This window comes from Colias croceus, chromosome 2 (assembly GCF_905220415.1).
Source record: "Colias croceus chromosome 2, ilColCroc2.1".
Lineage (NCBI taxonomy): Eukaryota > Metazoa > Arthropoda > Insecta > Lepidoptera > Pieridae > Colias > Colias croceus.
In genome coordinates, this window is record NC_059538.1 from 5,710,797 (window position 1) to 5,998,550 (window position 287,754).

At 33.4% G+C, this 287,754-nt stretch overlaps 19 protein-coding genes and 2 long non-coding RNA genes across 29 annotated transcripts; 7 read left to right on the forward strand and 14 right to left on the reverse strand.

Moving 5' to 3' along the window:
- Positions 1 to 15,756: 15,756 nt before the first annotated feature.
- On the reverse strand, positions 15,757 to 56,029 carry LOC123702123 (nose resistant to fluoxetine protein 6-like). The gene is made up of 13 exons (XM_045649777.1): positions 55,846 to 56,029; positions 48,277 to 48,615; positions 32,652 to 32,833; positions 30,125 to 30,324; positions 27,347 to 27,470; positions 26,154 to 26,226; positions 21,731 to 21,839; positions 21,222 to 21,377; positions 20,615 to 21,124; positions 20,323 to 20,492; positions 19,550 to 19,726; positions 18,195 to 18,391; positions 15,757 to 16,872 (listed from the first exon to the last, which is right to left on the reverse strand). Exons 2-13 carry the CDS (start codon positions 48,521 to 48,523, stop codon positions 16,741 to 16,743), a joined length of 2,277 nt encoding a protein of 758 aa, XP_045505733.1. The 5' UTR covers positions 48,524 to 48,615; positions 55,846 to 56,029; the 3' UTR covers positions 15,757 to 16,740.
- A 5,487-nt stretch (positions 56,030 to 61,516) lies between these two features.
- Positions 61,517 to 106,102, reverse strand: LOC123705740 (formin-binding protein 1-like). 3 transcript variants are annotated; one of them, XM_045654730.1, is made up of 15 exons: positions 105,869 to 106,102; positions 83,789 to 83,904; positions 82,915 to 82,965; positions 82,570 to 82,714; positions 81,279 to 81,430; positions 79,744 to 79,900; positions 79,254 to 79,391; positions 77,274 to 77,477; positions 75,780 to 75,809; positions 75,000 to 75,098; positions 65,818 to 65,911; positions 65,496 to 65,649; positions 64,361 to 64,644; positions 63,869 to 64,047; positions 61,517 to 62,282 (listed from the first exon to the last, which is right to left on the reverse strand). In XM_045654730.1, exons 1-14 carry the CDS (start codon positions 105,890 to 105,892, stop codon positions 63,869 to 63,871), a joined length of 1,827 nt encoding a protein of 608 aa, XP_045510686.1. In that variant the 5' UTR covers positions 105,893 to 106,102; the 3' UTR covers positions 61,517 to 62,282. The 3 variants fall into 3 exon arrangements, with proteins under 3 accessions (XP_045510686.1, XP_045510688.1, XP_045510687.1); XM_045654732.1 differs by lacking the exon at positions 75,780 to 75,809 and having other exon boundaries at positions 75,000 to 75,074; XM_045654731.1 differs by lacking the exon at positions 75,780 to 75,809 and having other exon boundaries at positions 105,869 to 106,100.
- A 276-nt stretch (positions 106,103 to 106,378) lies between these two features.
- LOC123702642 lies at positions 106,379 to 111,505 on the reverse strand. The gene is made up of 11 exons (XM_045650406.1): positions 111,399 to 111,505; positions 111,065 to 111,315; positions 110,815 to 110,992; positions 110,317 to 110,494; positions 108,502 to 108,689; positions 108,151 to 108,298; positions 107,904 to 108,081; positions 107,518 to 107,731; positions 106,922 to 107,055; positions 106,748 to 106,840; positions 106,379 to 106,524 (listed from the first exon to the last, which is right to left on the reverse strand). The coding sequence occupies exons 2-11, from the start codon at positions 111,155 to 111,157 to the stop codon at positions 106,411 to 106,413; spliced, it is 1,518 nt and encodes a 505-aa protein (XP_045506362.1). The 5' UTR covers positions 111,158 to 111,315; positions 111,399 to 111,505; the 3' UTR covers positions 106,379 to 106,410.
- Positions 111,506 to 113,097: 1,592 nt separating this feature from the next.
- Positions 113,098 to 124,687, forward strand: LOC123703616 (myotubularin-related protein 2). 2 transcript variants are annotated; one of them, XM_045651693.1, is made up of 13 exons: positions 113,098 to 113,340; positions 113,627 to 113,815; positions 114,324 to 114,398; positions 114,550 to 114,735; positions 115,398 to 115,613; positions 116,332 to 116,468; positions 116,666 to 116,791; positions 117,084 to 117,165; positions 117,616 to 117,786; positions 118,175 to 118,382; positions 118,876 to 119,093; positions 119,773 to 119,924; positions 123,387 to 124,687. In XM_045651693.1, the coding sequence occupies exons 1-12, from the start codon at positions 113,215 to 113,217 to the stop codon at positions 119,917 to 119,919; spliced, it is 1,881 nt and encodes a 626-aa protein (XP_045507649.1). In that variant the 5' UTR covers positions 113,098 to 113,214; the 3' UTR covers positions 119,920 to 119,924; positions 123,387 to 124,687. The 2 variants fall into 2 exon arrangements, with proteins under 2 accessions (XP_045507649.1, XP_045507654.1); XM_045651698.1 differs by lacking the exon at positions 113,098 to 113,340 and adding an exon at positions 113,459 to 113,548.
- On the reverse strand, positions 120,374 to 120,931 carry LOC123699946. The gene has a single exon (XM_045647000.1). The coding sequence runs from the start codon at positions 120,929 to 120,931 to the stop codon at positions 120,374 to 120,376; it is 558 nt and encodes a 185-aa protein (XP_045502956.1).
- An 800-nt stretch (positions 124,688 to 125,487) lies between the features above and the next one.
- On the forward strand, positions 125,488 to 133,205 carry LOC123703688 (sarcosine dehydrogenase, mitochondrial). The gene is made up of 16 exons (XM_045651771.1): positions 125,488 to 125,766; positions 126,100 to 126,210; positions 126,355 to 126,497; positions 126,701 to 126,913; positions 127,045 to 127,168; positions 127,275 to 127,483; positions 127,744 to 127,927; positions 128,008 to 128,098; positions 128,301 to 128,553; positions 128,849 to 128,968; positions 129,093 to 129,235; positions 129,403 to 129,508; positions 129,688 to 129,836; positions 130,198 to 130,472; positions 130,681 to 130,847; positions 132,743 to 133,205. Exons 1-16 carry the CDS (start codon positions 125,643 to 125,645, stop codon positions 133,067 to 133,069), a joined length of 2,739 nt encoding a protein of 912 aa, XP_045507727.1. The 5' UTR covers positions 125,488 to 125,642; the 3' UTR covers positions 133,070 to 133,205.
- Positions 133,206 to 135,805: 2,600 nt separating this feature from the next.
- On the forward strand, positions 135,806 to 138,194 carry LOC123703181 (peptidyl-prolyl cis-trans isomerase-like 3). The gene is made up of 4 exons (XM_045651098.1): positions 135,806 to 135,991; positions 136,076 to 136,174; positions 136,251 to 136,369; positions 138,052 to 138,194. The coding sequence occupies exons 1-4, from the start codon at positions 135,851 to 135,853 to the stop codon at positions 138,176 to 138,178; spliced, it is 486 nt and encodes a 161-aa protein (XP_045507054.1). The 5' UTR covers positions 135,806 to 135,850; the 3' UTR covers positions 138,179 to 138,194.
- Positions 138,195 to 138,807: 613 nt separating this feature from the next.
- LOC123703173 (zinc finger protein 90-like) lies at positions 138,808 to 141,272 on the reverse strand. Its single transcript, XM_045651087.1, has 2 exons — positions 140,694 to 141,272; positions 138,808 to 140,617 (listed from the first exon to the last, which is right to left on the reverse strand). The coding sequence occupies exons 1-2, from the start codon at positions 140,844 to 140,846 to the stop codon at positions 139,064 to 139,066; spliced, it is 1,707 nt and encodes a 568-aa protein (XP_045507043.1). The 5' UTR covers positions 140,847 to 141,272; the 3' UTR covers positions 138,808 to 139,063.
- Positions 141,273 to 142,838: 1,566 nt separating this feature from the next.
- On the reverse strand, positions 142,839 to 144,831 carry LOC123704915. The gene is made up of 2 exons (XR_006753227.1): positions 144,030 to 144,831; positions 142,839 to 143,104 (listed from the first exon to the last, which is right to left on the reverse strand). It is a non-coding gene; the product is annotated as an uncharacterized LOC123704915 (long non-coding RNA).
- Positions 144,832 to 150,905: 6,074 nt separating this feature from the next.
- Positions 150,906 to 153,089, reverse strand: LOC123702871 (peritrophin-1-like). The gene is made up of 5 exons (XM_045650707.1): positions 152,896 to 153,089; positions 152,497 to 152,688; positions 151,374 to 151,565; positions 151,204 to 151,279; positions 150,906 to 151,093 (listed from the first exon to the last, which is right to left on the reverse strand). Exons 1-5 carry the CDS (start codon positions 152,951 to 152,953, stop codon positions 150,958 to 150,960), a joined length of 654 nt encoding a protein of 217 aa, XP_045506663.1. The 5' UTR covers positions 152,954 to 153,089; the 3' UTR covers positions 150,906 to 150,957.
- An 11,614-nt stretch (positions 153,090 to 164,703) lies between these two features.
- Positions 164,704 to 165,432, forward strand: LOC123700002. Its single transcript, XM_045647093.1, has one exon. The coding sequence runs from the start codon at positions 164,704 to 164,706 to the stop codon at positions 165,430 to 165,432; it is 729 nt and encodes a 242-aa protein (XP_045503049.1).
- Positions 165,433 to 171,706: 6,274 nt separating this feature from the next.
- Positions 171,707 to 174,235, reverse strand: LOC123702880 (vegetative cell wall protein gp1-like). Its single transcript, XM_045650721.1, has 6 exons — positions 174,155 to 174,235; positions 172,673 to 174,078; positions 172,459 to 172,579; positions 172,185 to 172,376; positions 172,009 to 172,084; positions 171,707 to 171,896 (listed from the first exon to the last, which is right to left on the reverse strand). Exons 1-6 carry the CDS (start codon positions 174,201 to 174,203, stop codon positions 171,761 to 171,763), a joined length of 1,980 nt encoding a protein of 659 aa, XP_045506677.1. The 5' UTR covers positions 174,204 to 174,235; the 3' UTR covers positions 171,707 to 171,760.
- A 2,184-nt stretch (positions 174,236 to 176,419) lies between these two features.
- LOC123703438 (protein obstructor-E-like) lies at positions 176,420 to 177,989 on the reverse strand. Its single transcript, XM_045651435.1, has 6 exons — positions 177,915 to 177,989; positions 177,734 to 177,843; positions 177,441 to 177,561; positions 176,953 to 177,153; positions 176,693 to 176,762; positions 176,420 to 176,607 (listed from the first exon to the last, which is right to left on the reverse strand). Exons 1-6 carry the CDS (start codon positions 177,955 to 177,957, stop codon positions 176,451 to 176,453), a joined length of 702 nt encoding a protein of 233 aa, XP_045507391.1. The 5' UTR covers positions 177,958 to 177,989; the 3' UTR covers positions 176,420 to 176,450.
- Positions 177,990 to 182,750: 4,761 nt separating this feature from the next.
- Positions 182,751 to 184,827, reverse strand: LOC123703640 (protein obstructor-E-like). The gene is made up of 6 exons (XM_045651719.1): positions 184,763 to 184,827; positions 184,332 to 184,450; positions 184,060 to 184,180; positions 183,735 to 183,935; positions 183,527 to 183,596; positions 182,751 to 183,007 (listed from the first exon to the last, which is right to left on the reverse strand). The coding sequence occupies exons 1-6, from the start codon at positions 184,803 to 184,805 to the stop codon at positions 182,836 to 182,838; spliced, it is 726 nt and encodes a 241-aa protein (XP_045507675.1). The 5' UTR covers positions 184,806 to 184,827; the 3' UTR covers positions 182,751 to 182,835.
- An 11,755-nt stretch (positions 184,828 to 196,582) lies between these two features.
- Positions 196,583 to 198,156, reverse strand: LOC123703741 (protein obstructor-E-like). Its single transcript, XM_045651852.1, has 6 exons — positions 198,046 to 198,156; positions 197,864 to 197,973; positions 197,670 to 197,784; positions 197,385 to 197,585; positions 197,174 to 197,243; positions 196,583 to 196,800 (listed from the first exon to the last, which is right to left on the reverse strand). Exons 1-6 carry the CDS (start codon positions 198,086 to 198,088, stop codon positions 196,638 to 196,640), a joined length of 702 nt encoding a protein of 233 aa, XP_045507808.1. The 5' UTR covers positions 198,089 to 198,156; the 3' UTR covers positions 196,583 to 196,637.
- Positions 198,157 to 198,300: 144 nt separating this feature from the next.
- Positions 198,301 to 204,111, reverse strand: LOC123703748 (chondroitin proteoglycan-2-like). 3 transcript variants are annotated; one of them, XM_045651880.1, is made up of 7 exons: positions 203,964 to 204,111; positions 202,419 to 202,565; positions 201,850 to 202,319; positions 201,042 to 201,162; positions 200,219 to 200,413; positions 199,869 to 199,944; positions 198,301 to 198,833 (listed from the first exon to the last, which is right to left on the reverse strand). In XM_045651880.1, the coding sequence occupies exons 1-7, from the start codon at positions 204,001 to 204,003 to the stop codon at positions 198,494 to 198,496; spliced, it is 1,389 nt and encodes a 462-aa protein (XP_045507836.1). In that variant the 5' UTR covers positions 204,004 to 204,111; the 3' UTR covers positions 198,301 to 198,493. The 3 variants fall into 3 exon arrangements, with proteins under 3 accessions (XP_045507836.1, XP_045507827.1, XP_045507820.1); XM_045651871.1 differs by having other exon boundaries at positions 201,850 to 202,329; positions 202,378 to 202,565; XM_045651864.1 differs by having other exon boundaries at positions 201,850 to 202,565.
- Positions 204,112 to 207,578: 3,467 nt separating this feature from the next.
- On the reverse strand, positions 207,579 to 254,909 carry LOC123701274 (beta-1,4-glucuronyltransferase 1). The gene is made up of 7 exons (XM_045648693.1): positions 254,670 to 254,909; positions 230,246 to 231,029; positions 214,825 to 214,984; positions 213,527 to 213,832; positions 213,145 to 213,277; positions 209,497 to 209,630; positions 207,579 to 209,407 (listed from the first exon to the last, which is right to left on the reverse strand). The coding sequence occupies exons 2-7, from the start codon at positions 230,845 to 230,847 to the stop codon at positions 209,210 to 209,212; spliced, it is 1,533 nt and encodes a 510-aa protein (XP_045504649.1). The 5' UTR covers positions 230,848 to 231,029; positions 254,670 to 254,909; the 3' UTR covers positions 207,579 to 209,209.
- A 5,585-nt stretch (positions 254,910 to 260,494) lies between these two features.
- On the forward strand, positions 260,495 to 262,150 carry LOC123703771 (stress response protein nst1-like). Of its 3 annotated transcripts, none has more exons than XM_045651928.1 (2): positions 260,495 to 260,541; positions 261,513 to 262,150. In XM_045651928.1, exon 2 carries the CDS (start codon positions 261,572 to 261,574, stop codon positions 262,019 to 262,021), a length of 450 nt encoding a protein of 149 aa, XP_045507884.1. In that variant the 5' UTR covers positions 260,495 to 260,541; positions 261,513 to 261,571; the 3' UTR covers positions 262,022 to 262,150. The 3 variants fall into 3 exon arrangements, 2 of the variants coding, with proteins under 2 accessions (XP_045507884.1, XP_045507877.1); XM_045651921.1 differs by lacking the exon at positions 260,495 to 260,541 and adding an exon at positions 260,958 to 261,038; XR_006753041.1 differs by lacking the exons at positions 260,495 to 260,541; positions 261,513 to 262,150 and adding exons at positions 260,994 to 261,038; positions 261,178 to 261,393.
- Positions 262,151 to 263,581: 1,431 nt separating this feature from the next.
- LOC123703787 (ATP synthase subunit g, mitochondrial-like) lies at positions 263,582 to 265,256 on the forward strand. Its single transcript, XM_045651942.1, has 3 exons — positions 263,582 to 263,696; positions 264,436 to 264,635; positions 265,051 to 265,256. The coding sequence occupies exons 1-3, from the start codon at positions 263,651 to 263,653 to the stop codon at positions 265,219 to 265,221; spliced, it is 417 nt and encodes a 138-aa protein (XP_045507898.1). The 5' UTR covers positions 263,582 to 263,650; the 3' UTR covers positions 265,222 to 265,256.
- A 1,018-nt stretch (positions 265,257 to 266,274) lies between these two features.
- On the forward strand, positions 266,275 to 274,189 carry LOC123700017 (carbohydrate sulfotransferase 3-like). Of its 2 annotated transcripts, XM_045647118.1 has the most exons (6): positions 266,275 to 266,299; positions 266,656 to 267,316; positions 267,680 to 267,859; positions 270,142 to 270,358; positions 271,348 to 271,525; positions 273,217 to 274,189. In XM_045647118.1, the coding sequence occupies exons 1-5, from the start codon at positions 266,290 to 266,292 to the stop codon at positions 271,456 to 271,458; spliced, it is 1,179 nt and encodes a 392-aa protein (XP_045503074.1). In that variant the 5' UTR covers positions 266,275 to 266,289; the 3' UTR covers positions 271,459 to 271,525; positions 273,217 to 274,189. The 2 variants fall into 2 exon arrangements, with proteins under 2 accessions (XP_045503074.1, XP_045503066.1); XM_045647110.1 differs by lacking the exon at positions 266,275 to 266,299 and having other exon boundaries at positions 266,329 to 267,316.
- Positions 274,190 to 281,449: 7,260 nt separating this feature from the next.
- On the reverse strand, positions 281,450 to 284,594 carry LOC123703809. Its single transcript, XR_006753050.1, has 3 exons — positions 284,355 to 284,594; positions 281,919 to 282,022; positions 281,450 to 281,596 (listed from the first exon to the last, which is right to left on the reverse strand). It is a non-coding gene; the product is annotated as an uncharacterized LOC123703809 (long non-coding RNA).
- Between the last annotated feature and the right edge of the window lie 3,160 nt (positions 284,595 to 287,754).

The following is a 287,754-nucleotide window of genomic DNA, read 5'->3' on the forward strand; positions in this document are numbered from 1 at the left end:
ATATTTTCAATGTACAGAATTGACCCTTCTACAGATTTATTATAAGTATATGTATCTAAGATATAAAGGGTAGACTGGACGTGTTGAGTGTTATCTTTTAATTTAGAAACAGCGAAAATTCAATCAGAACACAAAATGGAAATGTTTATTCGATTTCAATGTAAAATCCCGAGCAGGAAAACCTTATGAGCATTTGAGATGAGAGACGGTAACGTACGTGATGTTACTTCCCAAACTAAGACTACCTTTGCCGAAAAGCTGGCGCTTTTCAAGTCGCTTCAGATAGTTGAATTGTCCCGGACTTGATTCTGTGCGTTATCATGTCAGAGCAGAATATGAAGGAGCTTTTGTGAGCGCTATGAAACGAATTTATTCAAAACTTCAATCGCTTCAAGAATATTTGATTCCATTCAGCTACCGATTCCGTCTGCTGAAGTATTTGCTATTTAGAATTAGTTCTCTATCGATTCCCTTATTGGTAAGAATAGTTATCAATTGTGTTCAATCTATTCACGAAAAGAAATGATGAAATTTAATAATCAAACCAGGTTAACGGCAAAGTTGCTAGAAAAATTTACCTCAAATAAAAATATTTTTTATACAAACCCGTTTTCATAAAACATTTCATTGTATTTGTACATTTATAAAAGCTTCTGTATATTTGTAAAAGATTCATTGTAATATTTTTATATTTGTAAAAGCCGATCGCGGTTTCGCTTACATTGAATTGTATTAATATATTATTATTTATATTTATTCAAGCATGTTCAAGCATGAAACGAATTTTGTAAAAAAAGACATATCGCAACTAATTGTGGAGAATTGGTTTAGCTACAATTTATAAATATGTACATTCAGCAAGTTATACATGTTTAGATATATGTACCTCTATAAAAGGATACAGGAATAAATAATGTAGTAATAATAATAATAATAAGGGCGTAGGGATGTGACGACCCCATCGCCCACGGTTGGAATATCTATTGTTTACGTGACAATAGATATTCCACCCGTGCAGTCAGTCAACCCGCAGGACACCTTGTGGCGTGGTGTCGGGGAGTAGCGACCCCGCGGGAACCGAGTGCTCCCGGGGGAGGCCCCTGTCTTCATCTCCGGCTTGCCTTCACCGGCCGGTCGGAGTGAAGCCTGACGAGGACAGGACCCCCACCTCTGGCTTGCCTTAACCGGCCGGCCAGAGTGGAGTCGCGAGAGCTTTTAGCTCGAAGGGTGGATGCGAATCGTAAGTGGCGAGTGGGCACGTGATGCTGGACCCTCAGGGAGCGCGTGATCGTAGTTTAAAGTCCAGGGACGCCTCTCCACCCTTAGCTGCTCACAATATGTTGCCCCCTTGTCGCACTATTGCAGCGACTTATTTCGGGGGCCCATACAGTGAGAGGGCGAGTCACCACCTGCCAACAAATTTTTACTTCTCTTAAGTAGAAAGGCAGGTGCCATAGTTTCCATAGTCCCCAATTCCAGTCCATGTAGCATCCCATTCCATAGCCCGGTTTATTTTGCTTCCATTTCTCACAATAGTCCTACATCGGCCGCGGACTGCCCAGGACTGTATCTCTATAGTGCAGTCATGGGCAGACTGCGGCTGGTGTCCCACAACACAGTAAAATTCTCGAAAGGGCCTCTGCGTGTTGGATCCGTGTCCCCACGTAAGCCTTCCAAAAGTCCGGGTACCGTCCTTCTGGTGGTACCCGAGTATTATGGAACCGAGAAACATAATAATAATAATAATAAAAGGGCGTAGGGATGTGACGACCCCATCGCCCACGGTTGGAATATCTGTTGTCTACGTGACAACAGATATTCCACCCGTGCAATCAGTCAACCCGCAGGACACCTTGTGGCGGGGTGTCGGGGAGTAGCGACCCCGCGGGAACCGAGTGCTCCCGGGGGAGGCCCCTGTCTTCATCTCCGGCTTGCCTTCACCGGCCGGTCGGAGTGAAGCCTGACGAGGACAGGACCCCCACCTCTGGCTTGCCTTAACCGGCCGGCCAGAGTGGAGTCGCGAGAGCTTTTAGCTCGAAGGGTGGATGCGAAGCGTAAGTGGCGAGTGGGCACGTGATGCTGGACCCTCAGGGAGCGCGTGATCGTAGTTTAAAGTCCAGGGACGCCTCTCCACCCTTAGCTGCTCACAATATGTTGCCCCCTTGTCGCACTATTGCAGCGACTTATTTCGGGGGCCCATACAGTGAGAGGGCGAGTCACCACCTGCCAACATATTTTTACTTTCTTTTAGTAGAAAGGCAGGTGCCATAGTTTCCCATAGTCCCCAGTACCAGTCCATTTAGCATCCCAATCCATAGCCCAATTATTAAATTTCCATACCCTGCAATAGTCCTACATCGGCCGCGGACTGCCTAGGGCTGTATCTCTATAGTGCAATCATGGGCAGGCTGCGGCTGGTGTCCCACAACACATTAAAAGTCTCAAAGGGCCTCTGCGTGTTGGATCCGTGTCCCCACGTAAGCCTTCCAAAGATCCGGGTACCGTCCTTCTGGTGGTACCCGAGTATTATGGAAATGAGAAACATAATAATAAAACTACTGTAACCGATATTTAAATCGAACCGTAAGTTACCTAGGGTCTCTTGGCTAAATAGCCCGCGCCCCTAGCAAAAAAAACCCCTGAAAAGGGAGAAATAAAAGAAAAAGAAAAAAGAAATAATAATAATAATAAACTCTTTATTAGCAGGTAGGCAATATTAAAATTAACAATTTATGTACTTACAATCTACTTAAATCTAACAACCTACATGCTAAAAGGATTGCCGCTCAGCATTTTACAATGAAAAGCATAGGCTTTCATTGCAGAGCTGATTTTCAGCGACACCTAATTAAAAAAAACGATCTAATCTAATGTATTCAATATAATAAATAAATATAAAAAGAGGAAATAATATAATAAATAAATAATAAATAGTAATATCTATTTTTAAATAAATATACATATTGTGTTAATAAATATATAAATACGTGTGATAAAAATATACATCGAAGTCATAACCAGAATATTATAGATATTGAGTGTAGGTACAATGTGCTATAAAATATTTAAATGTTTTTCTGTTTATTTAAGAGGTATGCTGTTAAATACTTATTAAAAGAGAATTTTGACTTTTTATCCCGAATAGGAGGAGGTAAATCGTTCCAACAATGCGTTGCTGCCCATTTGTAACTACCTCGAAAAGCGCTTGTACGATACTTAGGTACTATAAGAGGATTCGTCGTTGTTCTTGTGGGGTACACATTTGATTGTTCTCTCCATTTAATTTTATCGTAAAGATATTTTGGTGATTCTGTTTTGATAATTGAAAATACCATATTAGCCAGATGTAATCTCCTTCTGGCAGCCATCTTTAAAATATTATTTTTATTGAGATAAGGTGTTACGTGATTTCTTTTTGGTATTCCAAAGCAGTATCGTGCACATGCGTTTTGAACTCTCTGAATCATTCGCTCCGTTCTGACCAACAAGCATGGACCATAAACTGCATCACAGTAATTCAGTTTGGATAGAATCAAGCTTTCAACTAATTTTGTACGAAGTGATATGGAAATGAAATTTCGAAATGAGTATAATATTTTTAGCCTATAGAAACAATTTCTCACAACATTATTTAAATGAATTTCAAACCGGAGCTGTGGGTCAATTGTAAGACCTAAGTTGCACGCGACTTTTACACCTTCAATTACATTACAGTTAATAACAATTTGGGGTTTAGCGTTAATTATTGATTTTACTTGTTTCCTACTTCCGAGAATAATATATTTCGATTTCTGCGGGTTCAGCATTAGAGAATTTTGCTCAGACCATTCTACAATCCTCTGTAGTTCTTCATTCATTTTCTGTACAGCTAAAGGTGTGCAGTTTGGCTTACAGGAAATATAAAGCTGGATATCATCCGCGTACATATGATATCTACAGTAACGAAAACATTTAGTTATGTCAGCGCTATAGATAATATAAAGCAGGGGTCCCAGAATAGATCCCTGTGGCACACCTCTACAAATAGCACGCGGGGATGATTTTAGCAACGATCCGTTTTCATTACGTATCTCAACAATCTGTGATCTCATAGATAAGTAACTTGTGAACCATTTGTGAGAGTTACCCGAAAAGCCGTAGTACGCCAATTTTGAAAGGAGCAAGTTTATGTTAATTGCATCAAACGCACGCGTATAATCCAATAGAACAAGCATCGTGCCTTCCCCCTCATCACAAGCTTCCAATATGTTACCTATTACATCACTCAGAGCAGTAACGGTCCCATGCCCTTTTCTGAACCCCGATTGAAATTCTGGAAGGATACGATGCTTATTTATGAACTCCACCGCCTGCGTATATATTACTCGTTCCAAAACTTTTGAGAGACATGGCAAGATACTGATGGGTCTTAAATCCTTTGAAGTTGTTGGATTACACGATTTGGGAATGGGTCGTACTATAGCACGACGCCAAAACTCTGGGAATATACCAGAAGTAATGGAAGTATTTACTATATCAGTGATGGCTTTGAGTGAATTTGGTAAAGTAAGTTTAATCATGTCTATATTTATGTTGTCTATTCCTTGAGCATTTGTTTTAATGTTGTTAATAAATTTCATGACTGTATCCTCACTTACTGGTTTTATTTTAAATTCAGCTATACTATATTTATTCTCCTTAAAAAATTTCAACTGAGAAGCACAAGCACTTTCGTCTATAGAACCTGGTACGTTTAAAAAGTAGTAGTAGTAGTTCATTTTCATTTGTATACGAGGTATAATTATTATAAAATATAGTTCCATATTTTTAAATTCAACTTTAACCATAAATCATAAGATAATATAGTTTCAGGTGTCTCCATAATTATCGTTTATTGTCCAAGAAGGCGAGCTGAGATAAAACTGACGACACTTGCATTAATTATTACCCAAGATTTATCTTTTTGTTTTTATGTAGTCCAAAGGATAAGCTCTTTTAATCCGTCCATAAATTTGTAAAACGTAGAAGGAGAAAAGCTTGATACAACTGAAATTGTTAACTTTTATAGAAGAAAAGGTCTGTGTGTTCTAGGAACGTTATTAAAAAATATAAACATGTTTAAGCTAAGTTTGAATTCATAACTTATCTTGTTAGGGATAAAAGAACATTATTCTACGTAATTGAAGTCTCGTGCAAACACGATTAGTTAAACTAAGAAGACTAAACATTTATTAAGATGACTAGAAAGATATAACCATAGCTATCTTTAATCATCCTTTTCATGGTCACGTTTATGATAGCGCTTAAGAAAGAAAGAATGCTAAAAATAAAGCCTGAAAGTGATATTTGATTACGTATTTGCCTATAGAGAAAATCGATAGAATGAAAATATGCATTTGTTACAAATAACCACAATAAAAAGAGAAGACACGCTAGGATTCCGGTGCTAGCTATACGCATATATAGGTCTACATGCATTAATAAACGCGTGCAAATAGCCTGGTACTATGCTAATACTATCTAGTGATTAATTCAGTTTGAATGGAGTGTGGCGGGTGTGTCTCTTGGGTCATTGAAGGTCATTTACATTGCTTTTAAACTTAAATGGATATAACAGAACTGACATGAACTATGCGATCTCATTTAAACAGGAAATATAAGAGGAAGGAAAACTCGTTGGAAATTACTAAATGAACGAAATTCTTAATTTAAAATTATGTATCTACCAGTAGGTTTACAAATAAAACCCTATCATATCCTGTCCCGGCACTTTCTTGTTCCATCTGTTTTAATTATAGATTTTTTTTACGGGTAGGTCAGAATCTTGTTTGCTTTTTCATACACGTGCTATTGAACCCTGGTTATAACACTAACCACTGCTATATGGTTATAAACGTTAGGTTGTAATTTATAGGCTGTAGGTTCAGCGTATACAAGCCACTACAAGCCGGTGAAGACTCAATATTTATGGCCCATAGAGCTCGTTACTTACGATTGGTGCCTGTGCCATCAACACTGAAATATTACGAAGTTAAAAATAAAGTTAAAGGATAGAAAAACTCTTCCTTTCCCTACTGTTTACATTTAAAGCTAAGTTAAATTAAGACTAAACATAATTTTAGAAAAAACTAAATGTTATTGATAACATTTCATTGCATTGAACAGAATGTTTTGGTCAGCTATTGTATTTGTATAAGTAAATAAGAATACCTTGAAGCTATATCGTAAAATTTAGTTTATTATTGTCGATTGGAATGAGGTATGTGGTAGATTTCTTTAAATCGACAACAAATTAGATTCACTTTTTTAATCTATTTTATCGGATATAAAATTACTCATTCAACGAAGCAGTAAATTCAATTAATAAAACGCTAAAATTCGTATGTATTTCCGTAGATACTATTATACCGTGATATTAATTATTAATTGAATTTTCTGTTTTTTAATTGTTTAATTTTGACAAATTCATTAAAGATTATTATATTCTTATTTGTTTACATAATTGTTAACTTAGTTACATAATTGCTTAGTTCGCATAGAATATAGTACGTTTTTCAGTCAAAATGAGTCAAAATCATTGACTTTTTGAACGCAAAAATATTCTATTTAAAAGCTCGCAAATGTCTGTTGGCGCTGGCCCGATAGCTTACGACATAAATGTTATCTAGGGTGATTTACAATATGCTATTCACATATAAATGTTGTACATTTTTTCCATAACCTTACTTTTTATGGTTAAAAAGTACGCCATTGCAATATAAATGCTTAAAAGTCCAGTGAAACTGCTGATATTGTTAAATACTAAAGCATCAGTTTACGGTCTATTTTATTAAATATTTTTAGTTGCATTATATGCTTAAAGTTAAATGAGAACTATTTAATTATAAATCGCAAAAAGCAAGCAGAATTCATTTCGCTTTGGAACCACATCCCACTCTAATCTGTGGTTTGGATCGACGAAGCTTTCATGAGTTGGTGAAGTGAAACTTGCTACATTCCTATGAGTGTACCTAATTTATATATTCATATAATAGTAGTTAGGAGAGGAACTATTATATGCATATATTAAATTCATTGTTATGAATTACCTACATAATTTGTATAATACTATAGAAGCGTTTCATATTATGTATTTTGAATGAGAAGTTTTCGCAAATAAGACAATTTCAAGTTTATGAAATAAGTTGTTTAATATTATCGAAATTTAACTCTAGTGCAATTAAATAGATCTTGAAACTTAAGACCTCTTTAGAGTAGGAAGAGCTCATAGGAACTTTGAATCTTGAGAACTTTTTAGACGTCTGGAGTGGGTAATATAAAGTTTTATTTAAATATGCACAATACTCGTAATCGAACAAATGTATTTGCCAATCGTTGTTACAATTTTTTTCATTTTTTTCAATTTTTTTTAAATTCATCGTTGGAGATTGTGGCCACACCTAAATTAGAAAAAAAAGAAATAAGAAAAAATCATAAAATATGAAATATATTGTATCATAAAATAAGTAAAACGTAATTATAGACGGTTTAATCTTTTGAAAGTTTTCGTCAATTGGTTAGATTTCAATTCTTGTTGTATTTTTTCTCAAATTGCAACAATGTTGTATTGTTATGTTGTGTTGTTATGCTTGATTGAAGTTTTAAACTATACTAATTTGTAAATACATATGTAAATTGTATGTATTCCAAATAAACAACTTTAAATTGAAGACTCAATTTATTTCGCTACAAATTTTTTATCAGCGAATAATGTAGACAAGTAAATACTCCAAGTGCAAATATAAAAGAGAGAAAGTTAAATCCTCTCGGTAGAGAGTAGTATATTCTTTGGTTAAATCAAACATCTTACAATGGGATCCGCTTAAACTTTATTTAAACATGAATAAAAAGTACCCTGTAAAGGTGTATAGTAGCTTGTTATATTTTTTAATTTTTCCTTTACGACGATTTTCAAAGCAGTGACAAACGCTTCTAAATAGGGACACTTAAAGTATAATTAGCTCTCACTGGACTGCTGTGTGCACTTTGCCTTTTCTTTTATACGTAATTTATCTCGACAAAATTCAGTTGAGTTGTTAATTAAAGACCTGTCTGTGTCGACGGTGAAAAGTGTTCCCAACCGCCTGATATACTTATTTCTCTGAAACAGTTTAAATACTAAGCTCAGATAATAAAGTTTGTAGTCCAAATAAAATAATAAATATTGGATTGTACAGAATGTTAGATTGTTAAGCGGTTCGCTGAAGCGTTGTGCTTGAAATTGAGGCTTTACTTGATAATATGGGTCGTCGAGCATTTATTTACTGTTTTGTTATACGTATACCTTTATAATTTGTAGGTACCTATTTCATTGAAAATCCTTTATACTTTTCAATAAATCTCTTGTCATCGAATGTCCGCTTTTCTTGAGAACGAGGAGAACATTGTTATGAAATAGAAATACGGGATTATTTTTAGAGAACTGAAAACTTTTTGGGTTTTACGCTAATTGCCTCCAAATAGGCTTTCTTGTTAGAGTGGCCATATTGTTCCCGTTTCTCTGTTTAATTATAAAGAGAACGTCAAACATTTACTGGAATGCTGACAGAACATAAAAAATGGACTAAAAGGAAAATTGTACTATAGTAAATATTAAAACAAACAATAACACAAAGAAAATCTTCCATATCATCTTTATTTATGTTTTGCATTTTTTATTTCAAAAGACAAAACAATGATTGATACTGCAATGATATAAAATGCTTTAGTTAACCTATCAAATTCTTAATTTAAGCCTTTTAAGATCTTCTAGCTACTTATTTCTAGAAAATAGATACCTAAAATATTTTTCAATAAGCTCTGGCAGCTTCTTGAAATTGATTTAAGTCATATTACACTCCTTTAGGCCTTTGTTAATTGCGTTAGTATGTTCATTAATTCGGTTAATGTTTCGGCAACGACCTATTTTATAGTAAGAGAAGTAGATGAAATCAAATAAGAAAACTTAGGATTGCCTTCAGGGAGTAAATTTTACAGTTTAATCTTAATATACTTATATAAATCTCGTGTCACAATGTTTGTCCTCAATGGACTCCTAAACCACTTAACCGATTATAATAAAATTCGCACACCATGTGTAGTTCGATCCAACTTGAGAGATAGGATAGGTTTTATCCCGGAAATCCCTCGGGAACGGGAACTATGCGGGTTTTCCTTTGAAAACGCGTGCGAAGCCGCGGGCGGAAAGCTAGTTGTCATATACGATTTCATTAAATGCGTATCAAAAATCTATGAAATTACAAATTATTTCCAACAAAGATGGCAATGACAAAATACGATATTTTGAAGATAATAAATCTCGTTTTATGGTTCATGAAACCGTATAATAACAGAGTGATGATGTTCCGGAATATTTTCCTGAAGACCGAAACAATTCTATTGTTCTATTCGTATTGCATATAATTTTAAAAATGTTTTATCGTGCATTTTATTTTTCACATAGGTACATATACGATGTAATGAATATTAAATGCTTTATAGTAAATATTACAAATCATTACTATTTATTGCAATAATTAATCCTAGCTCACATAAATCAAAACTGTTTAATATTTAAACGCTCTAAATGAGATTTATTACATTGGTTCATATTGTATGTGCCTATAAATTATATATTCACACATAATTCGTCCCTTAGTGTGACCCTGATATCGGCTCAGGCAAATGTACGTCATATAGTCTTTGGTTATAATAGAATATATTCCCTACCTTTGTGTATGTAATTTACTTTTCACATAGTAAGTATACAGTCTTGAAACAAGTTGCAAACATAAACGAGTGCTGCAAAATTCTTTAACTCTTAATGGGATAATGGTATGCCACTATACCGTTATATAAATAAATCTATGTGCTATAAGTCTATATATGTACCTACATACTATAAACAAGAATTTGAAAGAATTTATTCTTATGAATACTTACTATTAAAAAACGTGTGCAAGTTACCTATTGTTCCGTATTCCTTGTGTTGGACTGCGATGTTTGACTTTTTGAACCTTGTTCTTCACTATTTAAGTTTCAAGGTTTAAAGCGTATTTTCGTATGAAGAAGAGAGTTTCTTGTTAAAATACACATAAATCAAAAGTTCTTAGTTGAAATAAGAGAATAATCTTCTCAGATACATCGCTGTGAAGCTTGTGTAGGTTGAAAAAATTATAACAGTCCGCCAAGAATATTTATCTGATTTTCTTTTCATCTTTTAGACCATTACGAGAGTATAGGAATATTAATTTGTTTCGGGACTTCATTTGTATTAAAATCTGTCCCTTCAAAAACAAATTTACGGACGAGCTTGATTTGCTTGAAATATAATAAAGAAAACTTTATACGCCCGCCTCGAAAAATGTTGTTTTGATTTCAATAATATCAACTTCATTTATATCAACTATTGTATATTTTAAGTAATACATAATAAGTGAATTATATAAACGATAAGACGCATTGTATATTAAAAACACATCAACAACTAAGACATTGCTGAATAAATGGTCCAAAGCGAGAATCGTCAGACTTCGTACCCAAACTATTAATTATCGCGAAGGCGCTTGTTACCATCTGGCTGCTTAATTTAAGTTTAATAGGTGCACATCGTAAACTTGTTACTGTGATTATGCACGAACGTAGCAATTGGGGTTAGGAGCTCGCATGTAATTTAATTTATTTGCGTAAGAGCATGGAGGTGTGACGCGGGACCATCAGATAAATTGCCTAGTTGCACAGCACCCTCTACATACTCCAGTAAACTATTCCCCAGCATGTGCCCTTTCATCTAAATAGATGTACTCGTTATACTAACGTAATATGTATAGCCAACTGGTTCGTCACTGCAAAACTGCGAGACAAAGGCGAAAAAATTTTTGTAATCGGCCCATTTGTTTTTGAGACTAGCGTGTCCAAACAAATAATCAAAATCTTCAGTTTTTTATAATCAGTAGGAAACATAGATTGTAAATAAAAGCTTTAGATGGATGACATAAATGATGAAGTCATCCATCAAAAGCCAAAAAGTGAACTATGCATAACACGAATTTCATTGGTAACCATAAAAAAACTTATGTGGTTATTGTGTGATGTTCTAACCTGATATGTATCTACATAACAATTCATAAAATACAGGGTTCAAAATTAATCGGTTGATCGATTAAGTGAGGCTATAAACATTTATAGAATTGTATTAAACAATTGTTTAATGATAGAAATATAATTACATAATTAGTTTATAGTATAAAGTATACCTACAACGTATTTATTAATTTATTATACCTAAGCGCCGTTTTCTCTTATGAAGACAAAGTAATGCAGACTATGTCAGAATACTCCGACTAATGCATGAACAAAGATGATGGACAGGTACACCTACGTCAGTTGCCTAAATATCTGAAGTACTTTAAAGTTATACATATTATATTCTCTCTCTCAAATTATCACGTCAACGGCTGATTAAAAGTGTTTATGTAGTAACTTTTATGTTTTTCTTCAATTTTATGGACTCAGTTAGATTTGAATTATAGAGCTGGCCTCGATGAGAGCTATAAAACGAATCTTAACACCTTTGGAGCCAGCATTCTGAAGAGATAATAAAAAAAAAGACTAGAGAAACGAGAAAGGGTGTGCGATGTCGAAAGGAATAACTTGTGTACCAAAAGTAAAGGATAGTCTTATGGACAAATAAAAGTGATTTTCGGAAACATTTGCCGGGCCGCTTGTTATCTGAAAGATATCTTCTGAATGAAACACCGAAGGGATAGATTAATAGTTCTGGCGGAAAAATTTATTTACTTCCAACGATTTACTTTTAATTTGGAAGACAGTAAATTATGGAAGGATGTTGGGATAAATAATGGCAATTGAAAAAGTAGAAAAACTTCGAAACAGTCGGAACTTTGCTTCAATAGATAGTTTATTAAATGCCTGAATATTTTTTAATAAATTTATTATATTCTGAGGCTGTTCTTAAAATATTATTTTGTTTAATTTTCAATAGTTTCAGATAACTTTTTTTACCTGACTACGCGAATGAGCCTCTTTGCGGCGGTTAACGCCATGATGAATGGATGAATGGATTTAAGCTTTATTGGACTTTTTAGTAAGATTTATTTTAATTATAAGAGTGATCCATTATAAAAACCCAAATACATCGAACCATGATTTTCGCACCAAATTTTTGCCAGCATTTTTTTCCTAATTTTACTGTAAGCTTTCACGTAGGGAATGATAATGTTAATGATTATTTTTTGTATAACTACATTAAGTTAAAATATCATGTTTCATAATCATTTTCTATTTTTTATTCTAAAATCGCAGCTAGCATACCTAGGTACCTATATTTTATTGTTTGATTGAGTTACTGGAGGTGTGTTCAGAAGTCGCTAATCTAACTTAAAGTGTACGTGACTTCATTTCAAGAAGTCGTGACTAATTACTATTATTACACGATTGCTAGAACTTTATTATTATTTTCTACGTCGCTTTTAAACATTTTATGAGGCATTTAAAACGCGATTACTCTGACTAGTTAATTTAAAAGACCGAATACCTAAGAACGAATATATTCACAATTAATATACTTCTTATACCTCTGATTACCTACAACTCGTTAATTTAAATTGTATGTAAATTTTAGTATACAAAAAAAGTAATTTCTAAGATAGCATAATTTTTCAGACATTGGTTGTTAACTATAAATGTATCGCTACCACCGCCTCTTGTATGCAGTCAAGTTCGTAGTCATTACCAAGACTGTGGTTCTTCAATATATTGTCATAGAAATACATTCTCAGTAATTTCATGTGTTCTTACCTTCACCATTCATCCATAAACTGCTAGGTATTTTCTAGAAAACAACGTTGTTTTTACGGACCCTAAAAATAGAAAATACGCAATTTGTAGCTTGGTTAACTGCTTTCAAGGTTCACCCAATTCTTAGCTAGTGATTAATCGGTTTTGGTTGAATGAAGTATTATTCACTCGGCGGAGTACTTACGGTAATTAATATGATAACGAAGATGGATTATTACACGTTTTAGGCACCCTTGTTTTATTGTTTATACATATATAAATGCTGAGCTCTGATTTTGTGAATTAACAATTATGTATATTTATTTAAGGCCCTTACGTGATAGATTTTTTAAATAAGTACAAACCAAATTTATAGTAATTTTGTTTTCTTTTTATAATGAAAATAGTGCAAACTGAATTATTCAGGATTAAAAATGAGAAATACACATATAAATGTAATACCTAAAATGGTCCGAAATACATGAGGTCAATCTATAGGATAAACATCATGGCGGAAAATTGCTCATTGAGCCTATATAGGTACGCGGATTAAACGCAAAAGCAGAACACAGCTAATTACAAGGCTTAAACCTGATTAAACATACCCTGTTTGTAATTGTTTGTTATACAGAGATTATGAGAATTAAGCTTATTTGGTAATTAAAAAATTTTCCCTATTTGTTCGAGATGAAATATTTTTCGTCATAAAGCGGAGCAATTAGCGGAATTATAACGAACCCTGTTAGCTCTATTGTTTAGGGTTGATGAAAGATTTTATGTCGAGCAATCTGATTTTTAATTAACCCTTTTAATATTCTATATTAAGTGAAGCTTTATGTTAGAATACAGAAAAATCTAAATTCAAATTTGATGTCGAGTCTATAACGCCTACGAACGAACGATTGAAGCTACGTTGATACGTGTTGATACTCCAATTGAATGGAAAAGAAAGGAAGGTGTTAAGTAAAATATCTTTTACATGAATGTATTAAAAGACGTAGTATAATTTTATGAACACTCATACATTTCATTATAGTGCGTGTTTTATGGCGCTGATACTTTAACTACGAAATAGCTAATTTGTACGGTGAATTAGCGTTTTATTAGGGTTTTTACTGCTGTTTCAGTATTGTTGATTTACGAGAACACAAGTTACAACAATATACATAATATATGTAATTAAATAAATGATGTGTTACAATTATTTTTTACTGAAATAATAAAGTATTTGAGTCATATGACAGTTAACAGAGTAATTTGTCACACATACATGACAATATAATTGAGATCGTTTATAAACTATGTAAATAATCATAAGTAACAATGAAAATACGTTAATAATAATAAAAAAATAATTCAATATTTTATGATAAAATACGTTACGAGAGATATGGAGACTAGATGCCAGTTTAGCAAAGAAAAATTATAGATTACATTCATTATATCATCTTACGTCTATTAATTTACAAAATAAAAGAAAATGCTATAAAACATGCATCTAGATCACGCCTTGATGACAGATAAGTGTTTTTATGAACACCTCATTTCAATATCAAAAAGTAAATTTCCATAGAAAAGCTTTCGCAAGTCTATCTAGACGTAAGCCGTAAGGTAAGGAATGTTAATATTATTTATGACATCTGAAAAATATAAAGATTTATTGACTCGCCAAACTATTGAATAAAATATAAAGAGCGAATAATGAATTAACGTTGCAAAATCTTTTAGAAATTAAAGACTTTAACGGATTTTAAACGCGATTTATTCATTTCTAGAGGTCCGCCCCGGCTTCGCCCGTGGTGCATGTTTCGCAATAAAAGGTAGCCTATGCCCTTTCTCGGGTATCAAAATATCTCCATACCAAATTTCATGCAAATTGGTTCAGTAGTTTAGGCGTGATTGAGTAACAGACAGACAGACAGAGTTACTTTCACATTTATAATATTAGTATGGATTATCCCGAGTCCCGACGGTCTCCTCGTGATCACGCTCGCTGCAAAGTGTTCGAAACGTCGGGATAGTGATATAATAAATAAATTCGTCAAAATCTATAATTTCTAAATGTTATATTACTCACGTAAAATCAAGCACAAGAATATACTATCTAAAATCTTTTCTATAAATTCGCAACTTTCATTTTGAAGTCTACTTTATTTCATTTGATAAGGACATCACTTGGATACTTTATGTCTTCAATGTTATTTCCACATTTGCAATTTCGATTTGTATTCATTTTTACTCACAATGCAAGCTTCGACCTCAACAATGAAGCGTTCCGCTTATGCTCCACTCGTTTTTGTTTTTATTTTATATTTCAATATCAGATGCGGTCGGTATTACGATACAGAGCTTTCGAGATGATTTATTTCCCAAAATATTTGCATACATTTGAATGGAATAAATTATTTATTAACATTGTTGATGTCTTCATATACCTACCTATACCTAAGTCAAGTGAATGGATTCGGATATGCATACTGAAAAAGAATTAAAAAAATAATGCTCTAGCTTTTATCTGCTTGTTAAAAATAATTCAGCTGCTTCTGTAGGAAATATGTGCTATGAAGAATTTCTTCATTTATTTTTCAAATCGTTATTGTTAATTAATGTTTCAGGCATAGGTATGCTTACGATAAAAATTATATGAAATGTGACCTCAGTAAGAATACAATGACATGCGAATATAATGTGGGTGTTTTTTGGGGCATGTGGGTAGAGATCGTTCATTTTAATGGGTTTTCATGTCAATTCCTTTTGATTGAGGGGAAAAATGAAACTCATGATGTACGACTAGAATTAAATTATTTATTTAAAATTATCTATTTACACACATGGTACATAAAATGATTTTGAGTTTGGGTAAAAATAATAATATACAAACCAAAATACAGTTAAAATCTAATAATTTTTAACATTATATCACAAATTTATGTTTAAGTGGTTCGGTCAGTATTGATTCAATATTTTATTAACCTGAAGGATTTGGTTACATTTCAAGTCGTTTTTAATAATAAAAACCACCCCGTCATCAAAGCTCATTACAAGAACTGAAATTAAACTGAAACTCCGTTTTTGTTTCGAACCGTACTCCAGTTACTTAATCATTTAAAGTTCGTTAGCGGTAGGTTAGCTTATTCAAACAAAACTTTGCTTTGTAGTGACTGTACCTACGCTATCAGGGACATTGATCATGCGGCATTGTTAAAGTCGACACACAGAAATATATATATCACTTGTATGTACAATAGCTACTTATCCTAATGGTAACATTTATATAATCTTGATTTTATAGTCAATTATTATACTATACTGACATAAAACAAACTTCTCCATTAACACAGTATGGATAAAGTAAAAGATTGAAAACAGGTCATGATATTGGCACATGATTGATCGGTAAACTTTCTATGTACATACCTACAATCTACATATTACCTATACATTAACCCTTTGGAAAGTTATTATGACACGAAGACTTGTAAATATAATAATAAAATCGTGTAAACAACTTACTATCAATTATTTAAATGGTAACTTTGCGATATCGTATCCGACATCTTATCAAGCAATTTACTATCGGAATGCTGTAATTCAAATTCAAGAGTGAGCTGAAGGCGCTTTTGAATTTGAATATATTACCGTTCCAACCTTCCATTGACAGTAAATTATACTACCTAATAATGATATTTCACAATGAGTTTGCTTACGGCCTATCGATTATGATTCGAGTGAGGTCGATTTAAAATCACAAAGCAAAATGTAGAGAACGATTCGACGCGGATAGTTTAAATTATTAAGTACTGCCTTAAATTAAATAAAGCTCTTGTATGGAGGCACACTTGAAACATTTCTCAATGTTAAACTTGTTAACGCTACAAATAAGTGCAACGTGAGATAAATTCGAGGCGTAACATCAACTCCATCCCCAAGGTACGATTCGTGTAATCAGCGAGCTTTTTTGCCCTTATCTTCTCCGCCAGCTATCTTGATAAGCCTCACAGCTGGTGCTTCGAAGGCGAGCGAGATGGCGAACGAAGCTAAAAACGCAAGAACTGCATATCCAGCGTATAATGTTATCTGTAACGAGATAAAAATTTATGTTACTCGTTTGTCTTGTGAGAACGCGTTTGAGTTTTATTAGGTGTAGCGCGCTATAATAACATCTAGAAACTTAGAAAGCTTATTTAGTGGATACTCATCTAATTCTTGCACAAACATAATATAATATCAATTCTTTGTAGGTTTAAGTTCTGTGTGTTTAAAATAATTTATGTATGCTTGATATTTAAAGATTTCAGCTTCCTAATTGTTCTAACTACGTCATTTGTAAGTTAAAATAAAAAATGCTGTATCAAAATTTACTTCAGTGTCAAATAGGTTATCAGAAACATGATCAGCAAGGGGTGACCCAACCCTAAATGGTGATAAATTGGAGTATTTAAATTGGACAACGGTACACTTGTCGCCGTGTATTGCGAGTGCCCGCAGCCGCCCACAGATAGAATTGATTTTGCACATCAACATAATCTCAATTTTCAATTCAATTCCCTGTTCCAACGGTGCTGAAATTCTTTGATAACAAATCCAATTTCAGTTGATATGATTGTGTCGGAAATTAAACGTGTAGTTTAGTTATTTGATACCTTCATAAAATCTATTGCCTTCATAAAATTTATTAATATATTGTAAAATATATTGATAAGCTTGCCACATTTTTTATGTAAAGTTGTTGTCGCGAATCTGTTGTAGCTTAAAATATGCCGGAAATTTATACGAATTTGAGATTTGCAAATAATTTATGGCTATTAACGAGCCCGTCCGCGATTCTTGACGGCGCTCGTAAAACTTGAGACGAGCCTGAGAAATGAGTTTAATTGTAAGTTTTAAATTGCATTTATAAAAAGTTATCTCACTTGTTTTGAAAATGTTCTAGCAACGAATAATATTTTAATTTAATTCTTGATAGTTTAAGTGAACATAGTATAAAATAATGGCCGTATGTAGATAGGAATTAGAAGGGGCTTAAATCCTGGGTCTACATTAACATAGCCTTAAGATAACATTTGCCCCACATATTGCGCGGCGAGGAGAGTGTTTATCGCGTTACGTTCATCTTGTTTATTATGAAAACGGTACTCTAAGCACTTCTAAAATTATTTTCAGAGTGTGTTTTCATGGTTGCGGTTATTTACTTAGGAAGTCGTTGTAACCTCACTAGGCTATTGCGGGATAGAGATATCAATTGTGTACAGATTTAGGAATTTCAGAATATACAATAAGAGAGAATGGGAGAGAGGTTTGAATAAATATGTATCACATATCCTTAACTAATTATTTCTATAACATTTCTTATGTGATGAGAATGTGTAGTCTATTTTTTGGGTACTATCAACACTTACCACAATAGAGTTTTGCAAGTGCAAAGGTCCATCTAGGAGAAAGGTCGTGTACATCATGATGGTCGGGTGCACCAGGTACGCGCAGTAGGTGAGTCGGCTCAGCGGCAGGAAGCCGTTGTAGGAGAGCAGCGAGTTGGCCAGGCCCCCGTACCCGCAGCAGCACGCTATTGACACCCAGGCGAGCGCTACTCCCCACCCTGGGAAGGTTATTGCAGTTATAGCGTTTATCAATGAATCATCAAAAATTCTTTATTGTGCACCACAGAGACAAGTACAAGTATTATGTTAAAGGACTTTAAATAAATACTCTCCTGCACTCTCTTTGTATAGGTAGATATATTTTAGTGGAAAATTCATAATTTATAAATGGAGAGTTATTAGGTTAAATTTTAAAAAATCTTACTTAGTTGTTTTAAATTCTTAATATAATATTTTATTTTTCAATCGGTATCAGGTTATCATTAAAACATAAGTTGTTTATTGAAAAAGTTCAATATTTTAAATATTTTATGACTCTACATACATAGGTATAATGGTTTAGACTGCTCGACACGTCATAATATTCGTATATATTAGGTATATCTTTGAGAAATATCAAATAAAAGTCGTGTATTATGTTTACCTTGAAGTGGCTAAACTGCATTGTGAAACTTAACGCTTTCGCGATATTACCTGTTCTTGTAGAGCTTTCAGTAACTAACTACAAATTAATGTAATGCATTCATTCGCAGTTAGTCATTTAATATGACGTTAATCTAAAATTTATACCATTTATACTGTGTATTAGAATACAGTGCAATTCTATTAAACTTCAACGAATGTTCAACATAACTTGAATTTAGATTTGAGCTCGCGCCAACTGGGCATTGGCTAACATTTACGAAAATCGATAATATCATCTATGGAAAAATGTTCCAACAAAAAATGCATTTGTTTATTTTACTTGGCTTATATTAAATACATAAAGTAAATTAACCAACATTGTAGGTGTTAAATAAGCTGAGTGAAAAGAAAATATAATTCTGGCCACGAAAAATATTAATTTATGTTCTCTGGCTTAGCTTTTATCTTCACGTTGGGAATACAAAATTAGCGGGAAAGAATTTTGATACCCGTACTATTTCTAAACAAACACGAACATACAGTTATTTTTTAATTAACATTGGAACATTTTATTTACATAGAAGTACTGATTTTAGCCAATGTTAATTGGATAACAACTTATATCATTCATTCACATACCTATGTAGTTTATATAAACTTGCAACCATAAACGCAAATATTCTTCTTTAAAAGTGGAAAAGCTTAAAAATTTAATATTTAAATTTAATTCAAAAACTTCTCCTAATACACACCTGTGTGTCCAATACTGACGTAAAAAGCGGTGGGCCAAACTTCAAAGTATCCGTCAACCATGCCGAATATGAGAGAGCCGATGATTAGCAGCGACACCGGCCAGCCGATGGCAACCAGCCAATACGGTATCTTCACTTGACATTTCGTCCTATGTAAATACCAACCCACCATCATACCTAAGTGACAAATAATCCTTAAGTTCACTCTGACCTTTAGAACATTTTCGTAACTGACCTAATTTTATTTCGTTAGCTCCATTTTATTTTGCGGATTAATTAACATCTTCCAATCTTCCGTTATAGGCACATATTTTTGTGATAGAAAATGCATAAAATATCATAAAATCTGTTTTACGAGCAATGAACCGGCGCGCTCCGCTTATTGCTTCGTATGAAATTCTACTTTATCTTTGCCTTAGGTTTATGTTCTCCGGGTTCAGTTCTAATACATTTAAGTGGTATAAATTTTTCAAATTTTAAATAGTACTCAGTGCTTCCAACTTTAATATTTATATTCGAACCACATTTTTATACAACAGTAATTATGAGTTCTGGTTTTCAAAAACGTAGCTGTAGTAATTACAAGGAGAAAATTTTCAGAGGAAAATGCGCCACAAATCGGAATTTATATAAGTAGTTATTTTATAACCTTTGTTATAAAAAAGACGGTATGAGATGAATATTTTAAATATTGAATACATAACACAAGTATGACAAGACCGACATTTCTGTTTTATGTCCACATAAAACTGAGAGTACTCGTATAAACTTACCAACTAAGTAGGGACCGATTCTTGACCACGGCTTGTCATAAAGCGGGTCAAACATCTCAAAAGGTTCCTGTATTCGGGCTTTGTACGCGTACCACACTGATATGTAGATTGTGGTCACCCATGAGCTCACCAACAATAAAATTAGCGAAATCGTTGCGAATTTCACATGCCTGTCGAAATAAATATTACATTAGATAAATTATTCACAAGGGATAGATTAAAATGTCAGGTCGCAACACGCCGCAGCTGACATGGAAATTAACTGCACATTTGCACATTTATAAATACTTACTTAACTGATATTAATAATAGTATAATGCCAACGACGTAAAACTGCGTGTCGTTCGCCATATACCAAGACCAGACCATGCACATGTCTTTTTGTGGAAACAAATTGTTTATGTAAAGAACGTTTCTCCACCAATAGTGGTCACACGTGATGTGGTCAAAGATGGCCGGTTCGAAAACGGTGTTGTTGTACGTGTATCGCAACGCGAGCTCGTTTATCCCGATAACAAAAGCGTACGCCGGAGTCAATCTAACCAAGCGATATGAAAGTAGGACTAGGAAAGATCTTATTATTCTAGAAACTTCTTTCTTAGTATACGCGTTTGATTTCGGCTTATCGAGAATATCCTCGTAGAAGGATTGCTGGCTTATGGCGGATACTGATAGCGCGGAGTTTGTGTAGCCGTTGATGTTCTTGTTGAGGTCCTTATCGACTGCCTGTGCCATTTTATCATTTTTCCTTTTAGTTTTCTTATCTTCGCTCCTCAAAAAGAGAACTGTTACTAATAAGCCACTGCAAAAGATAGAGAATGAGAGGCATGACAATATATAAAAAACACTCAAATAATGTATATTCAAAAAATACCTTAAAATCTTGTTTGTTTTCTCACCTTATAAAGAAGAATGTATCCACACAATACGAAGCATTGCCGACTGATTGATACAAAAAGTTCCTTTCCGTTACTACTCTCATCTGCTTATTGTCAGATATGTAAAATATTGTAAGGTAAGTGTGTACCATGATTACCCACAGTACTGACAAAAATCTGGAAAAGAATATCATCATGATCATAACTCTTTTTTGTTTCCATTGCAGAAACATAATCCGCATATTAGGGTCAAGATCATAACACCAAGCTGGCCAATTGTGGGTTGGCAAATGTCGTATGTTATATTAAACATATTATGGACTAGCTGCGGTTTCACCCGCGTGGCTCCGCTCCTGTTGGTCTTAGCGTAATGATATATAGCCTTTCTCGATAAATGAGCTATCTAACACCGAAAGAATTTTTCGAATCGGACCAGTAGTAGTTTCTGAGATTAGTGCGTTCAAACAAACAAACAAACTCTTCAGCTTTATAATATTAGTATAGCTGTATAGATTTTCAATATAAGTTACCTCATGCCATGCAGACAGGTGAGTGCTCCATCATTTGGTCGACGTGTACTCAAGATAGCCCGACCGTTCGATAATATTGAAAATGAAAGTAATACTTCTGCCCATACACCTAGAAACAAAATATGAAAATATTTCCTCATGGTTCAAGAAACATAATACATATTTTCCTTGATATGAATTATAACAAAAACTGTTTGTGAAAGGCTATTCTGAAGTTTAGTTAAGGTGATTGCTACGATCTGTTCCCAGCCAATGTCCCGCTAGATGGCGCTGAATTCTACATTTCTAGTTTATTTGAGTTTTTGCGTAATTGGAAAAGATTAAGGTCGTAGGAATAGTCATGGCGATTACTGAATATTATATTTTATTTAAATATGTCATATCATTGCCTTAAAATCCACCCAATTCGGTAAAACCATGCGTTTTAACATCTGTCATTGCATACAGGGTCGTTTACACACACAGACGTATACAAAAATGATAAAGATTGAACTCTAGATGGCGTGAATGTAAAACAAGTTTGGCGTGTATGTATTTGAGTAGTTAGTAGCATATTATATTCTGAATTTCTGATCCATGCCTATTCACTCAAAACTACCTAATAACACTAATGATTTGTAACAGTAAATTATTTCAATAGGTAGGTATTTGAACATTTCCCAACAAGACGTAAGAATAATTATTCGTAGGTATACAAGATACAATAACAAATCTAATACACTATTTATTATTTTATTATTTACTAGCGGTCCGCCCCGGCTTCGCCCGTGGTACATGTTTACGTTTTCTCTCCATAAGAAGTAAGAACCATCCTCGTACTTCAAGGAATATAATAAAAAAAGAATTATCGAAATCGGTTCAGCCGTTCTCGAGTTATGCGCTTACCAACACATTTTGCGATTCATTTTTATATTAGACTAGCGGTCCGCCCCGGCTTCGCCCGTGGTACATGTTTACGTTTTCTCTACATAAGAACCATCCTCGTACTTCAAGGAATATAATAAAAAAAGAATTATCGAAATCGGTTCAGCCGTTCTCGAGTTATGCGCTTACCAACACATTTTGCGATTCATTTATATATATATAAGATTATGTGAAAATAACCAGGAAGGTGAAAAACATATTTACGAAAACATAGTAACATATGGCTGTCGCTACAATAATAATTATATTTCAATTTTATCTTTTTATACCTAGTAGACTGTAGAACTGGCCGACGAATAAAAAAAATCGTATTAGAATACAATATATTACGGAACAAAAAAAGGATTGTAACTGAATTAGGTAGGTATGTTTGTTTCTGGGCGCACCGTTTTCGACGACGCGACGCGACGCGCGACGTAAGCGTATAGGTATAGGTACCTACTTTGCTAAAACAAACTAATAAAATTGTGTGTCTGTCTGAAAATTCGGAAAAGCATATTTTGCAAGTTTGTGATTACTTTGATAGTTTACCGATTTATAATAATTGTAATTGTAATTGTATAATATATAATTTGCAATGTGGTGAAATTTCATAAAAATCACGGGCCAATTTTTTGTTTTGAATCCCACCGAAAATATAATTGCGTTATTAGAATAATTAATTACTATACCTACCCACGATCAATTATTACAATATAGTCTCAAATGCATACTAGAGAAATATTGCAATTTGATTCAATTAAAATGCATAGCATACAAAAATAAATTCACAACACAAGAAATTCCGCGCGCAAATCATAGCGCGTGTCAATGAAATCAAGAATGTTTTATATCAAGCCGACGCGGACGAGCGACGACGCGACGCCGAACAAAAGTACCTACGACGGACGACCACGCTTCGAGTTGCCAAACACACAGCCAAACAACAATAATGAGTAATAAATTGTTTACAAAAAAAACAAGTTTTCCATTTTTCTGTATGAGTAGACAGAACTTCAAAACGCCACCTGCTACGGTTTATATTATGAACGATGGTTATAAAAATAAAAGTTATATTTGTTGGTGTAAACTATTTTATTAATCAATAATTTTGGAATTTAAAACTGTCAACATTGATTACAATAAAACGCAGTTTTATTTTATTACACTATTGTTTTTTTATCAAAACATGTATTTGAAGTACCATATAATATTATGCTGATCCAAGCATTTTCACTCAAAACTAATATCACTAATGATTTGTAAAAGTAAATTATTTCAATATACATTTCATAACCAACAAGTAAGAATAATTATTATTATTCCTACCTACAACAACAAACCTAAAACACTATTTACTATGGGAAAATAACCAGGAAGGTGAAAAACATTATATTATTATTTACGATTTCGACGCACTCGACTTTTAGTAAAATATAGTAGGTAAACATAATATTATGGTTTTGATTTTTGCTACTAGTATAAGAAAACTGCGTGTTCAAACTACTTGTTTGTCTGTCTGAAAATTCGGAAGTACTTTGGTAGTTTACCGATTTATAATAATATTGTATATATCGTTGTTTAAAAAATATTCAAACACAATAAAATATGATATACTGATTTATCACTGGTTTCAGTGATGAACTGATGAGTCAATGTTAGCCACTATACTTTCGTCATACGTGTGTATGATTGATGTGATTTGCAACGTGGTGATATTTCAGAAAAATCACGGGTCAAATTGTCCCACCGAAAATATAACTGCGTTATAAGAATAACTATACCTACGATAAATTATACATAATACAATATAGTCTCAAATGCATACTAGTGAAATATTTTATTTGAATCAATAAAATAAAAAAAAAATAAAAAATAATAATAATACAAAAATAAATTCACAACACAAGAAAATCCGCGCGCAAATCATAGCGCGTGACAATGAAATCAAGAACTTTCGAGCCGACGCGGACGCGACGCGGACGACGAAGGAGCCTAACAAAAGTACCTACAATCATAGGCGGCTCGTGACAAAATTGTATGGCCGTGTTCACTTGAAATAAAACAACGAAAATAGGTACCTACAATAGCGTTAGCAGTACAAAAAAAATGAGCACCACATTATAAATGTCTATTTAATATTTATACACTAAAAATTATAGAGTATTTCAAAACGAATTCAATTATTATTTAGCAATAATTAGAAAATCCCCGAATTTGCATTCGTGATCGTATTCATAGTGTTTGTCTACACTAATATTATAAAGAGGAAAACTTTGTTTGTTTGTTTGATTGTAATGAATAGGCTCATAAACTACTGGACATTTTACCAATGTTTGCAAGTTTGTGATTACTTTGATAGTTTACCGATTTATAATAATTGTATACTTATATCATTGTTTAAAAATATTCAAACACAATATGATATAGGTACTGATTTATCACTGGTTTCAGTGATGAACTGATGAGTCAATGTTAGCCACAATACTAATCACTTTCGTCATACATGTGTATGAACTATGATTGATGTGATTTGCAATGTGGTGAAATTTCATAAAAATCACGGGCCAATTTTTTGTTTTGAATCCCACCGAAAATACATATATTACTAATTGCGTTATTAGAATAATTAATTACTATACCCACGATCAATTATTACAATTTACAATATAGTCTCAAATGCATACTAGAGAAACATTGCAATTTGAATCAATTAAAATGCATAGCATACAAAAATAAATTCACAACACAAGAAATTCCGCGCGCAAATCATAGCGCGTGTCAAATGAAATCAAGAATGTAATTTATATCAAGCCGACGACGACGCCGAACTAAAGTACCTACAGTACCATTTACCTTCAGTGTACAATACAGTTTACAGACCTACGACGGACGAACAATAATGAGTAATAAATTGTTTACAAAAAAAAACATAGTTTCTAAGGTCATTAGTTTTATTTTATTTTATTGTTATTTTCTTTGAACGATTGGAAATGAAATTACTCAATTTTTACACAGAACTTTGATTTATTAGAATTATGCTCATTATGTATAAGATAACGAACGCGAATGCACGACATCTAGCGCGTCTTATGTCTAAACATCGCCTTTCGTTTAGACATTGACGCGCTAGATCTGTAATAAGTATATAGTCTATGCGCTAGATGTCGTGCTTTATGTCGTGTTTCGCTTGGCAAAAGTCACGCACACTACTGTAGAAGTGTCAAATTTTTCCGGTATTTTACTGTTGTTTTTCTAAGTAAATATTGTAAATTATTGATTAAAAAGGTCGAACGCGCACACATTTCATTATAGAGAAGTGATAAAATGATTAGTTTTAAAGAAATAGTGTCTGTGTTAAGTGTTTAGAGGTAATCAAAAATGTATGGAGGGACGGTCGGAACATCCACCTTAAGGGGGAGATATAACGTTAAACAATTTTGTAGTTATTTATTTGAAATTGAGGACGGGTTAAGAAAAATATTATGATAATTACGGCCAATAAAATCATCATTCTTACCACATCTTTCGCGTTTTAGGTCGCGGTCTTTATTTTCCTCTTCAATTGAGTCATTGCACTCTGTTGTTTTTGCCTGTAAAATTCACAAAAATTTCAGTAAAAATTCCGCGATATTCTCAAATAGTTATTCAAAAAAGTTGTAGACCGTATGTAAGATAATTTATTCTAAGAACATAGAATATTAATAATATTTCGAAAAGTATGTAATAAGCTAAAAGCATTACATAGTACCATTAAATAATATATTAATTCATATTTAACAAATAAAAATATTTATTATTATAATACATGCACAGTCTTACCCTTAACATTATTCTTTTTCTATTTACTTAATGGACGAAAGCTGCTTTGAGAAAACCTTTCATAGAAAGCTTCTTTAACTGCATATTTGTACAGTCTATAGTGTTTAGTTCATGAAATATACGCTTTTACGCAACATAGCTGCTATAAGAATTCTTTAAAATTACTATTGTGCACGTATAAAGTTTTCTTATGCTAAAAGTATATAAATCTTCCTTTACAAAGATATTATTTGCATTTGTGCGAACTGCAATGCACACTCTGTGCACAAATCATTTTGTTCGAATGTTGTTTCTCGGTTATATGTTTTGAGACTTATTTTATATATCATCTCTAACTCTCACAGTTATATTATATTCTCATCTCTACATATCATCTTATCGAAAAGTCACATATATTTATTCGTAAGTTAAGGAAAGCTAGATCTGTGTCTTAACTATAAATAATCAAAATGTGTTCAGCCGGTTTGGCATAAAACCTGAACACTCATTCAAAAATGTTATAAGTATAGTGTATGTACGCTTTAGGAATAAGCGACTCTAATCTTCAATGAAGAGTCGAGTTTTCGTGTAAATCGATAGACTTAACGAGCAGTATTCATCGTTTTGCACGTAACGTGCTCCGACTTATCGTATCCGACCTATAATGCCATCCAGTGGACCGGTCTATACACATATGCATGTAAAAAGCTTCAGTATTTCATATAAGAATAATTTGATTTCCAAATAATACAAGATAGAAAATTGAAGACGAATTTCTTTCTTTACAATTTATATTATTTATGTCTACTACCCAAAAAAAGTTTTAAGCCGTATGATTACGCTCTAATAGACCAAATATGGCACTGAATAAGATTACAAACAGTCTGATTATTCTCTTTATAAATAACTTACCGGCTTTTGATTATTGTTAGCTTGCTCTAGATCTTGTCGTTGCGTGGATCGGTAGCGGCGTTCGAGGCGGCCTTCATACAGGGAAGCTATCAGCATCCATAATGCCACCGCAAGTGTGACAGCCCTGTGTATGAGCATTTATTATTAGCGGTGTAATTAGCCTACGGCTGTAATCTGGCAATTACTATAGCTATGGGCAGCTAGGTATGGGTAATCTAGTTTGTAATATTCAGACTATTACTAGTTAAGCTTTATTTATGCGAATACGCAAAGTATTCGCATACTTTGTCGTTTTGCAGCTATTATAAATGGTTATAGGCCTTGAAGCAATTTTCACTCTGTTCTCAATTATTAACGCGATAGAATTGAAAACTATTATATTTCAAAGATTTTCTGAGTTAGCAAGAAAATTTGCATATTGCCTACAGCTACCTCGTTAATAAAGCTCTCTATAAACATTTTGTTATTTTCTGCTAAAAATATATCTTGTAAAAGTAACAATTTACTACTGAATAATAATATATGAAATCTTATCCCAAATATTATCTGTGGCATGTCAGATTATACCGCGACTGGATTGCTCAGATTCCATGAAAAGGTTGTAAGCGGTATGGTAATTGGGAAAAATTGGAGCATAGTTGTGAAGAGAATTATGAGGAAAATGTGTTATACACGTGTGCTTTTTACCTTGATACTTCAGATGTTTGAAACGTAGAAAGTATGTATCGGTATACCTTTGTGTTCTATATAAAATTTTATCTCGTGTCAAGTTGTCACTATTTCTTTGTAAAAAACTTTAATGAAAACTTTACAATTGACAGCTTGATTTAGTTGACTGCGGAGTCTGTGCCAAGTTCATAAAAGCGACGTGGCAAGTTTTCTGTAATAACGTAATAATTCCGTAATTTTCGTAAGTTTATCAAATATTATTATACGTTGTGGTTTCGTGACTTTCCTAATTTTGATTCATTTAAGCTCTACAATATAGGCCCTTTTTTCATTGCATCAGTCAACCGGATAATACAAAAAAATTGTAAATGTTCGGCTAATAGACCAACAATAGCAACAAGGTTGGTGTTTTTATTTCACAATCTTCACAAGGCTAAAGGATATGTGTTCTAGAATTTAGAATCCCAGAAGGTTAACATTTAATAATTAAATGGTGATCTAGATTCTAGATTATGCTCTATACAAGAAGGCTATTATGGCTATAGGCTATTAAATAAGTTATACCATTCTGCACAAATAATTCGTTTAAGTTATAATTATACTAGTTCAATGTATTTTTATTGTGATTTCATACTAAGTATTTCAAATGTTATTCAGAATTCATTGTGAGAAGTTAATTGTTTTCATTGTGTTAACGTAGAAAACACTTAGTAAGAAGAAAGTTTTGACATATTTTATTTCGCAAGTCTAACTTTTATATAATGCTCTAAAACGATTAAATTAAGCATTAATCTGTGTTTATTTATATGTATTTACAATTCTTTCGTTTTGCATTTAATTTTTATTTCACTTTCACATTTGTATACGTATAAAACAAACGGCAATTAAAATCTATTTATTTATTATGAAAATATATTTCGTAGTTTAATTATTACCGAAAGCTGGACGTGAACTGTGATCGATTAGTTTCCACAATGGGTTGGTCTATAGGTCTTATCTATTGTGAGCATGTTCCGAACAGCGCTGTCGAATATTGACAAGATAGTTCCATTGAAATAGTCTTTTTATTTACTGACATTCTTGTACCAGACATGTGTTACCGAAAAAGAGAAATTCTATACAATTGCTTACGACTCGTTTTTCTGAGTTCGGTTACAATATAAAATATAAATATACAAAACACTGTAACGAAAGGAGAAATACTTTTCAATATAGATAGAATAATGCTTTAAAAGTATATGAAATTGTGCAATATAATGTAACAATGCACGAGAGAGTTATTTGTTTCCAATAAATATTCTCTGCTTTCATGTGTTGAATAAAATACACTTAACAAAAATCTATATTTAAATATTTTCCTAAATAGTTATTTGCTACAAGAGTAAGCTATATTAATATTAAAGTACTAGCGGTTCGGCGGCTTCGCCCGTGGTACATGTTTACGTTTTCTCTACATAAGAACCATCCTCGTACTTCAAGGAATATAATAAAAAAAGAATTATCGAAATCGGTTCAGCCGTTCTCGAGTTATGCGCTTACCAACACATTTTGCGATTCATTTTTATATCTAAGATTATAACTCATTATACAAATTTCTCACAAACCATATCAATTCTCCATGTGCTCGTTAGATAGTCGAGTCAAGTTTCAAAATATCTAAAGGATGAAAAACTCATCCTATAATTTACCTAATAAAAATTTAGCTAATAGTTTTTACATTTTCCTCATATCGAAATGTTTAAAACACCACTTTAGTATGAGCTTATGAGTACGTAAATGTGTAGAATGCGTGTCGTAGCCGTGATTCGCAAAGCAAGCTACGTAGGCTCGTAGATCGCGTCTGTAGATAGCGGAAAAATTTTGCGGATTGGCGTGCAATGAGGTCAATGACTGCTTACGTAAGAGATTTATGAATATCTTTGGATATAAATAATATTAACAGGTATTATATTATACGCATTCTTCTATTTAGCATACTTATTTTAATTATTATATAAATAACTTGACGTAAATAACATTACTCTTTCTTACTTATAATATTACCAACTTCACTCAACCTTTGATAGAATGTATTGTATCCTTAATCAGAATAATCTGATTGTAGCTTACCCCAAAATATGCGTCTTAAAGTCCATATAAACATTATACGGGCCAGGCACGGCTCGAACGTAGAGCGTGTGCGCGCTAGCCGCTATGCCGGCCGCCTGCGCACGGCCCGCCGCCGCCCTCTCCGCCGCAAGCAAGATGGCATACGTCGCACTGCTGTTGCACGATAGCGGCATGCATTGTCCCACCAGCATTGACCTTGTCTGCAACACAATTGATTTCATCAGCTTTTTATAGATAGCACTGTTATCCAGTTTTTATGGGCATGAATAGAAGGCACTTGCATGAAATTTTAGGCACCTGTCGTGGTAACACTTCCAATAATATGATCATAAACTTTTTCGTGATGTTTGGTAATAAAATAAAAACGAACAATATTATACTTGATTGATTAATTTCAGTTCATTTAATCTACTTTGTTGCTCATAAACGTATCCATTACCTAAGAAATGAGGCGGAAAGTTTAATCAATACTGTTCAAGTGTGCGGTAATCAGAACTGCGAACGCACATTAGGTTAGCGAAAAAAGTAATAAAAGTCCCCTCGATAGCGTTATATAGCCTCCATGAGGTCATAATGAGGTAATTAAGGGAAATCATTTTTCTATTTGTGTATCACTTATGGCTGCAGGTATTGAAAATCGGTAATCGATATATGTACATATCATTAATGTACATTATGTATAGCAGCTTTCTGTGCAGCAGCTTCTTATAGTGTTTTAAAGTATTTATACTGATGATGATGATGATTATAATGTTAGATATAGAGAATTAATTAAATGTTTTAGTATATCGAAAGTAATTTACATTACATGGAAGCAATAATAGATTAAGACTGATTTCAATATATGAAACATATTTTCAGTATGTTTGATCACGAATTTATTCACGTACGTACTATTAGACCTAACTAAACAAACATCCAACTCTCGTTATAACAAATACCCGTAGAGATCATGCAAATATAATAAAAGGAAGTAACACGAACCCGCGACAGTTTGGGATCACTACAAGTTACATAAAAGGTTCGCGCTCATACACTTTCGCGGCAATTTGCAAGCGAGTAGCTTCCCAAAACTTTTATATTAAAAGTTCTATGACATCGCCGCTATGAGTGCGACCGTCTAGAGCCGGGCCAAAATGTCACAGCCTTAACTTTGCGAGCAAGTTTGTTCGTAAATGGCCTGATGTCAGCTGTTTTAAATATTTTATTATCCGGCAATAACAATAACGATATACATAACGTTTGAGCCCGACGTAACGGTTTAATAAAACCGACGCTAAAGATATATTTGTTTCAGCTTATGTAGTTTAATGTAGCGATGTTTGATAATATTATTGTTTGTATCAAATTGTTGTACGTTATATTAGATTATATAACGATATGGTTTATTTAGCTCTACCATTGAACGATGCATTTGTACGCGTAAATTTTTAAGTAGCATTTTTGTCGCGAGCGCGAGCGGCGAGACCTTCATATAGCAAAGGCACCTGATGTTAAAAACATAACAAAGAAATACTATAATAAATTCTTGTGCTTTAAAAATATATAAATGTTGCATAGATACTCGTGTAGAAAGGATGACATGAAACTTTTAGTAGAACCTATGTGACCTTTACATCTGACAATCATACGTTTTTTAACTTCGTTTAATCGTAAATTCGCCAGGGGGATCGTGACAATTCCCGATTGTAAATTCAAATGAGTTCAAACAATTTAAACAATTACTTTTCTGGGACGACTGGGAGACTTATTTTCTAATGGATAGAGTTTTAGTACTAATGCCTGATAAACAATATAAAATTAATACACAGTGTTTTGTCTTCTTGAATACCTTTGTTTACGTATTGTATAAGCAGATATGTGGAGAGTCGTTATAGGGTAAATTTTTCACCAGCCCTTCCTAGCATGATATCGATTAATACATAATATATATACGAGTTAAAAATATTACATTTTTGATTTGTATTTGGCAACATTATAAAATACTTACATTTATTTGTATTATTTAGTATTAGGTATTAACTAATAAAGTTGTAATTTACAAGGCGTAGGATTCAAGATTAACGTTCATATAACATGAGCACGTCTCATATCACTAACAAGTAACAAGCCTGGTGCGAGGGAATTGTAGTTTCCGTAACGAGCTGCTCAGCTCTAGATGCTTTGCAGTTAAACTCGGCCACAACTTTACTATTTTTAGAGACAAAAAATAGACCGGAGGTCTCTGTCCCTATTCGTGTATTGAGGTTATTTCGTTGAATTATTTTGTTTCATTTTATGATTTATATTGGTTTTAATTTAGGTTTTTCCTCACTTAATAATAATTAATTTACTGTGGTACGTTTCGTGTTTTTGCTCAGATTTCAATAACCTTGCTTTACAATGTAGGTAGGTGTGTTTTTCTTGAAATAAAATCTTGGATGAAGTTGCTTTAATATTACAATTTTATTGTACACCTACTCTTGGGTAAATCGATCGATATATCGTGATTTGTTTTAAATAATTTAAGTATCAATAAAGCGCTTACAATTGGTATGTGATCACCATCCACAGTCAGGTTCATTCTAGCTACGTAGAATGTGGTGGGAAAGGGCGGCACTTGGTCGTAATACTGCTTCAGTTGAAGATCCTTGCAGGCGTTTATCGAACCCATCCAGTAATCGTTACCGAACAAAATGTTTGGACTATATTGACCGGACGCGTCGTAAACTGAAATATAAAATAATATAGATTAGTAGAGAGGCGACGTAAAATAAATAAAAACTCATACTAATTTCAATTTGCTTTTTTTGCTGTTTGAAGATTGGCAATGCGTAAATATGCAGTAGGTATAAGATAATCTGTATTTGGTTTTCTAATTTTTTTGGCAATGGCCTTAATAATATCATGATATAAAATGATTTCTATGAAATAAGTGTAACTTTAAATATTATGCAAATGACATTCTCAATATTAGATAGCGTAGGCTTATAATAAAATGATAATAGAAAACGCTCGGAAATAAATTCTTTAATATGAAGATTAAAGCATTCAAACGTACTTAATACCAGGTATTGAATCCGCTTGCTGAGGGTTCCATTTCGAAGAAAGATTTAAAAGGAAGCTAGAATTATTAAATTTACGTACGTAAACGTTGGTTAGACGTATTACAGTCGAATATTTTGTTGGATAAAATCTATGCAAATCTTTCATTTGAATCATAGATGGATTTCTAGTAGCTTAAACTCATGATCAACATATTTAGAAACTTTGATCTGTTTTGTATAAAGTTAATGTCTTTCGAACCAAAAGTTTTGCCATTTGCAAACCGAATGTTGCTGATGTGGCTATAAAAACTAGCGCTCGAAAACGAATCAACCTAGAAAAGTTTTAATACTAGTTTAGTACTCAACTGCAGTAGTCCAAGGTGTACTCAGAGGTAAGTAAGGACATTCTTAGAGATAACCATCCACATTTGACTTACGTAAATGTTGACGACCTCGACATCGATAAACAAGCACTAAATAGTAAATATAACCAATTACATAAGACCTGAGTTATTCATAATTGCAAACGAATGTACGGTATTGAGTTTGAAAACAAAAATTAAACAGCGCAGCTGGAGTCACACTATTTAAATAGGCAGAAGTTTACCTTCGCTCAGTAACTAACTACTAACCATATAAAAGCAGTGTAATGTATTAGGTATGCTGGAAACTTCTTTAGTAGGTTAGTCAAGTTTCCACAACATCACTAGGTACATTATTAACTAACTGTTTTGTACTGAATATGTAAAGTAACGTAGCAATCGTTGTTATGAAATATGAAAATATGCCGAGCAATAATTTCATATGAAATATCAATATGAGGACATAAATAAATTTATTGGGTAATATTAATAGGTGTCCTTGGTGAAATTTCGTATTTTATAGAAGTATAATTTGTCATAATTTATGAACAATAACGAATAAATAACAAAATCGGTTTTGTATGCATAGGCAAGGATAGTCAACACAATAATTAAGCTCAACAAATCTGAATTGTACCTGTTCATTCCTCATAATTCATGGTATATTCATAAAGGCAAATAAATGGAAGTGTCTCATATAAAATTCTGATAGACCACTCAGAGCAACAAGGATTACAAATCTAATCTTGATTCCAGGGAGAATATTTAATAAATAATGCAATTGAAAGCTGTGTACATGCAAATAGCTATAGTACGTACGTCAGTAGTAAAAAGAAGGTTCGAGAACATTGTTAACATTAATGAAAGGAATGAAAGGTTTAATGGCAAAGTAAAACAAAAAGAAGGATACACGCACAGTTTTTATTGCGAACGTTTCCACGCTAGCCATTGAATCGAACGAACCCTATTGGAACCCTAATACAATGAAAAATGTGGAAAGTTACGACTATTGTGTTTGCTGCAATATAGTTACTTGAGATGAGTTAAATTTTACGTTTTTCTATTTATTTTTCGCACGTGAAATATTGCAATATTACAAAAATTCATTCGAGCTGTATTTGTTAGAGCTCTACAATCACGAATATTGCAAAGCCATTTAGAAATAAAAAAAATTGACGGCTTTTTATTATTTTTCTAGTTTTATAAAATCATACAAGCCAAGTGGTAAATCTTCACTAGGTAAATAAAAAGCTGTTATTCACAAAACTCTTGTGAAATATCAAATTAATTATTTAAAAATAAGTTTCTTACTGAGGCAAGAAGGCTTTTATACGAAAACTATTATAAATATCTTATTCATAGTTCTCAGTCCCATATAAATTACGTTTTTTATACACTTGTAGAGCTTCACTAGGTTATCTTTAATATTAAAACGTCATTATGTAATAATAACTCATCGCATTTAAATTCGTTACATTTTATGAATACAAATCCGGAACGTACCTACTTTTTAATTACTTTCATATTTATATTTATAAATAACAACGTTTAATATTTACGAAACTCTTTCCAACTAGGTCGCTACGTTTTATACTAAAAGATAAAAAAAATAGTTGTACTTAATTAGATTACAGTTGCAGTCTTTTATTTATTACTTCAATAACGTTTTTTTTTCAATTAGTCCATTTCGAATATATTCTTCTAGACAAGGGTTTTCTGCGATTTTTAAGGCAAATACATAACATTTTCAGGTACAGGTAATTTTGTTTGTATCACAAAGAGGGTTATAGACAGGCTTTTAAAACGCAGCAACTTTTTGAATCATACAAACGTTGAGTGCTTGTACGAAACTATTGTTTCTTTCAAAATTTATTTTTGTTTCCATTCCTGTAGAATGCGTGTTATCAATGTATTAGACACCCGAGGCAATTAATAAACTCAGCCGATAAGTTTCTACTTACGCCTTGGACGACATTTTATGAAATTTATTGTTCGGTATAATGTTTCTGCAATAACTAGCGACATAATTTGATAGCAATATTATCCTTTATGATTTTAATTAACAGTATTTTAAGATGTAATATTTTAACTATTTTCAAATAGACAGTGTGTCTAGAAGTACATGCCATTCATTCATATTTCTTGACTACTTTAATTTTCAACACGTATTTGTGACCTTTGTCTATATGCAATACTTCTAAAAACAAATCAACATTGTAACTGACATTTTCAAATGATACTGAAATATGTGAGGTTTTCAGTTAATTTAATTACCGAGTGCGATTCAATCGATAAAACATACGTGCAACGCGAACTATTCAGCCCGGCTTGTTCGCTGCAGCTGTCAGCAAAACTCGTGAAACATTTTGTATTAACATACAGTATTAATCTGTTATTTTGCCACGTGTAATTCGATTTAATACATTTATATAAAACTGTACATTGATGTACTATTATTGTCCTAAACAGTGTTCAAGTAATACATTAAAAATTAAAGAGAAAAATCGGTCCAGTGAATAGCCGAGTGTTGCGAAACAGCTTATTAATATAAGGTAATTTAATCGGAACTCACGCTCCAATACACTCACCAAAATTTATTAGAACTCGCATTTATTAAATTTTATGAATTATAGCTCACTGCGGAAGTCTCTGCGATCACCCATTATGATTCAGGGGAATGAAAAATGTTTTAAGAATCTTCACGTCAGATATTTCTCATAATTTTCATTGATCTACATCAAAGCTTCGTCCGGTTGTATCTTACCACTTGAACGAAATAATATCAGCTAAAGCTAAAGATACATTTAATGAGTTATTGCAATCGACAAACCTTTTCCTATATTCCTATTAATCGATATCATTAAGGGTTATGAAATTTAGTGTATCATTCGAGACGTTTTAGGTTCAATTATATTCGATTTTTTTCTCGTTTGTAGTAATTTATTTAATTGTTTAAATATGTATTATTACATATTAGACATTTTTAATATATGTATGCCTATTAAAAAAAAATGAAATACTACAAGATTTAGTTACTGTTGCCGTAGAGTGTAGAGGTTCGCTTTTTTCATGCAAACTACTATACATTCACTTGTTTCATTCAATTTATTAAAATCTCTATTGCATCGCAATGAAGATTTTTATCATATGTGCAATGTTTCTTTATGACCACAATATGATGTAGCATATTTTTACCTTAGGGGACTCGCAGACGTGTCAAGGTTTCAAGTTATGAATAATAAAGCGCAAACATTTATATTCACTTGATAGAAGCCCTTAGCATATTTTATAAACCCTTGTCAATGTCGTGGCGAGGAATGACGTTAGTCATAGGCAGTCATAGGATTAAAGCCAACAGATTTCTTTAAGGTGCGAATAATTTGTGGTCAATGTTTTTAGACATTCACCGCGCTGTGGAGGTGCGTCAGTCATGGCCGGTCGGTGACCCACTTCTTGCAATTAATTATTGCCCGTAAACGAATGTGAAAAATAACAAAATTATCCATCGAATAGCATGCAAAAAGCTGAAGTAGAGCTATGAGAATTTTTAAACTTAATGATGTTATAAATCTGAAAATGCTACTTGAATGCTTTTCAATACAGTAAATTATTTCCCTTTAAATTTTCATCAGAAAACATTGTAGAGAATTCTTTAGAAAGTATTTCAAGTATTAAATAAGAAGTCTGAATTCAATGTGCAATCTGTCCGAATAAAGTAAATGGAATCCAATACAACCAATGAAGGTATAATAATTACTAATTAGTGCAATATAAAATTTTGAAAGAACGCAATTATTACCGAGCAACTTTGTTTGGTTACAAAACAGTAGCGTTTTCCTTTTACAACACATATCCGCATCTGCACGTGTTTGATATTTACAGTTAATCGCGTATTACAAGTCAAAACACAAAAAGTGATGTGTGCGTTTTTGTGGGGATAACTTTATTAATAATTTTCACATTGTTATTCTTCCATGTCACATGAAGGCGAGTAAGCAGATGGACACTATCTATTAGCGTTCACAACTAGGTATTTAACTATTTATTATTGTTAAGTTTTAATGAAATTTCCAATCTGTGACTCTGAAAATATGTAACATTTATATTTGTACGTATGATTCACGAATATTTAAATGGAAATCAAAGACTGTAACGAGATTTATTCAATTGTGTTATTAAACTCTACGGCCGAGATTCATAGATCGCACTTTAACTTTACTTTGATGGAAAGATCTACTTTCAACCAAAAATATATTTCTTAGTCGTGTCAAGCTCATCTTTACTTTCCAGAAACTATACTTTACTTAGTAAAGGCTAAGGAGCCGATAATCATGACTTTGGTCTCAAAGTAAACTTTACATGACTAGGCGTATAAATTATGTAGGCCTTCATTTTAAACCAATTTCCTAGAACAGAAACACATATTAATATGGTTGGGTTATAGATCGAAACGTCATGTCGACTAACATTTTTTTGTTGATGTGTTGATCGTTGCATCGTTTCATTTGTCTTATAACATTATTATAATATTTTTCTGACGAATTTTGCTGTGTCTACCGGTTTTTGATATTTCTAATCTTCCTACATAATGGTTTTTTTTCTAAACATTTAATTTTTGATATAAAATAATAATGTTAAGTATTATTATATAATATGTTTTTTATGGAAATATAACTTAATTTAATAATATTATGTTCTCAAAAACATAAATTATGCGTATAAAGTAACAGTTACACGTCTTACCCAGTTACCCTGTACTTTACTTTGGGGCCGTACTTTTCTAAGGAAAGACAAGCAATTCTCTCTGAAATTAAATATGTTGAAAGTAAACTTCGGCCATACAAAGTTTACTTTGTGAAGACTCTTTTGCTCTAAAGTAAAGTCACGATTGTGAATCTGGGCCTACGTTTCTACTACTTTTCAGAGAGCGTGATTTGTAATCTTGTTATATCTCATGTTTTATAATAACCTTATGTGCGATTTAATAATAATATGTTTCTTTTTATAAATGTATATATTGTCCTTGTTTAAAAAAATTGTTATCTATTATTTTCATCGATTATATTGTACATCTTATCATATTATTAAAAATATTTATCCGAACTATCAGTTTTATTTTTTATAGATTTGCTTTTAACCTGGATAAAAATACTATATAAGTAAGTATGAAAGAAAGAAAACATAGCAAAAAGCTTGATCTGAAACAAATCCTAAATATGCGGACTAAAATATTGCGCCCGCCTTTGCATTTTTTGTATTGGCACTGTAACCATGGGAAATTCTAAAGAAGTCTTTATCGTGGCGTCTAGAATATGCAGTGGGACTTTCTTTATAATTGCAAGATTGCTCGTTCGTTGTTAAATTCAATATTTACTATGCTGTCTTTATAAAGGGATGCTCACTAGAAGTTGTCAAAGTAGGTCAGTTTCACAACGGACAAATTGAAATCAAAGTTACAGGTAGTTCAGAAGTGAGAAGCTTTCTCTTCCGCTGTATTTAGATATAAACGAGCATTGTTCTACGAAGTGGACGGGATCGGTGGTATGTTTGCATTTGAAGAATGTTCTAATGAAAGATGAAATGAAGTTGTTTCAACTACAGGTTACAGATGTGCTGATTGAGATGAGCTTTCCATTACTCGAATATTTGTATTATGAAATCTTAGTATATTTTCATGTTTCTCCTTCACAATAGTTTTTTGCTGGTTCATATTAATTGATTATTTGAATAGATTTTGTATATTATATTGAGAAAATATAATAAAACAGTGTTTTTGTAACATACAGAATAAAAAATCCAATTTAAACTGATTGAAAATATAAATTTAAAATAAGTTATGTTAATTTGTAAATTGCAATAAAGTACGTAAGGTCAGAAATATTTTAAACATATTCATGCAAATTTACTCTTTGTAATATTTGTTATAAACGTAATCTCTAGCTAAACTGGCATATTTAAGAGGTTTTTATGAGCGAGTAGCCTTGACTTTCTAATTTACACATAGATATGTGTTTCACTTATGAGATTTAGTAATAGTTGGGTAATTGTTGTAAAATATCAATTTACAAATTGATTGTTGAATCACAATTGGTATCATATGATCGGACAGTTCAACGGAATCACATCAGTGACTGTGACATCTAAAGGCCGTACCGTGATATGATCAAATTACTGTATGTATCAAGCCTATTATTGTACTAAATTGAACAAGATTTCGCTATCCATTAATAACTTTGATACAGTACAATATAAATTACGGATAATAGATTTCTACGAACAATTTATCCTAACACTAGAGCGCAGATAATTTCATGTAAATGAATTATTGTGTCTTGATATTATATCATAATTGACCTAGTTTATTTAAACAATGTTTGTAGAGCGTCTGCGTCTAGTGGACTAATAATAATAGTTAATATTTAATAATAGTTTTTAGTTATTTATTTTAGTTTTTACGCAAACTCTTAATTACAAGAAGGTAAGTCCATCCAGCCATGTAATTGTCTCTTAAAACAAGGACCTTGATGTTTTAAAGAGCGAATAACTTGGTTAGCGTAAACGAACAAAATATTCCGTCGAAATTAGGTCATCTATGTCAGGTTTAAACGGGGCTTCATGAAAAAATGGTGAAAGCACGAAAAATATAGCACATGGTAGAAGGGAGTTGACCGTATTGATGTCTCTTTTACTGCTATTTTAGTATTCACATTGTCTCGATTAATTAAACTTTGGTCGTAATGCTAACAATCTTCGATATTTATTCAAAATTGTAGATTTGTGGAAAAATATTTCGGGATTTTAAATGCTATACAGTGACTATAGTAGGTAGGTATAAAATCAATACTGCTATGAAATTTAATTTCTGTAATTCTTATTTTTACTAGAGTAAAACAGCAGGTGTTCAGTGTAAATTGATATCAATAATAATTATAAATAGGTAGGTACAAGGAAATCGATTTAATTGAATGTGACGAATTATCTAATACTGTAAATGATGATGATACATGAAAACGTGTAAAAACGTTAACTTAAAACTTTATCATTATTAAATATATTCAAATGTATATTATCTTACTATTCCGACCCTTCTCGGCTTCATTTTAATTTGTACGAAATCGAATCTTACTAATTGGATTTGCCACACCCCGATGTTCAATTTAACTAAAATTTGCATATACATGCATGTTGGACGACAATGCACTAATATTATCTACATCTACCTCCTACATCTGTAGGTAGATCCCAGCAAGATGGCTATACTAGCACGATATACCTAATAATAATAAAATAAATCTTTATTTCACCTAACAAACGTTGAATTTCAAATAATAGCCAAAACCTCAATTTCAGGCGCAAATACATAATAATATATTTTGTAAAATTTGCAACAATTTTTTTTTGTATAATACGCAAGAGAATTCGCGCTCGCAAAAATTAGGAGCGGAACTAGAAGTTGACGAATTACGGAAGCTCGTTATGTACACCGTATAATTTCACGAGCATCTCAAACGAGCACCGTAAAACTGCAATTGATGACATAATTTCTCATAAAAAGGTATTACATAAAAATAGACGTAGAGTTAACGGCGAATTTATATAAGGCATCATTGCTGGAAATTCTCGTTTGACTAGGCTATGTGTTCGGTGTCAACACGGAGTCGGCGTACGGTGCGTGTGAGTGAAATGAATCGCTTACTTTCACGGATTACTTATGAAATTTGCGATTTACACATTATGAGGGTTTGCGCAAGTGCCTGCTGCAGCTAGTCTCACATGCGCGGGTCGCCGCCGCGTATCACAGGCCACCGAGCGCGCATTGCCCAATGCCCGACGCACCTGTATGGTTCATCTCTTTAGAATCATTATTTTTTAATTAAAATATTGTGCAAGTCACTTCTCTTTCACAGTTACCGCGCTCTATATAAACGTTAAAACGGTTATTTTGTTGCTTCATGATAGAGAATCTCATTCAAAAAACGTAACGTAGGAAGCGTAACGATGTAGATATTTAAATACAATGGAATGTGTGTTAGGTAAGATAAGTGTTAATTCATACTACTAAACGTTTCTTTAATGAACAGATAATTTTAATAAAGTTAAATGATTACGCACAACAAGCTCTTTTATTTTATCGGTCAATGTAGATGAATTAGGTAATTACTGAAAATATTTGTTGGATTTACTATAGTTACGGATTATAAGCTCAGAATAACACTTGCTAGAGTCTTGTTTCATTTTCATCGCTCCGAATACTTTCAAGTGAAGTGGTCACGAGTAGTAGGCTGTCTGCAAGCTTTGTGTCTTACCATTAGACCCTCTTACAAATACAAGGAAACTAAAACAATGTAGGTACAGAGTGGGTGTTTGCATAATTTAAGTGCTAACAGGCGGCCCGATACTAGTAGCGTCGCGTAGGAACGGAAACAAAGCTCACCGACTTTAGGTTACCTAGTTCATAGAACTATGCACTAGTACATGACTAGTACCTATACCTACATAGTACATTGTAAGCGACACGGGAGCGTCTTACTATAGACACTCAATTACTTTCATCACAAAAGTAGGCCGTCACTGCGATTATTTCATTCATAAGCGAATAAACTAGTTTGATTTAATCAGCTCCGCTGGTTACGTAATAATTACCGCTTCAACCATAGAGATTCTATTCGAAAGCGCATTAGAAAATTCTGTTATGTGACACTAAATATGTAAAATGATGTAAATTACATTTTTTTGCGGATAAATGTTTGAGCAAACATGTCTGGGGAATTTTTGAGTCATTCATTCTATCTGGTTTTGTAAGTTACGAATGAAGAATGGGCAATAACATGGCAGTAACCCACAAACGTTTTGCGTTTACTCAATCTAAAAGCAAGATAATGAAGCAAGCGTAAATACATATATATGTACCATTATATATACGCGATTGTAGCAATAACACGTTGACGGCTGTTTGTATCGAAATACCTATGCTCTAATTCGGGTTGTGTTCAATACACTACTATACACCTTTAATTATTCGAGTCGATGTGCAACACGTCCTAATAAATGTCGTAAACAATATATGGTGTAAATGCATCGCGGTGAAAAGGTTAACATATGAGTCGACATTTTATAATATGAAGAAAATAATTCTTCTTGGAGGACGTTAAGGTTAAAAATATTTCACATGTATGTAATAGGACTAACGAAGAAATCAAACATTTTCTTAACTTGAAAGTTAAACGCATACTCTGCAAAATTGTTATTACAATAATTAGTGCCCTTAGTGCAAAATAGTAAATACTTAATAATAATATAATATCAAGGTTACTGTGATACAATTTAGCTTTTGTACTCTACATTAATTTCTATAATAATACCTATCTACGAATGATCTTGGCTGTCAATCTGTATGACTATCAAGATTACATCAAATCCGTTGAATGGATTACTAAATAGTTCGGAAATTAAATAGATTCTGAACAGAGAATATTGATAAAGAAAACAAAACTTAATTTGAAAGTTCACAAAACGGTACAACGTAATCGTAGATAATTAAAAATATTAAAAAATCGTTTAATCGGATCAGATCGTATCGAATAATAGGATAAGCCTTGCTCCTGGCGTTGATGATATAAAAGGTTTTTTACGAAAGATCTAGGTGTTTCGCTTAAAATCATTTTGTCACAGGTTTAAGCTGAAATTCAAAATTAGTTGTATTATTTTTGTGTAACCTTTTGTTTATATTTATTTAAATACTAGATATTATTCTGACCGATTATTTCTGTAATATTTCATCAGAAGCGTATCGCTATAGGCGGGTCTCAATGATATCTTTGATATGTCAGTCGCGACTCGAAACAATAAGCTACCCTAAATTAGGTATCTATTTATCTATACAACAACAAAAGGGGTCAAAGGGTAATTGACAACATTCTTGAGTATATAATATTGTTTAGAATTTAGATCTATTCGAATTCTGGTACAAGTATTTAATTGAAGTTCAAGTAACAAAATATAAGAAAGGTTATCGCGATCATTACAATAAAAATAATTAATATTACTATCTATGACTATAAATGCGGCACTTAGATATTATGGTAAAAATATTATAGACTCGAGTTTAATGTATAAATTGTAAATGGACTTATACCAGAAAACGGCAGCGATGTAAGCAAAGCATTAGAAAATTATGTTTATGTGTATAATATATGTACCTAATTATTAAAAATAATTACCAACTAAGAACAGCCAAGTATAAGCCATACACTTACGCAGGGAAAGTAATGAAAGTTTTATTACGTTAGCTGATATACAAAATCCATAAGTTTTATGTTTGTGTAACATTCTTTCGAAGATTTTCCGCGGTCGTAATATTTTAATCAAATATTATACAACCATACCATTTTTCATAGAGCATTAAACACGAATGGGCTGTATTCAACTTTGGCTTTGTAATTAGAAAATATTCTCTTTGTGCCAGCTACATAAAATAGGTTATTAATCTATTTTCTTGAGTTATGTATAAATTTTAATATCTATTATTACGTCTATATTTTAATTATTAGTTGAAATGTGTCACGTTATTTATTAACATTAATGAAACATAAATAAAATTGAGTGAACCCGATATTCAACATTCAGACTAATATTGATTGTTTTCACAGCAGGCAGCTACCCATAGAAGCAAGGGCAAACTTATCTCGGCCAGTAATAACGCGCAGGCTAAGAAACAAAACGACCTGATAAAGCTTTAACGGATAATTTATCGGATGTATCCTATGCGAAGCGTGTTTATTTCCTCGGCTAGGTTAACATTGCTCGAACAAGCAGAATGATAGTGATTTTGCAGGCGCTAATCTAGTGACTTTTGACTGGCGTTTTCCGTAAAGTACTTCGATTTGCCTTTTCATCCGAATGCATCAGCACAAATTGCTTACCAAGAGATACCTTTCGCTTGAATGAATATTCTTTATACCGAGTTAGCTTCCTTTGCTGCAAGATTTTAAACAAAAATATTGATTAAGAAAGAAGAGTCTTGATCAATCAAAAAGTACATTTTCCAAGAAAGCTGAGTGTAGTACAAAGAGATTGTAACATATTCATATTGTTTTCATTTTGTTACTTTTAATACAATTATTAACTCAAAGTGTAAGGATGTAAACGTGTTTCGCATTTCGTCGAAAATTCTTCAAGCGTCTAATTCTCTCATTGTTCACAAAGAATTCAAAGAGGCTCTTGACATACAAAACGATGTATCAACGCCCAACGGCCTGTATTTTATTTTCATATCTGAAATATAATTGTAAAGTATGAAATTATAATTTAATATATAGGTGTGATTTTTGTACACAGAGTGAACAGTTTCCAGTATTTAAAGTATTCTTACATGACTTAAAAATATACCAGAGCATACGAAAATGTGATTTTCCTTATTAAACGTCACATTCTATTATAAGATTCTTTGTGACAAACGAATTAATACGTGTAATGTAGAGAATATCGTGTAAAAGACGGTTGCAAAAAGCTTTTTGTGGAATGATGAATGTGTTCTGTCGGATGTGTTTGTTTTATGGCTTTCTGTTTATGTTCCTCTTCCACTAAGTAAATACCGAAAAATACGCTTTTTATAAACACAGTTAAGATTTATTTCCTAACTTTTAAGTCTGAACTAACTAAAGCGCACAATTAAGGCTTCAAAGTGTTGAATACTAATGTCATAGATTCAGTCCTATGAAATAGGTATAATTTATGGGAGGGATCTCAGAGCAATGAATGAGAACGTGATAAAATGGAAGTGAAGCAATGTAATTCAAAAGTAATTTGGAGACGTCTTTAGTTTGTCGGCCGCAAACATTAATTATGATTTACGATATCTCATTTGTTGAAAAGCGTTGGATAAGAATTATGGTCCCAACAAATATAATAGGATTTCTCTATATCAGAAAGAGTTAGTAGGTACTGCGCTACAATCTTTGTTTGGATATTGTGTGATTTGCTCTCTGTTGGATGCCGGTTTAATAAGCTTCGTGCGTGCGGCTCATATTATTAAATGGGTCAACAGTCTCTTTACGTTATTTATAGCGCTTAAATCATGCATTTATAAAATATTGCATTAATTTTTCAACTTATATTATTTTCAGATTTTATTAGGTTCGACAGTATACACATAACAATAGTGAAGATATCTACTTTACATAGATAGTATTAGAAGATACCAGAGGTAGCATTAAGTATTTTGTTATTCTAATTGACCACGACTAACTACTTACAAATTGCAAAAATAATCGATTAATATAATTTTTAAGTCTCTTCAAAATCGTACGGGAGCTAGCAACGTTTAAAAAAAAGTCATTTTAGTATAGTTGGGTTTTTGATATACTGTTTCTCTTGCTATTTCGGTTAGAGTCCGGGCTGTCTGGCTGGCCGCTGTGGTTGCGTTTATTAGTGCGCATCTTATCTGCACAGGAAAATATCCTTAATTTAAAGTCATTTTTTAACGCATAATTTTTAATCTTTTGCCTTTAGATAGATCCATCAGACATAATTTTTTTATTGCAAGACGTTTTTTTCGTTGTAAAATAGGTGCCATACGCAATTTTTATTTCAAAATAACTAAAATGTCATCGAAATAAGTGAAATTACATCAACATGAGTCCGCTTAAAAGGTAAGTAATAACTTTATTATTTATATTATATTATCCTTTTTTAATACTTATATTGAATAATTAGTAAACTAATATTTTTAATAGATGGTTTCATATTTATTACACTTTTGGGTATAAATATGAATTTGATGATATTTGTATTTTCTAGTGTTTGATTTTACGCGAGTATTATACATTTCGAAATTAAAGACTTGGGAAAATAATACAATGAATAAATCGCGTTTAAAATCCGTTAAAAAGTCTTTAATTTCTTGATGATATTTGGTTTTTATCAAGTTTACATTAACGTCCTATTTGAGGTTCGTTGGGAAAGGGAGGCGATATGGTAGATTGTTGCAAAAAAACTGTAAATAGTAAAATGAATATTATATATAGTATAAGTAACACAGTGATTACTTATCCTTCACGGGGACTCATGTTGATGGAATTTCACTTATTTCGATGATATTTTAATTATTTTAAAATAAAAATTGCGTCTGGCACCTATTTAACAACGAAAAAAAAACGTCTTGCAATAAAAAATGTAAGTCTAATGGATCTATCTAAAGGCAAAAGATTAAAAATTACGCGTTAAAAAATGACTTTAAATTAAGGATATTTTCCTGTGCAGATAAGATGCTCACTATTAAACGCAACCACTGCGGCCAGCCAGACAGCCCGGACTGTAACCGAAATAGCAAGAGGAACAGCATATCAAAGAACCAACTATACTAAAATGCTCACTTGTCAACGTTGCTACCTCCTATAATAAAATGTTATATTTTCTAGGGACCTTTAAATGTATCGTATTTTTCATGATACCTAAATAAACAATTAAGTTCAAATTTCTAAAAGGCTAACTTCAGACAGAAAGTAATTAGAACTCTAGTTAAATTTCAATCAATCTTTTAAAATTGGTTTTACAAATTCTTATAACGTCACAATGAAATTAGTATAACAAGAGCCAGTTAATTATATACTTTTAAATTATTTTAATAATGTAATAATTATATAGAATGGGTTTTATTTTGACATTTGAAATTAAATATTTCTTGGGCATTATTCTTTCCCTTGCGGTTGTGATTGCAATCAGTATAAAATTAAATTGAACTTCATTAAGTTGATAAGATTGATTTGAAAAGTTCTTCTTTCATAACGTGTACGGTGTAAGCTTTAGGGCAATCTAGCGGAGTGATCTAGGTGAGACTTCAGACAGAATTCAATATACAAAAAAAAATATTGATCTATCAAGAAATTGACGGGTCTCAACTCTCACATAAAACTAAGGCAGAGGGTAAGAGTAGCTTGTATATATAATATAAATATAATGCTTTTAAAAGTAAACATAATAATATGTATAATGAATGTATGCTTTTAAAAACAAAAGCATATAGGATAAACATAAATATGTTTCAATAATATAAGTTTCATGCGGGCTCTTGTCTGTAAAAACAGAAGAAAGTATAAATTTAGAGCGATTTATAAAGAAGGTTGTTCGAATGAATTTATTGTGCATATGAACACACACAAAAGTAACATAATGCATGTGTACCATGCGGCATAAGTACTTGCAAAGAATACATAATATATATAATGACGTATTCGATTGTTTGTGAAGTATGGTTTGATAAATCTTTTTTGGTTAGACAAATGCATTCAATAAAATATCTTCGTTCATTTGTTTGTACCTACATACAAATAACTAAAGAACAAAAGAAGAATTGGCATCAGCATTCATTTTTTCAATTATCATAAATTGATATTGTAATATTTTTATGGAAGTTATTTTGCATAATTACAGCAATATTATGAAAGAACGTCAATCAAATGTCAAATAAACAGGGAAATATTATAATGTTAATTACAAAATGCATAGGTCAGCTTTTCTGGAGTTGCTCTAAGTTTTATAGATGTTGTTATTACCAAATCAATACGTCATTCTTGTTTGTGATAGTTAATAATGTAACTGCAAATTGATGTCACAATTATACGCCTCATTATTTTTATATCTCACAATCGACTTAAATATTATATAGGTAAGCGTGTACCTACTTCAATCGTGTGGCTCTTTGTATCTGTTTATAATGTTAGACATAAAACAAACATTTACGAAAACAATAACATATGAAACTTACTCTTGGAGGCCCAGAGTTGCCCTTCGTTCAGAGCCTCGACATACGTCCTCATGTCAGCAGCACACTCGGCGGACACAGTGCTGTTGTCGCCTTGCACATACTCGAGCCAGTCGTGATGATCAAAGAGGTTTTTCATCCAGGCCATTCGCGAAGCAGTCAATACCACTGTATTGTTCGCTGTAGCACCCACAGCACTCACTAACACTAAGACTGTCACTAGCATCATTGTCTGCATTGTGTAGTACATATCGACACAGATTTCTAATTGAACATATCCGAATTGTCCGTTTAATTGCTATGACGACGGCCTTTAAATCTTCTCACGCATATTGCCGGCCTCTGTAACAAAAAAATATGTTTAGTAAAATTAAATTGTACGTTTATGCAATCTTTTATCTATTGTTGTAAGTGTTCGACGGAAGTGAAGAGAAGGGAGAGAATCTTTTGTTGAGCCTTATGCCTAGTTGTTTGAAAATAATATAAAAATAAAATCACAACATAAGAAAATAGACTAAGGAAATTTAACTTCTTTTGTTGCCGATATCAGAGAAGGTTAATTTTTTATTTACAGTGAATGACATTTAAGCGAGCAACACAAAGCTTTTAACTGAAATTTTCCATGTAAAAATGCACGATGTTTTATAACTTATAGAGCTTTCTATTCAGAATTTTTCGCTTTATGCTTTCAAAGCCTTTTGTTGAAGTGTATAAGATTACCTGTGTATAAGAGTACCTGTGTATAAGATTTACTCTTAAGGGTAATCAAGTAACAATATTAACTCGAAACGAAAATATACTATAATATAATAACCTATATACAAATAATTACGAATATCGTTATAGTAAAAGGAGAACAATAGAAAGAGTAAAGACCCAAGATATTTAAAACCAATCAGTTATTAGTGAGTGTATTTATTTATGTAATAATCATATTATAGGCACTTTGTACGCATATTGTTGTTAAAGAAAGAGCCTGGCATACAAATGCGTAATCATTTAAGTAAGAGTTCAAATGGTATATAGCGTTAAAAATGGGTTTGTGTTCTCGTTGTTGCGAATTTATGTAATACTTGATTTTCTTATTAACATAATACTGACATAACACCAATACCTACAGGTGATTGACCTGATTTTAAAGAGAAATCAAGTATGGTTAATGATATTTACCTACATACACAGTCCAAGTTACTACGTGAATAATAGAATATTATTTCGGCTTTCGAACATAATGAGCTTAGCAAACCAAGTATTTAAAATGTCTAAATTATAATTCAGTGTCTTAAAAGAATTTTTCGTTAATTCTATAAAATCCTTTCCAATTAGTGTTGAGAATATGAAAGGGATAAAGCAAGTCGGTAAATTCCGACCCTGGGGCGGCTTTGTTCTTATTAGTACAATATCTTGGACAGGAGAACAATGTGTTTCTGACCTAATAAGCTGGCAACAAATGGCCGTACACGAGCTTAAAAGAACCTAATCTGCGCAACTACTAACGCCACTTTACCACACATATACGCAATATTTAATGGAGCATGTTCAGATTTCTAGCTTTAGAGTAACTCAACCTTGGTTTTATCGTCTACTATTTCATTTATTTGTTATACAGAATGGTTTAATATTAAAACAAAGAAAAAATCATATTAAAACATCGTACGAAATTGTTAAAACTTAAAAGTTTACAAAGAAAAATAGGTCACTTAATTTTCTTTTTTGTTTTACATTCCTAACTTCGTAACAAGATACCTACTGGAAACCAAAACGTATTACAAATTAATAACAAAAACCACTCGCCTTTACAAAGTTACTGAAACAATTCGACACTGCTGGCTCGGTTATCCTAAAAATTTATAATTATTGACCTTTAGTAAATCAACCAACGACAGAACAGAAGACCAATCTTTAGATAAAATCAATACAAATAAAACTTATCTATATTTTATGGTTATTATACAGGGTGTCCCACTGTTGGACGTTGGTATACCTACTAAGCTCAAAGGAGGTTATAGTTTTGCATACGCTGAGTACCTAAAAAATACTTATGAAATTCCAAAAAATTTTTTTTTTTTCAAATAGATGAATTCTTAATACTCTATGTGTACACCCATAACAAGCAACCCGCCCAACTCTGCCACCAGCACGTGAGCTATCATTTAAAATTAAGTTTTCATAGACAAAATGCTCACATTAGAGAAGCGGCATGTGCCGGCTGCGCGAAGCTAGAGAAGAAAACATGAATTTTTACGAAAAATTTAGCAAACAATTTTTGACGTAATTTTGTTGTTTAAGTATTTTTTACGTGATCAGTGTACGCAAAACTGCAAGTCCCTTCGCGCCTAGTATACATATAGTGGGACACCCTGTATAAGATATATTACAATATTCACTTAGGTACATATTATGTATAATGTACCTACTTGCGCGTATTATTTGATATAAAACATTTTATATAATTTTATGAATTTAATTGGAAAGTGCTACGGGATATAAGAAGTAAGTATTAAGATCATATTTATTTGAAAGAAAACGAAAGCGTATTTAAATATTCCTTGTAAATGAGTCAATAATGCTGTAGGTATTTATAACTTCAATGGAAATAAATAAATTCAATGGAAACAAATATTTTCTCAACCGTAGGTACCTACCATAAAAGAAATTCTATATTTGGAAAGTGAGATTGAAGCAATTTCTATTCACTCAATTTAAGTACTAGGTTTTTATTAGTGGTACTTTCATCTAATTGATTTTGCCATTTTGCAAATTGCAATTCTTATAGAAATCTATCCTTTATTGGGTTTGTGCTTAAGAGGCGTTAAGAGGGTTTTCTCTAATTTATGACTTTTGGGCTCATTTGCAATTGCAAAGTAAATTGAGTATGTATAAAAAATTATGCAATTTAATTCAAAACTTTATTAACGTGAATATTTTTCAAAATACCATGGATTTTCATTAAATTTAGTAAGCATTGTATACTTGCCAACCCCCCGCGGCTTCACCCGCGTAATAAAATGCAATTCTCATACCATTATTAATAACCAACTTAAAAAGTAGCCTATGTTACTCTCTGAATTTCTCCAGAAAAATAAATCACCTCATAAAATCACAAAGACAGACAAACAAACAATACAATTTCACGTTTATAACATTAGTAGGTAAAGATTCATTGATACAGGTATTTCATTTAAAAATGAAAGAAAAATAATTACCTATAACTGACTATGATATCAAAACAATAAAAGCGATATATTGTATACTCACTGTTCGTTTTGCGAACAAATTGCTTTTCTCATAAGCGTGTCTGAGTGAAAATAACAGCTTCCAGGCTTTCATTTGGGAAGTAAGATAAAAGCTGTTTTAGAGATAAATAATTATATTAAAGCTAGATATAACAAACATTCCTAAATTGATGACGAATCTTTTGATTATACCTATTTACCATACCTACACTAATTAGGCGACGTTCACATACATTTTCATGAAAACAAAAACAAAAGCAAATTGCCTAACTCATAATTTATTTAAATTAGGGCCGGTCAGAGACAATAGAGAAGTCACGTCTACCTACTCTTTGTCTGGTTAAATAAAGGGTCTGAAAATTATTTTTATTGCGAGAAATTTAGGCGACCATGGTTGTAATGATAAAGTAAAATATATAAAATGACAAAGCTAAAATCGATACTTAATGAGATTTTAGTTATTAAATTTGCCATTACTTTATTTATCGTTGATAATAAAATACGATCGAAGTTAAATTTACGGTTCCACAACGCATTAAAACAAACCCGGCGATGCTGGTAGTAATACCGACGAAAAGATTAAAATGAGCTCCCATTGTCTTGCTGTTGTTTAGCATCACAATAGAGACTTCAAACGAACACCAATTAGGAACCATTGGGAAAGGCTTTCGAGTTTTAGATGAACGTGGTTTTGTGTCGCGAATACGAGATGAGGGATCAAACGGTTTATTTTTGTCAATTTTTCTTATTCTCCGTAAATGTCGCTTATTTGTTTTAGAACATTACGCTTTATTGTTATTTTGACGCTTTTCATATTTGCCTTATTTTATCACATAAAGATAAATATTATTAGCTATTAAATCATTCCACATTACAAACAGAACAGTCATATTACTAGAATAACATTTCACCATAACAATTTTAACATGCTTTGCCTGGCCGTGCCTATCATATCTCGGCTAATTCAACTATGCGGTTAGTCGTTATTACGTGGTATTTTGCATTTGTCCGCCACATCTCGTATGGAATTATGTGTTACCTAAATATTTCATACAGCATTCGTGTTTGTTTATAAAATTACTAATTTGAGATTGAGAATTCTACTGGGAACCATCCGAAAGTATCCTACCATATTCAATTTACTACAATACAATTATTTTCTTAATTTCTGCTTAATACTTAGACTAATTTCACAATTTTTAATAATAAAAATAAATTGAAAGGGATTGTAAAGAAGTAAATCAGCCTCATACTTTGAAGTACGAACCTTTATAACAATACTAGCGGTCCGCCCCGGCTTCGCCCGTGGTACATATTAACGTTTTCTCTACATAAGAACCATCCTCGTACTTCAAGGAATATAATAAAAAAAGAATTATCGAAATCGGTTCAGCCGTTCTCGAGTTATGGAATTACAACGAAAAGTGGCATTGATTTTTATATATTAGATGATAATTGATTTTCGCTTCAAGTCAATGATAGATTGTTTCTAAAATTCGTGACTATTCTGTACTATATTACTATATAGTCAATTTGACTAAATACTTTAAAATTTTTATTGCATTTGCAGTTTATTTTATCTCCCCTTTGTTCAACGCTTCATTGAAAACAGAGTTTAATTTACTTACACGTACTATAAATGCATAACAGTATTATAATAAAATGAAATCTCTTTGTAATAAACATGAATCGTTTATGAATAGCCTGAAATTTTAAGGGTCTGCAGAATATTTGCCCGGGGATACAATTTTGTATACTTTACGGTTTTAGCTTCTGTGAAAACATTTATATATCCTCTGGATACAGTAAATGGGTGTTTGAAATCCTTTCGTTTTACTCTATTATAACTTTTTAAAGACTCCCGCGGAGCCCATTCTAAAAACCAGGCAAAATTTTGCTTCAGGCCTTTAACTTAAAGTTCTATCTGTTTGTAAATATGCTACCATAAATTATGTAATGCAAAAATAAAACAAGAATATTATAGAGAATTTTCGTTGATGTGTGACAAATAAATTGTTCACTTAATCTACTCTACAATCTTCGTACGAGTTTTTCTTTTTTACGATCATAAACAGTTCAATAGGGAATTATATTAAAAGCCCTAATTAATAAAACTATAAAACACTAGCATTTTCATATTTCCGCTGGGAAATAAGTATTGTGTTCAATGAAGCAAGCGACGGTCCCAAAGCAGTGGAGGGTTATTGTAGAACTGGCACAAGGGGACGGAAAAGATCCTTATAGGAAATTTATGATTGTTTTGCCTTTGTAAAGTAGTTTTGTTTATTACAAGGGGTTGCCATGTTCACCTATTTAAGATTTATGATCCCATATAAATTATTAACTATGGAATCAAATGCCTTTACATATAAGGCACATATAACGATTTAATAATTTCATTTTGGGTTGATGATTGCTATTTGCTACGGTGATTAACATTATTGAGATTACAAATTATTTTAGCACATACAGAAATCATAAATTATAATAACAAAATTACAAATTGTACCTTTACCTGTATAACTAAATGTAGTGAAAAAGTTTATTTGTCGAACATTTTATAAAATTTATCTTTCTCATACGTATTCTAGTGTCGATTTATTTTCCTCAACACCGATGAATCGAGATCATAAAGAGGGTTCTTGTGCGTGAGCTGAAAGCCACGTGGACAGGACTCGACGGACTGTCGAATGTGTGAAATTACGATCCATCGACCAGTCGCATAATGGGCTGATTCATTGAACCTCTCTGCGATCGCGCCTTAATGGCTAATGGCTGTCATCCTTCATTGTGTTCTAGAGCCCATTGTTTGTATTGTCCGAATAATTATTGCTATATGGACTAGGGCACATGTCGTTATAAAGTAAAGGTTTCGTGCGACAATTCCACGATTCCTAAAAACAGGTTTATGACGCGTATGATGTAACAAAACGTGACATACCCGATGCGCAAAGCTAACAAACGGTGAAAGTTCATCTCTGTAAGCGTCGTGACACGTGACCTCTGTGAAGAGATAGCTTCGTTTGCCGATGCTTTATGGGTTTGAATGTCAATGAACAAACCGTTCGATATATCTCGCGTGCAGAATATGCAACACATCAAGCTAACTGGGAATAGGTGGATGTGTATTTCACGATGATAATACCCGATGTTTTTTATTGTTTACTTTAAGGATCGATCGATTTATCGTTAACCTATCTCACCTAGTATAATATTCAATTTGATACTCTAACTCTACCTTCTAATGGATCTGATTAATAAAATATGTCTACATCATCCGGTGTTTCCTCTTTCGTAGCAAAAAAATATGTCATCACTGCCGCACACATAAATATTTCCTCATAATTGGTAAATATCGTTTTGCATCTGGTGCTTTCGATATTTCTCCACTTTCCACGAATACTTAAGTATATAAATAAACATATAGGCAGAAATGGAGCGGCAACTCAGTAGGACCTGTTCTTTTTGTGTTACTTTACGCAACTCATTCGATGCAATGTTTTTACGTCGGTTCCGTGGTACTGATTAATTCGGTTATGATAGAATTACTTTTCATTGCAGACACACAATACTATGAAATACAGACGGTTTGATGCAACGTTTAATCAAGTGCTCGTAATCTATATAGTAGGTATACAATTTTGAAATATCCGCTCTAGAAAACTTAGGTTTTCAGAATTCTAAGTAATGATGACAATGTTTTTTCTAACTTCAACCTACTTATCGTTAAAACTTGTACGTGACATTTAGTTTTTGTTGGTAGTGAGAGAGTTACTTAGTAAATGGATATTGAAAATTTTCAGATAAACATTTTCATTATAAATGCCAAGATAACAATTTATAACAATACCAATTTATGGACCATTTAAATCATTGTTTGTTCTTGGCTGTAATAACGTTTCGCTCCATTAGTTGTAATTGTTTTAGTGTATTAGACAAACAATTATTTTCACATTTATGTTGTAAGTTTCCGAAAAATACTGAACTAACTAGGTAACTGTGCAAATTTTTTAAAGCGAAAATTTAATTTAGAACCTTGGAAGAATTTTAAAAATTGAAAATATTATCTAGTTATTAAGTTTTTTACCATTTTCAAAACTCTGTAAAAGGTAGGACTAAGGCTTAAGGAAAACCAATTTGTCTTTTATACTTTAGAAGATTAATGGGATTAATTCTTATCTGTATTATAAAAACGCTTCAAAGCTTTTCCGATAACTCGGTGTCTTGTTCATTATAAGCTCTTTAGCTTATTGAAATTAAAAGCGTTTTTATAATTTTCTTTCTCAGTAGGTACAATTTCATATTAAATATCTATAATAAAAATTATCATACGAACCTTAATAATTTTGTCAAAGAGTTCAATGCACGCGGAAAACACTTCCTCCTAAACGAGCTCTTATTAGGAAAATGTTACGTTTCCGATGTAAACATAAAATTTACGCGGAATGCTGTTACCAGCGGGCACAGCGTTGCGCCGGAGTCGACGGTCGTGCGGCCACTGCGGCTACCACCAGCCACCACCATCCGCGAACCGGTATGAAAGTATGCTACATCAAATTAATTTCATTTACTCCGCGTTGCCCTAACATTTGCCACCTATTATGACAACAACGGATTTGCGCAAGCCTTACCCATCTTGAGCGGTTTCGTAGTACACAGTACTCACTACAAACGAACGTTAGACATGAATTGAACTCACATCCCTTGTGCCACTTATTTGGTGTACCTACATTCATTAATTTATCGATTTGCGTAAGACGTTATGTGATATCAGATACTCACTTTAATATTGCTGGTAGGTACTCAAAAGTAAAAGTCACCAATTTTTATTGCTTCGTGGGTTTTTTCCTTTTTCACTTTATTTTTAAGTAAATATTTTTTTTTTACAAAATATAAACCATGCAGGAAGGTATACGAATTATACCTAATTATTATGTAATTTAAAGAGTGCAAATAATTATGTAACTATTGGTTTATACATAACATTTGTCATTTCTTTCCAGTTTCTACTTTATCTCATTACTTATCATTATATTATAATAAGCTTTTGCTTTGGTCTGATAAATAATAAATTTTGCGTAAAATTAAATAATTAAGGAAATGTTTTGCATAATAGGTACATTCGCATATCTAGAAACTAAATTATGTATTCAATCACAATTTTCATACATTTCGTAATATTCTGTGGTAATATCATATAGATATTTCAAGCAGGTGAATTCCTGAACACGTGGACGAGTTATGCCTGAAGCTGCCTTTTAAGAATCGGATTGAAATCCAATTTTTCAATGTACGCTTTCGCATCTGACAGGTAGCGACTAGCGGTGTGTGCTCCAGAAACAAACTAAAACAGAGGTATACCTATATGTGCTGTGATTAAAACATTGAACATATTAAACGTTTGCTATTCAATCTAAACTTATGTTACACTTCTCGGGTCTCTACTATACAAAGAGTTCGCTCATCCGAGTAATTCGCACGCATTTAATCATCAATTTAATAACATTCCCAGCGTTTCCTTTACGGATTAACAAATAGAATCGCGCAAAGAGTCATAAAGATGTGCTGAGGGACGCGTGGGGTGTGACAAATTATGCGCCCTTATTGCCTAGGAAGCGCTGGGCACGTATAGATATTGAACGTCACAAAACCAAATTTACAAAAACTGTGTCATGTTCCCATTCACCTTATCACTTCACCTTCATCGCCGCTCATTATTTCACCGGGAGAATTTCATTAGGCAGCTGTTATTTAATTTCATTACCAGGCCGGTTTAATACACTTTCATTTCATCATTCGTCTAAATTTGAACTTAGTGTTAAGCTAATTGGGGTCGTATATTAGAGATGACAATTTATGTGGCACACCTAATACATAACAGCACATTTTGAGATATAACAATACCGGAAAGGCATAAAATCTCTGAAATATGCTGACTGTTAAATATTAACGTACAATCCGAACGCGTAATGGTGCCTAATTAACGAGAAAATAACCATTGAATTGCAAATTTTCAAATTCAACTGAAACAAACTCAAATAATGAGTTTACCTACCCTATTTTAATTGCTACTTAGGTTACCTATCTACTAGCTGACTAGGGATTTAAATATGCTATGTCATACAGCATACTGAAATAATTAAGCTTTCTTCTTGTAGGTAAAGAATGTTTAAGAGCTGTAGATAGGTATAACCTGTTTGATTTACAAAAATATATTTGATCATGTCCAATCTCCACAAATGAACAATCTGACCGAAACAGTGTCATTATTAAAAGTAGATTAAATACAATGACACTATTTTGTAATGTCTCGCAGTGAACCAACAACAAGCATTTTACATGTTATAAAGATAAACGGCGCGCGACAGAAAGTCCTTGATGCGAATTCTGTAACACAGAAGGTAACGCAATATTGTACCTACTGCCTGCACGATGCAACAATTATTTAAATGTATAATTAGTAATTACTACAAATGATTGCATAAGTTAAATAAACACGCCAGGTTAAGTCACTGTAATAAGTTCGTAAACCACGGGTTTTAATATTATTATTCAGAACTAATTTACTAGATTCATAGCGAAGTATTTTAATTAGAGATGCTTCTATGATTTTCATTAGGTACATCAGAAAGCTTATTTACTCATCTCAATTTATATTTGCTAGCATTTTAGTAAGAGTCATTTAGCTACTTTGAAAGTAAATATATTTAATTTGCATACTTACCCAGTTTCCGAAATCTAGTAGGTACCTAATTTAAAAAGTTACAAATCATTTCTTACCAATCTTTATTTATTCTAGTTCAGGATACATCGCCCATTTTTGCAAGTGACTACTATCAAGCTGATTTTCCGTTTGTAGCTTTATTTTGATGAGACACCGAATAATTTCGTGTACGAAACTCTCGATTGTGGTAGCTAACAGAGATAACAAGGATAAAATTTTTTGATTTGATGGTTCTCAAATATTTATTACGCAATTTGTAGGACAATATGTCTGTTGAATTATATAAACATTAAATAAGTGAAAACAAAAAATCTGCTTGTTAGTAATCATTTATGATGACCTCGTTATCGATACACTTTGGAAAGGGGGACTCTTTGAACAAACCATAGATTTTGTAGGACAAATATTTTTTCGAATAATTTAGGTAATTATATCTTGAGATTGAACAAAAAAAAATTCATTCAGTTAGTAATAGTAAGTATCCTATTTTACGCCCAGGATAATAAGGTATAATTATACCAAGTTTCATCAAAATCGAACCGGTAGTTTTCACGTGATGTCTTCACATACAGACAAAAATTTTTTTAATCACATATTTGGGTTTGGTATCGATCCAGTAACACCCCCTGCTAGTTATTTTTTCAATATTTTCAATGTACAGAATTGACCCTTCTACAGATTTATTATATTATGTATAGATTATAGATAGTATTTACTATAGTAAATACTATCTATAGGTAATCTATACATATATCTACATATATCTAGGTACATATATCTATAAATATAGATAAGTTTGGATTTTCCAAATTATCCCATGATGGACAAGGAGAACAGTACGATACAATGTACACTTTTGCTTGAGTAACTTACCTACTAACTTATTACAGATAATTAGGTACTTTTATTCGTGTTAATTATTTGAAGTGTTTAAAATAACCGAAAATTGGGCTAAATAAGATTGTTTATATCTATACCTATAGACTATAGCCTATAGGTAGACAAGATATTCCTGAGTAGATGAAGTAGGTACCTTAACCCATTATTTACAATTATAATTTACATTTTATTAATGAATAATTAGAAATATTTTTCCGTCAATATTCTTTTTGTATTTGTAGTTAATTTTAGAGACAGAAATTTAAAATTGATGTATGTATCCCAAACTATACTTATTCGCAGATTATAATTGACTTTAGCTAACTAACTTACTAACATTCAAATAAATTAAATCAGAAGTGTCTACTGTTAGGTACTGTCATTTCATGTTTTCATTAGAAAGCTACCTATAAATAACTTGACTAAGTAGCTTTTATAAGTGTCATAGATATAACCTAAGTGCAACTTTTCCATTATCAAATGGCAAAGTATAGGCTTACTAACAATAAAGTTTTAAGGTCAAAGTCTGGTGCGACATTGGGAGCATTTTAATGTAAGACCGTAGTTACACGCTTTCCCACTTATGGTTGATTAATTACTGTTCCTTCCGATAGTTACTTTTCGTATAATTGCCCACTCATCGTGCGAAGCGTTATAACTTCTTGCTTACTTAACAATAGATAATTACAGTACGTACTTGCTTACGAGATGACTTTATAACTACTACCACCTTACTTTTGGGCATTGTCTCTCATATATTCCCACCATTGTTACGTCAGCTAATTTTGTATTGACATCGTTTGATAAGTATATTAGACACAAAATTTGATGTTGCGAAGATTTTTTTTTCTTCTGCAAAGACTGTAAACGTAACTACTCGTAAGACAATTTCGAAATAGAAAAAATTTTGAACTTTTATCTATTTTAGGTTCCTCAAAGGCAAGCTGACTATTACCTGCGTTCAGCCTTCTTAGGTTCCTAAAAATGTTCAGAAGAATATAGCCGGTTGTACGGCCTAACTACACATACACAATATATCTAATAATATATTATGAACGCTCAGTCTCTATATATTTTCACTTTTCAGTAATTTTAATAGTAAAGTTATAAATTAAAGACCCTTAAGTATGACTGAGTAGGTATCGTATCAATAATAGTTTGAAGGAGTATTATCATTTAACTGGTCTTACTAATAGGTACTACTAGAAATTGCAACTTTACATATTTTTTTACAAATTCAAGAAAGACGAGGGCGGGTCGCCTTGTTAAATACGGAGACACTCCCTCACGAAGCAGGAAAACTAATAATATACGCAACCAGCGACCTCGGGATGGTGTAATTCCCGTGTAACTTGTTTTGTCAAAGGAGTTGCCAATCGCGTTCAATATGCTTGCATACCTTTTAGTATCGTCTAGTAATTCATAGCCCTTTGCTTAGGTAGTAGTGTGGGCGTTCTGTAGCGTATACGAAATATATCTAGTTTTATAATAAAAAAATACAAAAATCTCTTCGAATTGAAGCCTCCACGACTCTTTAAGGAAATGTGGTTAAAATTATGAATAAAGAGCCTGAAATAATGTCTAAAATATTATGATGTCGTTGCTAAAATAGGACAACGCTCTATGATCTAGAGTCTAGACATACATGCTAGAATCAGTTTGGACTTTAGTTTCAAATAAAAAACCGTTTCGAGCCAGAGAAATTGAGCTTATATCCCGATGTGGACATAGTTTAGCTAAATATCTATTGAATCAAGGTTTAAGTTATGTTTAGTTCGATATTTAGTGTTTATGCGGTTTTGTTATGCAACGTTGCGTGGCAAGACGCGGAAGGCGCAGTCGGCCAATGGAGCAGCCAGCAAGCGCAACGTAAACACGTTTACATGCTATCTTGAATTATTGTTTTTTATTGGAACTCATTATGTGTAATAGCATATAATTTCAATGCTATTTAGTTATTGTTATAGGCAGATTGTAATTTAATGTTTCATTATTACGATTACATAAATCAATAACGATTCCAAAATTTATAAGTAGGTACATAATCGTAATTTTTTACGATTTCAAAATAGTGGTGTTAAGAAACTATGGTAGAAAGGTCAAGAATAAATTAATTTTAAATTTTCTTGAACTACGTATTACCTTCTTAAGCCGGATGTTATATGCCAATATTTCCAATAATGTCATACAATTTTACATTTTAAACGAAATTATATAATTCGTTTTAAATATAAAATATTTTTTTACAATAATAATGCATATATTTTCTGCTATTATAACAATATTTTTATAATATTTTATTCCCAAGCATATATTTTTCCACTGCTGTGAATATGCTGCAATCTAATCAAATATTATATACGTTAGGAAATCATAAGTCGGGGTCAAAAAGAAACGCATAAGGTTCTGTCATCATATATTTTATTTTATATAAAAATCAAATGCACTCATTCATCCATCATCTCACTATATATAAATACATTGATATTTCTTGCATACGGCAAATATTCATAAAGTAGCATTGGCTAGTTACGAAATTTAGCTAGCATTATAACTAAGTAAGATTCATTTAACATTAGCATTTATAATACATTTGATAACGGATACAGCGTTACATTTACTCATTAATGCATATACGTCAGTGAAATGAGTAATCTCTTAATAGAAATACATTAAAGTTTACATATATTACACGTGAAAAATTAATTAAATTAACCTTATTTTTGCTATAATTTCGAATAGACAATGGCGGAATCACATAAAAGCAAAGTTATTTCTATACCATAAGTACGAAAAATACCTTAACACATAAACAGCTGGCACAACGAAGATGACGCGTTACAAAAATATTACATTTCAAATTACACCCTAACGTTACACGAACATACATGAAAAATATGTACGCCACATAACAAAAAATTATAAAAAAAAATAATAATATACACAATAAATAAGATCATGGAATGTTATTATGATTTCCCCGTTCTTCTCGGCGACCTAAGGCGATATAAGGCATGCTCGAAACCGACAAATTATAGCAAAAATATAATTATATTATGTAGGCCACAAAGAACGTTTACGCAAAGCGCGGCACTTGGGGTTCCGGAGCGGAGTCACCGCGTGCGACCTGCCGCCTGCTCTAGCGACGGAGATCGGGCGTTGGCTGTCGGGAAAATTAAAAATATCTTAATAAAAAAAATTCAATTTACAGTAAGTTTACCACTGTAACCTAATATTGACAATATATTTTGTATAACATTGTTAAATTGATTTATTGAAACGTACGTTTGGATATTGGCAGAATCCGTCTCTATCGTGAGCGTTAATGCCATACAAAAAAAGCATGAGAAATTGAATTGTCGTTCCGCTTTTTATATTTCACTTGATAATTAATTCAAAACGAATTAATTAGATTACTAATGAATTTAAAGAAGTAAAATTATGTAATAGGAAGTACTTACATATTTTATTCTAGTTTAACAATTACGAAATGGACGATATTTATGTATCTGTACTTCGTAATATTTAAATATGTATGTAAGTACTAAGAAATCAGACTAACGACTACCGTAAAAATGGAATCCATAATGAAGAATGTATTTAGTTCGAAATACATCAAAATTGAATTAAATTATAGAGTAAGGTCAATGTCAGTTGACATTAAAATATAATCAGATTCTGAAAGTGTCCATGACCGACGCAATAACATTTTTTATCCACAAATTGAATAATGAATGCGAATGAAATTATATGGGACAATTTGTAATTAAATTGACTCAACTTGACCTTAAAGAAACGTCATATTTGGAGTAATTATTTTAGGCTAACTATTATAATATCCGTATTGTGTAATCATTGATTTATTCATAAAGATTAAATTGCATTTAATGGATAATAAAAACTCATCAAATTTCTACTTTGTACTAATACTTGAGCATAAAATAACAATACTCATTCTTAGTTGATAATATATTAGAAGTATTCTAAAAACCTCATTTTACAAACACAAGAGGCTATGATAACAAGGTGTTAATCATAACAACGCGTACAAGTAAGAGAAAGTAGCGTTACTATCTAGGTTTGTTTGCTTGCTACGATTTAGCTCAAATGATGTCGATGGATTTTAAACATTAACACCGAAAGGTGGAAATCACAATAAAATACTTATATAAGTAATATACGTAGAAATAAAACATAGGCTTTATGTATTTATTTTTCAATGGGGTTTATGGGTCAAGGTATCATATTATGTAGTTATCCTTAACTTTCTCGGTAAAGAATCTTTGTTATAGTGTGTGATAGTATTAGCGTTCGGTTATAAGTGCGTGTGTTTATATCTGTGTGTGAGAGTGTTTGCGCGTGTGCGTTATTATGTAGTAAACGCCTAGGTACGATAGTGCGAGCGTGTTTGATTGCAAAGTAACCGGCTAGTACACATGTATATGTGTGCGTGCGTTAGAACGTTACGGTTAAATAATATCTGTGAGTGCCTAGGTGGGTGAATGGGGACGTGCTTCTGTTACATTGGCTAGTGCGCGTACGGATGTGCGAATGTGCGTGTGCATTTTTATACTATAGTTTGTCATGTGTGTCTATAAGCGTGATTGTGTGCGTGTGTCTGTGGTTGTGTGTGTGCGTGCTTGTGCCTAGTAGTGTAGTCGACCAGTGCGCGAATGTCCGTGTAAATTACCGTGTATTGTAGTTCATTACGTGTGTACATGTGTACGTGTGCATGTGTGAGGTGGGTAGTTACCGGCTAGTGCGCATGCGCGTGCGCGTCGGCGTAGAGCGTGGTGGCGATGTATGTGGTGGGCACGAAGCCCTCCTCGCGCGTGTGGTGGCGGCGCACGCGCGTCCAGCCGTCGCCCGCGTCCGTCTCCAGCACCAGCAGCCGCTCGCCGCACTCCATGCGCATCGTGGAGCCCGTGCCGTTCGCTACGAGTTACATACCATTTGTAGTTTGACACTTTTGGCCTTTAGTTTGGTCAAATTTAATAGGGCAAAATGTATAGACATATACAAAAAGAAAGTAAACGTTTACGATGAAAATTATATTATAGTCCGTGATTATCACATTATAGTTGAAATATGCAGGTTATTATTACAGTTAGTATAATGTCTACATTATATACCAACTTAGAGGGGTAACATTTGTTGCCTCAGTTTTGTTCAATGATTATGTTACAGCCAGTGACAAAGCATTATAATTTAGCTAAAAATCAATAAATAGAGCATAATTGGTACAAACCTTCAAACGCATACAGCGCCTTGCAGTACCCGAGCGGCTGCAGATCCGGCTCATAGTAATAATCAAAGTCCGACTCGTGATCGTGATCGTGGTCGTGGTCGTCATGATGGTCGTCCGCGTGGTGGTCCTGGTGGGCGGCCGCTAGCTCCCCACCGAGACCGGACTCCGGCGAGCCGCCGGCCGCTCGGCCGACCGTGGCCGTGCCCGCGGTGCCCGCACACCCGCCCGTGCTGACGGACGACTCGGACGCGGACCGCGATAGGGACTCGCTGTTTGAACCGATACTGTGTAAGAAATATGAATATTTTAGTATAAATCGATAGATTAAACACGTTAATACGACAAAATTTGCCCATCATCTGCGTTCTATTTCAGATATTGAGACGAAACATACATTTGATAAATTAACAGGGCACACAATACCAATAAATGTAGCACATGTATTATGTATAAATTATAATACCCGATAAAAAGGATGACGCAACACTTAAAATCTGACTACTTGAATGAATTTATTATAGATAATTTAAATGTGATAGATATTTTAGTTTTATAGCGATCAAAATGCTTTATAAATATAAATTGTTGAGTATGTATTATGAAAATTGCAACAAAAGCACACCCCGGACACTCCATACAAAATGATTGTTTTGACAGTCACACTGTAGAGACTGCAAATGTGTGTGTTAACGCTTTATGGTTGGCACATTTGTGACTAGCGTAAAAAAAAATTCGCGTTTTTCTGATGAAATACATCCGTAAACAGCACAATATTTAACCATTTTCTACGAAAAACGATAATCACAAATCCAAAATAATAAAATTACTTTATGTCAATTTGATTAATGTTGTCAATCTTCGTTGCGTTTCGTCTAAGACGTCGTTGGTATCGTCCTTGCGGGGAAATGGGTACCATAACATGTCTGATTGTGCGGGGTGAGGTAAGTGTTTAATTTTGGCGGGAGGCGGAGAGTGTCCGTTCTGTAGCGTTTAGCTACTATTATGTATTCTGTGACAAAAGTAACGTTCATATCAATTTAAACAGAAAGTACTACATTGGAAAGCAACTCTCATCTATTATACCACCCAGACTTTTCTTTGCCTTCACATTAATATGTCAAATAAAAACCCGTACCTAGTCGCCTGATTAGGCGCCGATCCGTTAGTTCTAGCGGTGGGGTGTAGGGGAGGCGCGCACACTTGGTTGTTCGCTTCTGCAAGCAACTCTTCGTATTTGCGCAGTTGTGCTTTTAACTTCTTTAATTTGTCGCAGCACTCATTGAGTTGACCTAAAATACAAATATACATCATATATGATAATATATCAATCATTTTCGTTGAGATTTATAGAACACCTTTCAGTGAATATTTCTTAATAGATTTGGAAAACTTTGTAGAAATGTCAAAAGTTCTCAGTTCTCTTTTTTATTATTGTCAAGAAAATAAAATTAAAATACCTTCTACTGTCATAGGATCTCCTAAAGTTGGGTTTGTTTCATATACTCCTTTCATTTTCATTAGACCTTCCATAGCGGCTTGTTCTTGTGCAACCTAGTTAAGTCAAAAAAAAAATATATATTGGAATGTTATTTATATCAAGATATATTACATTTCAAGACTAAGTTAGTTTACCAACTATTGTTTCAGTAAAAATAATAAATATGATCGTCTGAATCTTGTAAATTACATGTTCAAAAATTGTTCGATCATAATATTATGTGTAACATACCATGGACGAATATAATCTAAAAGGACTGATAATGGTCATACTAGAGATCGTACCCCGTAATTTCAGACTATTACTAGATGGCGCTCTGATTTGAGCTTATTATTTAATTTGCAGCTTTAAAAGCACCACTAGTGACCAATTTTAGAACTATGGAAACAGCAAACTATCGATTTTCAATTATTACATCTAGAGGGCGTTGTTTTAAAAACTCCGGTGTTTTTGAATTATTTTAGTTTTTAGTTAAGAGCGTTCATGCTCCTCACAGGGCTTAGTGCAGAATTACGAATTAGAATTATTAATTTTTTCAAGCGTTGAAATAGTTTTGCTGAAATCATCATATCTGCTTTTTATAAATGTGATACTGTCTTTTAAACTAATAATTTCTTGCTTTATACAATTTAAATCTTACGAAATCCTATTCATAATTGATGATTCCAGTGAGCGCCGCAGCTTTTCCATCTATTCGGATATAATCTCTCGAATAGAGTCAGCTGATAATGCATTATTATTCACAGCGATAGGGGATTTAAAAGATGTGCCACCTCTACGTGTTGTAATGTTATCAGGACTTCGTTGTAACAATTGAGCGCATGAGCGTACTGGGGTATTTTCAGTATTCAGAGATCTTGACTGATGAGTGGAACATTCAGGGCAAAACCATTTTTTTTTAATTCGCTTGTCAATTGTTTCTTTTTGTCAGTTGGGAACAAACATGCAATATGATAATTTCGTTTACAATGAGGGCAAGATAAAATCCCAGCGCTGCCTTCTGTTGTAGCTTTGCAACAGGCAAACTTCATAATGATTGGAAAATTTAAGTAATTATGAAAAAAAAATATAGTAATATATTTCTGATAATATGACCCCTGTCAGGATCGATCTTCCTACTAACTGTTCTAAGTCCAGTTCACTTTGTACAGAGCTACGAGTGTCTTGTAATTTTCAACGAAATTATGTTTCTTATTGTATCTGGTAAATCGTCACGATAGATGACAATGTTAATTTGTAACTTTTGTTTTTAATATACCGTCAACCACTTTTATCACTTTTACGCAAAAAGTTTCCAATGTTAATTTTAATAATAAATCGTGATGTATAACGCGTATTCGTCCACAAATCAGATTGTTTTTGATAACTTAAGCACCACTAATAAAAACTTCCAACAAGATATACTATTTCAATTAGATTTGAATTTAATTTGTAACCCGCTTGATCAAACACGTACGCTTCACAGTGACGTAAGTTTCTCATATATAAAAAAGTACTCTGTGGACGTAAGCGACTGACTGTGTTGGTGTTATCAAGTTTGGGTCGCTGGCTAAGACATGCTGGACATTTCCAAGAAGACTTCTTTTCAGGTAACATGGCATAAAATCTCTTATTGTTGGTTCCAGCGCACTGCAAGTCATACGCTAAAGAACATAGTGAGCATCTAAGGAAGTGAGTACCTTTAATAAGGTTTCGACACCCACTACAAACATTCGACATAGTGATCAGAGTAGTGTATATATATTCTTTATTTTCTGTTAAAAAAAAATGTCTATATCTTTTTTCTTCTTAATTATTCCCTTGTAAACAGTATTACATATTTAAATGAGCAAAAAATACGGGAAAAGAAAAAAAAATCTAGATGTACGACGATGATTTGAACCAGCGTCCATCAGTTTATAAGTACGAGACTGAGTCAATACAGCTACAGACACTTTTACGTCTTACGTTGAAATTTATGCTCTAATTGTTCGAGTAATTCGTTATAAACAGTTCATAGCAGCGTGGTCCGTGAAAAAATAGGCGGTTCATCCTAAGGAGCGCTGGGGCAGTGAACTCTCATAAATAATAATTATTATAATAAAGTTGTGCTCATTCATTTAACAATTAATATATCTTTAATTTAAAATTAAATTTATCGTATACCTAAACTCCAATACGAATATCAAATGCCTAAATACGGAATCCAATAAGAGTGAAAGAGAAATTTTGCGACAGTCCTGCGGAGGTCCTGCGCGAAACCGCGATGTTGCCGCATCGCATGACAGCAGCAATTGCGCGCGACAAGCGCGCGACGTTGCCAGTTGCCACTCCTATATTATAAACAAACAATAAAAATACGCTCGCGAAAGCAAATTCGGGGATTTTCTAATTATTAATTGATAATCATTGAATTCGTTTTGAAATAGCCTGTACTTTATAATTTTTAGTGTTTAAATAGACATTTATAATGTGGTGCTCATTTTTTTTTGTTATGAATTTACTACGCTACTGTATTTTCTTTGTTTTAGTTCAATAATTGAACACCCGTACAATTTTGTCACGAGCCGCCTCTTGCCTTTATAATATTTTACGTTTTATATTTTACGTTATAGTTTACGTTTTTTGCGTATTATATTTTACGTCAAGATACTATTTGGCACATTGATTTTTTTTAGAAGCGACATCTAGTTGAGACAAGAACCATTCAATTATAAAAAAATGCCAAATGATACTGCGAGTGACATCTATCGACTAAATTGGGAACTGAGAAACGAATTACGCTGTTTACTATGTGTCTAATTATGTTACAATATGTCAAGTTACGACAATTAGTTTCATAAGTTACCAATAGATGGCGACACTTTAGTTTTGCATCGCACTAGCGAATTGTTTTGTTGAATACGTATAAGAAATTTCATGTCAATTATCTGTCTTGTGTATCTTGTGTAACTTGTGTAATATTGTGTTAAAGTAAAAATAAAGTAATTTAAAGTGTTGAGTGTTTAAGTGAATCCCGCGAAATCGTCAATTTTTATACATGGTGCCGAAACCTAAGATGGACTTTGGACTTTGAAAGACTTAGAAAAATTTCCGATAAGTAGAACGTGTAAAAATTTCATATTTTATTATATGGACTTAGAAAATATTTGAAGATATTTTATTCTAAGGACTTGTAAAAATTTCATAATTTATTATATGGACTTAGAAAATATTGGAGATTTTATTCTAAGGACTTGGAAAAATCTGATAGTTTATTATATAGACTTAGAAAATATTTGAGATTTTATTCTAAGGACTTGGAAAAATCTGATAGTTTATTATATGGACTTAGAAAATATTTGAGATTTTATATTGTAAGGACTTGGAAAAATCTGAGAATTTATTATATGGACTTAGAAGAAATTTCTGGATTATTCTATAGACTTGGAAGATTATTGAAACTTTGAAAATTTTAGAAGAAAAATTTAATATTTAATTAAAAATGGCTTCAAAAGTAATTAAAAATCAAGCGGATTTGTTGTCAAGATTAGAAAAGGCACAAATAAACTTTAAGAAGAGTCCGAAAGGTAGAATCACTAAGCAGTATTTGGAAACTAGAATAAAAAATTTGGAAGATTTTTATTTAGAATTCAAACGAAATCATACAGAGCTAATACAAATAGTAACATCGGAACAACTAGAATCTTTACCATATTTTATAGAAGACGACTATAATAAGTTTGAGGAGATATACATAGACCATGTGACGGAACTAAAAGAGAAGCTTGAAGAAGTGTTCAATAACCCGATACCAACATCGAATACGATGACTAGTGACGATGTAAAGCTACCGAGAATTCATTTACCAACATTTACAGGAAAATATGAGGAGTGGCAGACATTTTACGATATGTTTTTGTCGCTTATACACAATAATGAAAAATTATCACCCGTGCAAAAAATGCATTATTTAAAGAGTAGTATCTCGGGAGAACCAGAGAATTTGTTACGAAATTTTCCTACTGTTGATAAAAACTACCAAGAGGCTTGGAACCAATTAACAAAACGATACAATAATAAAAGATATAATTTAAATGCTGTTCTAAAAAAGTTATTTGGACAAAAACAAATTAATGGTGAATCTGCACAAGCGATTAAGCAACTTCTGGATACAACTACATCAGTATTACAAGCGCTAAATAATATGGGAATACCAACAGCAACTTGGGATGCAATTGTGATTTATTTGGTAGTTTCAAAGCTTGATGTACAATCACATAAACTATGGGAGAATCAGATAAGCACGTCATGTGCCGATGAATTGCCAACTTGGTCTCAGTTGGTGGATTTTTTGGAAGCGAGATTTCGTAGTTTGGAGATGATAGATTCGGGAAAACAACCTATAAGACATGAGACGTCACAAAAGAAGCAATTGGTTAAAAGTACTTTTCACGGAGCTATCCTACAGAATAAGAAGAACGATAATATATGTTCAGTTTGTGGTGAAAATCATTATATAAATGCATGCACACAGTTTAAGAAGCAATCAGTAGAAGAACGAAGGAATCACGTACAGAATAAGGGGTTATGCTTTAATTGTTTGCAACCTACACATATTGTAAGTAAATGTCGACAATCAATTTGTTGCAAGAAATGCGGACGTAGACATAATACTATGTTGCATTTAGAGAAGACAGGATTCATTGAAAACACTCAAAGGACACAAGAAGAAAATGATGGGATTGAGAATAAAACTTCGTCTACGCTAGTAGAATCAAAGATTGTGGCAAATTTTGCCAAAAGAGAGCATAAAAGCTATCATGTTCTGCTAGCTACGACACTACTTAAGGCTCAGTCAAATAATGGTAACTTATTTATGGTACGAGCATTGTTAGATCAAGGCTCGCAAGCGTCATTTGTAACTGAAGCAACTGTTCAGTTACTCGGTCTTAGACGTACATCTGTTAATGGTTTGGTATCAGGTCTGGGAGATGGTCAAATGCATATTAAACATGTAGTAACATTATGTTTAAAATCGCGTCATAACTCAGAATTTTCTATTAATGTTAAGGCTTATGTATTAACTTCACTTACATCTATGCTTCCATGTGTGAAATTAGATGCTCCGAATTGGCTCGAACTCGAGAATGTAGAATTAGCGGACCCAGGTTATGCAACACCAGGTAAGATTGATGTTTTATTAGGGGCAGAAGTTTATGCTGAGATTTTATTAACAGGTATGATGAAACAACCCAAGGGAAATTTAATAGCGCAGAATACGGCCTTTGGTTGGGTTTTATCGGGTAAGGTATCTGATTCACTTTCAGATAAATACAAGGCTAAAAGTTTTCATTTACAGGTTAGAACTGACGATGATTTTTTGAAGCGTTTTTGGGAACTAGAAGCTGAGCCAGATATGATTGTTAAGAAATTTACAAGAGAGGAACAATTGTGTGAAGAGCTGTATGAAAAATCAACTGTACGAAATCGAGATGGAAGGTATGTTGTTACATTGCCATTTAAAAATAAGGATCCTGAGTGCCAGTATGGAGAATCTATAGATATAGCTAAGAATAGATTAGTCGCTTTAGAAAGAAGGCTTAAGAATAATCCTAAATTATATGAGGAATATAGACGAGTAGTAGAAGAGTACTTAGTTCTTAATCATATGTCTTTAGTCGAAGAAGACGATTTAGATAATCCATCGGCTGTCTATCTTCCGCATCATGCTGTTGTACGGGAGGATAAAGATACGACAAAGGTTCGTGTAGTTTTTAATGCTTCTAGTAAGGGAACAAATAATGTGTCATTAAATGATGATCTTATGATTGGACCAAAAATCCAACAAGATCTCAGACATATATTAATGAGGTGGAGAACCCATCCCATTTGTATAGTGGCTGATCTTGTCAAAATGTACCGTCAAGTACTTATTAATCCAAGACAGACAAATTTTCAGAGAATTTTATGGAGAACTTTACCGGATCAACCAATTAAACATTTTAAATTGCTCACTCTAACATTTGGAACCGCGTGTGCACCATATCTTGCTGTTAAAACTTTACAACGTTTGGCAGAAGATGAGAAACTTAAATTTCCAGTAGCATCAGAAATTACTAAAAATGATTATTATATTGATGATCTAATGACAGGTTGTGATACATTACAAGAAGCTAAAATTATTTACAATGAAATGAATAAATTAATGAAATCTGGAGGATTTACACTTCAAAAATGGAGCTCTAATTGTAAGGAATTATTAAAGTATATTGGAGAAGATAATAAAGAAAAAGAAGAATCTATGCTAATTAAGGTTGATAATATGGTAAAAGTTTTAGGAATTTCATGGAATCGTAGTTCAGATAGATTTGTTTATTCAATCAATTTACCGGAGATAAAATTTCCAATCACGAAAAGACAAGTTTTATCTAATATTGCTCAAATGTTTGATCCAATGGGTTGGATTGCACCAGTAATCATTGTTGCTAAATTATTTATTCAAAAAATATGGAAGGCGCATTTAGATTGGGATGATGCATTACCTGAAGATTTGAACGAAATTTGGCTTAACATACGACAGCAATGCAAGGAAATTCAACGAGTAGAAATACCAAGGTGGATTTGTTGCACTAGTCAAAGTCATGTTGAACTACATGTCTTCTCAGACGCATCAAGATCTGCTTATGCTGCTGCAGTTTTTATGAGAGTCATCAATCACGATGAATCTATACATGTCAGGTTAGTATCAGCTAAAACAAAAGTAGCACCTATAGAGAAGGAAGTTTCTATACCTCGTTTAGAGTTATGTGGGGCTGTGCTTGCTGCGAAACTTGTGAACGAAGTATCTCAAGTGATGAAGGTATGCAAAGATAACATTTACGGATGGACTGATTCTACAATCGTTTTAGCATGGCTGAAGGGCGGTGCAAGCAAATGGACAACATTCGTAAGCAATCGGGTATCAGAGATTTTAACTATTATGGATTATGATCAATGGGGTCATGTTTCAACCGAAGCCAATCCTTCTGATTGTGCATCTAGAGGTTTGACTCCAACAGAATTACTTTCACATTCACTATGGTGGTACGGACCGGAATGGTTGAAGAACAGAAATGTTGAAATGAAAAATCCAGAGATAGTAGATACAGATGAAGAAAGAAGACAAGTATCATTAATAGTAAAACAAGATAAATGTGAAGATTTTGAATGGTTAAAATTTTCTAATTTGACTAAAATGCTAAAGGTTATTTCTTATTGTCGAAGAATATTACTGAAGAAGGAAGAAAGGAAAATTTTGCCGAAGTTTGTAACAGTAAATGAAATGAATGAAACATTAGAAAAATGTATTAAACAGGTTCAAGGGATTGCGTTTGAAGAAGAGATCAAGGTTTTAGAGAATAAAAAGGATATACCGAAGAGAAGTCCCCTTCGTACTCTTTGTCCCATTTTAGATCGAAATGGAATATTAAGAGTCGGTGGTCGGATTGATAAGGCTCACGCAAACCATAACACGAAGCACCCGATAATTATGCCAGCTAAGTCTCATCTTACCCAGTTGTTAATATCGGATGCTCACGAAAAAACTTTGCACGGTGGACCGCAAATCATGATAAATTACATTCGGACAAAATATTGGATAGTACGCTGTAGGGATCTAGTAAAACAACATTATAGGAAGTGCCTCACGTGCTTACGATATTCGAAAGCATCGAGAGTGCAGTTAATGGGACAGCTTCCAGATACTAGACTGAAGCCTTGCAAGCCATTTACGGCAACCGGTGTTGATTATGCAGGCCCAGTCAATATTAAGTTTTCTCCAGGTCGAGGGGCAAAGTCTTATAAAGGCTACATTTGTCTTTTCGTCTGTATGGTCACAAGGGCTATACACATTGAGGCTGTAACAGATTTAACCGCTAAGGGATTTATCGCCGCTTTTAGACGCTTCACGTCTAGACGTGGAAGTTGCCAGGATTTGTTCAGTGATAATGGCACAAACTTTGTTGGTGCGGACAAACATTTACGAGAAATGTTTGACTCTGCTAAATCCAGTTTACCTGATGAAATTGCGGAACTTCTTACATTGGAATTTACGACGTGGCATTTTATACCGCCGCAATCACCTAATTTTGGAGGGATATGGGAGGCCGGAGTGCGTTGTGCTAAGAACCATTTGAAACGGGTCATAGGTGACAGTATTTTAACGTATGAGGAATTAGCTACAGTACTATCACAGATAGCATGTCTTAATTCTAGGCCAATTTCTGTTATTAGTAGTGACGCAGATGACCCTCTCCCACTGACCCCAGGTCATTTTTTAATAGGTGAACCGGTTATAAATATAAGTGATCGTAATTATGATGATTGTAATGTAAATAAATTAGAAAGATGGAATGTTATTCAAAAAATGGTTAATAATTTTTGGCGTAGATGGCGTCTAAAGAATATTTGGTTACTTTAAATCAGAGGTATAAATGGAATTCGAAATTAGAAGAACCTAATATTAATGATATTTGTATAATTAGAGATGATAACGTTCCACCTTCTAAATGGATTTTAGGAAAAATTGTAAACAAACATATTGGATCAGATAATATAACTCGTGTTGTAACAATTAAGTGTAAGAATGGATATTTAAAACGACCGTTAAGTAAAATTAGTATTTTGCCTAAATAAAAGGATTAGTTAATAGAAGATTATCTTATAAAGTTGTTTAATTTTAGGAAGGTCAGTTGATTGAAGTGTGCTAATATGTATTTGTTTGTGTATGAGTTTAACGCCACTACGTTGATGTATCACGGTGGGCGGTAACGTTTTGTTTAGTTTTGTTTAGAGGTATATTTTAGTTGTTTTTTTGTTCCGGACTAGTCCTTGGTGGGCGGAATGTCTAATTATGTTACAATATGTCAAGTTACGACAATTAGTTTCATAAGTTACCAATAGATGGCGACACTTTAGTTTTGCATCGCACTAGCGAATTGTTTTGTTGAATACGTATAAGAAATTTCATGTCAATTATCTGTCTTGTGTATCTTGTGTAACTTGTGTAATATTGTGTTAAAGTAAAAATAAAGTAATTTAAAGTGTTGAGTGTTTAAGTGAATCCCGCGAAATCGTCAATTTTTATACACTATGGCTATGATAAGTCCTCTAGATATTTATTGGGTCCATGAACATACTAACTTGTTTAGTTAATTCTGATACTTTTGCTTGAAGCTTCTTTTTCTTCTGATTCGGCGGCAAATCTGAATAATCCTCCTTTCCATCCATCGACATGTTATTCTGTTAAATATTGATAAAACGAAATTAGATTATTTAAGACATGACATTATAATACATGACATTACACGATAAATTGTATCAAACAATCATACATCTAAATTAATTCTTGTGGATCAAACTTGCCAAGATTTCGTTTATTAGCGGTGATACTGTGAATGGATAATATTAAAGAAACCAAATTAGTAACAGCATTCGAAGCATAAGTAGCAAATAAGGCTAAGTAAGTACTTAAAACTAAATAATACGACAAAGTTTTAGCGACACAAATACAGAATGAAAGTGAGTAGATGCTAAATAAATGGCTACAGAAGAAATTTACATGTCTTTATGTTCCATGGAAATCAAGCCATATTTACTAATGTCATTACTTATTACAATGAACGATAGCAATGTTCCAATATTGCTTACTAAAAACTTTCCAATCTTCATATTCGGGATTCCGGAAGATGAAAAATAAAAATATTTTTAGTTACGTAAAAAAACTGCACAAAAACAAATACCTAGTTCAATTTTATAGATTTCAGTAATTAACAATAGTTTACAATTTAGTTCCTTCTTTAATTAAAAATCAAGATTTTGTTATTGGCTACGTGACCTCATGTGCAATACCTACGAACAATAACAATATAATCAAGTGAAAAGTGAATGTTATCAAACATTTGCACTGCCACGCCGACTGACCTTGATCGAGTTGCACGCCTCAATAATCTTCTGTAGCCGAAACGTACGGGAGCGAAACAAAAGCAAACAAATAATATTAAATAAAAATTCAAATAAAGAGAAATGAAAATGTGGACTGAGCGCCATATTTAGAGTCCATATGTAAGCACAAATAAAACATTAAAGTGTGGTGATGAATTGTCTTAGTAATTTCGACTCGCTGGTGACAGGACAGTTTTAGTGATTAGGATTAGTGTGCTGAAGACTTGAAACAATTTTAAATTAATTAATTAACTAATTTGTACCATATCTTTTAGTTCATCTTTAATAGGAAAATTATATAATTAATCTTATGATCAATCAGAAACAGTAACAACTAGAATCAATAGTTTTGCTACGTTTTTAATGCTCCCTTTCAAATTATCAAAAAACGTTAATAGAAGCATATATTCTAGCTACATTCTTCAGTCGCTTTAACTGGCATTGACTTAAGATTAACTTTTTCTTAGAAACAGAAAAAGGCTATTAATATTAAATTCATGTAGAAGTAGTTGTAGTAATGGTTTCTCCTTTCTTACTATTTCTTAATGTCTCCAGCAAATTTGCGACAATGACGATAGGAAAGGTTCAAAGGTTAGGAAACGACGAAGCCTCATGCTTACAACTTACGTCCCACCACCGCGGGTCGACTTACTTTTTCCATTAAAACACCGGCCGCCGTCAGCCAATAATATCAATTGGTTGTATATACCCGTGTTAGGTAGGGATCATAGGGAATAACAGATAAAATCATATTAGTACCTCCAACTTATACCATACATAAATAATAAACAACAAAAGTATTGAACATTTAAGAAACGGGAGATGTAATACAATAATAATGTCTAAAACATGCAATCTAAATAGAGTAAACATAGAATCTACCTTTCTATAAATAAAATATAAAGATTCTGCAAGTATAAAATTCTCTATAAAATAAATTGGCTATAAATTCTGCAGCTGAAGTAAACATTCAGGTCAATCATAAATCAAAACTATAAGAGCAGAACGCGACCTAATTGGCAAGCGGATTTCCTGGCGAACTTTTAGCTTAAGCCAGATATTGTATAATACTTTGCTTAGCCCAAAATAACTGTTATAAATATAATAAAGAAGAATACACATTGCACCAGTACCCACTTTATAATATAAAGCATTTTTAGTAACCCACAACAGACAAAAATATATATATAAATATAAGAATATGAATTCACAGTCCAATTCATTGTAAAAAAGAAAATTATTAATATTTTCATTGATCAAGAAAATTGTAATAATAATAATGAATCATTGAGTTCCACTGATACTTTAAAAAATATTCGTCAGCACTGTCGCATTCCACAACACTGCCAATCATTACCAACATCAGTCCCCCCTCTGACAGCTACATACTTAAAATACCCCATTATCAAAAACGACTGACATTAAATTTTCAACTACCCTCCATTATTCGACTCCGCCCTATTAAAACCTCACCTTATTGGAACTGAATATGGACAGTAGCCCGCCCCTCTTCTTGATCCTGTTCCCTGACACCGTCCCCCTTGCTGCTGTGAGGTGGTTATGAGTTGGATGCGGTATGGCAGAGTCTGTAGCGTCCGCACCGGTGGCCGCTTCGAAACGGTAGTCGTCGGGCGGCATAAAACCTGATTTATACCTCTCTATTACTAGCTGTGTGTCCTGGAAAATAATATAAAAAAAATATTAAAATTATTTTTAAGAATATTAATATTGTTTATTGCCTATTGGATTTTTACATAATCTCATAATTTCAGTTAAGTGATATTGTTCACTTGTAGGAGAAGGCTTTTACATAACAATTACGTGGCATTAACATTTAATTTGGAAGATATTCAGTTTACTTGTGTTAGAAGACGCGAACAATTAATTACGTGTCAGTATCATTGAAATAAATAAATAATGATAATTGCAACAATTGGATTAATATATAATCACCTTTTTTTCATTTATGTGCACGTCCTCATTTCTCATTTAATTTGGAAGAGATAAGAAACGCAATTGGAATAATTATGTTATGTTTAGGTTGTGTTTAATTTATTGTAATTACTGTAATACACAATTAAATATACATGAGCAGTAGCAGCAAGATTGTATATATTTAGTTTTAATTGTAACGAGAGCAAATTTTTTTTTAAATACCCTCGATTCGGAAAAGTAATTCTAAAAGTAAAAGTAGTGTAATAAAAATATTCTAAGTGAGCACCGAACAAACATATGTAAACCATTGTAAATATTCATGGTCATTTATGATAATGAAATTGCAAATTTGGATGCATAAGGAATTATATAAGTCCTTGATAAATTTTTGAGCTAATAGCACGTGACATGAAGTGGAAAGGAGGAAAACCTTCCTACATATAAATATATATACTGATACATACACATATACACATATCCATACTGGTATCATAAAATACTCAGTTCAATATGCTATATAAAAAAGAGCGAGTGTGCCGAGAACGCGTGTCAGAAGTGAAACTTTTTTGGCAAGATTCAAAGATACCAAAATCAACGCGACCTTGAAATTTTACACTCAACGCGCCTAAAAAAAGTTTCAATTCAAAATAAATATCTGATTATCACTCTTGACTTAGTTGAAGACATCTATTGATTCATTTTAGGTGACAATAAGCGCCATTCGCATTGGGTCAGCGATTGTTTATGCGCTATTGTCATGTATATAGTTACTTCGCGTCAACAAATGCATTGTACGAAATATGCTACAATATGCTTTTTATAATGGCCATTTAACAATTGTATTAATTGGCAAAACATAGGCGTTAAAACAAGGTTAAATGTTTGAAACATAACTACACTCATGTTTAATTAACTATCCTAAATATTTATGATAAACCAAAAAAAATCTATTAACATATTTAAAACGGTTATGAGTTCATGGCGTCATCCAATATTAATATGTATTTTTTAGTTATAATATACGAGAATCTCGTCTCGTCGTATATATCTGATAAGTCTCTGTCAAAAAGTTATCTAACTATATTAATATGGAGATTAATATAGTGCAAAATTGCAACACTAATGCTTGCTTACAATGGCTTAAAGGAAGATTTGCGGCATTTAGGTGACCTTGAAAAACTCGTATGGCTTGATGAATGTCGGTTATCCGATTATCCTTAATCAGTTAAGCTTCTAAACATACGCGATACTAAAAGAAGGCACTATTGCGTGGCGTATTTAAATTTTAAGGTCAGGAAAGGTCAGAAATAGTAGCTTTTCTTATACATAAAAAGTGAAATTAAATTACTTATAAGATAAAACCAATTTAAAAACTAGAACGCTTGTTTATTTTTTTGTTCTGTTAACAAAAGAACATTGCATTACATAATATCATTTGTTACGGATAAAAAGGTATATTGGATAGTCGTATGCTAAACACATTATTGTTGTGAATACACATTGTATTTCCATACTAACCTCCTTCTCATTAATACTGTTGGCAGCATGTTCCATACCGTCTAAACATTGCATTATAATTGGAAATACTTTTCTCTCGACGTCGACTGAACTTAACATGAAATTTTTGATATTTTTTATTCTCTTCTCGTCTAGGTCCTGTAACAAAAGGTTGTTTTAAAGCTCGCGTTGTCGGCTAGTTTATTTGTGTACAAAAATAGAGTTGTTTTACAATTTGTGGCTTTCCACGCGACCTAGTTGGCGACGTGCCGAAGTGCATGGCGCCTACACTTGAACGTTATTTTAATAAGGAACAAGTTGGAATTATTCGCATACTTCAACTGCTAATAGCAATGGTTAATTGAATAATTAAACGTGTAATAACAAATCATATCAGTTACTTTGTTTGTTCTTGTTAAGAAGTAAGTTACGTGCTTTGCATTCTACAATTACTATAAGTTAATACTATAATATCTCACGGGAGTTAAACATTTCAAATACAAAATGTTACCTGTAACTGTTTAAATACATGAGGCAGCCTCTGTTCGTAGTGTTGTCTCTGTGCTTCATTTGTCTTTCGTAATTGGTCCATATATTCTTGTTTCGCATCTTCGCACGCTTGGCTTCTTAATTTCATATTTGTTTTCTGTTTTTCAACCTCTGCCCGACTGTAATTTAAAAACAGAAACATTACTAACCATTACATAATTCTCAATTAACATGGTTAAGAAGTCTTGTTTACATGTAACAGAAACGTTATCGCAAAAATGTGAATATATAACGGTTCAATAAATATGAAACGTCGGCCTACAAAACACTGTACATTTAGTGGCGTTCAAAAAAATGCCGTGATGTTGCATAGTCAACAAAAAACGCTCTCTTTTTACGCAACTCCTGTTACGAGCTTTTCAAAATTCAAAACTGCACGTTCCGGTGCATTTGTTAACAATCCAACAATGAGATAGTGACTTGTGGGTGAATAAACCAACGCAGCGCTAAGCCATTGTAATATTGTATCGTGTAACGTGTCAGACGGCCTAGATTTTCTTTAATGGTAGCTAAACGAACCGAAGACGGGCGCATACTAAATACTTAATTGAATGTCTCGAATTTGTAAACATTTCGGCCGTGATGTCATGCTGTTATGGAAATAACCGTTTTCGAGATGATATTTCATGTCCATTGCGGCCAATATTCGATATTAATTGACGTATATAATAATAACACAGATCAATATCGACCCACATAACCGTATTGGAAAAAAAATATGGCTATTGTTCTCAGAGCTCTGATCATGGAAGTTATCGACTAGTAGATACCTATTTTTTTATGGTTGTGTTGTTATCAAATCAACTAACGCTATAAAGATGCTGTGTTTGGTTTGTACTATATCGAGAAACATAAAATAGCTCCAAAGCTTTTAGGCAGCACTGACGAGTAATGGAGAACAGTAGTTAAAATGCTGGTTTTTAAATGGGCAACATAAATGTATGAAAACATGTCGGCATATAGCATATAACATATCAAAATAACTGTTGCTACGTCGTTACTACACGCTGGTGGAGTGCAGACATGAAACGAATAAAAAAACAGCTTTAATTCACCTGGGGTTGGAGTCATCGTCCGCCCTCTGGGAATCCGCGAGTTTACTCTGTTCACAATGTTTACTCGTCAAGTACCAGCGCGAAATGACTCGATTTTTCGCACTCAATAATTTTTTGTCGATCTTCGATAAAAACAAATATAACATCGCTGTTACGATTAAATATTTTCGAATATTCTTTTGGCGCTATAGGAAATAAAAAGTGGCGAAATCGAGACAAACGAGAAGTCGATACTTTTATGTGACATGAAAATGTAAAAGTTTTTAAATTTCTTCATTGTGTATAAAATGTTTGCATATATCATGACTGTTAACAACAGTAGACAACATACAAATCGACCTGTTTCCACTCATACCCACTGCCTAGAAACAAAAACATAACACCAAGTCTATAACATAGTATAGTGACAGATTAATTAGTGAAACCACGGCTACACCATTACCTGAGGTTGAAGTCAGCGTCCGCCTTCTGGAACGCGTCGAGCGCCCGCTCCGACTCCCTCGCGGCGCGCTCGTACGCCCGCCGCGCGCGCTCCAGCGCTCCTGCCGCCGTGTTCAACACCGCCATTTGTTTCGCACCTTCGTTCAAGTGTTGCTGGAACGCGCCAGTACATAGGTTTACACTTTTATACGATTAACTGTGGGGTACATTAATACTGTAATGCGTTTATACATGTGTTAGGTTGGGATAATCTCGACCTACGTAATTTGTTTATATAACTACTGTCCAACGCTAAAAGGATTAAATGTGTAAGCTCACAAAATGTACCAACTTTAATATTTTCAATCAATAATATGTAACAATTTTTGATTTGGCTACCACGTAACCTATATATCTAGTTAAGTTCGTAATGTTTTCAATTTTTACGTAATGCTGCGTTAACTTCAAATCCCATTGACTCACAAATTTTAGGTTACTCTAATTAATGAAGCCATAAATGTTTTTATTAGCGAATTCCTAATAAACGTTGCAATGAATGCCAAGGTTGAATAACAATCGTTTCTGCTTTGTTCGAACGGTTTCCTTTTCACAATATTGACGTAAGAAAACCAACCGCAGATTTCAAATCCTGAACTTAGTCATCGTATCCAGAAAAACAGGCGTAAGCGGTATATTTGACTCTTACAACAGTAGGTACATTACATAAAATACTTAGATTAAAGCAGCATCAGCTAATATAATTAAAGGGATGACTATGAACTCAACAATGATAAGATTTAAAGATTAAACTTGAACTGAGAGTAAGACAGACTTTATACCAAAAAAAGTAACGTATTCATCAATCAGACGTCTTAATTATACGAGGAATAATTAATTATTTGCAGTATGCACGAATGAGTAATGCAACTAAATGTTGTGCTGGTGCCTCGTGGAAGGTCGACCCGTGGAACTGTAGCGTGAAACTTTAAAGTATTGTGATAAATCTACATAAAAACTCGGTTTAGTTGCCCCATTCATTTAAGAACGACTTATCCAATGAATAAATTTAAGTTACGTATTCTGCTTGTACAATTTTCCAATATATAAACAGCTATATAGTAAGCGGTAAGAAATAAGCCCGATCAGGCATACCTATTCTATCCCACTGCTTCCTTATCTATTCTTCGAATACTTTACTTGACACACATATAGATTGCAATCTCTATCTGCATTGTATATCTGGATCAGTACGAGAACCATTAACACTAAATGAAGCTTTTTTTCTATAAGCAGATTATTAACAAGCAACAAACCTTTCGTTCCTCGCGCAACTCTTTGGCGAGCAAGTGCAACTCCCGCACCACGTTCGACTGCAAGTTTTCCGCAACAACTTCGCGCTGACCCGCGAAGTCGCCTAACTCTTGGAGCAGCTTTTTGAATGCCTTACATGGTGTGTATCTATAAATTAAACGTATGATTGTACATAATGTAAAGATGATTCCTTTCTGTATGTGGTGTAGTGCAACAAAATTCATTGTTATTAATAGTCATAAGTGTCGTCTACTTTATATTTTTTATTTCGGAAATAAGTGTTTGTTTGTAGGTAATTGCGTAATTATTAAATGAGTCTGTATAAAGAATTTGTTTGCAAAACTTACTGATACTCATCCTCTTCTTTTCTTTTAGGTTGATAGTTTTTGACCAGCCTCCTGTAAACAAGAACACGTTTATAAAAACAGAAATAGTCATAAGTACTAAAACTTTCATTAAAATAATTTCTGATTAGAAATCGTCACTTTTTATTGTTGCTTATTTTTACTGTACTAACAGAAGCAAAGCAACGAATAACTTTGATGATGATATTCTTCTTTTTAAACAGCTTGTAAAAAAATATGGGCTAATAAAATATTAATATCATAGCTTCTTGATCATCTATGCTAAACGCCACGGAGTAAAATTGATAGCGCATCATAAAACACCGTTATTATTGATATATGAACATTGAACATCTCATTTGGGAAAAGCACATTAATAAAAAGAACATGTAGAGATATGAATAATAGATTCGGTAAGCGATAATATATTTAGTGAAAGTGGACATTCTAGCCATTAGTTAATATACAAACATAGCCATACAAGTTCTTGTGACTTCTTATCCTTACCGATTCTTATATAAGAATGTTCTGTTTAACATTTAATTTTATGTTTAACACACATCACTCTCTCACCGTGTGCTTGAGTGAAAGGCTTTGCATGCTTTCTACTGATTTGGAAAACATAAAAATATATATTTTGTAAACAATTCAACAACCACTACGTATTTTTCACGTATCAATATCGACACCGATTCATTTATCGTGAGACTAATAAATACTTTCTTTTTTTAGGACAAATACCAATTACGGTATCGGGTATTCGATGAATTGAAAATTACAGTACATCCAGATTTAACAGATATTTTACAAAACTATACATTAAAAGCAGTGTTATAAAACAAGTTGAAATAATTAAAAATAAAGTAAAATATCTTACCTGAGTTTGCCAGCGTATTCTAACTCTATCGCGCATCTCTCCTTAACAAAATTACCGTATTTATCTAGGAACTCTATCCCTTTGTGTGTGTGGGCGGCTAAGTTATCATATTGATCCTGTGGACAAGGCAAATAATACACATTACAGCGAGCTCTCGGTCATCACACAACAGGAGGAAGTTGATCGCGATAGTTAATGTCGACGGAAACTGACGCAAAACTGGCGATAAACGAAACGATCACAATATGCGTTTGCAGTCTTGTATTTATCATCTTGTTTAATAATAAATAATGGACCCTAAAATATATTCCCTTTGATTAGAAACAAATCGATTGAGCCCTTAATAAAATTAAGCAACAAAATAAGCTTTAACTAAAAATTTACACAGTAGTAATTAATCGCATTTGTTGTCCGTTATTGTATCGCCTTCATTAATTTGTTATCTTTAACCTATTAAATTCTATAAAAACATCATAATATTTGTCACGAATATACTACATTAAATGGCTACAAATTAAAGGAATTCCAATATAAAATGTGTCTTCAAAGTATTACTTTCACGTATCATATTAAAAAAAGTCATTCCCACAAGACGTAAAAGATTGCGTGCAAAGATGCGCACGCGACTTTGACGTCTCCGTCAACGCATCGACACGACGCGACGCGGCCGCCCTTGACTCTCGCTCGATTCAACGGGTGCAACGACACCTATGAGACCGCTATCCTAGCTTTATTATAACACAATATAATCAGTAGAACCTTTAGGAACACCTCATAAGTGCTCCGATAAAAAACCAAGTGTAATTTTAATTTAATTACGGTCTAATAACAAATATTAAGCAGACGCCTTTCATAGTATACAAAACGCGTGCATACGATCAATATCAAGGGCTAGTCGACTAAACAAGTGGCCACAAATAGCACGGAAACGTGCGCTAGAATTATAAGCAAAGCACTTCTCTTCCCAGCGCGAACGGACGACGAAGTGTTGTAACTATTAACGTTAATTAATCGTGGGCCAAACAATGCTTCACCCTGCGCGTTATACCATCAGTTACTAGAAATACTAAGATTTTTTAAAAGAATAAATAATAAAATAATGTAAACAAATACCTTAAAGCCTCATAATTATTCCGTAAAAGCACAAACCTAATCAATAATTTTATTTCAAACTCTATAACCGCCACATAAAAAACACGGTGCCTTAAAATTGGGTTTAAAATCCTGGATTCGTAAAATTTTTATCCATGCGTGCATCGCGTGTTGATTGGTCGATAGTAAAATATGGCTGTCAGCAAACACAATGCCAGTATTGTTAAGTGATTACTATACAGAGTCCTTTATGCGTCCTGACTGTAATGTAGTGACATGTCGTGTAATAGCGCCCTGTTAAGGATACTGCACACAATTTTAATGCATGAATGTATTCATGTAGATAACCATCATCATATTGCTACAATTATTATTTCTAATGTTATAATTTTATAATATTTTGAAATGACAATATTACAGGTTAGGAGCAAGTAAATTTATGTAATGAATATAATATCTAATCTAATAGCATGTAGGTAATTATATTTATTAATGCCATTTTAAGTTGGTCACCTAGAACACATAACAGTTATTTAATTTTCTGCAATTAATAAATATTATAGTCATCTGTCTTTAGATATAGGCTGCGACAAGCGTTCATTATCTATACTGGATGTACCGTTGGCTCACTCGCCTCTAGAATCCCGTCTAACGAGGTTTCGTTCTGTCATAATTGCGAGTCAGCTTGTACGCATCATCAACGGCAAACCATAAAAAAATAAATTGCTTCTCATTATGTTTTTATTTAAAAATTGACTTGCGACCATGGCCAAATAACTGACTAGTATCCATTTACAATTATTGTGGTTCTTGTGTGAATTTGCGTTTTGATGTCATGAAGAGTGAAAGGTTCTTTTACTCATTTGTTAAATTCTTTAATATAGACATGACACGGTTCATTGGCCATGTTGTGGCAATATCGACTCTGTGGGAGTTTCTCGGCTGGACGTGGGAGAACTGGAACGACAAGTATGATCATTTTCCGAGATACGACAGCGCAACATGATCCGAGTGCGAATACTTAGTAGATAATTTTTAAAACACCATTCGAGACATCAATAATTTAGTCCGCTCAAATGGAACAATTCCTTAGAGGTATTCCGTTTCCACCATAACGCGAACGAACGTTATGAAGTTGTTTCGATTCAAATTTTTGATGATGTGTTTATGATCGAATACCTATAAAGTTTTAAAATCATTGAATGCCAATTGCCCACCCATAAAGTACCTACGATCATTTTTTACATTTCTAATCAAATCGTTGCGATCTTAAGATTCTACTACATCCGTTTTATAATTCACATCACGACCCGTTTTTGAGACATCAAAACTATGTTCAAACATATTTGAATACCTCTATTAGTTACAAAATTAGCTATAGCGCCACAACCTCGGAATGCGTTCACAGTACGTTAGAATATCATCAGTATGCTGGACACATCACAGGCGGTTACCGACACGTGTACTGCCTCCCGGCTACCTTGGCTAATTATTGGAATACCAAATATATTGACCGCTAATACGTGACGGATTGTTGTTTTTATCTCACTTTCCGCAAGTCAGTTTAACGAACAGCTGTAATGTGGGACACATCACACAGACTTAACAAACTGACAGTAATTAAATAACCTGTTCCAAATGTTAACATAGAAACGCCGCAGGTTGTCCGATGTTGTTAAACCAAAACGCACAAACACATACCAAGACATTGATGTGGCGTGTCTATTGTTTAGTGTCTAAGATAATAATTGTGTTGTTAACGATACTGTTGACTATGATTACATCGCGGCTCTCGAGCAATGGCCTTGCTATCTATGTTTAATAATATGTATATGCATTAGTACCTATGTTCACGCCTCAGTTGAATGTCAATGCCATATCTAAATATGTTTTGCGATATTAACATGGACGGCTTAATTATTTTTAACCTACTAAAGATAAAGATACTCCGTAACAATCGTTTCAAGCGCTGAATACAGCAAGATATGTTCTCCTTCCGGCTCCGATTTCCTACTTATTATAAAATGTTTCCACTTATTTGCATTGATATTAAACTTACGTAAATTATTGTAGCGCGGAGTTCATGCGCCAGCGATTCGCTTAGCATAACCTCTCTCATGTTATGCACACAAGAACAAAACAGAAATTACATAGCATTAAAGTTTCTTTGTCTGCAATCGGTAACCTTTCACACGCTGTTCATACGTTTATTTCCGTTTCATCTTGAATGCGCCGACATCGATGCGGAGTCACACCGGAACCTGGTGCGATCAATCGCTTTTATAATAATGAGTCACGCAAGAGGAACGCCCTAGCCCCGGCCTTAGAAAATTAAATCTCATTACTCATCCACGCTTTATCGAAGAACAATACAATCGACCTGATAAGATTGTCCTGTGTTCGCGGAATCAATAATAGCCTGTAACGACTTAGTGATATGGTTTTTTATGATAATACTTTTATTGTACGACAAATATGAATGAGAATCTTGAATGGGACAGGTCTTTTTACGACACTGATGTGACAAAAAGATAAAATAAAATTTTGAAACGTTTTATACGCAAAATGGTGATGTAATCATGTACCCTACATGAAGCATTGGTTAAGATGATTTAAGGCTTAAGATACCAACAATGCAAGGATACCACGGTACAATTCCTACGCAAGACTAAAGGTCCATATCAGCCCAATTTGATCAACCGGTCAAACTGTATAATACTTTTAAATATGCACGTATTAATTAACATAATTTATATGATACAGACTCGGTATGGAAAAATATGGACAGGAGACGCAAATAGCTAAAGAAATATTTTATTTTAAATTATTATGATAATTTTATGCGTCATTAAATTTCAAACATAATATGTATTTAATAAAAATAATCGACACAGAGATTGAATGTATTCGCATTTGAAATTGTACTGTAAATAAAAATTGCATTTCTGGATACATTCATATGTAGAACTTTGATGGATTATTACTTAAAACTCAAATTCCGACTAATCGAGATGAAAGAAACATTGTCCTCAAACAATGATCCGTTCTGTGTCAAATGGGCTCTCTAAAGCCCTACAAGTAAGTGTACAAGGCAACGAGCACTCTTGTTTCACTACGACATACACGTACTCGACCCAGCTACAGGTGACATAATTGTATCTAAAACCGGTAAGCGCCGAATGTTTTGCAATATAGTACTTATTAACCAGTAAATTGAGATACGACTTTTCTGGTGGCAATTATTCATCAATAATGAATCAGCGCAGCGCCGCTAATTACATATTATTATTCAGTTCAACTGATAATAATTAGGTACATACTTTTATGTTATACTATAAATGCATTCTGTTAATTTAATGAGGAACATACCTATAATATATTACTCAGCTGTAACAAATAACTTTTCCTTTTTATATATAGGTATTGTGTATTTGTTACGCGCGTAATTATTATGTAGGACTTTATCATACTTCGTAATTGGAAAAATAATTTAACGTCAGCATATCACTGTTCAGTAAATGAGCTTGGAACCATTAGCTGGCCCCAGTACGTATACTACTATAGCTGACTACATAATATTCTCTGCCCTTACGTTACAATATTGATACCAATTCGAACTTCACTCATGCTCTACAAAGGTTTATTCTATGGATGTATTTAAACTGTGTACCTATTGAACGATCGTTTATGCCAGTTATACAACTATTAATTACGTATGTACATAACATAACATAACTTCACGTTTTATATAATTAATGGAATCCTTTATGGAAGTAGGTACATAATAGAGGTTGTTAACTGTTACATTAGTGTAAATATCGTCATGCTTAATTGAGTAAAATTACCGAATACTTTTCATAATATTTCTACATTTATTAAAGATAAACATTAAACAGTATTGAAAATAATCATTTCTACAAAACGTCTTTCGATATAAATAAAATGTAAAACGTCAAATAGACCACATCCAAAAGTAAAAACTACTACCTATGCAAAGTTTCGAATTTAATATCACTTCGCAAAATGCAGCAGGTAAACTGACTAACTAATTCTTTGTGTAAACTTCAATGCGACATTGTATGATAGCATACCAAATATTGCCATAGTCACGTCTTTTAAAGTACAAAATAAGGTGAGATTGTGTTAAACTGTAAACATTAGCTGTCGTCTATTCTGGCACAGACAGACGTGAGTCACGGTGACGTCACAGGGCGTCGGGGTCGAGCGGCGGGGTGGAACGCACCCCGGTCACCCTTCGTGACTCAATGCCTTACCTACCTGTTTTCGATCAAACTATATAAACAATTGATTGATTTCAAATACACTTTAATGGCAGTGATAAACCTACTTTGATGGAGGTGTTAGTTTTCACCGGCAAGAACATGTAAATGATGAACTATCAGATTGATATATCAATATTTTATGCAATACCTATGTTTGAGGTTTATGTAAATCGCAATGAATAATAATTAAAATTTGTTATTTCATCTTCTTTTTTATTTATTCGCCATTGATCATTCTGTTCTTATGATTATTTTTAATCTGTATTTTAATTTTATAAAACATATTGTATTAATTTTTAACACGAGTTACTAGTACACTTAAATTAAGAGTGACAAAATGAGATACCGACACGTTTTGTAGATAAATGTTGCGTGCAAATGGCTTGGACGTGTTAATGTCCATTGGAGATAATTTAAAAGCACAATACGAATCGATGAATAAAAGCAATCAATATTAAATGGTGACATTCAGTCCAAGGCAAATTATACTGTTTTGTCATTATTTGTAATACATCATAGTTTTCACTTAATGACGCAAATACCTGCAGCTTGATTAAACGATATACTCGTGAAGAGATTAAGGAGAAATCATGATGTTAATCTATTTAATAATCTAATATACCGTCACTCGAATAAATTCGATTTTCATACACATAACATTAGATACACATTACACATACTATTAGATGATAATATGTATCTAATAATGCATAGTTCTGTTTAGTTTGTAACCGTAAACCGTAACTATTTATTTACATATTATAAAGTAGCTGATATTCGATATTTACTTCGTAATGTCCAATATCCAAATGGCCATAGCAAGTGTTGCATTTGACGAGACATTTAAGCAACAGCATTATGATTTGATGAGATACAAAGGCGCATTATTTCATTGCGCTTTTAGTAGTTATGATAATCTCATTCAAAACGCTGGCTTACAATTATAGCAACAGAATATATATTTAAATATATTTCACGACTTATTTATATGCATACTCACTGATACATTACACAATACACCTTTCTTTTTAAATGTTACAGGAATATTAAATACATAACGTAATATAAAAATTCAAAATCGTTCAATGTATATAAACAAACAGGGGTTTCTGCGCGTTGCATGGATATGGATAATTACAATTTAAATTCTGCAGACAGGTAGTGTTGTGAAAGTGGCGCACCACGAGATATCCATACTAAAACTGTGTTACAGTGAAATGTTACATAAGGTATGATAGATTGGTTGCTCAATTAATAATTTAAGAATTGAACGACCCAGCTTCATTGCTTCGATTACATCTATCAATGAAGGCTAAGATCATTTACTATTCTCGTTCACGTCATATACTCCTCTCATGTTCGGTCTCGCGCAGACATTTATTATAATAACACGCAAGAATGAACTCACGCTCATTTCTATTCTAGGCCAGCTGGAGAAAACGTTGAGTCGTTATTTCATACTCACCTATGTGGACCATATGGGCATATACAGCAGCGACATCTTAAAATTCACGTAAACCGATATAAAGTCAAATGCACGTGCTCCTTTAAATGTCTGTCATGCTCGAAAGTATGAAAGTGAAAGCAATGTTAAACGATGTGACTGTGTATGTTATTACGTTTCGATTGTATATAATTTGCCATTAAAGAATTAAAAGATATCTCTATCGTAAATTTGGTTTTTGTACTACTATTTTTGCCAAATCATTATTCTTGTTATTCGTTAATTAGGAGTTTGTGTGCAACTGTGTAGCTTATCGTAGCAAACGCATGAATGGGGCCGAGTCAATGGAAGAATAAACTTTAAGGTCAATAATACATGTTTTAATTTATTTATACTTCAGCCTGAATATATATCTGAAACTACTTCTAAAATAGTCGTGTTATACCGTTATGAAAATAAACGTTAAGTCGTTATATCTTGTATAAATTAATGACGAGATAACTTACTATTGGTATTATTTTAATTCCCTATGATTAACACAAAATTGAATTGAAAGGCATTATGTAAGAATAATTTTGTGTTTTAAAATAAATTAAAGCGCCTTCAAATTGTAAAATAAAGAATCATCAAAATCGATTCACTAAAGTTCTGAGGTAAAAAACCCGAAAAGAAAAATAAACAGTCGATTTGAGAACTTCCTCCTTTTGTAGAATTCGGTTGAGAAAAAAAAAAGGATTATTATTGTCTTCTGTTTACATAATAACTTAACAAATGAAACGCAAGAAGTCATTAGGTGTTTAAAAATTGTTTATTAGCAACGACTAACACATTCAGTTCTCACTGTTACTTTGGAAATTTCCTTGGAGAAGTTTATGATTCACGAAATACAAGTTTAGTTATAAGTAAAATAATGACAGTTTTTACTTTTTACAGTTAGCTTATGCTGCTTTTGTGTTCAATTATAACCCAGACAGGTTTTTGTTTAGCAACTAGGTGTAGATATTCTCAGGGAATTTATTGAAATTATTTGAAGTACAGTTTCAGACTCATTAATTGTAGTTTATTTTTATAAATAGAGCAGTCAGAATTGTTATTTAGATGCACATTAAGCTTTTCATTTAATAGCTAGTTTAGGTACGTGGGAAGTTAGCGAAGGCGCGGGCGTATTGTGTTGAACCTGGATCATGAATAAAAACTTTTTTGTCATTTACTGCCCATTGTAAGCTCGCCGGAGAGGGGCTTGTATCCTGTCATCGTTTCATCCGCACTACAATTTTTAAATATACAAAAGTTACTTTTTTATATCACGAAAGTACCTACTTTATAAAACAATAAAGGCTTATATTTTATGTTTGTTCTGAGTTGTAAATACCTTTTAATATTCTTAACAACCATTGGAATTCAAGAAATCGATACGATCACCCTCGTGTGAGGGATACCTAGAGGTACGATTGGATTATTTTTCCCAAGCTACCCCATGAAACACACGCCCTATGGGATTTGTCTAGGAGATTTACACACAGAAAACGAATGCAGTTTTGCTAAGTTGCCCATCGTCGTCAGATTGGGAATACTGGAATAGTAATAACACTCCACCTGAATGCCGGCACTTATCGGTGATTCTCAGAATAATATACAATAGCAACGTAGAATGTGGCTCAGCTCGGGCCTCCAGCCATTGTTGAGACACGCGCGTTTCCGCTTTCTCGTGGAAAAATGCAAGCGCGTTGTTGGAAAGTAAACGTATAAAACGATTTCGAGAATATCACACATTATAATTACACGCTTATTTTAAACTGCTCTCGTTCGCTTCATTTGTAACTTATTCGCTTTGTCATCGTTAAAATATTACCTACTACATTTCAAACATCGTCAATGGGGAATTCCTACGGTTTTGATTCATCTTGGTGTGCATCGTAGGCGGCGTGTAATACCAATAAATGACAACTAAAATAACAACGAGTAAATAAATTAGCAAAGGCGAAGCACGACCACAATTCAATCACGATTTCATGGCAACGCATTTGGAATCTATGGTGAGTTACGTGCGTGCTATGCTGATATTTTGAAAGCATGCATATTGCATATCATATAGCCTACGAAGTTATTTTCCAATTATGTAATTTAATCTATTCAAGAAAACACATAAACCGATTTGGAGAAATTTGATAACGAATCTAAACTATGCAATATGCATACACTAAGTGTAACTGTAATACATAGTATGATACAATATGTTAATGATAGTATAATTTTAATAATAAATCATAAAGCACAAACACAGATTACAAAAAATATGTTCCTTATTATGATTGGGCATTTGGCAACGACAGCTAAGGCGTCAGACTGGCGCCATACAGAACACAAGAGCTCACTGTTCTTCTGACTTCTCGATATAAACAATAAGTTCCCTAGTACCTATAGGCCGTACATTAACTACACACAAGAATATAACAAACTGCGTCCGATTCACTACTATTAAAATTCAAGTCATGTCAAAAAATCATGCAAAAATACCTTAGGTTACGGCTTCTTCCACGAAACCAGAACAGGTTTGACGGTATTCGATAATGAGAATCTTTATCGTAGGAATTATTGTATCAATAACGAAGACTCGGAATCGACTACTGAGACAATGGGTGAACAGATGTGTATAATTTCACCGTTGAGTGGATTCAGCAGTCGCCGGTCAGAGGGCCGACCGCAACAGGTGAAGCGTGGCGAGTTTGACGGGCCCCGTCGGTACTTATCAGCCATCTTTCGCTACCGGCTTTCATTTACAACTTATAGAACGTCCTAGAACCGGATGGCATGGTTGTACATTAATAATTGTGAAATTGAAATGTAAAGTGATTGTCTCTACATGGACTTTTTACCCATGTACAGATTTAGTTCAAATTTCCGATTGCGAAATAAAGTATATCCTGCATTTTAATAAGCAGAATTACGTGCAAACCGTAAGAGAAAGGTAAATAAAAATGACATAACCAGATGTGGGCGGCTGTCAGATACGGGTTGTAGAGGTAGTTTCCTTCCTACCTAAGTTGCATTCAGAATATTTTAATAGAAAAAAACGTAATCAAAGCTATTTTAAATAAATCATTTTGCAACAACATCATAGTGCTGAATCTTTATAAATAACAACACACACACATAAAACTATTTGTGTTTTTACATTTGTAACTTCACATCAAAACACCTGGCTGAACTTGAACTAAATTCAGCACATGAATAGGTAATATTACTTATATTATGTGTACCTCTATAATATATTTTTCTTATAATTTGGAATTACCTAGTTATAGAATATTTTTATTGTAGCTGAATACCCCCTCGGCGTTTGATCAAATAAGTATATAATGTAATGATAAGATATTGAGTAATAAAATTGCAAAATTAACAGGTCAGTTAGAGGTAAACTTTGAACATTGGGTAAAATTATTTATTTGGGTAGGTAACTACTTTTCGTTTGAACTCACTATAAACCATAATATAAAATCATAATATTATGTTCATAACACCATTGTGTTTATGAGTTCTCCAGTGGTCATAGTGGTTTTACTTATCTACGTATACACGTATAAGAAATAATACCTCGTATGTGCGAGTACGTATTGAATGGCTTGCTACCGGGAGATATCGTATAACATTTTCTATATCAATGGTTCTGAGTAATATAAGAAAACAGATTACGATGTACAAATATAAAATATTTGTTCAAACTATTCAGTTGAATATCATCAAAATAAGTAAAAGCGTATAAAGATTTTATTAATTTAGTAAATTGATTGAAGTCTTGTATCATTATAAATAGAAAGAAGCAAACAATTATATTAGAGAAAGTGTGTTCATTAGTAGAAATGCATGACGTAAACTTCGGTAAGCTCATTCAGCTATTTTAGTTTCCTACATCGCTCACTATACGATGACTGAACTAGCAAAATCGCTCGGTATTCGAGTGGAATCTGAGAATAGAACTCTGAACAATAAAAATCGTATAAAACGATTTCAATATATAGGCCACGACTTGAGATTACGGCCACAATTCCGTAGCTGCCCGTGGATATGTGATGTACTGCAGTTTTCTCGATATTTACCAAACATTAGTCAAATGTTGTAACCAAATGTTTAATATGTTACACGTTTAAGCGCGACGTTGAGCTAGGTAATCTACTTAGAAGCTATACGTCAATGGACATAAAGAGATTTATATAATCTGTTTACCACTTACAATGAAATCTGAAGAACATAAGGCAATTTAGTGAACAAGAGTGCATTAACCCAACCTCGAGTCGGGCTCGTTACTCACAGTACCTGAGACTAAATGCGTACCACGCGAGTTCCCGGACGACCAGACTCTTGACAGATGCATGAGTAAACAAACCAATTTAAAAGTTACTCAACAAATCGATTTAATTCTATAAAAAATTCAACATATAGCATTTGCATTAAAAACGCATATTATAAATGATGTGATCGTATTAATAATACAGCTTAAAATCCTGGTGCAATTAATGAATTAAAAGTTAAAACAAAACTCAATCAATCATCATTCGAAAAGTTTGGTCACGAACCTGGAATGCCTCTACGTGAAGTTATGCACACTTTAAACAAACGATTAAGTCATACTTCCACTTCAATACGTAATTTATTACATTGCTTACAGCTAGGCACCCAGCAAAAGACAACTAGTTGAACTGTGAATTTGAGGTAGGTATGCGCATATACATGCATATTATAAACGTCATTTGCGTACCAGCTCTACCCATATTATTTAAGCTCATCTGTGTGAGTGAAACCTAAATAATGTTATTAACGACACAAAGGGCTTCCTTTTAGACGCGTCTAAAGATAAATAAAGCAGGGTGTCGTCAAAATATACCACGAAATAATTCATATTCGCGTCTGAATCATAAAACGAAGCACATGCACTTGTGCAGTTAACAGGTGACGCATTCAATAGGAGTACAACTTGCAAGTTGCGCGAGGGGAGCGCCGCTCGTTTCTTATTTGCAGGTTTACTTTAAGGGGACGAATTGACTATGTCTAATGTAGCTCCGCTACTGCATGCATATTTCATGTTTCAGAAAAAAGGGACAAGAAATACATACAGAACCAAAAACGTATAATCAACAAAAAGAGTAACTATTGTTTATGTCAGTACACAATTTTCAATATGATGAAAATTAAAATGCACTAATGCAAGCGTACGATATTCAGAATACCTAAGTTCTTAAATCCTTTCGCGAGGAAACCTTGACTTGATAATATCGCTTAATAACAGCATAATATAAATATTTAGCAAACAGTTGCGCAATACCAAATTATTCTCACGAAAATACTTCCACAGAAGAACTTAATATTTAAGGATTCTGTATATTGCAAATATGTAGTTGTACAGAGAATTGTAACATGTCAATTTGTCGCAAATAAGGATTTACGATGGTAGAAACTTAACGGCGTACTCGCATACAGGCAAGGCCGCAAATGACTACTCTTTATTCTAAGAAAGTGGTCATATCCGAGAAAAAGCGAGTGGAGCGCAACATATTACCCACTTGCTATGGACCCGCGAAGGTCCGGTCCGTCGACTCTGTCGAGTAAAACGCAACGACACTTTCGCTGCACAATGTGTGAAACCACACAATAATCATTACCTTGGGGTAAAACTTTTGACGTATGCCTACGGTAAGGATGTAAGTTTCTTTAATAATATAAACGCCTACGAGATAAAAACGAAAGCCTCAACTCAAATGGTTATGACGGTTCGCTAACAATACGAACGTTTCACGAATCTTTGCAATATGCCATATTATGAAATGCAAATTGGCAAAAAAACACCAGGAAGAATATTATAATAAAATACGCTTAATATTAAGTCAGTAACCTGTTTCATGCTTTAAAAATAAATCAACGTTCATGTTGGAGGTGCACAAAAGGAAATGCAGCGCTTCGAAAATTCAAGTTATCAGATACACTCTGCAGCATGAATTTAAAGTGCAGTATTTTTTTGTAGGAACATATTTCAATATTTTTTATGTTAAAATTTTGTGAATTTTGGAATGTTTGCAGGTAGTAAATTGACTAGCTATTAATTATAAACATTATATGGGCGGCCATACACAATCAAAATATTTAAATTGCATTTACTTTTGCCAGGAATAGTTTATTAAAATTGTATTTTAATAAACGGATCTAAGCACGTCATCGTAAGATATAACTGCATTTTTTTTAATTCAGTGTACTTAATACATACCTACTGATATGAATTACAAAAGCACTTGTAATGATGTTATCTTTATAGCCCATGCTTGCGCGAATACCAATGAAATCAGCCATCAAAACAACCAGATGTGTAACAACACAACTAGCTAGTCAACTTCAAGGACTTTTAGACATTTAGATCTTTCGGAATGTTCTGCTCATTAGAAGTCTGATTGAACGGAAAAATTAGCACAAAGAGTCATCATGATTACTATTGCTCATGGCTTCTGAACGCCAAAAAGTATATGACGTGATTCATATTACAGTATCCTTATTTGGTTTCTAGGTAGACAGGTCACCAGTGCCTTTTGACGTATAAAATTTGAATCAAGCAACATTTGCAGTTATTAAAAATAAAAACATGATTACTGTGTACTCTTTTGGACCTATCTTAATTACCTTTCATAAATGTATACTAATATTATAAAGCTGAAGATTTTGTTTGTTTGAACGCGCTAATCTCAGGATCTACTCCCCCCTAGCCAAGTGGCTTTCTGTTAGCGTAGCGTTCAATAGAATAGACTACGAATGTATGAGATTGACGTAAGCTGTAGATACGTTTAGGGGGGCCGGTCCGATTTGAAAAATTCTTTTGGTGTTAGATAGCCCATTTATCAAAGAAGGCGGCTTTATATCATCACACTAAGACATAGGAGCGGAGCACTGCGGGTAAAACCACGGGGCACAGCTAGTAAATAAAAAAGAAGTTGAAAAACTAAGTACTTAAATTATATGAAAGATAATATGATAATAAATGCATTAGTAGTGCATTATAACATAATCGACACTGAATTATTTCAAGACAGTTATGTTAAACAGACGTATGTTATCAGCTATTATTGAAGTTTTATCTTATCAATGCAGAGCTTATCAAACGTAGAGCTAAGGATTCTCACGATTCAAAACGATATGACTGTGATAACATTAAGTTATCAATTAATCTAAAATATTTTTTATAACAAATTTAAGTTTTGTTTTTGACCGATAAAATTATATCTACGAAATTTATAGAAAGCAAGGGTGTCATGGTAGTGGTTAATAATGGTCATGGTATTATTTTGCAACGTTTAAATACCTACATAGTTAAACTTTTTTTTTGTTTAGGTGAAACCTCACAAGTTTGAAATCCTCACAAGGGTTATCAAAGATTTAATATATTGTCTTATTAGTAAATACTCCCATGTAAAACAACGTATAGTTAATGGACGTATAACTGAGAAAATTAATTAATTTCTATTACGGTATAAACTTAAAATATCTTTAGCATAAAATAATATTGGACCTAATGTACTCTGTGTATGACCGTAAAAGTTAAAACGACATAGGTATACTAAAATTGATTCTGTACTGGTATCTGTTCATGTGAATGACCTCGAACTTGAAGAAGCATTAACGATTGTATGTAAACAGATACGATCTGGCAAATGAAATTTCTAATGAATCTTACGCTTCCGCCTCACTACGTCGCGTCGATGACCAACAGACAGACGGAGAAAACATGCAACTTAACGATATTTACATAATATCATATTCAATATTTAATATCTTTATTTGATGAACATTATTTCTCATAACGGTAACAAATTCCAGATCAAATACTTCTAGTTGTTTTATTTTTTGCCATTTAATAGGTACTTGCTTACTAATGAAATTTCGTCTACTTACAAAAGGAATATTTTTGCAACCTGAAGAGGTTGCTTCTTGCTCGCTTCCTATATTGGTTGAAGCGTAATGTTGTACCACTTACCAGAGTCCAGACTACCTTGATAAATTAACTATCCAACACAAAAATAACTAATATGTATTTCGAAACAAACTCTTCAGCATTATAATTTTACTCAAACTTAAAATGAAATGTCTTACGAGTAAGAAGTGCGCACATACGGAAAGGCTACATATTCAGATCTAGTTATAGATAGGAACTTTCTACACACGACGAATAACCTACGTCTAGATTTGATTTAAAATATAAATAAAGATATTATACAAATGAGGCATAGAAATATACGGTAAAATGAAACCACAAAGACGCTAGCCACGAATGTAGGTGTAATTTGAGCGGTGTTGCAAGACGTCGATCGGCGTTTCGTGAGGGTAAAATAAATCTATATACATATTTAGAATGCTAACATGATTAACCTATCTTGTTAACTCACGTGCCTATTGACGATTTCCTGTTTTAGCATCATGTTATTAGCCTATAGAGCACAAGTATGAACTATTAATAGAGATGAAATACTTTTCTACACAACATAGTCTGCAGTAAGCCAGGAGAGGGAATAATTAATAGTTACATATTGTCTTACCCGACCGCCTCCTTGGTACAGTGGTTGACGCGTGAGCGTAGAACCGAGGATTCGATTCCCAGTGGAGACGAAGAAAAAAAATGTCTCGGTCTGGTAGGACACAGAAGGCTGATCACCGACTTGTCCTTAAAGAAAATCGATCAGTGAAACAGATGTATGCATAATATATACATCTGCCCCTACATCTAGGGGACACGGGACTTCACTTTATGGTCTTATCCGTTATACTTTTTCAATTAAAAAAATGAGCAATCAAAATTGGTACAGTACGATTAAGCACTTAGGTATGTAAGTATTTAAAACTGTATCACACATGTTTATTCCGAGTATATTTTTTAACCATGATAGCGTTGGCGGAAAATAAAGTTGACTTGGCTATGGCATCCATTTATGGAGCATGGAATTTTGGCTTAACTAGTAAGCATTATCATATTATTATAATATTATATGTGGGCAGTGATTGCATATTACAGACTTGTTTTTTAATATGTGTTGTTACATATTTTTTGTGTAATTTGCTGTAAGGTGCGCCTCGGTTTTATCTTTGACGACAAGGGTTTTTAAAAGTTGAAGTTTATGGAAATTAAAGCAGGTTTAAAATTTAAATCCTGCTTGTTACGAGTTACGTAGGCGTGCGACAGTGGCAGCAAGACTCAAAGCAGAGTTCCATTAAACACGCATTTAGGGATACTCAAAAATAGCCCAACGAGATACTTTAATAACGCTTATGAATTGAGTACATTTCCGAGAATTTGCAACCTTAATTTCATGAGGGAATGGTCGACTTTGCTTTACACTGTTGAAGTGTCGACGCCATTTTATTTGGTGTAGCTCCGCGTATTCTGGTCAAACCGGTTACACGCTGGAGTCCGCGAATGGACCTGCTGCCAATCGCCATATGAGGCGCACGCCTGCATTGCAAATAATGACAACTCGTTCTGGCTAAGCGCCAAGATCCAGCAAACATGCATATATTTCGTCACTCAATTATAGGACAATTTTCGAAAGAGAATCATCAATTGTTCAGAATACTAACCTAGGTAGTTCAAAGTTGGTCACGGACGAATTCTACCTACCTATACCCGTGGCCCCGTCGTTGATGCGGCTTGACGGAATACAGTGGGGTTTTGGTCGGTAGGAATCCGACATAACCCACGGCCCTCTCCCCGGAAGCCGTGGGTATCTATGCAAGATTTCCCCACTTAAAAAAAAAAAATAAGGTAGGTAGTTCAAAGTTCTAGTTAAACAATAATTGATAATAATTATAAGATTTATTGATTCGATATTACCTACCTATAACATAGAATAAAATTTTTCTCACGTAAATAATTACATTTCAGTTTACGTTCGTTGTAGAAGAAATATTAACACTGAATTATACAATTTAGGTACTGGTAAAATGGGGTGAATAGAAATCGCGGGGTGTATAGAAACAAACCTGAGAACTTTATTAAGGTCGTTCTAGTGTCTCTATAGTCTGTTAAAGTATCTTTATTCCCACTATTAATAAAACTGCAACATTTTTCCTTCAATCTGGCAACATTAAAATTTACGTAAAGTTTAATGACATAAAGAAAAAAGCTGTTGAAGTGAATGTCTGCGTACAACTGTTTATTAACTGTGTAAAACTTTTAAAAAAACATCAAGTTCTTCACCGTTATCTCCTTGTCAATTTGCATACTTGGATAGCTAAGTTTCTCATCTATTAGGAATAAAAAGTTGAGTATCAATATTCCATCATTTTGTTCTAATTTTTTAGTAAAATCGAGACTTAGAAATTTTTTACAGAATTCGAGGTGAATAGAACCGAGTGGGGGGCGATTAGACACGCCCTTAGGGTCAATAGAATCGATCAAAGGTGTGAATAGATACGAGTGAGGGGTTGATAGCAACGAGAAAGAGGTTAATAGAAACATGATTTTCAGGGTTGTCAATCGAGTATTTTTTCATCATGACAGTTTTCAATTAAAAATTTTTGTTAAAATGTTTTTCTGTGACACTTTAATTTGAAAGTTACATTTTTTATCTTCAACGGCCTTAATCGGCATTAATCCTTTCAACCTTTGTAATGTTACTAACGCTACCAATATGATTATAATTACAAAAATTAAACTTTTCAATTATTGTTGATAGTTGTTTACTGAAAAACGAATAAGTAGGTACATAAGTACCATACAAGTTGATTTTGACAACCCTAAGTTTTTTTCTATTCACCCCTCTGTCGTATCTTTTGACCCCACTTTCAAGGTAAATAGAAACGGCCTACTTTTTCCTATTTCACAAATAATTCTCAAATTTATGTATAATCAAAGCATAACTATTTGGTTAATTAAAACGAGACTCGCAATTTGACAATTATTTGATAACAGCTTTAATACAAAATGTGTAAGAAAATCAGTCTAGAAGTTGAAAGTTGTGTCTATTAACCCCATTTTACGGTACCTACCTCATGTTTAAAAACATGATTATTTATTAACAGGAAAATGTAATAGTTATTGACCTGTTTTATCATTGTATTTGGCTTATTTTTAACACATGTAAACCATGCTATGTGCATATAATAAATATCTATACCTACATACATTTATAAATTTTGTCTATAGAATTAGGCAGGTAGTAAGGCTTGGATTCGTTTTTGCTTGATATACAATTAACTATGTACCAACTGCTTCAATGGCACTAAGACAATCTTTAGTTTAATGATCTCTGTATCTATTGAAGTATGGCGGGTATCCAGGTCGCGATTACAAAACGCTTAGCGAACTAGTTCACGGACAGCTGAAGATAATTCAATTGTTTGCTACCTGCCTTTTTAATATCTGATACCGGCTTTTTGCAACAGTCAATTAGTTGTATCTACATATAACGATAACAACGTATAAAACAATAATAATAATAATCTACGATTTTCCTCATGTTCATGCAATTTCCTGTCTTATTAATATTACGCGATATGCGATATTTCTGCGCGTTAGGTTTATCCCCACAACATTTACGCGACCGCTCAAAACAACCTCCCGCGACCACTTCATATCTGATGAGTGTTTAAGCCCTTCGTTTTCCCTTTTCCGTTTCCAAATTAAAAAGCGCTTCAACGCATCACGCGTGTATGTTAGAAACAGTTAAAAAGCGAGTTACGGCATGGTAATTGCACATAAGTAATAAACTCATTTCACAACAAGTACCTACATAGACTACGGAATGTAAACCGGCCGCAGTATCGGCCTTGCATCTTGCCAACTGACCACTCACACTCCTAGATTTAAAATGAATGCAACACTATCGTACGCGATTAGTTTGATAGCAGCAAAATATTTGTACATTCAACACAGCAGAGGTTAAAGACCTTATAATTGAGCTGTTTAGCTAAAAAATGTTCTTAGTGTGTCCTGAATCCAAACCTAAAATAGAACCATCTAACATGTGGCAGTTTTTAGTATTAGGCTGATTAAACACTATCAAAGCATGGCATACAACAATAATAGTTATAAAGAGTTTAATAATTTTTGTATTAAACTTAAACTATCTAATGATAGTTTAAGTATAGTAGTAGAAGTAGTAGTTAAGTAGGTATTATTATATATAAATATTAATTGTAAATATCATTCATTTTACTTTAGTGGACATATATAATAATTAGTTAATGAGAAAACATTTATTAGGTCTTTAGTAAATTGTGCACCAAGTAATATTTTAGTAATCAGTTAAGAGTTATTTATTAATTATTTCTCATACTATTAAAAAAGGATGGATATATTTTTATAATAGTACATATCCCACAGCTCATATTAATTTCCAACAAAAAACATTTGATGATTTGAGTACAGCAAGGTAGTATACAAAAAACAAAGCCGAATTTGATAAATTTCCACCACAATATTTAAAATTATAAGAAAATAGGTACTAAATATTGTAATCTTCTATACTATATCTATACTAATATTATAAAGCTTAAGAATTTGTTTGTTTGTTTGTTTGTTTGAACATGCTAATATCAAGAACTACTGGTCCGATTTGAAAAATTCTTTCAGTGTTGGATAGCCCATTTATCGAGGATGGCTATAGGCTATATATCATCACGCTAAGACCAACAGAAGCGGAGTGCAGGAAGTTAGAGATAATTTTAAAATTCTGAAACATGTGTTTGACTTAGAGCTTTCCCATCGGAAATAACTTGACACTACTTAACATTCGATAACCTATTCAATTGAAGAATTTGAACTTGCAGGCCTGAATTCTCTAGATAATATTAACTATATTAACCTTTTGACCGCCAGAGCAAAAACGCATCGCCGTGCCCTCCACGCCAAGCCACAAATTCAATGAGATAACCTTGAAAATAGTAGGGAGTCCAAAATGTTATCGATAAACATAATAATTCACGTCTGAATATTTGAATAAACAGCTTATAACACAAAAATAATATTTATTTAACCTCATCTCCTACTGTAAAAACTTAAGACCACATTTATAGCAACTATCAACAAAAAAAATCAACCTTTTGAGATACAAAAATACATATAAAATTGCAGCAAGTTACAGCACTATTCTCTATCAGTTACGCCCCATTGGCATGTATACATGCCAATGGCGCGGGCAACCATCCTTTTTTTTATAATCTCTCGCTTCTGATTAGGGATGTGTAGCTGTATATTATTATAACTTATCGAGTTTATTTATTAAGTTTATATGAACTATAGGTATTATTGTGGAGTGTTTATTTGTAAATATCAAAACAACTATTACCTTTAAATAAAGGGAATTGCATTAAAACTACATATTTATTTTCCAATCATTTAGTTTAATACTTGAGTTATTACAAATACTAATTATATGTAGGTACCTATTTAGGTCAATTACCATATTTTGATATGACATAGCGACAATTTGTATCATAAGAATATTCTAATAAAGGCACTGATTAAACTTATTAGGTAATAAATTTTGAAAACTGCTAAATAGGTAAGTACCTACAGATTTTTAGAGATATTTGTATATTTTGGACCTAAGCGAATTTTTATCATTACATGGACAATAAATATTATGCTAGAACGCATACATTGTGTTTGTGACGATAAATTAAAAAATAATAAAAAATCAACAATTGTATATAATCATTATGTTCATTAACAGCCTTGTATTTACCTACCTATCTATATAATTATTATGCTCATTAATAGCCTTGTACTTATTTGATTATAATATTCGACTCGATAAAATATTTTTACAACTTTCCGCACTTAACAACACGGCACGCGCTTACGACGTCACCAGTCCGACATCTATTCATGTCAATGGCGCAGAAGGGATTGCATATCGATACTGTGCTAGGGATGCGCATGATTGGCGAAAAGGAAAATATTCAAATCAACAATATCCACCAACAAATATATACCAAAGAATGTAGTATTTACCTTTTTTCTCAGTGACTAAGCTTATATATTTTTTTTGTAGTTATTACAAAAATTAAGCGAATTAGAGTAATTTCGCTGAAATTTTTATGAAGTTACTTGAATATTACACTACATCACTACTAGGCACGTATACATGTCATTGGCGCGAGAGAACATGCTGTTTTAGCCATTAATTAAGTTATTTTTTGTCATCAAATATTTGAATAACTACTTGGCAATTTTGTTTACTGTGTACAATTATGTAATAACTGGGGATTCAGTTCATAAACTGTATAAATAAAACACGTAAAAGTAAAGGTTTAATATGTTAATTTTGTATTTATCTATGATCTGTTTCTTGGCATGTATAGGTGTCGTTGGCGCACAGGGCACGATTGCGCATGACATCTATAGATGTCATTGGCGTTCAAAAGGTTAATAATGTCTCATTTTGAAATGCTTGTTATTTTTCCTACGCTTCATAGGGACAATCCGAGTAATTGTGAACAGGGGTAATTGGAAATACTCCAGTTACATTTTAAATATCTATTCTAAGTAAGTCTTTTTTTTTTGCAACTGTCAACAATATTTTCATTTAAGAGATCCAATTCCAGTTGTTCGTATGGGAAGTAGACTAAGAGGGAAGAAGACTAAGAAAAGTAAAAAATGGTTTCTAAACATGTTTCTATTCATTTTAACATTCTAAATATCTCAACGTCTTTTTATTGCTTATATATTTATCTAACTGCATAAATAACAAATATTATCTTTTATTTGTCTAAGCTATCATCATTTTTAGCTTTGATGTTATAAGTTAGAGATAAAAATCCACAGACCACATCCTATTCAAAATTTGGGTCATATACTTTATTTGTTTAGCGTCATATAAAAACTTGTACTTATAGATACAATTGTGAAAGGCATAATTCATATACCTATGTATTAACATACTCAATTTATGAATTGTGTATTTACAACAATAATACTCATAAATATTTGTATTACGTATGATGTGAAAGTACCACGTTGCTTGATAAAATATATTATATTTTTAACATATTTTTAAAGATTAAATTATTAATGTGAGTATATCTATGGCTTATCCTAAATTCCTAAGGCAAAAAATACTGTTTCAACAAACTTTATTTTCAATTAAAAATCTTGACTCAGTATCCCCAACATTCGTCATCCATGATCGAGTACAAATATTATTATATTATTTAGTATATTTTCTAGAGACTCATTCAAATCTTAAGAATATGGAGAATCGGTTACGTTAATTACAAATACCTACGTACCCAAAGCTCAGTTCCCCAATTCATTTTTACAGCAATATCACACAACTTTCACAAAAAACATTGAAAACTCACTAGCACTTGTTTAACAGTTTATAATTAAGATTATTTCCTTAGATACATTAATTTCATCACAATAATAATTGTAAAAACAACACCACTTTATACACAAAACATGGCTGACTGAAGTCTGAACCAAACCACAGATTACTTGAGACTAGATTTTGACAATTGACAATCGGTAGTATCAACGACTGTCAAGAAAGAGAAACTTTGAGAAAGTGAAATAATTTGTTTGTTTATGGTTTGTATTGCCAGTTTTTTTAATTTTGCTAGTATTTGAGGAAAATAAGGATTATGTTAGAGGAAAAACAGAAATATATCTAATGGGCTGGAGAACAAAAATCAGATAGAAATATATTGTTGGTAAAATGAATGTACGAAATTGAATATTTCAAAAAATATTTCGTTCATTACTACATGTACTTTCTATAATCCAAATAAAACAAACAATTGATATTCAGTTCACGTATATTTTTGTTCTGTTATTTGTTATGTTCATGTGATACAAATATTTTGATGTGTTGAGAAACGTCACTAGCTAATGTTTGAAGAGAGCCATCTGATTTGCGGCGTTTTAATTTAGCATACTGCAGTTCCTGTAATACGTACGTGTAAATATTATGACACATATTATAAGAATTTAATTGTGAATTTGACTGTATTAAAATTATAAAAAAACATAACTAAAATAATAAATATGTTTTTGTTCTATCAGAATAACGTCATAAGAATCTTGTTCCTCTCCATTTTTTACTATGTACTTTATTTTCTATTACATATTTAGATATAACATATTTTCATTAGAATGACGTAATGTACCTGTTCAGGTTCTAAAATCAAAATATGGTGACTCGATCTTCTTGATGTTGAAGGGCCAGAAAACGATGCACCGTAAGATGATGGCAGTGGACTCTGTTTAAGAAAATTGAATAATTTAATATATTAATGACCAAAACTCACTATCAATAATAAATAATTAGTTGGATAATGTACCTTTATATCAGGAACAAATCCAAAATGCCTAGGTAATGGCTGTGTTTGTATATTGTAAATACCATCTTCTGAAGCTACCGATACAATCGATGGCCGTGCCGAGAGTTGTTGGGCGAATAAAATTGGGTCCGCATCTAGAAAAATATAAACAAATTTAACGGATTACTATTTAGTTTTCACTTTATAACTTTTGTAAGATTCTGTTTTGCTCTTTTATATTTCTGTACTCTATATACCAAGATTTGTTACAGTAAATATTAATACCTTAAGACTATTAGTGATATTGAAAATGTAAGTAAAACTAGTTTTTTTTCGGGAAAGAGTAACAACTAACAACCCACACAAACATTCTAAAGAAACTAATAGCTGAACAGCTCTCGTGTATATGCTGAATAAATATTTGGCCACCCTCTGCTTCTGTGTATATTCCTGTGAAAGGGGAAAGAGTTGACTATTTCAGACGAGATGTGGCAACTTTAAAAATGATAAAGGGCATTGTATTAAACAAAATCAATAAAATAATTTTTACATACCTTTCTCCCCGACCGTTCTTTGATATTTTAGGACGTAACATGCAAATAATAAGTATTACTTGCCTATATTCATTCCTTTAACTACTCTGTGAGCTTGAACTACTCTTCCAGCACTTCGTCTGAATCGGATACCCTTTTCTGATTCTCTTCTCAGCCGTTGCGCCGCTGCTGCAGATTCAGCAATGGCCATTGCAATAGATCCCATGCCAGATCTCTTAAGATTTATATCAATAAGATAACTGAGGCATATAGCGTTGGACAATACCATATCACTCGTCTTAAAAACAAAAGCACAATTATTTGTATGCCAGCACAATAAAGTGTAAATAAATAAATAAATAAAAGCACAACCAACTTCTAAATTTAAATAATAGATTTTTTTTAATATGGTGGGTAATTAAACGTAAAGTCGTTTATAGACGACAACTCGTATAAAAAAAAGTTATTACCGATCCCAAATTATTAACACTTATGTCAATAGACCGTAACGGTGTTTTAACTAGTCCAATAGCTCTTGCTAACAGATCACCGCATGTAGGAGGATTTGCAGCATTAATAGCTGACCATACACCAGCTGGTGGCTTTTCCAGTGGATCAGGTGTTATCCCACATCCAGAAATATTCAAGCTTAAATAAAAAAAAATATTTAGAAGAAAATCCGTTATAAATTTTGATTTAAGAAGCATCAATACCTACGAGGTCAGGTTACACCCTCTTGCCAAAGAGACGGCAATATGAGCAATACCATCGGATCCTAATTTATTATTCAATCTTAAATCTAATGTACGTATTTTACAGCTTGTATAATTCAATACTTGCGATATTGCCTCAATGCCAGTTGGACCTAAAATAATTTTATTTTATTTAGTATAATACAGATTTCGTTTAGATAGATGACGTTTGTATTCCACATTTTCTTTACAATTTTATAATAGTATATTAGTTTATAACCTGTGGTTTATAATTTATATTGTATCTTTTTGTATTTGTGTAAACATTTATTAGACAAAAGCCAATTTTTTTTAATGAAATAGATTTCACACTTACCAAAAATATTATCGGCTAGAATAATATTCCGTAACTTATCGTGCTTCGTTATAAATTTAGCTACGTAACTAGCACCATCGTTACCAATCTTACAGTGACTGAAGTCTAACGTCTCCAATTTTTGACTATCTGAGATTCCACGAAGAATATATTTTACTTTTTGACAATTCATATCAGTTCGTGTTATCCTACAGGAACATTTTAAGAGTACAATAATATATTAACAAAACTTATACAGGGTTACAGGAAAAGTCGATGTAGATCCGTTAAGGGCATGTAGTACACATCATTTCTGAATGATTTCACTATGGAACTCCCCATCCTAAACTTAATCGTTTTCGAGATATTCGAGTTTTAATTTTTTTTATGAAAATGCCCAATTTTGCAATTTTAGTCATTGAGGTAATTAAGAATCTCATTCTTCATGTAAAAAAACAAAAAAATAATCATAAGAGTCAAAAAAATTCAAAATATTCAATTGAATAGCCGAAAAATTTGGCATTTTCATAAAAAAAATTAAAACTCGAATATCTCGAAAACGGTTAAGTTTAGGATGGGAGGTTACATAGTGAAATCATTCAAGAATGATGTGTACTACATGCCCTTAACCCTTAATTACTCGCGTCCATATAGTTACACTTACGCTCGCGTGGGGTATATTTAACCCCAATTTTAAAGGTACAATAAAACATATTTTTAATGACATACTTTTATTTTTATTATAAAAATTAGAAAGAGACAACATTGTTCTAAATTATTAACTATCTTTAATCAATATAAATGTAATAAACTTTTAAAGATGAAACTTTAAATTTAGGAAGTTTTTAATCAATACATTTATCACATATCATAGTGGAATGGTCGTGACAAACTTGCTGGTGACATTTGGCACACATAAATCTTATTTTTTTATCCTTTGACCTTGGACAGATATGGCACCTTTTATAAGTTGTCGATGGACCACCTCTGGAAGTGGGGCTAGGATCCTGAACTTGAGCATTTTTTTGCCGTTTTTATATGGCCCTAGGCAGTGTGGTAAATATAACCATAGGCCATATTTTGTACGTATTTTGCCGACGTTATAGCTAACACACATTTGGTTGAGTTGTGGTCACTCTGGATCACGTCCTCGTCTACCTCATCTTCATCGGGACTATCTATGATGCTTTCTACGTCGTCTTCCAAACGCTTAACAATCTGGTAGTCAGAAAGACGTTTAATTGCCATTTTAGGCGTTCTAACCTAAAACAAATAAACAAAAAACAAAGATAAGTAAAAAACGAACTATTTAGTATATGTACTGCACATTATAAAATAAAAATACACATACTCACTCGTCCAAAAAAAGTTGCACGAATACTCGCGTGGGGCAATATATACCCCAGACGCGATCTCCTGACACAATCACACGACATGGAGCGGAGCTCGCGACTGATTCGCGGCGGGGAAGGTATTTAGGCAGCTACTAAGAACGGCACGCAGGTAGCTTTAAAAATGGCGGAGATACGACGCTTCAAATACGCCGTGGGGTCAGATATACCCCACGCGAGTAATTAAGGGTTAACGGATCTATATCGACTTTTCCTGTAACCCTGTATATAAACACTTGTTAAATTAAAGCAAATCTTAATATATATAAATCTCGTGTCACAATGTTTGTCCTCAATGGACTCCTAAACCACTTAACCGATTATAATAAAATTCGCACACCATGTGCAGTTCGATCCAACTTGAGAGATAGGATAGTTTAAATATGTAGGTACCACGGGCGAAGCCGGGGCGAACCACTAGTATTGTTTATAAATTGTAAAATACCTTAAGATTTTTAGCTGTATACATTTTTCCAGGCCTTTAGCTAAATTTTTTGCATCATTATCAGTAAACTGAAATTGATCTCTACGATAGTCAACACCAGTATAACGCAATTGGTAAGTAACATGTAATTCTACTAAATTATGTAAACTGCTTAATGCTGCATGTAGCGATATATGATCTGAAATATATACATATTTATATAATATCTATTGCTCGTACAGACACACTCACATATCATATAAAATGCAAAGTGAAATTAAGATTTTTTTGTAAAGGCTACAATTTTGAAACATAGTTAAGTAGAAATATGTATAAAGTTATTTAAGTAATAGAAAAAGTGTTCGATGTTTTCGAAGCCGAGTCCTTTGTCTCAATTTTTTTATGTAGGTAATCTAAATTTGTTAATAATTATTCATGAAGCATTTTAATATTAATGTCTTTAAAATAAAAATAACGAGGTAGAAATAAGTATGCACTGAATATAATTTTAATTACAACCTCTAGTAATAATTTCTCCGCGCTTAGAAGATAGCTTGCTTTCATTTTGTTTGTATGATGTTATTAAGTCAGCCATCTCTGGGGAAGTTATCCTTTGTGTAACTATATCAGCTGGTACTAAGCTTTGTATCGACAACGAATGAATATATGGCCCGCACAATTTTACCAAGTTTTGAATCTACAATTAAATATTATAAGAATTTTATTATACATTCTACGATTATTTGGTAAGTTTGGTAACATGAGTTACCTTTTCTGGGTCGTATTGACGTGGATTCATATTTTCAAGAATATCAGCATAATATCGCTCCATAAATATATTTATCCAAGGCTTATTCTCCATACTTTCAATATAATCGGACCATTTTGAATAATAGCATCGTTTCCAAAAAATATCATTATTTATATTATCTACTAATATTTGCAGTGGAATATTAGTGTCTAATATTTCCAAAAAATATTCACGATCCTTCGGAATGAATGTTTCTAATTTTGGAGTGCCTGCAAAAAAAAACATTTTTCCTTAAAAATATTATAAATTAATATATTATATAATTTTTTATAATATACTTCAATCTACTCACCAGACCAATTAGTATTTAATCTTTCAATACATATTGTAACAAGGGAATTTGGATGTTTAACATCCCAATCAAAATCCTCCGCTTTTAATACACGTTCCTTTTCTAGTCTTGCAGTATTTTTATACGTTGAATAAATTTTTTTGTTAATACTTTCCGGTAATTTCATAGTTACCAATTAAGTAGGTAAGTAAGTGTAGTATTTTATCAATAATTGCCGGTTACATTGTTACTATAACAACGCCTATCGTTTAATTGATCAGCATTTATTTTAACAATTTGAAATATATTAATTCTGATAATCTATACTAATATTATAAAGCTGAAGAGTTTGTTTGTTTGTTTGAACGCGGTAATCTCGGGAACTACTGGTCCGATTTGAAAAATTATTTCGGTGTTAGATAACCCATTTATCGAGGAAGGCTATAGGCTATATATTATCAAGCTAGGACCAACAGGAGCGGAGCAATGCGGGTCAAACCGCGGGGAACAGCTAGTCTACCATATTTGTCATTATAGGTCTACCAGAATCTGATGGCATATTTTTATTTAAGAAATAAAAGATTTTCATGTGGCAACTTATTTGACAACTATCAAATTGGTTGTCAAATTATTTGTCTTTTTTGCAGTTGATGAATAATTTTTAGGATTTTGTCTAAAAAATCTTCGAAAATGTCGAAAATGCCGCTGCGATCACAAGCGAGATGTGTTGTTTATATTGTTGATAAGAAAACATTCGATGAAGAAGGGTCCAACACATCACAATTTTCAATTTTGAAGATTTTATTGGTAAATTGGACTTACCCGTTTTGATACTTTAAATTAAAAAAATATTATATGTAGGTAACTATAATATTGTTTGTTGATTAGAATATAAACTTATTACAGGAGTTTCCAATACGGCTATTCTTCAAGTCAAAGCTGTCCAAGTCAATTTTATAATGTGTATCTGTTAATACTTACGAAAATAAACATAGTTTTATTTTATTTTTATTTTATTTAATAAAAAAATATAAGCAGTTTTGATCTACATTATCATTATATCGATATTTTCACATGGCATACTGGTAATAAATATACAAATATAGGTATGTGTAAATAATAATATGTATTACCTGTATACTGTATAAAAGTAATATGTATAATTGTACCCACTGTTCTGTGATTGTACCTATATTATACATGTAAGTATGTACCTACCTACATAATATTAAGTGGATATCTCATTATTAAGTACAGTATTGTCCACTTAAGTAATGTGACTAATGATACTGAGGACAAAATAAAAAATAAGCAGTATCAAGATCGTTCAGTCCATTTTCCCTAGGGTTGCACACTCAAAATTTTGATTTCCCTAATTGCCATCAGATTCTGGTTTACCTATAAATATGAAAAAAGTTACAGCTTTATAAAATGGGAAATTAGGATATGTATAGCAACATCGTGGCAACATTATAATGATTGTCTATAATCTATAGCATGACTTCTGAAATAACTAAGGAAATAATTAATATAGAAAAGAAGCATTAATTGTGTTTATTTACATATAATAGAAGTAATATATTTGATAGATATAAAAATTATTAGAAATCAATGGATACATTAATTACTTTTTATATAATTTTAAATAGAATTAAGTAATATGAATGCAATAAAAACTTTGACGTACAAAATTGTCAAAAAATTTGTGTCTTTTGTCAATGTCAGTTGCGATTTCCAATTTCTTGTTTAAATAAAATATTTATCAAATGTTGATAACATTATCTTAAAGAAGAACATTTTAAATCATTTTGTAACTTGAATTAAACGCGTACTTACAATGGATAAACATAATAGTTCTGAATTATTAAATTCTGATTTTTCGCTGTCCAAAAATGCTAGTTCCGATTCATTGGATTCGGACTCCAAATCTAGTTCATTGAATTCCAAACACGGACAAGAATCCGTAAGTTTCCTAATAGGCCTAATTTATTCTTAAGACTGTTATTTATGCTTTGCTTCCACTTCCCGGATTCATTAAAATAAAGGTCCAAAGTGGAAACATTGCCAGTATCCTTATAGTCTTTCATTCTGCAACAATGAGTAAATCTATGCATGTTTGTTTGTTTATAAATCGTATACGCAGTCAAAGGCAGCACAAGGAATTTTCTAAGGCTTGTAATCTGCCAGCGCTTTATAAGAAATAAAGCTTTATATAATATGTGTGTATATTCAACTGTTTTTTTTTACAGGCTCATGTCCTGGGAGATATTCAGCTTTTGGATGGGGAGAAAGTGATGGGAGTTGCTCGCGATGTAACATATCTTTGTCCATATAGTGGTCCGTCTAGAGGAGTTCTCAAAGTAACAAATTATCAACTGCATTTCCGACCCACTGATGCTACATCCTTGCAGAGTACATTAAGTGTACCCCTTGGTGTGGTCAGTATAAGTAAAATTCATATACATATTATGTATTCGTATTATACATAATTTCATATCAATTTGTATTTTATAATCACGGAATTAATGTTTTCTCTTTAGCAAAACTTAATAGCAGTACATGTGTATTTTTTCATAAGTAATCCATACTAATACATATTATAAATGCGAAAGTAACTCTGTCTGTCTGTCTGTTACTCAATCTCGCCTAAACTACTGAACCAATTTTCATGAAATTTGGTTTGGAAATATTTTGATACCCGAGAAAGGACATAGGCTACTTTTTATCCCGGGAAAATGATGCAATGCCGGAAATCCCACAGGAACGGTTTTTCATTCAAAACGCGGGCGAAGCCGCGGGCGGAAATCTAGTATCCAATATACTGATTTCATAGTAGTCACAGGCTGTGTTAAAGATATACAAAAAAAAAAAAATACTTAAAAACTTAAATTTTTATGGGTACAAAATGTGTGATGCAAAAATAATATGATTTAATTTTATTTGCAGGTATCTCGGATTGAGAAGGTTGGTGGGGCATCATCTAAGGGTGAAAACTCATATGGCATTGAAGTATTTTGTAAGGTAATAGAATAATGTTAATGATTCTGCATTTTCTTATTATTACAATAGATATACATATTAATTAGCTCCAGAAAGCTGTTTGTGTGGAGCAGCAATTTAAATGCCTATAACTTATGTAAATATTTCACATTCATTTTTTTTCAATTTTTAGGACATGCGTAACTTGCGCTTTGCCCACAAACAAGAAAATCATTCTCGACGCGGCATTTTCGAGAAACTACAGCAGCTTGCATTCCCTTTATCACACAGACTGCCAATGTTTGCATTTAGCTACTCGGAGAGTTTTCCTGAAGATGGATGGCATGTATATGAACCAGTTGCAGAGTTGAGAAGAATGGTAAGCATAAGTAGTGATGTAGCCTAGTGTTCAAGTCCAATAAATTAAAAAAAAAGTGCTTATTACTTATAAGAAGATTTATTGCTCTATAGTCTATAGAAATTTAAAATATCAAGTAATTGATTCCATTTTTAAAAGTACAAAACCTTACAAGGTATGATGTCTTAAACAATACTACTACCATTTTATACAAATACTAGGATTCCGCCCGCGGCTTCGCCCGCGCAGTCAAAGAAAAACCTACATATTTCCCGTTCCTGTGGGATTTCCGGGATAAAAAGTAGCCTATGTCCTTTTTCGGGTATCAAAATATCTCCATACCAAATTTCATGAAAATTGGTTCAGTAATTTAGGCGTGATTTAGTAACACACAGACAGACAGAGTAACTTTCGCATTTATAATATTAGTATGGATTTGCAGTCAAAAAAAAAGGAAAGCTTATAAATACTAACTATACTAATAATAATATAAAGCTGAAGAGTTTGTTTGGTTGTTTGAACGCGCTAGTCTCAGGAACTACTGGTCCAAAAGTTTCTACATTAATTTTATATTACCATTTTATACAAGTGCTAGCTGTGCCCTGCGGTTACAGTTACAGTCCCAGTTATATTTTCCTACAATTTTATCGTACGAATAGATTTGCAATCAAGCCAATTTCCAGGGTGTAAACAACGACATGTGGCGCATAACACGCATAAACGACAAGTACGAGATATGCGACAGCTACCCGTCCGTGTGGGCGGTGCCCGCGGCGGCGAACGACGAGCTGCTGCGGTCCGTCGCCGCGTTCAGGTCGCGCGGACGTATACCCGTGCTGGCGTGGATACATCCCAGCTCGCAAGCTACTATAACGAGATGCAGTCAGCCGCTTGTTGGGGTATGTAAACATAAATTCGGAGTAGAATTAAAAGGGAGGGTACATTGTTTTCTATAATTTTACTGCTCTTTTAAATTGGTGGTTAGAAAAGGGAGGGTAGTTTGCTTTCTATAATTTTACTGCTCTTTTAAATTTTTGGTTATGGATTTAGTAATTTAGTTACAATTTATTTTTGTTTGATGTATCTAAAACAACAAATTTATGAACCAAAATTTATTTATTTGACAATTTAATGTACCACACAAGTTATAATATTTACAATAAACAGATTGATATATCTAATCTAATATATAAAAATCAATGCCACTTTTCGTTGTAATTCCATAACTCGAGAACGGCTGAACCGATTTCGATAATTCTTTTTTTATTATATTCCTTGAAGTACGAGGATGGTTCTTATGTAGAGAAAACGTTAATATGTACCACGGGCGAAGCCGGGGCGGACCGCTAGTAGTACATAAGACTTCTTCTAGAAGCACTTTTGAATCATTATTACATTATACTTTTAACATTAACCACCAATTCGTAAATTATAATTTTCGAATTCGAAAATTATGCCCGAAAAACCGCTGTCAACGCAAATATAGGAATCTCAAGGCGATTTATAGCACGTGCACTGTTTAAATATGTGTGTTCGTTATTCACCTCACTATTCGCAGGCATTTGTAAATGCACTATTACAATTATATTGAAGGTAAATTTAGAATCTACATTTTAGGTGAGTGGCAAGCGTAGCAGGGAAGATGAACGCTACATACAGTTAATAATGGATGCCAATGCACAAGCTCACAAACTGTTTATTATGGACGCAAGGCCCAGTGCTAATGCTATCGCCAACAAGGCGAAAGGGGGCGGGTAAGTTGTTAAAACTTTCTATTATAATGAATTTGTAAGTAATGGCACAGAACTAGGTATATAGTAGCAGATTTTTGTCTAGCGTTGTTTTAACTCTATTGTCTACATTTCTAATACTTTTGTAGTATTTCAAATAATTCCGTGCTATAGCAGTATTAGTTAACAGAAAATATATAATAATATGTTTTATCCAATAGATATGAATCAGAAGATGCGTACCAGAATGCAGAATTAGTGTTTCTCGATATACATAACATCCATGTCATGAGGGAGAGTCTACGAAAGCTGAAAGAACTGTGTTTCCCGCAAATTGATCAAACTAGGTAAGTGAAGGAACATAGAATAACTGGAAAATTCAAGTAATATTTCTACAATACAATGAACTTAAAAGATTATACCTATGTAGGTATCTCAATATCCTAGTATGGTCTAAATACATATTATAATCAGAAATAACAAAATAAAAATCATTTACCATTCTGTAATCGCCATTTTTTTAAGTTATGAACTTACTATAAATATTGTTTTGAGACTTTTGAATAAAAAAATCTTACAAACACATTACACATTTCGTTTTAAATGATTTGTAAATAACTTTTTTACATTTTTTATCAGATGGTTTAGTGGAATCGAGGCAACCTGTTGGCTAAAGCATATAAAGTGCATATTGGCCGGGGCCGTTCGTATTGTTGATAAGGTTAGTTCATTGTCTTATGTATCTAGTTTTTCGTTGAAGGTGACTGGTTAAAATAAATAAATATATTGATATATGTACATATAGAACAGATATTTCCAATATTATATTTCTGTACTTAACATAATATTTGTGTAGTAAAAAGTTTGTTTTTTAATGGATGTTTGAATTATGCCATTGGATATTATTTCAAAATTCAACTGATTTTACAATCAAATAATTCTTTTTTTTTAATTTGGAACAGCGAAACGAGCACATATATTTCCAAAATCAACATGTTCACAACGTAATAAGAATAGGTATTTTTGTGAGCTGGTAAAAGCATTTTCGCTTCTATGTAATTATTTAAATAGTGAATAGTCAAGGATAGGTATAATGGCTCTAAAACTTAACAATAAGAATCCATTTGTTATATTTAGCACTCCTGATAATGCAAACATAATTTTTTATTAGGTGGAGAATCACAAAACATCAGTATTAGTGCATTGTTCTGACGGTTGGGACAGAACTGCGCAGCTCACGGCATTGGCAATGCTGATGCTGGATCCATACTACCGCACGCTTAGAGGATTCCAAGTTCTTATTGAAAAGGAGTGGCTATCGTTTGGTCACAAATTCCAGTTGGTAAGATATTATACATTTTTTTGGTACCATTCTGTTCATCTTACTTCCTAAAATGACAAGTGTATGAAAATATATAATGTTAAAAAAATTGGCTATCAGGCTATAATCTCAAAACAGCTTGTTATTGTGTAATTTTTAAGATATTTTATTCATACCTACACTGCTACACATGAGCCGAAGGAGGTAGGGAAGGATAAAGAGCAATGTAAGAGTTGTGCAATAAGGTTTTGGTCACTGTTAAGCATTCCATAAGTCATTTTTTGGCAAAACCTTATCGTTTATTATCATTGTAAGCTGTCTTATTAAAATTCAAACAGTATAACAGAATATGAATTATTGTATTGCTGTTTTGCCGATCACTGTAGTACTAAGAATTTTTTAATTTCAGCGTATAGGCCACGGCGATGAACGTCACTCCGATGCAGACAGATCACCCGTATTTGTCCAATGGGTAGATTGCGTGTGGCAATTACAGCAACAATTTCCCACGGCGTTTGAATTTACTGAGAGACTCCTAATAACAATAGTAGATCACCTGTACTCGTGTAGATTTGGGACGTTCCTGTTCAATACTGAAAGAGAGAGGGCGAAGGAAGGTAGGAGTTTAAGTATTCTTGGTTAGATATTGTTATCTTCTATAATATAAAAATGAATCCCAAAATGTGTTGGTAAGCGCATAACTTTAGAACAGCTGAACCAATTTCTTTAATTCTTTTTTTATTATAATCCTTGAAGTACGAGGATGGTTCTTATGTAGAGAAAACGTGAATATGTACCACGGGCGAAGCCGGGGCGGACCGCTAGTCCTTTATAAAAAGAGATAATTGAATCAATCAATTTAGAATTGTATTCAGTATTTTTATGAGTTTCTATCAATATAAATTTTCAGTCTTTAAAGACCAAACTATTTTATTCCAGAAAGTTTTTGATGATTATTTACTTGCAAAATAGGACCCTGAAATGAATAATGTCCTTCTTATCCTTACTAGGTAATAATTAAAAAAAATGTTGATGACAGTCCGTGCTACATTGCTAGTTTGTATTCCTCTTAGTACCATAATATATTTCAACCCTTATCTGTTTTTACAGAAGTCAAAACCAAGACAGTATCACTGTGGTCTTATATAAACAGCCGTCAGGATTTGTACCTTAACCCCTTGTATTGGGGTCCATCTTCCTTTGGACCGAATACGCCGCTGTCGCCATATTCTAGACCACAAACTGTTTTGGTACCTGTAGCTTCTTTGAGAATCATCAAGCTGTGGAAAGCGCTATATTGCAGGTGGAATCCTACTATGAGGCAACAAGTAAGACACTTATTAATTTTACATAATTAAGCTATTGCATAGCTTCTATCGCGGGCCTTGAGCGCGGGGACCGAATCCAGAAATTCCGTAACGAAAAACCCTCACGCTCCCTACTCTTCGCTTGCTATGCAATAGCTTTACCGCGGCAGTCCCCGAGTGCCACACATCTTTTTTAAACATATTTTTTGTTAATGACCAATACTTCAAAATATAGAACACAATATCTGAGCTTCATAACAAATATAAAGCCTGCAAAAGAAAGAATTAACTGAGACATCTTACAAATGAAGGACAGAATCTATTGTAATTGTAAATACTTATATTTTTAAATTCGTTCAGTTACTGGGTAATTTTATCTTCCTTGGCATTTAATTCTTTTTATTATTCCATTCAAAGATTTAACTATAGTAAATGTTACCATACTGAATTGGCATATCTTTCAGCTTAGCACACAAAAAAAATTAGGCATCTAGCGCAATAATTGACGTCACCATGAGTGAAAATATCATCGTACTCGGTGATAGGTGAAAAATTGAAAAAAACGTCATAACGCTGAAAATACGAAAAATCGCATAACATACATGGGGGTGATTCGGATAGCCATCTAGGTCCTCTATCTTCCAGCTTCCGTTCATCACTACTTTTTGGGACACCCTCTATAAAGCAATTTATTTACCAGGACCCCATATTCCAACGTACCCGTGAGCTGGTAGCGCTCCGTGCGCAGTTGGAAGCAGCCGCGGCCGCTGCGGCGGGGGACCACGCGGCGCGGCAACACCGCCTCGCGCTCACACCGCCGCGCGTTGCCAGTCCGCACCACGTTTGAACGAGGTACGCAATTTTTTTGACGTGACAACGTCTAAAACATGCTCAGGCGAATGAGCGGCTCATTTGGCCGAGCTGCTCAAGTGGAGACGCCTGAGCATGCTCGGGCCGCGCGTAAAGCATTTTTTTTTAACGTGAGGAAATTCTTCATGAATACCGGCTGCTTCGGGGGTAGCAGCACGGTTATGTCAGACTTCTACTGACTAAAACCTCACGGTGGCCTACTTTCGCGCAGGTAAAGAGGGGAACCCGGGATCTCCGGTGGGAACGCTCACGGTACCCCTGCCATTGGCAATCCACTCGCATGTAGTCGCGGACTACCCTACGCGCATGCCTAACACTACAACAGACTGCAGCCACAACAGTCTGTCGCCCTCCTCACGTTGCCTATTGAATGTGCGCAGCCCCCGCCGCACACACTCTGCAACGATAAAGGCAAGAGCTCGTCGGGTCTACTAAGTGACCCGACGTCCCCTGCGGCGTGCTCTGCGACGCACGGGATTCCTACGTTCCCGGTCGCGCTCAGCACTTTCTTTCTGTGACATCACTGCATCACAGAAAGACAGCACTGCCATCCACACGTCCTCTCTTTCACACATGGCACCAACTACGATCGGAAGTGAAAGGTCTGATCCAACCATAGCACGTAATGCATCGCGTTCCGCTGTCCACGCTGGACACGACTCTAAGGTGTGCTGAGCCGTGTCCTCCTCACAGTCACAATGGTGACAAGCAGCATTTGGCTGTTTTCCTATTCGACACAGATACTTACCGAAGCAACCATGCCCCGTCAGAATCTGTGTCGTGCGGAATGAGAGCGAGCCGTGGCGCCTAGTCATCCATTCCTGAAATACAGGCAAAATGGCATGGATAGACATCATGCCATATTGCGCGTTCGCTAGCCGTCTGGCCCATGCCTCCGTTGCCTGTCTTCGGAGTCTGGCCCTACGCCTGTCCATGTCTCTTGGAGATATGCTCCGATGCATGCCTACTTCTTCTCGCCAGTGGAACATGGTTGAAAGAATCTCCGCTTCCAAGTCCCAGGGGAGACATCTAGCAAGTAAGCAGCCTGCGTCATAAGAGACTGTACGCCCGGGCGACTCTGATCGCCATCATCCTCTGAGGCTTACGTAAGAGGCTGATATTTCGGCTCGTCAGCGAATCAGCCCAGACAGGAGCTCCATAAAGAGCCATCGACCGCACAATCCCCTCATACAGCTTGCGACATGATTCATTCGGTCCCCTAATATTCGGCAGTAAACCACTGAGAGCGCCCGCTACTCTAAGAAGTTTGGGCGCCAGACACTTAAAATGCGGATAGAAGGTCCATTTGCCATCCAACATGAGTCCCAGATACCTCATCGACGGCTGGATGGCAATGGACACACCTCCCACATTTAAACAAGACCCAGGTGGAGGACCTCGTCGTGAACCACGGAAACATATGGCTTCCGATTTAGATGGAGCAACATCTAGACCTATTTGACGGATCCGTGCGATTACCTGGGCTGTTCCAGTCTCAGCCAGCAAGACTGCCTCAGCAAAAGTCTTCGCTCCAGCAGTTATCAGAGTGTCGTCGGCATAACATGTCACCTCAGTACCCTCGACATTGGTACCTCGCAGCACCCAATCATAACCAATGTTCCACAGAAGTGGTCCCAAAACCGACCCCTGTGGAACACCACATGTGATTGCTCGGCGCTGCCAGCCAAGCCTCCCAGGATATTCAACCCACCTCTCAGATAAGTACGATTCCACGATATGGCACAGGTAAGGAGGCACCCCGTGAAACCGTAATGCTTCCCTGATCGTAGCCCAGGGAAGGGTGTTGAATGCGTTTGCTATATCCAAAGACACCGCGATGACGAACTTGCCACGGCGAACTGCTTGCTCCACTATATTCTTAACACGCAATATTGCGTGGAGAGTCGAGCGCCGCCTCCTGAAACCAAACTGGCAGTCGGCTAGATCGGGACCAACACCCTCCAAGTGCTGAACCAGCCGACCAGCAATTACTCGCTCGAAAAGCTTGCTTACTTCGTCCAATAAGACTATTGGCCTATATGCCGAAGGAGAGTCCATTGGACGGCCTTCTTTTCGTAGCAACACAAGCCTTCCTATCTTCCATTGTCGTGGGAAAGTACCGTCAAGAAGACATTGAGTAAAGAGTTTCTTCAGTCTTCCACCCAACCAATCCATTGTCATTACCAGTACTCTTCCGGGTACACCGTCAGGACCAGGGGCTGTATTCTTACCCCGAAGTCGTATCAGTGCCTTATGAAACTCTGTTTCCGTAACAGGCACATCGGTAAGATGTTGCGCTGACAACGGCTGAGCCATTACAGGCGGCACAACTGCAGCATCCCCGATTGGAAACAGGGTCCCCACTACTCTATCCAGGAACTCAGGCTCCAACGTCCTCGTCAATGGTGGACCCCTGGGGCGCAACTTGCACAGCGCCAACCTGTACGGCCTGCCCCATGGATCCCTGGAAAGAGATTCTAAGAAATCTTCCCGGGCTTTTGCCTTTGCCCTCTCAATGGCTCTCTTCAATTCGTTAATTGCCTCGCGATATTCTGCATAGCGCTGATTCTCCAACTCCCTATCACGGAAGCGGCGTCGACGTAACCGGCTGTATCGGCGCCTGGCCCTAACGCAGGCGCTACGCGCGTGGTCACGGATGAATTCTACACATACCCGTGGCCCTGTCGCTGATGCGGCTTGACGGAACACAGTGGGGTTTTTGGTCGGTAGGAATCCGACATAACCCACGGCCTCTTCCCCGGAGGCTGTGGGTATCTATGCAAGATTTCCCCACTAAAAAAAAAAAAAAAAAAAGGCGCTGCGCGCGTAAAGCATGCTCAAGTGGAAACAAGGCTTTACAATTCGATATAGCCGGCTGCACGCACGAAAAAACATGACTCATGCGGCGTTACCTCGCTCTGAGGCGTTCCATGTAAGGCTTGAAGTGCGAGCGAGAGCGCGGAACGAGCGACAAAGAAGCACAATCGATCTTAAGACGTTGTCACGTTCAACTATTGTCAGTAAACTGACTTTACAGACAACCAATTTTTACTAACGCGGTGGCAACTGCTGCGGGCTAATACGACGCGTTGCCTGTCCGCATTGTCTTTGAAAGAAATATTCTTATTTTAAAAATTTTGACTTTGCAGCTGAGGTCGTTTTGCTTTGCATTTTCTAGACATCCTATAATAAAAACGTTTAAAATAATTATCAAAATGTTTCTTTTGTTAATGTTTAATAAGTATGGGCTCTAAGTATATTTATCATCTACGATTTATTAAACATAAGTTAGCAAATATGTTATAATAAAAAAAAAACGAATGAGAGACAATTCTAATTAGGCACATTTCAACATGCCGCTCCCGGAGCGCTTTATAGTATTTCTGTTCATAATTATTCTTTGTTTTTTTCATAACTTACAAATAATGTTTTATATTGTTTCAGATTAATAATAATACAAAAGAGAAACGAAATGGGAGAAACACACTAAATGTAAGCAGCACATATAATTTTTTTTATTATGTATTTAAAAGTAATCAATAAGGATTTTTTTAAAGATTTAGTACAAAAAAATATGATAGAAAAGTGGTAAGAAAATTCTTTAATAAAAACTGCCATTGATTAAGTATTATTGTATAGGTTTACCGTAGGATATTTAAATATGTATATTTTGTTTTCCAAGTAACCCAACTTTTTTCAAAAACTTGGTCAACATAATTTTATCCTTATAATTTGTGTTGTTCACGTCTGCCACCCATTGAAAAGGTATTAAAATCGGTTCTGTTTTTCCAAAGCTTAAAGGGATAACCAACAGACTAGATAACCAAAAAAATGCTAGAGAGTATTTATGTCTTGGTATAATATAAATAATTTGAGAAAAAATAGTTTTTTGAAAACACCAACAAACTTCACATTTTTATGTGTGTATCAGATGCAGAAATAGTTAGGCTTTATTCCAATAAGGGGTTGCCTCTAGTTAGTTAGTTACTAAACTAGGATAAATAGAAAAAAATTGCCTTTAGATAAAATAGGTTAAGGACTTTTTAATTTAATTCACGAGGTGATAAGTTATAAGGTATATTATAATGCCTTTTTTAGTTTTATTATAAACCTTTGTATTAAATTGACCTCACTTCAGAATAAATACACATAAATTAACAAGAAGAATAAGATTAAATTTTAGCGTGTTGCAATTTGGATGAGTAAGATTTTTTATATGGTGACTATGACTCTTGTAATTTTGAGTAATAACTCAAAATTACTATTTTCTTTTGTTATTAGCACTATTCGTTTTTAACTTTTTTATACGTCATTCCTGGAACAAATTCAATCATTTATTTAGATTTTATATTTTATTGTATTGATGATTCCAAAGAAACAATAATGCTTGAGCGTAATGAAAGGAGACAGATTATTGTATTTCTTCATTATTATGATTAAAACTTTCTGTGAGTGTTTGAAATTTAAATAAGGTGCTTCACTTTACCTTATGGGAATTAATGTATTTTTATCACATAGTTTTAAGGTCGCATATGAAAGAAATTATACTTTGAAAATTGTTTAAAAAGATTTGGCATGTTATTATTGTAAATTTTTTATTTTAAACGCGACTTTTTGTTTTAGAATGAAATATAATTTAGAGTCGACTATATGTAGCTTTATAAGAAATGTTAATACGGCATCATTTATTTTGTACGCGAAACGTTATAATTATTGTAAATAAAATAATAAAAGATTGGCGGTTATCTAAGTGTGTTTTTTTATTTATTTTGTTTATATGCTCAAATTACTCGTAATTGGAATGAATGAACAATGATTTATGATTTCTTTATACTAATTCTTGCAACTATGAATGAAAATCTGGTGGTCTTCATTATTTTCAACCTGTTTTTACTATAATTCATAGTATTTAAATACCTATATTTCTCTGTCACTTTCGATTTAAAATCTTGCCAATAGTTTTAATGTAATCAAAATGTATCTTTATATATTTTCCTCTACAAAATATGCATGACGACTTAGTCGAACTTTGACTCGTAAGCTAACATCTGATAAATGTTGGCCGCTATTATTATGTTGTTTACTTCTTGTTACTATCGGTTCAAGTTTGCTCACACGTCAACAATACGTAATACGAGCAATAATTAAAAATCATTGTGATAACGTAAGGTTTTTTAACTATAAGCTGTAAAGAAATTGGAGATTTATTATTTCATAATTCAGCGGATCAAAATAAGACCTTAGAGACGAATGATGAATGAAACATTTTCAAAACATATCGCAAATAGATAGTCATAATATCATTTCATTTCGATAACATTACTAGATGACCCGGCAAATGTTATTGTGCCCGGGAACTCTTATATTGCATAGGGATATAAAATAGTTTTGTAACAATTTCTCATATATACTAACTTCGTCTTTCGTAGCTTTGAAATGCTCGAAAAGATACATAATGTTTTCATCTTAATAATATAAACAGTATTTATCAACTTGAATGATACGAGAGCTCGTTATTAATAAATATTCAATAGATAAACTGAGTGTCAATCTGTACGGTCATCTCCATACCAAAATGTCTAATTAACGTAATTATATTATTTATTATCTAATTTTACGTATAGAAAGACGCGTATAACCTAAATAAAGACATTTGTGCTTAACTCGAAAATCCATTAATTTGGTAATTAATATAGAAATATGTTTAAAGTGGTGAAACATGGTTATTTAAATCCAAAAAGTAGATATTTAAAAGCGGCGAACAACCGAAAGAACTATACGACGAAAGGGGAAGTAGTGACGTCGGCAGATGTTGTAGTGATTGGTGAGTACGTGATACAAAACACATACCTACTTATGTTTATTATGATAATGTTAAAAATTGTGCAGTATCTATGATTTATAGCATCTTAATATTTTGTTGACCTCATCTGTGTTAATCGAGGAAGTTTGCTTTACTTCAAGTTTATTATATTTTTATATATGGTGTAGTCTATATAAACGTGAAATTTTAATCAAGAATTATTTTATCCTGTATTTTTGTTATTCTAAATAATATTACTTATTTTATGTTTAACTTTGAATGACCTTAATGAGTATAAATACTACGAGTCACTCTAAATATCAAATTTAATTGTCTTTTCCTGATGTTAAATAGGCGGTGGAATAGCAGGATGCAACACATTGTATCAGCTATCTAAAAGAGGAGTCAATGCTGTACTCTTGGAAAGAGCTAAAGTTACCAGTGGGACAACATGGCATTCTGCAGGTAAATAATTGTATGAAATATATTATAGAAAGAAAGTGATATCAATGATGACTAAATTCAGCGTTTACGATTAAAAAAAAAGCTTGTGCTGTTCTTTATGCTAGTTAAGCCATTATTTACGTAGGTAATTTGATGTAAATACAGGTCTGGTATGGTCTCTACGGCCTTGCGATTTGGAGATAAAACTGTTGCAAGATTCAAAAAGCGTGTACAGAGGTCTCGAGAAGGAAACAGGCGAATATGCTGGATGGATTAATAATGGTGGCATGCTAATCTCGCGGAGTGAGGTAAACAATAAAAAAAAATTCACAAAAAAATGCTAACGAAAATTCTAAGTACTTAGTCAGAATAAATAAAAATGCCTTAAATTGGCACGACAAAAAAAGTTCGCCAAAAAAATTTTCTTGGGAGCAAGTGCGTTGCCTTAATATAAGTATAACTATCTACCTTTATGTTTAAATTTCAATTTAATTTAATTATCTTCTTTCAGATCCGCACTCAAGAATATTATCGTTTGCAAACCCTAGGAAAAGCAATGGGAATTAATAGTGAAATCCTTGACCCAAAAGAGGCTCAGAAAATTTTTCCTCTTCTGAATCCTTCTGTGTTTCAATCAGCTCTATATTCTCCGCAAGATGGCGTCGTCGACCCAACAATGGCTTGCAATGCTCTTCTTAAAGCAGCAACTATGAATGGCGGGAAAGTAAGACATTATCACATTAAAATTATATGTTTTATTTTACTAATCAAAATTGTACTTGGTCTGCTAACATACAGTATTTTACAAAATGTTTTGGTATATATCTATCTATATTAATCTTAATTTCTTTAAAGGTATACGATGATTGCCCTATCCTTGACGTGCATTACAAACACAACTTGTTGGGAAACAAAGAAGTAACAGGTGTTCATACCGAAAAAGGCTTTATCAAAACCAAGTGTGTTGTTAATTGCGGAGGTACATATACGTTTTAAACTGAATAACATTTTATAAGTATCTCTCTCACGAGTGGAAAGTATAGCCCTTTGTATAAAAATATAAAATATGTCTTATAATTTTTTAGGTGCTTGGGGACCTCGTATAGCTCGTTTTGCAGGTATTCCAGCACTACCTATAGTACCATTTAAACATGCCTACGTCGTATCTGAAAGTATACCTGAAATTCGTAATTGTCCCAATATAAGAGACCATGATGCGAACCTCTATATAAGAATACAGGGCGAATCCTGCCAAATCGGTGGATATGAGCATAATCCATTAATTTTAGATCAAGTAAGTTCTACCAATTTTAAACAATGAACTGTTGCTATTGTTAAATATCATGATTGTTATTTGAAAGGTCAAGGCAAAGATAAATCGCGATATATTTATCTTTTCTTTTAAACAAACAGAGATGCACTCAAGTTATGATTCGTATCTTAAAGTCTTGAAGTTGTTTCAAGTACCTACTAAAACTAACAAATGATATTATGTTTTCAACGGCCGATACTTTTTTCTTACATTAGTTTAAATGATTTTCTTCCCGCTTTTAGCTCCCAGACAATCTCCAATTCCATCTTTACGATTTGAATTGGGATATATTTAATGTGCACATGGAAAGCGCTGCTTCCCTTTGTCCTAAGCTCGCTAATATCGGGATAAAGAGCACAGTATGTGGGCCAGAGTCCTTTACACCAGACCATAAACCTTTGCTTGGAGAAGATCCTAATCTTTTTGGTAAGGGTTTCTTACTTCTTTTTTTTAGAAACTACCCGTAATTTGGCTATAATTATTTATCTTGTATTTTGTCTTGATAGGTTTATACCATAATTGCGGTTATAACTCAGCTGGTATGATGTTTTCGGCTGGATGTGGAATACAAATGGCTGAATGGATAATTAAGGGAAGGTCAGTAAAGTTCATTTAAATCAACACATTTCTCGTGACAATTTTTATTTATAATACACAACCACAGTTTAATGTACCTATCCTAAAGTTTTTATGTCAATTTCTGTTACTAACCTGGCTAAACAAGATATTAAAAGTTATATACGCGTAATCTTACAGCAAAAAATAGCGGTTAGCAGTTTATTAAATAACTTCTTTGCAGACCAAACTACAACATGTTCTCTTTCGACATACGTCGTTTCACTCCTTCCCAAATGTCCCGAGCGCATTGGGCCCGTGAGAGTAGTTTCGAGGCATATGTTAAGAACTATTGCGTAGTTTTCCCCAATGATGAGCATCTTGCCGGTCGTGATTCAAGTCACGATGCGTTACATCAAGAGCTAGTGGAGGATGGAGCTATTATGCAGGCTAGGGCTGGATGGGAACGTCCGGCGTTTTTCATGCCAGGGGAAAAGGTTAGTCTTTTGGTCTATTTAAAGTAACAACTTTACACACACCCACAACAGTGGGTATAATTAGTAAGGAATAAAACCTATCCTATGTCCCGGGTTAAAAAGTAGCTTATGTCCTTTCTCGGGTATCTAAATATCTCTATACTAAATTTCATGCAAATTGGTTCAGTAGTTAAGGCGTGATTGAGTAAAAGACAGACAGAGTTACTTTCGCATTTATAATATTAGTATGGATTGATTTTCTGAGTTTATATATTTGTTTACGACAACTTTGTTTTATTTAGTCTTTTGTTTTCAGATAAGGGTTCAACAATATGACTGGGGTGGTGCACATGATTACCCAAAGAACACTGACACTCGTTACGAAGAAATTCTTAAGGGAGAATACACTTTCGGATTCTCTAAATATCACGATCTTGTAAGATATTTATTTACTTATGAATTAAATCGATATATTTATTGGAGTAACTCTGCGTTCTTCGTTCTATAACATAATATGATGCCTAACTGTCCGATATATACAACATTTTTATTATTTCTAGATTGCTAAAGAAGCACTAGCATGCAGAAACGCAGCGGCTCTATTCAATATGTCCTACTATGGAAAGTTCTACCTGACTGGACCGGACGCACAGCGTACTGCTGACTTGGCTTTCACTGCTGATCTGACGAAAAAAGAAAATAGGTATACACAATAATAAAATATATTGAGACATATAAAATGCATGTCTATCTGGTATAGTGATTTACCGTATTTAAAATCGGATCTGAGTTTTTTTCCCTTTCTCTTAATATGTATTTTTTTGCATATCATTGATATAAATGCAAATGAGTGTTTCTTTTTATTTCTAGTGTCGTGTATTCCTTGCTATTAAATGAAAAAGGAGGAGTAGAAGCTGACTTGACCGTTAGTGTTCTTGATGGAGGGAGCGGTCAACTGCACGAACCCATATTTAAAGTGAGTATTATAATCAATATAAAATACATATTTATAAACCAACTTCAAAAAAAAAATGAAGTTCTGCTTTCCAGTACTTGATACACCGCTTAATTTTTTTTATGTATTTTCACTTTTCTGTCAATAATTGTAGATCGATTTTCAATTCTTTTTTTATTTTTTTATTGATTACTCCATAGGGTCGTGGATACTACGTGGTGACGAGTGGATTCAGTGCTAACCACACTCTGGCGCATTTACGGCGCATTATTCAAAAGCACAAGCTACGTGCTACTATCACGGATGTAACTAAGCAACTGTGTGTCCTGGGTATCCAGGGTCCTGACAGGTAATTTAATTAATACATAAATTATTAGAATTGCAGCTAGCTTCAATATTTTCCTTTGATTTAAACTAATAACAATCCTTTTATTTCGTTCCACGAACTTCTTATAAAATTTATTTTAAATTAATCTTAATACCTATATATAAATCTCGTGTCACAATGTTTGTGTCCTCAATGGACTCCTAAACCACTTAACCGATTATAATAAAATTCGCACACCACGTGCAGTTCGATCCAATTTGAGAGATAGGATAGGTTTTATTCCGGAAATCCCACGGGAAAGGGAACTATGCGGGGTTTTCTCTGAAAACGCGGGCGAAGCTGCGGGCGGAAAGCTAGTATGATATGAATATTTACCTTTCAGCCAGCGTATCCTACAACGCTACACTGACGCAGGGCTCTCCAACGACGCTTTCCCAATCAACACACACCGCAGCATGCACGTATCAAAAGCACCTTATTCCGCACAGAATAAGGCCTATACTTGCAGAGCATTGCGCGTAGCCTGGTCTGGGGAGCTTGGTTGGGAGTTACATGTACCTTCATCATCCGCTATTGAAGTATATAAGGCTTTGCAATCGGCTTCTGGATTGACTAATGCTGGGTGGAGAGCTTTGACTTCTTTGAGTCTTGAAAAAGGTTAGTGCATAAGCACCCTTATGGCTTAAATGATAATATAGTTTAGTGTATTCAAAAGTTATTGCACATAAAAAGAGACAATATTTTTTTGAAGAAAAAAATGTGTAGTAAATAAATTAAATTTACAAAATTAAAATGTTTATTCATATTTTAACAATAATTTATAGGATCGGGCACTTTTAAAGATTTTTTTTTATTTATTTCCTAGGTTATCATTTATGGAATGCGGATTTGCGCAACGACGACAACCCAATTGAAGCGAACTTAGGCTTCACATGTCGGAAAGGTGGTGATTACATCGGAAACGATGTTGTCGCAAAAGTGAAGGACCGAGGAGTCACTAAGAAATATGCTTACTTTACTCTTGATGAAAAGGTAACCGCTAAACATTTGATAAGTACATGGATTGGATTATGAAGTCTTTTAAAACATTAATTATAAAATAAATCATATGGTAGTTAAAATTAAATTACTTATACAAAACAACCAAACAAAACTGTTATGAATAATCTAGAAGGAAGAATAATTAATGATATAGTGAATAGATTGTATCTAAATATTTAAGGGGAATTATAAAACGAGCGAACAAAAAAAAAACTTTGCGACTGATGATGACATACTGTTTTAATAACTTGAGCGGTATGAATTTGACTAAGCGAAAAATTTACTAAACTGACGACGAATATTGATTTATAATAAAATCCAGAACGAGCTTACAAAAAGTGGATTGTGATAAATCCATTTCAGATATTAAAATTTTATCCGGGCGACTTCATTACTAAGTGAGCGACTGGAAATACAGAGAGGGCAACTTCAATATTAAGATAGATTCGATTTTTCTAAGTGAGGTTATACTTAGCGAACTACTAAAAAGTTCACTTTGAAGTTTGAGCAAAGTTTTGTAAGCTGCTTTATTAATGATAACTGGTTACTGATATTCTATTTGAGGGCTTATGTTTTTTATTTTGATACGCTTTTTTAATGAAAACTACAGATTTTTAAATGCGCGCGAATTCGAATGGGGGCGGGGCGACGAATCGACTGGCAACAAGTCAATAACTGCGTTAAAAACAACCGACTTCAAACTTGCACTTGCAACATTTACAAATACAGACAATAATGCTCATAAAATAAAAACTACTGGGCCTATCCGAATAAAATTTTTATGGGACCAATTCGACACCATCTCGCATCGAACATAAAAAGAATCACGTAAATCGGTTCAGAAACCTCGGAGTAATCGGTGTACATACATAAAAAAAAAAAAAAACATACCGGGCGAATTGATAACCTCCTCCTTTTTTTTGAATTCGGTTAAAAAGGATCGTGCGACTGTCCCGAATTTTTCAATAGATATGTATGTGTCGTGGCCATATCGTAGATATGCTCATTTCATGAAATGGCCAACATAGTTTGATCAGATCGTTAAATCGTCAACGTTTCATGATTTGGTCATCGACATTTGGCCAGATCGTATAAAATATCTTAGAAAGTCCATAAAACATTAAAAATTCAGAATATTTTAAGAACTTGTTTATTGTCATTTAAGTTAGTGCCGCGGTAGCGCCGGCGAATACCAGAAGCGAATGGTTTTTTCAATAGAAAACAGTTAGGTTAGGTTAGGTTAGACTTTAATAAACAACGCACGAGCCGAGCGAGCAAAGCGAGCGTGCCGCGGCAGCGGCCGGCGAGTGCCAGAAGCGAATCGCTTTTAAAAAACAAACAAAAATGGTCGCATTTCGTGCATGCATATTACTTTATTTTTACGGAGTTCATTGTTTTATTTAATTACCCTTATATTTCAATAATAAAATTTCTCAACTAATAGAATAGTGTTTCTTCAAATAGTTATTTCATTTTATTTTTATTTTTTAAATGTGAGCTCATTATACTCTGCTCATTAGTGTATTTTTCAAAGTGGTTTATGTATTCGAAACACTTCATTTAAGATAAAATGCCGCTCAGTATAAAAAATACATTTGCCAAATATTGAAAAAAATGCAGGACATAACGTTGACACTCAAACAAATATTAGGTCGCTCAAATATTATGAAGATGCATATTTTGTATTTTAAGTAACTCAAATTAATGTTTGTAAGGTGCTGTTCTGTTGATTTCTCGTCACTCGAAGTCAGTCGCTCACTTAGTAATTCTATAACCCAAATTAATTAATTTTGACACTTAGAACTGTAATTTACAGTCACTCGTTTAATTGCTACCAAATATTTAATGTGTGACAATGTACATTATTTTTTCTTCTAAATTTTCAGGTTGCTTTGTTTGGCATGGAAGCAATATACCGAAATGGTGAGGTTGTCGGCTACTTAAGACGAGGAGACTATGCATTCTACTTAGATAAACCGGTTGGTGTTGGCTACATCACAAACAAGGGGGATCAGGTTACGAAAGATTATTTGAAAGACGGCAAATATGAAATAGAAGTTATGGGAAAACGGTACAATGCAAATTTCCACTTCAAATCACCATTTGACCCAACCGGTCAAAGATTATTGGGTAATTATGGAGAAATGGGCATGGACGAAAATACTCATGAACCACATGCTGGTCAGAATGAAAGAGCAGGTGGTGTTGAATAAAAATAAGTTGAAGTAAAGTATTTGGAGAATTGAGTTATTCTCTTAATCAAGGATCGATTCAAGGTAAGTAAAGAAAATACCTGTTATCCAACTTGTAGTTTTGGTTATGTATTAAAATAAAGTATTTAATGTGTAATATTTGTTTTATTTTGGTCTCTATTACTCCACTACTCTATATTTGTACGATTAGAATTATAAGTTTATTTGTAACTAACTGCTCGCTTCTTATTCGCCTTGAATCGAGTTCAAAAAAAACACCGGCTGATTTGAGCTCATAGACCAAGTCATAGACGATGTACTTAATTAATAGATAAAGATAATTCTTTAAGTTGATTTTATATTGTTCCTTCTTAAAAAAATCATAAACTGGTTTTCGAATTCTTTATCACAATCACAATATAAAAGTTAAAAATTTCCTCGGTCTATCGTACATGAAAAAAATATTGTCACAGAGTAACTAAACTAACTATCGCCGTCGTAATTATCGGTCAATTAAGGAAAGCTGGCATGTTCACAGTACTCACACTTATGCAATTTCACTTACAGTATGTTCAAAAATAAATGCGACTCTAGTTTCATTTTAGACTTGAATTGTAAAATGGGTGCGTTGTAGATAAATATATGCAAATATAATTATGAAAGCTCTCATAATTTACCTGTAAAATTATAATTTAAAAGTAAATCAATTGATGAACTTAATTATTTATTCTAAAAATAATCAATTGGATAAAAGTATTAATAATCATTCAATTATCAAATAATAATTAAATTTCAGGTCATAAAAACAATACAATTAACACGTGCGCTCACTCCCAAGTCCCAACACACGGATGGTTGTTTTGATAATGATTTAAATAACGGACGTCTTCTGCAGTTGCGAAGCAGTCTTCTCCTGACTTTGGTCGAGTAAAAATATCTAAGAAATATTATATTTGTAGTAAGTACGTAATACCTACCAATACGCGCTAACAAATATGTGTTACATGTTTATTGTATAATTTTCACACTATTGGTTTTAAACTCAAACTCAAACATTTATACAATTAGACTTCTTCTAGAAGCACTTTTGAATCGTCATAACAGTTTAACAGTTTTAACATTTACCACCAATTCAGAAAGCAGTATCTATAGAGAAGAAGAAGAATCTATTTAATCATAATCGTAATCTTCTACTTCACTGAAACTTTCATCGCTCGAAGAACTCGATGTTTCGCCGTCGGAATTTCTTAATGTTATTATAAATGAGTCAGTGTAATTATCTACTTTTGGTTCTAATTGAATATATTTTTCCTCATGTTCTCGCGTCTTTCTCCAAACGTCACTAAACATATCCAGACTAATAGCATTTGCTTCCTTTCTAAATAATTCTTCCACAGTTTTCAAGTTAAAGTTCACAGTTTGTGATGCTACTTTCCCTTTAATTAAAAAGTATTGTTTCATACAAAGTAAAAATGGACCAGAAATTCTTACTCATGAATGATAATGTCCATACGACATTCGCATACGACATGACAGGGAACGGCCGCTCTTCGAGACCAAAATATTCAAGTTTTAGACTGGCTTGCATATTCGCTCGTCTTTTAATTCTATTGAATATGCTTAGGATATGTCACAGCGCTCTAAAAGATTTTCCGCAAAATTTAATTACGGATCAACAACTTTACGAACACTTCCAAAGAACACATACCGCAATAAGACATTGGTATTCAATTTTAAGTAAGAACAACCGATATCGTTTGTAAATTAATGTAAATGGTGATAACTCTGATTATTAATTAGTAATTTGATTGTTGAAAAAAAAATGCCGATTTTAGTCAAAATTTATATTTTTCTAACAAGATCCTTATCATCCAAATTTACACCTTGGTGAGAAAAATTGACATTTCTAATGAAAATGAACAAAAAATTAAATGATTTTATTAAATACTGTAAAATAGTATATAATTCTTCCATTTACTGTATCACAAAATTCTTCATAGATTTTTAGATATTCGTACTACACCAATTACATCACCCTGTATTTATAAACAATTGCAAAATATGACACATACATAGGCCGAGAGATACTGACACAAAATTTCGGGTCATTTGTAACAGAACGGCGGTTCTACAGAGGTCTTATTACGCAATGACAAAAATAAAAATGATGGTCAGAACGCTGGTACCGGCGGACTAGTCGCGTGGGCGTAAGTCACACTCGTCGGATAAGTAAGAACCCTCTAGACCGCCATCCTGTTACAAATGACCCGAAATTTTGTGTCAGTATCTCCCGGCCTAACATGTGCAATGTGTAAATGTGTTGACGTTCCAGCTCTTCTTAATATACTTATACTGTAATGGAAATTGAATGGAAATAGGTAATGTTTTACATTAATAATATGCATTATTGGCGATAATTTTGCAATATAAACTCTATTGGTAGTTAGAGCGTGTTTGAAATATATAGAAGTCCTTATTGAATAAAAAAACTAGCTATTGTAATATAATATAACAATACAAATGCAAAGTAAACAATCTGTAGAACAAAAAATATGTAACCACATAATATATATTATTATGTTACGAAAGCGAGACGAGATACTGATAGATTCGTTTAAACTTTAAACTGATGTTGGCAAAAAGACGCACGCCATACCTATCAATAAAAAAGAAAATGAATCTGATAGCAGACATATTTTTGACACATGACATTGACATATTATTAAGTTTGAAAATCGGGTAGGTACCTACAGCGAGCATAAAATATATTTATTTAGTTTTTAAATTATAATACTGAAGAAAATGTCTGTTACTTTACACACGGATGTAGGTGACATCAAAATAGAATTATTTTGTGAGCAGTGTCCAAAAGCATGTGAAAATTTCCTGGCACTTTGTGCTAGTGATTACTATAATGGTTGTCTTTTCCACAGAAATATAAAGGTAAAACAACAAAAATCCAAACATAATATGTTTACAATTTGTAACTAATTACTATTAAATCTTAATTATATTTTTTCATTGAAGGGTTTTATAGTACAAACTGGAGATCCTACTGGTACTGGTAAAGGCGGGACATCAATATGGGGCAGGAAATTTGAAGATGAATTCAAAGAAGAACTAAAGGCAAGTTTTTTGTCTTTATATAATTAGATTTAAATATTGAAAGTATTTGATTTAAAATGTTTAATTAATTTTGCAGCATAATGCAAGAGGAATATTGAGTATGGCTAATAATGGACCAAACACAAATGGAAGCCAATTCTTCTTTACATATGGAGAACAACCACATTTAGATTTAAAATATACCATTTTTGGAAGGTAAATTAGTGCACAAGTATTTGTTGAAACTGAATATGTAAATGCGAAAGTAACTCTGTCTCTCTGTTACTCAATCCGCCTTAACTACTGAACCAGTTTGTATGAAATTTGGTATAGAGTTATTTTGATACCTGAGAAAGGTCATATGCTACTTTTTACCCCGGGAAATAATAGGTTTTATCCCGGAAATCCCACGGGAACGGGAGCGGGTTTTTCATTGACTGGGGTGGAAGAAGAGGCGAAGCTGCGGGTGGAAAGCTAGTATGGAATAAAGGAGAATGGCGAAACTGGGCCTAACTGTTACAGAAATCATAATATATTTAAAATTCATTATGTTATTTTTAGTAATTCTTGGTAAAATATTTACTTCTGATTCTATGGGAAAACAAATCTTTGAAAAAAAAGATAATGTGTTCACTACCGGCATTGTTATTTAGATTTCTATGACTACCGGTCTTATCAAGCAGATATTGTCAGTGTTGTCAGGAGTAAAAAAGTCGAATATATCGATTAATATGAATGAATGTCTATATTTTATTTTTAATTTTATTGAATTCAAATGCTTTATAAATCAGAAGCAAAACTTAACTTATTTTTAACACATATCTTAATTTATTTAGATCATTCTATAAAATAAAAACATGTTTTACTTAATCAATAATAATTATAACATTTTTATTTAGGTAGCTGGCCATTAATAAAATGTCAAATTATTAATCATAATTATTGTGTCAGTGATGAGTGATTTGTTTATGTTTCTTATTTGACATTTGAGTGAAGTTTTAGGCCCTTCTCCCATTACGATACGCATAGGCGATTCAAGTATCCTGCAAGTCTCGGAGACTAGTCGCCGCGGAGTATCTCACATACATTTTTATGTAGGCTCGCACACTACGCTACTGGTATCCTACACGTCCGCGACTAGTATAGCACTACTCACCGTGTCGGTCGCTTTTGCATCGCGTCTCTACTCTCGCGCGTATCTCTTCGTTAGAAAGATAAAAATATCTAATCATCATGTTGTAGTTCTCGTTCGGCTACAAAAACTCTACAATTTATGTTTCTTTCAATATATGGATGAATCCAGTACTTCTTACTCTTACGTTGGCGTCTTCTATTTCTATAAAAAAGAAAAACTGCAAGAGCTTCTTCGTCACTGGAATTGCTGATTGCTCGACATAACGACGTAACTGTTGTTGCAATAAATAAATGAATTATTATTATTATAACGTCGGTCCACAAAAAGGAGGCACAATAATGATGAATTTAGTCATTTTTCAGTCGCATAATATGCGAGCATCGGGTAGCCAGCAAATATCTAAGTAGTATTCTACGCGAGTATCGTATTCTAGAAGTATCGTACCTAATGGCAGAAGGGCCTTAGTAGCGTTATATTCAAAATTGATCTTAATCAATATCCCAATATCTCTGCTATCCCATAGAAAAGATCTATAATTATTATATTCATAGAGTCTGTATATTTTTATCTATTTAATCACCCATAAATCATCAGTGTAACGATCAGGCCCAGAGTCCTATGGGAGTTTGCCATTCTCCTTTCATATGTGTCGCCATATGATGAATGAACAAATTCCAATAACAGCATTTTATTTTTTTTTAATCTTGTAAATACTTTTTTTATTGGCATTCAAAGTAAAAAAAAATACTTAATATTGTTTCAGGATTATTGACGGCTTTGAAGCACTTGATGATCTAGAAAGGATGGCTGTCAATCCAAAGACATTTAAACCAATAACTGAAGCAAGAATAACATCAGTAACTATACATGCAAATCCATTAGCAGGTTAATAAAGCAACAATTATATTATGTTTCTGTGTTTTATTCCTTGCAGGTCACTTTACATAACATTAAATTTATTTATTGCGCACTTTTACTTTGGTTCAGTATATTTTAAAATATAATTTATTAAACAACTATAAATTACATGATTATAGATTTCTGTAAGTTTCAATGTTTACATGTTAAAATCTTGATAATATAGTTAAAATATTTTGAATTATTTATTCAAGTCAATGTGTAATTTAATTATGGGCAGTTGTGAGATATATTAAAATTTTAAAGCAAACTGGATTTTATCTATTTACATAAAATTATTTTCAAGCATTAAGGTACAAGTCCGAGATGGGCCGCAGACCGCAAACTGCAACAGCAAACTGTAACGACACCACTTGTTTCTATGAACATATATGAAATTGATTCTAAGCGCGGCGACACTTCTGCCTGCAGCCGCAACGCGCAGCGATTCATAGATGTTCATAGAAACAAGTGTTGTCGCTTGCAGTTTGCGGTCTGCAGCCCATTTCGGAATTGTACCTTCATTATAGCATTGTTAAAATTGGTGCCATTACAAACAGTTATATAACTATGATTCTAAAATAATAATTGAAATTCAACAGTTGTTCTGGACAAACATTAATTCTATATCCTCAAATTATTATATTGTACTATTAATTATTGCAAATATTACATTTTCCTATTTTTAAACACTGTATGAGTTAAGTACATACATTCATTAAAATGGACATTAATAAAAGTTTTAAACTAAGCAATATTAATATATCCTTATTAAAGTTAACAATAGGTACTCAAGTTGCATAACATAAATATTGTGTGTAAAAATTTATATTTTAATAAATACATGTGATAATAATGATGTATTGATATAATACATCTTAAGTTTCTAGGTCATAATAATTGTCATCAATAGGAAAATCTGGTTCTTGCTCCTTTTTTATTTTTGGTTCAGTCATTTTATCATCAAAATTGTCAGTGAAATGAGACTTAATATGGGCAACTAAATCAGGTTTTTTCTCAAATGTTGCACCACACTCGATGCATGGCATGTTAACGACAAGACATTCATGAGTTTGTTCATGCTTATCAAGTTTGTCTTTTCTCATGAATTTCTTATCACACTGACTACAGTCAAATGATTTTGCTGCAGCATGTACAGTGGCATGCCGATCCAGTTCTCTCTTGCGTGCAAATTTCTTAAAGCATACCTTGCACTGGAATACCCTGGATCCCATGTGTGCGATTGACACATGTGTCTTGTATGCATCAAGTGAGGAAAATCTTTTAGGACATTGATGACATTTTATATTTTTTGGTTTGTTTTTGTTTATAAGTGGAGATTTCTGTTTAGGAGGCGAATTAAGTGTTTGCTTACTGGATGTAGATGGTGCTTTTTGTAAATGATTCAAAAAACTACCTTCGCCAGAAATGTGATCAGGTACTCTCGGTAGATCATATTCATTGGGGTTCATATTGTCTGTCGGTGGGGACATCAAACTGCTAAAAGGATTGACATTAACAACCATATCATGTGATTCTTGATTGTGCTCAAAATCTTTGTTAGGTGAAGTTATTCCATGTTTCAGTTCATGCTTGACCAATTTATCTTTCCTACCAAATGATAATGGACATTTACGACATACATATGGCTTCATTCCAGAGTGTATTAAAACATGACGTTGGAGGTCACCTTTAGCAACAAAGCTGCGAGGGCACATTGGGCACACATGAGGCTTGTGTCCAGCATGTATTCTTAAATGTTTACTTAAATTGGTATTACGAGAGAAGCTTTTTAAACAAAAATGACACTGATAAGGTCTTATACCTGTATGAACTATAGAATGTTTTCTTAAATCTGAGCGACGACCAAAGCATTTATCACATTCTGGACATTGGTATGGCTTATCATTACCATGTACGGCTTTAGTATGGCCAATGAATAAATTTCTTTCTGCAAATACTATACTACATTCAATACATTTGTATGGTAAATTGGGATCATGGACATTTTGTTCATGTTCATTACATTTTTCATGAGATATAAATGCTTGATCACAGTACTGACACATAAATACATTTTTCAAGTATGATTCTGAGACTGGTTCTGTATCTGGAATATTATCTTGCTCTGTATTCTCAACTTCAGCCTGTTCAACATTTTCAGAATCTTCAGATGAATCATAGTCAAGGCTTGGATCAACTACCATCACAACACTGTCTTCTACTATGTAATTGTCTGTTTTAGGTTTCTGCTCTATGTTATTATAATTATATTCTGAAGAATTGGAATTATCAAGTTCATTGACGCGATTGGTGATTTGTCTTAATCTAGCTTCACTTTGAATACATAGTGATCGAAATTTGGAGCATTTGTTTACTTTAAATAAGCACTTATAGCAAATCCTATTAGGAAGGCCATCATTCGGATCCATCTGCAATTAACAATTTAAATGTAAATATTCTTTCAATTCATACAAACTGAGTAATAGAAAAATATAATATACTGACCTGCAATTCAAAGCATTCAGCGATTTTTGAGGTTAGTGATCCATTTTCTTCATCATCAGGAATATTACAAAAAATTGAAATAGTTAGACCACTCTTACTTAAACACAAACGACATAACGTATGGAAATTCGCAATAATATACGAATCATCCATTTTTGTTGTGTTATGACATCAAAACAGTACAATAATAGACAGCGATCAAAATGTTTTAGAATTATTAATATTTGACACTATTCTGTTGTTTCATGATTTGGAATGAAATCGTTTCTACTACACTCATTTACAAAAATTTTGTTTGAATTAAATTATAATTTAATATTCACACCATTTCTTCATGCCATCAACATTTACTACGGTCTACGGCGGACTAGGCAGGGCTGCGCTAAATGATCATCGCGCCGCCCCTATCTGTCTCATAAAACATTACACATAATGTTACAAAGTTATATGAAATTATCATAAAAATTAAAGAGAAAATCGAGTCAAATTTATAACATTATCGCAAATAAGATCGCAAACGTAAATAGAAGCAAAGCAACATCAGGTTTTGAATTCGAAATTTTAAAAATAATGAAAATCGCGCTCGTATTTATCGTCATCGACTAAGGGTGCATACTCACTAATAAACAAACACATTTTAATGTAACAAAATATATCTATTTTGCTTTTCACTAAATTTAGGATAGTGTAATCACATTTAGCGAGTAATGCGCCTAAAACAATAATAATTAAAAACTTTTATTATAGTTCAATGTTTAACCCTAGATTACTACCCTTCGTCGATTCGACGACGCGTCACCAAAAAAATCGCTGTAACTTTTACGCGCGCGACCATATGATTTTCTGACTTCAGCTAATCTCAACCAACCCGTTGCGCTTGCGATGGACGGTAGTGCTTTGTGCGTGGAAGGTCCACACGCGCTGTTCCAGCAACCATGGCTCGTCACATCGACGAAGGTTAGTATTAACGTAACTTTTCGTACTATTTAGTTAAGTTAAAATTACGTTATTTTATCTTTTATAATGGTGCCTATTATTTTATTTTTTAGATACGATTCATATGTTAGTTTTAGAAGTTGAAAGCGATAAGGAAGATTCATCTGCGAGAGAGCCTGAAGACCACATTGAGGCTGAAGAAGCATGAAACGGAGGGTGATGATGAAGTTTCTACTGTAAATAAAGAGCAATTTCCAGATCAAAATTATGAGGCAAGTAGTAATACATCTCCCCACGTTCTATTGAAGACGAGACACCTATAGCACTTCAGCTGACCCTAGCGATTACAAGACCATCGCGTACCATTCTTCTTGGGAGAGACAAACACATATTATGGTCATCAACAGTCAAGGTCACAAAGCAGAAGACCTTCAAAGAACATAGATACATAGCACGTGGTCATGTACGCTTTTTTCAAGATATTTTAGATCCTCTTCAATGTTTTTCAGGTATAATTATTGGTGACATTACTGATACTCTGTGGGACTCAATTACATAAATTTTAAACATGCCAGGAAGAAATAATGTGAAAGTTATAAATGAGACTGAGCAAAGTAATGCTGCTGATGTGCCTCCATAGCAAACTAAAATAAACATATATGCTAGATGTCCCTCCGTAAAGCAAAGGTAGACCTAAAAATAGGTGCACAAAGTGCATAAATCGTTGTGTGGGGAACACAAACTTGATGTGTGTCACAAATGTTTTAGATACTAAGCTATTATCAAAATTATATTTTTAATTAATTTTCCAGATATTATTTTTGTAATTAATAGTTTATTTCGAGCAATTTAGAGGTATATATTATATGTACGGAATTTTTCAAAAAATTTAAGAATGTTCATAAATGTCCGTATTTAAGCAAAAAGGAACCAACCAGCAAATACGCACTTCTGAGATATCAAAGGATTTACAAAAACATTTGCAGCTCTGTTAAATGAAGTAAAATTAATATTTATTTTATTTAAATTCATTGATAAATTACTTATTTAAGTATGTGTATATAAATTTGTTCTGAATACTCTTAAACTTTCTAGATAATTAAGAAAATGTGCATGTGGTTCCTTTTAACATTTATCAATTGATAGGTTTTCTCTTATACAAAAAAGAACCACAACCCAGGGATTTAATGATATAAATGAAACTATGTATTTATAATATCGTAATAAAGCTTTTATTAAAAAGATATATAAAATAATACATATAGAGGACGTTTATTCGACGTTATCATCAAATTGGATTTCGAAATCCACCTTGTCTAGTCCATCTATGTGGTCTTCTATTGCATCATCACTAATAAGATTGTTATAAAAACTCTGTGCATATTGTGGAATGAGATGTAATATGGCCTGAATATCGCTTGAAGGTGAAGAAAGCTTCTCCAGAGGCATCGACGTATAAGGTTCTTCGTTATCTTCTGTAATAAAAAGAAAAAAGCTTTAAATCAAAACAATAAAGCCGCGTGGCTTTTATACGTAGATATATGGCGACAGCAAAATATAATTAGTTCTTATAAAGCGGTGTCCCTACTAGACGACTAAGTATGTTGTAGGTACATGCGCTATGTACAAAAAACTAGCTAAGTGCGAGTCGGACTCGCGCAACGAAGAGTTCCGTACCATTATCTATAGAAACGGCAAAAAATCACGGTTTATTCTATGGGAGCCTCTTAAATATTTATTTTATTCTGTTTTTTAGTATTTGTTGTTACAGCGGCATCAGAAATACATCATCTATGAAAATTTCGACTGTCTAACTATCACAGTTCATGAGACAGAGGGACAGACAGACAGACGGACAGCGGAGTCTTAGTAATAGGGTCTTGTTTTACCTTTTGGGTACGGAACCCTAAAAATCACACGCAACAGTGACCAAACCAAAAAAAAAAATTTAATAAACTTGTTAAAATTTTCAATTTCGCGGGCTAGGGCCTTTTTCCGGTCAAAACAGTGGCAGCGCGACTTTTAAAATCAAACAAATTATTATATGCGCTGAATGTACTGTACTGAATCTGAATCTAAACGTATTTTACCAAAATAGTAGGTAGGTACCTAGATCATCGACAGTTGATTTTAAAACAGGGTTTAGTAGTTTCATCTCACAATGACAGATGAATCGTAACAAAATGACTCTTAATAATTCGACTCGCCTTCGTGAACAACAACAGTGTCGTTAAAATACGTAAATCCACACAGGATTCCTCTTGTACTTACTAATTAATGAACTATCTTTTTAAAATCACTCCACAATCGGGAATGAATCAAAAGTGGATAAAGCGTACATACCTGCATCTCATAGATTCAATAAGTACCTACTTAAATGCATTAAATAAAACTACTTACCCGTTGTATCTTCATTATTATCTTCGGTGTTCGTCTCCAATGCTTTTCTTTCCAATTGCTTCCTTATTTATTTATTACTAAACATTTTCACATTTAATTTTAAAGGTAATTAACAAAAACAATAGAACTTACTTCGCGGAGAAAAAAAACGGCCGTCACGTATTCGAAATACTTCGCTGAATGTCACCTATATTGACAGATGTTCGACGTTTTACTTTAAAAATTGGAGTTTTGCACTTTGAGCTATATAAGACGTAATGAAATACGTTGTTTAAAGATGAGAAGCATTCTGCATTGTGCACAAGTCAAGGCATTTGGTTCCGTATAGCGATGATGGGTTTCTGGATGTTTTACAATATTTATTTATGCATGATAGAACCGAATGCTTGTGGTTTTATTTTGCAATAAAAAATTACAATTAAATTATGAATTTATTTTACGCATAACCATACCATAGAAACCTGGTTCCATTTTGTGTATTAAAAATAATTGTTATTAATAGAAATATGTGTAATGTATAATGGTACCAAGTATCTGCGGATCTGTTTTGTATATAATGACATGATAGTAATATCGTTTATTTGTATGAACAAAGCAGTCCCGTGGTGCTGTGGTTCGGTTTTGCTTCATATGTATTATTCGTTGTTGCTTGTGGTTCCTTTCTGCTTTTAGTATACCTTGTTTCCAAGGTAAAATTCATGTGGTTCTTGTTTGTATAAGAATTTAGACCACTTTTAAATGAGTATTCTTCAAGAAACGGAAAAAAGCAAATTTGTCGAGTGGTTCCATTTTGCATAAATACGGACAAATCGTGTAAACTGTGATCTCATTTTGATGACTGTTTGAATTAAAACTATGTTAAAATAAATATTTTAATATTTTTATATGTAGATTAATATCTTGTCCTTAAAATAAAAACATAACTACAAATATATTTTTTTAATTAAACCCCTAAATCCCCTCCAATAAACAGCGTAGACGAAACGACGAAGGTTAGTATTAAACGTCGAAAAATAAGGTTAGTGTTCTAGGGTTAAGAAGGTACAAGAACCAATGCAAACTTAGCTACTGTTCTGTGTTAGCACCCCATCAATGGAATTTTGGGTCGAAAATGACCTTGATCGATAGGTCTCCGTTAGGTCCTTTAAGGTCCCACAATTTTTTCGTTAGGTCCCCTTTAGTTTTTTTTTAAATAATTTTTTAAATTTTGGGTATAAAAAAATACACTTTAGCACCCCATCCATAGAATTTTGGGTCAAAAATGACCTTAATCGATAGGTCTCCGTTAGGTCCTGTAAGCTCCCACAATTTTTTCGTTAGGTCCCCTTTAGTTTTTTTATAAATATATATATTTTTTTTAATTTTGGGTATAAAAAATTACACTTTAGCACCTCATCCATAGCAAAATTGGCGAATTTTATCAAAATCGTATTCTTTACCGTTAGGTCCGTATAGTTAACAATTTCAATGGGTCCACCATTGAAATTGTTAAATTATTTATCTTATTTAAAATTATAAAATAATTAAAACCTGCGCATATCGATAATCGTCGATGTATCGTTTAGCGATATGATCAAGACAAATAATCGAGTCATGTTAACTCGATCATTGATGTGGCCTCACGAGACTATCATGGAAGGAAAATATACTCAAATTTAGTCTTTATGAACTAAGAGATAAAGTTGAATTTAAAACGCGATATTGAACCGCATTCCCCACGAGACTATCTTGGAAAGAAATACAAATTTAGCGAGACTATCTTAGAAAGATATACAAATTTAACCTTTATGAACTAAGCGATAAAGTTGAATTTAGAACGCGATATTGAACCGCACTCCCCACGAGACTATCTTGGAAAGAAATACAAATTTAATCTTTATGAACTTAGTGATAGAGTTGAATTTAAAAACTCGTCGCTTAAAAGATCGTAAATTTTTACGACTTTCTTAGTGACGGACTACTTCTAGCTATCGTTGTCGATAAAAAAATATTTTTGTATGTATAATTATTTGAAATGAGATGAGAAATAATCTTTATTATATTAAAATTTTACACAACTGCACAAAAAGGAGTATAATGTTTATTTTGTAATTAGTATATATTTCTTAAAATTTTCGCTCCGTTACTTTTAACTGGCAGAACATTTTAATGGTACGGAACCCTTCGTGCGTGAGTCCGACTCGCATTTAGCCGTTTTTTGTAATGTTTAATCTTGTAACCTTTCTATTATGTAATTTGTTTATATGTACCTATGTATTAATATTGCGTATGTTTCAGATTATAATATATTTATGTCATTTCGTTCAGACTATCATAAACTTTTAGTACCTACTACTTTTGATAATGTTCTTAGAGACATATTTATTTTATTGAAATGTGTTGTGATGAATGAATACATATTCAAATACAAATAAAATGGCTTTTTATTGTTTTTTCGTATGCATATAATAATGATGAAAACGTTACAAATGACCTGTGTAGTAGTTTTTATGAATATAATATTAATGTTTATTTCTAATTTCAACAAAATTATTATTTTTGTAATATATGTACAGAGATTTTTTTGTGTGATCGATGACGTATGTGTGCAAAAATATGCTAGTGTGTCAATTTTGTAATAGTTTGAGTTTTTAAAGACACAAATTATTTTTGTGAATGTGTGATTGTGTTTCATAGTGTGAGTTACCCTCCCCGCACCAAAATCGGCAGAAAGTTTAGTTAGAAAATTTGCCAGCGTACTCCATCCATCCATCCATCCATCATACTTAATGATCTAAGCCTTCTAAGGTTGAAAAGTAGGTTTTTAATAAATAAGCACTCTCAGAACAATTGATTTATTAAATAAATGAAACGATACTAATTTAAATTTCACGCTGTTTATGTATGATGTGCGCATGCCTTAATGCTCCAAGGCGCATGCGCAGGTTTTAATTATTTTATAATTTTAATAAAATAAATAATTTAACAATTTCAATGATGGACCTATACGGACCTAACGGTAAAGAATACGATTTTAAGAATACGATTTTGATAAAATTCGCCAATTTTGCTATGGATGAGGTGCTAAAATGTAATTTTTTTATACGCAAAATTAAAAAAAATATATTTATAAAAAAACTAAAGGGGACCTAACGAAAAAATTGTGGGACCTTAAAGGACCTAACGGAGACCTATCGATTAAGGTCATTTTTGACCCAAAATTCTATGGATGGGGTGCTAAAGTGTATTTTTTTATACCCAAAATTTAAAAAAAATATAAAAAAAAAACTAAAGGGGACCTTACGAAAAAATTGTGGGACCTTAAAGGACCTAACGGAGACCTATCGATCAAGGTCATTTTCGACCCAAAATTCCATTGATGGGGTGCTAAGTTTGCATTGGTGGTACAAGAGATGTCACAAATATCACAAACATAGGTAAGTAGGTACCTATTTGAGGAATTTATAATTATGTCTGTGGGAGACATTGAGATATACATATGGAGACGACACCGCCTACATCACTTAGGTATGTTCAGCTCAACATACGCCATATGGCGTAACTGCACGCTCATTTTTTATTTGTTTTAAAGTGAAACGCATCAATTTCAGAAGTAAGATATTTCATATTTGTATTCTACGAGAAAGCAAAATATAGTTCGTAGAATCCTATTTATTCCAAGAAAGATAGGTTGTCTTATCTGTGATTTATATTTCAGTTCCTTTTAGTGCCCAACCTTAGATCATTAAGTAATTTATCTAAATTACTTAATGATCTAAGTAATTTATCTAAATTACTTAATGATCTAAGTACCCAACCCCTATCGACAAAAACTACATAACTATCTCCCACCATTGAGATAATATTACTACGTATGGAGGAGACACCACGAACAAAATCTTATCTAGTTAGGTACTTACCGATGAAAGTTATTCCTTCGCACTTTTCCGTATTATTTGTATTATTTGTGCAATATCGTAACACACACGAAGGCTTAACGATATCATGACATATTTTAATAATATATGTAAAACGATGTTGAATTAAATTGTAGATAAGTTCTGCAGTCGCTGATTCGAAAATACCTACTCATAATATTCATAATCTATCTGATTTAGTTATTAAATTTACGATAGTATGAACGCTACGCTAGTCATCATTAATATATTTTTGTTTCTTGAAGAGGCTAGAGCAATAAATCCGCTCTGTTCAAACTTCCAAGAGCTGTGTTACAATCCTAACTATGTACAGTACTCCAAAATTAATAATGCGCATGCAGATCTTCGCTAATTATCGTATTTCCAGAAACACCCGAATCACCCCGAATCATTGAATCGTAAGTGTCCTAAACAATGCACTTGCATCTTGCACCTTGTTCAAAAGAAATAGGAGTCAATTCATAGTCATACACAATCGAAAACAATTCAGGCGATAGGTGACGGTAGCCTGTCAGACGTCAGTCAAAAAATTCAAAAATCCGTCAGTCGTCTTTATAAATTGGTGGTGACCGCACGTATTATCTCTTTATGGTATTATATAGAGTTGCTGTTACATACCCTTCTTAGTTTTGTTTCTAAGTTGAATTTTCCGATAAAATGATTATTTACACAGGTAGGAGATAGAAGTGGGGAAATTGAAAATTAATAAGAGCTTAATGAAAGTTGTAATCATTCTACGATATCAGAAATAGAGATAATCCCTGATTCTGTAAATCCTTTGGACTGAGATTTTGATGATTAGATTTCTACAATTTAAGTGTAAACAAGTGTTTGAAAATCTTTTTTTAAATATAAACTTTGTCTTATTTTAACCTTCCATACATACATCATTACACCAGCTTCAGTAAGACACTTTAATAGTTCTAAGTATAGAATTTTCCAAGTAAATCATTACAACAAATATATATTCGCAATCGTGTGGCTTATCCTCGATATTAACGTACATTGAATTATCGAAACAAATTTCGTTACTTATCTCTTTTACCATAAAATCACAATAAAACTCATAAGTAATTCTAATAAACTATGCATGAAGAAAATACATTTAACCACTCTATATATATATCATCTTCGGAGGCTCGGGGAATATGACAGTTGCCGAACAGTGACGAATTTTTCTATGCGCATTATTCACAGGCATTATCAGTTTGGGAGTACCTACTGTAGTTGGACTGAGTTGGACGTTGACGCTCGGCCGAGTCATTCAATTAAATGTCGTTATTCAATCGAATGATGACGGCGACATGAATACTATTTTGCTTTATAATTTGTAAGTATAATACTTACGTGGGCCACACTGAAAGTTTTGCGTAACTAATAAATAAAACAATTTATTTGTCTGATATTATATTCCGCCAACCCGCACTTGGCCAGCGTGGTGGATTATGGCCTGTACCCTCATAGGAGGCCCGTGTCCCAGCAGTGGGAACGTATATGGGCTGATGATGATGATATTATATTTAATACTTTTTAAAGTATTCTCCGTTACATTTAAAACACTTTTTCATCCGTTCAAACCATTTCTGGAAACATGAGTAGCATTGGTCTGAGGGTATGTTTTCAGCGTGCTGTTTGAAAGCAATCACGGCCTCTTCTGGCCACGTAAATGTCGAACCACTCATTGAATCATAGATTTTTGGGAAAAGGAAGAAATCGCAAGGTGCTAGGTTAGGACTGCGTGCGGCATGAGTCACGTGCTCCATGTTTTCGGAAGCCAAAAATGACTTTGTTTTGTTCGCGGTGTGCGCCGAAGCACTGTCATGGTGCAACAAGATGCGACTTCTAGGTGGCTTTTCTCTTATTTTTTGTAAGACATTGGGCAAACAAATAGTGGTGTAACACTCGTTTTGTTACTCAAGTGGGATAGTGCAGACAGGATTCGTCGTAGAGAAAAATAATGCAATAATTTGTTTGCCGTCCCTTCTCGCCTGCTTCAATTTGGTTGGATTGCTATCACTTTCAAACACTCACAAAGAATAGGTGTTTTAGTTTCTGGAATATAACTGTATATTCATATTTCATATCCTTTCACGATATTATACACGGCATTAGAATGTCCGTAGTTGTACTTTAATAGCATTTCTGAACACCAATCTACTCGATGTCGTTTTTGTTCTGGAGTGAGTTTGGGAGCAATCCACCGGCAACCAAGCTTCCTAACTTTGAAATTTTCATGTAAAATTTTCTGAATTTGGTTCATACCAATCCCCAAATGTCCTCGAATCTCCTAATAAGTGATATGGCAATTTTCTTAAATTAGTCGTTCGACGGTAGCCATATTTTCCTCCGTGATCGCAGTTGAGGGTCGACCATCACGAATTCCATCATGGAGAGAAATACGGCCGCGATGAAATTCAGCATATCAATGCCTTACAGTGCTCAAATGAGGTGCTTCCCTCCCAAAAGTATTTTAAAGGCAAGCAGTGCAAGCTTTCGGAGAAAGCGAACCTTTAAAATCATCAAAAATCATCGCCCTAAAATTGTTTCGTGTTAGTTCCGTTTTTGCTACGGACAACGAACTTCAAGTTGAGATAAAAAAAAAGACACGAGCTTCCAGCCAAATTTTTTTTCCTCAACTTATGAGACTTCATAGGTTAAAAAAAAAGATGGGTTGCACTCCGGGAGTGCCGGCAGAAGTGAAAACTTGATTATTAACGTTCAGCATGTTTGATATTTTGGAATGGTATCCGTCTTACGCATGGAATACCTATACCTATATAGGTAAGGGCTTAAAAAAACAAAAAACATCCGTCTTACGCTTTTTCGATCAGGCCACGTGTCCTGACGCGAGTTTAAGATTTTATACCACAGGTGTCTAGAAACGCAAAAATTGTAGTGTGCACTAGGTATTATTATACCTCTTAGGACATCGACGAGGCACGAAAAAAAAAGAAGTTAATAATATTGTTTTCATGTATTTTAATAAGTGTTAACATAATATCGGTATTTATTTATGTGCAATCTGTGACCAAATCTGAGTCAATGCAACTCTGGGTAGCATCATCGTAAGAGAATCCATCATCACAACTGAGCAGACGTTGCTTCCCTTGTTGACACGCGATGTAACGTTTGCAGCTTTTGCCTTGTCTAGAAAAAGGTTTAATCGAATTAGATGTGGAATTATTACTTTTACATACCAAAATGTTGTGGCGCACCTAACAATATAAATTCATTATAATATTAAAGTAAAAACCTACCTGAATTTGTAAATGAAGTCTGAAGGTTTTCCGTTTTCATCAATTTCTGGTGCAGGACATATGACTCCATGGAAATCTGGAATAAGAACATAACGTATTAGTTTATACTTATTTAAGTAGTAGCCGTAAAAAGTACTTTTTATTAATAAGTAGTATAAAATAATAAATACCATCTGGATTGCAGGAAAGAACGTTAGCTGGCCAATCACATACATCGGTTACGGGGTTAAATGCGAGGCCAGCTGGACAAGTCATTTCTGTAGCTTTGCCTTTTTGACAATTGATATAATTTCTGCAATCGGTGGAAGGCGATGGGAAGTGACCATATGGACTAGGGCAATAAGCTGTAGGCGCAGGTACCTCTGAAAGAGAAATATAAACATAAAAATTGACAACTCGTTACTTGATTTCAATTGTATGTAACTCGTAATGTTATACTAAATGGGCTTAAATTACTCCAACCAGTATTTTGAGCATTCCCTATAAAAAGACTCGGTGGTAAATAACAAAAATATTTAAATATAATATGATGTTTATAGTTATAAAACTCACGTATAAAACTTACCGAATGCAAGCAGTGGTAGCAGTTGCAGTGCTGGCAAAAGGCTAGCAATAATTAATTAGTTTCCACCCATTTCTAATGTCTTTTTTTCAAAATTGAATAGAGTAATTACAAAATAGGTTTTTTGCTATAATAAACAGTTGACGACATATTACTATCCCACCAAAAACATAAATGTAAGTAATTAAAATGGGAGCCAAGTTCAATCGTCGACCTAATTGCCGAAAAAATAATTGAGATCTAAATGTGTGCCAAGTTCTGTAGACAGTCCAGAAATGTATTTATAAAGATGTATTGAATTCTTAGGTGAACTGAAAACTCAATTGTTTTATTTTCCCATATAGAACAACGTTTATTACAAAATATGACTTTTTTAATTTGAATAATAGAATTATTTTCACAAAGCAAACAACTAATGGCCTATTGAACCCCAATCCCATAATTTGATCAGGCTAGTTTTTACCTATACTATTTATATATATCTTCTCAAATTGATGTTATTGAACGTTATTATTTGTAGTAGCCGTAAAAAGTATGAATTACTTTTTATTAAAATGTTGTGTGGTTTTATGAAACCACGGTAAAAGTGAAACTTACGATAATTATCGCAGTTGTACGATAATTATCGTACAACTGCGATAATTATCGCGCGACATGCGCTACACAGATCAAAAAGTTTGAGACGATGTAATAAAAGTTTCACTTTAATAAGTAGTATAAATAATAAATACCATCTGGATTGCAGGAAGGAACGTTAGCTGGCAAATCACATAAAGCGATTACGGGGTTAAATGCGAGGCCAGCTGGACAAGTCGTTTCTGTAGCTTTGCCTTTTTGACACTTGATATATTTTCCGCAATCGCTAGAAGGCGATGGGAAGTAACCATATTGTCTAGGGCAATCAGCTGTAGGCTTAGGTACCTCTGAAAGAGAAATATAAACATAAAAAATTGTAAACTCGTTACTTGATTTCAATTGTATGTAACTCGTAATCTTGTACTGAATGGGCTTAAATTACTCCAACCAGTATTTTGAGCATTCCATATAAAAAAGACTCGGTGGTAAATAACAAAAATGTTTAAATATAATATGATGTTTATATCAGTTTAAAACTCGCGTATAAAACTTACCAAATGCAAGCAGTGGTAGCAGTTGCAGTGCTAGCAATAATAATTTAGTTCCCACCATGATAATAAATTATAATTGGACCTATACAAGGCGCAAAGATTCTCAACTGATTGACATTGCTTTACGAAATACTATTTTTATATTCCATTTATTATCAAACTTAACCACAATAAGATTATTTATTAATAATTACAGTCATCAGTAAATGAGCGATAATACAGAGTATCACTGAAATAGCCCATAACAAACCGCACACTCACCATACGGTTTAATACATACAATGAGCGATAACTTAAGCTCTCCGGAGGAAATATTAATTAATGAGCAAATAGTAGTGATTATTTTGTGAATAACTCGGTGAGCAATTTATAAAGTACATCAAATCATTTGTTTAACGTAATACCCCAGCCACACGACTCGACGAGTGGTATGGGAAGTGACGAGGAAAGTAGGCAGGGACGTAGTGTGGCCACGTTACTCGTCATGCCACTCGTCGTGCTCATCGTCCTGCTCACTGCTCCCTATTTTGTCGGCTTTTGCGCGCGAGTCAAAGGACCGGCAATACGAGTGCGAACTGAAGAGCGTCGCGATTAATCGCGCGAGTAGAGCAGTGTGTGGCCAGACGGCAATATCGAGGCGAATAACGGCAGCGCGATGAGCAGGACGATGAGCATAGTGTGGCGGGGGTATAAGGCATCAGTATACATTTTAAATCATCATCCTAAATAATGTTTCTTGCAAAAAGTCAGAGCCATTTTTGATTGGTTTACGTAGTTACAAAGGCATTGAATTATGCATATATTATGTACTTAGTTTATGTGGTGGCCGATTATCTTAATCAGCCAATGCTACCTATTTATTAAACGACCCCGTTTAATTAACTGCCTGAATGATATTTAGCGATTCAATCAAACAGCTACTTACTAACGTTCGTACATTCATAAATTGAATGAATCTTTGCACGTAAATGAGTGACCTTGAGTTATATTTTATCCCAAAGCAAAAATGCTGCCATCTACCTACCATGTTAATTGTTATGGACGATCAAAAACGGGCCAAGAAAATTTTTTCATCACGCGCCTTAAGGGAATATGGGAATATAGGTTAGAGAAAGTAAATTCTAGCAATTCGGTATTCGGGTATAACCGCGAAAAATTGTACATTAATTATTTTTTCAATGTTCCCATTTTATTTCTCATATAGCATCAACGTTTTTTGACAATAAGTGTTTTTATAGATATGTAATGAAAGGTTTGCTTGTGTTCTTTTAGATTATTTCATAAAACTCAATCTATCTCTTGCAGAAATATTTTATTTTATATTTTTTTTACTGGCTCCACTTTTATTTCCATATAAAAAACATTTGTCCACCTAACACCCTTGTGACAAAAACTGATAACCCCTACGAAATGGTATGACTGCCTCGCATTTTTATGAAAAATTTAAGTTATTCGATTCTTATGCAACATGTACATAAAAATCTTTTAATACACAAAGCCTTAATCGATTTTTTATTATTATTTTAAAAACTGTCCACTTTTTTTATACGTGTGTAACGTCACGTATGTAACGTCTCTAACTGCCATACTTTAAGAATTATCAGAATCCTTCTATAATTTTCCTGTGTGGCAACACTGTTGGCATGCTGGCAACATTTAAAAAACAAAGGCAGCCTTTTTTTTCTTTGAGTGAAATGGTGTTTTGTGTTGATGTGAGATTTGTCGCTCGAAAAAAGTGTATTTAAAGTGTTCGATTGCGAGGTAAGTATATAATATATTCTGTCTTATTATTATAAATCTTTACGTAGGTTTACTATAAAACTAAAGAATCAGACTACTTCGTGGGTCTTAGCATTCACAATCGAGTAGTAATTTTAATTTAAGGTTATGTCGCACGCATTTTTTGTCATGATTATAACGATGTGTAACGAAATGTGTTACGTTACAGTCATGACATATTGTTAAGTTTAGAACACATAGGTCTATTAAAAAATTGCGCGAAATATTTTCAAATCTAAACGGCTAAACAGATTTTGATGTGCAAGATATCATTGGATTGGTCTAAAATATCATTGTCTATACAGGGTTACTTGAAAAACACCAGCAACCTCGTAGGACAAGATAGCTAACATCATAAGTAACAACATTAATTGTTCTATGACTTTTGGCATAACGCAATAAATTATTTTTAAATGATTTTTTAAACTTTTATTGTACTCTCCTAACATTTGTAAGTCTATGTTCTATTCATTATCGGATGGTCGACGCGACACCCCCTTCCCCCTCTCGTTCACTTCTTGTTTACGTAATTTTTGGGAGGCGTAGAGTTTATAATATTCAAACGGAAAATTAAATGAACATTAATTTTTGTATGAAAATAAAAATGCTAGGAAGAAAAGATGACTGTTATATGTACTAAGCTTTATAATGGTCATGTAAGTAACATTCAGTCATGTATGTAACGTTTGTTATGATGTCATGAATGTAACGGTACAATTTTTCGCGGTCATACCCATTCGCATTATACTGTAGTGAAAAAAGGATATTCTGTTAAATTTCAAGTATTCCGGATCATAAATTGTCGACAGATTACAATCTCGCAAATTAGATAATAAATCTTACGGTTTTTTACTATCTTGGCCAAATAAGAATAGGTAGGTAGGTCTATGTAAAAAGTTCATGATTATAAATGACAACTAATGTAAATGCTGACTACTCTGATTATTGTTAATAATTAGATTGTATATTAACTACTTGCTGATCAACAACTTTACGAACACTTCCAATGAACACAGGACCTCATATCGCAATGAGACATTTTATAACAAGAAACGGGACCTTAACATGCAAGATTCCACATCGGGGAGAACATGTTTAATTAGAATATTAAAAAAATAGTGAATATCGTTAAATGTTTTTCTTTTTAAGCTATTGCATAGCTTCTATCGCGGGCCTTGAGCGCGGGGACCGAATCGAGAAATTCCGTAACGAAAAAACCTCACGCTCCCCACTCCGACGGGCGGAGGTGTGGCTTGAAGGCATAGCATGCAATAGCTTTACCGCGGCAGTCCCCGAGTGCCACACGTCGTTTTTCATAGATTTTTATATATTAGACTTTGTTGATGTGGTTATTGGCTAGGTTTTTGACTAATGCGGACTCTATTTCCTAGGTAAATAAGTACATGAGCCGATAAAGCTTAGTAAAGTTATACCTCTATTTAAGAAGGGCGATCAAGAAGACTGTAATAATTATAGACATATCTCTATTTTACCAACATTAAGTAAGATATTCGAGAAGTTAATATTAAACCAATTGACTAGTCATTTTGCATCTAATAATTTACTTCACACCAAACAGTTTGGTTTCACAAAGGGGCGCTCAACCACAGATGCTGGAGTTGCACTTCAAACACAAATATTTATTTATTTATTTACCAAGGATAGCCAACAATTGTTTACACTATATATGGCATGAAAGGAAAAATACAATTTAACTTATCAAGTGTAACAATTACTTACAGGCTAACACTACATGCTTTTGAAAACGGTTATGACTTATGAACATTAAAAAAAAAAAAAAAACTGATAAATACACAAGATAACGTTTAACAAATTATCAACAGAATATCTATTTAAAAACTAATGTAAGTCATATTAAAATAAAATCGGCATACAAAAATTACAATTTTAAAATATTAAATTAAAGTACATAAAAATTTAAAAACCAACATAAAAATTCATTTTTTATAATATTAATAATATAATATAATATCTACATAAAAATAAAGTTCGACAGACAAAATATCTATTTAAACAATGTAAATATTCAAGTTAAGATAAAATCGGCATTTAATTTACAATTTTCAAATATAATATTAAAAAGCTTAAAAAAAACCAACACAAAAATTCAATTTTTTTTTATAATATCTACACAAAAATATAGTGAACAAACATAAGAAAAATATCCATTTATAAATAATTTAAACATTCATATTAATATTAAGATAAAATCGTCATTCAATTAATTACATTACAATATTAAAATTAAAGAAAAAAAATTAAAATAACAATAACAATAAAAAAGCTACAATTAAATAAATACATTATTTGGTACAATTATTTTTCCTTGAAATATTTGAGAGAAGCATTATAAAACTTAACCACACTGTCTGCATTTATATCTATTAGATCACTGTATTCGTTTAGAGATTTAGTTAATCTGCCGATAGGGGAATTTGCCCCTAGAACCGTTCTTCGTAGTGGCGGACACAACGGAGTAATACATTTACGTGGGTACTTGGATGGAACGCGAAAATTTATCAGATGCAATATGCCTGGACAGTTAATTTTATTTCTAAGAATTTTAAAGAGAAACAACACATCGCTGACATTATAGCGGGTCGATAGAGAGATCATTCCGAAAAAGCCGAGACGCTCCTTATAAGAGGACAGCTGCTTAGCTTTCCCATTAAAAAAAGCTAAGTGCCATAAAAAACGTTTCTGGACCCTTTCCAATCTCAACATGTGAGTGGCAAAGTGCGGCCTCCAAACGATACTACAGTATTCCATAATACTTCGTACTAAGCTATTGTATAGCATAATTTTTGTACGCTCACGGATAAAGTCCTTAGTGTTTCGGATTAGGAAGCCTAACATTCGGGATCACTTCTTAATGACATGATCAATATGAGGTACAAAGGTTACTTTCTTATCAAAAATTACTCCCAAATCTCGGATTGTGTCAACATTTTGAATTAGTTCATTACCAATTAGATACTGCGATCGAAAGGTTAAATTTTTACGGGAAAAACTTACATGGTAGCATTTTTTTGGATTTAGTTGCATTTTGTTTTGATAACACCATTGAGTAAGCCTATTTAAATCGTCCTGAAGTAGCGCAATGTCATTCGGTTCCTCAATAGCTCTGGCAAATTTTAAGTCATCGGCATACATAAAACATTCAGAAAATTGAAAACATCGGGGCAGGTCGTTGATATAGATGTTGAAAAGGACGGGTGCTAAGTGCGAACCCTGGGGAGCACCCGATGAAATGTGGTGACTATTGGATCTGTACCCATTCATGACGACAAAGAACTCGCGGTTCGTAACATAAGACTGGATCCAATTTAATAGTGACCCTGTGATGCCATATGCAGAAAGTTTATAGACTAGTATAGGATGAGAGATTCTATCAAAGGCTTTGCTAAAATCTGTATAGATGACGTCAAATTGTTTATTTGCGTCAATATTTCGGATAAGAGACTCTGTAAACGTCACCAAGTTTGTGGTTGTTGATCTTGATGGAATGAAACCATGCTGGTGATCACTTACATAGAGCTTGAAATGTTGTTGGATGTAAGGACAAATTAAAGACTCGAAGACTTTCGCAAATGTTGAGATAATTGAAATAGGCCTATAATTTGAGACTATATCCTTCTTCTCGGACTTATGTACGGGGACGACTTTAGCTTTCTTCCATTGAATTGGGAAAGTTCCAGACTTCAGCGACTTATTAAAAATTATTACCAGGGGGTCAACGAGGGCTGTCGCACAAGTAGATATAAAAATAGGCGGAATCCCATCAGGACCAGCACCTTTTTCGACATTCAGCGACTGTAACTTTTTAAGAATGCAGTCCCTATCAAGTGACGGTATTATTAAGCATTGGCTATTAGTTTCAATTGCATCTAGATGATAAGGAACACGAGAGACACTGTCATGAGCAGTTGTGTATGATGATAAAAAATACGAAGCAAAAAGATTACATATTGTTGTAGCATCTGATGAAGAAGTCTCGCTATCGCTCATAGTCAGGGGATAGGAACTGGTTCCACCGCGCTTTAACTTGATATAAGACCATAAGAGCTTTGGATTCTTCGATAGATTAGATTCTAATGAGTCCATATATTTTTTGTATAAGTCCTTTGCTAGTAATTGACATCTCTTTGTTATTAATTTGAATTCAATTTCATCCATTGGATTTTTGTACATCTTATAACGCAATCTCAACTTATTCTTTTCTTTTAATGAACGTATCATTCCTTTATTAAACCATGGTGGATAACGAGTCGATGAGGTTTTACTGGTTGGAACATGCTTAGCTATGATCTCATTTAGCAAATCATATAGAATTTGAACCATGCTATCAACATCATTAGACCCACCAAGAACTTCACTCCAATTAAGACTATTCAGGTACTCTATAATTTTCTTATAATTTGCTTTGTAGAAATTACGTTTCAAGTTGTGTTTGTTGTAAGGTAGATTTAGTTCCTTTAAAAATATAAGTGTAATGTCAAGCGGAGGGTGAAGTACGTCAATGGATGTCAAAGTGAATAAGGGTTCACTTACTGAGCATGAAGATAAGGAAGAAAGGACAAGATCCAAAGTTCGACCAGAAATATTTTTTACACAGTTGAATTGGGACAGTTTACTAACATCAACAAATTCCAGAAATGTTTTGCACACATTAGGAAGAGATATATTAAGGGATCTAGAGGTCCAGTTTATTTTACCTAGATTGAAATCTCCTATTATGCATATTGGCATTTTTGTCGACTCAATGACTATATTGCAGTGCTCAATAAAATGTTCGATGGAGGACAGAGAAACAGGTGGAGGATGGTACACTGCACAGAAGATAACTTGATTTGAGACGTGATTAGAAGGCACATCAACAGTCACCCAGAGATCCTCACATCTACTTTCCCATCTATCGATACGGTAGGAGTTAAATTTCCTTAGAACAGCAATTAAGACTCCACCGCCATCTTTATTTGGGTGAAAACCTGACGTCTCCCTATCCCGCCTATAGATCACGTACCTATCATCAACCAGTTCAGAACTAAGTATATTGCTATTTAGCCAGGTTTCGGTTAGGATTATTATATCATAATCGGTACAGGAAATATTATTGTAAAAAGTGTTGGTTTTAGTTCTAAGGCCCCTGCAATTTTGGTAATAGATTTTTAAATTATTGAATTTTGTAGAGGTTAAGTCTCAATCATGGTTATAATAAAAGAAAAACTTACGATCTAGGTTCAGCTAAATTAATTTGCTAAGACTAACACTATTCTTGATCAATATATATTCAGCACCATCAGTTTTACGTACAAATATTTTACCATTTCTAACCCAGACGTATTTGTAACCCATTTCTTTAGCTTTAATTCTGGTCGCTGCATGAAGAGCCTTGTTGGCTGGCGAAAGGTGTTCCATTATGTAAACAGGAGACCTCTGTGTCTCACAGCCCAGATGAGTAGAGTTTAGTTTATCGTGAGGGTTGTTTTGGTTATACTTCAGAATCGAGGCAAGCAGCTGATCGCGCATCTTTGTTGACGTTAACTGAACCACTATAGACCGTGGGCGAGAATTCGATTTATTGGACTTAGCAACGCGAGTACAATGCAAAATATCTTTTTCTCCGATGTTGCAATTAACAACGTTGCCTAGTTGAGTAACGATGTTGTATAGATTCTCATTTCTTTTTTCAGGCATGCATTGTATTTCCAGATTATTCGAACGAGAATGTTGCTCCAGGTTATTAATTCGTAAAAGTAAATCATCAATTGAATTTCTAAGTTCGGTATTTTCTTTTTCTAATTTTTTTGTTATTTCAGTGGCCGATTGCTGTAATTTCTCAATTTCATCAAATCTTGCATTCATAAACTGCATCGATCTTACGAGCTCCTTCATTTCCTCACGGACTGGTATTAGTTCTTTATTGATAGTGGAGACAATACTAACATTAAATTGACCTAACATCTCGCTAAATTCCGTTTTTATAATATTCTGTATCATTAAACGTAAATCTTCATTATTAGATATCGGAGAAATTGGTGGTGGGGATCCTGAGGCTTGCCTTTTATTGCCTCTATTCAAGGTTACATTACGGATAGGAGTCGAATCCTTCTTCAAAGTTTTTGGGTTCTTGCTTAGGCATATAGGGCAGTTCCAGGATTTTTCCTCCTTAGATTTGTAGGGGGAAACCTTCATAGATAAGCAGGCATAATGAAATGACTTTCCACACGATGAACATATAATGCACTTTTGGTTTCCACCAGTATCATCGTCATTTGTGCAACATCCCCATAATGCGGATACAGTAGCCATAGTATATATTTAAAAAGTGTAATCCAAAAACTTTAACTTATATTTCCGATTTTTCCCTATATAAAGATTCTCACAGCGGCACACAAGGGCAAGGCACTAAGTAACTTACGTTCCGTCGCTTATTCTTTGACGCAATGGGCGGGGACTATGCTTCAACGCGGCAGGCAAGCAGTTCTGATGCTTATGCGTGGAGCGGAACCGTGCAAATTGCACGCACTACGCGTAGAAATCACAAGTCATGCAGACGTCAGTACATCGATTGTAATATAACTTTTGAACGGAATGATATTAGTTCGCTTAAAATACACACTGTTTATTGATATTTTTGATGTAATTCACTGCAGCACTGGTTTATTGTCAAGTTATGAAAGTACTTGTTGCAATTTAAACGTAAATAACTTTAAGAAATAGTAATTCTTCACAGAGCAAAAACTAACGTATGCTAGCCGTTTGAGTGCACGGTCAAAGAAGGAAAAATAAATATATAAAGCATGGGAAAACTCAAAAAATGCTCTGGGGATATTTTGTGACCTCTCCAAGGCATTTGATTGCGTTGAACATTGTACTTTATTGCGTAAACTTAATCACTATGGAATTAAAGGAAAAGCCCAGAACCTCATAGCGTTATACCTGCATGATAGGATACAGACTGTTGTTGTTGATGGAGAACGTTCTAGCGGTGCTTCAATTAACATTGGTGTTCCACAGGGATCAATTTTAGGTCCCTTCTTGTTCTTGGTATATGTCAATGATCTTCCCTATTATTTGCAGGATAGGTGTGAAATAGTTCTGTTGGCAGATGATACCTCATTAATTTTTAATGTGGATAGGCATGACCCAAATGTTGACGAAGTGAACAGTACTCTTTTACACATATCTGAATGGTTTACTGCCAATAATTTATTATTAAATGCCAAAAAAACCATTGAATTTTTGCTTCCTAACATAGAAAAGTTGAACAGAGATATTACCTTGAACGGGGAGGTATTGCATCCTACAGGGTCTACTGTACTTCTAGGGTTAACATTGGACGAGAAACTACAGTGGGGAGCCAATGTCAACACCGCTGCAGGTAAGCTCAGTTCAGCTGCATATGCAGTCCAAAAAATAAGGCATCTCACCGATGAAGATACGGCTAGATTGGTTTATTTCAGCTATTTTCATAGCATTATGTCCTATGGAATTCTACTGTGGGGGATATAGAAAATATATTTGTCTTACAGAAAAGAGCCATTCGCTCTACAAAAATATATAATTTACGTGCTCGGGACTCACTAAGAGATCTCTTTAAGAATACTGGTATACTTACTGTACCATCACAATATATATTTAATAATATTTTGCATGTACACAAAAACGCCGACTTACACACAAGAGTAGGAGATAGACACTGTTATGGCACAAGGATTAGAAATAGAATTGAAATGCCATTTTTCCGATTAGCTAAAGTTAAAAATTCATTTATGGGTCAAGGTATACGCTTTTACAATAGACTTCCTCATAATATTAAAGAGTTTAGTAGTTCTAAATTTAAAACTTATATTAAAAATGTACTAGTTCAGAGAGCGTACTACAGTATTCAGGAATATATGGACGATAAAAACCCATGTAGGGTTGTCGCGTAAAAGCCACAGGACAGTTCTTTGGCATATTATGATATATTATGTATTTAGATATAAGTTACATATTATGTAATATCGACATGATTTTAAAATAGCAACTATGGAGTTTCTTGCCGGTTCTTCTCCATAGATACTGCTTTCCGAATCGGTGGTAAATATTAAAAATAAATATGTCATGACGATTCGAAAGTGCTACTAAATAGTAGTCTAATTGAATAAATGAATGTTTGAGTTTGATATAGGCTTGTTATCAAAGATGAAAAGGAGGATTCAGAATTCAGAAGCAAATTTGAAATCTATGTACATATCCTTAATAAAATACTAACTATGTACTAGTGATACTAATATTTGGTTCAACTTATAGGATAGGTACTTTTTTTTTAAACTCTAGGTACTTATTGGTGAAAAATAAATAAACAAATATTTAATTAACTGAGCTGTTATTGAAAAAGTTGTAACGGAGATTTCTAATGTCTTTTTTTCAAAATTGAATAGAGTAATTACAAAATAGGTTTTTTGCTATAATAAACAGTTGACGACATATTACTATCCCACCAAAAACATAAATGTAATTAAAATGGGAGCCAAGTTCAATCGTCGACCTAATTGCCGAAAAAATAATTGAGATCTAAATGTGTGCCAAGTTCTGTAGACAGTCCAGAAATTTATTTACAAAGATTTATTAAATTCTTAGGTGAACTGAAAACTCAATTGTTTTATTTTCTCTTATAGAGGTTTATTCCAAAATATGACTTTTTTAATTTGAATAAGTAATAGAATTATTTCCACAAAGCAAACAACTAATGGCCTATTGAACCCCATAATTTGATCAGGCTAGTTTTTACCTACTACATATTTATATATATCTTCTCAAATTGATGTTATTGAATGTTATTATTTGTGAGGTTCTAAAAACTAGCCAAGTCAAATTATGAGGTTCAATACCTAGGTCATTAGTTCTATGCTTTGTGAAAATAATACATTTAGGGCCGATTTTTCAATCCTTGGTTAAAACTTATCCTGTCCAATAAAGTATTCAACGATATTATTAAAATGTCACCACATTGTCAAATACAGGTAATTAGAATACATATTTGAAATGGTAGTTTAATACGTTATTCAACGAATAAGTTTTAACCAAGGATTGAAAAATCGGCCCTTATTCAAATTAAAAAGAATAATATTTTGGAATAAACGTTTATTTACGTTTATTTTAAAAGGCGGCCTTATTGCTTTAAAGCAATCTCTTCCAGGCAACCCTGTTGGCACGGAATGTTGAACGTGAACGCGATGGCACAAAATACACCACTATTTTTTAATCAGTACATAAAATTTTACAGGGTGTTAAGTACCTTTAACCAATCATATTTGTGTAAGAAATAATTAAAAACACTAACAAACAGAAATGTCCCAAAATTGTCCACATAAATAAAAGTTTTGATTCGGTTTTTAGACTCTCCAGGGATAGGACGTATTTTTTGTGTCCCTGTTATTAAAAAATTGTCTCACAGCATAACAGTCTTACAAATTCATGTTATAAGTATCAAAATTGCGTAAAAGTGCAGAAGTGTTTTACGTCATTTTAAAATAATTTCAAAATTATATTCTTCGAATTTGTCGCGGCGCGCGGCTCCACCTCACCACACTTCACCTCGAGGGAAAGAGACGGACTCTTATTTTCGAAAATAATCCGTTGCAGATTAGAAGCGTCGCTACAAAAGTAAGGAATTTTGAGTAACTGTTATTCTATTAATAGAATTGAAACAAAATATTATTTAAAAACATGGCTTGTAACTGCGGAGCGTGTAATAAAATAATAAGAATAAATCAACATCATATTAAATGCTCTATATGTTCACAAAACTTTCACTCAATATGTGCTAATATAACAGACTTTAAAAAAATATCCGAAGACTTTAAACTGAACTGGTTATGCTCACTTTGTGATGCCAAACATTCAAACAAGACTCCAACCTTGACGAAAGACTCCAACTATACACTAAGTAATATCAACACCCCCCTCACTTGCTCATCTGATGTCTCAAAAGACGCGTCAATCAGTGCTATCGTTCACGAGATGAGGTTAATCAGAGAAACTGTTGGAGAAATTAAATCCCAAATGATGTCCCTTACTGACCATATTGAGAAATGTAACCTACGTCTTGATGAGTACGACACTAAGTTGGAACGTCAAGAAAAACGAATTCTTACGTTAGAATATGCAATCACTGAAATTAAAGACCGCTTGAATACTAACGCACAATCTCAGCTCCGCAATGAAGTAGAAATTGTAGGCGTTCCAGAAACTCCGAATGAAAACCCCGCACATACATTCCGCGTTATCTCCCAAAAACTAGGTATTCCTATAGAAGAATATGACTTAGATTTCACCATCCGCGCGGGCCCCCCGCGGAAGCACTCACAAAATATTGACAACGCCGAAGACAACTCACAACAGCCACCTCGACCTTTAATAGCCCGATTTTTGAGTCGTAATAAACGGGACGAATTTTTAAAAGTTGGTAAAATGAAGCAGCGCTCCTTTAACGCTCAAGACATGGGACTTGGTTCAGCAGCAAACAAAAATATAGATATTTATTTCAATGAACGGCTCACGCAGGAAAACAGACACTTATTTCGTGCTGCTCGGCAACAAACAAAGGCATGTGGTTACAAGTACTGTTGGATTAAAAACGGCGTGGTTTACATACGTAAACAAGAGGGCAACCCAGCAATCGCCATCAAGAAACAAGAAGATCTTCACCAGCTGCACAACGCGTTTAATAATAATCAAACAATCTCGTAAACTCACTCGCATATCATACTTTTTTAATTGGTATAAAAATTTTAAATATAATATTTTCTGTCTAGAAACTCGTACAACATTTGAAATAGTACTATCCTTCCCATTATGTATAATATTCTATCACAAACGTATTTTTTATTTAATTTATTGTAAGTTCATTAATTTTATTAATATAATTAAGATAAATTCTGAGGTAAATAATTTGTTAAAATCGACAATAAGCTTGTATGTAATTAATATAATAAGAACGATAACTATTTTTACAACTACTCTTTGTTTAAATACTTTACATGTCTGTGCGAACCAAAAGACAAAACGCATGTTAAATAGAATGTATATTTTGTTTTTAACTTCGCTATATGACAATGCAATTGTTTTTATTTTTAGTTTTAATACTCTTTGTTTAAAAACTTCACTTATCTGTGCGAACCAAAAGTCAAAACGCACGATATATAAAATATTTATTTTGTTTTTAATTTTGTTATATTATGAGAATGTAACTATTTTTATTTCTAATTTTATTATTTCTTTCACTTTTATTCTTACTGTAACTTTCCAATTATTAAAAATATGTAAACACACTACTTACAATACACACATTACACATCACATAACTCACACACACACTCACCTTCTACCACTACCATCAATACGTTGCATTCGTAATCACACACATAATATTAATCACCATAAGTATGCTCAAGCGCATTATAGGGATGACAAAATATATATAAGAAAAAAACCTTGTCGTTATAAATTCACCTCTTTAACATGTCACTAATTAATGTAACTGATGAATTAGATGAATCCATTTCAATCGAATGTCATCCCTACCAGTCTATAGAAAAATTCAATAACTCTAACTTGAAACCTAAAGCAAGCGGATTTTTAGTGTTATCTTTGAATATTAGAAGCATACAACGAAATTTCGATGATTTTGTTTTAAACTTAAGTAGGTTCCATTATAAATTTGATGCTGTAATTTTGACAGAATGCTGGTTAAGTGAAAATACTATAATTGACAATTTACCAGGCTACAATTCGTTTCGTTCTTCTCACCAGATAAATAAATCGGGTGGTGTAGTAATATTCATTAAAGAATGCCACAATTCAGTTGTAGAACACTCCTCACTCACAAATGCAGATTGCCTAAAGATAATTATTAATCATAAGATCTCGCTACTAGGAATCTATCGCACCCCATCCATTCCGGTTAACACATCGTTTCTCTCTTCTTTAGACACTCTGCTTCATACATTAAGTAACAAACCTACTGCGATAGTGGCTGGCGATTTAAACATTGATATTTGTAACTCAGCATCTCAAGAATCTATGGATTATCTTTGTATCATGTCGTCACATTGTTTGCTTCCCTCTATCACAAAACCCACACGGGGTAATACGTGTCTCGATCACATTTTCATCAAAGCAACCGGTAAACTTTATGGTGCAATATGTAAATCGAGTATCACCGATCATGATATTGTCATAGCTCATGTAGGAAACTCAAAGCAACCACAAAAACTACCACGATGGCGTACGAAGATTGACACAGACGCCCTCATAACTTCACTAAGAAATACTAATTGGAAGGAAACTCTTTCGTATACACAAGTCAATGATGCATCCTCCTCTTTTTATAATATATTAACTACCACCATTGAAAAACACTCGGTCAAAATTAAAGTAAGCCGCAGACGAACAATCCTAAAGCCTTGGATCACCCCGGGTTTAATTCGATGCATAACACATAGAGATAAATTACATAAAGATACCAAACTACATCCTGGTGATCTAACACGCCAACTCATTTATAAAAGATACAGAAACTTCTGCAATAAAATACTTCGAAATGTCAAATCACAATACAACAGCACACTTATAGAACAGAACAAATCTAACCCAAAATTACTATGGAAAACCATTAAAAATATAAGTCAAACCACAAATCACTCCAACCCTCCGATGGAACTACTCCAAGTTAGTAATAACATAAATACTTCTCTTAACAACTGTAATAAATATTTTACCACGGTCGGGAAAACTTTAGCTGATCGAATCCTGCATAAACTAAATATATCGCAAGAAGCACTAATAAATTCTTATGAATTACATAGCTCAGCATCGCAATCCTTTTTTCTCTCCCCAACCGACGAAATAGAAGTACGTAAAACAATAATTAGCATGAATAATGACGGCTCCCCCGGTTTGGATAAGCTCACAGTCCGTACGATTAAGGTCATTCTTCCTGAAATTATCACTCCTCTTACACACATATTCAATCTAAGTATAGAATCCGGAGTGTTTCCAGATTGCTGGAAAACCGCAGTTGTGATACCAATTTACAAAAATGGAACAAAAAGCCTCCCAGAAAACTACAGACCCATAGCTCTTTTAAGCATACTTGGTAAAGCACTTGAAAAAATTGTTAACAACAAACTGACCTCTTACTTAGAGAAATATCAACTAATTTCAAACAATCAATTCGGTTTTCGAAGAAACAAATCCACTGATCATGCAATTTCCCTACTGTCCAATCTCATATCCTTGCACTCAGAAAACGGACACTGCTGTCTAAGTGTCTTTTTAGATCTGGCGAAAGCGTTTGACACAATATCACATGGATTACTCATAAAGAAACTGGAGGCAAATGGAGTTAGAGGCACGTCATTAAACTGGTTTAGGAGCTATTTAACTGACCGCATGCAACGCATAAAAATTGATAATAAACTTAGCTCCGAACTAAAAATAGAATTTGGTGTCCCACAGGGAAGCGTTCTCGGTCCAACCCTTTTTATCATTTACATCAATGACATCCTTAAAATGACTTTAGAAAACTCCCACATAATTGCTTACGCCGATGACACTGCTCTAATTTTTCATGGCGCGGACTGGGAACAAACGTACAGGTTCGCAGAATCAGGATTATTAACCATAACAAAAGCCCTTAACAAAAATCTACTCACTTTAAATTCCAATAAAACCAAATATTTACCCTTTTCAAAATCTGCGAACCCCAGACTTCTCCCCAACCAGTCTCTCCAACTTCATTCCTGCACCAGCCCCAAATTCATTCATTCAACATGTAATTGTCATCACATTGAAACCACTCCCTCAATAAAATATTTAGGAGTTACCCTAGACACCAACCTAAACTTTCACCAACACATAACAGAAGTATCATCAAAAGTAAGAAAACTCATCTTCATAATGAAGAAACTTCGTAACTGCACCCCTCCAAAAATTCTAAGACAAGTATACATGTCTCTGTGCCAATCTGTAATAAATTATAGCATCTCAGTCTGGGGTAGTGCTGCCAAAACTCACCTCATGCAGTTGGAGAGAGCTCAACGTGCACTAATCAAAGTGTCACTGAACAAGCCTTTCCGATTCCCTACGAACGAACTGTATCGGGAGTTTAAAGTACTTCGTGTTCGACAATTATACGTTTTATCAGCTGTAAGCTTAACACACAAGTCGATAGTTTCGCGACCTGATTACAAAGATCTACTAAAGAAAAGAACATTCCGTATCCCACTTCCTGCATACAACACAAAACTAGCCAGACGCAGCCCAGCTTACTCACTCATTCACACCTACAATAATGTTTGTAAAATAAAATCTCTGAAGTACTGTAATATGAATAAATGCAATAAAATAACGAAATCTTGGCTTTACGAACTCTCTTACAGCGATACCGAAGATCTAGTTTAAAACATAAGGATTAACTAAAACTAAAACAAAGGCAAACCTCAACTGAAATCTTTGTAAGAAACAAAATTGGAACAGTTATAATATGTACACTAAATAATATTTTTAATGTTGGTTCCTATGCACGTACTTACACATTAACACACTCACCCATACACACACTCCCACACACACCCATACACACACGCTCCCACACACACTCTCACCCACACACCTTTTCACTCCACAAACACACTCCTTTTTAGTTATCATAATTTTTATACTATACAATATAATTCGCCATATAAAGGGACCTGTATACCGTTTCTGATATCCAAGATACAGGCAATAGCCTAGTTTGGATATCACTGCACTCTGTAAACTAATCCTACTGTTATGATCTTAATATTATCAATGTAATGTTTAAATGTGTTTTTGTTAATAAAGATTTTTAATTTAATTTAATTTTAAATATGTAAAAATTGTTAAACCTATTCTTAGTCAATGACCCACACTAGGTATTGTGTTGTAATTTTCTAGCGTACGATTTCGAATAGGTCCGCTGGACAGCTCCATTGATAAATTCCGGCAAACTCGCGTCGAAGCTCGCCATCCTTCACCCCGCCACCCCCTTTCCCTCTGTGGCCTGCGCCCGCGTCGCAGTTCGCAGTTCGCAGTTCGCACCCCAACGCCGAACGCGTTGCGACAACGGACAAACAGTGCCTAATTGTTAGCGGAAGTGAAAACTTGCTTTTTTTCGTCGCGTTTGTTTACGTTTTTCCTGGTACAATATCATATCAATTCATATCACGGGATTATGTACAGTTTATGCTTCGTGCGTTCTTTTTGAGTGGAGAAAATGCGAGTGCAGCAGTACGTATGTACAGATAATAGTACCCGAGTCCCGAACGCTCGATCGCCAAATGTACGAACCGTCGTGGTAAATGCTTACCAGCAGGCGTTGTCACAAAATGCTAACGTGTAATGTACTAGCGTATTTTTAAGAGGATCCTCGACGTAGTACGAATGTCGAATAACGCTGCGGTTCATGAATTTCTCACAGCGGAGTTTGGAAGTCAGTGGATCGGTCGAGGCGGGCCTGCTGCTTGGCCTCCTCGCTCACCTGATCTCACACCCTTGGACCTCTTTTTGTGGAGTGAAATTAAGTGAACAAAAGTGAGCCGGTTAGTGTCGAACAATAATTAAAACAGCGCATATTGGATGAAGTGAAAAGACAAAAAAACATACCTACTTACTTCTCTCGTTAAAAACAATTTAATAAAACGTGCACGTCTGTGTATTGATAATGGTGGTGGACATTTTGAAGGACAATTTTATTATTGAAATACTTGTAAGGTTAGTTAAGATAATTGTAAATACCAGCTGATTCTAACTTCACACGCCAAAATCGTTTTTTCTTTCAATACAGATTAGGTATTGTAAAAACAGCTGATTCTAATTTCTTAAACACGCCAAAATCGTTTTTTCTTTCAATACAGAGTAGGTATTGTAAAAAACAGCTGGTTCTAACTTCTTAAACACGCCAAAATCGTTTTTTCTTTCAATACAGATTAGGTATTGTAAAAAACAGCTGATTCTAACTTCTTAATTTATACGTCAAAATTCGATTTTGATATTGTTTGTTTTGTAATTGCATACCTACGTACCTATTTAATTTATTGTAAAAAAGTAATTATTCCGGTCCTAAGCCCGGATGAAGTATGAAGGGGAGATTTGAATTTAGGAAATTAAAATAAATAAAGTTAGTAACTACATCTCTTGTTTCATTTTATTGCCCAAGGTTAGATAATACTATCAATGAATAAGTGAATGAACTCTGCAATGTGTCTATGATTTTAGTGAGACTTTCTTAAATAAACAAATGATTATATCTTTGCTATCTATCGATATTATGTAATTCTAACATCATGATCACGATAATAAAGTATTCGCTAACATGTCCTTAAAGTTTTTGTACTGATTTAAAAATAGTGGTGTATATAACGAGAATAGTAATAATACATAGGTACTTAATTATAAACTAGTGCTATAAAATGGGTACTATTGATAATAAGTACATATTTTAAAAATACACATATAATATACATATTATATGTATCTATAATATACATTAACTATACACTACACGTGGAGATCTCTAGTTAATAATATTCTATTTATTAATAAATATTATGATAAGTTTGTATCTGACGGAGTAGCTTAACACGTCCTACTCCCTAAAGCGCGGAGCGCGGTCTGTCGTATCAGCGTTTTCGCTCTCGTATAAAAAATTCGAAAATTCTAGAGAACTTTAAATGAACAGTCATTCAATAATATTTTGTATCTTGTAGAGGCTAGAGCGATAAATCCGATCTGTTCAAAGAGCTGTGTTACAAACAAGTTGGACGTTGACTGTTGAGTGACACTTGTTAAATCAACGTTCAGTCTAGTCATTCAATTAAATGTAGTCATTCAATCGAATGATGACGGTGTCATGGATACTATTTTGCTTTATAATTTGTATAATATTATTATACAATATACATCTTAGGACATCGACGAGCCACGGAAAAAAAGAAGTTAATATAATATAGTTTTCATGTATTTTAATAAGTGTTAACATAATATTGGTATTTATTTATGTACAATCTGTGACCAAATCTGAGTCAATGCAACTCTGGGTAGCATCATCGTAAGAGAATCCATCATCACAACTGAGCAGACGTGGCTTCCCTTGTTGACACGCGATGTAACGTTTGCAGCTTTTGCCTTGTCTAGAAAAAGGTTTAATGGAATTAGATGTGAAATTATTACTTTTACATACCAAAATGTTTTGGCGTACCTATGTATGTAATGTAAATTCATTATATTAAAGTAAAAAACTACCTGAATTTGGAAATTAAGTCCGTAGGTTTTCCGTTTTCATCCATGTCTGGTGCAGGACATGTAAATCCTTGGAATACTGTAATAAGAATATTACGTTTTAGTTTATACTTATTTAATTAGTAGCCATAAAAATTATGAATTACTTTTTATCAATAAGTAGTATAAGTAATAAATACCATCTGGGTTGCAGGAAGGAACGTTAGCTGGCCAATCACATATAGCAGTTACGGAGTTAAATGCGAGGCCAGCTGGACAAGTCATTTCTGTAGCTTTGCCTACTTGACACATAATATACTTTCCGCAATCACCAGAAGGCGATGGGAAGTAACCATATTGTCTAGGGCAATCAGCTGTAGGCTCAGGTACCTCTGAATAAGAAATACAAACATAAAAAATTGTAAACCTTGTTACTTGATGTCAATTGTATGTAAGTCTTAATGTTATACTTACGTTTAGCGAGGTTGGCACCACAATTTACTCGTGAAGGATAATCACACGGATATTCAGGCCACACTGCATTAGGATTGAAATGCAGGCCATCAGGGCATTCAACTTGCATAGCTGTATTGGCCTGTAGAAAAGATTGCATTATAGATTGCATTATAGAGAGAGTTGTATTATAAATTATTTTTATGTAGTATTAAATTTAGTGGTGAATAATTACCTTGCATTCTATGAAGGCATCGCATTGATTAGGTACAGAGAAATAGCCATTTGGTTTTGCGCATTGATAGTCCATTAACTCCGTTAATTGTCCAGAATTAACAGGACGTTTTGGAACGGGTACTATCGTAGGAATTACAATGATTCCTGACGGTTTTGGTGTAGCGATTGTTCTAGAGGGTAATGGAATAGGCTTAGTTGTTGGCATCCAGGGATATGGATGATTGGGAATCGTAGATGGTTTTGTGTATTGAGGCCAACTTGGCTTAGACCAAGATGATACGGGTAGATACCTAGGTCGTACATCAGTCGAACTGGATAAATGTACAGGTTGTGCTTGTTGAATTTGAGGTAAAACAGCTTTTGGCACCGGTTGAGGGGATGGTTCAACTTGCGGAGCTTCATCTTTTGGTTCTAATTGAGGAGATAGTAGAAATTGCGATGCCACAGCTTCGGGTTCTGGTTGAGGTGGTGGTGGAAATTGTGGTGAAGCAGCTGCGGGCTCTGGTTGAGGTGACAATGGAACTTGCGGAGCTACAATTTCTGGCTCAGGTTTAGGAGATGATGGAACTTTTGGTGCAACATCTTCTTGCACAGGTCCAGGAGATGATGGAACTTGAGGTGCTACAACTTCAGGCTCTGGTTGAGGAGATGGTAAAGCTTGCTGTGGCACAGCTTCTGGCTGTACTTCAAACGAGGGTTGAGATGATGCTTGAATTTGAGGAGGTTCAACAACATCTGGCTTTGGTTGATACGAAGATTGCGCTGGCTCCATATCTATTTGGTGTGATGCAGGTGATGGTTGAATTTTACGTGGAACAAATTCTGGCTCTGGCTGAGGCGAAGGTTGCGCTGGCTCTGGTTCTGTTTGATTTTGGTCAAGTATTAGTGCTGGTTGCGATGGAGATGCTGGTTCAGATTCTTGAGGCTGGTACCCTGGCTGGGGCTGAGGTTCTGAACTTGGAGATGGTTGTTCAATTGAAGATTCCTTTGCGAGTTCATCTCCAGGATTTTTATAATTCGAGGGATATACAATTGTAAAACTAGGTTTTGGCGTATTCGGTAAAGAGTGATCACCGGGAAGAACTATGATGGTAGGTTTTTGAGCTGGTGATGCCGTAGAATATTCAGGTGGACTTTGTGTATATGGTCTTGGCCTAAAGAATGTTGGTAATCTTTCGGCTGGTTCAAACGAAGATGGGATCAGTGGGCTACGCGTCGAAGGATATGAATCCCTGGGTTGTGGTTGCTTTGTTATTTCAATTCTAGGTGTAGCAGGTTGTGTTACTGTTGGAGGTAATGTTGTTTGCACAATTGTAGGTGGGTGGTAGACAGGTCTAGGAATATATCGAGGAGGGAATCTTGCAAAGGGGCTTGAATAACTCCAACCAGTATTTTGAGCATTCCCTGTAAAAAAGACCCAGTGGTAAATAACCAAAATATATGACATTTATAGAGTTTAAAACTCACGTATAAAACTTACCGAATGCAAGCAGTGGTAGTAGTGCTAGCAATAATTTAGTTCCTATCATGATAATAAATTATAATCGAACCTATGCAAGGCGCAAAGATTCTCAACTGATTGAAATTGCTTTACGAAATACTATTTTTATATCCCATTTATTATCAAACTTAACCACCATAAGATTATTGATTAATAATTACAGTCATCAGCAAATGACCGATAATACAGAGTATCACTGAAATAGGCCATTAACAAACCGCACACTCACCATAAATTATAATACATACAATTAGCGATAACTTAAGCTCCCGTCCCCGAAGGAAATATTAAATAATGAGCCAATAGTAGTGATTCATTATGAATACCTCGGTGAGAAATTTTTAAAATATATCAAATAATTTGTTTAACGTAAGGCATATTCATTTTAAATCATCATCCTAAATAATGTTTCTTGCAAAAAGTCAAAGCCATTTTTGATTGGTTTACTTAGTTACGAAGGCATTGAATTATGCATATATGTAGTACTTAGTTTGTCGTAGCCGATTAGCTTAATCAGCCAATGCTATTTATTAAACGACCCCGTTTAATTAACTGCCTGAATGATATTTAGCGATTCAATCAAACAGCTACTTACTAACCTTCGTACATTCAAAAATTGAATGCACATTGAATGAATCTTTGCACGCAAATGAGTGACCCGGGTTAGTGAATGACAATATATTATAATAATGATATTTGGAAATTTGAAGTGAATTTTCGTTTTGAAAAGTAGGTAAACGAAAAATACTTAGGGAGCGATTCTTTAAAAAAATATTTTTAAATGATTTAAAATTTAAATCAATTTTACCCATATTTTACCCAAAGCAAAAATCTCGCTATTGTTTTACTTGCCCATTACAGAAAGATTTAAGTGTTAAAATCTATTCAGTACGTTGGTTAAAACCTATATTGACTGAATATCTGCTCTTTAAATCAGGCAATAAAGTTTTTGACTGAGGGTGTCGGTCAATAACCTTATTAACTGATTTTGTCACATAAAATCAGTCAATAAGGATATTAACCGACACCCTTAGTCAATAACCTTAATAACCGTCAATAAGGATATTGACTGGTTCAGGGTTTTGACTGTAACACATATACATATTTAATAAAATATTAACTAGTGATACCAAATACCAATATTAGATTCAATTAATAGGATACTTTTTTTAAGGAATTTTGAGAGGTGGTGAAAAATAAATTCGCAAATATTTAATTAGCTGAGTTGTTATTGAAAAAGTTGTAACGGAGATTTCTAATATATTTTTTTTTAAATTGAATAGAGTAATTACAAAATAGATTTTTTGCTAAAATAAACGCTTGACGACATAATTTTACTATACGTAGTAAAAATCGTAAAAAAAGTAATGTCTTCTTAAATTCACTAAGCACAATATTTTGTGGACTACGCCAGCAAAGCTGTAGGCGGAAAGCTAGTATCTCAATATAGTCATATACATGGTAAGCAATACCCAGTTACTACTTACTATGGTGTAGGTCTTAGAGCATTAAACCAGTAGGTAATGGTGTTAGAGGATGTGGATCATAATATTATATACTTATTCGTTATTTAAACCATGATTCCCTTTATCGTGAAGAGCAGAAGATTGCTAGCAAAGTATGTATGTATTCGTAATCTGAGCATTCCTGTGTCCCAATAATATATTTTTACGTCTTAAATACAGCTAAGTAGTTCCCAATTGTATATTAATTATCTACTTCGTATTTAAATTCGACTTACTTAGGTACTACGTACGTAGGTACTCTCAATCCGTATACGGAAAATAAATTTCATGAAGGGAAAATTTCAAAGTCAGTAAAAGTAAATATTGAGACATACAAACAACGCATATAAAATAATATATGATACATTAATAACTATTTTGGGCTCAATGCTCATATTTAAAAGATAGTAAATTTTAACGATTTAAAGTGATTAAAACTGGAGATGGAGTTGGGAAATGGAATTATTAAAGAGTAAAATACTTACCTATTTTTTTTTAATTTAAAGATACCTAAGTCCTAATTGAATGTTTATGTTAGGCAACCGATATCTTACAAAATACTCTCGTAATGTTTTCTCGTCTGTTTTGGGAAGGTTGACAAAAACTCTTTAATCCAAGATGCAACCTTGTGAACATATTAATTGTTTTTTATTAAATTTTATTTAATCGATTATAAGTCGGTAAAAATGTCAATAAAAAGACCGTTTCATGAAAAATATTTTATTTAGTAAAAGAAACTTGTATAATATTATAATAAATTCTTAATTGACTTATTGCGGTACAGCTTGAGCATTGTCGTTGCAGGCAACCTTGTCAGCGTCTATGCACTCGCCAGAAGCGGGGTCGAAGGCAAACCCACTGTCACAGGACAACAGGCGGGGCTTACCGCTCAGGCAGGAATAGAAAGCGTAGCAGTTGCTCTCAAACCTGTAACATAAATACATTATTATGAAATGTTAAAAGATACGAACGTATGGTCAGTCAACCAAATTTTAAGTAGACATATTCTTACTTGTGGTTGGTTTTAATTGGGTTGCCACTCTCGTCGAAACTAGCCGCGGGGCATTGGTAGCCAAGGTACTCTGGAATAGAATTATTGTAGTAAAATTATAATTAAACAAATAATTGTAGCACGTAAGATGATAATGTAGCTCTACATAGTTGCACCCAATATTGTGAAGCCTTTTATTCTACTCTTTATTTTTTTTATTTTATGCTTTACATTACGAAATAATAGTTTTAATAATATAGATAAAGTAACAAAAAACTTACTCTCAGCGTTGCAGCTAGCCACTAGGTCGGGCCAGTTACAGCGGTTGTTTGAGAAGTCAAAAGCAAGTCCAGTTGAGCAGGTCATCTCATAAGGTTTCCCAGAGATACACATGCGGTATTGACCGCAATCATTGGGCGCAGCAATTGGTGAGGGGAAGTAACCGAATTGATGAGGGCAATCTTTCGTTGCTTGCGCAGGTTCTGGAAAAAACAATTAAAAACTCATTTTAAACTGACGCTCCACTTAATGACAATCATAATGTCGCTTACGCACAATAGCGTGCACAATGAATGGAAGATTATCATGATATTGGAGGAAAAAAGAAATGTGTCGTAAACCTGGCAACGTTTGGGTGCAACTTTTAGAAGTCAACTATTTAAGGTGCTCTATACCTTATACCTCATTCATGCCTTGACGTAATCTCAAGCTTTTGTTTATCTGAAATAACCATAATATTATCTATCAAAGTAATATAATATGAACATACGAATCGCGTAGGTACTCTTGCAAGTTACAGCCGAGGGGTATCCACAGGGATAGTTGGGCCATGCAACTGTCGGGTCGTAGTGGAGACCGTCAGGACATAGCTTCTGTGATGGCACGTAATCCTAAAAAAAAAATAGGTGTTTAAAGAGAATTTTCATGACCCATGAATTGCATACACAAAAAATCGCACTCTAGTTTTTGAAAACAAGAATAAGTATCACAAGAAAATAATTTCTGAATTAAACTGTAATCGACCCTGAGATTATATTTATTTGATCATTGTGTATAACTCACGGTACATTCCACGTAAGCGTCGCACTGTCCATCTACAGGTAAGTAGCTATTTCTCCGCGCACAAGCGTTGCTTTGAGCACTTTGTGGAGCTGGAGCATCAGCAGCAAAGCCTATGCAAAAGCTCTTTTTAATTACATATTCGTTAAATAATTTGAACTCTTAGGTCATTTTCGATACTTACTTGAAGCTACGAGAATTGTCGCGAGAACGGCGAAAAAATACATTTTTGTTGCTTTCCTAGCTCTACCCACTGTAGAATGTGGCTGATAAATGATAGATATGTCGTTGAAAATTTTTCTTTTATAAGTATTAAAAAGACGTAATTGTTTATTGGCTATAACGTTATTCGTCTGCTTTTTAATGACGATTGTAATTAATGTGATTGTGGTTTTTTTTCTAACGAGAAAATTTTAAATGAAGATATCGACTTCATTGATTAAATTAGGTATGTTCGAAATAGCTCTGTACAGTGTTTATGTAACTAGTAATCAATATTCGTACGGTTATTAGGCTTTATGTAGTGATTCAAACTCAAACTCAAACATTTATTTATTCAATTATAATTCTTTTAGAAGCACTTTCGAATCGTCATTACATACATATTTTTAACATTAACCACAATTGATAGTATCTTATCCTGTTGACGCTGATGTGACGAAGCTGAAATCCGCGCGTCTTTGGTAGATATGCATTTAATAGTAAATTCATATTATGTAAGTATGAATAAGTGCTGTGTTCAATAAATAGTGTGTAGTGTTTAATTAATGTTTAGTTAATACGACTAATACTTTCATTTGAAAAATATAATAATCTATATGTTACAGTCAAAACCCTGAACCAGTCAATAACGTTATTGACCGGTAAAATCAGTTAATAAGGATATTGACTAAGGGCGTCGGTTAATATCCTTATTAACTGATTTTATCTGATTAAACCAGTTAATAACGTTATTGACTAAGGGCATTGGTCAATATCCTTATTAACTGATTTTAAGTCGAGACATCTAGTCAATATAGGTTTTAACCGACGTGCCCAGTCAAAACTCATAAAAAGTTAAGGACGTTAGTGAAATTATACTAGAAAATCATTTAAAAAGGTTCATAAAACTTTTTAAAGTGCAATATTTAAGAGTTTTATGTTTTATTAATTAATTCGGGGTATTGTTTGTAAACTGCAACCGCGCGAGAATACGTGCTCCAAAATATTTTTGAAGATGGCAATTGTGTTTTAATAACAACTAGGTTTCCGCCCGCAGCTTCGCCCGCGCAGTCAAAGAAAAACCGCATAGTTCCCGTTCCCGTGGGATTTCCGGGATTGCGTTAGTTTCTGATTTGATGGAGTGACCTGCAGGTGTACTTCGAAGACTGCTACTGGATCTAATAGACGAGTAGAGCTAGGAATGCCGAGTTTGGGCTCGTTTTGTTAGTTATATCGAGACCTTACCTCCGGACTTGATGGAGTGACCTGCAGGTGTACTTCGAAGACTGCTACTGGAACTATTATACGAGTAGAGCTAGGTGTGCCAAGTTTGGGCTCGTTTTGTTAGTTATGTTGAGACCTTACCTCCGGACTTGATGGAGTAACCTGCAGGTGTACTTCGAAGACTGCTACTGGAACTAATAGACGAGTAGAGCTAGCTGTGCCGAGTTTGGGCTCGTTTTGTTAGTTATGTTGAGACCTTACCTCCGGACTTGATGGAGTGTTCTACAGGTGTACTTCGAAGACTGCTACTGGAACTAATATTCGAGTAGAGCTAGGTGTGCCGAGTTTGGGCTCATTTTGTTAGTTACGTTGAGACCTTACCCCTGACTTGATGGAATGACCTGCAGGTGTACTTCGAAGACTGCTACTGGAACTAATAGACGAGTAGTGCTAGGTGTGCCGAGTTTGGGCTCGTTTTGTTAGTTACGTTAAGACCTTACCTCCGGACTTGATGGAGTGACCTGCAGGTGTACTTCGAAGACTGCTACTGGAACTATTATACGAGTAAAGCTAGGTGTGCCGAGTTTGGGCTCGTTTTGTTAGTTATGTTGAGACCTTACCTCCGGACTTGATGGAGTGACCAGCAGGTACTAAGAAAACGAGCCTAAACTCGGCACACATTGCTCTACTCGTATAATAGTTCCAGTAGCAGTCTTCGAAGTACACCTGCAGGTCACTCCATCATGTCTGGTAAGGTCTCAACATTACTAACAAAACAAGCCAAATCTCGGCACACCTAGCTCTACTCGTCTATTAGTTCGAGTAGCAGTCTTCGCAGTACACCTGCAGGTCATTCCATCAAGTCCGGAGGTAAGGTCTCAACATAACTAACAAAACGAGCCCAAACTCGGCACACCTAGCTCTACTCGTATAATAGTTCCAGTAGCAGTCTTCGAAGTACACCTGCAGGTCACTCCATCAAGTCCGGAGGTAAGATCTCAACATAACTAACCAAACGAGCCCAAACTCGGCACACCTAGCTCTACTCGTATAATAGTTCCAGTAGCAGTCTTCGAAGTACACCTGCAGGTCACTCCATCAAGTCCGGAGGTAAGGTCTCGACATAACTAACAAAACGAGCCCAAACTCGGCATTCCTAGCTCTACTCGTCTATTAGATCCAGTAGCAGTCTTCGAAGTACACCTGCAGGTCACTCCATCAACTCAGAAACTAACGCAATCCCGGAAATCCCACGGGAACGGGAACTATGCGGTTTTTCTTTGACTGCGCGGGCGAAGCTGCGGGCGGAAACCTAGTTGTTATTAAAACACAATTGCCATCTTCAAAAATATTTTGGAGCACGTATTCTCGCGCGGTTGCAGTTTACAAACAATACCCCGAATTAATTAATAAAACATAAAACTCTTAAATATTGCACTTTAAAAAGTTTTATGAACCTTTTTAAATGATTTTCTAGTATAATTTCACTAACGTCCTTAACTTTTTATGAGTTTTGACTGGGCACGTCGGTTAAAACCTATATTGACTAGATGTCTCGACTTAAAATCAGTTAATAAGGATATTGACCGATGCCCTTAGTCAATAACGTTATTAACTGGTTTAATCAGATAAAATCAGTTAATAAGGATATTAACCGACGCCCTTAGTCAATATCCTTATTAACTGATTTTACCGGTCAATAACGTTATTGACTGGTTCAGGGTTTTGACTGTAACATATACATATAATAAATCTGTAGAAGGGTCAATTCTGTACATTGAAAATATTGAAAAAATAAATATCAGGGGGTGTTACTGGATCGATAGGTACCAAACCCAAATATGTGATTAAAAAATTTTTTGTCTGTCTGTCTGTCTGTATGTTCTATCTTAACCAATATATGAAACATTATTTCAATTATTAGAAACACGATAGAACGCGGCCTTTTTGTTGAATTTTATATTTGAGTTTTATAGCATTCAAATGCTTTATAATTAATTAGTTAATATAAAAATTGTTTTTCTAAAATAAAAATTTCAATTTGTTTCTTTTGAGGCTTTATCGAACAATACATTGTCTTCCATTTTCTTCATTGTTTAATATTTTGATATCGCTTTACTTTTTTGGTAGAAGGCTCATAATATAATATTCAATAATAAATAAAACTTATTACAAATGCCAACGTATTTATAATAATGTAGGTTTTAATGTAGGTTTTATATTTCAAACGCTCAGCATGTTGTATGCCTAGAATTCGGAGTCAGAAATACGGTTGGATTCCGCGTAATATTTTAAAACTACACAGAAATAAGAACCCCACTAGGCGTGGCTCCCTCGGCTCGCATCCAACTTATTGTGAACGTACAGCAGCAGGATTTATAGTTTTACATTATGGCTTTTTTTCATATTGACATAAGAAAAATGAGCAATTTTTAAATTAGTAAATTAAGTAGTTTTTAGGAAGTGGTATTCCGGAGACAATAGGTAATGTAAAGGTCTAGAAGCCACTTGAGAGCCAACAAAACGAGTGAGAGAATTCAAAATTAGGTTTTTTCCTATTATCTATTGCTGTCGCGCTATGCCTCAAGCCCGTAGAGCGCGACAGGGAAAACTGCAGCTCGGGCCGAAAATACCTAGGATAATTACGCAAATTCGACGTTCCGTAGTCCCCTGTTTCCTCCTCCAATACTGGACCGATTTAATTACTTTTTTCATAATTTAGTAGAAAAAAGTAAAGGCTATGTTCCTACGTTTTGATTTTTTTATTTAATGTTCAAAAATTAGTTTTATGGAAGACAAAACATAACGGAAAATCTGCCATATTTCTTACGTTTTGAAAGATTCATATATTTTAATAATTAACATATGACAAAAAGGAAAACGTAGGAACATGGCCAAAGTTACCATAGATTAATAGTAAAAAATATATTGCTCTAGTGGCACAATCTAGGGAGGAAACAGGAGAATACGGAAAACAGCTCTTTTGTTTGCTCTTAATGACTCGAATTACCAAATTACACATTTTCAGTTTTATAATTAGTAACTATTACGTATTAATTAGACCAACGAATCATTAATATTAAATAATAAGTGTTTCATATTGTAAAAATAAACAAGGTAATCAACGGTTGCTTTATTAAAAAGTTGAACAACCATTTTGAATTTAAGTAGTACTTTTATCTCTAAGTAGCTAATTTTATCCGGGTATTTGTGGGTGTTAAATAAAGCGTATTAATAAGTAAGATATGGATTAACATTTCAAATAGGTATGCCTATATTATTTTTAAAACACAAAAAAGAAAGATAGGCATATTTTTGTTACTGGAAGTTACTAATAATCTATGCTGAAAGTAAGAAATGATTTAAGGATACAATTATTTTCAAGGGATTAATTTAAAAACATAAGGATACAGATTGATAAAATCTTTTGATTAAAACTTTGACCATAGGTAGGTACTTTTATATTATACATTTTTTATAAGAATCTTAAGAATATAATAATATCTAGAGGCTGTGGTAGAGCCGCTTATTGAATGATTTATGAGAAGTTCGTATTTAGATAATATTTGCAAATGTTTCATTATAACGAAATAAATATGAATAAAACATATATTGGAAAGGAACTATTTATTTATATATTACTAGGTATATTACATTAAAGAAATATCTATTTTGACGCATTAATGAGCTTGATTTGCAGCAATTTGTGGCTGTGCGTTGGAGGCACAAGACACGGTGTCGGCGTCAACGCATTCTCCAGAAGCGGGGTCGAAGGCAAACCCAGAATCGCAAGACAACAGGCGCGGTTTCCCGCCCAAACAAGAATAGAACGCGTAGCAGTTGCCTTGGTAACTGAAAAAAAGAAAATCATGATGTAATTAATTCCCTTCATATGAAGAAATTATTATCCGTTATTATCTTTATCCTCAGACACATGGTTTGGACCGATTTAATTACTTTTTTCATAATTTAGTAGAAACTTTTTTCATAATTTAGGCTATGTTCCTACGTTTTGATTTTTTTTATATAATGTTCAAAAATTAGTTTTATGGAAGACAAAACATAACGGAAAATCTGCCATATTTCTTACGTTTCGAAAGATTCGTATATTTTAATCCATACTAATATTATAAATGCGAAAGTAACTCTGTCTGTCTGTCTGTCTGTTACTCAATCACGCCTAAACTATTGAACCAATTTGCATGAAATTTGGTATGGAGATATTTTGATACCCGAGAAAGGACATAGGCTACCTTTTATTGCGAAATATGTACCACGGGCGAAGCCGGGGCGGACCACTAGTAATTAACTATGGTTATTTTTTGTAGGTTATTTTTTTTTTGGTATGATGAAGTAAAGTGGCTGTTTTACCTGTGGTTTGTTTTAATTGCGTTTCCACTTTCATCAAAACTGGCAGGTGGGCACTGGAATCCGAGGTATTCTGAAAAAAAAAATAGTGGTTAATCAATCAGGATTATTTTCTCAATACTTAAGAATAGAAAGAAAGAAGAAATAGAAAGAAGAAAAATAATAATCAGTACTTGTATTTGCACGGAAAATTCGATATAAAATTCCTTACTTTCTGCGTTACAAGTAGGTACTAGATCGGGCCAATCACAGCGGTCAGATACAAAGTTGAAAGCAAGGCCGACGGGGCACACCATGTCGTAGGGTTTGCCCAGGATACACATGCGGTATTGTCCACAGTCGTTCGGTGCGGCTATCGGAGACGGGAAGTAGCCGTATTGATGTGGGCAATCGGGTGTAGACTTTACAGGCTCTGTTAACAGAAAAAAAAGGAACATTACTCTAGATTTGCAGCTTGCGAAAGAGAAGGTTGCGAAAAAGCTTTCTTCGATAGTATCTTCGATAGAATATTAAAACTATTATGGATAAATACGTACGAATAGCACTGTGATCAGCGCAAGTAACATCGGATGGGTATCCACATGGATAGATTGGCCAAGCCGCTGATGGGTTGTAATGAAGGCCCTCGGGGCACAGCTTTTGAACAGGCACATAATCCTTAAAAGAAACAATCGTTACAATTTTGGTCAATAATAACATTTTAAAATAGGCTTTTATCGTTTGCTTCGTATTATAGTTGAATAATGACTGCTGTGCTAAGTGCTATAATAATTAATAGTAAGCTTTTTCTACTTTTATGGTTACTTACTTTACATTCTATATATGCGTCGCACTGTCCATTTATTTTGATGTATTCATTTCTGCGAATGCAAGTATTTTGGTTTGCAGCGGCCGCTTGTTGCCCGATGGTAGCGTCATCTGCACAACCTAAAACAAAAAAAAAATAATGTGTGCGTGTACTAGGGTACACACGTAAGAAGTGAAACTTCTTTATGACCTTATTTTTCAAAAAATAATTTACTATATGCAACTTTACAGAAATACGTCGAATCACGCTTGGTAGGGATAAGAAAAAGATGGCGCGTAACGGAAAAATGTCACGCGTAACGAAAAAATATTACACTAAATTTTTTTCCAACCCCGATAAAGAAGTTTCACTTCAAAAAACCTTTAGCATATTTCAACATAATATGTAATTGTGCTACTAAAATATCTTATTCCAAATTTTTTCTGACTTACTTATGCCTATGAATGCTGTCGCGACAATGATAATAAGCTTCATCTTAGCCGTTGTGACTTGTGTGTTCGAATGTGATGAACAACTGATGAAAATAATAACTACAGCTTCGTTTTATATTTTAAACGTAATAGTTAGTTTAGCTCATTAATGATCAATGAGGAGATAGGTGCGGTTTTCTGATAAGAGAATGAAAGTTTTTAATGATGTAGGTAATTATATCAATTTTAATAATATGAAATTACATTTTTAATTTTCTAAAAGTTATAATATTGGCAATGCTTAGAGTGCTAGATTTTATAAAGATATAAAATAATAAAAATATCTAATCGTATTTGTCCGTATTTATGCAAAATGGAACCACTCGACAAATTTGCTTTTTTACGTTTCTTGAAGAATACTCATTTAAAAGTGGTCTAAATTCTTATACAAACAAGAACCACATGATTTTTACCTTGGAAACAAGGTATACTAAAAGCAGAAAGGAACCACCAGCAGCAACGAATAATACATATGAAGCAAAACCGAACCACAGCACTACGGGACTGCTTTGTTCAAACAAATAAACGATATTACTATCATGTCATTTTATACAAAACAGATCCGCACATACTTGGTACCATTATATTTCATCGCTTCATTCTTCAGATATTATTTACTATGTAGTCCCCTTTTTCAATGCTAGCAACCACGCACGCCTTTAGATTTTATTTTTTTTTTAATTGAGGGTATTACGACCTGACAAGTATTTGCTTGCTTTGTACGATATTCATTCCTTTTTCGTGCGCCGCAACGTACGGACGTCTTAAATAAGTGCAAGTTTCGTCATGTTGGAGAGAAATTCAAAGGAGAAAATTGATTATTATCGTATGAAGTTTGTGAAGTTGAAGAAAAAACATCGTCGCATAAAACCTATAATATCATCTTCGGAATCCGAAGACGACACAAGTAAGTACTTTGGAGTTTTTAAGTGTCTTTGTTTCGATCTGTAATACGACAAATGAAAGTTTCTTATAACTTACGAAATTGAAGCGTTGAAAAATATTCAAATATTTTTCGTTTATACCTGGAGGTTGTCCGAGATGGCATCACGAAGGTAATCATGATTTCTAGAAGTGAAATAATATTTATATATTACTCAACTTATACCGGGAGGATGTCCGCGATGGCATCACAAAGGTTATGTAATTTTTTACTTTAGAGTACATACTTATGTATCATTAATGTATTGATATACATATTTATACCGGGAGGATGTTCGAGATAGCATCACAAAGGTAATTTAATAGCTCACGATTTCTAGAAGTGAAATAATATTTATATATTACTCAACTTATACCGGGAGGATGTCCGCGATGGCATCACAAAGGTTATGTAATTTTTTACTTTAGAGTACATACTTATGTATCATTAATGTATTGATATACATATTTATACCGGGAGGATGTTCGAGATAGCATCACAAAGGTAATTTAATAGCTCACGATTTCTAGAAGTGAAATAATATTCATATATTACTTAATTTATGCCGGGAGGATGTCCGCGATGGCATCACAAAGGTTATGTAATTTTTTACTTTCGAGTACATACTACATACTTAAATATCATTAATGTATATATATATACATATTTATACCGGGAGGATGTTCGAGATAGCATCACGAAGGTTAAAATCGAAAATTTTTAATAGAATAAGAAATAAAAATAAAAGCCGGGAGGATATCCGCGATGATATCACAATGGTATTGGAAAATTATAAATCTTTATTGGTATATAATTACTTATTTAATAATTATTGCCAGCTTACCAGGAGGCTATTCGAGATAATAGCACGATGGCTTGTTAGTTGAATTTCAACTTATGTAAAAAATAAAATAACCCTAAATCATAATTTTATAAGTACCCTCGATAACAAAACTTTTTGTTACCGGATCCAGATATCCTAGTAACTGATACACCGACAAATTCTTTGCCGGGAATTATGAACAATATGGCTGATCCAGCTGTACTTCAAGCAAATGAACCAGTAACAGTTGATACCACGGCCCCTCAATCGGAGCCTGTCGACTTAGAACCTGATATCTTAGCAGCATTGGGTGAAGCTAATGATGTGATTCCAGATATGTTGAAAAAATTCACGAAAGTCTCGTCAAAATATGGTTGCCGAGCCTTAAGAAAGGGTTGATAGAGGAATCAAGGGAAAGTTTTCTAAAAACTTGTTAGATTCCCGAAAATTGCGTATTGCTCCAGGCTCTTACATAAAATCCGGAGATTCAGGCTGCTACCCTATGCTGAATCCGGTAAATTCTGGGATAAGAAAATGGCGAATTCACAGCAACAATTGGGGGCCGTTATAACAGGCGTTAATAGGGGCTTAAACGTAGTTGGCTTGCGTAGTTACAAAAATAAGATGGAGGCCAATAAGTTTATAAGTATATATGTCGCATATTCTCGGACCTCCATCATCGACAAATTTTTTTGCAAGTTGTCGATCATTCTGAAAGGTATATTAATGCATTGTTTGGAGACAATTTATCTAATAAAAAGCTTCGAAGGTTACAAAGCAAGGTCAATAAATAAAGATAACATCCTCTACACCAACCGAGGTTACAAGAGGAACATACAGAAGACCAACCCCCTATTCGTAGTCAAAGATGACCAGCTCGAGCTAATATTGTGCACCAAAATAACAATAAAAAATTACGTTATTTTACAATTGTTGACGTAAAATTACTAATAATACAACCGTTCTTAAATGGGTTAAAGACGGTGTGGATTTACAATTTTCTAATGAAGTTTTTCAAAATTCAGCGCGTACTCAATTTTGGTCGGGGCAAGAGAAAGCTGACGTGTCTGTGGCAATAAAATATAACCTTATAGACTTGGGAGATATTGATGTTTGAAACCCAGTAAAGGGCAAATATATTTCAAATATATTCTTAGCACATAAATCAAACGGCGGTAAAAAATGCATACTTAATCTTAATAAATTTATATCAAAATATCACTTTAAAATCAAAGATCATAGGACGCAATAGACCTTAAAGAAGCCTACCTTTTAATGCCAATTGAGCCGGTATTTCGCAATTTTTTTTCCGTTTTCATTTTATAAATAACAAAGGTAATAGTGTAAAACTTAAGAGTTTAAGGGTCTTTTCTATTGCGCTAAGAGTGTTTACTAAATTAATGAAGGAAGTTATAGCATTCTTAAGCCGAGGTTTTTAAGTCTGTAATTTACCTCGACGATATTTTATGTATAGGTAAAAATTATACAGAATGCCTAAATAATTTAAACGAGACAATAAAACTATTGTCTTGTTTAGGCTTTGTAATCAATATTGAAAAAACTTCATTGATTCCAAGTCAAAAATTTAAATTCCTTGGGTTTATATATGATTCATGTAACCTAACTTTCTTTGTCTGCTGATAAACGTAAAAACATTGCACATTCAGTTAATAAATTTCCAAAATTACCTATTTGTACAACCCGAGAATTTTCACACTTAATAGGTGTCTTGGTTGCTACCAAGCTGCTGCTTGTCCTGCTATTAAATAGGGTGGCTATAAACTAAGATATTAGAACGTCAAAAATATTTATTTTTAAATCATTATAACAATAATTATGATTCCAAAATTCAGTAATCAAATTATATTCTGTGTGAATTAAATTGGTGGTCACAACAGATATAAAACAAATTTTATGAAATCTCCAAAATTTACATTAGAGATTTTTTCAAATGCCTCAAGGACAGGTTGGGGTGTCGTTTGCAATAATAAACATGTTGTTTTGAGTGCATGGTTCATGGAAAAAAGGTGAAAAAATCTGTCTCATAAATTATTTAGAGCTGCCTTTTTAACTTTAAAAACATTCGCAAATACCTATTCTAATTGTGCAATATTACTGCTGTTAGTGCCTAACATAAATAGAATGGGCGGCATAAAATTTCCCCACCTTAACAAACTAACAAAGCAACTGTGGCAATGATGCGAGCATCGAAACATGGTGGTTCGCGTCTTATATTAATAATAAAGAATAAAGATAATGTCGACACTGACACAGAGCCAAGAAGAATAAATCCTCATATCGAATGTAGTTTATGCAATGAAACATATTAAAGAATTTGGAAGAGCATTTTAGGTACTAATGCTAAATACAGAAAGTAAGTGTCGTGGCATCCCGACCCTGATGCGTCATGTGTCGACGCATTCACCATAAATTAGAATAATATAAATTTTCACGCATTTCTCCATTTACTTTTATTTTGAGATGTTTACAAAAAATAGTTAATGATTAAGCGTGTGGGATACAAATTTTACCGTGGTGGCCTTCGCAGCCTCTCGTCAGAGAGTATCATCAAACATAATATACATATTTGAAAACAGATACGAATCTGACGCATTCTCATCCCAGTCACCTGTCGTGCCCACTGCACCCACATCTTACGCTGGCTGCAGCGAGGCTCTCCGTGAAGCCTTCCTATGGAGAAACACCCCATCGGAAGCTATAGAACTAATGTTGGCATCGCTTTCCAGTAACACTAAGAAGCAATATAACGTAACATATAATTTATGGTGGCAGTTTTGTCTAAATTGGAATATCTCCAATTTTGAGAGTACAGTAGCGGCTGTCATATCATTTTTAACAGAAGAGTTTAACAAACGGGCTTCGTATGGTACTTTGAACTCGCACGTCTGCCTATTTATAATATTAGGAAATAATATCGGGTCAGATGAATGCCTAAATACTCTTGGGAATACTCTTGTGACCCTAAAATTAGTTTTGAACCATATCTCAAGCTGGTTTCCTTATAGAAACGTAAATTTGGAAGAATTGAATAAAAAATTAGTAATTTTATTAGCGCTGTGTACAGCACAGCGCGTGCAGACGTTATCTCTTATAAATATTAATAATATTTATTTCTCAGACAGTGGAGCTAAAATTTTCATTACTTACCTCGTAAAAACTTCGGCTCCAGATAGAGATCAACCTCTTCTTATACTTCCATATTTCAAACAAAATATAAGTATTTGCCCACTACTGTACTGTCTGAATACATCTAGGTATGTCACAAACATTTTAGGAAGGATGAGGAAAATAGGAGGAAAATAAATGAGGTTATTACTTACGTTAACAAAACCGAATAAACCTGCCGCAACTCAAACAATCAGTCGTTGGATCAAAAACGTGTTATCGGAAAATGGTGTAATCATTTCAATATTTAGTTCACATAGCACAAGACACGCTTCAACTTCTGCTGTTTGTGCTAGTGGTGTATATGCGTTGATAATAATATACGTTAAACTGCTGGTTGGACAAAACATTCCAAAACCCTTGCAAGGTTCTATAAACTTAATGTAATTAATGCGAACGAATTTGCATAATCGATTTTACAGAAATAGTATTTAATTATATTTTTGTTAATTTATAAAACAAAATTGATAATATTTACGTTTTATTCTAAACTTGCACCCAAAATGGTTCTTACAAAACTTTTATCTCATAACATCTACATAGTAAATAATATCTGAAGAATGAAGCGATGAAATATAATATATGATCAAACGAACTTCAGAGTGAAGTTCGATCATTATTATATGAATCGCTTCATTCGAAGATATTAACACCCACCACACCCTAACCCAAAGTTTTGTAAGATAATAGGCTCTAAAAATAATGAATATCGTACAAAGCAAGCAAATACTTGTCAGGTCGTAATACCCTCAATTAAAAAAAAAATAAAATCTAAAGGCGTGCGTGGTTGCTAGCATTGAAAAAGGGGACTACATAGTAAATAATATCTTCGAATGAAGCGATTCATATAATAATGATCGAACTTCACTCTGAAGTTCGTTTGATCATATATTATACATTACACATATTTCTATTAATAACAATTATTTTTAATACACAAAATGGAACCAGGTTTCTGTGGTATGGTCATGCGTAAAATAAATTCATAATTTAATTGTAATTTTTTATTGCAAAATAAAACCACAAGCATTCGGTTCTATCATGCATAAATAAATATTGTAAAACATCCTGAAACCCATCATCGCTATACGGTACCAAATGCCTTGACTTGTGCACAATGCAGAATGCTTCTCATCTTTAAGCAACGCATTTCATTACGTCTTAAATAGCTCAAGTGCAAAACTCCAATTTTTAAAGTAAACCGTCGAACATCTGTCAATATAGGTGACATTCAGCGAAGTATTTTGAATACGTGACGGCCGTTTTTTTTCTCCGCGAAGTAAGTTCTATTGTTTTTGTTAATTAGGTACCTTTAAAATTAAATGTGAAAATGTTTAGTTATAAATAAATAATTAAGCAATTGGTAAGAAAAGCATTGGAGACGAACACCGAAGATAATAATGAAGATACAACGGGTAAGTAGTTTTATTTAATGCATATAAGTACTTATTGAATCTATGAGATGCAGGTACGCTTTATCCACTTTTGATTCATTCCCGAATGTGGAGTGATTTTAAAAAGATAGTTCATTAATTAGTAAGTACAAGAGGAATCCTGTGTGGATTTACGTATTTTAACGACCTATTACTAACTAACCTATTACTAAGACTCCGCTGTCCGTCTGTCTGTCTGTCCCTCTGTCTCTGCATGAACTGTGATAGTTAGACAGTCGAAATTTTCATAGATGATGTATTTCTGATGCCGCTGTAACAACAAATACTAAAAAAACATACAATAAACCGTGATTTTTTTGCCGTTTTTATAGATAATGGTACGGAACTCTTCGTTGCGCGAGTCCGACTCGCACTTAGCCAGTTTTTTGTACATGGTGCATGTACCTACAACATACTTAGTCGTCTAGTAGGGACACGGCTTTATAAGAACTAATAATATTTTGCTGTCGCCATATATCTACGTATAAAAGCCACGCGGCTTTATTGTTTTGATTTAAAGCTTTTTTCTTTTTATTACAGAAGATAACGAAGAACCTTATACGTCGATGCCTCTGGAGAAGCTTTCTTCACCTTCAAGCGATATTCAGGCCATATTACATCTCATTCCACAATATGCACAGAGTTTTTATAACAATCTTATAAGTGATGATGCAATAGAAGACCACATATATGGACTAGACACGGTGGATTTCGAAATCCAATTTGAAGATAACGTCGAATAAACGTCCTCTATATGTATTATTTTATATATCTTTTTAATTAAAGCTTTATTACGATATTATAAATACATAGTTTCATTTATATCATTAAATCCCTGGGTTGTGGTTCTTTTTTGTATAAGAGAAAACCTATCAATTGATAAATGTTAAAAGGAACCACATGCACATTTTCTTAATTATCTAGAAAGTTTAAGAGTATTCAGAGCAAATTTATATACACATACTTAAATAAGTAATTTATCAATGAATTTAAATAAAATAAATATTAATTTTACTTCATCTAACAGAGCTGCAAATGTTTTTGTAAATCCTTTGATATCTCAGAAGTGCGTATTTGCTGGGTGGTTCCTTTTTGCTTAAATACGGACATTTAATAAATATTATACATGAGAGCTTTCATGATTAAATATGCTATCAAAACATCCTGCAAAAAAAAAAAGTTTTTCTACTGGAAAAAGTTGTTAGATCCAAGTAATACCAAGTCGTTTATCTTATTTTATCCCTATGAGACCTTCTGTGATCTGTCTCTTAAGTTATTCCGTAAATTATTACCATAACAAAATTAAAAATCTTTAACGTTTTTAATTAACAAAATCGACTTAGCTATCGTTTGGAAAAGTTATACTACATATTCGTTTTGGGGAAAAGTTTCAATCGCTTGGAGCGCAATGTTTTCATACGATGGCCAAGTCGTTCTACCTATTTAAAACGTTAAAGATTTTTAATCCCATATAAGTGTATGGGATTACAAGTTATTCACGCAGTTGGTGTATCTATATCTAGAAATATGGACAAAAAATATAGAATGTTTGATTTTTCCCTTGATTTAGACACTAAACACTAATAATATTCAATTTGAAGATTCTATTCTATTCTATAAATAAAGAAAGTTTGACAAGTTTAAATTGTGAAACTACTGCTTCTTTGAATGAAATAAATATACCTTGTTTATACAATCCCTGCTTAGTTACTGCAAATTCAGTCTTCTGTCTTTATTCACAACAAAGTTATAGGGGGTTGAAAAGGGCCTGTATTGCTTCGAGAAAAGGATGGTTGGCAGTGCTGCTTGTTTTGCTCGACTTGGCGGGGGCACTGCCGTACCCCAGATAAAACGAGAATTGAAAAGTAAAAAAATAAGTATTTGTGATTGTGGGGCAAGAAACAGAAAGCTAAACAGACGTGAAAAACATGTGCCCAATAAATAAAAAGACGTGTGGCACTCGGGGACTGCCGCATAGCATGCCTTCAAGCCACACCTCCGAGCCCGTCAGAGGTGAGCGTGAGGTTTTTTCGTTACGGAATCTCTCGATTCGGTCCCCGCGCTCAAGGCCCGCGATAGAAGCTATGCAATAGTTTAATAAAACAAAAGGGAGGGGAAGGTAGGGATAGGGGATATCCATTTTCCTTTTCCGATATTATTCAAAGAACATAATTTAGATAAGAATATCATATTAAAAAAAATACTATACCTAGTATTTTTAGCTATCGTTGGTCTTAAAAAGCTTTGCTTTTATATGAGAAAAATATTGTCATTCCAACCATTATAAGGGAACCAAGAGAGGACCAATTAGAAAATATTAATCCGACAGACAAACTTTTTAATGATTGGTGGTCAACGTTGTGATATTTATTTATCAATTATTTATTCTAATTTAGTCAAGTATTTTAATGCGGTACGCTTACAGACAATCCGAGTTCAGGAAGTGGGAGGGGGGGAGCTTTTAAGGCTAAAAAATGGTTTCTCTTAAAATCCGACAAAACAAGTCTAACAACTTCTCAAACTCTATATTTTCTCTTTATATCGGCTTTTCGGTTACATTTCAAAAGAAAAAAATTCATCTGATCAAAGTAACGATACGACAGCTAACATTTGACAGCATGTTCATAAACAAAATGATGTCGATAAAAACATTTCAGGTCGTTTGAGAAATTTGCCTGACTTGGTGAAAGCTCATTATCACACTGTTTGTATGCATTTTCTGAGTAAATTTACTATAGTAATGTATATTATATTTTACACTATCAGAAACTAGATATTTCAACAAACAAAAAGCCTTCAAAAAGCCCCCAAACTTTTTGAAAAAAGCTGATATTTTGACGTCAGAATTTTCGATTGAAAATTAGGTTGTTTTTTTGGTATTAAGTTAAAATAAGGCGAAAAAATAAATATTTTCAATCAAATAAATTACAGTGTATTTGGGAAATAAGTAATAAGGTAAGTTTTCACCAAATATCGTAGAAAAAAAAATTTTTTGAAAGAGATATAAATATTGATTAAATAACATGATTATATAACATGATAAATTTTAACCAAAAACCATTGAGATAATATTAATATGGAGCAGACACCACGAACAAAATCTGTGCGCCAAGCGAGGCGGCACGGGGCGCGCGAATGACGGCTAGACAGTCATAGATTATGCGATGTCTTTGTACTTACTTAATATTTATTTTAGGTATAAACTGACTTTACTACGCGGGGCTAACAATATCTGGCATATAATATAGGATGATGTAAATAGTGACGTCATATGGAATAATTTAATTTTTTTCGTGTTTTAGGTTCAGTCAGGGCTATGGGAAGTTTTATTCCTTACAAATTGAGCCTTTTTTAGAAAAAAAATAATTTTTCCCTTTCTTCACGGCCCAGACATGGAAACCTTGAATAGAAAAAATATTAATTACTTATCTCTGAACTAGCGGTCCGCCCCGGCTTCGCCCGTGGCACATATTTCGCAATAAAAAGTAGCCTATGTTCTTTCTCAGGGTCTTAAGATTGTCTGTGCCAAAGGAGAATGCTCATGAAAGTATGGACCACAGTACAGTGTTGCGTCAATGCCAGAGTGGTTTTGGAGGGTTCTTCGATATTCAAAAAATTTTTACCAATTGATTTTTTTGTGATAAAAACAGGGGTTTTCAAGATATTGAGAAAAATGTGAAATAACCTCAAAACTTAAATAACCCCGATTTAGTTAGGTTTATATGTGATTTAGGTAACATTTTATCGTCCAAAGGTTATTTTTCGATTAACATATTTAATCTATGCGTAGAGCTTATGCTTTCAGACAAAGTCTATCTGTTCATCGGCTAGTGTAGGTAGGCACCAGAAATCTTCCGGGACGGATTTCAAGAAAACCTAAATATATACTTAAAAAATGCCAATTGAGTTTTTATTCGGATTACATGTTGTTGTTGCTGTTGTTGTTTGAATCATTTTTTCACTACATATTCGAAGAAAGAAACAAATAAGAAATAACTGGTTACCTACCAAGCTATGTCATAATAATATTTTTTTTATATATACATATTTATATTATTTTACTTCACTATCTTTGTTAAAACAACCTACAGTGTATAAACAATAACTTAAAGAGTGATTTTATGTTAATTGATTTTTTTTTGTAATTCAATGAAAACAATAATCGATATTAATACATTTAGCTATTTACCATAGTAAATGTAATAAGTTACCGCTTGGTTACCGTGGTAACCGGTAATGGACACTAAATCTATAATAACGGATCTAAACAATTACATGTCTTATTAGATTTTACAAAACATTCCCTGTTCAAAATATATTTTCCGATGGTAAGAAGGCCTCTAAATTGCCGAGATTTTTTTTAATAGTATTGTTGTCTTGATGCATGAGAAAAACCAGTACCAAAAATGGGCATTCTCTTTTCATCAAAATCGGTCCAGTAGTTTATGAGCCTATTAATTACAATCAAACAAACAAACAAAGTTTTCCTCTTTATAATATTAGTGCAGATAAATAAATAATAATTCAATTACACGTTCAAGTCAGTAGCTTATACAATATCAATTAAAAACTTGTAATTGATTTTCATATTTCATGATTTCACCTTTTTTCAATTAACAACCAGTCTATGCTTTTCTAAATATGTAAAATTATTATTTTATACTATAAAAATATACGCCAGCAAATATTACTAACAACACTTATTTCATGCCCAATGTCATATCTTAAATTTTTAATCTATGACAAAATGTCGCCCGCCAAAAATTTTGCTCTAACTAAGTTTTAAAAATTATTATCTAGTTACTTACTGATGAAAAGTTATTCCTTTGCACTTTTCCGTATTCTTTGTATTATTTGTGCAATATCGTAACACACACGTAGGCATATTTGATGCGTTTCACTTTAAAACAAATAAAAAATGAGCGTGACGTTCGCGCCAATGAGCGAGCAAGCGACTGAGTGCAGTTACGCCACATGACGTATGTTGAGTGGAACATAAGTGATGTAGGCGGTATCGTCTCCATATTAATATTATCTCAATGCCAAAAACTTGTTTTTTTTTTTTAATTTTTCACCTAAATTTTGAGGTTATGTGAAAAAATTGCGAATACAAAAGTTGTAGAACTTTTCATCTAATATCTAAAAATCTATGAAGAATAAAAAAATAAATTTAGTAAATTACTTAAATAATATCTTACTAAAATAAGATATTTGATGAAACAAAATATCTCTAGATTTTGTTGTACCTTCGAGTATAACTTTTTATTAAATTTTTATTATTAACCATATAATATTATGGGAACGCTGGCTGTTCAAACATATAATTATTTAAAAATATTAATTCATATTTAGTAGGTAACCTACCTATTTTTAAATCAAGGAGTAGGTACGTTAATCGTGTAAAAATAAATAAAGTGTAATTGTATATTTCTTTATTTAACAAATAGCTATTACATCTACATAATATTAATGCTAATATGGGGGAGTAAGAGCTTCGTTATTGCAAGAAACCTTGTCAGCATCTTCACAGCGACCAGAGAAATCGTTGAAAGCAGTTCCAGGGTCGCAAGACAGCAGGCGAGGAAGATCATCACCCGCTTGACACGAGTAGAAGGAGTCACAGCTGCTGGGGAATCTATAATAGTAAAATATTTTATTATAATTTGTTGATAAGAATACCAAAACCTTTATACGCAGCTGGTAGTATTCTGGTACATATTTTAAAGTATATTATGATTGGAAATGTATCGATTTTAGTAAATCCAAGAGGAATTTAGATAGCGAGCAATATGCTCGTGCTTTTATTTGCGACTAGACTATTAATCAATATTGCAGAGAGTTAAAAGTAAATAAAAAATAAACGATAGAAGATGATAGAGACGATAGAGATGCTTAAATCGTAACTACTGTGATTAAGAAAAGTATCTACTCTAATCACTATCACACTATCTAAATGACGAAAACCCGAAAACCAAGTTTGGATGGAATTAATTTATTAAAAGTCTTACTTGTGACTTGTCACGATTGCGTTACCGTCCTCGTCGTAGGTGACAGGAGGGCACTTGAATCCGAGGAAAGCTGGAAATGTTTAGATTTTTAATAATAAGACAGAAATTCAGGTTAATTGTGGAAAGTTAATTGTGGTAAGATCCTCAATTTTTATATAATTAGTATATCAATTTCCTTTGATATAATTAGTATGGGACAGAAATTTATTACCTTCAACGTTGCAAGTAGGCACTAGGTCAGCCCAGTCGCATCGGCTGGTGGCTGGGTTAAAAGCAAGGCCAGTTGGACATTTCATCGCGATGGCTTTTCCATCCATACATAACTGAAATTTTCCGCAATCATTGGATGAAGCCGTAGGAGACGGGAAATATCCATACTGGTGTGGGCACTCAGGTGTTGGATTCGGAGCCTCTGTTGATTTGTAAGAATTTTCAGTATTGCAATGGCATACATACCAGATTATTTATTCTATAATATCTTCTTGTTTATACTTACGAGTTACGCCTGTGCATGTTTCGTCCATTGGATATTCACAAGGATAGTTAGGCCATTTAATATCGGGGTTGTAGTGAAGACCATCGGGACATGACATTTGGACAGCGACATAGTTCTAGATAAGAGAAAGAAGTTATAAATGAGTATTTAACTTCTATATACCATTATTAGATGTGCTAAATATATAAACTTACTTTGCATTCTATGTAAGTATCACATTGGCCATCTTGTTTAATGTAGGCATTTCTATGAATACAATTTTCTGCCGGGGCAACGACGGCCTTTATAGAGTCAGCGCTAATGCCTGAAATATACCATTGTATGTTAAGGATTTGTTCTTACTGGATTACAAAACAAAGATATATTTTATACTTACAAGAAGCAATCCAGACGCTTGTCAAAGCCACGAATAAAAACATTTTGAATTGTCTTTCACCTTCTTTTGATTAGACTTGAAGAAGGCGAATGATGTCAATAGCATGAACAGCTTTGTTTTATAAGAAAGTACTAATTAATTTCCAATATTTTTAGATTTAATACTGGTAATTTTATCTTTACCACCGATAGATGTCTTGTAGTTAATTAGTAATAATTGAGTAACTATTAATTTCGGTAAAAATTGAAACACACATTTTATTGGAATGTTTTAATAATTATAAAAGTCATTAGATTATGTTTGACTGCTGTACAGACATTAGTAACATAGTAACACACTTAACAATATTGTAATACTTAGAGCTGTGCTGTACAGTAACTTAAGAAGTTTATTTACAAAGAAACTACACGAGTTGAGTTAGAAAAATATTTTATTGAGGTATTTCCTGCTATTGTTCTGTTACATTCTCAATCTCTTGTTTTGGTTCGCTTTCATAATTATATTCTTGTTCCTGTAACTCTTCTTTACGGTCATCGTCATAGTTCGGATTAACTGTAGTAAAATCTCCAAGACGAAGTTTCGCGAATTTGTTTTGAGCGGATTGTCGTTGTGTCTCAGCTTTTCTGGAAGTTTCCGCGCGGTTCCTTAATTCAAGAGGGCATGAGGAAACTTCGTCGGCCGCAACGCAAGATTCGCTGAGATCATCAAAAGCGGTATATCCACCGCAAGCGAGGCGACGAGGCCTACCGTCGATACATATGAAGTATTTTTGACAATCTTCTTGGGATCTGTAAATAAAAATCAAATAATAAAGTTCAACAATAAACAAATACCTAACGTATACATATTATTCAAGTCCGTCTTAAAAATGTTTTCGTATATTAAGTTTCTAATTTTAATCGATAAACGCAGCGGTGCATTTATATTGTAAAAAAAAAACTGAACTTTTGTTATTGCACTTTGACCGTAATATGAGGGATAAAAATTGTTTTTTGCAAACTATTTACTGCAGTAATCACATCTGGGTACTAATTAGTAAAGTTTTAAATGACCACTGAGTTACAGCGAATGAGTCTCTTATTATGACCAATCGAATTTTTCCAAAACGATGGATGCAGCATATTATTATAAAATACCTAGATTTAGCTTAATTAATGCACGATAATTATTGATAGCTTTTCACACAAATCTACCGCATAATTTTCGAATTAGCACGAAAACTTGTTATGCTGACAGTTTTGGTATTTCTAATTATAATTACATAACGTCAAGGCCAGCGCTCATCGTTGACATTTAAATAAGTGACGACCGCTGACCGGCGATACTAAAAGGTAATATATTATTATCCTTTAAGGCATAGGTATCTAATACAATAGACAATTTACACTAATATATTAATTATTAATAATAGTAAACATACTGAAGTATTAAATGATATAAAGCTAGGGATTAGTATTTATTTGCATAAAAACGTAACATTGGATCCAAAGCTAGATTCGAATATGGTAATTACCATAATAAGCGCATTAAAATTCATACTGTTAGTGACATTGTACGTCAATAATTCAAGTTTTATTAATTTCATTAATTAATTATTATATATCGATGTGTTTATCATATGAGAGGATATGGCCATAATTATTAAACTACTTAGGGATCGAAGTTTTTTGTCTTCTAATGCCAATAATCACAACATAAAGATCCTTTTAATAATGCATTATGATCTAGGTAATTTAAAATATGGTCTTCAGTCCTAGTGGAAAACGGAAGATGTAACCTTGACTATGTCCATTTTCTTACTAATATAATACAAAAAATTATACCTATAAAATCTGAATCCAGCAGGTGGTCCAAGTTCCTTGGAAATGGGGACCTCAGGACAACGGAATCCAAGGAAAGCTGGAAATAAAATTAACATGGTGTTTATGAAAAGACATAATTACATTAAAAAGTACATTACCTACCTAATTTAAAAATTTACATTTTTAATCCATTATTAGAAAATGTGATAATTTACGAAGTCTATTAAGATTTTTACAAAACATAGTGAAAAATAAATTGAGCTTTACATATTAAATAGAGATAGAGTTGTAGAGTTTGATTTTTTTATATTTTTACGTTAATTTCAATATTAAAACTTACATAGAGTCATCGTATATAAAAATGGGGTTACCTTCAGCATCACAATCGGAAACTAGATCAGGCCATTCACAGCGGTAAGTATCAGAGCTGAAGGCAAGACCCTCAGGGCAATTGAATTCGTAGGCGACTCCGTTCACGCAGTTTTTAAATTTTCCACAGTTACTCCTATCTCCAATTTTGAAGTATCCAAATTGGTGTGGACATTCATCTGTGGGTTGTGCTGGTTCTGAAATAATATGTGTTTGCAAATTATAATCAAATGTATCATACGACTACGACATTTAAACTGTATTGGTGCTACACTTGGTGCTACATGTACCAATATAGCTTTAGGAAAAACTTCTCCAAAACATTTTCAATTTAAGGATATATTTAAAAATCATGTTTAAAAAAAACTTGAGCGTTGTCAAGGGACATCCACATAGAGAGAGACAGACAGAGAACCACGCGCACGCCGCAAGGCTTAACAACTCTATAAAAAAGTGTCGTGACAACTTTTCGTAAGAATTTTTTCCGTCTACACGATAAGGAACTTCGTTCCAATAAAACATTATTAAATTATCCTAAGTAATATATTAGAATATTAGCAATATAAATCCTTCAAAATATTTTTTGAAAATAGAAAACCAAAAAAACTATGGTGTCAAGGTTTTTCTGATTACCAATTTTACAAATAAATAAAAATTCCCCTTGCGAGGACATTTTCTGTAGTAAAAGCAAAAAAAAAATATCGTTATTAGTATAGTTTTTAATTAAATCTACAATAAAATTATATTTCGAATCATAAGAAGGCGCTATGGTTAAAACTATATACCTACTTATACTGTTTACATGAGATAAGATTAAATACTTACGAAGGGCTGATCGTCCAAGACACGGCACGTCAATGGGGTATTGGCAAGGGTAAACATTGAATTTCACATTTGGGTTGTAACGAAGACCATCTGGACACGTCTTTTCCTCTGCGGTGCCATTCTGAAAAAAACAATTGTTATGCAATATGTTTTTGTAAAGAATATTGCATTTTAATGTTAATAGCTGACCCGGCGGAGGTTGCTGTGACAAATCACTTCTCCCTTTAACTTAGGTGCATAGGTATTTCCAGACCAAACGAATATTAATACAATTTCCCAAAGGTCAGACGTTGCGAAGACTTTTGGTTATTATTATATAAAATACATATAAAGATAATGTCTATTACATAAGGTTACTAGTGCATGTGTAGGGCAGGCGGTTTAATACCTATACCATGCATTAACTAGTATTGCGGAAGCTTTACCTTTCTAAAGACTTAAATGTTAAATAAGATAAAGTCAAATACGAAAGACAAATGAAAGTGAAATGTACGATGAGCTGCTATTCGTGCAGCTTCAAATAGAAAATAACGTTCATATCAAAACAAAATCATGTATTTTGGCTATCTAAAAGTAAATCCAAAGATAATCGTTTTTAAATAAAAATTAATCTTATCACCAACAACATGTTAATGAGTGTAAAAATTAGCGCTAGGTCTTTATAGTTGGAATTATCTAATCTTTTTAATTGCCGATTGTTGTAGGTGAAGTTCAAGATTTCAAGAAGATTATAATTATTCAAGATAATTTTTAAATTTTGTCTGGATTATAACTAGACGATAATATTATTAATAAAAAGCACACTTACCAAGCATTCAATGTACCTATCACAGCTTCCAGGAATGGAGTAACGTTCGTTTTTCTCAATACAAGTTTTGCTGCTTAAAGATATTGGCGCAGATTGCTCCTCGTATTGATCAGCTGGTGCCCCACCATTCACGTCACCTTTGTCGGATATTTGTCTTCCTTCAGCAACATCACCGGAATTGGAACCATCTTCGATACCGACGTCGCTTGACTCTCTTAAGTTTGCAGAATCTTGACTAGCATCTCCGATGTCACTTGACTCTCTTAAGTTTGCAGAAGCTTGACTAGCATCTCCGATGTCGCTTGACTCTCTCAAATTCGCAGTATCTTGACTTGCCTCCCCAATGTCACTCGACTCTCTCAAATTCGCAGTATCTTGACTTGCCTCCCCAATGTCACTCGACTCTCTCAAATTCGCAGTATCTTGACTTGCCTCCCCAATGTCACTCGACTCTCTCAAATTCGCAGTATCTTGACTTGCCTCCCCAATGTCACTCGACTCTCTCAAATTCGCAGTATCTTGACTTGCGTCACCGACATCAGCGCTTTCTTGTAGTTCAGCGACATTATCCTGGTTTGCAGCGCCCACATCACCTGCTTCTTGAAGCTTTGCACTACTAAAATCATTGTTTTCCATCGCATCGGCTATATCTTCAATACTGAACTCATCATCCTGATTAGCATTTAATGAATCGTCAGTGAGAATTTGGCCATAAGCTGTTAAAATACAAATTACAATTTATATGTATGTTTTTTATAACTTAGACCATATTTAAGCTTGCGCATAAAACATAAATCGGTAGGCTGCTTATTTTTTTCAGTAATAACACTCACATTATTTTGATGTGCCCTACAAAGATTTCGTGAAAATATAAAACAAGACAAGAAATTAGAATACTCGATAGCAGAAACAAGGTTTGAATAAAGGAGCTCGAATTTAGTTTTCCAAATAAAATCAAGTTCTTTAATATTTATGAGTATTTGTGATCTTTACTTTGATTATTACTTCGCGGTTTTAATGTGCCATTAGGTACCTACTTGTCTAAGTTGTACCCTTTGTAAATTACTATAAACGCTACATCGGTTAGGTAGGTACCTATAGTCACTAACATATTATTTAATTTATTTTGTTCATTTTAAGAATTGTGTTAAAGTTTAGTGAATTCTCAGCCCAAGCTTAATAAATTGGCTTCATAATAACAAAATCAAGGTCCATTAAATAAATTAAGTTTCTTGATTTATGATGACTGACATTGAGGCGTTAATTACTTATTTAAAAAAATGAGCCAGTTTTAAGGTGGAATTTATACGGATATTTGTCGAAGATAGGTCACATTGAATATTAATTTATAATCTTAAAGCAAAGATGACAATTTAATGCTGATTTCGTGCTGTTGTCCTTTAAATTGAACGTTCGGAGGTCAGTTTATATGACTATTGCATTGACTTATAAAATACACAATATGTATTTAGACGGAAGGCACGAGAGAATTTGAAGTATGCAAATGTTTAAAGTGAATTTTAACAATAATTAATTATTAATTTATGTTTATTGTATAGAGAGGAAGCTAGGTACTATTTTTTTTTATAATATAAAGTTCCCAAAATGTTTTCATAAATTGTAATTAAATAGTAACTTGTACATATGGGGATTTATGTAGGTAATTGTTAGGAGTGAGATGTTGTAATGATCTGATAAGGATATAAGTTTATAATAAAAGTTTATTATTTGTCATCGAGCAATAATTATGAACGGCAATAATAATTGCAACATGCTGAATGCAATTATGTTTATGTACTTATCAATGTATGGACATTACAATCAATATAAATTTTATTTACGCATAATGTATTTATTTTAATTATGTTGAATTATTTTATAATAAAAACTATATTAACGTATATATAAAATTGTTATGTATAATTAATTAAATAATAATAAATTCTATACAAATATGAAAACTGAAAAGGACAGTTGAAAAATATTAATTTGGTACTTATAAATTTTTACTATAAGTAGATAAATTATAAATATTGAAAAATTGTTAAAATTATATTATTTCCCTATTTATGAAAGACGTTTGATGATTTCAAAGATAAAAAGCAGAAACTCACCCACGGCGCAGATACACGCCAAAAACACAAACACCCTCATTGTATGAACTGCCTGAAACCACACGTTCGTTCGAGCTTCGCACGACCAATGAATGACCGGTCAGAGGATGAGCATCTTGCGACCTTGGGGACAGACCGCGTTGCGAAAGGTCCCATCTCAACCACGCCTCGTCTTACAACAGGATACGCTAACAAGAAGCACGACTCACGAGGTGAGATGCGAAGGAGCCATGCAACATTTGGTATTTGGAAATCGCAGTAAACATATTTACGATTTACATACATTGCATATTTCACTTGTTATGTATGTTTTGGAAACGCAATGGTGCATTGTTTGACGAGGTAAGCGTCTCTAAATTCGAGATTTTGTCGTGTTTTCGATTTTAGTAGATTGTATAATGTGCTAGCAAAATCGGTGCAATGAAATGATTGTGTAGACTGTAGACTGTTTCGACTCGATGGTGCAATGGTTGATGTACCTACCGCTTCTATTGTTCCAGAATACTCTATAAGTTCGATACTCGTTCATGGGTTGGAAATCGAGTGTCTTGGTGTTCATATAATTATGTATTTTATGTAAATAGTAAATGTGCATACTGTACTAGGACTTTACAAAAACAATACGTTCAATGTTAATTTTGTTCTATACTTTTCCTTACTTTCCATTGCTTTGCTAAGTTTGGTACTAGATGGCGTTGCGTAGTGTAAAATGTGCATTGTTATATTATTATTTATCTATTTATAAAAAGTAAAAGCTTGCTCCTTGCTTGTTCATTCTAATAGGTTGTGTCACTGTGTTTTATTTATTAGTGTGTTATTGTGAAGGTATCTTTTTTGTAAATTATGTAACAGTATGAAACTAGGTACCTAATAAATCATACGAACGAAGAATAGCGTCCGCGAATAACGTTTTAGTTTTAAAGAACTAAGCATACAGACAGACAAATGCGGGAAGCGACTGCTTCATACGTATTGTATGAAGCAGTCGCTTACGTGTCATTGATGTTAAAAGCAATGACTAACCATAATACGTACTTTTAACATTATTCTTCATTCAACCATTGTATTTATGTACAAACATGATACTTTATAAAATACTTAACAAATTACAATGGAGATTGGAATGATAAGACACCTTGATATTCAGGCGCGAGTGCGACCAACATACAGATTTGTATCGCAATTCATTATTTAGTCAATATACCTAGTCAATATACCTACCTAGTCATTGAGTTGTTACATGAAAAATTAATCAGAAAAAATCATGACTAAATATTTGCAGGATATCAAAGAAACGATTGGTAATGCAATTAAAAGCGAAATACGATAGTAATTTATCTTTTTTTTTAACACCTCATCGTTAAAAATCTGATAATCGCGAGTCAGACAATATACTAGCAAACAAGAGTATTCCGTATATTCGTTCTGTTAAAAAACATTCACCAATCCAATTTATGAAAGCCCAAATCCTTGCTTAAGCTTTTATCCTAGATCTATGTATCCTAGGTATCTGTATGAATTCAGTGAAGAAACTGATCCTGCAAAGTTTGCTATGCCAGGACACCTTGGTCATCGCACGCCTCACATCTTCTGTAGAGGGATAAGTTGTTCAGGTAATAAAAAATTGGTCAATCGATTTCGATGTTTTTTTTTTCATAAAATACCTATCTAAATAGAATTTAAAATACGAATATTTAAATGTTGGCAAGATTTAAAAACTAATAATATTAAACAATAAACCTGTTTCAAGTCGTGCTTAGGCTAGTCATACTGCGTACAAAATATGCTAATAAACTATTTAGAATAGTGACTCAGTACAGAGGCTGTTCTCAATAGAATATATATATTACAGTTAAAAGATTGGATACCAATATATTATATTTTAGTGTAGATGGAAAAACCGTTCGGTGGGTATAATGTAATGCACGTAGTTTAGGATAAACTTCCTTATCTCATCTGTTCGTTGAGCCGCTAACTCATTATTCTGCAAGCGAAGCGTCTGGAATGTCAAAGTAATTTGGGATTTCGCGTTATTTGATTTCTCATTTTGTAGGAAGGCACTGGAATTATTTTAGCATATTGTTTCTTTGTTATTTTCTAGGTATATTTTATGTTAATATGTTTTATGACCGCGCTGCGCGCTTAAGTTACCTAAAAGTTTTTTCCTTCACTTTTTATGGTGGACATACAGACATATTATTATTATGTCGCAGGAAAACGACGAAATCATTAAAATTTGCCTGCGAAATATTATCATACCAACAATAAAATTGGAATGTCTGTTTTTAAATGTTGAAATAACAAATTTTTACTCAATGCTTATTAAAATTTTTGTCTGTGTTCCAGCTAATTTCAAGAATCGCTGGACCGATTTTGACAGGAGTTTCACTGACAGATAGCTGGTGTTGTTATAAGAAGTAAATTAGGCTATTTTCTATACCGATATTCCCACAGGAACATTAGGATTAAAAGGAAAAACCTATTCACGCACGCGGGTGAAACCGCAGGGCGCAGCTAGTATGTTAATTTCGGTATAGTTTGTCCACTTTTTGTCCGTATGCAGTTCATTTTCTTTTATTTGTTATGGGTGGCAATAGCTTAGGATATGTAAATCTTGTGTAAATCGTTTAAGTATTGTGAGCTTATCAGGCATTTGCGATTGTTTGGATTATTATTCTTCTGTGTATCTTTTTATCTATTTAATTAAAAATTAAAAAACTGTGCTTCGATTTTTTATGCTGGGTACCTACTATTTTTTAAATGATTCTCGCCTGTGATTCCACAGTGTCAAGTGTGATTCTCACCTTTACCTTCATAGTTACAGACTAAGGATACAAAAATCTAGATTCCTTTCATTGTGCAACATGAACAATTCTATAAATTGTTTATTATCACTGCAGTAAAATGCCAACTTTGAACATGAGAAGTAAACGGTGTGATTTTCCACATTTTATTATTTACTTTCTTGCTATAATATGTTTCGTAAATATTTAGGAAATCTTATTAATATAAGTCATATCAGAAATCCGTCTCCGTTTTTGAGTCTCATACAAATATAATCGAAAATTATAGGTTGGTTTTCAAGTACTGTTTATTACAAAGATGATAACCGTGAATCAAATCAGGAGAGAAACAATGAATCCTTGAAACGAATTACCTACATCAGAAGATGCAGATAAGTTTCAAAAGAACCACCTAGAATCTGATACTTCGTCAGATGTACTTTCTCAAGAAGAACATAAGGACCGAAGTGAATTATCACCAGAACAAGATAATCCTGTCGAGTCTCCAACTCATACTCAAAGCTGCATCGAGACCTACAACGAATTTGCTAGATTTAGGAACTCAAGCCGTCTACCAGACAGCCATAATTATCCACCAGGCCCAACGTATAGACGAGCAAATGAGATATCACGCTCAGCGTTAACTTCATTATAATTTTTCCAGTATGCTTGAAATGCATTTCATAGATGAAGTCATGGAAATTAGAGGATGCATCAAAACTTAAAAGCAATTATATTATGTTGGTTTAATTTACAAATCAATATATTATTATTCCTAAGTCCTTCATGCAGCAGTACAATAATATGTAAATGAAGAAAATAAAATAACCAATAACTTTTGATTTTCTTTATTTCAGATTACAAGGTACCTGTTAAATTTTAATGAAATGTCCCAAATTATGATCACATGATTAAAATTATACATTACTGATAAATACATTTTTATGATCACATTGCAAGACTTTATATGTTGCTTAATCTAAAGAGGCACTTCGCCTAAAGTGAAAACTCACCACATGCATATACCGTTACCAAAACCCAGAGCGTAAAACTAAAGTAAGCATAAATAATTATATTATAAGAAATTGGCATAACGCTAAATCGTAACTAATACGTTCAATCTTAATATGTATTGTTCTAAATTAATGTTCCAATACACAATAAGAGCATTACAAAATGATTTCAAGAAACCGATAGCAAAGAAGAAAAAAGATCTTAAACTAACTTAAATCCTAAGTCGAACGTGGTGAGTTTAAACACTTATACCAGTACCATAAGGCCCATTTTAAATATACAACTTATTTAATAGAATATAATTTTTGAACATGAATACCAAAGTCGATGCTATATTTAATATTTATACATAAAATAGGCATTTTAATGGAAAACGGACTCGCACTTATGACTATATTTTCTAAGCAAAATAGTGACTTATTCGTATTATATTCTACGATTACAATAGCGTATCTATTAATTATTAATATTCATAATATAATAATATACCGTATAAAATGCGTATCAGGAATTTATCATGAAAATTTACGATTGACTTTGTGCATCGCATTATAAAATATCTACAAAATAATTTAGATTTTTCTGAGTTACATATACTGGAATCACATTATGCTATGTAAAGCAAGAACTTAAAAATATTAAGAAATATAATCATTAATTACTATTAAGATTAATAACTTATTCTGTAGTAAAGAAGCACTTAAATATCTCGGTCAAGTTGCTCCTTTACTTAAACAAAATTTAGTAGCGCAAGAGTACTTATTTACAATAGCGATATATAATTTTTTTTCTACTTAGACAAAAAGAAATGACTTAAGGCCTTTAATATATTATATGAATAGCTTAGCAATTCCCTGGACTCGGTTTTGGGCTATCTGAATTTTCAGACCAGCGCATTTATAAATTAGGCAATGTAAGACGTCAATTCAAAAACTAATCATATGAGTAAAGACACGGATTGTTCACTGGATATTGTCTACTTTAAAATCATCGAATTAACAATATGATATGTTTCGTTTCAACTCCTCACCGCATTGTATAAAAGTGTATAAAAGGCAGGCGGAAAATCGCACCCTGTAGTCACAGATTATCTAAAAAAAGTTAACGTGGCTCCACCAAAGCGTTCACACTCTATAATATAATCATTTTAATTCAATTGAATTTAGCATCGTCGTTACGGTAATATGCCGATGCCAAGTTAGTATGTCAAGTATTCGAAGCGGTTCCAATTAGCAACAAAAAATTGGCGACTGAAATGAATTACATCGTTCCACTGCGAAACAATTTAGTTTTTTAGAGCTTAATTTAGAGTGCACATTCATGTATGTTTTAGAATCATTATAGCATTAAATTGTTTTTTATGATTAGTCATTACGCTTTGGGGGATCAACACATCATAGCGTTGTGCATTCAAATTCTAGAGGTACTTTTCGTCTTCAAATATTTTCGTCACAGCGCGCAACCGTTTCTAGTTCCGAAAAGCTTCTTTAACTCGGGCATTATAACGTTTTTTACGAATGCGGACTGCCGGCCCGCTATGGCGTCTCTTTTCGCATTCTTCACGTAATGTTTGATACCGGGCTTGTGTATCAGGAAAGCGTTGTTTAATATCATAAAATCGTAGTCTTTCACACAAAGCACGTAGCCCTGTAAACAAAATAGTGATGATTAATAAGATTAGTACCATTAAAATTAATTTTTATTTTGTTTGGTATGTCAAAAGCTTCAGTATATACCTGGGTCATTTTGTCTTTCTTTCCCTCCCAGCTGAGACGCTCATCATAGTACGGATCTTGATGGGTTCCTATGAAGATTGGTTCCCAATGAACAAATTTTCCTCTGCGTTTTCCCACGTGAAATACATCCATTTCTGAAAATAACAATCAGAATAAGCTTTACGCATGCCTTATCAAAAGGATTACAAGAGCTAGCTGAAATTGAGTGACTCGCGCACACATTAACACAATCTACGACGGCTGATGGAGATCACGCCGGAGTATTGTACTAGATGGCGCCACAGCGACGTGAAAAACTGACGTGACTAAGAAACAACTAGAGGAGACAATTTGTTTATTTTTGATTTGTTGTATTACTTGGATAATATATAAGGATATGGGTGATTAAGTAAAACTAAATCAATGATACTTATATTTTTTTTATTATTTGAAATATGCGGTCGAAAAAAAAACATATTTTAATCGTATTATATACTTTGAAAATTACCTGTGTACTATTATATATATATGCTTCTTCTAGTACTTGCTTAGATGAATTTGGACTTGAAGCAATAACTTCACATTCATGATCAGTTAAATTAGTTTATATGGTATGGTACAAGTAAATTAGTTTGGAGAAATTTTTGCGTTTGTAGTAGTGTATGGTCAGCAAATAAAAAAACAACATTTTATTTTTAGTTTTTATCCTACTAATATTATAAATGCGAAACTTTGTATGGATGTATGGATGTTTGTTACTCTTTCACGTAAAAACTACTGAACCGATTACAATGAAATTTAGCACACATATAGAGGGTTACTTGGATTAACACATAGGATTTTTATCCCGGAAATCCCACGGGAACGGGAACTATGCGGGTTTTCCTTTGCAAACGCGGGCGAAGCCGCGGGCGGAAATCTAGTTATATATATAAATATGGGATTTTAAATTAAACTATATGTGTTTCTCCTCTGAAAAAGATGAGACTTTATTTTAATATTTGCACATTTAACATACGTATAACTTTTACATTAACAATTAACAATATAAAGTTACAACACTTACTTACACACAAATTAAAAACTTCAACAAATATTATAACAATAATAACAAATAATAACAACAATCAACAAATACAAAATTTAACAATTAAACTACGTAATATTTATAACTTTTGAATAAAATGTGTGCTTTATGTTCTAACGGTACCAAACTACCAAGCGACTGACGAAAGACTGCTAACTGGTTTATTTTGGTTTTGTGCGTGTTTCCACTTTCCACTATCAAGTGACGATTTATTTATTTGTTTTGTTTCGTAATTATTATGGTCAAATATTAATAACAAAATAAATTATTATGTACACGATATTTTATTGTTTCATGGTAGTCGCCTTGTCGTTTGCTCAAGGACGTGAAATTGAATGATATATTTTTTTTTTTATTAAGTCAAAACCATTTTCTTTCAAATAAAAACTTGTTTTTATTGAAAACAACAATCAGAGTGTTGCTAGGAATAAGTATAAAATTAAATAGTAATGTTAGGATATCGAAACATTTTTGTATAGGCCGAACCACGGCCGAACGATATAGTGGAAACGCGCTCTAAGATCTGAGTAATATACAGTATACACACAATGAATTAGTTTTATAATACTTTTTAATTTTTAGTGTTTAATTTAAATAGACATTTATAATGTGGTGCTCATTTTTTTGTAATAAAATTATCCTGCTAACGCTATTGTATTTTCGTTGTTTTATTTCAAGTGAACACCCATACAATTTTGTCACGAGCCGCCTCTGAAATATATACTAAATATCACTAAACATAATATCACTAAAATGCTCTTACCTTTTACTACCATATCGTTCAGATTTACGTTTGATTTATAAGAACGTTTTTAGTCCTCTTGACCTATGATATAATATAAAAAAGCTAGGTTATTGCTCTTGACGGGTTTTGTTTTATTTCCCATACTTAATATTAACAAAAGATTACAAAATTACAAATAATTTATCAGTAGTCTGTTTTATAGTAAGGAACATGGATTCTAAAAATAATTTAACAACAAAAACAAACAATTCTGGCGGGAAAAAATCAGGGAAACAAGCGACACGTCCGTCTAGTAACAGGCCTCGGCCGGTAGTGTCGGTACACAGGCGTTCACGCACACATGCGTACGTTTTTGGCTTGGGAATAAGAATTTTCGATTTACTCGAAATCTATTGATTGGACTAAAAAAATAAATCGACATTATTTTAGTATGTTGCTTGTAGAATTATTTGCCGTAAAAACAGAATGATTGCATGTAGTTAAGTATGGTTTTTAAGCATCAAAAGATTCTTTTAGAGGTATCTTTGTGATTTTTTTCTATCGAGTAAAGTAAGTTGTATTGTGTTTTCAGCTCGATATCTAGCTAGTATATATCCTGAAGAATATCATATATTTGTCTGAGATTTTTTACTACAGTTAATCATATACTTTAAAGCATTATAAAACTCGAGTTTTGCCTCGTTTAGCTCTTCTAAGCCCCTTAATCTAAATTTACAATTATCATAAATGGATACTACAAATCGTTCCATAAATTCAAATGTGCAAACATAGACATATTCACATTGAACAAGCGTGAAAGTAATGACTCTTCGAGATTATCAAAACCAATGCAAATCGATCGGTTGCGTCAGAAAATCTTGCGCAAGGCTGCGGTAGCAAAGTTTGCGATTTTGCAAATTAGCGTAAGAATGGAGCCAACCGTCTGGGAACGACGGGCACTGCGGTCGTTGAACCATAATACACAATTAGAATGCCCCATACGCAGTCCACGCCATACTATTTACGGCATAAATAGCTCACGATACCGACAGTGCTGAGATTAATTGCTGTTGTATTGCAATTACACGGGAAACGGTACTAATTGTGTTCCTAGGGACATTATTTTCCATAATTTTCATAATGTAGGGGACATATAACCGCAAATGCATGCACTTGTTAGTATGAGAATTAAGCTCTCGACGAGCGTCGTTGAGTAAGTAATTATTTAAGATTGTTGTAATAAAGTTATATTTAAACATGTATGATATCTATTAAAAATAAGTCCTCTGTGTATTTAATTACACACAATCTAAACAGGTATTTCCGTTGTATATGTTTGCTTATTATTCAAAGGCTTTAAGCGTAATCATGCGCAGTTCCATTTAATGATGTTCGTACGGTAATTAAAAGATAAAAACACTTTAATGTAGGTATAAAAATATGTATTTTGACGTTTATCCTTTACCCGTTTTATCTCATTTATTATCATCATTTAAATGATAATGATAAAATTATGCAGTTTATAGACTCTACAGATATTCTTAACTCGGAGATGCAATGATACTCCATCACCCTACCTGAACCCCCCACCTGATCTTTTCATGAAAAGGTGAACTCGAATAAGCTGAAATACTTGTTCTCTTAAAGTTAAATAACGCCAAATTGCCCAGTCTCTTTGAATATTGGCTGACGTCGCCAAACCTCAAGCAGGAGAAAATTGTTAGTATCAGTTTAATTATGTATTATGGACACAGACCCTGGTTGAAGGCCCGTGTCCCTGCAGTGGGAATGAAATTGGCTGATGGTGAATAAATTTTAATACTAAGGGACATACATTGAAACGGTAAGTGATACATACGATTGGTTTCAGCTGCATTCATCCACTGCTGGCCTTGGGGAATATTGTGACAGTTAGGGCATACGAATTTGTGAAATGGAATGGCAGTTTTGTTGGTCAACATCGCCCGCAGCTCCGTTTTAGTCGATGGCACCTGAAAGTTTTATAATATATTGATTAAGGTTCATAGTTTCCATTTGATTCACGAGTAAATAAGTTACCCATTAATATATAAAACATTTTTGTTGGAATTTGACATATTAAGGTAGGTATGCGACTTTAGCAAGTCCTTAAACATATCAAGAATGTCGTTTGTCGTTTGTTTGTCGTCTGGCCGGGGTCTTCAAACTCCTACGAAAGATAGAGAGAAACAGATCTGATAAATAATTTGAATAAAACTTACTTGAACTTTGGCATCCACTTCAAATATGCTTATCGGAAACACTCTGGGTTTAGTGGACGTGCTCAGTGGCTTAGCATTACGCGCAATCATATTCAAAAATCTTGGAATTAAATTCGGACTAGGATATAGCTCTATATCAGATGGAAGTATGAAGTGTGTTACAGCGGCGTCCCTGGCTATATTTCTCGCAACATTCACTGGATATAACAAATTCTTTTCCTTCATATATGTTGTAGTCACATTATCATATGGAGGCTTTCCGGTACAATTATAAGGTGTTTGTATAAGGACATCTGGATCAGGTATCTGAAAAGAAAATGAAATTTAAAGTTATATTTCCGATAATTTCTGCTATAGTTAGCTCCTTAGTGCTGGATTCTATATCTTAACTGCTAAAGATCGCCGTCCTGCCAGGGTACGGATTACTTATAAGTTATAACCATAAAGATGTATAGATATTATGTTTATTTAATGCTACATTATGTATGTACATAATGTAGCATTAAAACAGATGCATCCAACTACTACAGACTATCATAAATATAACAGGATATCGTCATCCTAAAATTTATAGCTTCATTTCTTGAAATAGACTAGCAGACTGACCTCTTTTTATATGACTCAGCTTCTGTATGTTTAAATAACGTAACTTTTAGTCATCACAGACTAGGTTAAGATAACTTTTTCCTATAAATAAAAAACAATGAACTCGTAATAGACGGGTTCACGTTCTACGTTTTTCATTTACTAGATTTTCTTTGTTATTTATTTTTACCAATATAACCTCTTCACAGATGCATACTAGGCTACGCCTATTGTTATCATCTTCATAAAGAGCCATAGAAAGAAGGTGACACTATTAACAATAAATGTTTCAAGTAACATTGCCAAGATTTCGGAGGCCGATCTAACCTTGGCCTTGTTCGCCAATAACTTTAAAGAAAAGGGTGACTTTGTATTATGGTCGTGTCTTATTTGAGCGAAAAGATCTGTTACATTGCGGTTTTTATTATACTGAAGTGACATCATGAATAACTACTAATTCAATATAAATCATAAATCTCTTCCGCACAAAACAAATGATAATACCAATGTTTAAAAAAGAACTTATTTTCCTGGTTTAAGTATAGACATTTCCACAAATCTTTTTAAACATCTAGTCATTGATAAAAAATTAATGAATGCTGCTAATGTTACACTTGAGACCTTCTCATTGAATGAATGAAGTCACATTACACTTATGACTGCAACGTATGTTATTACCTTATTACACCATATAGCCATTTTAAATTACTAACCTTACTGGGTATATGTTTGTGGGAAAAAAATATGTGAAAGGTGACGAACTGCTTAACGAGCTCGTTACTAAGGCAATCTCGTAAGTATCTGATGCTGTTCACTGTAGGAGTCAGGTCAGCGCCCGGCGCGTGAATAGCCAGACTCACTGGTGCCATCCATCTGTAAGCAATTAAGATTAAAACTAATTAGATATTAGATGACAGGACAAGCTTTATACCTATTTTATAGAGATTTTTTAAAGACTTAAATTGCTGAAAAGTGCTGGATGCGGTTTTATTCATAGGATTTAATTTGTTTTTATGTAAAATATTACTTGGAATGAAGAAAATACCCAGACAATTATTATGATGCTTAAAATATTCGAAAGTAAACATACGATTATTTTTTTGCACTACATATTAAATTACTAGGTACCTACATATTCACGAAATCTATCAACAGTTATCATTTTGGCGGAACCAAAGATTAGATAATAAATACTGCCGAATGTAATATCTTATCGTAAACCAATTTACGAATCCAACCCAAACATTGGCATCGAAATGATGTATCATATGTATTATGATCCTATAGTCTGTCACCCATGTATAATCTACATATTATATCTATACTAATATTATAAAGCTGAAGAGTTTGTTCGTTTGAACGCGCTAATCTCAGGAACTACAGGTCCGACTTGAAAAATGATTTTGGTGTTAGATAGGCTTTATATCATTACGCTAAGACCAACAGGAGCGGAGCTACGCGGGTGAAACCGCAAAGCGCAGAATCATGATGTCCAATGTAAATACATCGTAAAAATTACTACAAGGCTTCGTAGACTGTAAAGTATGCCGTGACTTCAAGATACAATTTTATTTTAATCAATATAATGTTGTCAAGTCTCAGTGGGACCACTCGCGTGACCGGAGACATTTACGCCTGCTGGAGCTCTATCGAACATCAGAGGACTAACTAAGCTCCACTGTGCGACACTGATCGCTAACTAAAGAGCTTCGTTAGGAAAATAGGTTACGTACTAAAATAACCTACTAATTAAGCCGCATTTACGCTATAAAGCTTTTCAGAAAAAAATAGATAATTGTATTGACTGTTGGCGCAATGAAAATTGGAGTTTGGCCAATAAAATAAATGTACTAAACACGCATTCTATGCGGCAAAGAACGCCTCACCGCATAATGGTATACTCGTTTATATAATATTTTAACGATTACAGAAGAAGTAGTAATAATGTCATTATTATTAATGGAATTTTTATATTACTCCTATAAAGAATTACGATAGGAAATCTTTAAATATCAAAGTTAGGAAGCGAGTCACCAGGATAAAACTGTAGATATGCTGTCGAGTGTTAAAGATTGACTGAGTAGAATTGACGGATATAATGAAAATTGAAAACGGTCGTTAGAACCTCTCGCTCTATTTTGTAATAATGTTTGTAACAATATAAAAATTTATCAACTATTTATACCTAAATATATACTTATTTTGCGATTGAATTTAAAATTTTAATTATCTGAGATTTCATTATTTTTTAATGATTTAGATATTGGGTTACAATCAGTAATGAACCTACTTGTGTCGTTTTGTTATAACAAAAATGTTATCAGCATCTTAATTAACAAGCGTTTTGCATTTATTTTAATATAATGAAAATGTGCCATTATTATATATAGTTGATTAACTCTATTATTTGGAAATGTCGGTTCAGAAAAAGCTGACAGAGTTATTGATGGTGCCAATGGCATATACAAATAAGAAATGACTTATTTTAGGTCACGCAGCGTCGTGCAGCTCGAAATTTTATCCTTGACTTTACGTTTTTGGAGCGTGTAACCGATGACACCTGCTAATTATGACTTCATCGAAGCTCAACGAAGTGAATTGACCTATTTTAAATATTCTTTAACGTTTTTAACTGCCATAAAATATTTTAGGAAATACGCGTTATTATATGCAATGTTAGCTTATCCTCCTGAGTCCTGCCTCGTATTACATTTTGAGTATTGTTTAAAAGGATTCAAACTCTATCAATACTTACACTAAGTTGAATCTAATACAAAAATATAAAGAAGGAGCGATATCGCATAAATAATAATTATATTAAGTTAATTAAATATATTTAAAGGGACGTTTCGGAAATATTTGAAGAGCTTTCCATTTAATTGAAAACTAGAGCGCAATCAAAAACTTTGACGAGCAGTTTTTGATTGCGCACTTTTATGTTCTACAAAGTATACAGCATTTCTATTTACTTTGTGTCGTTTAACATTATATTGATTTTGCGTAACGAAGTAAATTGCGTGAACAAATATCAAATGATGGTATTTGAAAAAGTGAGAATTGCTGTCGGCACGATATTTTGCTTTATGTAATATTCATGAAGGTATTCATAATTACGCAATGAATTTGCTTTTGTAATATCATTATGAATCTATGGCATAAAAACAACAATATTAGATTAAAATTATCATATTTTGTTTATCACACAAAGACTTCCGATAACATTATCAAACACAATACAAATCGGATTATCCATTGGATTGACCAATACAATAAATAAGTATTGGATAATCGTGATTTTTATGATTGCCATATCGGCTTCAACGTAATCGCTTACAACGTGTATTAAAAACAGCGGAAGTTTACAGTTCACTGGTAGCGTAGGGTAAATCCATATAACCATAGCCAGTCTCCTCCGTCGAGGTAATTAGTACGCGGAAACAGTAACTAAACGCATAATTTCATTGGCGGTAAATTATGGAGGGTAGACGCGGCGCATGTACCTGTGTTACGGGGGTTCCTAGTCTGGCCAAAGCTGTTAGATCAATAACGCTCGCCTTGTTTGTAAACTTATTTCACACCGAACCAAAACGTCTGTCTGAATGGAGTTGATCATAATAAGTTCACACGACACCGAGTGCGCTGAAGAGCCGTGAGAACTAATATAAGTCAACACAAGGCCACTCACAAAGGGTTTAGTTTGCTTAAGTGTCATAGAGAAATGCATCCTTTGTATGCATTATTGCATACAGGCATGCATGGCTTGACTAGACTTGACTAAGTAATTCTGTTACGTGAATAGTAGGTAAGCGTGCATATTCAATACTAGCTGCTCCGCGCGGTTTCACCCCCGTGGCTCCGCCCCTGTTGGTCGTAGCGTGATGATATATAGCCTATAACCTTCCTCTATAAATGGGCTATCTAACCCTGGAAGAATTTTTCAAATCGGACCAGTAGTTCCCGAGATTAGCGCGTTCAAACAAACAAACAAACAAACAAACTCTTCAGCTTTATAATATTAGTATAGATGGATATTGATGAAACTACAATTTTGGCTTAATATCTTGTTATTATTGAAATTCAGCATGTATATCATACTTTAATTAAAGACATTTAACATGAGAAACACATTTACAAATTTTTAAACTCAATCTAAATCACATTTATAAATAGTTAGAAAGTACTTTATAATTTATATCTTGAAAGGAAACATAAATATATTGTATTCAAAGGTAAATAACAAAGCTCAATATCATTACGCTTAGCATATTAGCGGATATTTACATCCAAATGCGTTTTTTCCAACATCTTTATCAGTGGAAGATTTCACCTAAATCAATATTAAAACATCGCCCGCATTTCGTTATCAACATTTTACACAAGTGAGATTCAAATATTGTCATTGACTTAATTTTGTGGCGCTATAGGTACATATTTACAATCAGAGACAGATAAAAATTTGAGTGGTTTTATCGTCTTCCTTATCATCATGCAATCTTTGCTAATATGTACCTACGTCTGTTTAAATTGTCTGTAAAGGTATTTTGACATTTTTATTAATGCTTCATTTCGAAATACAAATCAAACCGGAATTGTAAACCAAATTTCCATTTATAATGAAAAAATGTTACACTTTTATTGGGTTACATTAATAATATAATATGAATAAAGACAAAGGCTATAATTCTAAATATATAGCATGATACATCCAACATTTTTAATATCTTTCTAATAGGAATAGAATGTGAAAAATTATTGATCACACCGATCCATAATGGAATTAGTGCGACAAGATGATAGATGGGGACCGTCCCCTTCGGCAGCTTGTCGAAGTCTGCGCGTATTGCGCATTTTAGCATTTATTGTCTAGAGTGCGTGTTATTAATATTAATGTCTGCCTCATGCACATGGCTGCAAATTTATCAACAATGGATAGTTTTTATCGTGGAAAATTTGCAGGGATGTTATTCAAATTTTATGAGTTATGTTAGGAAAGTGGACATTAAACAATCTACTGTAATAGTCGGTAACGATCGATATTTTAATGATGTATAAAAAATAGTAACGTTATGCAAGAGCGGGCTCAGTGAAAACATTGTGGAATTACAAATAAAAGAGATAAAAAGAAGCACAAACATTTGTACATGCAATTGTTAGTGACTAAGCCACTTCACACCGAACAATAATGAATTAATGCTTTCAATGCTAATGCTCAAATTATGCTCCATATACGTGACTCGAGAAAGATGCATGCGATAAACATTCCGCTATCACGGCGAGCATCATCATCAAGCACTCTAATAACAAAGCACACGAAAATCAAAATTGCTCCACGGTCGCAGTTAAGCGTGTTCTCACAAACGATAGATTTAATTTTACGTACAAGTGTTCGGCCTACATCTACGACCGCAGTCGCTATGCGGATAACTGTACAGGCATACTGAGATGGTGATTCCGTAATGGGAGACTGCACTTGGCTGCGACTCATCTGGGTTGACCGCAAGGCCACCCCCTGCCCGCGCTCGCACCTGCGACGCTACGTGCGTCTCAAGAGACTGCTAAATATTTATCAATCACGTATTTCCTGTCGTGAAACTTGACTGCTCACTTCACCTGAACTATCCTGCGATTGGCAGAAGTCGAGCCTTATTGCGCAGTCAGGCCGGGCAACTGTGATTAGAATTGATTCAACGAGTTTCAATCAGACATATTACTATGTAGACAACTAGAGACTATAGCTATTTTTCTAGAATATATTTGCTTTATATCCTAATACAACGTATTTTTATACATGTATTGCATAAAACTAATTGCTTGTTAATTGATCCTATACCATGTTTAATTATTATTTATTGTACACGGGACCTTTACTGGTTCTATACGATACGTATAGGTACATATATTTTATTAGGGAACGCAGCAACAACATTCGATATAAAACATATACAATTATATAAAAGTAATTATCTAGCTATTAATAGATTGTAGTTAACAGTTATTCCATCCTGCAGTAAATAAATCATATATGTAATTGAGTCATATACTCTATTATTATGAGTTTAACTTCAGAATATAAAACATAACAGACAAACGGAAATTACCTATCCCAAGACGATCAATAAATTTAAATTGCATAGCATATTTAATTAATTAAAATTTTATAGCAATCCAAGGATGTAACATAAAGGTTGGGATTTTGCAATAAAACAAGTTGGTAATAAGTATAGAAAAGTCTCAGTTTACGACCCATCAACTCTCCGCCAATCTAAATTATAGGATCTATGTATATCTACGCAGAATTTTCTGTGGGCAATATGTGCATGTCTGCTTTCCAATAACTCATTCGATTAGCGAACCGCAGGCAATAAACGTTTTCATAAGTGTAATGGGTTTCCGCATTCTAAAATCAATCAAGTTTCAGGTTAGGTTTCATCATTTGTAATAGAATATCCAACGGTTGGCCCACATCGTGTGCTGTGGGTTCATTAAAATAAAACATACTTCAATTTCGTGGCATCTCACGGCGTCTCATTACTCAATGTCAGAGCTCACGCGAACCGCTCCTTAGTTTTCCCTGGGTGTTATAGGTAAACCAGAATCTGATGGCAATTAGGGAAATCAAAATTTTGAGTGTGCAACCCTAGGGAAAATGGACTGAACGATCTTTATACTGCTTATTTTTTATTTTGTCCTCAATATCATTAGTCACATTACATAAGTGGACAATACTGTACTTAATAATGAGATATCCACTTAATATTATTTAGTTACATACTTACATGTATAATATACAATTATACATATTACTTTTATACTATACTAGCTTACCGCCCGCGGCTGCGCCCGCTTTTTCTTAAACGATTTGAAATTTAAACTATCCTATCTCTCAAGTTGGATCGAACTGCACATAGTGTGCGAATTTCATTATAATCGGTTATGTGGTTTAGGAGTCCATTGAAGACAAACATTGTGACACGAGATTTATATATACATACTAGCTTTCCGCCCGCGGCTTCGCCCGCGTTTTCTAAGAAAAACCCGCATAGTTCCCGTTCCCGAGGGATTTCCGGGATAAAACCTATTCTATCTCTCAAGTTGGATCGAACTGCACATGGCGTGTGAATTTTATTATAATCGGTTAAGTGGTTTAGGAGTCCATTGAGGACAAACATTGTGACACGAGATTTATATATATTAAGATTAAGAAAAGATTTGTATATTCATTACCAGTGTGCCATGTGAAAATATCGATATAATGATAATGTAGATCAAAACTGCTTATAATTTTTTATAAAATAAAATTTAAATAAAATAAAATTATGTTTATTTTCGTCACACATTATAAAATTGACTTGGACAGCTTGGACTTGACGAATAGCCGTATTGGAAACTCCTGTAATAAGTTTTCATAAAATTATATTCTAATAAACAAACAATATTATAGTTACCTACATATAATATTTTTAATATAAAGTATCAAAACGGGTAAGTCAAATTTACAAATAAAATCTTGAAAATTGAAAATTGTGATGTCTTTGACCCTTCTTCATCGAATGTTTTTCTATACACATTATAAACAACACCTCTTGCTTGTGATCGCAGCGGCTTTTTCGACATTTTCGAAGATTTTTTAGACAAAATCCTAAAAATTATTCATCAACTGCAAAAAAGACAAATAATTTGACAACCAATTTGATAGTTGTCAAATAAGTTGCCACATGAAAATCTTTTATTTCTTAAATATAAATATGCCATCAGATTCTGGTAGACCTATACTATCGGATTGTTCATCCATTTCTGTCAATGCCATATGAAATGGCGCAAACACTTTTTATCAATTATACACAAACGAAAAGTAAACAAATGTACTTTTTAGTTTGTGTTCACTTCGTAATCCTCGTTATCGCATCTCTATATTCAATTATTCAAGTTTATGACCGACTGTAACATTAAAGGTTTTGAAGCATTTGTGAGGCCATTATGCTGCAGCGCTATGATAAGCACGGGTTTCGCAATGAATTTTCCAAACTTCTTATTTACACCTTATTAGATTGACTTGTACTACTTTGTTATCTGAATTGATTGAATCATCTCGCATTTATTTCTGCAAGATTATAGCTCTTTGGTTAATAGTATAAAATTTGATGATTTAATATAGAACTAATCGCCAACCATATATTTTTATGCAAATAAATTCACCGCCTATACAATATCATCCTCTTTAGTAGGTAGCTAAAGATCTTTGTTAACCCTCGTATGTGGTCTTCATTCTTCGCCTCAGCTCAATGACTGAATAGAGCATTAGAATCAAGAGCAAATAATGCAGCACGTGGCTATGCCGTGCAGCCATGTTCGAAACAGGTTTAGCCTCTATTGCCACCTCCACGTGGTAGCCATTTAACTAACATGATTAAAATCTTTGTTTGGAAGCTGGTTTTGTATCGGACATCATTTTCGCTCTAAATCTATACTAATATTATAAAGCTGAAGAGTTTGTTTGTTTGTTTGAACGCGCTAATCTCGGGAACTACTGGTCCGATTTGAAAAATTATTTCGGTGTTAGATAGCCCATTTATCGAGGAAGGCTATAGGCTGTACATATATCATCACGCTAAGACCAACAGGAGCGGAGCAATGCGATACCGCGGGAAACAGCTAGTACATGATATGAATGATGTATGTTCATATGCTTCCTAATCTAGTTTAAGAGAAATGAGGACCCACATTTAATGGTCATTGCAAGGTCAATTTGAATATTTAAATTATTCATTTATTTCTCTATCGTTTATATTACAAACCTTAATAAATTGATTTCACTATTACTAATCATCGAATATCACGAGTACTTCATTAAAATATACGCCAGTACATGTTCCATAAAGATATTCTTTCCGGGATTATATAATATTGATGTAATCACTCTTTGTACGAAGAATTTCAATAATCAATAGTACTCGTAAGAGCAGTAATCTAAAATTTATAAGCGCTAAGTACCTACGGTTAGAAACTAGTCATTCATTAATGGATGAATTGGAAGTATCTCCTATTTATTTTTATTTATATATTTCTATATTGATCGATTGATATTCAAATAATAATAAAGTACTAGTATTAATTATTTTACAGACATTAATTATTAACCAACATTCCGATTTCAAATAGAGACTGTGAATATGCCCAACATATCAAAGATTTTTAAAAGTTTTACCGATTTAAATGTGGGTTTGATGTTTATCAAATATTATCATTATAATATCTACTCGTAATTAAGTATTTATTTATTGAGTAACATAGTTTTAACCACGTAAAAGCTTGTTACATAATTATATTTATTTTATTATTACATTGCAGAACGTTTTGTCAGTTGTAGTTACTTATATCACGAATAAATGATGGTGATCTCAAAAGTATTGCATTATTTGATTCAGATTGCATCGTTGAGCGTTTCAAAATAACATCACTTAAGTTGCATCCGACAAAGCTTTGGATTATGAAATCGAAAGCTAGTTGGTATCTTCCTACTCTTAGATACTGTTACTAATGCTGAATTGATCGTTATGTAAACGGAAACAATGGACTATCTAATTATTATGGAAATTTTATAAGTTACATTAATTTTAGTTAAAAATCCAAAACGAAAATCGAGCACAGAAGTTCCTACCTACAGGCTTAATACTAAAATATATTTTATAAGGCCAAGTCGAAATCGCTGCTGTAGGTAATAATTTTCTTATTAATAAGCCTTGTCGAGTTAGGGTTCTGTCGTTAGAAACGATGATTTAAGATACATTTAATAATTTATTTTTGGGTTCTTTTAAAGTTATGCTTAATGGCTTTTTATTGTTTTGATATTGAATTAAATAATTTCCTAGTAGTTTATCAGATAAATTATGCAGATAAATTTGAAAAGAAAATTATGCTTTGCATTACTATAGATACCTATCGATAGATAAAAGAATTTTATATTTTGCCTAAATATAATTTTGCCTAACCTATTACGTTAAATTCTGCCGCACGTTTATATACATTTTAATTCGGTTATTTTTATTCAGTCCTACAACTAAACTGATGATTATTATTAGTATCACATATATGCTATGCTAGAGTACCGATCTATCTACGGCTCTCACAATAGGTCACTCAAGACCATTAATGTTACTGAGTTTTGTTAGGTGAGTGGCAATTGTTGCGCTGAGGCAAAGGTCACATTCTCAAATACCATATACTATAATCCCACTACAATATTTTATTCATCTGTACAATATAAAGACAATAATCTATTATTATTTTATATTCCTATATGAACCAACGGGAAAATAGCGGTATGTCATCGTAATCAATAAATAGTCCGCACAACGCCCATTTTCACTTTTCGTCGCGGAATTATAAGAATGCGTATAATAGAGACCGGTTCGACGAATATAGGTAACTATAGTTATTCGATTAATTCGCCTGCAATCGACCGCATTGACGAGACCGTGCAGAAAATTAATGGCTTCGGCCCGAAACTAATTTACTTAAATGGTGTTGTACGTCGCTTTCATTAGCTTTCTTCGTGTCTTCACATTATTGTGATGAACTATAATAGAACCTGTGACACTATCGCTAATTAATCTGTTATATTGAAAAATAACTAACATTTTCTTTCAATGCATAAAATTTATTTTCAATGTATTATTAAAATAGAATTAGTATTCAAAAATAGCGTGCAAGACCACTCGTTTAGTAGAAGTGAAATAACACACAACAGAAACCTCAAAGTATGATATTGTTTTAATACAATAATAATAGTTAATATTGTATTGGAGTTTATTCAACCGTAAATCCGTTGTATACTTGCGTGCTCAGTGCAGCATTGAAAGGGGGCCGGAGTTGTGCACGCGCATAATTATTATTAATACAAGTTACAACCGGTGAGAGTTTCGGCTTCGTGGCAAATTATACAAGGCTGATACGTTTTCAAATGATCCATTTTATTTACCGAGATTCTGCACCGAAGCAACGATATGAACACTGATTATTATCATTCGAAATTCTACATTGAAATCAATCTATACCGGGTTAACATATTTTTCATTGAAATATGATTCCGCGTTTGTTTTTTTAGATATAGGTACGTATTTAAAAGCATTTTGTTATTTACTACTTTTATATCAATTACTACTTAAATAAAATAACAACTATTGATTCTCAAAAGCAATACCTCACATTCAATCTTTTTAATATTGTAAATATGTTGTATAGTAAGTACTAAGTACCTATTCAATTATTCATACTGTATGGATATACCTAATTAATAACTAGCTATCAACTCGAGTCGCTCTGAAAATTAGTCACATCAACATTCACTTGATTTTTATCGATAAAACATTAATGGTCATTACTCAGTTCTTACAATGTTATTTTTAAAGATAACGGTTATCAACCTGTTAAATAGATGCTTACAAGAAATAACCATTAGCGAGAGCATCTAAAAGTTACAAAGTAGAGAAGCAACAAAATAGTTAACACTCTCGTACGCCTGACGCAAAATCAATAACCTGCAATATGACATTGTTCATAAATCACTTCTGCTTCACTTAAGTTCAGACAGTGTGATATATTACAGTAATGTGTGGAGTTAAATTGGTGTACAACGCAACGTCCGCCGGATTGGTGATATCAATCAACGACCACTCGACTGGCCGTCTATCGCCTCTATACTACAATGAAATAATTAGATAGCTATTCTATGACCATTAGCACGTTCTAATGTTCGACCTTTTGTATGACAGCGTTGGCTTTGTTTATACTTGGTCAGATTTTTAATTCGTAATTAGTGACCCACTATGATTGAAAACAACAATGATGTCTCATAAACTTTATTTTCTAAATTATTGGACAATTTTTGAATAATATGATTATACATATTATATATTCATGTCTCTTCACTAACCAAAAAATTGCGACAAAATTTGACTTTTCCGCTCACAAAACTTTATATTTTTTAAATGAAGGTTCCATAAACCTTTTTTATTGCACCGTTTATAGAGCCAGTGAACAGATTAAGTTGTCACAAGGGCATCGCTACAACTAAAATAGGTGCATCCAAGAATAACATTGAAAATGAATGGTAAATTAACTCGACATTTTTCATCCTATTAATAAAAGCTACAAGTTGGTAACATGATGTGAGAGGACAACCGATCACGGTAATTTATTTTCAATACGACGGTAATTAAGCATGACATTGGGCATGTAAAAGAATCATAATGACGGCAAAAAATTATATATTTGTCTACTACGCTGGACGGTTTGGTCAACAACTCGCTAGATGATAGAGGCAATAAAATTGCGAAATATCCCAGGCAATTGAATATAGTATTACAATTTTAAATCCCGTAGGGCATATAATTCGATAAAGCTTGGTAGTGAATTGGATGTGTTTAAACAAATTAAATTATTTTGCTCTATAAATTAATTGGATTTGAACGAGTTAAATGTATTTTAGGTAGTACAAATGCATCTTAATTATTAGACGAACATTCAACATCACATGTGAAGGATCACAGTTTCATATAATTAAGAAGTCTACATTAAACATAATTTGAAAGTTTTTGATAAATAATCCTTCTAGAGAAGCTACCATGCTTTAGAAGAGTTTAAGTGGACCAACATTTCGAAACTAAATTAGGATCACCTCTGTATGGACTGGATTTAAATGAATTGTTACATACAGTACTCACTATGTTACTACATCATACATGTAGTACGTACGCGCCTACGCATGACTGTTGGCAATTGTATTCTAATAAATTACGAAATATTACATTTATTTAGATATCTACTATCGCACACATGCTTCATGACTCTTTATGGGCCATGTCCTGATAACAGTATAGTAACGATCCTTGTCCATTGAATGTCGTAGGCGAGATATTCCTAGGTACATACATTTGCATAACGTGTTTTATTTTTTCCTATTTTTTCATTATCTTTATAGTTAAATTACTCCAATTAAAAACTCAGTAAAAAAATTACAAAGACTGTCAACAAAACTGGCAGGAGGTAACTCCATCTATTACCGATGTACTAATACGATGAAGATGCCAAATATTTGCATAAATTTTGTAAGAAGTTCTATTCAGCGTTAGAAGCAACACACCACCTAATTAGAAGATTCTTTGAATCACAGTTTGCGGTTGCAGGCGAGTGTTGCAATGGAAACAAAGGCCGGCAATTTACAATCAGATGGCTATGATTCTAAAAGGTGTTATTAAGTGCATCAAGATTATTTGATTCGATGGATACACAAGAAACATAGATTTATAATCCTACTACTAATTCAGCGAAGCTTATTACATAGTTATAACTTTCGTAACTTAGATTAGGTTCATAAATTTCAAATTTGTGAAAAGTCAGGTTATAATAGGTCAAGGAAAGAATAAGCTTAGAATATAAAAGAAGAATGATGACGATATTAAAGGAATCGTGAAGGGTAATGTACCTACATATATGTAAAAGTTGATTACAATTTGCCTCAAATGTACATACCTAGAGCCTTCATCATTTATATCAATCAGCCTTCTCTTTAAATTAGTAAACTAGTTTTCTAATGAATGACATCCATAACCTTTGAAACTAAAAATGTGGTTATATTATACAAGTTTGATGATAAATGTAATGTTTAATATTGAAATAATAAATGTTGACTTCCGCAACTAATTCATTAATTCATTTAAATATAAACAGTTGTGCTTTTAAATATTTAAGAAGAAACATTTAATCAGGTTTATCATGATTAATTAAGATTAATTAAATTTTAAAACTATTTTTATTGACGTCGGTATAATAATGCGGAAACAAATTAATGCTACCAATAAATTTGGACACATCAAGAAGAATGCTCCAGAAAATCTTAATAAATCTAGTATCGTAATTCATTCTTCATTTGGGTTTGATGATACTCGTATGTCTTGCGAAAGATCAGCGACAATGCATTCTCGATACTCATATTAAACGGTTAACCACCTATTGTGGTTGTTCTTCACTGACGTCTGATACCTCACTCGGTGTGTAATTTGAGCCCGATTGTTACACAATTTCACTGTCAACATATGGACGTGTATGCAATTACCGTAATTATCACTTATTGTTTTTTGTTTGAATAACTCGTTGGTGAGTACGTACGTATGTAACGTAAGTGTTGAAAACATTTTTAAATAATATTTACAATAATAATAGGCCTTTTCTTGAATACAACAAAATATCAGCATCTTGGGTTAAGGGAATTCCATGCCCCCGAAGATGGATAGATCGCTTTCTCATTGAAATCCTCCTTTTTTTCAGCAAGAAAATATGCCATACGTGAAATAGAGAACGAAAATATTCACCGCATAATTCAAGCAGAAAAGCTGGTTAAATGTAGTACTTAGTATCGATTTATGTTAATTAGACTGTTTGTCTAGCAATTTATTGTCCCTCATATCACTTTGAATGTCAATACGTACTTTAGTGTTCTAGAAAGAGTTTTGTCAGCTCATAGTATTCTAGTAATAGGTGGCGATAGGTCTTGTTAAAATGTGACCGCTATTCGCATCTTATTTCTAGTTATTTATCACACTATCTTCAGTACTTATAGCGTATGATGTCATTGCACACTTGGAACCACGTCCTGTGATTTATCTATGATCATTACCTACATTATATAGATTTCAGTAATGACGTAAGAATATAATCAGAATTTTAGATTATACTGTTTTAAGCATTATAAAATGACTGAACTAATGGAATAGTAACAGAGAAAATATAAGAGCATTCTGATTATACTTTTAAACATCTTATTAGGAATTTAACAAGAATCCCTTGAGGCCTTGTGATAATATTATGTTGATTTCACTGACCCACTGCAGGCTTATATGATTTCGTACTGACTCCACCTTAATACAGAAATGATGACAAAACTAGTTTATAAGAGGTCAATCATAGTCACGTTGGATGCAATTTTCTTTTACAGAACGTGTGTAAGTCGAACAGCCGGAGTTCCGCGTGTATCATTGATATTAATATAAACCATAGATCTTGTGCTAGCTGGTACCCATTAATCGTATCCGAGATGCATCTAACTTATCATTACCAGCGAGTAATGTTTATTTGATATGCAATCGTCCGATATCCACTCAACATTTACATGAATAGGGAACCGGACTTTCTATTTATTATGTTTACTTTATACTTACTATTTACGAGATCTTCGGTATAAAATAATAGAAAAGAAATCTTTTTGGATCCATTTGCATAAGTAAAAGCAATTTTACGTATAGAAGAATATATCACACGGTTTGATGCATTGCTATTGTTTTTTTGTTTTTATATTATTAAAAAATGGGATTCTATTCTAAACCAGTTTAGTTTAGTTGGCATATATAAAAATCATAATAAAACAAACGCGAGAAACACAGCAGAAAAAAAATAGAGGCCTCTTTGTATTTTTTGTTACATTTCGGACAATTAGATAAAAATGTGCCAAAATAATTTAAAGTCTAGGTAAAAAAAATGCTTCTATTTTAAACAGCATTTGAAAGATCAAGAATACTGCAATTAAAACATTGATTCAAAAGAAATGTAGTTGCTCAAACTATGTAGAAGTGAAAATTTTTGATATGTGGAGCGATTTTACTTTAAACTTGCTTGACAAGATGATCGAAGAAAGTTGTTTGTCTTTTCACATAATATGTATGTTTTGAGATCGGTATATATTTTGTATGATTATATTTTTGCAGCTATTGCATGTTTATAACAATTACGTATTATTTATTCTTCTATCAATAAATTTTCTTTAAAATCTCATAAAGTCTCATTCGCGCTGATCATAAACAGACAGGTACGACTTAATAGAGGTAATATGCCAATTTATTGCATGTATGAAATATCAAATAATAACAGCACTTTGCATACACTTTTGTCTTTTACAACAATAAATGTAAGTCATACGTTGTGAAAACCATTGTTACAATGAAGGTAAGCCAGTCACTAATGATAAAGAATAAGAGAAGTGATATGACGACACATGAAATTAACGAAACTAAAAGTCAGTGTTGGCACATTATTTTTAGCGCCTACAATATTGTATTGGAAATCAATTAAGTGATGACTTACCGTTCTACTAAAGGTTGCACGTTATCGAGGAACTCGTAGCCCGCGTGAGTTGTATATGTGACAGATTCGTGACACAATATGGTACCATGATCTGCTCGAATAAAATTCTTTAGCACCCAAAATTCTCCTCGTTGTTCCGTTCGTGGCAGCATATCTCTATCATTACAACCTAAAAGCGTCCTCAGATACGCTTGCGTCGTCGGCGACAGGTTGTCTTCATCATCAATATCAAGGCTTGATGCGTTAGACGCTTCAGCATCAGGTACAGCACTCATCACTTTTCTTTCTGCTTCTGGTATAGTGGCCGTACTCGATGCAGTTTTATTCGTTGTCGCCATCGTGGATGGCGTCTTTTGAGACGTAGATTCTTCAAAGTTTCTTGCACTAGCACTAGAATCCAACGATCTCGTTTCAGTTTCATTTCGAATATCTTGGTTAATGTATCTATATTCAGCACTTCTCTCCGAACCGTCGACGGTCATGGGAACCCAGACGACACCCGGTGCTGTGTTCCCTGATAGTTGCATAGCCGCGTAAAGGAGCACAGCTATGTTTATCACAATACTCACTCTAAAGATAAAATTACGACGGTTAGCCACCATTTTGTAGCAATTTAGGCACTTGCTCTTACAATACTAGTGTTTGGTTTGTTAGAACGTCCTCCGTCGTCCTCTAGGACGTAGTCTTCTATAAGGTCCTGTGCGTGTCAGCATCACAATTTATTGTGTCATCAGCAGACGTGTGGAGGTAGGCGCCACGGTGGCGCCTCGCACTATTCCAGCTCCTGCAATAAGTAATAACACATTTAATTAACATATCAGTACTCAACGATATCGATACGTGGATAAAAAGTATGATAATAAACCCGTATTCACATTTTTACTGTTGAATATTACTAAAAATATTTAGACATGTCACGCAGGAGCGTGTTAGATCGTTATCTAAAATGTTTTCTAGAGACTTTCATGCGCGCATATTAGAAGACGTAATTAACCCAGTCGCAGATATTTTCATCACACAGGCTTATCCAACATTCCTGCACAGCTCTGCGATTAGCATTTCTTGTCACTCCTTAATTAGCAAGTCTTGTTCTGATCCACGCTTATCAGTGCAAGATCGTTGCTATTCCGATATTATCTCGCTGGAAAGGCGAGGATGGAATAATTAATCTCATACGAAGACTTGAGTAGTTGATGCGACTAGCGATTAATATTAAATGCGTAACTCTTGAAACTATGTACTCTGCTCAATCTTAAGAGATAATGTATAAGACGTGCGGATTAATGCTCTGCAGCAGTATTAAATCATACTGTTATCTCCATAAAAATGTGTCCCTTGGCTCGCGATAAACTTCGCGTTTATCCCGTTGCGATCTATAGCCTAGGTATTGACTTGAACGTATGTCATCCGTACATGGTGTTACCGGAGTACATTTACAATCGAACGTTTTTATATAACTGTTTTCTTATATACGACACTAACGTAGGTACCTATTGCCTTAACACACTATCTTAGATTCTCAACAAGGGAATGTTATGTGAGGACGAAGAGACGTTATAAGACATGTGTTTACATGTTTATTGATATGAGGTGTCTCTGAAAATAAATTACTGAAAGTAAGTAGTTTTATGAAATCTTGAAACCTTATTAAAATATCAAAAAGGTGTACAAAATTGTATAGGACGAAGTACTTAAATCAATTTGGACGAATTATGTTAGAGTTGATTGAATTGTATATTTAATACTGTTATTGTAATAATAGCAATAGCAATTAATATTGCAATAAATGCACTATTTTCCTTCCTATTTCGTTTTCCTTACCATTGATATACGAGGATAATGAACAACTTTATAATCCACGAGACATTACTATTCAATAAAAAAAATTTAATTCGATAACCTTCTTCAAATCACGAGCTCTCTTGAATATTTCCGGAATATACTAATCAAATTAGTGTTTAATCATAGAACATGATATTGTACTTAACTAATTGCTATCTTTAAATAAAATCATCACAAAACTGTGTAAAGGTTGTAATCGTTGATTGGTACATGGTTATTATCATTGCAATTAAGTTATCAAGGATATAGATTCAATTTTAAGATAAATACAAGTTTTTACACCAATATTTAGTTTGCGCACGTCGCATTCATGCTAAAACAACAGTAAAGTACGAGAATCAAGAAGACGCATCGATGCTTAAAGAAGGATAAATGATACATGGTAAATAAATAAACTATGACCCTGAGGGTAAACGCAACCAAGCGTGGAGCTAGCCTAGCTACCGTTGACGATGTAATAGCTCTTAGATAGGGTGACGGCAGACCGGTTAAGTTACGATACTATATTACTTAGTACTAAGTAATTCGCACAAAATGGACACGGATGGCTAGCGGCTGCATAAGAACAACAACTGCACGAAAATACAGATAAAAGTTTAAAGATGATGGAATAAAAAAAGTTGCATACCTCGTGCTTTCTGGACTATTTTTCAGATACATCACAGTCTACTGTCTACTTGTGAGGTAAACAAATACTAGTTTATGATATACCTAAGGCCAGACATTTTTGAAACAATTTTATTATTATATAACATAGTTAGGTACTTTACGTGAAAATTATTTCTTGAATTGAAATAACTCTTAGGTTGTTGTATTGTAGTAGTACCCCATCAAATCATAGGCGTCTATGGACCTTCCGTACTTACTTTGTCACAGTGGTCAGGACAATGGGTCGTAAGTCGTCGACCAAGAATGCCCCTACAGTGAATTTAAGTATTTAGTTTTCTCAGCAACGCAAATATATGTGAACGTTTGCGGTTGACGGCTCGACAATTGAAGTAGCTGTATTGGAAACTGTGGAACGATCGGAATTTCTACCTACGTGACTGTTTCAAATTTCCTTCGCATAACGAACGAACGGCATCTCGATAGTAATTCAAAGAAATAGTAACTTCTATTATGGATAATGCTAGAAACGACTCATTCAAACAACGCAATCTGCAAGTTATTACGTTTCGACGATCGATTTGTATTAACGATGTGCTTGTTCACTGTGTGTACGTATGGAATACGTGATTTATGTCACCGTGTTCATCTCATTATGACGGAATTGCCTCATGTTGATCGTAACCGCTTAGCAGTTAGTGAACACGCGCTGACAATATTCAAGGCACGGTGCCGACCTCCACTAGGGAAAGTGTTTCACTTTAATCACATTACGCTATTTTTGACACACATTCGATATACCAAAACATGTGGATATTTTTACCAAAGTTAGCGAAATGGTGTGATGTTATGCAACTTTTAAATCAAGTATTGTAGGTACATAGATTATTATTTGAGAATATTTGTACCTATTTTGTAATCAATTAGAGTAAACATAATTGAGGTAAACGTTTAAACAAAATAAATCGATACTAAACGCGTATAACTAAAATTGTCGCCCGATAGAAAATAATTGATGAGTGACAAAGTAATTAGACAAAGAATAAAAGACTTTTATTTTCAAGTAGATATTTTGTAGTTATAAAATAATCATCATTTGACTTGACCGGTAGAGAATACTGTTAAATATGCAAGTTTAACAGCCAGCGGAATGTTCAAAATGATTCAAATTATGCAACTAACGTCGCATATGTAATTCTGTTAGACTAGAAAGTGAATTTAATTATGCATTTTTAAGGTATAAGTGGATATTTCCTACAAGATGTTTTGCTTACGTATTATGTCCGTTCAATGCTATCGAAAGTCGTTTAATCAGGAACTTATTTAATGTAAAGTAACAACTCATAATTATTAACTTCTTGTTTCTTTGGATTTGTTGTTGTTACATTTAGATTTTTTGCGTAGTCGTGTAGTTGATTTTAAAATCCATAAAATTTTAAGTTATGATATTGTTACATGTACCTATGGTGATTCATCATATCACAATTGTTTGTGATATGATGGTATCGCGATAACTTAATTAGTACAGACATTATATTTTAGTTGTAATTTGATAAAATCTAATTTCTATTATCTTTTAATGTATTCGGATAGATTTCCGAAAACACAATTAAGGAAGAAAACCGATAAAGTATTTTGTTTGTCTTGTTCGTCTAAGTGCATATTTTATTTTATCAAGATTGGAAAAACAGAACAGAAATTTTAAGAGCTCAGCCAAAATTATTCACGATAACAAAGTAACGTCTTTTCGAAAGGAAAATCACTTAACTGTTTGTAGGAAGAATGAACGTAATTCATTTAGGTATAGGGCGTAATAAACTAGACAGACAAGTCGTCCATTAACAGGAAGCATACGACGCGAGGCGCATACGCAATCACGTAACTAGCCATGTGGAAGCTACGAGTCACGACTCACGACGACCTAGCTTCGTACTTCGCTTGAAGGTAAAAGGTAAAGGTGATGTGCTATATGCGAACATCTTTATAGCAACTCATAATCACCATAAACCATTCTAGAAATGTATTGATAGTAGTAAAGATAAATTGGACATCTGACACCAAGAAATAGTTAAAACTTAAATTTTAAGAACGTCCAAGTCCTTACTGAATACGATATACCTATATGATCACAAAATAATATGATCACTATCATCTGCGTTGTTTCTCACTGGGATGAATTTAAATAGCTGCATAATATCTACTCGTATGTACAGTGCCAGTGATGTAGGAGCTAAATCGAATAATTACAATAGTTGCACGAAAAGGAATACAAGTCACGTTCGCGAGGAACTCCATTGTCTCGCGAAGGATGCGCTTTGTTGATTTATTTTAATAAAACGATTAATGCGAAATACGAGATGTAGACTTTACGTCATAAGTTCAAAGACCTGTCATCTAGTGCTTATAAAAGTGGGTCTAGAGATATGGTATTAAAATCAATCATGTAGTCGTGAGCCATCAATCACTAGGAAAGGTTCCATTACAGAAGCGTTACGACTTCCGACAATTCAGCTTTGATATTTAGCATTCGTCTTTCGACATGGCGTCATAGAAACTGCTATTTGGTGCTATTCAAATAGTCTATCGCTATGTAAAGATTTTCATGTCAAAATGAGCACAAAATATAAAAAATAAGCTGAATGTAGTTGCGGTTTTCAGCAAGGTTAATTTTTTTATGAATTATAATCATTTTTCTAAGCATTTTCCTATAAAACATGCTTACCACCTACGTAAAACACGCACCATTACACTTATACCTTATACACATACAATATACATATATCTACTACGCACGTAAAAATTGAGTAATGATCATTGAGATAATATTAATATGGAGCAGACACCACGAACAAAATCTGTGCGCCAAGAGCGGCGGCGCGGGGCGCGCGAATGACGGCTAGACAGTCATAGATTATGCGATGTCACCGACTCACCGCTATAGAGGCGACACTTTGTTTCATTCTGTCTATTTTATTGGGTGCCACTCCTTACGTGCACGTTGACTTGAAATTTTCTTTGTACTTACTTAATATTTATTTTAGGTATAAACTGACTTTACTACGCGGGGCTAACAATATCTGGCATATAATATAGGATGATGTAAATAGTGACGTCATATGGAATAATTTAATTTTTTTCGTGTTTTAGGTTCAGTCAGGGCTATGGGAAGTTTTATTCCTTACAAATTGAGCCTTTTTTAGAAAAAAAATAATTTTTCCCTTTCTTCACGGCCCAGACATGGAAACCTTGAATAGAAAAAATATTAATTACTTATCTCTGAACTAGCGGTCCGCCCCGGCTTCGCCCGTGGCACATATTTCGCAATAAAAAGTAGCCTATGTTCTTTCTCAGGGTCTTAAGATTGTCTGTGAAAAAGGAGAATGCCCATGAAAGTATGGACCACAGTACAGTGTTGCGTCAATGCCAGAGTGGTTTTGGAGGGTTCTTCGAAATTCAAAAGATTTTTACCAATTGATTTTTTTGTGATAAAAACAGGGGTTTTCAAGATATTGAGAAAAATGTGAAATAACCTCAAAACTTAAATAACCCCGATTTAGTTAGGTTTATGTGTGATTTAGGTAACATTTTATCGTCCAAAGGTTATTTTTCGATTAACATATTTAATCTATGCGTAGAGCTTATGCTTTCAGACAAAGTCTATCTGTTCATCGGCTAGTGTAGGTAGGCACCAGAAATCTTCCGGGACGGATTTCAAGAAAACCTAAATATATACTTAAAAAATTCCAATTGAGTTTTTATTCGGTTTACATGTTGTTGTTGTTGTTGTTGTTTGAATCATTTTTTCACTACATATTCGAAGAAAGAAACAAATAAGAAATAACTGGTTACCTACCAAGCTATGTCATAATAATATTTTTTTTTATATACATATACATATTTATATTATTTTACTTCACTATCTTTGTTAAAACAACCTACAGTGTATAAACAATACCTTAAAGAGTGATTTTATGTTAATTGATTTTTTTTGTAATTCAATGAAAACAATAATCGATATTAATACATTTAGCTATTTACCATAGTAAATGTAATAAGTTACCGCTTGGTTACCGTGGTAACCGGTAATGGACACTAAATCTATAATAACGGATCTAAACAATTACATGTCTTATTAGATTTTACAAAACATTCCCTGTTCAAAATATATTTTCCGATGGTAAGAAGGCCTCTAAATTGCCGAGATTTTTTTTAATAGTATTGTTGTCTTGATGCATGAGAAAAACCAGTACCAAAAATGGGCATTCTCCTTACATCAAAATCGGTCCAGTAGTTTATGAGCCTATTAATTACAATCAAACAAACAAACAAAGTTTTCCTCTTTATTATATTAGTGCAGATAAATAAATAATAATTCAATTATACGTTCAAGTCAGTAGCTTATACAATATCAATTAAAAACTTGATTAAAATCAATTAACAAAAAAAAATAGGTGATTGAGTAATTGATTTTCATATTTCATGATTTCACCTTTTTTCAATTAACAACCAGTCTATGCTTTTCTAAATATGTAAAATTATTATTTTATACTATAAAAATATACGCCAGCAAATATTACTAACAACACTTATTTCATGCCCAATGTCATATCTTAAATTTTTAATCTATGACAAAATGTCGCCCGCCAAAAATTTTGCTCTAACTAAGTTTTAAAAATTATTATCTAGTTACTTACTGATGAAAAGTTATTCCTTTGCACTTTTCCGTATTCTTTGTATTATTTGTGCAATATCGTAACACACACGTAGGCATATTTGATGCGTTTCACTTTAAAACAAATAAAAAATGAGCGTGACGTTCGCGCCAATGAGCGAGCAAGCGACTGAGTGCAGTTACGCCACATGACGTATGTTGAGTGGAACATAAGTGATGTAGGCGGTATCGTCTCCATATTAATATTATCTCAATGGTAATGATGCGGAAATTCAGAAAACAAGTAACAACAACAATTTAAAATAAAATAAATACAAATTTACTCACATTATAGTAAGAAACTGTATGTATGGAAAACTTGTTTTTAAAATTAAAAATACATAAATTAAACTTCATAAGTATGTCATAACAACAAGTCAAACATTAATTGTCAATTACACAATATAGGTAACATAATGAAGTCTTTATTGCAAGCTGAGATTTGGGGGCACGGTAGTGCCCCCGCCAAGACGAGCCAAGCGAACAAGCACGGGCACTACCTACCTTTTCTCGAAGCGCTTCGACGTTTTTTTGAACCCTCATAACTTGGGTTTGGATTATGCTAGATCAACAAATTTTTCGGGATATATTGTCAATAGCGGACTTATTCAACATATTAAGTTTTAATTACATTAGCTTTTATACTTCAGATTTTATTTATATCTAAAAAACGCTAATTTCGTCACTGACTCACTGATGATCATCAAAATTCTTAAGGTATTTCCTAATGTCCTAGAAAGCTGAAATTTTGTATGTAAGCTAGTATTAGCACACAAACAACAAAAAAATTATAAAACTTGTAACTTTCATCCCCCAACCCCTTAAACTAGGGGATGGGAGTTTGTATGAGACCTGTAATTTTAAATTAAATTTTGATGACGCTAGAGGTCTAATCTTTTAATCTAAAACTTGGTTCCCCTAGATATATATATGTATAGGTACTCCTTGTTAAAAAAAAATTAAAACTTTAATCGACATACTTATAAAATTTTGTTACAAACAACTTACAAAAAGAAATGAAATCCCACCAAAAACATTTTCATGTAAAATGTTGCCAAGACGAGCCCATATGACTCGCACTGTCAAAAAGTTATCAGATCTCATGTAGAGCGAAGCTTCTAACACTACACGCCCTAACTCTACAAGGCCTAACTTCACAAACTCTACACCTTAGTCAAAATATGTGGCTTGGCCGTTCGTTACTACAAGAACTATTGTATAACACAAAAGTAATGCACAGTGAATTAATTTTTCACCTTACGCCGATGTGAATGTAGCGAAATGGCCAAGCCACATATTTTGACTAAGGTGTAGAGTTTGTGAAGTTAGGCCTTGTAGAGTTAGGGCGTGTAGTGTTAGAAGCTTCGCTCTACATGAGATCTGATAACTTTTTGACAGTGCGAGTCATATGGGCTCGTCTTGGCAACATTTTACATGAAAATGTTTTTGGTGGGATCAAGCTGATATGAACTGTTTTCATATATTATAATCATAACTAGCGGCCCGTCCCGGCTTCGCACGGGCATTAAACATTACATTTAGATTTGTTAATTTTAACACATTCATAATAATAATAATAATATGACACATATTCATCCCTTTTTGCGTCGAGCTCCTTAAAAAAGAGTAAATAAAAAAAATAAGAATAATTAAATTCAGATATTATTTAATGATTTTTTTGTATTTATGTGTTTTTTTTTTGTATATTTTTGGGGTTTTTTTTCTTTTTTTTTTGATAGATTTTTTTAATTTTTTGTTTTTTTTTCAATTAATTAAGTGAACAATATTTTATATAAATGGGTTTAGTTCTGAAAAGAACTTTTTAAATCGGTTTAGTTACTTACTAAACGAATTATGCGGAGACAAAGTTGCTCGTGCGCGCTAGCTCTTGTGCGAACTGTTTTTTTATCAATCTATACTAATATTATAATGCTGAAGAGTTTGTTTGTTTGTTTGAACGCGCTAATCTCAGGAACTACGGATCCGATTTGAAAAATTCTTTCGGTGATAGATAGCCCATTTATCGAGGAAGGCTATTATCACGCTAAGACCAACAGGAGCGGATCACTGCGGGTAAAACCGCAGGGCACAGCTAGTTATTATATAAAAAGATGGTATCTACATATATCAATACAACATCGATAAATTTTTAATAATTAACTAAAAATTTATGAATGACCTTTGAAGATGACAATAACACGCTTAATAGGAGTTGATGAAATTATTTAATTTTTAAATAGTTTTAACAACAGTTTTAAGCTAGTTTATAATTAACCGAACCGTCTTTTCTACATGTCTGTTGTTCTGATCGACCATAGAGCAGAGTTGCATTTTATCGAGTTTTAGTTACGAATGTTATAGTGGGTATAATATGTTGTTATAGTATGTTATACTTAAGAATGTTATAGTGAGTATAATTTATACTTTATACATATTTTGATCATTTTGATTATAGAAAGTATGTAAAATTGTGTTGGGCTTTGTACATATTGTGAAGTAAATATAAGAATTTGAATGAAATTAAAAAATGATTGTATCTAACGAGCAAATTAACAGGTTTGATTTGATTTAAAAAAAATATATAAAATTTTAACTTTTCATTCCCACCGTTCCCACCACTGAATCCAATAAAATATCTGTGTAAATGTAGAGGTATGCCAAGGATAAGCCATTTTGGTTTGGAAACTGGAAGTCATTTCATCTGAAATTATCATGATTAATTTAATTGGAAAGGGAAATAGGAGTAATTTTAATTATTTTTAAATTGTAAATTAATCGTCATTACACAATTACACATTGTATCTTATTCAAAAAGTGAAATATTTACCGGCATATTATTTATATGTAATTAGGTACACATCACAAACTGCAACGCCGACAGTGCATGTAGCTTGTTATAACTTACAAGTATAATTCGCCATAAATACTATAAACTTATAAAATCCAACCTTTTATTTTAATAATATTATTAAAATTCACGCTTTTTTTATGAACGAAACGTTATATTAACTGTAATTTAAAAATAAATTCCTTGAACCACGACCGAAAGGTACAACGTACTTTCCTGGTACCACTGGGAGTTTATGCGAATTCAAAACATTATTTAAAATTTAATAGTTATTTGTGGTAATGAAACAATTAGAGGGCATATAATTACAAAATTTGACTGAGGCAAAAACGCACCATTTACAATATAAAAACAATAAAACATTCAGTCTTTTATAAAGGCTTGTCCGCCTCGTCCGGTCACCCACGCTGGTACAATATGATACAATAGGTTATGTTTATTTTAAACCTCGTGATAACCAGATGGATGAACAGAAGATGAACAATTAAAACAATTATTATAATTTGCATAGCATGTTCCATACAACTACATGGCAAGTTATAGTTGTTTGTAATATTTTTATAGTTGTCTATCATGATTTGTCACAAAGTTAGTTTGTTAGTATTTTCAATAAATTGTGCCTTCGAATTCGGATTGTGTTTATACGTACATACATATTTGTAATTTTTACTATTAATGCAAATTAATAAACGTAATGTTTACCTACAACTAAATGTTTCTAACTCTGTTAAATTATTATAATGAGAGCTGCCTCCTAAGTCCCACCTACTGACCAAACAACTGAAATTTTATTGTAAGTATCTAAAACGTATTTGACCCAAATACATTTCGAGGAATGAATAAGATACGGGAGAAGTGCCTATTCATAGATAGACTTTGAGGTTCAGAGAACAATGTCAGACCAGAGACAAAAAATAACCTTGAAAGTGCGCTTGAAACAGTTTAAAGACGATTTAGATTATCACCGCCATAATCGCTATTCTTGCGTGTCGGCGTAATAAAAGTAATGGTCAGGTTGATGCTTAAGTAAATTTTGGAGCATTTCCACTTAAAAACCATGAAATGCATACTTTCGATGTGGGTCCGTAACCTTAGGCAATGTCAAAAACATAGACTAGTGAACGGGACAAAAGTTTTTTTAAAACAGAAAGCGTGTGCCAGTTAATAAAGGTCGCAGGCGCAATTTATCTCCACACTGCAATCTGGTCGTCTGTTAGTGCAACTGGGTTTATACACTATCATTATATTTGAGTAAATATTATAGTGTTTGAAGAATATTGTTTTTTATGTATATTATAAATAAATTAAGTATAAGTTTAAATATCGTAAAATTACACATATTACCAATTTGATACAAGATTGTTACTTTCCAAATAAACAGTGTTGATAGAGTTTAATACTCGTAAATTAATAAGAAAATGTGTGACGATTAAATCGATTTTAAAATGATTACAAGTAGGTAGTACTAAACCGTTTATGCGCAATACATTTATGATTTATTTAACTTGCTTTAATCATAAAACTTTTGTTAGCGTTGATATTGTTGGCATTACGATACTGGAATAATTTTGATAGCTATTACATCTGTGCTATTACTGAGATCTTTCAAGCTTCGGATGTGTTTTTTCTGATGATTATTACGTTAAAACAATATAAATTATGATTGGATTCGTGTTGTTGGCGCGGGTTTTTTCGTAACTCGCAGTGGGTCTGGCACTTCCTGTAAGAAGCATCAATTTGCCGTGATATCGCTTCAAACGAACTGGGGCCGACGACCTTCAAGACTGAGTCATTTTTACCATCATTCAAAATTCTCAGAATCCAAACAAAAGATAATAAATAGGAGAGCGGCTGGCCATTTTCTTAACGTTTGAATTAATACCTCCGTGTACTTTACAACTAATTAATGTTTAATTAATTTTCAATATGAATCTAAACTTTCGGAACCGCGTTACCTCAAACATTGAATTATTTTCGAGCGAAGAAAACCGCATAAACCACAGATAATATGTATGAACATATAAACTTGATCGTACCTAAAATTAACATCAACGATGTATCTGTCATGGGATACAAGTGTTGTTGTTTTGTTGAAGCTAAAAATAAACGACCTTAGTGAAATATTAAGCAAATTATAAATGACGGTTCCATGAAATCAAGTGAACGGTGGCTTATTGTAATTTGATACGATGCTTGTTGCCTTGCCTACTGGATCTCGTTCAATATCAGACTCATTGAGTCTGTAATTGATATAGCACTTGTACAATACATTTATATGTCACCAATTAAATGAAATCATCTAACAAAGCCAAACAAATTATGCCATGACTCTCAAACTATATGAAACGTATTTTCGCATTCATTGTGTTAAATTTCATTTCTATCGTGTAGTACCAAATGTCCCAGTTATGTCGATTGAAAATGGATGCTCAATAAATAATAGCATCGTAAAATTGTATTAATTCCGCATACAAGGCTCGTTGAGCGTTCGATACATGACAACACTGAAACTTAATACAACGTTGCAATATTTATTGTAACATGCGTCGAATGCACAATGTGCATGATACAAAATAATGTGAGGGCAATTGTGTCAATTGAAACACATTTACAACGAAATCCATGCTAATGTTGCCAAGGACATTTTTCTCAGAGTAAACGGACACACGGTCATATGTGTTAGGCATCTAAATGCCACAATTACAATGTTTTAAAGGAAGAGTGAATATGCAGTAACTTCTCAAGTGGAGAGCCGGGCGTCATTAATATAAACGTAGCCGCCCCCTATACGGGTAAGGATGTACAAAGATATCATAAATGCTGGTGGATAAGAGCTGACGAGTCGCTTAACAAGATGACGACTATGAAATTACAGGCCTACCTCAAATCTTAACTCTATATGTGAGCGCCTACTTCAGGTTCAATGTGAACATCCAAGACAATTATAACGGACGGAGTTGGAGTTTGGACGCTTAATGTAAGAAGGGCTTTAATACGGTGTCCTTATACCGTTAAAATTTAATTAATGATGTAAGTTAAGGGATTGGAATTTTTTACTGGTATCTCGGACGCTTCCGTCGCCATTTTAAGCATGTTTTTATTTACACTAACAGTCTCATTAATATGGCCAACGGATTTTAAACAATTTTTGTTGATTTTAACTACGAAGTCCTTTTATATAATTTAATAAAATCAAATATCTAATTTCGAAACGATGTAAGTGTATCAAAAGTCAATTAGCATTTTTATTTTGCTTGTTAAGGACAATTGGTTTGGAAATTAGAAGTTAAAACCTTAATTAGTTAATAGATTAAATATTTCTGCATTAACTTCTTTTGTTTTATAATACTGGACGATAAATTGTTAAGTAAAGACGTAAATGAAATTTGGAAAACCCCTTTTTCATTGAAATATTAATGTATGATTAACCGGCCTCTTCATTATGCACGGCGTTGCGTACTTCAGCCATTATTTCTCATCGTTGAAAATTGTTTTAAAGCAATTTCGTTTCTACAGTTTTGTAAACATTCACGCTTGGATCGAATCCAAGTATGCCTTACCTGTATTCATGTTCTTTACGTGTGGCATTCTGCATACCTATACTCGTAATGCTAAGTGCAGAATATGTCTCAATAGCCTAACGATTTAACCTTTGTGGATTACAAACCCATTCCACGTTTTATGGCATTGCTCGGGAAATATAACGCTATGGCGTTTCTTGGAGTGGAATTGAGGACGCATTTATAGCTTGCTTGAGATGAATGAGATGTAAACGGAGATATTTGCAATACAATTTGCACTTTTTCACGGAAATTATCTAAAAATATGCGATTAAAAAGGAGTGTTTTATGTATTTTATTGAATTTATGGAAGGTTGGCTGTCCTACAATTACCCGCATATGCCTTAATAATTTTATAAACACGTTTTTAATTTTTATATTTTTGATCGACCAATAACATGATAGGTATTCAAGAAAAAACATGTCTATGTAAAATATAACAACATTGTCAACAAATATCAGTATCACATCTTGAATTACAAGTGCAAATAACACAATAATAGGTTCTTTACTCAAGATTAGCCTTTAAAATGATCTATAAACTCAACGCCCTTGCAGGGACGCTTCAGTAGACACATTGAATGTCATTGCCTAGAGTTGTATCAATTTATATCACAATTGGAATAGTTATACGGCCGAGTTCCTCGTCATGCAATTGGATATTAATTGAATAAGCGCTTGCAACTTCATTATAAGTAATTTAATTTGTCGCTTACGTTTCAATCGTTATGTAATGAATAGTTTTACATTTATTGTATTTTTAGTTTGGTTTGGTTTTACAATAACATAATTAGCCAATTTGTTGATTGCAATTTACACAAGTAGTACTGCATTTTACGAAAATCTAATTGAATCAAACTTTTACTGCTAGTACCTTTTTTTTTTTATAGTGGAGAATGCATTTAAGCATACCTAGGGCACTCGGGGAAAGAGCCCTGGGTTATGTCGGACTCACCCTGCTGAGTGCAGGGACCTACCGACTAAACTCCACTGTGTTCCGCCGTGCCGCTTAGACGGGGCCGCGGGTATTCGGTAGAACCGCGTCCGCGGATTACTGCTAGTACCTACCTAAATTAAAAGACTGTGACTGACATCCTTGCATAAAAGCCGTTAAACTTTACCTTATACGACACCTTCATTTCTAAAGATTACGTACACATTCTCATCTAATATTCTAGGAGGTAGCAACGTTGACAAGTGAGCATTTTAGTATAGTTGGTTCTTTGATATGCTGTTCCTCTTGCTATTTCGGTTACAGTCCGGGCTGTCTGGCTGGCCGCAGTGGTTGCGTTTATTAGTGCGCATCTTATCTGCACAGGAAAATATCCTTAATTTAAAGTCATTTTTTAACGCGTAATTTTTAATCGTTTGCCTTTAGATAGATCCATCAGACATAATTTTTTTATTGCAAGACGTTTTTTTCGTTGTTAAATAGGTGCCAGACGCAATTTTTTTTTCAAAATAATTAAAATATCATCGAAATAAGTGAAATTCCATCAACATGAGTCCCAGTGAAGGATAAGTAATCACTGTGTTACTTATACTATATATAATATTCATTTTACTATTTACAGTTTTTTTGCAACAATCTACCATATCGCCTCCTTTTTCCCAACGAATCTCAAATAGGACGTTAATGTAAACTTGATAAAAACCAAATATCATCAAGAAATTAAAGACTTTTTAACGGATTTTAAACGCGATTTATTCATTGTATTATTTTCCCAAGTCTTTAATTTCAAAATGTATAATACTCGCGTAAAATCAAACACTAGAAAATACAAATATCATCAAATTCATATTTATACCCAAAAGTGTAATAAATATGAAACCATCTATTAAAAATATTAGTTTACTAATTATTCAATATAAGTATTAAAAAAGGATAATATAATATAAATAATAAAGTTATTACTTACCTTTTAAGCGGACTCATGTTGATGTAATTTCACTTATTTCGATGACATTTTAGTTATTTTGAAATAAAAATTGCGTATGGCACCTATTTTACAACGAAAAAAACGTCTTGCAATAAAAAAATTATGTCTGATGGATCTATCTAAAGGCAAAAGATTAAAAATTACGCGTTAAAAAATGACTTTAAATTAAGGATATTTTCCTGTGCAGATAAGATGCGCACTAATAAACGCAACCACTGCGGCCAGCCAGACAGCCCGGACTGTAACCGAAATAGCAAGAGGAACAGCATATCAAAGAACCAACTATACTAAAATGACTTTTTTTTAAACGTTGCTAGCTCCCGTACTATAAACCAATAATGTGTGAAACAAGACGCAAATTTCATTCTTATAGCCGTTAGTCTATGAACCATAGCAGCTTGGGAGGTAATGGCGGATAATTTTACCTGTACAAGTGTACAAGCCTCTAGCTGCATGACGCACGGCCTAAGCAATGCATTAAGATTAAAGGATTACATATGATTCATGCTTTTTCCCTTTTTCAATACTCTGGGAATTCCCACGGCTGCGGGTTCAATAAAATGTTTGCGGAGGTCATATTTTGTTCTGAATATGCGTAAAATAATATTAAATAGTATAGAACACACACAGGAAATGTAGCGACGGCCCTCTGAGTTATCTCTGGCGGAGTTAGCTGATAAAGCATTGAGTAAAGCACGCATATGCCGCGCATATGGCTAAAATTAAAATTTCGATACCAGCTTTGGTGTTTGCGATTAATTCCAATGACAAAATATTTTTAAACTTATTTTTATTTTACACTATTGCAAATTAAACACAATTAAAATAAATTATTATTTTATAAACAATAGATATATCAGAAAAACCTTACTAATAAACTATTCAAACATTCATAAGTGGACCGTGGTCACGGCCCACGGGTCTGTGGGAAAACTTAGTTGTCATAGGTTATGACGATGATTCAAAATAAAAACTAGCAAAACTATCTCTGCCTACTTTGCGCCTAGTGGATATAACAGGGTGGAATTTTGCAACGCCACCAGGAAATTATTGTAAAAGAAAATATTCCAATATTTTTATAAAGTTTGTTAGAAAGATTTCAATTCTATCTGATAAATATTATTTACTCTGGCAAATGCCTGTTTTTGAGCACTGAAACGAAACTTTTATATTTCTCGTAAAGTGAGCTATCCAGATATATAACGGTCTATAATAATCCGTACTCAATTTATGAATGCGTTTTATGTGAATTAATTTGCCGAAAGAAGCGCAGTTGCAGTAAAGTGCCGTTGAACCTTATTTTTTTTTTTTTTTTTTTTTTTTATATGGTGTTTCTCAATGTTAGCCAGAAGGGCTTTTACATTTTAACGCGGACGCGGGGGTGAACTGAAGGTTCACCCTGGTAGCGACATGCACAAGGGCGTCCCCCCTTGACGGGGACCACGAACCTCGGCTTGAGCTGTCGCTTGAGTGGAGGAGGCCAGAAGGGCCCTAATCGGACGGGCGCTCACCCGGGTGGGCGCGGGAACGCGGAACAAGGGACCTCGTCTTCGCCGGCGAAGACGGTGTACGCTTTCTGCTGTGGTGTGTGCGGTGTCGCGGTTTGTTCGACGTTGGGCTTCAATCGCCGAGTCTAGCCGTGCGTTAGCTTTGGTAATATCATCGTCGGAGTCGTCCAAGACATGTCTCGGCCGCCTATGACGATGAGTGGGATCGGGTTTCGCGACGTATGCGATGGCCTTTGTCACCAATGGGTTAGGGTGGTTTTTAGCCTTGTCGAAGTAGCGCTTAGACGCTTGCTTCATCCATTGGGCTATGGTGGGGAGTTCTAAGTCCCTATGTAGGTCCACGTTACGCACGAACCAGGGCGCTCCAGTCGCTGTTCTCATGAACCGCGACTGAATCGTCTGGAGCTTGTGTATGGAGCTGGGAGCGCAATGCGCGAAAACTACACTACTATAAGTGAGGATTGGACGGACCACCGTTTTGTAAAGTGTCACCTTATTTCTAAGGGACATTTTACTGCGTCTGTTAATAAGGTAATAGAGCCGGCTAAGGACATAGCTGGCTTTCTTACGGACTGCCTTAATGTGGGCTTTAAATGACATGTGTGCGTCTAGAGTGACGCCTAGGAATTTAGTGTGCTTTTGCCATGGAATGGCTTGGCCATAGAGTTTGACACTATCTATGGCCTCGGGGCCGCCGCGCCTGAAGAGCACGGCGGCGCTCTTGTCGGGGTTCACAGTGATACCCCATTTGCGAAACCATTTGCCTAATGCATCGGTCGCGGATTGTAGGAGTGGAGCTATTCTTTTGCGGTATGGACTCGACACGTAGAGTGCCGTGTCGTCCGCGAAGAGGGATAATTGCACTTTATCGTGCTTTGGGATGTCGCTAGTGTATAGCGCGAATAGGAGGGGCGACAAGACGGAGCCCTGAGGGACTCCGGCCTGGATGGGGCGTGAAGACGAGAGCGTGCCGTCTAATCTGTAGCGAAAGGACCGGTTAGACAAGAAGTCTCGTATGATGAACACGAGACTGTCTGGCACGCCGAGAGTGTACAGTTTGTAAATCAAACCGTTGTGCCAGACCTTGTCGAACGCCTTCGCTACGTCAAAGAAGACCGCTCCCGTTCTGTGGGGTCTGAGGCGGGTGAGGCCCGCGAGAATGTACTCCGTGATGCGGTGTACTTGGTGAGGACACGAGTGAGCTCGTCTAAAGCCGAACTGTTCGTCTGGGAGCAGTTTTTTGGCAATGACTGCGTCCCAGAGGCGTTTGGAGATGATTCTCTCATAGATTTTCCCCAGAGAGCTGAGGAGACTAATGGGACGGTAGCTAGATGCCACGTTCCGGGGTTTTCCCGGTTTGTGGATCCCGATCACAATTGCTTCCTTCCACTTAGCGGGGAAGGTGCAATTGGCCAGGAGACAATTAAAAGTAGCTACTAGGAGAGCGATAAGGGCGGGCGGCAGGCTTTTCAGAGCTCTATTGGGAATAGAGTCTCCGCCTGGGGACTTTCTACTAGCGAGTGATTTGATTAGCGATTTTACTTCGGTGGCCGTCGTTGGTGACAAAGGCTCGGCATCGGTACGAGGGCTTGCGGTTAAGCGTGCGATCTCTTGATTAACTACGTTAATGTGAGTCGAGTCGGTCAAGTCGAGACTGGGGGAACATTGTTCCTCTAAACTGTCAGCTAAGCATTCGGCCTTCTCAAAATCGTCAAAAGCGGGAGGTTGATTAGGGCGAATGAGCGGTGGAGTGGCGGCAATGCCATCAGATTTGAGAGACCTCGCAAGCCGCCAGTAGGCAGTGTGCGAGGGAGAGAGTTCGCTGAGTAAGGAGTCCCACCGCTCGTTGCGTAATTCTTGAATTCGCTCTCTTACCTCTCTCTGTAAGGAACGAAGAATTCTACGGTTTTCGTCTGTCGGTGCTCGGTCGTAGGCGCGCGTCGCCGCGTTCTTATCGCCCACCAGCCTACGCACGTCCGGAGGCAGATCCAGCCGGTGGCCGAGGCCAACGGGGACCCGCCGGGACGCGTATTCAATCTTGGATTGAATGTGGCTGGTGACCGAGGAGACCGCGTCGAGCGCCTCTACGACCGTGTCGATTTTGTCCGGTACAGACTCCAGCTCTGGCGAGTCGACGGGCTGTAAGGCCTCGTGCAACTTTCGCCAGTCTACCTTCGTCATGTACTCTACTGTGGTGCTATCGGGAGGGCCGAGTTCGTTGAACCTTAAGGAAACGAACGGGACTGCTGTAAAATTCGATGGTCGTCTGGCGCCGGGCCAACATTTGCTCAGTTAGGATCCTCAGTAATATTTAACAGAAATATCCATCTATCGTCTCTTGTTTTAAAATGGTGCTTGTTTAAAAGTATAAATTTAGAACTCTACTACGATGTGCTTCGGAAATTATTTGATGGTATCGGATGAGTTATTTAATAACTATATATTTTATACTTGATTTGGAAGTCAGACTATTTCATCTTCAATTTTATAACGACAATTTAAAACAGTCATCTTCCAAATAGTGCGACTTTTTTTGGCTACCGTTAAAGGTGAATAAATTAAAATACGTATAGAGACAGGTACCTACTTGTGCGTGAAGGATTTCTCACGAAAATTAAGTCAATTTCCAACAGTAAATTTTGCGCTTTTCAAGATTAAACAAACAACTAAGCGTTTGCAAATTCATCACTTGAACTTCGTTCCTTGTAATGCTTTGTGGAAGACAATTCACAGTTCATTCACATCCTCTTAAACGAGCCAAGTATTAGACATTAAAAACGAACGGGAACCACGTAAAAACATTAAGTAATTAGCGCGGAGTGGCCACTTACGTCACGTAGTGTAATTGGAGACTTAGCAAAGCTCATTCACTTTCAAATTAACTATTGTAAATTAAAATTTTCTACTTTCTTGGGACTCAAAACATTATTTTCTCTACAGTATATTTTACCAGAGACCATGCAGCCAATAAAACTGAATATAGCATAATAGCAACTGGAATTGTAAGAACTTGCCAGGATATTTTTAATTTTTATACAAGTGGATACATTACTATAGATCTAAGCTATAGATAGATGACGTCATTTAACGCAAACATTTCGATCTATCATTTAATTTAATTTTTATCCTTTATTTTGTACACACGACACAGGTACCTATGTATGTGTGTCTCAATTCTCATGTTCAAGCCGTAATACCGTAGGTACACCTTAATTTATTTTTAATGTATGCCTCATCATACTGTTTATTATGGAAAGTGTGTAATCATTATATTTTCATAATAATTTCATCCTTGACCTGATGAGCCTCTCATTTAAGATTTTTCTAATCTATTTCACGTCTTCGATTGAATCTATTTGCATTAAATATAAACATTTGTGTAATAGATCAAATCGTGACCTTTGAAAACTAATATATATGTAACACATTAGGCATATGCCAAAAAAATAAATAAGTTTCAATAATTTTGACACATATACCAGAAAACGACAATAATTATGCTTCTTAGTTAATTAGTCACCGTTAAATTAAAAAAAAGATAAATTGATAAAAAGGTAAAGCTGAAGAATGCCCATTAGCTATTAAAAACATCAGATCTGAATTTAATATTTTTGGCTTGACATCAGATCTGGATACATACCTAGGTACATTATGCGTATGTATAATCATGATACCCATTGAGGTGTGGGATCAAGGATTTCACTTAGTAACAAGGGGAAGTTTTGGAGTTTTAAGCCAACAAATTTCGAGTAGAAAATAGGATGAAATAATATTTCAATAACTGCCATGTTTTCGAGCGTTAGACCATTACCATATACTTGCTAATAATAAAAGTGCCAGAAGAGTCGTCTTATGACAGGTAATTGACAGTAAAATCAGTTGCAAATTTTTAGTACAATCATACAAAGAAATAGCCAAGGCCGAAACGTTAATAGCTAATTTTCTCGAGGTTGAACATTGAGTACCTAAAACATTATACGATTTAGTTACAGAACATTATATTAATTGTCATCAAAACAAAACGTGCTCGTAAGATTTTACCTGCATCTAGATTAATATTTATGGCTGTCTTCGTGTACATGATATCATTAAAAATCATAAGGTGTTTGAATTTTGAATAAAAATGTAATGTGAATTGAGGTACTTCAAAGTTTTTGGGAATATCAGCTTGAAAAGCCAAACTGTAGAGTAGATATAAAACATTATAAAATTTCCATTATATAAGATTGGTAATGGTAATATTAAAAAAGCAATTAAAAATTTTCTTTAGAGTTTAATGAGCTCACGGGTATTTATAAAACCCTTTTAACATAAAAAGAGCCTTTAAAAATAAATCGTATAGTATCTCAGCACTTTGTATGGTGTAGGTAAGATACGCTATGTTTTGTGGAATCCGAGGTTTTAAAATAAAATATGAATATTTCTCAGAGATACGAGGGTATCGTGGAATGCAGTCGTTGCAGGCGCATTGTTCAGTTATCTAAACACCACAAAACCAGTACTAAATAGTAAATACTATCGAGTATTGACTCTAGGAATCTTTCTCAATCCATGCAGGTCAGTCTAACCAGTACCAGAATGAGCGTTTCAATTATGGATATTCATTTCCAATGAGCAATGGGGAATGCAACCTTGCAATTTATTCATCAATTATACAACCATTTAAAGGTTAATATCATTGTATAAGACTGCTCATAAAATAAAAGTTCTATCTGATTACGCGTGTGACTTAACTTTATCAATTCATTTGTTTGTTATTAAAAAGTTATTGTTCTATGTATCTATAATTGTAATATGCATATACATGAACGAATTCAAGCATAGATCTTTGTAATAATAAAAAATTTCGGGTGGTCATTATTATGGATATGGATGCCAGTAATAAAACAAATATCTAAGGAAAAGTTATCCTTAGATATTTGTTTTATTACTGGCATATTGGTTATAAATTCAACTCAGCTTAAACCCCTCGACACTTAAACGTGGCTTAAAAAGTCTGTGACGATGTTTGGAAAAAGTGTAATACCAATATTTATTGGCCATAAAATAAGACAATCAACTCTAATTAAACATTTAAAAACCGTCATTACATATCCAGTTCTCTTATTCTACAATTGAGTTTACCGTTCTAAAACCTTGAGTAACTCATAAATGGTATTATATATTTTAAAGCTTTGATGTATGCCTGGTGCTTACAACTTGTCGAATGACGTTGTTGTCAAGGGGAAAGGGTTCAGCGACCAGGGTAACGTGATCTTAAATTTATTTAAATTGCAATTTATTGACGTGAATTAGATTACATACTGTGGCTCATGCTAAACTGGTCTTTTAGCGAGGAAACTTTTGAGTGGCCATTCCATACTTTAAAATTTAAATCCCTCAGGCGTACTCTATAGAGCGCAGAATTTTAAATTATAAAAGATCATCGAAGATATAAATATTTTGTATTACTTCTGAAATAGTTAAGTGCCATTTATTACAAGCATTTATTGATACACGCATTGGATTTTTTGCTTAGTATAAGAGTTACCGAAAAAAATTGGTTATTAATTTCCCTAATAATAAGTATACATTTAGTCCGTCTGTTCCGAGTACCTACACCAGTACTGGACTATTGATTTGAAACTGCGACAGAGGGGGCGTGATTCGACCGTAACGATAGGTATACCTACTAGTTATTGTTGTGTGAGGTATGTTGAAACATTTTTTTGCTAAATTGTAACCTGCTTTACGAGTATCGTCTGCTTGCTATTACAATTAGTGTATATACATATTATACATAACCTGAACATTATGCAGTATCAGTTAATTTTTTGGAATGTTACCGATCTGCTTGTAATTTACTTAATATCCAACCTGCTGTACTTTTTATTAATTTAAAAATTTGTGATATTGCTTAGGTATATGCGTGACTAATACATACTGTGTCTGACCGTAAAAAGCGGTTGGAGCTTGGTGATAGAAGAAAAGCATAACTAATATGGTATTTTATTAGAAATATAAAAGGTGCTCAAACATAGTACAATACCGGCAGTGATAAGACGCCTTTCGTTAACGGACATTAGGGTAAATGTTGTAATATAGCCATTTGAGATTAGTTCAATAAAAACTCAATAAAAGAATAAAGAACACTAGGTATATGAAACAGATGGTAAAAGTAAGTTTTAACCAAAATTAAACTGAGAATTGAATGTGTAAGGTAGGCAGGTATGACATAATGTCCCTGTTAAAAATTTAAATATTCAATTTAGGACACCAATAATGTTATAAAGGTTAGTACCCCTATATTGTCGCTATTCTTTGTATCACAAAAGTTACTCGATATCTATGATGCAAATGTTATGTTGAAAGCATTGTGGAGCAAACGTGTTGGGTCAAGAATTATAGATGTCTCACAAAGATTATTGCATTATGTCTTCAACATAAAATTCCGAGATGATCAGGGTAAATTACATTCTTATGTAGATGGCCAAGGATAATTTTGATAACTGCTATAGAAGTTTTATATTAATGCATATTTTAAAAACCACCAAAAAGTGGTGCCTTAGGATCGCTTGCGACTTGCGAAGTTATCTACTTACCTAATTTGTCAATGAGGATAAAATTATATTTTGATAATTGCTAACACATCTAGACATTAATGGAAAATTTAATGACAAAGCCGAAACCTCAAGTGTTATAGTTTCTCTGTAAAGTGTACCCACAAAATGCAAATGGGATAGCATAAGGCTTACAATGCCCTGATAAATTAAAGTTAAATTTTGAAGTAGATTAGTCAATTGTTTCGCTAAGTAAAGACAACAAAGATCTTTGATAATAAATAATTATTTTCATTTTCTAATTTCAAAACAACTACTCAGTTAAAGCCAAGTTGTCGACTTGGCAGGATTAATCAGGAATAAATATGTAAAAATAAATTTCTAGATTAAAATAAATAAAGTGGTTTCATACCTACATAGGAAAGAATGTTCTTAATCGTATCCTGTTCATAGGATTTTAGAATTTAGAGAAAAGTTGTTGGTAATTTGCATTTATTATATAATTTATTCAAGTCTAATTAGTCCCAAAATTTTAGCCAAAACTGCCCAATAGGAAGTTGGGCAAGATTTGAACTAGGATCTGATAACTTTTTAAGAAAATAAAATGCATCTGGACGTAGTAGACATGAAGTAGGTACGAACACTCAGCACTAAATAGACTTCGATCGTAAATATCATCCGTAATTTCGCTTTCACCTGCTTTTTTCTCCGAACGCTCAGACATTAAGCATCGTTAACATAAATTATTGGCATGCTTTAGAAATTTTCACGTCCTTCCATATTACTGCAAAATGCACTCGACTGACTTCTTTTATACTCAAGATAAAATCAAGAATAATAATGACATTAGACGTCGAACGGATAACTTACCGGAGTGTTATGTTTATTTTTCTTTCTAAGGATGGTCCAAACGCGCATGAAAAAATGATTCGTTTGGATAAGCGCTTTTGTTTCAGGACGCTTTATTTATAGTGGCACTGCATGTAATATACACGTAATAGTGATGTTGGTCACTTTTGTGCGAAATACAATGTCACGGCGATTGTGACACAATCGTATCGTGTGTTCAACACAGGCGCACCGGTTGGTGGCGCGCGGTGTACTGCCGTCTCTATATAGATACAAATGTATAGGTCGGAAGCAACGCGTCGCGCTCCGGAGTCCGGGACGAGGGACTTTGAAAGAAGGGCCACAAGCCCGACGGCAATGTTTTTTGTCCCATCTAATATTAGCAACAAACACCCGTCTGGTTCTCCGAAGGGATTGAATTGCACTTTGTTGTCTATCGAATCGAGATTATTCTGAGACTCGGGAGAAGGCACATTGGCGGTGATAGTGAATGAAAGTAAAACTGAGTTTGAGTTTCAACAACTATGGATTAAGAGTATTTTGACAAGCTCTCAATAATTTATGACCTGTAAAAGTAATTCAAATATGAATATCAAACCTTTTGAAGTTTATAATTATTATTAATTGTGTATCTTTTCTTTTTCTTTAATCTCTATACCTAAGAGTAACTAGGTACCTAGGTGCCTATAATGTAATGTAGCTTTTATAACTTCTTATTAATAAAGTACAATATTTTTTTAATAGTCAAATATTAAATTGTCTAATCTGGTTTAATACCCAAAATTCTACTTTTTATTTTATCTTTGCTACCTATATAAAATATAAATCATAAATTTGCCTTTTTTTGTTTACTCAATTAACTGTGAGTTGTGAGTTGTGACTGCGTAATTCACAATCAATAATTATTATTAAATATTTGCAAAAAACTTTAAATTGACTCATGTTGATATAATTTACCTACATATTTTATCCCTGTTAATGTGTGCTCTTGTGGGCCGTGAACAAATCATGTAGGTACCCATTCTATATATCGTGATGCTAGTCATTTTTCGGTGGTCTATTCGAGCTGAATACTGGTGCTTAATATAAGAATTTTCTACACTAAGTAAAACAATTCTTATAATATTATGGTACACGCCCTTAAATATACTAAAATATGTATTCCAGGTGATGTACCTTTATTGTTGTTTCTAATATCAAATAAATATTGGGAAAGCGAAGCATGCAGTCATGCAGACAGCTATAATAAGCACTCTTTGTGACCCTTAGCATCGTCATTGCGACCACTGATCGCTTTAGGTAGGATATTTAGAATAAGCCTGAGAAATGATACTTGATGTCGACATTTTCCTACTAGCTTTCTTCAAAGTATACACCATCAATTTGTTTGAAATAGCACGCGTAAATTTTAGTTATCTTTGCATTACGGATCGCGCACATAGGTCGACTGCCAGACTTCCTGGAGTAGATTATTACTACAAGGAAGCAACCCAATGTAATATAAGACGAATTGCACAATCTCCTCATCTGGTATTGTAACGGTTTTCCATATTGTTCATCATATTGCTTTGTGTTATTTGTTTAATTCAGAGGACTCATGTTTATTGTTTGACTTAGATAGAGACGTAGTGAAAGTCGCATAAAAGTATTTAACGTTCGTCCTGACTTTAGGTATCATTCATAGTTGTAAACAAGATAAAAGTTCCGCATTATGAAGCGTTTATTTGGCCAAACTATTCTGATAAATAATTAAATCCCAGTGTACACTTCCTTTTTTCCTACCTACTTTTTGCCTTTGTTTTGCTTTGGATGACGTAAATTTTTTTGACGGAATAGTTGTTTGTATGGAAGAAGGAAAGGTTGTTTACTGCCTATTTTCCTCGTATTTTGTCTTAATAAACAGTAAACACCTTCCTTGTGTAGAAACTAAAACAAAATAATAAACATTGCCGAATTGGTAGAGCTCTTCAGTCTCGAGATTAGCGCCAGCAGCATAACTTTAGACGATTCATTATTTTTATTTATTTATGAAAATGGAATAGGAGTTAATCTCCTGTGAATATTAAACTCTGAGTAAAATGCGACACTGATCATTTCAATTTTTTACTCACCACATTTTATGCGAAACTCTACATATCCAAAGATTTTTGTTATCGCAGAATTGACATATCAATAGATAGGCATTTTTAACGTCATCTGTGCATAGATATAATTATGTTTTGTATGTAATACGAACTGTGAATACGAAGGTAATACGTATTATGTTATCTGTGGTAATAATACGTGTTTATTTGGCACTTCTAAAATTTTAACATACGCATACGCACATAGGTAGACTTTATATTATTGTATAAGTACTCAAGTTTGGCATAATATTAAATCTTATGTAAAATGAATAATAAAAGATTAAAGCATTTATACTACATTGTGTATAATGTAATATTTTATTTACAAATTAACACGATTAGCCCATTCATAACCAACACGTATATTTTTACTTTACTACCAGATCCATGAGCCTAATTAGTAGAATCGCGCGTGATTATTTTTTTAATAAATGCGTAATCCATTAAGAATTTTATACCCTTGCATGATGTGAGATCATGTGAAGATTCTAAAGAATACTCATTTTTAATATAGAATCATATGTGATGCGTGACTGGATAGGTCGTTCATAGCACGATTTCTGTTTCTTTTTAACAAACATGACTGTAGTTTTGTTTTGTTCTAACACGATATTATATTTAAACAAACAAAACGAACAATTGAAATATAAGTACTGTAGTGATAAAACCATATCTTACACTTAATTTATTTTTGTAGGTTTTCATTTTTTAGTTTTTATTCGAAATTTCGAACACGCTAATGGCATTGTTTTATTTTTTCAAAATGTCTGATTTAGTTACTTGAAATTTGAAAAATATAAATATAAATATTTTCTTATTATTGACCTACCTATCATGATATACATGTGTATAAAATACATTCTTTTGAGTATCTAAAGAAGAGAAAAATCTGTTCATACCCTTTAATAAAACCTACACTAAAAATGAATTGTGAATAATAACCACCAGGAAAAAAAGTTTGACTACATTATATAAAATAAATAAATAAATAAATAAATAATGCTTTATTTGTTCCATAAGATACAATTTTAGTTTCAATAAGTTACAGTTTGATTAACATTATTAGAACAATTTAAATACTAATCTAGTTTATATAATTTAGTAAAGTTAAGTTAAGTACTCGTTAGGTTTCTATATGGACCCCGTACGGGTAAAAGGTTTTTTTAGCTACATTATTATATCATAATTCATAAGCAAGTACATAGATCCCATAGACTATTATATATACATGAACCTAACCCGAGCGTAAATAAAGTTAATTCACGACTAGTACCTAAGTTACCTACTAAAATACAATTTGACGCGATACACCTCTACAGTCGTAAAATATCATAGAGCAATAAGTACTATCCTTTTTAGAAAATGCGCGAAGTGCTTTTAGTCCACGCAAAGCCGCATAACAGGCGGAAAGCTCTTGTATTAAATAAGTGACTAGAAACACGCTAAAAGTAAAAAACGATTAAAAATCTAATAATTTAAATTATACCTCACACGTAATAAGACATACCTTCCTTAATATCGACATAAACTAACTTAATACGCCTGTTATAAAATACCTAGGTACGCGTAAGTATACAGAAAATTTTAAACTCTAGACTTAAAGCAAAGAAGTACAGTAACATGAAACCCGTTATGTCATTAAAACGCGACTGAAATTCCGCGGTCAGAATTGTATCAAATTAAATTGCACCAATATTATTCGCATATATAATATATACGTACAATAATTTGTATGCAACGCTCGACTCCTCGTTCCGCAAATGAGAATGTATTTCGTCATACACCCAAACATTTGTACTAAAACTATGATGAGAGCCGGCAAACCAGCGGCAAACGTACCTTCATCACCCACACTTGAGTACATAAACTATATAGTACATAAAAAAATGACGGCGCCGTAGCCGCTATGTCATATTATTAAAGAGATCGTGGGCAAAAAACTGTCCAGTTAGACGCCGAAGGCAACGAACCTGTAATCTGGGACAAGGCACAAAAACATTCGGGAGTGGTAAATGATGTCGAACACATCTAGGTTACTTCAAAAGTTTAATTATTGGCTCACGCACGTGTAATTGAATTTGTACGTGGAGCTCTTTTAAACAATTATCTCAAATTACGCTTTCGCGTTCAACAAAAACGCAAGCTCACTGATCTAGATATTGTTTTGTATTTGATAGAGTTCAATTGGAAATTATTAATCCATTTTTTTTTCTCAATGATCGTAATAAATTGGGATATTGCTGAATTAGATATCAATAAATTAGAACGATGCGCTTTTTATTTATTTTATTCACGATATTGTAGGTATATTTCTTTGGAAGCCAGAAATAATAGTAGTATCATGCCGGTAGAGCCAATCATTAGTTTATTATAATGACATTACACGCTCTTATTACCCATGTTTGTTATTTTTCCACACTAATTCCTACCGTTATTCCTTTTCCTCTATTAGGTATATAAATTCTCAAATAATATGTATCTCACATATTTCACCAAATACATGTGAAAAAAATACCTACTAGGTGTAGATTGCGTATCTACCTAGTAGGTTTTCAAATTTGTTCACTTTTAAAGAGTACCTACCTAATTAGGTACATATGAATGTCGTCATTTCTAAAATATTTGCAGTTTTTATTCTGGAAATTATCTTTTATTCCTATCGCTTCATTCTTCGATCCAATATTAAGATGTATGGATTGTCTTTTACTACTACAGTTCAGAGAGACCTTCAGGTTCCTATATACTCTTTTGTTTATTATGTGCATGTATTGTTTCATTCGCACTTGCGCGCTAACACTCAGTTAGGACACATGACGTAGAACTTGCTAACCATAGTTAAAAATTTAAGCAGTATGTCGTAAGTCGTAACGCGGGTGAGGACAACAAACATAATTGTATTAGCGATCGAACGAAAGCGAAGAAAACATTGTGACGTGAAAATTTAGATATACCACAGTAAAGTATTACCAGTATACATACTGGTAATACTCCAACTTCTAAGTAACTATTACAATAGTTACTTAGAAGTTGGATACAAAATATACAATTAAAAGGAGGATACGTTTTTGCGAGGAATAGAGGGCAAAGAAAATTTAAAACCGAAATCTACTCATCAATCAGTTAATTATTAGTTGATACGTAGGTAGGTACTTACTGATTCATAATAATATGTATTTAAGTCGTTGAGAAGACGAAAAGAAAACAGTAAACGAAGTAAGTATTATAAAAAAAACACACACTTCAATGAAAAAGGCCGTACGTAGTGTCCGTCTTTGGTTTATATAGAAGTATTTATAGAAGAACGTCCACGGTCTAACAAGACAGTCCAAAAATACCTCCGTTGAGTTTAATTTTGATCATCACAAATTCCTCTGAAGAATATTAGGTACGTCATAATCACTTTATAAACTTAAATTTATTGTCAAATATGTACATAACAATAATATTCGATTTAGGTCAGCGATTCAATGCAATGCAAATGATTGCTTTGTTTATAACGCAAATATCACTACTAGTCAAGAGCATTTTCTTACGAAGTGAATCTAATTTGAACTTTTGGATTTAATCAGTTCTTCATTGTTGATGGGCCCCATATGGGCCCTATACAGCTTGTTACAATTAAATAAACGCATTCATAAGTAGGTACATTTGTATGGGTGTTATTATAACTGAAGTTTGTGCACCGAGGTCAAGACATAATTCTAGATCTATTTGCGTTGTCTAGGCCTATTTGCATATCTATTAAGACGACAACGGTTCAAGAACCGGTACGTTTTATAATGAAATATGAATATTAATTATTTTATCACACAAGAACTTGTTATATTTCAAAATTTTAATTGCAATTTATTTTTGTGTTTGGGATAGTTAGTCAATGTATGGTTGCAAAACACACTTTGATGCTAATAATACTAATCTAGTTTTAAAGCAACATCAATAGAGGCTCAAAATAAAACAATTATGTACATTATAAACGATGTATGATGTAAGTATGTATGTATACCAAGATGTATATTGTATACACAGTGTATACTTGGTACATTATAAAATAACGTTAAAAGAGATCTGCTAAGAAAAAGTATGATTAATCAACATTTCATCGTGATTTCATCAATCAAAAATAAAATGATGTATGTGACTTGTGTCACAATATCTTATGAACCTTACAATCTTCTTACAATAAATTATTGCAAAATCACATTGCAATATAAATAATAATCTTTTATGGCGCGTGTTACGAGGATGGCTTTGGATGTAGCGCTTTGTAAGTTCAACATAACATAGAAACAGTCCAAATCTCAAAGAAACTTTAGCAAAACAGATTATTTAATGAAGACATTTTTAAATTATGATGAAAAATAAACTAAATAAAAATTTATTTAATTTACATGTTTGTTTTGCAGTTTCTCTGAGAAAAGTTGGTCCTGTGGTAACAAAAGTTTGGTCTAGCACAAGAAATTACATAGCAAAAACGAAAGCTAAACCTATAGTTTGTAACCCGATTGTGAGGAAAACTGAAAACATACTGGATAAAATAAATGAAAAAATCATTTCAAAATTTGAAGAAGCACGCGTTCGTTTACTTCCCAAAGAAATTGAATATTTAGAAAAAGAAATAGAGAGAGTAAAAAAAGAATTAGAGGACAAAACAAAATAAAAGAGAAAATACATTATTTTAAATAAATTATAATTGGTTTTTGTCGTGTTACTTATATACAGTTTTTTTTTTATATTTTAGCAACAAGTAAAGCTTTAAAGCCGGCTATTGGAACTGCTTGGCAATATGCAAAAGTTGAGATGATTCCTCCTATGACGTCACAAATTTTTCAAGGGCCCTTCGGAAAACGTCTTGAAAACGCTGCTTCTAGTGTGGCTGATAATTTCATTGCAAATGTCAGTCAAAAAATAAAAGATATTGAAGAAGAAAAGGCCCGCATTATTAGAGAAAAAGAAGCTGCCATTAAAGCTGCTGCCGAAAAAGCTAAGGCAGCGGCTATCCAGAAAGCTGAGGAAAATAAGCGACTTGAGGCAGACAAAGCAGCAGCAGCAGCAAAGAAGGCTAAAAAAGAAGTGGAACAGAAAAATTTTAAAACTGAGGCACCTAAAGAAAAAGCTGAAGTAAAGGCAACTCAGACCAAAACAGAATCCAAAAAGAAAACAAACAGAGTGGATGCAAAGACAAAAAAGGTTAAAAAGAAGACAAGACGCGAGGTTAAAAAGGGTTCTGCACCTAAACCTAAAAAGTAATACCCGTGAATGCTGTTCAAATGTTTTAGCGAGTAAAACATTGAAAATTTATGAACAGTTACAAGATGAATGTATTTATTCATTTTTTGTACAGTATGAGTGAATAAAATGATTGTAATTATGAGTTCATTGGCCAATATATCTCTTACTAGCTGTGCCCAGCAGTTTCACCCGCGTGGCTCCGCTTCTGTTGGTCTTAGCTGATAGCCTTCCTCGATAAATAGGCTATCCAACACCGAATGAATTTTTCAAATCGGACCAGTAATTCTTGAGATTAGCGCGTTCAAACAAACAAACTCTTCAGCTTTATAATAGTTATTAGTACAGAATACATAATAGTAGCTAAATGCTAATATTAGTAAAGATAAATTCTTTGCAATACCTTTTCATTCCTCATGTTAAAAAAATCGGTGAGGATTTTATGGTAAACATTTTCAACTTTCAAGGAAAACTAAGAAAAAATTATTTCATCTCATTTTGCATTCAATGCAATTAATCTTAATGCCTCCTCCACACTACTCGCGAAGTTCCTCGGCGAAGTACTCGGCCGAAGTTGACTGAAGTCCGCGGTGCTACACTACACACTCGTTCAACTTCGCGAGGAACGCATACGTTCATATTCAGAACGAACTTCAGGTAACTTCGTGCCCTTTGACTCGGGCGCAAAAACCGACAACAAACGGAAGTCAGCCGAGGCGAGGTAAAGTTGGACGAAGTAAGCCGAAGTGCCTCTCTACATTATTCTATTCGTCTAACCTCGTTCAACTTCGCGAGTAGTGTGGAGGAGGCATTAGTATTTTTGAAAATTATTGTGCACCTTTGAGGTTAGGATAGATGAACATCTATAAACTACAATATGAATAAAATAAGCTTAGAAAATAAGGTACATATTTGTACCTACATAACTAATAATAATGTACTATAGCTTTGCCCCGCGGCTCTACCAGCATTCCTCCGAACCCTTTTGGTCTTAACGTTATAATATAATAATATAGCCTGCCCTATAGCCTTTCTCCTTCCATCCTGAACTATCTAAGGGCGGCCGCGCCGTACACGGACTGCTTCAAGCAGTTGAGACCACAGGTTGAGACCGACGCGACGGAGTGCAGCCGCGACCGCGACCGCGCGGTGAACTATGAACATTCTTTGATTTTTCACTGCCGTACACGGACTGCTCTAACAGTGAATTGTATTATATAATTTTTCAAATCGGGCCCGTGGTTCCATAGATTAAGTCGTAAAATACATAAACTCACTCCCTTTATAATATAAGCAAAGATTTGTCTCATTCAATTATCTACCATTGTACCTAATTATAACAACTCAAATAAATATACTGTGTAAATATACAAAGTATAGCTTCATATTAAAAGTGTTTTAATCTGTGGTTTTAATTATTTCTTAACAAAAAATATTATTTAGGTACCTTCTTGGACAAAATTTGCAGCATAAATTCTCTTTTAAGTTTTTATAATAAAACCTTTGAAAAGAGGCAGAACATTATGTGTGACAATTTTGACACATTATAGATATATTTTAGGTTATTTGCTGATTGTAACAGGAAACACAAAGATTTTAAATAATAATAAATAATTTTAACAAAAAGAAATACTTAAACCAGGATTGATAATGGTTGCTGGAACGAATGTGTTAAAATTAGCTATAAATTTATTACGTAAGTATACTTCTTCTTAAATCTAATTAACTGATGCACCTATCTAAGTTTTTCTGTGAGAATATTTTCTTATTTTATTCCATAGCTGAATATTGGAATGAATAATTTTAATATTCATTAGGTCGGTAGCTACTATTTATGAAAAGTGCGTTCTGTAGTAGGTAGTAGATATTCGGTAAATGTAGTAGGAAAAAAAATTGCATTATACACTTGTAAAATAGAGATGAAGCTATTGAAAAAGAGTTGAAATAGAAATTAAAATTTAATTGCAATCAAAAATAATTAAATAAGTTGAATGATAATTATGATTAGTGATATAATCCTAACATAATGTATTACATTTATCGCATTGCAATAAGAATAATATTTATTATGCTTTGATCATAGAGATAACATTATTACATATGGAGGAGACACCACGAACAAAATATGTGCGCCAAGCGCGGCGGCACGGGGCGCATTTTTTTGGTCTAACTAAGTTTTAAAAATTATTATCTAGTTAGGTACTTACTTACCGATGAAAAGTTATTCCTTTGCACTTTTCCGTATTATTTGTATTATTTGTGCAATATCGTAACACACACGAAGGCATATTTCATGCGTTTCACTTTAAAACAAATAAAAATGAGCGTGCCATATGGCTTATGGTGAGCGGAACATAAGTGATGTAGGCGGTGTCGTCTCCATATGTATATCTCAATGGCTTTGATCAGATTTTTCTCTTGCATTTTTACGTTAGGTATACGGACACATTTTACTGTAACTGATAGCTTACCGGAACTACATAAACCATACTTTGGCAGAAGAAAGGAAGACATTCTTAAAAGCATAAATGATTTATCTAATCGCATATCAACATCAGAAATAGCACGCAAAATGAGAATTGCGAAGGGATATTATACTTTGGAAATTTCACCGCCTAAAAGTGATGAAATGGCGGTAGGTTGATATTAATTTTTCAATTTTTTTTGTCTTGTGACTATCGACAAAAAAATATAAAGATAATACTTGGTGGCTTCTTACGATAATACTTGGTGGCTTCTTACGATAATACTTGGTGGCTTCTTACGATAATACTTGGTGGCTAGTTCACTTTCAGTCATTCTAAGCATAGCTAAGCATACTATGCCTATCAAGTTATGCTAAGAAAATGCACTGTTTGTCCTATCAAATTTTAGGTTCAACGGGTCATAAAGGTATACTGACAAAACAGAGTGAGAATTATGTCAAAAGTATTTCTACCCGTTTTCTAGACGAAATACGATTATATAGGAGCTCATAATGCAGTTGGATCTTACCTACCTATTTACATTGGATTTTTTAATGCTTAATTTACGCTAAACCTTTTTTGTAGCAAATGAAAGACGACCTCAAACTTCTACAAGATTTCTTTAAAACTGGATCTTATAAACATCTAACTGTAAAGCAAGCTTGGCTACTATTCTTAGTCTCTACTGAAGTCGGTTTATGGTTCTTCTTGGGAGAAACAATAGGCAAGATGCATATTGTTGGATATAAAGTGTAATAAAACTGTTGTGATCGTTAGAACAAAAAATAACACAAATAACATTGAAACACGATATTGTTTTATACGAAAAAATATGAATTAAAGATATACCTTCTTCGAAACCTGTATTTTTTATCTGACTTACCTACTAGCTGTATCTGACTACCAACAATTTTTATTAAGATAAATTCGAAAAACATACTGAATCTCAGGAACAGTCTTATAACATCAGTCAGCATCATTTTAATGAGAAAAGTATAGGTACTGAGGTGATACTATAATAGCTCATCATAAACCTGATGAAATAGCAAGCTTTTTTTTAAATTTCGGGCATGGCGAGTTAATTTTCAAAAATCTTTAAATGTATGTTAGGTAGTTCTATTTCTTTTGAAAAATAAAGGAAAGTCTCCTTTCAGTGCTTTCAGTACAATTTTTTGTCTCTTGTATTTGAGGTACTTTTACTCCTGTGCCTGTTTGCATTCAAACTTTCCACCCTGTATAAATTCATAATGTTGCTTTCAATCTTAATACTTTCATCTAGGCATAACAAAACGAAATTATGTCACCTGTAATTCTGAAACATTTTTATTTATACCTACGGTGCGGACGTTTTTATTTTAGAATGTTCTTGGTGCCCAACATTATTTTTATTGTGATACTAGCGGTCCGCCCCGGCTTCGCCCTTGGTACATATTCACGTTTTCTCTACTTATGAACCATCTTCGAACTTCAAGGAATATTATAAAAAAAAGAATTAACGAAATCGGTTAAGCCGTTCTCAAGTTATGCGCTTACCAACACATTTTGGGATTCATTTTTATATTATAGATTATATTTAAAAACCTATTAAAATTTATTATTACATAGAAACATTACTTACAGTATTTTTGAAAACAAATACTTATTCAAGGAATGTCAATGAATAAACATAAATAATTTGAAAGAATATCAAATATGTACATTCTTTTCGTTTTCATAATAAACGAGTTAACAAGTGCTTGCCAGTTACCGTTAATTACAGTACAAAATCCAAATCACAAATCGCGGACAGTGCAAAGCTGCAGACGTGTAACTTGTGGTGCCTAAATGGTGAAATGTGTGTCTAGTGCCTGCATTTACAACAATAATTTTATAAAAAAAATTGAAACTGGCAATATTGCTTAGCTCTGTCATCTGCCATTTGTCATTAATTTAAAATTGTGATTGTGTCATTTGTTGTCAGTCGCTCCAACTCTCAAATGGCGTTAGAGGTGCAATGCGGTGTTTCTACGGAAACGCAAAGACGAGAATCATGATTAAAATGTACAAAAAAACTTTAAAAAAATGATTACAACTGTGAGTTTGTAGTGCTCGATAAAACTAATTATTCTATTTGGAGTGTAATAGTAATTGGTTTATACTACTTTTAAATAGTAATGTTGCGTCGAGTTAACTTTTATTCAATATGTATAGCGTTCGGTCTCAGCGTACTGTTAATTCTTGCTGGAAGTCGATATACAGATAATACTTACTATCGTCCGTCCCCTGAAAGTCGTCGAATTATTGAAATAAATATACCGCAACAAATTCCTACTAATCCATATGATGGTTTACCGAATATCGACAATATATTGGAGAAAACACGATTGAAAATTAAACTTGAGTTACAAAACTATAATTTCACTGGTTCTGGTGTGGAAAAGTTAGAAGATTTAATTATAGAATCAGGAGGGCAACCAATTAGGAGCATTATAATATCTACTTGGAGATCAGGTACCACTTTTCTTGGTGAAGTCCTTAATTCAGTACCTGGAAATTATTATCACTATGAACCTCTCCTTAATTATGAAATAATTCAAATACGAGGTGCCCCACATGCTGACAGAGCATTGAATATGATAACAAAAATGCTTAAATGTGATTATGATGGAATGGAAGACTATTTTGAATATGGGAAAGGGCATCTACATCAATTCAGTCACAATACAAGATTGTGGGACCATTGTAAATATAAGAAAGAGCTGTGTTTTGATGCAGACTTCACATCAAAGTTTTGTAGACTCTTTCCCTTTCAAAGTATGAAAGTGGTACGAGTCAGGTTACGTCTTATGAAACAGTTATTGGAGAATAAAGAGTAAGTATTTCAGTTTTTAATGATGATGTATCTAGAACTGAGGTTGTCTTACCACTGTCCTACTTTTAAATTAATTATTTTGAATGTATTAAACTCGTATCAACTGAGCACCATCAATAATTATATCAACCTTGAACTTAATTGAGGTTTGGACCTAAATATTCATGTTATATTTATGTCTGCATTATGATATAAATTTCAGATACTCTCTAATAACAATGGAATTTAAATTTATTCAATAATTTATAGTGCCATGGATTTCATGTGACAATGATATCTCATATCTGCTTTGATATTAATAACATACTTCAAATCATTCCAATACATGAAAACATCAGATTATTTATCACCCATATGTTTCAGGCTTAATATTAAAGTGGTTTTATTAATACGAGATCCTCGTGGAGTAATGCAGTCCAGACAACATCGCAACTTCTGCCAGCCTTCCCCAGACTGTTGGAAGCCAGAACTACTGTGTGCTGATATGATCAGCGATTATGTTGCTGCTGGCCGACTGCTGCAAACCTACCCTGATCGACTCATGTAAGTACTTTATTAAATGATATTAGTTGTAGGGAACAATATTATACCATCTTAATGCATTTGATAATTTTATGTGGATCTCATTTTTTCATATTTAGTAATACAAAAAATGTTCAGAATAAGATAAATTTTATATTGTTTTTTATAAATAAAAAAATTACAAAAATCTGTCTTGTGAAATATAAGACATATTATTTTGTTTACTTATTTTATTAAAATATCAATAAGCAGATAAACCCATACATTAATTTTAACATGATAAATTATTATAGTTATCACATTTCTCAGGTAGAAAGATCAAAGAATAGATAAGATGTTACTTTGGCTTTTATCCAATATATATATTATGCTTTGATAACTTTTAAAAATAAGGTCTTATTATAAGAATAAAAAATTTAATATCATTGATTGAGTTGTCTTTGAAATCATTTAAAATTTAAGTAATAATAGAATATTTTTAAATCTCTTTTACATTGAGATTTTTCCTGTGTAAACATCTTTAACTATGAATTATTGTATATAACTATTTACTAAAGATGTTTTGTGGGCCAGGGCCATAACTACTGCATTCTATAAAGACTAGCTTAACCTTTGGTTAAACTGACAAAAGTCATTTAACCTTCTTAATAAAAATTTGTGTACATCATCATGAACTTGCATGTGTTGTTAAACATCATATAGCTTTTATTTGTTACAAGGTTAAATAAGAAACCAATTATATAAATTCAGTAGCTTTTTATTAGGCTTAATTTATATAAATTGAGGGAGAAAAGGTAAAATTACTACTGTTTATTTGTTTATTTTATATGTATAGGTAAGTGTTATTTGTATATTATTTTTTATAATTAATATAGGAACAAGGAAAACAAGTAACACTTGATATGTCTCTTGTCTTGAATCAAACATCCTCAATGAATTATGATACCTACTTTTTGTACCTGTGTACCATATTTTTAAGATTTTATTTTATACTTGGGTGGTCATGCATTACAATTACGCGAGGTTTATGGGAATACTAATTTTACGTAAATTATTATTCTAAAATTCACTATTCATCGCTGCAAATTAATTTAGAAATTCATTTTTAATAGTTTGCTGGCAGTTATTTAAGTACATAGTTAATTTTTAAAGGTATTTAAATAAATATTAAGTTTAGATACCTACTTAATCTCCCTTTGCACTGTTAAATAGGGAATTTAATATTTGCATTTCAATTACAGTTTTTATCACATTGTTGTTCTCAGAGGAAGTATGCAAAAAATATGTCATACCCTCGTTTCTCTTATATTTATCAAGATACAGTTTTAATTTTGTCAGACCAAAAGTGGTTTACCAAAGCTCTAAAGAAATCTCTATTCATGATTAAAGTTTCTGAATAAAAGAGGTATTGAATTTGGCTTTTTGCCAGCTCACAGTGAATGGTGAATTTCTCGGCCGCCTCAGTGTGCAGAAGTGCAATGCACAGATATACCTACCAAGTATCAACCGAGAAAGTAGTGCAAACATTTAATGCTCAAGAGTGTATTTATAACCATTGTACATTTGGCCTTGTCACGAATGCTACAATTACAGCGATGGCTTGCTAGATGTATTAATTATTAAATATCGCGCCTTGTTTACTGTTAAAGGAATTATAACTTGTTTTGCGTTGTATTTTTTTGTACAGCTTATTTTAGTTCACAGTTGACAAAAAATATGCTTCCGCTCTATAATTATACAAGATGACGCTCACAATCCTGTGCTATTGTTGATCTATAAACATTTTTAGGTATTACCTTAGCTTATAATATTATTTATACCTATCTGGTGTTCTCAATTCTTAACAAATTTATACCTAATGTATTCGGCTTTATTGTTTCCGCTAGTAAAGGATGTTTGAAGTTCATTTTTTGTTGAAGCTAAAATCTCAATCTATTCCAGATTATAATAAAGCGGTAAATGATCCGCTAGAAGTTTCAGCCAATGCTATTCCTATCACGAATGTTTATGTATTTAACAGTCTATTTGTACCTTTAGCCAGATCTTTGGCAAAGCCAAGAAGCACGCACATCACACTGTATCGGCGAGATGGAAATGCTAACGGTTTTATTTAATTAGATAGGTACTAGCTTTCCACCCACTTTGTCTAAAACCTAGTCAATTATATGCTAAAAACGTTCCCTTGAATCACACTATCTATTAAAATAGACATCAAAATCTGTTGCGAAATTTTAAAGATCGGAGCATACAAACACACAGACAGCGGAAAGCGACTTCATTATTTTATATGCATTGTTTTTCAGAGTGCAGCGTTACGAAGAATTAGCATTAGATCCGAACAACACGACGCCCCGGCTTCTAAAGTTCCTAGGAATCAACCCGACGACGTCTGTCGAGGAGTTCCTCGTCTCTCACACGAATGTCGAAGTGTCCGGCGTCAGTTCCACATTCAGGGTCTCCCGCGAAGTGCCTTTCAAATGGAGGAATGTGCTAGATTACAATTATGTAGAAGAAATACAGGTTGGTTTTCAGAGCGCTTTTGGCAATGGATTTTAATGCATTCATCCGACCCTTTGATCGTCATAGGTATCTTTATGTCATTTTTTTGCAGTCTGGTACTAGTATAAATTCCACAAATAAACTTTATCAATAAAACAGATGTCAATGTATTTGCTGCATACCACGCAAGGGGGTACCTACTTCTTATTCACTGCCACCTTATATTTATTCATATATATTATGCCTATACATTCAAAGAATTCTTAGCAAGTGTAACGTGTAGTAATTTCCTGGTGCATAATAAAATATCTCTTAGGTAAAATTATGTAGGTACAAAAATATATAGTTAGTTACCTAAGGGGTTTTTAATATACGTCATATTTTCGGTGAAGTGTTTCATTTCCATATCTAGACAAGCTATTTACAAACATGAAAAGATAAGATATGTACTATAATTATTAATTATCATAAACATGTATTTATTGTGCTTCTTATCTCTTATCACGTCTTTTAATTAAACATATATCTATGACAACAATCAAATACTTATCATACAAATTCCCTGATTTAGTTAACATAAATGATAAATAGAATTAATGTATTTTGATGTCGATTGCTTGTACATTGTATGGACACCACAATATTAATAAGGTTCCGTTGTAAACATAGGAACCCTAATATACCATACGTCATGTTCGTCCGTACTTTACGATATTCTCTGTAGATACATCATTTAAATAAACAAAATGTTAAATAATCCATATAAGAAAGGATTGCATTTCTAAGACGTCAACCGTTTGTAATTTATATGAATCATCCAGTATGAAATTTTCCACAATAATTCCATAATTGTATGTAATCTTTAATAATTACTATAATGATTAATTACGTCTATCTTCTATATCAAATCAAAAATAAATGATCATAAAATATATGATGATCTGGGTACTTCATCACACATTGATTCCCTATAATCAAGTACACAATTTAATTGTGATTTTTAATTTCAGATGGCTTGCAAGGAAGCATTAAACTTGTGGGGATATAAACTTGTCCAGAATGCAACACATATGACCAGCAAGGATTTTTATCCTCTAGACAATTACACCCTCACTCAGTGACTTATATTAACTAAGAAAGGAATTGGTACAATATTGTATGAGAAGATTGTAATACGTTTTTTATAAGGTAAGCTTCCTCTTCTTTGTGTTCTTAAATATGTCCCTGTTATCAAATACAAGTAGTCTAATAATTATATTGTTAAATTCGTTATTTTTTTTTCTCTTTTTTGTTTATTTACTTCACATACAAATGTAATTAATCCTCTAATCGATGTACTTCGCAAAATTGAAGCGGTTCGAATTGGGGAGTGCCTGGCGATCTGCACTACAGGCTACGGCCTATCGCAGACACCAGTCCTCTTAGTTTATGTTTACTTGTACTTCTGTTAATTTAGTTATAAGTTTGTTGAGGAAAAATAAATGATTTATTATTTATTTATTTATTTATTTAAAAAATTTGTAAAGCTGTAAATTGAATTAAAGGTTAAAGGAAATGATTATTTTGGTCTAGTAATAAAGGCCTATTCAAACTAGAGTGGTATCCGCTACCCACCACTCTCGTTTGATTAAGCCTTTACCATGTTATGTATACCTTGTGTCAAAATGGTTGTTTCTATAGTAGAGCCATTTTAATAGGCAACATTTGACAGTTCAACAAAATTCAACAACGTAACCTAGTAAAGACGACATAGAATAACATGATATTTCGTTTTGTTAGAACTGCACATTTGCTTAACTTTTTTCAATTACGATTACATATTTATAATAATAATGACCGATACAAGTAATTTTAAGATTTCATTTTACTGATAAACCATCCTAAACATAATAAACAATTTCTGAATTGAAAAACTGACGTCGCTACAATTTTGTGTCAATAAACCTTTTTTCTTTTTAAATACTGAGACGTTACTCTAAAAATCGAAATCTGACATCTAGAATCGAATGCATTGATTACTTGTGAATAAAAATCATCATAAATTAATAAATTCGATTGACAAATGTTTCAAATCCGTATCGATTAATACATTTTAATCGATGTTTTTAAGCAGGTTACCTCTCTTCGAAGATAAAATTGATAGACGTCAAATGTTGCCTATTAAATTGGCTCGACTATAATAAGAATTGTTTTAATCTTCTCAACGACTTTATAACATGATGGTTTTGCAATAGTTTTGAAAATTTTACACTATTTTAACTAAGTTTTACATCAAAATTCTTACAAGGTAGATAGCATGTTAAACTTCATTTCTCCCAGCTACTTTACTCGCGCGCTGTTCATATTATAAAATAATAACAACACAATACAAATTTCATCGTCTATTTTTCCATATTACTAATAATACGTTTAACGTATTCCCAATTCCTGTTATTAGCAATCATCTAGTAGAACTACTTAGTTCATACTTCATACTTCTACTTCATTATATCTTTTAAACATACTTCTATCATCTATGAAAGATAAGCTTAAGTGTGTAGCATGTTTGTTGTTAATTAAAGTTTGTTTAAGTATTTGTTAATGTATGTATATTATCGAAATACTAGATATTTTATTTGGTATATATTATAATCTATATTTTAACACACTGTCTCCCGCGATTTTACCCGCTTTGCTCCACTCCTGTTCATCTTAGCATGATGATATAGCCTTCCGCGATAAATGGGCTATCTAACACCGAAAGAATTTTTCAAATTGTTCTTTCAAACGTAATATGTTTGTTGATGCTTCACTCCTATTGGCCAATGAAAGGACTTACATAGAATAACATATTTTTAATTTTATGGCTAATATAATATAATTTATTTTGTTTGTTGCAGATTAACTTCATTATTTATCTGTCATGCAAGTTTATAAGGATAATAATCAAGGAATTTTAAAATTCAACTTCGTTTTAATATGAGACTAAAGGTACACATTAAAAGCATTTACTATATTTATTTCTGAATATGGCTAATCATATCAGTATTAAATTGATTTCTGTGTTAACATTTCGACATTAAAAAAGTAGTGAAATTATTTATTTTATTATAAACACATTGCAAAATGACTCTTATTGTATTTGTAGTTAATTTTTAGTGTTAGTAAATTATTTGGTATGTCTGTCTGAACAACCATAGACGGTGTGTCTGTATTTTAAATTATTTCTTTATCTGTTACAGTGATATATTTTATTTAGATATAATTGTAACGTATTGTACTATTGAAAATGTGATTTTCTTAACAATTATTTTCTTCAAGAAAGTTTGAGTGTAACAGTGATTCTCTTTAACTTGGTATTTATCATGTTGAAGGATTTATAATAGTTATTATATTTAGTTTGTCATATTAATCGACGATACTTCAATTAATAGGGAATAAGGGAATATTCTAAGCAATTTTTAAGAATGTAAATGAATGCATCAGGACACTTAGGCCGGTTGCAGAGCTTCACCGACCATCAGTGCGTACGTCAGTCGCGCTTGTCATATGTATGGAAATTCATAAAACCGTTCATAGCTAGACCGACCATACGCATGAGTATTTTGCTACACACATCGTACGAGGACCGTCCGCGTCGGTCGTGCGCATCCGCATGCGTAGCATCGGTCGACTGACGCGCTATGGAAACAATTTTTTTCCATTTGTTTCAAACAAATGAACGCGTTCAGTGCTGTATCGACCGGTGCACTGACTACGCGCATGCGTGTATCGTCGTTGTGAACATGAACATCGATACCAGGTCTGCCCCCCTAGACAAGTGGCTTTCTATTAGCGTAACGTTTTATAGAATAGATTATAAATGTATGAGATTGACGTAAGCTGTCGATACATTTATCTACAGCTTATGTCAATCTCATACATTCATAATCTATTCTATCAAACGTTACGCTTAACGCTGCTCAGTTTACTGGTACGCAGAGCACTGAATGATACAAACTGATACGCATTGACGGTCGGTCAATACGTATCGTCAGTACCAAAGGTACGCACTGATAGTCGGTGAAGCTCTGCAACCGGCCTTATATGTTAGGTTCAACACTTATAATTGTTTGTACCTATTGACTACATTATACTATATCATAACTAAGGAATATTGCTGTGGTATACTGTGACTGTGTGGGTCTTGTATAAATTTGTGTAATGCATAATGAACAAGCGTTGGTTTTGCTAGCGGTCATCGAACATAAACCATTTTTACTGTTTGAACAAATTAAATTTATAGGAGATCCACTAATATTTAATAACTGAAACGTGTTAAAAGTATTAGTGCCTTTACCCACAATAATAACTTCGCGAATTTGCTTTTAAACAGTTATACATATTTGCATACGTTAATGCAAAAAGAACAATGCAATCAACTTCGAACAAACACAAGGGGGGTAGTTTGATTATTTAGACATGCGGCAAACAATTGTTTATAGAACGGTAGGATATAGTTGTTTTTTCAAACATAGGTACTTAGAATTTATCGAACAAATTGTTTTAAAAAACAAAAGTCCTGGTTGTGTGAAACGCCGTAGGTGTTGAATATCAAAACGTAAAAGATGGACCATGCATTAGAGGTTAAAATTGCTTGATCAATAAAGTGTAGATACGATAAATTAGTGAGATTTTAAAAACAAACAATTTTTACCTCTTACACTTTCACATTGTTAAATTAAGGCTTAGTCGACTATCCATAATTTTAGCACTCACGGAATTGAATTGTATGCTTCCATTATAGTTGTCTTATTGTAGTTTAGATAGATATCGACATCTTACAATGTGGACTGAGATATTATAATGTCACGATTGGAACTCGGTTAGGCGCTACATCGGTGTGTTTATTGTACATATTTTAGTACTGTATCGAATAAAATATTGAAAATCGTATTCCAACGGACAATCCTGGCGTTATATTATAAGAGTGTGGTATTTTTGCACGATTATACACGACTTTTGATCATGGATTTTGTGCGTCAATACGCTTGCGAAGCACAAAAGAACTCAATTGTTATTGCATATCGTGAATTAGCTTAAATTTGAATAATGCTATACAAACACATTGCAAGTAGGGACACGAACAACTGCATTATATTGCTTGTTAAAACATTTGATGCGTATTGGAAGGGGAACGTTTATGAGAAAATGTGATCTCCGTCCAGATAAATCAATTGTGTTATTATACGACAGTTCCTGCTGTGAAATGTATGAATGCAAATGCATAATGCCAAACATATACAATTTAGCTTTTATAGGATATAGAACTACTCTTCTCCGTACATAATTGACAATATAGCTAACGATTTACTCACCATTCATTATTTTAATTGATTTTATTTTTGGTATTTATTATTGCAAAGTAATGAATTATTAACGGCTATACTATGCCTTATTATCCATCGATCTGTTGTAATAGTGATGAACTTATTGTATGAAGATTGTAGGTATCCTTAAGATAAATATTAAGCACTGTTGTAATTCAATGATCGTCCAAAATAACATTGATTTATCAATAAAAAAATTATTAAAAATGGCGGCGGTTTGGTAAAAATAAAATTGCGAACAAATGAGTGAAGTACAGTCGAAAAATATTAGTCATTGTAATTTTTAACGTGTGCTCAGATATCATATCGGTAAAATATTAAACGCCTACAAGCGTATACGTTTACCTTTTAGTGTGTGTAGCTATTCGATACGAATAGACCACTTAGGTCACAATTTTGCTAGACTTAAGCGGTATAGACATTGTTACGAAACGACGTCATACCTGTAGTGAGATTTATTAAGTGCACTTGATTTTAAGGCAATTATCATTAAATCGTTTGGATCAAATATTTTTAGGCAAATCGTGACGTAAGGCAACATTTCATGGACTAATGTGTCATCGAATATTACGTTAGATAGGTATTCATGTATTTGCAAATATACTATACAGCGTTGATAACTCGATATTATGTGACGATTATTATAAATGCATATAAAATTCCAGATGACATAAATCAGTTCCTAAAGTACGGCAACACCAAATTATTTAAAATATCATAAAAGTATTTTCTAAGTATAACAAATGTATTATATTATCTTTAGTGTAATGGAAATTAATTTAGTTTAATATTTATTAGCTTAGAGTCAATTTGATTACATTTCTCTATACAAGGAAGTCGATCGAGTGCACTAGTTAACATGCAACCATAGAAATCTGAATAACAAGACACTAGAAGTCGTAAGCGCGCGTGACATTGTCGCCGCTCAGGTGGTAACCATACCACAAGTGCGTTCGTCGCTGTTCAGTTGCTCTAGAGACGTGCGTGTGTAAACATGGTGTGTTTCAGCATTTCCCATTGCGGAAATACTTCCACAAGTTGTAATTATACTAATAAAGGAATAACATTTCATCGGTAAATATTTTTTTTTAGAAATAATGCCGTTTTTCCTTAAAATTAAAGAATATTTACGAGTATTACGAGTGTCACCATAGTAATCGAAATAACAATGAATGACACAGCCGACCATTCTTATTATCACGTTTATCACAAATTTCAACCTTATTTCTATGAGTTTATGTTCAAAGTTATATCTATTGAAAATTGACAACCTCTGTTGTAGAAAAGCCGAATTTTTGTGTATTGGAGCAAAAAGAAACAAAACGTCTCATATACTTAGGGGTGTTATTCTAAAATAAACCGTAAATTCGTGCGTTAGGATACATATTCAAAAGCTTAATTTAATATTTAAGTTAGTTTTCACTAAAATCAAGCTGTCCAATAAAAGGCATAGTTTACTTGTGTGTACTGTTTAGCTATCGGTTTAAATGTGTTGATTTTGGCGACAGCGGTTTTCATACGAATTATGACATTATAGCACTTCTATGTGTCTTGTTATTTAGATTTCTATGCATGCAACGCATCAAAAGCTTTTATGTATTTTGTCAAATTATATTCTAAAATATTGTAAGATATGGAAAAATATCATGTAAAACGTTAGTTATTAAACGGAAATATATATTAGTATTTAAACGAATACGTAATCTTTTAAATTATTATTTTGTTTGAGTAAAATATTTTATTTTGTAATCATTTATATTAGTTGTAGGTTTGATATTTATCAAAGGATTTTAGTCTTATTTCGTAAAACATACGATTCCTTATCGTTTGGCTGGCGATGTACGCCCATATATAAAAATGTAATGACCAATCAATATAAGTATTGTTTTATTTTCGCTACGTTTCGTTTATATTTTAAGAATTAGCTGTTTTAGTTTAAGTAACATGGCAATAATGATGTGCTATCTTTTATTTTTAATTTGTTTAATTTACTTAACTCGTTACAATTATTGTATGTTTACGTTTACTCTAGTTTAAACAGACTTCATTTTACTATGATCGTTGTGAAAAATGGATATTATATCAAATCGAATAAACTATATAAACTATTAATATTGTAATAGAACCATTCGGCATCTTTACACAGACTGCATAACATAAGAATGCACGATTGTGCGTAATATAAATCGGTATCTTGCCTGCGTAATTACATATTAAATTATGGTAAATATACGGTTCATTTTAAAATAGATTTCACATTGAATTCATTCCTATAATGTGATGTTAATGGATATACTAGCGATGACGTTTCTAATTTCTCTTTTCTACGTACGCTCGCTAATTTATAAGATGTGAAAATAAATAATTGATTAAATTTAAAACTGTAATGTAATAAATAAAAGTACTGAGACAGTCAAAATCGATTTTCTCAATTTTGGTTCCTATCATAACCGCTAGACGTAATAAAATGTATAATACTGAACAAACGTCGTCGCTAGTGTGTTCTCGAGAAAATGTAAGGCTCTGAAAGTTATCTCATTGTTAAGACACGGCTTTAGCCGAGCTGTGTATACTTAATACTGCAGTTATTATATTAAACCACTGACGCTTATATAATAGAACTTTATACGAGTCAATGAAAATCATCAATTACTATTTAAGGTGACATGCTTCCTGATAGATTTGACAATATATTCGGTTATGCCTTTACATATTGTAGTGATATAGGATAATGTATTGCATGATAGCGGTAAGATACTCATTGTTGGCTCTGTATCATAAAAATTACAAAATGCCACGTGGCATTGCATACGCACAATTTACATTATAAGGGGGAGTAGGGGATTGTTGGCGTTATCTTAGTGTTAGAGAGTAGTTGGAGGGGTTAATGTGATAATAGATACACTTTGTTCTGCTTTTATTTGTCACAAACACGGTTCTATTGAGTGCAATTGATATCAAGTACATGGCTCAGTATATCAGCTGTAGTAATTCGTGCATTACTTTTTCATTAACATAATCAATGTACTTAATATCTTAACTATCATGGCAATATTGGTTCATAGTAGGGATGCGCCGAATACCGAATACATATTCGGTATTCGGCATATTCGGCATCTTTTTCACTATTCGTATTCGGCCGAATTATTCGGTTTAGGTGCCGAATATATTCGGTATGAGTATTTCTACTTTCTTGGCTATAGAACTAAATAAATAACTTCATATTATGAATGATTTATGTCATACTATACACAAGTCAAAGAAATCCTATGAAGAATGTTTGAACCTAAGGTATACAGGGTGTAATCGTTAAGTGTGCACAGGCGATTATTCCGTAACTATAACAGATATCAAAAAACCTTAAACTGATATTGAAAGTACTATACCTAATGAGTATAATAATTAATTAATAATTTTTTTTAAATAAAACGAGAAATATCCAAAAATGTTACATGAAATGCTCCCATACATTGTCCCATACAATGTTCGAGACGACATCCTCGATTTGGAATACCATTGTATTCCACATCGAGCTCTATTTACAGTCTCTAAATGAACTTTCATTAAAATTTGCGAAATAATTATAGCACAAAATCAAATAACAAAGCAAAACCTTTCATATTAAATGTTTGAAATAGTAATATTTCATACTAAATGTATGGGAGCGTTTCATGTAACATTTTTGGATATTTCTCGTTTTATTTTTAAAAAGTTATTATTGTCATTTTACTCATTAGGTATAGTACTTTCAATATGAGTTAAAAGTTTTTTGATATCTGTAATAGTTATGGAATAATCGCCTGTGCACACTTAACGATTACACCCTGTATAAAATAAAACGATCATTACATTTCAAACCAAAGTTTATTTTGTAAATTTACATAAACATAATTTAATCATGTTTATTATTAGAACTTAGTCAGTATGTATTTAATATTTATAATACTTTAAATCCTGAAGTCTGAAGACAATGCTTTTAGTCCCAATAGAAAATGACATTACGTCCGCTCATATTGCAAACACTAACTTAAAGTAAAAATATAAAATTTTTACAATTTAAAAATTTTAATAATTTGTGCGAAGTTTCAACACAACTGAGACGGCACGGAGTGCGCGGGCGATATACGCGGGTGGCGGGCGGTGAGGTAAGGCTCGCTCGCCACCGAGCCGGCAGCTACTTGCGACCCGTTAGAACCGGTTTACGCATCAAAACACGTCAAAACATTGAACCGAATAATTCGGCCGAATATTCGGTTCGGTAAGGTTCTAACCGAATAGTATTCGGTATTCGGTTATTCGGTGAAACCACTATTCGGCGCATCTCTAGTTCATAGTTTATCAAAGTAGGGTATTAAACATTCAACTTTAACATTTTACATTTAAAATATCCATTCATGTTTTTGTTGTTTTTATGAACGGAGCCACTGTGACTGGCTGGACCCAGTGTAAATTTTATATCATATCATTAGCATATTGTTGTAAGGTTTTAATATGTTTTAATAAAATTCTAAATATTATAATTTTATGTTGACTATATGCACGTTTGCTTGAGCTTATCAATCGAAAATGGTTTCAAATTAAAATGCTCGTAATTTAATATTGTATCGTTAATTTTTTTTTTTATGATGAAATTATATTCCAAAAATTATTAGTTATTAGACAGAATTCGCATAATAGTTAAAATTATATTTTATATGGTTCAATTAATATATAATGTCAATTTTGTTAGCGAAATCGAAAGCAATAATAAAATTAAAGTTAAGGATATAAATCCGAGGAAGTGTGAACTTGTAGGTTATAAGGGTAGCCTTATTAGAAGTAAGAAATACGAATGAATCATACAAGATGTTAAAATTTTATTCTGTAGTACTGGATTAGCACGGCCAGCGTTGTCGCATACAATGTAATGTTTTTATTTAAATAAAGTTATAGGATCAGACTGAAATTTTGTTTTAATTTACAGTATCCATACTAATATTATCTTAAATGCGAAAGTAACTCTGTCTGTCTGTCTGTCTGTTACTCAATCACGCCTAAACTACTAAACCAATTTGCATGAAATTTGGTATGGAGATATTTTGATACCCGAGAAAGGACATACTACTACGGCTACTTTTTATCCTGGGAAAATGACGCAATCCCGGAAATCTCACGGGAACGGAAACTATGCGGGTTTTTCTTTGACTGCGCGGGCGAAGCCGCGGGCGGAAACCTAGTAGTATATAAAACCCTATATACCCCTATAAAATGGACAAACCATGTTTTAAATTATATTCTTTATAGTCAATATATGGACGACGACATGAATATTAAAAACCAAATGCCATCATTTAAATAACATTATAAAGCATACTCGAATATTTTTCAATAGATAAAACAATATACACACCTACCAATTGTTGCCCCTTCAGTATAGTTAGGTAATAAAAAATATTTTTTTCACATTATTTAAGGCCCTGCGCAGACGACGGACTATCCGTGACGCACTTTTTAGTCTGTGAAAATAGAACCTATGCAATTATATGCAGTAACGCACACGACGCGCAAAAAGTCCGGCGCACAAAAAATCCGTGTATCCGTGTATCTGTAAAATCGGGCAGACCGCACAGACAAAATGATGGAAGATGTGCGTCGTGTGCGTTGAGTCTGTGAAAAATCCGCGACCGACTTTTTGCGCGCCATGCAGACTTTTTGTGCGCCGCTGACTCGATCGCACAAAAAGTGTGCCGTCTGCGCAGGGCCAAAGTATTACACTTTTTAATTTTTCAGCGGACACATTAATTTTATAACAAATTACTAAATACATCATAACGACTTTTAATTCTAATAGTTTCATTCTTATAAGGTTTTGATAAATTATCTAAATAATTTCTCATTAGATATGCCGTGTTCGGTTCTGGAAAAATTATGTCTGAAACAAGCAATAAGAATTATAGTGTGTCGAGGGAATGAGAACAATATTATCCTAAGCAGTAAATAACATTTTAAGAACCCTCCCACAGCGCTAACATCGAAAAACGGTATGAAATAAATTTAGCTGTAGGCGGAGTGAAGTATGCTGTATTGAAAAATTTGCTACCAAATATTTACGTAGCGCAAAATAATGCTTATGGCAATTTACGTTTATACAAGTAAAGTAGGGTTAACCATGTGTAGGTTTCTTATAGAAAATACATTAGTGTTTCTGAGAATACTCTATTGACAATAAAGATCGTTAATTTTAATATACTCACTTAAGGCCCATAAGCTCATGAACACTATGAGGAAGCAGCAAACAATGACTCCGAAAATATTGAGTGTCAGCAGAAGTTTGGTGTGCCTGTCTGGCTCCCCATCGCTGTATAAAAGTAACTATTATTATTTAGGTACTTACTGAAAATATATTATAAAATATACTTCTTTAGTACCTACCTATAAAGATTTAACAGATACCTACTTGTGTCTACATACCAATAAATACTTAAGTGTAACCTACCCATACTTAAATCGTAAAAATAAAATAAGTAAGATAGGTAGTTCACTTAAATTATTACTCTGTGTCTATAGAAAGCTGATATTAGGTATTTGTTTATAAAGAAAATTTATAAAAGTGTATCAAATGAGCCTGAACCATAATTCTTTTATTCTAATTAGTTATGAATAAATACCCATTCCACGTGTGTTTAACAATACGATTACGATCAAAGTAATAAAAGGTTTGGCGAAAATAAGAAGACTCCACATTTTTTTCATGATCAAGATTTTTTAATTCTATAATTATGTGGCCGTTTGTAGGGGACTTAGATAAAAGGACGTATAGACTACTTCCCTCTTCCCTCTATTTAACGTTTCGAAAAGTTACCTGTCAATTGCTGTCAACCGTAAAATGACAGGATAAAACCTATCCTATGTCCATGGGCGTAGCTGCGGTGGGGCAGGGTGGGGCACTTGCACCACTCTAGCTTTAACCTGGAAGGTAGGTAGATACCTAACCAAATCTAAAAATTGAAGTAAGTAGGTACCTACTAACTCTTTTGACTGACTTTACACCTAACAAGTGTCATACGCCCAGCGACCAAACGGCTGAAGATTTTTGGGTCTATTTCGTGGTGTGGTTAGTGTTGCCCAAATTCAGTCTTGGTCTTGCAGTCTTGGTCTTGCGTCTTGCGTTTTTGCAAGACCAAGACCAAGAACAAGACCGCGTATTTTTAGCAAGACCAAGACCAAGACTGACCGTGCAAGACTTGAGCAAGAACAAGACATAGCCTGCAAGACTCTTGCGTCTTGCAGCTAGGACTTAGCGCTATTTCACTGAGTAGTTAGGTGTAACAGTTCGGTGTATAACTAGGTAGGTACGCTTAGGAATTCTATGAGACGCAAAAAACTGTATCAAAGAATATGAAAAACTGGACCTATGCGCATTACTAGTTATTTATTAATCTGCTTGATCTTTACTATGGCTATGATAATTCAAGCTCACAATGTTCCAATTCTAATACGTTTTTCTAAGATTTAAAGTAAACTTTAATAAATAGTAATAGACTAATAGGTAATTGCAAGACTTGCAAGACTTGCAAAACTCTTGCTGCAAGACCAAGACCAAGGCCAAGACTGGGAGCGCAAGACCAAGACCAAGACCAAGACCAGGTGTATTGGCGCAAGACCAAGACCAAGACCAAGACCAGATGTATTGGCGCAAGACCAAGACCAAGACTGGCTAAGTCTCGTCTTGTTCTTGCATTTGGGCAACACTAGGTGTGGTAGGTGAACAATAAGGTGTTTTGAATAAGAATAATTCGAATAACGAATTACACACGAAAAAAGAAAATAGCTGAGGTTTCTATGTTACATGAACTGTAAGAAAAATGAGTATAGTACCCCAATTAGTTACCCCACTAACTTATCCAATTTCACTTTTGTTGTTTTAAACGTGCCTTCGCAAATGCCTTCACGAATGCCTTCGCCAATGCCTTTGCGAATGCCTTCGCAAATGCCTTCGCGAATGCCATCACAAATGCCTTCGCGAATGCCTTCGCGAATGATGTGATAATATGTAACTAGCAACTGTATGTACCAAGTATGTACCCAAAGTTATATCCAGGTCTTCAAATGCCGGCGGCTGTACCGCCGGCATTTCCGAAGGCATTTGCGAAGGCGTTCGCGAAGGCATTCGCGAAGGCACTCGCGAAGGCATTTGCGAAGGCATTTGTGAAGGCATTCGCAAATGCCTTCGCGAATGCCTTCGCAAATGCCTACGCAAATGCCTTCGCAAATGCCTTCGCGAGTGCCTTCGCGAATGCCTTCGCGAATGCCATCGCGAATGCCTTCACAAATTCCTTCGCAAATGCCTTCGCGAGTGCCTTCGCGAATGGCTTCGCGAACGCCTTCGCAAATGCCTTCGGAAATGCCGGCGGTACAGCCGCCGGCATTTGAAGACCTGGATATAACTTTGGGTACATACTTGGTACATACAGTTGCTAGTTACATATTATTTTTTATTGTTGCCCCACCTTGAGCCCATGGCTAGCTACGCCCATGCGTCATTTCTCGGGTATCAAAATATCTCTATACCAAATTTCATGCAAATTGGTTCAGTAGTTAAGGCGTGATTGAGTAACAGACAGACAGACAGAGTTACTTTCGCATTTATAATATAAGGACGGATATGCTACTTGAAAGTTATCTAATACCTAGAAACAAAAGCATGCTCCATCTTGAGTTAAATTCTTTAATTTCTGGATATCCTCGAAAATTTCATAGAAGGTTTAGGTTGTTGTCACAGGGAATCAATAGAAAAAAGGTTAAAAAACTTGAAAATGAGTTGAGTGAGAGTGAAAATGAGACTTTTTTAGTCGACCAAAGTTAAAAATAACTTTCTTCGAAACAAATAAACAATCATCTTTTTATTTTTGACATAGACGTCATCGACACGACGCGACGCGACGTCACGTGGCGTTAAAAATAAATTATTTTTAAAATAAATATTAGTAGGTAGGTACTTTTAACGTCATTGATTGTTGGGCAAAAAGTAACTTTTTTTTTACTGTATGAAAAACATACATAAACAAATATTGATTATTAAAAATAAAAAATCTACAAGGACATTGTTGGATTGGATATAAGTAAGTATAATGTGGAAAATAAACAAAAATATTATGCAAGCAAAATAATGCGATTATAAATTATTATGTAACCTTAGTTAAACATATAAACTGAAAGCAAAATGAGTAGATACCTACTTACCTATCAATCCTGAAAAAACCAAACCGCTGACTATAGGTATGCCTACTTATGTACTATATAGGTAGGTAAAGTTTTATCGTCAGTATTTTTTATAAAAATAATTGTTTGTAACCACAGTTTGTAACACCTAATCTACATTCTACAATGTTAAAATAATTTTTGTAACTTTTATGGAAACACAATATACCTACATAGGTAAGTATATCTAACCCACAGATCACAGAAACTAAAGGGAGATATGGTTAGGGGGCGGGGCCGGTGTCGCAGCAATATGTACAAAAAGAGAACAAACTGTAGCGGTGCTGTATACGTACGTCACTTACAATCTAGTGTGCGAACGAATAGTCGCTCTCATATTTTTGTGTGATGACACGCACACAACGCGAAGTATTGTTTTGATTTTGTTTGTGTGCGTAAATTTTTTATGAGACACGGTTTCGTACTCAGCGCAAGCGATTGGCATCTCTCTAGATCTCTATGATCTAACCTAAGCATAGGTAGTCAGCGTTTAATGTTCCCTAATTCCTTATATGGTTCGATACTGCCTGCATATAATTCATATAGGTACTTACATTTCCCTTTTCCTCAATATTTCTTTACGTGTAGGTATTCACGGATTTACGCGGACTTCACGGATTTACATACCGACGATGATTTTAAGCATAGGAAATGACCCCATCAAGTATCAAACATCAATCATGCTAAAATTCGTGACGATCAAATAAAGAGTCATAACAAACAACATACAACAATTTTCGATAAATTAATTGCAAAAAGTATGCCTTAATAATATAAAGATTATACGATACAATTTTCTAAGACGAAATAACCAATAACTGAATAATACCTATCACTGATCACTGTAATCCAAAATTACGGAATCCCTCAGCATTAATTTCGAAATAAAATTGCTTTTCCTCAAAAACTCATTTCAATCACCTTGTTGATATTTTAAAAGTAAATTCAGATATAATATATTTTTCCAAAAAGAGCTTTGAGCGAAACCTTCAGTTTGGTGAGCTTTGGTAAAATGGAGAACAAATTTAATTTGTTCTCCATACGCACATCTATATCTATGTATTATGCATCATCACTACATATGCATAGTATAAAACAAAGTCGCTTTCTCTGTCCCTATGTCCTTTTGTATGCTTAAAACTTTAAAACTACGCAACGGATTTTGATGCGGTTTTTTTTAATAGATAGAGTGATTCAATAGGAAAGTTTTAGTACCTAACCTACCTACTACCTACCTACTTAAATTATTAGATTTGAGACAAAGCGGGCGAAGCCGCGGGTGGTAAGCTAGTTATGTATAGACTACCTACTTATGCAGGCATAGGTATATAAAATAAAAAGGTTGGTTATCGAAAATAGTACTTATTTATTTTAATGAATACAAACAAGTATGCTATATGTGCAATATTATTCCGTCAGGCTAAATATTTCGTAATCGTAATCAGTCTTTGTAGAAGTTATGACCCTTGTCAACATTACCTAAATATCCTTGTCAAGTTCATACTGGTAGGTCGTGTTGTATATTCACAGCTTATAATGTTCCTAGAAATTTTATTTCGCACGTTGTTGTAAATACAGTTTTAAATAGCAAAATGCTTTCTAGGTCAGGTAAATTTCAAAGTTACCGGTTATTTCATATTGGAAATGCATTTTCCGTATCTAATGAGGCGTATGAACAATCCATATTTTATTTGCACTTGTAACTGAAATAGATTTGCAAGCATAGAAATTTATATTTTACCGCCAGTAGTGCCTTATATATACAATGTGACTTTTATTTAATAAATAATAAATGCATAGTTAAATCTGTGTTTTTAGATTACAGAAAACATAATAAGTACATTAAGTAGGTATATTATTCAATCGGGTGTTGGATTGATTTTACAGCTCCTTATGCCCACAAAAATCACCCATGAAATAATTACAAAGTACATATTAGGTATGTCTGATGTGTTCTATAAAGAATTGAAATCCGATACGCAATTCAGCACTTACATAAGCCCTAATACATGTTTCTACTTATTGCGTGAAACATAAAAAAGCCAATCTATGCTGAAAACATTTCTCGACGTGACGCTCGTTCAGACTTATTGTTAAAACGTAGATATTCTATTCGTAATTTTTATTCGTAGAATTCACTGCAGAATAACGAATTGGGTAATAATCATGCGGTGTGCGATGTGCCTCTATCAAAAGTAGGTATATGGTTCGTAAGCTAATATATTCTGAATCATCTGAATGATAACTACTTAAAGTTGTTAAAACAAACAAGTAAAAAATATACATTCAGGATATGGAGACAATAGCTAATTAATTTAAGCATCAAATGGACCCAAGTAGGCACGGACGTAAATTAGTACGAATATCTACTACTTACGATGAGTGGGTATACGTAAATACAGTAAAAATAATAATTATTATTATGAAAACAAAAAATTCGACAGTTAATTTAAGTAGCCTAGTCACTACTCACTACCACCAATCAAGCCACCAATATTCTAATGATGACACCTCATAAGTCAAAATCATCCAGTATTTTGGGCTGTAGGATGTGCCAAATAACATACAACATACCTACACTCGAAAAAATTTTAAAAGTTAAGTACCTAACGATAATTTACTATTATTATACTGCTAATTGTTCTAGTAAATAATCCTTACTTAATATTGTAAAGCTGAAGAGTTTGTTTGTTTGTTTGAACGCGCTAATCTCAGGAACTTCTGGTCCGATTTGAAAAATTCTTGTCTGTATTCGGTGTAAGGTAGCCCATTTATCGAGGAAGGCTTATAGGCTATAATATATCGTCACGCTAAGAGCATCAGGAGTGG

Excerpts from the sequence above, each read along its gene's own strand:
- LOC123702123 (XM_045649777.1), bottom strand. The coding sequence starts at position 48,523 with ATGTACTACACAATGCAGACAATGATGCTAGTGACAGTCTTAGTGTTA. Across the intron at positions 26,227-27,346 it reads CTAACAATAATCAAAAGCCG|GCAAAAACAACAGAGTGCAA; the intron begins GTAAGTTATTTA and ends TGAATTTTACAG. Across the intron at positions 21,378-21,730 it reads ACCTGTCTGCATGGCATGAG|ATTTTTGTCAGTACTGTGGG; the intron begins GTAACTTATATT and ends ATTCTTTTCCAG.
- LOC123705740 (XM_045654730.1), bottom strand. The coding sequence starts at position 105,892 with ATGAATTGGGGAACTGAGCTTTGG. Across the intron at positions 81,431-82,569 it reads AGTTGCGCGAGGAACGAAAG|CAACACTTGAACGAAGGTGC; the intron begins GTTTGTTGCTTG and ends GGCGCGTTCCAG. Across the intron at positions 75,810-77,273 it reads CCATATTCAGTTCCAATAAG|AAGATTATTGAGGCGTGCAA; the intron begins GTGAGGTTTTAA and ends TTTCGGCTACAG.
- LOC123702642 (XM_045650406.1), bottom strand. The coding sequence starts at position 111,157 with ATGGAGAATAAGCCTTGGATAAATATATTTATGGAGCGATATTATGCT. Across the intron at positions 108,082-108,150 it reads AGAGGGTGTAACCTGACCTC|CTTGAATATTTCTGGATGTG; the intron begins GTAGGTATTGAT and ends TTTTTATTTAAG. Across the intron at positions 107,732-107,903 it reads GTGTTAATAATTTGGGATCG|ACGAGTGATATGGTATTGTC; the intron begins GTAATAACTTTT and ends TTTGTTTTTAAG.
- LOC123703616 (XM_045651693.1), top strand. The coding sequence starts at position 113,215 with ATGGATAAACATAATAGTTCTGAATTATTAAATTCTGATTTTTCGCTG. Across the intron at positions 114,399-114,549 it reads GCATTGAAGTATTTTGTAAG|GACATGCGTAACTTGCGCTT; the intron begins GTAATAGAATAA and ends TTCAATTTTTAG. Across the intron at positions 116,792-117,083 it reads CCGCAAATTGATCAAACTAG|ATGGTTTAGTGGAATCGAGG; the intron begins GTAAGTGAAGGA and ends ATTTTTTATCAG.
- LOC123699946 (XM_045647000.1), bottom strand. The coding sequence starts at position 120,931 with ATGTTCCACTGGCGAGAAGAAGTAGGCATGCATCGGAGCATATCTCCA.
- LOC123703688 (XM_045651771.1), top strand. The coding sequence starts at position 125,643 with ATGTTTAAAGTGGTGAAACATGGTTATTTAAATCCAAAAAGTAGATAT. Across the intron at positions 127,169-127,274 it reads GTGTGTTGTTAATTGCGGAG|GTGCTTGGGGACCTCGTATA; the intron begins GTACATATACGT and ends ATAATTTTTTAG. Across the intron at positions 128,099-128,300 it reads GAATGGATAATTAAGGGAAG|ACCAAACTACAACATGTTCT; the intron begins GTCAGTAAAGTT and ends ACTTCTTTGCAG.
- LOC123703181 (XM_045651098.1), top strand. The coding sequence starts at position 135,851 with ATGTCTGTTACTTTACACACGGATGTAGGTGACATCAAAATAGAATTA. Across the intron at positions 136,175-136,250 it reads AATTCAAAGAAGAACTAAAG|CATAATGCAAGAGGAATATT; the intron begins GCAAGTTTTTTG and ends TTAATTTTGCAG. Across the intron at positions 136,370-138,051 it reads AAATATACCATTTTTGGAAG|GATTATTGACGGCTTTGAAG; the intron begins GTAAATTAGTGC and ends ATATTGTTTCAG.
- LOC123703173 (XM_045651087.1), bottom strand. The coding sequence starts at position 140,846 with ATGGATGATTCGTATATTATTGCGAATTTCCATACGTTATGTCGTTTG. Across the intron at positions 140,618-140,693 it reads CTGAATGCTTTGAATTGCAG|ATGGATCCGAATGATGGCCT; the intron begins GTCAGTATATTA and ends TGTTAATTGCAG.
- LOC123702871 (XM_045650707.1), bottom strand. The coding sequence starts at position 152,953 with ATGGTGGGAACTAAATTATTATTGCTAGCACTGCAACTGCTACCACTG. Across the intron at positions 151,280-151,373 it reads TCTTTCCTGCAATCCAGATG|ATTTCCATGGAGTCATATGT; the intron begins GTATTTATTATT and ends TTCTTATTCCAG. Across the intron at positions 151,094-151,203 it reads GACTTCATTTACAAATTCAG|ACAAGGCAAAAGCTGCAAAC; the intron begins GTAGGTTTTTAC and ends ACCTTTTTCTAG.
- LOC123700002 (XM_045647093.1), top strand. The coding sequence starts at position 164,704 with ATGAGGTTAATCAGAGAAACTGTTGGAGAAATTAAATCCCAAATGATG.
- LOC123702880 (XM_045650721.1), bottom strand. The coding sequence starts at position 174,203 with ATGATAGGAACTAAATTATTGCTAGCACTACTACCACTGCTTGCATTC. Across the intron at positions 172,580-172,672 it reads ATGCCTTCATAGAATGCAAG|GCCAATACAGCTATGCAAGT; the intron begins GTAATTATTCAC and ends TCTTTTCTACAG. Across the intron at positions 172,085-172,184 it reads TCCTTCCTGCAACCCAGATG|TATTCCAAGGATTTACATGT; the intron begins GTATTTATTACT and ends TTCTTATTACAG.
- LOC123703438 (XM_045651435.1), bottom strand. The coding sequence starts at position 177,957 with ATGTATTTTTTCGCCGTTCTCGCGACAATTCTCGTAGCTTCAA. Across the intron at positions 177,562-177,733 it reads ACGCTTACGTGGAATGTACC|GATTACGTGCCATCACAGAA; the intron begins GTGAGTTATACA and ends TTTTTTTTTTAG. Across the intron at positions 177,154-177,440 it reads CAAGAGTACCTACGCGATTC|AACCTGCGCAAGCAACGAAA; the intron begins GTATGTTCATAT and ends TGTTTTTTCCAG.
- LOC123703640 (XM_045651719.1), bottom strand. The coding sequence starts at position 184,805 with ATGAAGCTTATTATCATTGTCGCGACAGCATTCATAGGCATAA. Across the intron at positions 183,936-184,059 it reads CGCTGATCACAGTGCTATTC|AGCCTGTAAAGTCTACACCC; the intron begins GTACGTATTTAT and ends TTCTGTTAACAG. Across the intron at positions 183,008-183,526 it reads GCAATTAAAACAAACCACAG|TTACCAAGGCAACTGCTACG; the intron begins GTAAAACAGCCA and ends TCTTTTTTTCAG.
- LOC123703741 (XM_045651852.1), bottom strand. The coding sequence starts at position 198,088 with ATGTTTTTATTCGTGGCTTTGACAAGCGTCTGGATTGCTTCTT. Across the intron at positions 197,785-197,863 it reads ATACTTACATAGAATGCAAA|AACTATGTCGCTGTCCAAAT; the intron begins GTAAGTTTATAT and ends TCTCTTATCTAG. Across the intron at positions 197,244-197,384 it reads GCCTACTTGCAACGTTGAAG|CTTTCCTCGGATTCAAGTGC; the intron begins GTAATAAATTTC and ends AAACATTTCCAG.
- LOC123703748 (XM_045651864.1), bottom strand. The coding sequence starts at position 204,003 with ATGAGGGTGTTTGTGTTTTTGGCGTGTATCTGCGCCGTGG. Across the intron at positions 202,566-203,963 it reads GGCGTGTATCTGCGCCGTGG|CTTATGGCCAAATTCTCACT; the intron begins GTGAGTTTCTGC and ends GTATTTTAACAG. Across the intron at positions 198,834-199,868 it reads GCTGGATTCAGATTTTATAG|ATCCCAAGAAGATTGTCAAA; the intron begins GTATAATTTTTT and ends TTTTATTTACAG.
- LOC123701274 (XM_045648693.1), bottom strand. The coding sequence starts at position 230,847 with ATGGTGGCTAACCGTCGTAATTTTATCTTTAGAGTGAGTATTGTGATA. Across the intron at positions 214,985-230,245 it reads GTGCAACCTTTAGTAGAACG|ATGGATGGCACCAGTGAGTC; the intron begins GTAAGTCATCAC and ends AATTGCTTACAG. Across the intron at positions 209,631-213,144 it reads GAATGCAGCTGAAACCAATC|AAATGGATGTATTTCACGTG; the intron begins GTATGTATCACT and ends TGTTATTTTCAG.
- LOC123703771 (XM_045651921.1), top strand. The coding sequence starts at position 260,999 with ATGGCGCGTGTTACGAGGATGGCTTTGGATGTAGCGCTTT. Across the intron at positions 261,039-261,512 it reads GGCTTTGGATGTAGCGCTTT|CAACAAGTAAAGCTTTAAAG; the intron begins GTAAGTTCAACA and ends TTTATATTTTAG.
- LOC123703787 (XM_045651942.1), top strand. The coding sequence starts at position 263,651 with ATGGTTGCTGGAACGAATGTGTTAAAATTAGCTATAAATTTATTAC. Across the intron at positions 263,697-264,435 it reads ATTAGCTATAAATTTATTAC|GTATACGGACACATTTTACT; the intron begins GTAAGTATACTT and ends TTTTTACGTTAG. Across the intron at positions 264,636-265,050 it reads CTAAAAGTGATGAAATGGCG|CAAATGAAAGACGACCTCAA; the intron begins GTAGGTTGATAT and ends CCTTTTTTGTAG.
- LOC123700017 (XM_045647110.1), top strand. The coding sequence starts at position 266,619 with ATGTTGCGTCGAGTTAACTTTTATTCAATATGTATAGCGTTCGGTCTC. Across the intron at positions 267,317-267,679 it reads CAGTTATTGGAGAATAAAGA|GCTTAATATTAAAGTGGTTT; the intron begins GTAAGTATTTCA and ends CATATGTTTCAG. Across the intron at positions 267,860-270,141 it reads ACCTACCCTGATCGACTCAT|AGTGCAGCGTTACGAAGAAT; the intron begins GTAAGTACTTTA and ends ATTGTTTTTCAG.